We start from the raw sequence: 288,358 nt of genomic DNA, 5'->3' as shown, positions 1-288,358 counted from the left end.
TCCTTATATTAACAGCTAAATGCTTACATGACCTTTCTCACTAGGGACAAGGTTCGAAGACAGGGGTCAACATTTGCAGAAATCTAATGAGTATATGCTTACACATAATTTAAAAACATAAATAATAACCGTAATAAATTAATCAAATAAAAAGATAATTGAGCATTCAAATATAAATAAATAAATAAATAAATAAATAAATAAATAAAAACTTTCACAAACTTACCTTTATTTGTATATTTAATTCTCTTGTCACCTTTCTGAAGGAACTTCTCGATAACTGCGTCGTAAAAGGTTCTTTCACTTTGTAGTTCAACTAGCATTTTTTTTTTTTTTTTTGACAACAGGGAAAGTGAAGAAAATCTATTCTCATTCTGCGAATTATGAATAGACGTCTTTACACGTTTCAAACAAGAGAATGTGCGCTCTACAGTGGACGTGCTAACTGGTATTGTTGTTGTTGTTGTGGTGGTGGTGGTGGTGGTGGTGGTGGTGGTGGTGGTGGTGGTGGTGGTGGTGGTGATTATTGTTTTAAGAGGAAGTACAACTGGGCAACCATCCTCTATATAACACTAATCAGAGAGAAAAAATGGAAGGGGTCCGACACTTCGACAAATGAACGTATCGGCCAAAGGAAGACAAGGGCCACGAAGGGCGTGAAAATGAAAGACTCCCTAGCCCTCGCAAATCTAATAGCGTTGGGGTCGGGAAAAAACCAAGAGTTGACCAAGGAAGGTCGGATAGGATAGGTGAAAGTGAGGAGCCTGGCACAAGTAAGTGGAAGCAATGCCAGGACTCGGCTAAGTGTCCCGTAGTCGCCAACCCACGCTCCACAGTTCAGAGCCTCTGGGGCCCCTCTTAGTCGCCTCTTACGACAGGCAGGGGATACCGTGGGTGTTATTCTACCGCCCCCACCCACAGGGGTATGGTATTGTTCACAACAAACAATAGTATAATTTATTTGTTTCGGTTAACGCTTGTTCTGTCAAGCCTATTTCTTTCAAGAAATGCATAATTTCATTCACAGGTTTGTTCGAAAGTCTGAGAGCCTGTATACCGATACTAGCAAATACAGTAGAGACAACACGCGACACTCTGCGAGATATCGATGGACAGCGATTAGAGCTCTGTTTAGCGGAGTGACCTGGAGTTAATGATTCTCTCATAATAGCACGTGTATTTGTTTGTGAAGTTTTTGGCGATATTTGTGCGTTTACAGTAAGTTGACATAAGTAAATAGTAGCGTGTGTTATTCCCTTATACCTCCTCTCAACATGAGTGGAAAGATATGTGCTGTATTTGGCTCCAATAATTATGAAGTTCAGAAGGATTCGCGGTCTTTCTTCCGTTTCCCTCGTGACAAGAAAATATAAGTAAATATTGTGTTTGCATACTTATTCTTCAAGTGACACGATATTTGTATAGTATTTCCTAAACTTCTGACCTGTGCGACCCATATTTTAACTGGCTTAAAATATAAACCTTATTTTATTGTATAGTGCAGCAGTTAACCTTCAATACCGATGTGTTGTTGTATGTGCGATCTGTGGGTTTTGATTTCATTCAGGAAAATGCATGTGTATATGTGTGTGGCTGCTTGTGTTCCAAGTTACCCCATTTGGAATCCCGTAATGCGTTGTCAAGCACTGAAGAAAATATGGGTGACTTAAGAAATGTACATATTTTGTTAAAACAATTTTTTTTCTAATATTTTTGATGCTAAATTTATAGATTTTCTTTCTGTTAGTAGGCTTCAGGTTAAGAGGAACATTCTCCAGCACTTAAATGTTAATTCATTGAATCATGTGTGTAAAGAATGTGCCGATATTTTTATTGACGCGTGTCTTAATGTGATGATACATGTTTGTTAATAAAAAAAAGACAAATCTAGCAGTAAAAGTTCAGACAGGAATGCTAAAGCTAAAGAAAATGTAATACATAAATGAAAAACCCTTTCACAACAGTACATTTCACACCTTGATTATATGTCTAATTTCAGTCTTTGGATAATAATAACCTGTTAAATAATTCTTCATTCATTTAGAGGTGGTGGTGGTGATTATAGTTTTAAGTGGAAGTAGAACTAGGCAACCATCCTCTATATAACACTAATCAGAGAGAAAAACTGGAAGGGATCCGACACTTCGATAAATGAAGACATCGGCCAAAGAAAGACAAGGGCCCCGAAGGGCGTGAAAGTGAAAGACTCCCTAGCCCTCGGAAACCTAATGGCGTCGGGGTCGGAAAAGAACAAGAGTTGTCCAAGGAAGGTCGGATAGGATAGATGAAAGTGAGGAGCCTGACACAAGTAAGTGGAAGCAATGCCAGGACTCAGCTAAGGGCCCCGTGGTCGCCAACCCACGCTAGCTATTTGAGAGCCCTTGGGGCCCCTTTTAGTCGCCTATTACGACAGGCAAGGGATACCATGGGTGTTGTTCTACCGCCCCCACCCACAGGGGGACTTCATTCGTTTATCCAGAATTGCTTTACCAACTTTGAAGTTAATATCTTAATGACACTTTCTTTCTAGACGTAATTTATTTATCCATTTCCGTATATGCTTTTCCATTGATATTTGAATTTAGCGCGAATGTCCAGGTCACGCCACTAGGAGCGCCACTTGCGAACTGTCTTCGATTTTAGTAAGGCCAAGTCTGGAAGTGTCCCGTATTGTCTATACTGTATTTGATACTAGTTCACTCCGCAAATAGCCAAAACTGAAAAAAAAACTCCCGCAACTTGATTTAAGAGTAAAAAAGAAGGTATCAGGAAATCGAGTTTTGAAGCACTGAAATTTCTTTGAATCTAATAGCTCAAGAAATTGCAGATCATTGGGATCTCGAAACCACACCTCCATTTGTGCAGCCACTGTGTCAATAATTTCATTGTAGAGACGCACATATTTTCACACCAGGCAAATGCTGCGGCTGTAGCTTAACTAAGGCCACGGCCGCTTCTCCCACTCCTAGCTCTTTCCTGTCCTATCGTCGTCATAAGACCTCTCTGTGTCGGTGCGACGTAAAGCAACTTGTAAAAAAAAGTAGTTATCTCCGTGACTCTATTTAAAAACCGCACGGTGCGGTTAAGACCCTACAACACCATTTATGTCACAAAGTTTATTTTGACAGAAGCGTTTTTATAGGTGTTATAATTTCATTTGGAGATTCTGTTTGGCACTTTTTTGTTCATGTGAGGCATTACTATGGCTTCTACATCTCAGACCTGTATGCCAATATCTGATCCTAGACTCTGGGATGGGTTTAAAGAAATTGTTGAGGAATGCGAAAACAAGTTTGTACCATTAAGGGTGGTAAGGAATGGTAAAGACCCACCGTATTATAATAGAGAAATAAAGAGACTAAGAAGGAGGTGCAGACTGGAAAGAAATAGAGTTAGAAATGGCTGTGGAAGTAAGGAGAAATTGAAGGAACTTACTAGAAAATTGAATCTAGCAAAGAAGGCAGCTAAGGATAACATGATGGCAAGCATAATTGGCAGTCATACAAATTTTAGTGAAAAATGGAAGGGTATGTATAGGTATTTTAAGGCAGAAACAGGTTCCAAGAAGGACATTCCAGGAATAATTAATGAACAAGGGGAGTGTGTATGTGAAGATCTTCAAAAAGCAGAAGTATTCAGTCAGCAGTATGTAAAGATTGTTGGTTTCAAGGATAATGTCGAGATAGAGGAGGAGACTAAGGCCAAAGAAGTAATAAAATTTACATAGGATAACAATGACATTTACAATAAGATACAAAAGTTGAAAACTAGAAAAGCGGCTGGAATTGATGAGATTTCTGGGGATATACTAAAGACAATGGGTTGGGATATAGTACCATATCTGAAGTACTTATTTGATTATTGTTTGGTCGGAGGAGCTATACCAGATGAATGGAGAGTTGGTATAGTAGCCCCTGTGTATAAAGGAAAGGGTGATAGACATAAAGCTGAAAATTACAGGCCAGTAAGTTTGACATGCATTGTATGTAAGCTTTGGGAAGGCATTCTTTCTGATTATATTAGACATGTTTGTGAAATTAATAACTGGTTCGATAGAAGGCGATTCGGTTTTAGGAAAGATCATTCCACTGAAGCTCAACTTGTAGGATTCCAGCAAGATATAGCAGATATCTTGAATTCTGGAGGTCAAATGGACTGTATCGCGATTGACCTGTCTAAAGCATTTGATAGGGTGGATCATGGGAGACTACTGGCAAAAATGAGTGCAATTGGACTAGACAAAAGAGTGACTGAATGGGTTGCTATATTTCTAGAAAATAGATCTCAGAGAGTTAGAGTAGGTGAAGTTTTGTCTGACCCTGTAATAGTTGAGAGGGGAGTTCCTCAGGGCAGTGTTATCGGACCTTTATGTTTTCTTATATATATATAAATGATATGAGTAAAGGAATGGAATCGGAGGTAAGGCGTTTTGCGGATGATGTTATTCTCTATAGAGTGATAAATAAGTTACAAGATTGTGAGCAACTGCAACGTGACCTCGAAAATGTTGTGAGATGGACAGCAGGCAATGGTATGTTGATAAACGGGGTTAAAAGTCAGGTTGTGAGTTTCACAAATAGGAAAAGTCCTCTCAGTTTTAATTACTGCGTTGATGGGGTGAAAGTTCCTTTTGGGGATCATTGTAAGTATCTAGGTGTTAATATAAGGAAAGATCTTCATTGGGGTAATCACATAAATGGGATTGTAAATAAAGGGTACCGATCTCTGCACATTGTTATGAGGGTGTTTAGGGGTTGCAGTAAGGATGTAAAGGAGAGGGCATATAAGTCTCTGGTAAGACCCCAACTAGAGTATGGTTCCAGTGTATGGGACCCTCACCAGGATTACCTGATTCAAGAACTGGAAAAAATCCAAAGAAAAGCAGCTCGATTTGTTCTGAGTGATTTCCGACAAAAGAGTAGCGTTACAAAAATGTTGCAATGTTTGGGTTGGGAAGAATTGAGAGAAAGAAGAAGAGCTGCTCGATTAAGTGGTATGTTCCGAGCTGTCAGCGGAGAGATGGCGTGGAATGACATTAGTAGACGAATAAGTTTGAATGGCGTTTATAAAAGTAGGAAAGATCACAATATGAAGATAAAGTTGGAATTCAAGAGGACAAACTGGGGCAAATATTCGTTTATAGGAAGGGGAGTTAGGGATTGGAATAACTTACCAAGGGAGATGTTCAATAAATTTCCAATTTCTTTGAAATCATTTCGGAAAAGGCTTGGAAAGCAACAGAAAGGGAATCTGCCACCTGGGCGACTGCCCTAAATGCAGATCAGTATTGATTGATTGATAGCCTTCATAAACAATGCTTAGAGGAAGATGACGAAGAAAGTGGCGTCCAATATCTCGCGGATGAAAATGTTCCTAATTATTATTCTGAGAATGATACCAATTCGGATGAAGACGAGACCAACGAAGAGGAAGAGGAGGGGGAGGAAGAAGAAGAAGAAAGTTCAATGGACAATCTACATGGCCATAATACCAAGTAGGATGACGTGCAGATGGCCTATTGCGATGCTTTACCATCATGAATATTATAGGGGTGAATGAACTCTACGAATGCTAATCTCAAGAATTTTGAAAAAGGCTATTCCAGAGGAACCAGTAAACAAAGACACTTCAAAAAGGAAGCGATGTGTAGTGCGTCCCGGTTCTGCTGAAAAGGAACAAGTCAGTATTGTGTGAAATGTGAACGTCCAACCGTCGCGTCGTTCCGTGGTATGCAAGGAGTGTGGAGATGACGAGACATAGCGTTTGTGAAAAAGATGTGTCAATGAAACTGGATACTTCCAATTTTTTAACAGGCGATGGTATTTTAACATAACTTTCAAAATGTTTCAGAGAAATGAAAAGCTTAAATTTCGTTTTATTTAAGTGTAGTTCGCTGAAGTGTGATTTTCTTCAAAATTTCAGCAACATAAAGTCAATAGAGCGTAATCCAGTCTTGAAACATTAACAATATTTCGATATCGGTACTTACGCTTTGGCTTTAAAAAGTTCGAATTAAAAGAACAAGTGTTTAATTTCTCTCAAAGGGTATAGTGCGCATTGGTATCACCCAAATATCACTATAAAATTTGTCACAAATGGAACATAATAATTGCTTTTACACATATCAAGTGAAAAATCTCTGGCAAATTAAGAAATATTTGATTTTTGGAGAATATTATGTATACGTACTTTACCACTTTACAAGTACATTTGGTGTTGCGCTCACAGTGACACACGTATGTCTTTTGTCTTACACTTTCAACGATTTCGTGTGTGATATCTGTGTTCACTGAAGTTCTTTGCTTTCGTTTCATTGCTTCACTTGTCAAACATCATCATTTCATGAATTGTATCGCGATGTGCAATATTTAATAGGCGACAAAATGGTATGGCCAATGTACATAAGAAAAATTCAGTGGACTAGTGATTTATTGGTCCAGGGATCGAGCTACTTTCGTTCGAACATAAATAAAAATATTTATTGGTCCAGGGATCATGCTATTTTTCTGTTGATCTCCATTTTGCTGTTTGAACAGGCCGCTCTAGTCATATGGACAAAGATAATGAGAATCTACAGACATAGCACTCCCATTCCATGGTGCTAGCCCTGGACCTGAAGAAAGTAACAAAAGACGGCACCAGCAGCGTAGTACGTCATAAACCAGTCCTGTCTACAAGCCTTAAGTATGTTTTCATATTTCTCAAATAACGACGGTATTTCTTAATTTGCCAGGGATTTTTCACTTGATATGTGTAAAAGCAGTCCGCCTCTGTGGTGTAGTGGTTAGCGTGATTAGCTGCCACCCCCGGAGGTCCGGGTTCGATTCCCGGCTCTGCCACGAAAATTTGAAAAGTGGTACGAGGGCTGGAACGGGGTCCACTCAGCCTCGGGAGGTCACCTGAGTAGAGGTGGGTTCGATTCCCACCTCAGCCATCCTGGAAGTGGTTTTCCGTGGTTTCCCACTTCTCCTCCAGGCGAATGCCGGGATGGTACCTAACTTAAGGCCACGGCCGCTTCCTTCCCTCTTCCTTGCCTATCCCCTCCAATCTTCCCATCCCTCCACAAGGCCCCTGTTCAGCATAGCAGGTGAGGCCGCCTGGGCGAGGTACTGGTCATACTCCCCAGTTGTATCCCCGACCAAGAGTCTGAAGCTCCAGGACACTGCCCTTGAGGCGGTAGAGGTGGGATCCCTCGCTATGTCCGAGGGAAAAACCGAACCTGGAGGGTAAACAGATAATGATGATGATGATGTGTAAAAGCAATTATTTTCCATTTGTGACAAATTTTACAGTGATATTTGGGTGATACCAATGCGCATCGTACCCCTCTCAAAATGTGAAGCAATAGGTACGGTATTCCTGTTTATTTTTATGTGGTATCTTTTATGATCCCACAACACTGTTTATGACCCGAAGTCCTCAACAACACCGGTTGAGGGTTAATAATGCTATTTACTTTACATTCCACTAACTACTTTTTTAGTTTTTTCGGAGACGCCGAGGTGCCGGAATTTAGTCCCGCATGAGTTCTTTTACGTGCTAGTAAATATACCGACATGAGGCTGACGTATTTGAGCACCTTCAAATACCACCGGACTGAGTCAGGATCGAACCTGCCAAATTGTGGTCAGAAGGCCAGCGCCTCAACCGTCTGAGCCACTCAGCCGGGCATTACCATCTTTCAGCACTAAGATGTTGTTGAGGTCTGCATTCATTACATTTCGCGCAGTACACATCTGTCTTTCCGAACATAACCAGTAACTTTTTTCTTCATTCCTACTCCTGGAACGATACTAGTACATATAGCCGTAGATTACTAAAATATTCTTCTTTTCCGTCCGACTCGTTGGCTGAACGGTCAGCGTACTGGCCTTCGGTTCAGAGGGTCCCGGGTTCGATTCCCGGCCGGGTCGGGGATTTTAACCTTAACTGGTTAATTCCAATGGCACGGGGGCTGGGTGTATGTGTTGTCTTCATCATCATTTCATCCTCATCACGACGCGCAGGTCGCCTACGGGAGTCAAATAGAAAGACCTGCACCTGGCGAGCCGAACCCATCCTGGGATATCCCGGCACTAAAAGCCATACGACATTTCATTTATTCTTTTCCTGTTATGCAATGACGTCTGCTATTATCTCTATCTTTTGACTTTTAAATTTATTGTGGCGAAGGTAATTACTGAGCAACGTATACAACAGTCAAAGGCAATTGCTTAGCAACATACGCAGTGTAACTGCAATCAAAAATCAATTATTAGAAACTTTCTAACGACTGTACATATATTTGCAAGTGGAAATTATACTTGTGGACGTGGACATTCTTGGCTTTTGTACATTTTTCTAAGGACTTTTACTTCAGTGGACATTTAGAGCTGGAAGGTAAATTTCATGACAACAATTAAACTGAAGAATGTTGATATCAATGCAGTAGCTAACAGTATCTTTGACAAGTTTTCGTTCACTACTTTAGGCTATTCCGACTGAGCATTTTAGGGTTAGGGAGCCCTGTCGCTACCCTGCATCCGCCCAGGGCTGACATTCACTATTCTTGCACTCAGTGCCTCTGCGGCACGAGCTGGGTTGCTGACTTTGCATTTTTTAAAGACATTATGAGTGTTTTATTTACAAAAACTTCCCTCAGTTGAAGGTTGTCACAATGGACGTAACATAATGAGACAGCGAAATTTATAATTTCGGCTTACACAGGTAATAAGGTGATAACATTAATTTTAAAACGTTAAAATATAACCAATAGCAATGATTTCTCAACAATGAGTCTGAACCTCGTAAATCTAACAGTGATATAATTAGCCATTCTGGAAAGTCTAAATTTAACTGCTTCCAAAAATTTACTATTAATCGAGGGATAGTCCCTCAAGCCCGTACCATTTAATATTTCCTATTCCGCATTTCTTTCTTTCTTTCTTTCTTTCTTTCTTTCTTTCTTTCTTAATCCGTTTACCATCCAGGGTTGGTTTTTCTCTCGTACTCAGCGACAGGATCCATAGATCCTCTGTGGCTGAGGCGGCAGCGCGCCGGCATCTCACCGCTGGGTTCCGTGGTTCAAATCCCGGTCACTCCATGTGTGATTTGTGCTGGACAAAGCGGAGGCGGGACAGGTTTTTCTCCGGGTACTGCGGTTTTTCCTGTCATCTTTCATTCCAGCAACACTTTCATTTCATCAGTCAGTCATTAATGATTGCCCCAGAGGAGTGCGGCAGGCTTCGGCAGCCGGTACACTTCCTATCCTCGCCGCTAGATGGGGGCTTCATTCATTCCATTCCTGAAAAGGTCGAATGACTGGAAACGGGCTGTGGATTTTCATTTTCACTCAGCAAGGGATCCCATCTCTACCGCCTCAAGGACAGTGTCCTGGAACATGTGACATTTGGTCGGGGATACAACTGGGTAGGAAGACCAGTACCTCGTTCAGACGGCCTCACCTGCTATGCTGAACAGGGGCCTTGTGGGGGATGAGAAGATTGGAAGTGATAGGCAAGGAAGAGGGAAGGAGGCGGCCGTGGCCTTAAGTTAGGTACCATCCCGAAATTTGCCTGGGGAAGAATTGGGAAACCATACAAAATCTCTTCGAGAATGGGTGAGGTGGGAATCGAACCCCCCCCCCCCCCTACTCAGCTGACCTCTCGAGGCTGAGCGGACCCCGTTCCAGTCCTCGTACCACTTTTCACTTTTCGTGGTAGAGCCGGGAATAAAAGTCGTGCCTTCAGGTGTGGCAGGTAACCACACTAACCACTACACCACAGAGGCGGACTGAGTCCCAAAAAATCTGTCATTTCCATGCCCTTCTTTTACTAAATGTTTTCTCTCATTCTTCAATTCGGTGTTGTTCGCCTCCGTAGCGTAACTGTTAGTGGGGGGCCTCGGTTCGATTACCAGAACTGTCAGAAATTTAAGAATTACAGGAGGGCTGGTATGTGGTTAAACTGGTACGTGCTGCTCTCATCTCCATTAGGGGTGTACTGCACCACCTCGGGATGAGGACACGAGTTGAGTTTACCGCGTGAAGTAATATCATCACATCAACTACAGTATAGAGCAAATGTGCGTTTGTTAATTCATAGAAGTAGTTAATTTCTACGAAATGAAAGCGATATAAAATGTTGTATTATTTATTTTTGTGTTCCATCATTTTACAAAGCACTTGTATTGAAGTTAGACATGAGATTCCTTAAAGTTCTATTTCAAATCTCTGGTTTTAGAAGCTGAAATGAGTGTGTGCATCCGTCGTCAGTTAAGCAATTAATGTTTCGTTTTTAATACTAGAATAATTTATCAGCAAGGTAAGGAATAATGGATGATCAGAATTTTAGATTTTTCATTGTTCCAACTGACGTTGGGGTTAGTTTTTTGGATTTGATCGTTTCTTTAGGTCGATGAGACTGGTGGAGTACAATGATTTTTCAGTGGAGCCAGCAGATTCAGGTACCGAAGAAGGCATAAGGAAATCCTTGTTTCGTTCCATTCGATTGGTTATAGTCGAAATGAAATTATGCGTAGTATTTTCTCCATATAAATCCATAATGCTATTCGTGATGATATTATTATTGTATTGAAAAGAAGCTTCTTCTTCCGCATCAAGATAGTCATCTATGTCATCGACATGAGGAAGGCCTACCAAGTCTTCTAAGTCTGTAGTAACAATGTAAGGGTAAGGCACCATTATGGTATGGATATCATGGGCTTCCACCTCTGTAGATTCAGGTACAAAATTAATCAAAGTTGTTGTAGGTCCATGGTTATCCAATATTTTAGTATGATGGGCATATTTTATAGCTGTAGAGAGAGGAAAATTATATCCAGTTTTCTGAGTTAGTATATACGTTGTAGGTACGAAACTGCTTAATGGCTTATTCTTAAGCTCGGTGTATGCCATTGTGACCATTGCACTGGTTGATGGACGAGTAGATTCCATTATCCCAAAGAATGGTGTTGCAGGGATTGGACTGCTTGATGGATACTGATGAAAAGTAGATGACTTCTCTGTCACATAGAATGGTGCTGGAAGGTTTGGACTGCTTGATGGATCCTGATGAGAAGTAGGTGGATTCTGATATGATGGTGTTATAGGGATTAGACTGCTTAATGGATCCTGATAATGAAGAGGTAGTATGGGAGATGGTGGTGTTGTAAGGATTAGACTGCCTGATGGATCTTGATAATGAATAGGTAGTTTGGGAGATGGTGGTGGTGTAGGGATTAGACTGCTTGATGGATCCTGATGAGAAGTAGGTGGATTTGGATATGATGGTGTTATAGGGATTAGACTGTTTGATGGATCCTGGTGAGAAATAGGTGGTTTCGGAGATGATGGTATTGTAGGGATTAGACTGCCTGATGGATCTTGATAATGAATAGGTAGTTTGGAAGATGGTGTTGTGGGGATTACACTGCCTAATGGATCTTGATAATGAAAAGGTAGTTTGGAAGATGGTGGTGTTGTAGGGATTAAACTGCCTGATGGATCTTGATAATGAAGAGGCAGTTTGGGAGATGATGCTGTTGTAGGGATTAGACTGCCTGATGGACCTTGATAATGAACAGGTAGTTTGGGATATGATGTTGTTGCAGGGATTAGACTGCTTGATGGATCCTGATGATAAATAGGTGGTTTCGGAGATGATGGTGTTGTAAGGATTAGACTGCCTGATGGATCCTGATGAGAAACAGGTGGATTCGGAGATGATGGTGGAAGGATTAGAAGATGAGTTGGCGATTGATCAGTTGGTGCATTTGCAGTCTCGAAGGATGTTATTGCAGACATTAAACTGCCTAATGTCGATTGAGAATCATTTGATGATTTCTTAGTTCCGGAGGATGATGTTGTAGACACTAAACTAACTGTAAGCGCAGACGATGATATTGACGTCGCTGAACTACTAGTAGACACTGCAGAATCTTTATGTGTATTTGTGTTTCCAGTGGATAACATAGGAACTAAATTGCTCGATGCAGTTTGAAGTTCTATAGATGCCTTCGTAGTCCCAGAGATTGGCACAGCAGACACTGAAATTCTTGTTGTGATGGTGGGCCATGTGACTGCGGACGTTTGATGTTCTCCAGATACCTCCGTAGTTGCTGAAGGTGATGTAGACGAAATTCCCTTTGTGGTCGAGTGAATTGTGACGTTCCGTAGCTCTGTAGTTCCCGGGGATGACACAGACATATCTTTTCTAGAAGTAGTTTCTGAAGATCGTGTAGTCGAAATTCCCCGTTTGTCATAGTGTTCTTCGGACTGCCACTTCATTACACGCGGAACTATAGTCTCTATAGTGGCGTCGAGAGCGCCCGCATCCAATTCAGACGAGTCCCTACAATTATTCCTATAAGATGAACTTTTGCAGTCGCTGGAGTAGAAACACATGAAGCGGTCGCGAATGAGCACCGATCCAAGAATACATTGGAAATTGAGTCCTAGGGACATAAACCACAATAAGCAGAAGACACATGACTTCCCAAAACAACTGTATTTCTCTTTCTTCCTATTCATTCTCTCCATTGAAAAGCAAGCTTATGAAATCACGTCCTGGGTCTGAGGGCAGTTCCAAACTAGTTCAATGAGGGCTAATTAAGATGTCACAATCGACATCGATTCACTATGACTGTGATTCGAATTCACCTAATGTCAAGGGCACTTTCGAAGGGATTATTTCATAATAGGCACAACAATACTGGGTTCTTGTCAGTAGAAAAGTACAGAGTGTCAAAATTATGAACAGTAATATATTGATAAGAAAATGTCTTTGATAAACAATTTAATGGATTAATTTTTTGAGAATCAAATCAAAGAAACAAAAGACAACAGTTGAGCGATGATCAATAATGGATTCATGATGCAGTTAAAATTACCACGATTATTGAAAACCCACAATTTATTAAAGATGCTGAGTCCGACAGACATTCTATGTGTGCCTTCTTACACTTGTTATTCACAGATATTCATATAAATACCCCATCGTTTTTCCTAAAATAATTCTCTAAAATATGTTTTTTCCGGAAACGGATATTTCCTAATATAAATTTCCTAAGTTAATTTTCCTAGACCAGTATTCCTCAAGAAAAAGTTACTAACGTAACATACCTAAAGCCATTTTCCTAATATGATATTCCTAAGGTTATCATTTTTCTTCATACTTTAACTTACAAGAAAACAATAGTGTCTGTTGCTAAGAGATGTTATTCAGAATGTTTTAAAAGTAAAACTGAAGTGTGATACAAATCAACTGTGATGCAGCATGAAGCAGAAATTATTTCGTCAACGAAGAGGGCGGCTAATTTATGATTGGAAGTACAGTTGGCTAGTGTGTGGATGCTTCGAAAAACTGAGCCGGCACAGTCAGCCGTCTCGATGCCTCGACATATCAACGCTTTACTGTTTCGAAGCAGTGATGGTGATGGTGGTGGTGATTATTGTTTTAAGAGGAAGTACAACTAGGCAACCATCTTCTATATAACACTAATCAGAGGGAAACATGTAAGGGATCCGACACTTCGAAAAATGAAGGTGTCGGCAAAAGCAAGGCCAGGGCCACGAAGGGCGTGAAAATGGACTCCCTAGGTCTCGGAAACCTAATACCGTCGTGGTCGGAAAAGAACATGAGTTGATCAAGGGAGATCTGGTGGGATAGATGAAAGTGAGGAGCCTGGCACAAATAAGTAGAAGCAATGTCAAGACTCAGCTAAGGGCCCCGTGGTCGCCAACCGACGCTCCCAAGTTGAAAGTCCCTGGGGCCTCATTTAGTCGCCTCTTGCGATTATTGTATAGTGGTGAATCAAAATCTCAAAAAAACTTTTATTACCGCTCTTTCGGTAAACTAGCGTAAAAAACTAGCCTATCATCCTTTACCTCTCTGTCGAAATTTGCTCAGAGAGTTCCAAAAAACTTACCATTTTGTAGCTTTCTTTTTTCTCTGCGACCGCTATATCCCACAATCACGGGTAAATGTGTTGTCTGTACAATCTTTTGCTTTTGCCCCCCCCCCCCCAACTTCTAATTCCCAATCGCTGCTACCGCTGTGAGACCAACTTGTCAGGCACAGAACAATAACCTGTATACCGTGTGGCGCTCCTCTTCCCGGAGAGAGGTCATAGTAGAGGCTGAAGATAGGTCATTGATGATCTACACACTCTTATCTCCTAAAGAGGCACCAAAAGACCATACCCCCAGTGTAGTCTTGTTGTGCCGACTTCACCGTGGCCCACATCCTCTCAGAGTGCGCCGATCTCTTTGGCCTTAGACAGAGCCTCGGCCTGCAGGAAACACTCGAACGCACGGTAATGTTTGTTACAAAGGAAATTGCCTGAGGTTATTTTGGTTTAAAATGTGAGTTAATTCTGCTTATGCAGTGAATAATAAATTCTAAGTTTAACATATATGTGTTGAGGGATGGCTAATGGAGAAGTTTTGTTTGTCAGAGGTGGGAAGCAGGTAGGATCTGGAGCAGAAGATTGTGGTTCTATTACAGAAGATGATGTCTGGGATGACACAGCTTTGGTAGAAGCTTATGATCGAGCTGTAAATTTAGCAAAAGGAGGAAGTTGCACGTCGAATGGGACTTGAAACAAGTACTCAGGTAAACAAGAAAAAGAATAGACAAAAGAAAAAATAATTCCAATAAAGGTACAAGTAATTTTTATATTCCAGTAAAATTGTAAAAATTAGTGCACGTATATGTGCCATAATGGTTTGGTCACTCAGAATGTGAAGTGGTAAATACAAATAAGTTGAATAGTGAAAAGAAGACAAAATCTCAAGTTAATCTATCAAAAGATGATTAAGCAGAAAATTATATTGATTTTATATTTTGAAAATAAAAATGGCATTTTCAGGCAGAGTTGCCCAGTACAACATATAACTTACAGGAATGGTTAAAAAAAAACCGCATATTAGCTGATGACGCGACTACTGCTGATCTCGCCATCCGCTTTATGAGCGACAGTGGATTAATGGGTATGTAAATTGCAAGTGTGCTGTTACTCAGTGAACCCACGTTCCCTTTCGATTCCTTGGTGATTATTCGGCTTAATTCAATATTTTTTGTTTTATTTTGTAGCAGCTGCCTGACCGAGGCGGTAAAGGCGTGCTCGGTTCACCCGGAAGGACATGGGTTCGATTCCCATTCAGAAAGTCGGAATCTTTAAGAAACGAGATTTCCACATTCGGAGGTGCATATGGCCCTGAGGTTCACTCAGCCTACACCAAAAATGAGTACCAGGTTAATTCCTGGGAGCAAATGCAGCCGGTCATACAGCTAACCACTCTACCCAATCAAGTGCCGAGCTTACGGATACTGGAAGCCTTTAACTTCCACCCATCCAAGAGCCTTCATGGCCTGTATGGAGATGAGTTTGCTTTTTTAAATTTTGTACTTCCTTTCCAAATTCGTTCGTTGAATAAATAATTTTGTTTTATTTTAAATTTCTTTTCGTCTTAATTTGTTGAGAGAGGATGAGTACCTGGCTGTACTTCCTCTTACAACAAAAATCGCGGGGCTGAGTGGCTCAGACGGTTAAGGCGCTGGCCTTCTGACCCCAACTTGGCAGGTTCGATCCTGGCTCAGTCCGGTGGTATTTGAAGGTGCTCAAATACGTCAGCCTCATGTCGGTAGATTTACTGGAACGTAAAAAGAACTCCTGCGGGACTAAATTCCGGCACCTCGGCGTCTCCGAAAACCGTAAAAGAGTAGTTAGTGGGACGTAAAACAAATAACATTACTATTATTATTAAAACAAAAATCACCACCACCAGCACCAGTTTGACATCACCACAAATAGGGGCGTAACAAATAGCATACGGGCCCACGTGCCAAAAAAAAGTTCGGGCCCCTTGAAATAAAAACTAAACCTATGAATAACAATATGCATTTATTTACACCAGGTAAAAAAATGCAATATATTGTCAAGTTATATGAACAAAGGGAGTATTCGTTGGTGTAAGATTATTATAAAATAATGTTTAGTGGTTTTGTTTGACTGGCTCCGTGGTTTAACGGCTTAGCTGCTGAATTGCCAACCATGAACCACTTAGATGTTCGTACTTAACTTTAATTAGTTTCGTTTTATTTGGCATGATACACTTTTGTAGAATAAATGTTTGAAAAAACTTTAATGTTCTGCGAAATTTGTGCATAATACGACCACATCAAGAAAGTATCATTTTCTAACTAAAATATGATACTGTACTTTGGTATCAATTTCCTTCTTCTTCTTCTATCTTCTATCTTAATCTGTTTACCCTCCAGGGTTGGCTTTTCCCTCGGACTCAGCGAGGGATTCCACCTCTACCGCCTCAAGGGCAGTGTCCTGGAGATTCAGACTTTGGGTCGGGGATACAACTGGGGAGAACGACCAGTACCTCGCCCAGGCAGCCTCACATGCTATGCTGAACAGGGGCCTTGTGGAGGGATGGGAAGATTGGAAGGGATAGGCAAGGAAGAGGGAAGGAAGCGGCCGTGGCCTTAAGTTAGGTACCATCCCGGCATTTGTCTGGAGGAGAAGTGGGAAACCATGGAAAACCACTTCCAGGATGGCTGAGGTGAGAATCGAACCCACCTCTACTCAGTTGACCTCCCAAGGCTGATTGAACCCCGTTTCAGCCCTCGTACCACTTTTCAAATTTCGTGGCAGAGCCGGGAATCGAACCCGGACCTCCGGGGGTGGCAGCTAATCACACTAACCATTACACCACAGAGGCGGACCCTTCTTCTTCTTCCTCTACTTAATCTGTTTAACCTCCAGGGTTGGTTTTTCCCTCGGACTCAGCGAGGGATTCCACCTCTACCGCCTCAAGGGCAGTGTCCTGGAGCGTGAGACTTTGGGTCAGGTGATACAACTGGGGAGAATGACCAGTACCTCGCCCAGGCGGCCTCACCTGCTATTCTGAACAGGGGCCTTGTCGAGGGATAGGAAGAGGGAAGGAAGCGGCCGTGGTCTTAAGTTAGGTATCATTCCGGCATTTTGCCTGGAGGAGAAGTGGAAAACCACGGATAACCACTTGCAGGATGGCTGAGGTGGAAATCGAACCCACCTCTACTCAACTGACCTCCCGAGCTGAGTGGACCCGGTTGCAGCCCTTGTACCACTTTCAAATTTCGTGGCAGAGTCGGAAATCGATCCCGGGCCTCCGGGGGTGGCAGCTAATCACACTAACCACTACACCACAGAGGCGGATCAATTTTCATTGCTGTAATTATTTTTAAATAATTCGATGCAGGTCTTTTCTGAAGAGCGTCTCGCAGTTTTGCAAGAGACGGCAAGGACACGCATTGTTTACAGCTGTGCTGTGTTATACACAATGAACTGCTGCTAGATGCAACCAAATGACAATTCCATTACGTATAAACTGTGAAGGAAAAAACTCTATTTCGACTGTTTGTACAAAACCGCTCTGATCATTACCGTGCACAGAGGCATTATGTTATAGGTATTAAGCCCGAAGGCTGGTTTGATCCTCCACAGCTCCGCCAACAGCTGTCATACAGGGCCTGGGCATCACTGAAGAGACGTACTAGGAAAATGAGGAGTGATGTAGTTTCCCGTTGCTTTCCTCACCGAACCAGAAGTTGCTTACAAACCAGTCTGCCAAGCCCACTGAAATGCACGCACCAACTGACCCCATGAGTGATATTTTCATACAAGTCATGAAAGGGACTGGCTGCATAAGGAATGGTATTACTAGCATCACTCATAACTCAGTCACTTTCCTATTCTGAGACTGAGACAGGTCAATGAAAGTGATTAATTAATTCTAGCCCATACCAGAAGACACAGTGCGCTGTAAACACTACATCTCGCCAGCAAGGGCATATGCTATAGGTATACGAAATTTCTCTTTTTATTCGAAGAGTCTGCGGAGCCCCTTAAAGGCCCGGGCCCCGCTTGTATTGTAGACCCTGCAGGTCCTAACGATTCGCCCCTGGTCACAAACATTCGTCATTATTGTTTCGTTCGTTTTAGTGCAGAATAAATCAAGGGAGCATAATTTACTCTGTTTGGATTAAATGAGCTCCTTTTGACACTAATTTGGTTACCAGCTGAACTGAAATTTCTTTCACTTACCGGATTGGAGCTGGAATAGACAATATTGTCTTAACTAGCAGAGCAAATCTTGGATATTCTGTGATGTTATATCTCCACCATGCAAGGGGATTATCATCAGAAAGGTGATATTTATATCATAAATTTTTGTAGGAGGAATATTTTCAGACTTTATTCGTCCATAGCCTATGCCAACATGAACTAGTTTTTGACACGGAAACCTCTTCCCGAAACAACCATAAAGGAACGAAGATCTGTTGCAAATATTTTAACGCACTGTCTATGTAATGTTTTATTTGATATCATGTGATATTGTACGAGACCACACTTTACACACGTGTGATTTCATATGTGAGGTAGTAGATGCAACGTCAATAAAAATGCACAACGTTTACGACGGACGTATCCTGCATTTTCACCATTCGCAGTTGTTACTAGCAAAGAAGTATTCCCACACTTCCTACTTCATCCATTCTTACTTTCGTAATCCAAATTCTTTTTTATCAAGTTTTCCTTTAAATCTGTGGACTCTTCGTCCATGTTTGCAACGAATGTCGTAGTGACTGCGAATGTGGATCAGTCGGAGACTGTCGAGAGCCAAGCGGTCGGACAGGTCATATTCACTAGCGGAGTAGGCCTTAACTATCAATCCATCACTACTGACCTGCATTTAGGGCAGTCGCCCAGGTGGCAGATTCCCTATCTTTCGTTTTCCTAGCCTTTTCTTAAATTATTGCAAAGAAAGTGGAAATTTATTGAACATCTCCCTCGGTAAGTTATTCCAATCCCTAACTCCCCTTCCTATAAACGAATATTTGCCCCAATTTGTCCTCTTGAATTCCAACTTTATCTTCATATTGTGATCTTTCTTACTTTTAAAGACACCACTTAAACTTATTCGTCTACTGATGTCATTCCACGCCATTTCTTCACTGACAGCTCGGAACATACCACTTAGACGAGAAGCTCGTCTCCTTTCTCCCAAGTCTTCCCACTCCAAACTTTGCAACATTTTTGTAACGCTACTCTTTTGTCGGAAATCACCCAGAACAAATCGAGCTGCTTTTCTTTGAACTTTTTCCAGTTTTTGAATCAAGTAATCCTGTTGAGAGTCCCATACACCGGAATCATACTCTAGTTGGGGTCTTACCAGAGACTTATATGCATTCTCCTTTACATCCTTACTACAACCCCTAAACACCCTCATAACCATGTGTAGAGATCTGTACCCTTGATTTACAATCATATTTATGGAATTGCCCCAATGAAGATCTTTCCTTATATGAACACCTAGGTACAATGATCTCCAAAGTGAACTTTTACCCCATCAACGCAGTGATTAAAACTGAGAGGACTTTTCCTATTTGTGAAACTCACAACCTGACTTTTAACCCCGTTTATCAACATACCATTGCCTACTGTCCATCTCACAACATTATCGAGGTCATTTTGCAGCTGCTCACTTTCTTGTAACTTATAACTTAATTCTTGTAACTCTATACAGAATAACATCATCTGCAAAAAGCTTTATCTCTGATTCCATTTCTTGATACATATCATTGATATATATAAGAGAACATAAGGTCCTCCACTCCTCGATTTGGAGCAATAGCGCTGTATCTCTCTTTCCCCACGCCTGTCTCTCTCGCTCCCCCTGTCTCCCTCTTCTTCACTTGCTCCGTAGCGCTCCAAATCCGAGCCGAGTTTAGCCGAGTAGCCCAGAGACGAAGCGTTGGTCCGAGCCGAGCCATCCTGGGACCGATGCACTGTTCACAGGAACTCTGCGCCTCAATTTGCACGCGTGAGATTTTGGACCTTTGAGAGGCCCTGCTTTATATACAGGGGCTACTATAGCAACTCTCCATTCATTTGGTATAGTTCCATCATGCAAAGAATAATCAAATACGTACTTTAGATATGATATATCCCAACCCATTGTCTTTAGTATATCCCCCGAAACCTTATCAATTCCAGCTGCTTTTCTAGTTTTCAACTTTTGTATCTTACTGTAAATGTCATTGTTGTCATAAGCAAATTTTAATACTTCTTTAGTATTGGTCACCTCCTCTACTACCTTCGTTCGACCGACCGTAAACGGGGCCGATGGCTTTGACAACCAGTCTGGTGCCGTTACACGATATGGGTGCATCCAAATTGCGCATCAACATGCCTGGTGCGCCCACTTTAAGATAGAATTTGTGGGATGGAACTGCAGATATTTCTAATGAATTTAAAATTCCGTTGGATAACTAAGGGCCTGGTCATCGTCCATAACGGTGTCAATGGAGAGGAAGGTAACATCTCCATGATATTGTAATGGTTATAGCGTCCGACATGCCAACTTGCTATGAGCTGGGGACGTCACCGTATCGGCCCACCCCGTTACGCTTGGACCGCGCCAATCACGAACAAAGCTTCAGTGCTAGACCGGCGCGTGTCCGGCCCCGCGATGTAGGGGGCAACGCTTCCGCCTGTCACCCGCCGGCCCCGGGTTCGATTCCCGTCCGGGTCAGGTTTTTAATTGTAATGCTTAATTCCCCTGGCCTGGGGACTGGGTGTTTGTGTGGTCCTTAACGTTCCTTTCCTCACATTCAACACATTACACTTCCGCCATTGCATAATACACGCAGTTTCCTCACATATGGTGCAAGTAGGGGCCAAAGATCTACATAGTTCGACGCTCCGAACAAATAGCATTAAAAGAAAAGACCGGCCCCTCTCTCGCTTCCGCTCGCGGTGGCGTGGCATAGGACTATAGAAATTATGAGACGATTAACCTGGAGTCTTCCCTATCGCGAGGTTCCTGGATACATCCAGCATCCGGACTGTTCTGGAACGACTGGCGGAGATGTGTAAGACAGGAGTGACTTGCTTGAGTGGCATGAGGACTAGCTTGGCAGTTACAGCGATAGGACGTACGTGCGACTCTCTGACTCATCTCTCATCGCCAGGTGATCTGTTCTTTCCAAGTACTAGTCAGGCAGCTGTACTTGTTGGTACACATTTGAAAGAGCTTTTGCCTAATAAGGGGAGGTCACGATGTCTGCATCACCGATTTTGTTCAAACTTTGTAAGTTAGTAGTACTACATCACAAAAACACTGGCAAAGTGGCAGCGCGCAACTCTCAGACATTTTCGAAAAAAGCTATTTTGAAAATGTCAAATTAAAGTTAAGAGAGTTTTAGCATGCCAGGTACCATCCACTGAGACACTGTGGTGCGGTGGTAGAGTGGTTAAGGTTCTCCACTTCAGTTACAAAGATGGCGAGTTCGAGTCACGCTGTTACCCGCTTATTACGCCGCTTTTCCCCCTTTTCATCTTTTAAAATGTATTTTCTTCTATTACTGTCAAAATAGATTTATTTAAACATTTTATTTCCCAGTAATTCGGCCTCCTCTTTAACCTCTACAGAGTCGCCGGGGTCCAGTAAGCGATTTATATAAAGAAGGTGATCGACGTAAGCCATTCCGCTTTTCACCTGTTTAATTATTGCTTGCTCTCCCGGGAACTCGTTTGCACTTTGAGTAGCTTCACATTCAAAAACACTTTCATACGAACATAATTCAACATGTGAGATCTCCATGGTCCGCCTCTGTGGTGAAGTGGTTAAGGTGATTAGCTGTCACCCCCGGAAGCCCGGGTTGGTTTCCCGACTCTGCCATGAAATTTGAAAAGTGGTACGAGGGCTGGAACGGGCTCCATTCAGCCTCGGAGGTCAACTGAGTAAAGGTGGGTTCGATTCCCACCTCAGCCATCCTGGAAGTGGTTTTCCGTGGTTTCCCACCTCTCCTCCAGGCAAATGCCGGGATGGTACCTAACTTAAGGTCACGACCGCTTCCTCCCCTCTTCCTTGTTTATCCCTTCCAATATTCCCATTCCCCCGAAAAGCCTCTGTTCAGCATAGGAGGTGAGGCCACCTGGGCTAGGTACCGGTCACCCTCCCCAGTTGTATCCCAGACCCAGAGTCTGAAGCTCCAAGGCACTGCCCTTGAGGCGGTAGACGTGGGACCCCTCGCTGAGTTCGAGGGAAAAACCGACCCTGGAGTGTAAACGGATAAAGAAGAGGAAGAAGAGATCTCCATGCCGATCGAACTTATGATGAGCACGTCTGGTTACATCGCACACAACCGTTACACTACACGACGCGGTCATACAGCTGCTCTCATTCGCAACACAAGGAAAAAGGGGATCAGGAAATGTCAGGAAAAATTTGAAACGAGCGTGACTCGAACTCGCCATCTTCATAAATGAAGTGGAGAATCTTACTCACTCGACCACCGCGTCACATTCTCTCGGTTGATGGTACCTGGCATGCTAAAACTCTCGTAACTTTGCTCGACATTTTCACAATCGCTTTTTTTCAGAAATTATTGAGAGTTGCACGCTACTACTTTGCCAGTGTGTTTTTATGATGTAGTACTACTAACCTACAAAGTCTGAACAAAATCGGTGATGCGGACATCGTGACCTCCCCTTGTAAGCTGAAGCATTTCTCATTGCTTGCTTTCTCTTTCAGGAGAGTTATTTCAGGAGGACCAGGATGATTACGGTGGACAATGGGACGGAGTTCGACGCCTACAGGGACGGGTGTGACCCCCCTGATACCTTCCACTTTCGGGGGACCGGAGCGAGCCCGGAGAAACAGGATCCCCTCGTGTACTACAGGAAGAGGAACCCCGCAAACATAGAAAGGGACATAGTCCTCTATATGATGCCCAACCCCTCTACATCGAAAGTATTCTCCCGGGAGGCCTGATCGTCCGACTACCAGGGAGGGACGGCGCAGCAGGGGTAAACGCCGGCGCCCTCAGGATGGAGACCAGATCAGCTATCACCCAGACGGCCAAGAAGGACAGATGTACGTGGAATAAGGCGGTTAACACCAACTTAGTCCTTCCATCCACGCCGGAGACAAGCGACGCTACCACGGAGGTGGAACTCGCCGCCCCCTGGCGCCGCAACTGTGCGACCCAGGCCGAGCGGCTCGGTACTGCGAAGTGGACGCAGACCGCTCCTCCAAGGACCACCTCTGCGAGGTGGACGCAGACCAAGGCGTACCAGGAAGGGCCTACCACCATGGCGAAATCTATGAAAGTGGTCCAGACGGCGGACGGCTGCACGGCAGATAGGAGGACGCCCCCTGGCGTTCGGAGGCTGCCACACAGGTACGGCCTGTCAGCGAGTCTGTCATGTTGTAGACATCGATGTGCTCCCCAAAGGGCAGGGAACACAATCAGGTGTCGGTAACGACGGACGCCGCCGCCGCCAGCCAGGAGGAAGAAAAATCCGGTGCTGCAGCGGGGCCACCCGCAACCCTTGCGTCGCCAGGCCGGGAGGAGAGCCACCAGGAAGAACAAGACGTCGCCGGCCCACCAGGAGGGGCCACCCAGCCGCACCCCAGTACTGCCCCCAGGACAGCAGTCGACCGAAGAGCCAATCAGGAGAGGACCTCAGCAGGTAGCGGCAATCAGATGAGATCGAAACGTCTCCCTCGGCAGCTCTTGCAGTGTTTCCGCTGCCTGAGGCGGGGCCACCATCAGGAGAGGTGTGGGCTCTTAGTGAGGTGCAACCGTTGTGGGAGTGATCACCACTACACGGCCTGCGCAGCACTTAAGGAGGCGTCGGTGTGCGACAACTGCGTGGGGGGCCACCCGGCCTCTCATCGCAGTTGCCCTGTGTTTCGGGCCATGGCGCGGGCAGAGAGGAAGGAGGCCCGGCGTCATGTCCCACCCCCATCCAGGAGGCCCCCGCCCTGGCGGGCTTGGCCTCATTCTCCGGGATCGGAGACTGGGTACGAGGGATCGCAAGGAGGTGGCACTGTGCGGCGGGCCCTAGTGGCACTTGACGCATGGCTCCGCAACTGGCAATTCCCGCCCTAGTCACAGCAGTAGCGGCAATCAGATGAGATCGAAACGTCTCCCTCGGCAGCTCTTGCAATGTTTCCCCTGCCTGAGGCGGGGCCACCATCAGGAGAGGTGTGGATTAGTGAGGTGCAACCGTTGTGGGAGTGATCAGCACTACACGGCCTGCGCAGCACTTAAGGAGGCGCCGGTGTGCGACAACTGCGCGGGGGGCCACCCGGCCTCTCATCGCAGTTGCCCTGTGTTTCGGGCCATGGCGCGGGCAGAGAGGAATGAGGCCCGGCGTCATGTCCCACCCCCATCCAGGAGGCCCCCGCCCTGGCGGGCTTGGCCTCATTCTCCGGGATCGGAGACTGGGTACGGGGGACCGCAAGGAGGTGGCTCTGTGCGGCGGGCCCTAGTGGCACTTGACGCATGGCTCCGCAACTGGCAATTCCCGCCCTAGTCACGCCAGTGCCCAGACGGACTGATCCCTTGATAACTGGACAGGCGAGAATATGGATCATGGCTGGTACATGATACCTTTTCTCTATTAACACAAACACCTGGACCTATCCAGAAACCACATCCTGGCGGGGTGCTATCACAATTTGTCAGGTTTTACATGTAGGCTCTTTCTTTTCTGTCTATGTGGTTTTCTCTGACCCTTAATACCACTCCTTACCACCACCTACCCAACACAAACTCTGGCCTTATTAGCGATTCTAACTTGGAAACGGGCAGATACTCCTTGTACCCACTCTTCCCTGCTACCTCTTTTCTTCTTAGAAAGAATAGCATGTCGGAGGCAATGTAGATTAAGTCGATTGCCACGCGGGAGGAGAGTGGATTCGCCCCCACCCCGAGAAAAAGAAAGAAGCCTGAGTGGCAGTTGGAGCTCAGTCAGTGAGCCACGGTGAGCTGGTGCTGTGAAGAGTGGACTATAGCGTGCTATAGAGTACAGCGTGGACTGATGGCGAAGAAGTACCGTGAAGTTGTGCGACGGCCTTGCGAATGTAAGAGTGTGTAGGCGGCGCGCGAACTGTGTAGTGTGCGGCCGCTTTTGAAATACAGTGTACACTGCCATAGGGTGCAAATGCGTGTGACGTGTGACTTTGTGACATAACTGTTTAGCTTGTAAGAATAGTCTGTAGTGTTAGAACAAGTGTGAAACTAAGAGAGAGAGAGAGAGAGAACGGCGTGTGTGTTTCGAGCGAAAGTTATGTGTAGTTTTAGTGCTTAGTATAGAAGCTACAAGTCTAGTGTTAGTTTATCTTACTACCCCACCAACTCGTCACAATATTTTTGTTGATGGACTTCACATGCTCATTTTTCGGAGCAAGAATTGCCCAATCACACAACCAGTCAGACGACAGGTAGTTGTGGCGAATAACAGGAAACTATGAGGAAATGAGATTATCGATAGAAGTGAACAATGTCGAGAACTTCGGAGGGAGAACTATTATCTGCTGGTCGTCAGTAGAAAATTTCTCTTCGACTAGTTTAAGGATATCCACCGAAAACTGTACTGAATCTATGTTCTTTGTCGGACTGAGTTTAACAGGACAGATATCCTCAGACAGGCGGTGATTTCATCAGCAGGGGTACATTTCTAACTGATTGGCAACGTCTCTCTGAAGTCCCTGGCCAAAAGTCTTTAAGGTTTGCCATCTACTGGTTGTTGCCCCTCAGGTCCTGCAGTGTGCGGTCAAATGCCTCTAGAGCACGCTTGTGAGCCGTGGTGAATTCATCTCACACCAGGAGCTTGCATCTCAACGGCAGTTTGAAGGTAGACTGTGCCGTTCATCCACCAGGTAACGGTGTAGATGCAATTCCCGATGACGCTACAGTTGCTGCAATACCGTTATCATTCCTATAAATCAATCAATCAATCAATCAATCAATGTCCGTCTCGTTGGCTGAACGGTCAGCGTACTAGCCTTCGGTTTAGAGGGTCCCGGGTTCGATTCCCGGCCGGGTCGGGGATTTTAACCTTAATTGGTTAATTCCTTCGGCATGGGGGCTGGGTGTATATGTTGTCTTCATCATCATTTCATCCTCATCACGACGCGAAGGTCGCCTACGGGCATCAAATAGAAAGACGTGCACCTGGGGAGCCGAACCCGTCCTGGGATATCCTGGCACTAAAAGCCATACGACATTTCATTTCAATCAATCAATGATCTGAATATAGGGTGCTTGCCCAGGTGGCAGATTCCCTATGAACTGTTTACCTCTTACGTACATTTATTTATAACTAGCTGGTGTACCTGTGCTTCACTACTGTCTACATAATTCTAATTTAAGAAGTGTACACGTCGTGAATAAGACTGTATTAAATTGGATTCTTAACGTTACCACAGAACCGCGAGGGAGAAGTCACCATACGTCTTTTCTCATGTGAAGACTGAGAGAATTTTCATTGTAGTAGCAGGCCCTCTTGCCGACTATCAGTCACAATCAAGTTGGACAATTTTCCTTGTAATGGCAGGCACACTCCACCTGCCTTTTTTACATCCTCCCTACTGAAATCAACATGACGTCAGTAGGAATGTTGCGATTAAAATCAAAGTTATCATATGAAATACTCGATCAAATTAAAAACCGCACATTTTCTCACTTTTAATGAACTGCACTACGCTGCCGAACTAACAGTTGAAAGTTCCAGAACTGGAATGACCAGGCCGCAGACAGCCGTGAACACTCCTCTGCCTCTATTCCGTGACGTGTGCAAACTGCTGATTCCAATCAATAGCTGGAATAGTACGATGAAGCAGTATGTTACGTACCAGTAGTGTCAGGAAATTTATAGCCAGAAAAATGGCATGCTAAAGAAGAAAGTTATATAATTCCTCAGCTACTTCCCGCCATTGTTCAGGCAGGTTGTTATATTCGGTACGCAGCAGTAGTCCCATCTTTCGGAGATGAGCGGCAGCAGAAGAGAGAAAGCACATCACAACAAATAATGGGCAATGTAATGTTATTGTTGATCAATTTTATGAGCTTTCGATATTGTAGGCCTTCAAATTTGTGTTTTCTTCCGACTCTGTGATATTAGGGGATCTAACGTAAAGGGAGTCCTCCTTTCTTTCATGAATCCCTCATGTCTTATTCTTGAAGGGATCATTCGTTTACGGGTTTTCTCATTTTTATTATTATCTTCACGACTGAAGACTTGGGAGAAAGGAGACGAGCTGCTCGACTAAGTGGTATGTTCCGAGCTGTCAGTGGAGAGATGGCGTGGGAGGACATCAGTAGACGAATAAGTTTGGATGGTGTCTTTAAAAGTAGGAAAGATGAAGATAAAGTTGGAATTCAAGAGGACAAATTGGGGCAAATATTCGCTTATAGGAAGGGGAGTTAGGGATTGGAATAACTTACCAAGGGAGATGTTCAGTAAATTACCAATTTCTTTGCAATCATTTAAGAAAAGGCTAGGAAAACAAGAGATAGGGAATCTGCCACCTGGGCGACTGCCCTAAATGCAGATCAGTAGTGATTGATTGATTGATTGATTGATTGATTGATTGATTGATTGATTGATTGATTGATTGATTGATTGATTGATTGATTGATTGATTGATTGATTGATTGATTGATTGATTGATTGATTGATTGAACTGTCCTTGTCGATATGGACCGATGGCCATGGTTTACACCTTAAGACAATCATGACAAAAATCATCGCCGGTTAACACGATTGAACAATATTCCCATGTCGGTGTTGATAAGGACTAAGCAAAAAAAGTCTAAATTCATTTATGTTACCGTGTTTTTGTGGTAGTTATGCGTGAAAGAAGGTGCGGGGTGGTGAACAGGTCTCAAGCTACGAAAGTAAAATTAATTTAAAATTTAACAAGGTTATATTTTCTTTTCAAAATAAAGAAATAACAAGCATGGCAGGTACGGAGTAGCAAGTCAAAAAGGTAGTTACAATATTTACAGGATTTGGGCTTCGAGCCCTGACTTCACAATGCTTGGGCAATCAGCCCAACCTTACTTCAAAATAAGTATTAACAGAGGGGCAGAAAACCCCATTCATGCTCAGGAGCACTTGCTCCAAATTACACCGAAAAGCCTCCACGAGGCATACAACACTCAATTTTCGAAAAAGAGCCACTCGCTCTCAACTTTAAGCCTCTCAAAGGCCACACCAAACTCCACCTTCAAGTTGTCCTCACTGGACATAGACACAGGGGTAAAATACCCAACCTACTGAGGTCTATTAAATGAAAAGGGGTAATTACATGACCTCTAAAATAACAATTTGAGAGGAGGCGATCTGCACTCCTAATACACTTGTTTTTAAAACCTAATCTGGCTCTAGGCCACTAATGCAAGGGCTAATCCCATACTACAGAGGTGACTTTAGAAAAGAACAATTTGTTTTACGTTAACGAAGAATAGGTTGAGAAAAATAAGTTCACCTCAAAACAATATGATTGGGAGCTCGAGAGGGTTAAGCACTCTCTATCCCGATATGCAGTTTAAAAGATGGAATAGATACAAGTTCCTTTACATTTTAAAGAAGGTTACATAATGGAAAAACTTCGGACCCGCCCCGAGAGTTAAACTGCTGAGCAAGCAAGAAAAGAAGTAATTAATCGGCCATTACCTGGTTGTTGACCGCTGCCGGAGAAAGAGGCGCTTCCCGCCCCCTGCTATGTACTTTACACACTGAAAGATGGAACAGAAGTGGCTCGGAGACCCTAAAATCAGCAGTTTATATACTCTCGCGGAAGGTTCGAGGCGTTAGGGGAATGAGAACACCCTCCCACAAACTCTTTATTGGGTAGGATACAGCAACATATTCAAGTTGGGGGAAGATACATCCGATTGGTCAGAAATTAATAAAAGAAATTCGGGATTGGCTAAATACAAAACAAGGGGAAAGAGAGGGGTATACAGCCAACTTAAACAATAACAGAAGGAAATTTAACAAGAAACAAACTTTTGAAATAAAAATTTCTCCAAAAAATAGTTCTTTCACTCCGCACTAGGGTGCACTATTGTTGATCTTCAGTAGTGTCCTCTAGAAGAGAAAGTTCACACTTCTTACTACAAGCAAAACAAAAATACGTCGAAAATGACACAGTTCAAAAACTCTAAAATTTCCAGGTAGTGACATCTTCTGAGAAACTTGAAAATTAATACCGTCAATAAAGTTCAGACTTCCTCCAGCAGAGGAGTTTCAACTGGCGCACATTTTAAATTAGCGGCGTGGAGGTGTACCGCCCGGTACAATTTAAATTCACTAATTCCCTTATCACAGTCATCCTCCTGTGGGTGGGTGCAGTAGAATAACACCCACGGTCAGGGGTTGCCAGAATCTCTACACATTTTCGCAATTACAGACTGGTTTATCAAGCTATTCACCGAGTTCCGTCGGGATTTGAAAGCACAGTGCCGGCCATTGAGTGTGTTGCACTGATCTTCAGGAGCTAGCAATTCGCTTCAATCAAGCGACTCGTCTTCGACTTCTAAACAATTTTGGGACTTCATATTCATTAAATTATATTGTGACTTCGCGCCTCATTCGCTGGCTCATTTAACTTCACCTCTTCTTGTAAACATTATGAGACAGTGCTGAAATTTGCGTGTGTTGTGCTACTATTCAGAAGATCGCGCCTTACTTCTTATAAGTGACTGACTTTCTACTTCTTCTAGATTTTACGATTTAAAATTGCACAGTGCCAATCCCCATTAACATATTTGTCTCTTCAACTGTTTTTGTGAAAGACTCACTCTTTAATTTCTTATTTACCTATGCATTGTTTTGCATTTTATTCGGCTGATGATGGCCCGGATTAGGGTCGAAACCGGTACCGCTTCCGCTTTTAATTAAATAGGAATGTAATACTACATTTCATATTTATTTGTATTGAATCGGTTGAACTACCTCATTTAGTATTTCAATTTCATTGAGGTTTGCGATCTCAATAAGGCTAAAGACAGAAACATTTAGGCACTTAAGAATGTAGCAGCTATCAACTTCGACGAAATAAATATAGATGGTCGTGTGTTACGGTTCATCTGATGACGTGATATTAGGTCCACATAATGCCATGAAATTCACAACAAAATAATATCGCTGTATGTGACAACAAAATCATTCATTGAGATTAGACAAACCAGAAAAGACATACGGACATTTTACGAAAGAATGCCCTAAGGAAGTTCTCTGGGTAGCATTATCATCGTTTACGACGAGTTAATATCTAATCTCCAATAGAACATAAGTCTGGATGTATAACAAAATATTCTTAAATTATGGCATTTCCTGTAACCTACATATCATAACTCGTATTTTCCTTTATTTTGAAGCTGTGATAATTAACTATAAGTTGGTTACTAAATGTCCTCTATGTTAAGTTAAAAAGTTTTGAATTCAGTGTTTACCTCATTTATATGCTTAATAGTTCGAGTACATCGTTACATTTTTTCTCAATTTCGCAATCGCCACTGTGACTGGAAGTGTATAACTACAGCTACAGATCTGAGGCGTATTAATTTTAAATGTTATGTCTTCCAAAGATACATGACTGTAAGTGGAGTGTAATTAAAATATCTAACAAGATTAACCCAGCAAACCACTCAGCTAACTGTACCCTTTAAAACATAGTGCATTGAATCTGGCTGAAGCACGATTCTCAGGGTGACTCACGCGCACCAACCAATGGCAGCACAGCTCCCCGGAATTGCCTACCTGCTGGTATTCTAGCTACATTGGTTAGAACTATCGTAGCCGTGATCGGTACAGTGCTTTTCCTGAGGATACGGAGCAAAGTATTCGTGAAACGTAAAGATACTCCACAGTTTCCCTATTTCACATGGCAAAAATCCTTAAGAAATGTGGGAGGGGAGGGTTCTCTCCAAATTATGTTTGTGATACTGTGAGTTAGTCGATATTTCAAGCATGCGAATTATTAATATCACATCCACAAAAAGTGGAATGATTTCCCCTTCGGGACTGTAATATGAAATGAAATTTAAGTTTATATGAATCTTTGAAAACTTGGTGCTGCTTTGTTTGATTTTAACGAAATTTCCATCAACATTATTCATCAGAATTTTTCATTGACGGTCTTACGTCCCATTTAGTACATTTACTGATTTTATAGATGCCAAATTTTCCGAATTATTAATAGTAATTGTTACGGAGTTATCCGTGGAAGGCAGAGGTGAAAGAAGGTGCGGGCTGGAATGGGTCTAACTGCAGTCCGAAAGATGAATAAAATTTCAATAAAGGTTATATTTTCAATAGACAACAAGATTTAACAAATTTTCACTAGGTGAAATAACAACAAGAAAATCAGGTACAATTGTAACTTTACAAACGAAATCACAAGTTAAGAGGTCTTTACAAAATCTGGGCTTCGAGCCCCAAGTTATAATTCCTGAGCCCTCAGCTCACAACCAAAAATTTTTTTTTTTTTTTTGCTAGGGGCTTTACGTCGCACCGACACAGATAGGTCTTATGGCGACGATGGGATAGGAAAGGCTTGGGAGTTGGAAGGAAGCGACCGTGGCCTTAATTAAGGTACAGCCCCAGCATTTGCCTGGTGTGAAAATGGGAAACCACGGAAAACCATTTTCAGGGCTGCCGATAGTGGGATTCGAACCTACTATCTCCCGGATGCAAGCTCACAGCCGCGCGCCTCTACGCGCACGGCCAACTCGCCCGGTCAACCAAAAATTACCAAAGGGCAGAAAACCCCTCATAACATGGAGCACTTGCTCCCAACTTTTAGCCTCAAGCCTCCCAGAGGCACTTTTCAAACACAAGAAAGAGCTAAGCCGCTCTCAATTTTTCAAGCCTTTTAAAGGCAATACCAGACTTTACAGCAACTTGCCATCGAGGCACAACTTACAAGAATTAAACAGGGGTATCTTGTACCCAGCCTAAAGGGCCTTAAAAGAAAAAATAATAGGTTAATTAAATGGCCCAAAATACCAATATGAATGGAGGCGTTGCTTGCGCTCCTACATGAAACCTTATAAAACCTAAGGGGCACTAGGCCGCTGACATAGGGGCTATTCCCAAGCTAGGCAGGTGACTCGTATAAGAAAATTTTAAGACATTAACAGTAGAAAATCGGTTATGAAAACGTAGACACCTCAATTCAAGATGAAGGGGAGCTCGAGAGGGTAAAGCACTCTCTATCCCCGATTTAAAGTTAAAGTAATAAACTTTTACATAAGCCGGCACTAAATTACATTTTTCGAACGGTAGGTTACATTGAAAAAGTTTCGGACCTTCCCCGAGGGCTAAACTGCTGAGCTAGCAAGAATTAAAGATGTTAAAAGGCCATTACCTTGTAGAAGAGCTGCTGGCGGATGAAAGAGGCGCTTCCCGCCTCCTGCTATACTTCCATACACTAAGCAAGATGATGTACGAGTGGCCGAGAGCCATGAAAATCAGCAGTTTTTATACCCTCGGGGAAAATTCGAGACCTTTCATGAATGATTAAGACACACCCACAGTCGTTTATTGGATAGCTTACAGTTACGCATCAAGAATGGGAAAGAAAGACGCCATTGACTAAAAATTAATGACAGAAATTTACGATTGGCTAAATTCAAAACTGACGGAAAGAAAGATTAATATTGCCAACCCACAAATGAAAGAACAACATTTAGTAAAGAACAAACTTATGAATACAAAATATCTTCAAGAAAAGTTCCTTCACTTCGCACCAGGGTGCATGATCATAGTTTTTGGTAGAGACATCTATGAGAGAATGTCCACACTTCTTGATAATTAGTAAACAAAAACAATTCGAAATTAACACAGTGACATCTTCCGATAAACGGTTGAATTAATTCAGTTTTAAAGTTCAGAGTTTCAGCAGTAGAGGAGTACTTTAAGGCGGAAAATTCAAATGTGCGGCGTATAGGTATACCAACCGGTACAGTAATAATAATGATAAATATAATTTTAATAATAAATAAAACAAATTTTATTTAAATGCGCGCTGTACACATCGTGAGCGTTAGTCATCGTGCGGTGTTGTTGTAAGGTAGGTGGCGGGTGGCCTCCGGAGAGGCCTGGTGCAGGTCTTTTGATCTGGCACCCGTAGGCGACCTGAGTGTCTTGATGAGGATGAAACGATTATAAAGATGGCACATACACCCAGTCCCTGTGTCAGGCGAATCGACCAATTATGGTTAAATTTCCCGACCCTGCCGGGAATCGAACCCGGGCCCCTGTGACCAAAGGCCAGCACGCTAACAATTTAGCCATGGAGCCGGACTGTGATGTAGGTGTGAGTCAAACATGCCTTTAAGGAGACGAAGAAGCCAGTATCAGTACCTTACTGAGTTTGAACGAGGCCGTCTAATAGGTCTACGAGAAGGTGGATGTTCTTTCCGCGGTATTGCAGAAAGACTTGGCAGGGATGTATCCACAGTACATCGATGTTGGCGACAACACTATATCAGGAAGACCAGGGTTCGGCCGCACACGGGTCACTACAGAAAGGGAAGACCACCATATTCGCCACATGGCTGTGTTGGATCGTGTTGCGTCTGCAACAGCCAACAGTGCTTTAGTTGGCATAAGAGTGGCACAGAGAACTATAACAAATCGATTACTTGAGAGGCAGCTCCGAGACAGACGTCCTGTAGCGTTCATGCCACTAACCCCAAATCACTGCCATCTGCAACTTGATTGGAGGGTGGAGTGCAGATCCGTTGTGTTCTCAGATGGAAGCCTTTTCTGTCTTGATGCCAGTGATGACGGTGGGTTGGTAAGAAGGGTACCTGATGAACGCTTGGAACCAAGCTGTCTGCAGCGTCGACACACTGGATCTTCACCAGGAGTTATGGTCTGGGAAGCGATTTCCTTTGACAGCAGGAGCACTCTCGCCGTTATCCCAAGAACCTTGACAGCGGATTCGTGCGTGAGACTAGTGACTGAACCGGTTGTGCTGCCATTCATTCGCAGTATTCAAGGGGAGTGTTTTTCAACAGGATAATGCTAGTCCTCATACCGATGCTCTCACCCATCGTGCTCTACACAGTGTCGACCAGTTGCCCTGGCCTCCAAGATCACCAGAACTTTCGCCCATTGAGCGCGTATGAGATATTATGGGACGACAAATCCAGCACAAAACAAAATCAGTATTAATCGTCGCTGATTTCATTGACCAATTGCAACAGGCGTGGAACTCCATCCAACAAAAGTCATACGGCACCTGCACGACACAATGCATGCACGTTTGATGCATTCAAAATCGTGGTGACTAGTGCGGTTAGTAATGTACCACCATGTCGCATGTCTTCCCGTGCATACTAGAAGTTGTGACCTGGAAACTTTAATCAAATATGTACGTTACGTGGACAATTGCTTAGCTTAAATTGCATTCCTCTAAACCGAGGATGGCAAACCATTTCCGGCTAGTGTGTCAATTAAGGCCGTGTCTGTTATTTTGTATTATCTAGTGTGCCATCCAGGAATCCTATTTGGAATAATAACATTATTAAACAGCCAGGGCCTTTCAACATCAACAAAGTCTGGAAGGAAGGATGGGGAGATTTCTCATCGCCTCGTCAAATCCAATTAGATGATCCTTCCCAGCACGTTGCAGGAACTGATCTACCAAGAGCTACGTGGTGCCAACTAAACCGCATACGAACTGGTCTGGTAGGTGCAAAGCAACGCTGCACAAATGGGGATGACTAGATTCAAGTGCTTGCGGCTGCGGAGCTCAAGAACAGACGATGAACCACATCATCCGGGAGTGTCCACAGCGTAGCTTCACAGGTGGTTGGGAAGAGTTCATAAAAGCATCAGCTCCAGTGCTTTCCTGGCTGAAGAGCCTTGATATTCATTTTTAATATGTTAAGTACATATTTTTGTTAAATAATGTAGATCATTTGTTCCATACGAAGTATATACGTATCGGTTATTTTCCTTTAAAAGTCACCATAAAACCACATCCTTTGACTTATTAGAATGCATTGCACATAAACTGAATGTTTCATGCTTTTATTGTGCAAACATCACCAAAAATTACGTCCGACTCGTTGGCTGAATGGTCAGCGTACTGGCCTTCGATTCAGAGGGTCCCGGGTTCGATTCCCGGCGGGGTCGGGGATTGTAACCTTCATTGGTTAACTCCAATGGCCAGGGGGTTGGGTATCTGTGCTGTCCGCAACATCCCTGCAACTCACACACCACAGATAACACTATCCTCCACCACAATAACACGCAGTTACCTACACACGGCAGATGCCGCCCACCCTCATCGGAGGATCTGCCTTACAAGGGCTGCACTCGGTTAGAAATAGTCACACGAAATTAAAAACCAAAAATTACATTTTAAAAACAAGTAAATTTTAAGAAAAAATACATTTTTGCTTTAACCTAGTGAAAGTGAAAATCGGCTTGTTTCCATTCGTTCAACCGGGTTAGGAATGGAATGAATGAAGCCCCCATATAGCGATGAGGAGGAATTGTGCCTGTCCCACTCCTCTGGACCAATGACTAATAAGTGACAGATTATATGAAATTATAATGGAGAGTGTTTCTGGAATTAAATATGACAGGACAAACCGGAGTAGCCGGAGGAAATCTTTTCCCGCTTCTGCTTTGTCCAGCACAAATCTCACACAGAATGACCGGGATTTGAACCACGGAACTCAGTGCTGAGAGGCCAGTGCGCTGCCGTCAGAGACAAGGAGGCTCCGCTTTAATCGAATAAAAGTTGTAAAAAAAAATAGGCCACAGAATTAACCCCAACATACTTTTTTTTATGGAAACGTAATGCTAAAATACGAGTATGTTAATATGCTGTGTAGTGTGCCACACAAATCGTGTTTGCGGGTCACCTAGTGGCACGCGTATCATAGGTTCGCCGTCCCTGCGTCTCAACTATTGTCTTCTTAGTGTTGGGATTTCTTTTTCCGCTAGTGTATATCAAGGTATCGGAATTCTGTCTCACAGAAGTGTTTTGACGTGTCAGAATACAACGACACGGAGTTAGCACTTTTAAATACCAACGAGTTTGGCAGAGATCGAACCCAATATACCGGAAATGGAAATTCAACGACTAATTGACTGGACCTCTGAGACTGTCTGAGTGACAAGTATTTTGTTGCGTACGAAGGACTTATTTAAAAAAAAAAAAGGTGTCTAATTTATCTTTGGGGAAATCAAATGATCATAAATGTCTTTCAGGAAATGAAACTAAAATTGATAACGATGAATTTATTTGCATCTAACTAATGCCTGTTGCTCCCGGTAAAATTTTCTGTCAAATTTATTGTACAATAATTTAATTTTATAAAATTTCTGTTCCTCACGGTCAAATTCAAGTTTTATAAAACATTTGATAAAACTTTTCATAAAATAGGACATGTTCTATTCCGTAAAATTAATTTTATGAAACGAACCAATCAGCGAAGCTGACATTACGATTATGTTGGCGCTACGTCGTGAGAAGATTGTGAAGCTCGATTGTAAACAAACACTTCTTTCTAAAATGGCAGGATCCGGGTGGACTAAGGAAGCTGTTAGTGTTTTGCTGACGAATACCAGAAATATCCTTGTTTGTACAAAGTTAAAACACCACTTTACCACAACAGAAATGCAAGAAGAGAGGCAGAAAAAACAATCGCCGAATCCCTATATGAATGCTGGTCTTCTAACTTCAACTAATTTTCGACCAAATTTCCTGGCATTTCTTTTCTTTCTTTTTACCACTGTACAATATATAAGTGCAGCTAAAGCAGCAAGTTTTGCTTTGTTTGTTGGAGCCATACTCTCAAACACACTGTAAGTTGAACAGCTGATTCTCGGTTTAAAAGTTTATCGATAGATGGCAGTACATACACATCTTAGTTCAGAAGTGAGTACATAGATGGCCATCCTGATGCTTCGACGAATATTTTAAAATAATTTTACCGTGAGCAACACAACTTGTTTTTACCAAAACTTTTTAAAATTAACTGTACAACAAATTTTACGAAACATTTTACCGTGAGCAATAGGCATAATAGTTTTCGAGAGACAACTGTTTAGAACTTGGAGTTGACAAGTGCACGCATTGGGGAAAGTGACTCAGAGCTTATGAATCTACCACGAATGAATTAATCAGTTCTGTAGAGTATGGTGAGGTGATAAACGAACCTTATATATGTCTTTGTTTTGGCTATCCATCAATACTTCACATCATAGCCTGCACGGTCTACGTAACATTGCTAATTACAAATGGCCCCTAGCCACAAGATATATGTATATCAGAAAAGAAGTATAGTCATATTAATTACCATTGGAATGATTACTGCAGGTGTAATTACAGTCACGAAGAACTCCATCTCCTTCACACGTACAGGCGACACAGGGACCGGATATAATCTCCCCAGGAATACAGAAATCTACAACAAAGAGAAAACAATATTGGTATGAGTACACAACACCTAAAGCATAGCTACACGTAACCTACAGGGTTATGATTAATGCCAGGCAAAATATAAAATTTTATATTCTAAACCATAGCTGCTAGCGCTCTGGAAATTAGGATACTTAAGAAAGGCGACAATTTATATGACAAACACGCCAGAAAGTTCATGTTTTTTATATACATAAAATATTCATATTTCGTGAAAATCTCCATATTGCATTATATTTTGTAGCGTTTACAAATTTACTCTTCGTTAATATTTCCATTAATAATATCTAGCTCCACCGCTAAATGGTTAGCGTGTTGGCCTTTGGTCAAAGGGGTCCCGAGTTCGATTCCCGGCAGGGTTGGGGATTTTAACCATAACTGGTTAATCTGGCGAGCCGAACTTGTCCTTGGACACTCCCGGCACTAAAAGCCATGCGCCATTTAATTTTCTCTAGTAATAATTAAAATTGTCTTTATTGGCACTTTTCCTACATTGCTAGAGAATTAAATTATGGAAAATTTGAATATTTTAATGATTTTTGTTATATTTGCGTGATGTTATATAGTTTTGACTCAGTCAGGTAATTGTGGGAAATTTGTACAGGAGGGATTTCGCAGGAAAAACACGAAAGAAAACCTAACGTACATACAGGCACATTCTGCTAGAGTACCTTCTACAGTATGATGGAAACGTTGGAAACAAAGAAGTTGCCACTACTGACATCAGTCTGTACGTACAAGGCCTGTCAAAAGAGTTGGTTCAATTTCCAGGGGCGCATGGAAAAACAGTTCCTACAAAATGTTCTCTATTCATCTAACATACAGTATTATTCTTCAAATTAGTAAGTTGCTTGGGGATAAGATGAATGAAATACCAGCGAATATTAAGCTTCCAAATATAGCGCGATACAAGTATATACTCGCATTACATCATGTGTAGCGCTTTAGTCCCTAAATTCTCATACGGTATACTTTAAGACAGGGCATGACAAATCCCGGATGCCAGACTACCCTGGCGTTTAAAATTACTGGTTTACAATTAGTTATAACAAACTTCTCTAAAATTGGCATAAATCAGGCATGTAGAAGACATTTTTCGATGACAAAGGAGAAATCCATGCACTAGTCTGAATATCTTAATTTGCTTACACATTAGTTTTCTACTGGAACTACTCCCAGCTATTTACTAAAAAACCGTCCAAGGTGCCTCACACTATTCATTGGAACGAGCTATTGAATTAGTGTGTGTTACAATACGGTGGTTTTGCAGCCACGTCTTCATATATTTCTCAGGCTTAAATCGGTCAAGTGATGAGGCATTTGAATGTATGAACGTACAGCTGGAGACGTAAGCAACGAACAGTGATGACCTTAAGTAAGTGATGACTGATAATGTTTTTCATCAAGCTGAACCTTCGATGTTCATGATTCGAGAGTAGCTGAAGAGTTAAAACTCACTGACGGAATGGCGATGTTATAAAGAAAGGAAGCCAAGGTATAAGGTGTACGCAAGTAACCAGAAGGCATACTGAACCCATAATTCTGCGATGAGAAAATTATTTTTTTATTTTTCTCAATATTTATTTCAAATAAAAGTTACTTGTTTGAGAGCGGCCATTTAATGAGTCTGGCTGTCTCGTGGGAGCGAGCGCCCCGTGTCGGGCCGAGCCGCAAGCTCGTGAAATACCGTGACACTTCGGTGGACTTCGAATATTCAACAATTTTTCAAATTCAAGGAATTCTTCGTAACGAGAGATTTTGGCAACGCAGTAAATCCTGAAATAAAGAATCTAAATTATTCTTAAGCCCTATGGGAAGACAGAACCCCCAGGGTAAATATAAATGCAGTTAAGCCTAGAGACAAATCCGCGTCCGATCCGCGGACTACTGGCACGTGCCAAGGTCGATGAATGAAGAAAACCTGCGAAACGCCCAGGCAGAAATAATTTATTTCGCCGGTTGCGGGTATGGGAAAATTATGAAGTTAACACAGAAATAAATTGTAAGTCTGTCCGAAGTTATGGAACAAATTTCAGAAAAATCGGTCTATTGGATGCGGAATTAGCATATTGCATAACCAACTCCATGGTGTGAGTAGCGTCACCCCATAGAGTATAAAAGAAACCTACCTCCGTATATTTCTCAGTGTCTGTCTGGTTTCTGGAACGGCGGAGCCCACATAACTCGGCGAAAGAAAAGTGTAAAAATTTGGTCTCCAAATAACTTACTACATGTTCGTGGCTATGGTTCAGATCTACTGTTAGGAATGGAAGATGATAGAAATTTTCTGAGATGCCGCTAATGAAACTTTGAAGGTTTATAAGTAATTGAATTTCTCTCGATATTCAGTGTGTGTCTGTTAAAGAGGAGTTTGAGTTAGCGACTGTGTCTGGTTTCTTATCTGTTGGAACACCTGGCCGTAGTCAGGTGAGAAGGGAAGAGTCTTGTGGACGCAGTAGATGTCATTTGAGCAGAGTGTTCGTCGCTTGCTAAACGTTTGAAAGTGCGTTGGAAAGTGTTGTGTAATTTAAGTTATATTTATAAAGAAGATGTATAACCTAGCTATGGTAGGCTAGACGAGAGGTTTGCTGGCTAAATGCAGCCAGAACTCCAAGGATGACGGCTAAGATCACAGGTCTGTAACTTTTAATCAATGTTGTAGTTAGAATGTTGTTTGTCCCAACCAAATTTTTCATTGCGTGTGTCGGGTTGATATTTTGTAATGATCAGAAAAATGTATTATATTTTTGGTCAGCGTGTGAAAATCTTTAGTTTTGTAAAATTCACACCAAGAAACTATAAAAGGTGACGTTTAAATCTTGTGTTAATGTTCTTTGAGATATTGTCCGAAGTGAGGAAAATTAGGAAGGTGATCATGATAAAGTAGTCGTGGTGAATGTCTTAATTTCGAATATCGTTTGAATTAAGATTTTTATCGAAATAATAATAATAATAATAATAATAATAATAATAATAATAATAATAATAATAATAATAATAATAATAATAATAATAATAATAATAATGTCTACCGCGGGATAAAATTTTACTATGTTAAAAGTGGATTTAACAAGTATGTTCTACAAGGATTGCGGGCGTTTAGAAAAATTCCAGTGAAATTCGATAAAGTTATGTTTTATTCGTGGGAAGTAAAATTTTGTGACATCGTGTATGTCGATGATATGGAAAATCATGGTGTGTTGTTGTATTCTCGAGGTCCGAAAGTTGTATTAACAGTAAAAATAAAAAGGTATATTTTATAAAATTTGTTGTTTTTCACAAGAGGATTGAGATTTGAAAAAGGTCTGGAAATATAAGAAAAATGGATTGAGAGCGAAGAATTTATATATGTGGAGATGAGAGTGGTAGAAATGTTGAAGGCAAAAGGGAGCCTGGATTTTACGTAATACCGCCATGAGAAGGCGAGGAGAATGAGTTTTTGAGACAGGCTATATTTGCCGAGGAAGGATTTTTGAGACAGGCTGTATATTAAATGTGAGATTTATGTGGCAGGCTGTAGTATATTCCGCTAACAATCCGAAAGCTGGGACCTGGGGAAGGTCGGTCCGAGATAATTATTGTGCGAAGCACAGTAAATGTCAAATAAGATCCCAAGTGAAAAACGATTTTGGTAAAGATGGTAACTCTTGGTAGTAAAATTTCAAGTGACTAGTTACGTAAAGGCAGTAATGAATATTAGAATAATATGACCTCGAGGATAGAAGAGCATTTTGTATACACGGTTGGTGTTGTTTGACTGTAATGACGAGTTTCCAGTTAGTAAAGATCATAAATTACAAGGCGGTAATTTAACAGTAAATCGGAACATTTGTGAAATGAGATATTAGACGTTAAAGCGATGTGTTTGGCTGTGTAGATTCATTGGGTTTTGCTTCACTGGATAGTCATGGATATGTATGCTTGAAAAATGACGGTAGGCGATATGACGGCCTCACCCTAAAATTATAGTATGGATCTCTGCGGTGGTGGTGATTATTATTTTTGACGACATTCACTAAATGTTAGACGTGCGTTGGAAGTCTATATTATTCTCTCCTAAACTTCATTGCGCAAGCTGAGATCGTGTTTGAATTGTGGATTGTTCGCCACGCGATATTTATTTTCAAGTTCACGTTTTTTGTAACAAGATAGAAACGTATTGCATTTTTCGACTTGCGTTCGTTCTGTGGCAAGAGTTGTTTCGTTGTGTGTTGTTCGTTTCGACCAGATTTACAGTTAAAGATATCAGAGTTTGTTTGAAATTACGATTTCGCCTGATATGCTAGAGGAAGCGTATACGACCCAGTTTCCGCCCGACAATAGATTTAGGACGTCACATGTTATCCTAGGAGTATACTGACGATGAGACGTCCTAGCTCACGCTCAACGATAGAATTAGGACGGTACGTGTACATAGAGGTTAGTGTTAGGGTGTACAGATGTTAAGTAGGCCCCACGATAGGTCTGGGATATCAGCTTTACATACTCAAGTCTTAGATTAGATGTTTTTGCGAAGTGACCTGGGCGCAGGTAGCATCTACAGTAAAATACGAAATATGAAGAGGGTTAGATCGGTAATAATGTGGCCAATCTTGCGCGCAGCTCCCAACAGCTGGAAGGTGTTCCCTAAGATTATGGAGCGCTATCGGCAAAATGAGGGTTGTCCAACATTGGGTACTGAGCTAACGGTGATTGAATATTTTACTGTAATTCTCCATGCGTGTTGAGTTCAAATAACTTCGGTATTTTATTTTATTTTATTTTATTTTATTTTACGGACTTAATTGTTTTGTCGTTCTGACGTCTGTTTCGCTTTGATAGTGTGCATATTGACACTCAATGTATTAGTGTGAGACTTGAGTTACGAATATGGATTCAATTCGTCAGCCAGTAATATATTTTATTTTAAATCTTTGTCGTTCTTTCATTTTTATACTTAGTTGAGTTCGATTAATTGATAGCTTTGTAGGTAGTGTGTTGGGACAAACAATAAGTAGATGGATCTGTGATGGTAGTCATTGTTAAGTAGGAAAGAATTCTTTAATTCTGTAATTTGTGTATATTTTTCTCTGTGGACTTGTAATTTATTAAGCGTGACGTAACTATTCATAACCTGAAAGTCGGTTTTATGATAATATTTTTCAAATAATTTACCACTTTTTAATTAACTTCAGTGTTTGGCATTTCTTCTAAATGCGTGATGAATAAGTGTTTCCTGCATTTCTCAGTTTTGTTCCTTCAGAACGACGTAACGTAAGATCCTCGCGGATCGTGTTGTTGTTGGTTCCTTCTGAACAGCTGTTTGGGTGATGCACGTTTAGCATCGGGTTTATTTTATCACTTAAGGGTGTCATGAAATGACAAATACAAGGTGGAATTTTGTTTCAATTGTGAATGCTGCTGTTAACTTGTAGTGAACACCATGCTTTCCAATAATATTTCGCAACCTATCCAAAGCAACTGATAGTCAATTTGGTTCGATTAGGGGTCCATTCGGCGGGTGTTCCGTATCCGAAAGGGTATTCGACTGGTGGATAACCTTAATTAAGTGTAAATCAGGCGTTCTACTTGTTGAAGGTCAGATTTTCCACGGATCGGGTGGATTAATTCTCAGTTATCGTTTGGATTAATAGGTACCCGATTTTTCAGGTTTTCCTTTCACTTTTTTTTTGTTTCGCCGTCCACTAATTTATGATATTCCTACTTTCACCGAAGCAAATTCTTCGATATTGTAAAAGAAAATATAGACGCTATCCAATGTGACTGCGTTGAAACATTTCATAATTAATAATTAATTGTTGATCAAGGATTTATATAAATAATTTTTTTGTGCCATTAAGAATTTATTAAAAGTTAGTAAGCACATATTTGCTCCTCATTTCAAGTAGTTAGGCTCTCTTCTGAACCCCATCGTTTGGTTAAGATCGTGACCGAAACATTCCCGCAACGACCCCAAGATTTAGGAGTTCAATATTGCTCTACTGTAGCAGCTGTGGCCGACCAACGATGGAACGATAAGTCAAGGGTTCAATACTTCATTGAGTGGACTGGACCAGAGGGTATACGGGCGTATACCCTTGTATACCATCGACTGCAGCCCTGATCATGTGATGTGGAGCAATCTTTTTCATCATACGAAACAATACGTACAGATAGAAGATGCAACCTTTCGCAAGAAGATATTGAAAAGCTGTCTTTATCATATTGTAAATCTCATTAAGGGGGTAATAGCTGAATACACTAGGAAGGTAGGATAAAATATTGTAGCTGCATTAATTGTGAACTAAATACTATTGTTTTATTTTGTTCTCTCACTGTAAATAGAATACGTATCCCTTTATGTGTTGATTTAAATCGATTGAAAAATGTAAAATGATAAAATTATTGTGATTTATTGTGTTTTATAATATAAGTAAATATATGTTCCTAAATAAATTTCATATATCTGCGAAGTTTTCTTCATATGTGCCTGTTTTGAATTATGATTAGAGTCCAGTTTTAGCCAGTACTAGGTTAGAATGCAAAATTGAAGCGGGCAACAAATTTAGTCTACCCACAAAACGGTTATGTTATGAGCCTTGCATAAGCTTTAGGAGTACGGCCCATCAGAATCTCTACCAATTATGTTACTCTCGCTACATAACGGAGGAACGGGCTGGACGACACTTCCTACTAACCGAATTAGTTTGCATTCAAACATATTACTGCCTAAAAAGTCTGAAGTCTGGTTATGATCTTTATCAATTTTTCGCAATTTGCTTGCCGAAGCGGTAAATACATCCTCAGTTCAACCAGAAGGACGAAGTAAACGAGACTTCCACTTCCAGAGAGGCGCTCAGCTTACACAAAATATAACTACAGCCCGAACTGGCTCGCTTTATATTGCGAGTGAAACACAAACAGCCTGTTCATAGCAAGCCGCTGCTTGTTTCGCTTTTTCAAAATGCCCACTAAGTTTCTGGTACGGCTATAATGTTGTCTTCAAGAATGCCATCCTCTGCTTGACTTGTAGCATGTTCCCCAAAGCATTTTAGTTCACAAACCCATACGATTACACTGACATGCCGAAAGTCACGTATCCAGTATCGTGCAAGTCGTCCTCTAACTCAGTCAAGTGCAGAAACTCTTCGTGACATCGATTTCACAAGTGGAAGTAACAGCTGTGGAAAGATTCTCACCGGTGCGGTTTGAATACCTACCCACAGATTCCTGCTATTTGTAGGTGCACGGTCTTGGGCGTGAAGGGACTACATCCCAAAAATACTCGACGGTGTTCATACCAGCAATCGATGTGGATACAGAATTCGTGAAAGGTGATTATGGAGGCGGTTATTGTTTTCAGAAGAAGTACAAGTAGTCAACCATCCCCTATTAATACTAACCAGAGGAAAAACTGGAAGGGTTCCGACACTTCGAAAATTGAAAGTATCGGGCAAAGAAAGGCAAGGGCCACGAAGAGCGTGAAAATGAAAGACTCCCTCGGCCTAGAGTGCTCAAATACCGTCGATATCGTAAAATAGCAAAAGTTGACCAAGGATGTCGGATGGAATAGATGAAAGTGATGAGCCTGGCACAAGTAAGTGGAAGCAATGCCACGACTGAGCTAAGGGCCCATACCATCTACGCTCTCAAGTTAAGAGCCCTTGGGGCCCCTTTGAGACACCTCTTTCGACATGAAGGGGATGCCATCCAGAGGGGATCATTCGTTGAAACGTTCCACAACGCTCATCGAATCGGTTCTGGACAGCTCGGGTCCGATGACATGGTGCATTATCTTGTTGGAATATCTTATCGTTGTAGGGGTACATGATGTCCATGGAGGGCTGCAAGTGGTCACCAAGCAGTTCAAAGTTGCAGTCACAGGTCAGGGACCTTGTCAAGTGGATCAATGGATCCAGACCATGCCATGAGAACACACCACACACCATTATATAGCTACCACCAGCCGGTATGGTGCCTTTTTGACAACTCGGGTCCATGGTTTCATGGGGCCTGCACTGTATCAGAACTCTACACCTCGTCCGTCGTGTCGTAAAGCGTCAAGGTCGCACTGCTCTGATCTGGTCCGACAGGTTGCCAGCCACGTTTTATAGCGTTCTTGGTGAGTTACCGTCTACCGTGCTCCCGACATCACTTACAGTGTTCCCAAAGCAGTATTTTCCCTGCTAAATCAAGCTTATTTAATCCAACGTTTGGCGGCAAAAGAACAATATCCCCTCTACATCTTTTTCCCAGCTAAATATAGCCAATTTCATTCAGAGTGCCTCATGTGATGTGGCGTTGTGGTCCGCCATTATGAACAAACACACACACATCTCTCTCTGTCTCTCTCTTTCTCTCTCTCTCTCTCTCTCTCTCTCTCTCCCTCCCTGTATGATGTGATAGCAACAGCAAAATTAGCTATGATCGTGGTACATAACTCACCACTGGTCCGACAGCAGCATGGAATGTGCTTTTATGATGTAATATTATGACATGCCTTCTCATACTTCATTTTTACTGTCATCCGATGAATTCACAAAACTTCCTTACTTGTGCCAGGCTCCTCACTTTCATCTACCCTATCCGACCTCCCTTGTTCTTTTCCGATCCGACGGTATTAGGTCACAAGGCCTAGGGAGTCTTTCACTTTCACGCCCTTGGTGGTCTTTGTCTTTCATTGGCCGATATCTTCATTTTTCAAAGTGTCGAACCACTTTCAGTTTTTCTCTCTGAACGGTGTTTTATAGAGGATGGCTACGCAGTTGTACTTCCTGTTAAAACAATAATCACCAGCACCTCCACCTTCTTCTTGTTTTGTTTGTTGGATTTCTAACAACGCAGGCACATGGGCACATAGAATTCAAACCAATGCAAACGTCAACATAATAGCAGCATGGGAACCATCGTTTAAAATCGACATGAGTTCGAACAAGGTTGATCGATTGGGTAAAGTGGAATTCGATGCAATCCAGCAATATTATCTCTATAATGCATGACGTTATATAACTAATTCTTTGTTAGAAGGGCTCACTGATTGAGGTTAGACTTGAAATACTTCATTCGAGGCATCTGCCTTTTATTAATATCGCTCATTTCAAGCCTACTTGCCTGCCATGTACAGAACCTGTCTACAGCTATCTACACGTTGTGAATGACCTCCTGCGCCATCTAAAAAATAGGACTTGAACTGCCTAAAGATAGCTACAGATTGGAACCATAAGCCCCATTAGACTTTCACCGGGGTGGTGGGAACGGACTTGAAGTGCCACCTGACTCTGCAGTCTCACAGTCAAGAAACCTAATCAGAACTGCTCTCCCTCTTGCAGTCTGCGTTAAAAATATTAGGAGTTCTGTTTCTTTCTCGGTCTGCATCAAAGGTTATGGGTTCAATATGTTTTATTTATGTAAACGAGGGTGAGTTAAACGGAAATTTACAAGCGTAATAAAAATTCGAAATGTCGAGCCGTAGTGCTCTCCGTTGTCAGTACTGTTGCAAAGGCTTTACATAAATCCTTTAGGCGGCAGCGCCGTTCAGGGAGGCAAACACCTTCAAGGTAGGGCTGGGTAAAACAATATTGTTTCTACATAACGGTTGCTGCCGAAACAGTTGCATGCAGATAACCGTCTTATGAAACGGTTGCAAAACAAAAAACTGTCAGCTTTACCAAAGCAGGTAGAAATGAAGGCATGAAAAAGAGCTGAGTTTATCAGCCACTTAGTGACATAACTTTACATGGGTTTTGGTCTAGCTTTATGGCAAAATGGTTAGCATTCTGTTCCTTGGTCCAGGTTTTCGAGGTTTCTATTGCCGGCCGGGTTGGAGATTTTAACCTTAATTGTTTAATGCGTCTGTCTTGACGTATTTTGCTGTTTACTTTTCATAAAACACGTATTACTAATTAAAAGTTTCATTAATCACATAAACTTAGTCTACGTACGCCTATTGATGATACGCAAATCGTAGTTAGCAAAACATCCTAGTTCACTGCGGTTAATTAAATCAGAACCACAAAAACGGGAAATTACAATCCCTTCAAAACCTACCCCATACGGCAAATTTTAACAGCGTAAACCGAGAAAGTGCTTCGGCTAATTTGGTGGTGCTCGATTGCTCGTGTCTGTCGCTGGTTCAGTCACCAGTTATACCTCGCCTATGTTCTCGTCGCTCCTCACAGGCCCTCGCATTGGGCACCCTCCCTACGTCCTACAGCCCCGCACCAACACTCCAGAAATTGAACTGAACTTTGATGTAAAAATTATCGCTACGTACACGACTAATTAACTAATTCAAGAAATGTTCTCTTGATAAATTAGTTTACTATGCATCTATTTCTATGGTGTTTACTGAACCACTGCAAATATAGAACGCACCGCACCTATTCTAACATTCCTAACTGGCAATAACGAATATGTAAATATGTGAAAATTAACCTATCGCCTTCATAAATTATAATTTATAACACATGATTACAGTTTGAAATCGTGGAATGGCACGACATTTTGTAGCTCACATAAATCACTCTTACATTTTGTTAAATAAACATTAACAACATTAAATTAAGCAATGCGATAGAGGGACAATGGTGAGTGCATGCAACAGTGAAAGAACGGTTTTGTCTAGCTTCGTCCAGTGTCAAGAAATACAAGGAACTTGAACGACGGCTTGTATATACACAGATTTTGAAACGTCAATTGGTTTGTGCTGGTGAAGAACAGAACACTAGAGTGACACTGCAACTGTAACCGTTATTTTCTTGTAACGGTTTCATTCTACAACGGATGTGTACCGAAAACGGTTGCGTTATACCTGTCCCAGCTCTACTTTAACGTAAGTAAGAAACAAAGATACAATAATACTCCACGCTAGTGGACAAAACAAAACTGAAACTCAGAAACGAAAGGAAAGAGGAACGAAAAACAATGGCAACGCGGCAAGACCAAAACAATACTGAACACAAAACAAAAATACCAAATAATGGCATCACGGCAACACGAGGTTAACTACCTCACTTCCTGGGTACGTGATGCCATGTGTAACTCAATCTCTCCAGACCTAGCATAATACAAAATATGCTAGGTTCCTCCCTTCTGGTGACACATACTATCACTTCCCCCTTTCCCCACTGCTAGCCAATAGTGAGGAAGGCTGCCATTTCTCCTGTGCTGAGTAGGGAAATTTAACGCTCTACCTGTGTCATGATAATTCACTGCCTGGTTCGTTCACCTCTTGACACAACTGAGAATTAGCCTTTAGGGCGGCTGTATATCTGCTTCTAATTCTGATCAAAAGTCCTACATAAATAACCAGCACACTTCCACTCAGATACTAACCACCGTAAAATCTTATCTCCATTGCACGGATGTGCAATCAACTTCAACTGCTGTTCATTAAACACCCGCCTCTCTTCAATCGTTTCTTTACATACTGTCAGCAAATGAAAGTCCTTTCTCTCGTCACACATAATGTACCAGACATATTTACTTTTGACTTCGCCCAACCTCTATTCATATATAAACCTAAAAATCACCACATTAAACCTCTCCTCGCCGTCCTATTTTACATTTACACTCTCAAATTCACCATCAGATTAACCCTCAGAAACATCTTTAGGGTAGCCCTTTTCCTACATTCGGCTACCAGCTCTTGTTCAGCAATATCTCTCGCCCTCTTAATCACGTGTTTCCAACACGAACGCCTACTCCTCCCCCATTCAATATTATAAAACTCACCTAACCCCAGTCTATCTCAGGCATTCTTCACCTTGTCCACCCAGTAATCTCCATAATTGCACTTCATTTGATGCTGGTGAGCCGACTGCAGAATTAGGCCCCTTCATCTTCTCTCAATCTGCACCAGTAACAAAGCACTATTTTTAAAATGTCAATATTGATATACTCTTTACACAATATCCTTACTCCTGCACTCGTGGTACACAATGGCAACCCCCATAACAATATTACAGAACTTACTCTCTATCTAATCTAATACCCCACACTGTTTATCCACCCTCCAAACCTCAGAAGCATACAGCATTAAACACCATGCTTTGTACATCACAGCTTACCCCCCGAAATTTATTCTCTAATATCCTAGTTACTGAAAGTGCAGGTTGGCCTTTCTATTTGGTTCGCCTAATCTGATCCATCCAACCACCATTTCTACTTATCATCATCATCGCCAGATACTCCATCTTGTCCACCACCTCTATCACTTCGCCATTTATTGCCCACTTTATCTCCGGTTTCTTTTTGTTTCCTTTCCCACATACTGTGTAGAGATGAGAAGAATGCAAGAATGAGGAATGTGGCCTGCAAGCACAAACTTCCTGTTCTGTACAGGCAGATCGGCTCTTATCTGCTCTTATCTGCTACGCGAAAACATTGACTCACACTTTGCAGTTTGCTGGATTACAACTGACAAGAGCGAAGAGCTTCCAGTAGAAGATAATATAAAGTCGCCTGGGTAGTAGCGGAGTTGCTATGGTAACCATTGCATCACTGGCTTTACTGGTGAAAACCCCTTCGCCCCGTGCCTCACCGGGCATCTGCATTCTTCTGATCTCCCAACAATACTATCACCGTAGTCTTTTTACTGTTGATCTTCAATAACCACTTCTTCGCAAAACTCCGAAACTCGTTCAAGCTTTTTTGCAGGCCCCCAGCTGTTAACGTCAACAATAATACATCATCCGCAAAAATCAACCCTGGAATTTCTTGTATGCCTAGTACCGGATAAGCCCATTCTTCCTCTGCATAACCGCCTAGTACGTCGTTAATAAACAATAAGAAAATAATTGGCGTCAATTTACATCCCTGTTTCAGCCCCACTTTCGATTCAATCAATCCACTAACCACCCCTTCCTCCACCTTAGTCCTACAATATACTTCTTCATATATGCTTCCGCCCATTTCCTCAACCTATTTGCTAAAATACCCGTGAACACTTTGCTCAGGGAGTCCAGCAGGGTTATGCTTCTATAGTTACTGGGATTTGTCCTCCCTCCTTTGTTTTTATAAGTAGGACATATGATCCCCTTCTGCAATTCTTTCGGGTATTTCGCCCCCTCGAATATCTTGTTTAGGAATATAACCAAACTCTCTGTCATCTGTCAATTTTTTGCTACTTCCTTCCAATAAACATTAGTTAGCCCACTTTCCCCTCCCGCAGTCCTGTTTTTCAATTTACTTACCATTCCCATCACCTCCTCACCTGTTGTTCTTTTATCCAACTCCTGACAGACCCTCACTATCCCCATTTCAACTTTATAGCCTCCTTCCACCCTTACGCACCCTTCTTTCTCACCTAACAGTTCCTGGAAGTACTCCACCCATGTTCCATATTCAATTTTACGTCTTGTTACTCTACTGTACTTGTCCCTCTATACATTTTATTAACCCTCGTCCACACCTTATCTCCTTCCCTGTCTTTACCTACCTGTTTAATGCTTCCGTTTGAGCCTCCTGCCATGCCTTTTTCCTCTCTCCTAGCATTTTCTTCAATTCCGTTCTCAACCTGCAAAACTTTTCCCTTAACTCCCTCCCACTGTGTTTCCTGTACTCAATCAGCGCTCTCATCACTACTTTTCTCTTCACCTTACACTCCTTATGGAACCATCCCTCCCCCTCATCTCTGGTCGTCTTCCTATATGATTTCCCCCCTCTCCTACCAGGATATTCCAGTACCTCTAAAGCCCTATCAACATTATTGCCCTCCACTCCTACCTCGATCCACATCCTAATGATCTAAAATTTTGCATCTTCAAGGTATTTGTTTAACTTCGCTTTACCCTCCTCAGTCCAAATATACAGTACCTGGGAACTCTGCGACCTTTCTCCCCCTCTTCCTAATCCCATCTCTTCCACTCTCCCACTCCAATTCACGATTATATATACCGGGGAATGGTGTGATTCTACCCAATCAACAACCTCCATCGTGTTGATTCTCTCTAACAGATCTTCCGAACTAATTACCAAATTAATAACATTTCCTCCCTCATTTGTAATATATGTCATTTTTCCTTCCCAATCGCCCTTCCACCACCCATTCAGAATGTACAATTTGCTCACCCCACATATTTCTAACAACTTCTGCCCGTAACCGTTCCTCCCTTTATCTTCACTTCTCCTACATCCCATTATTACTCCCTTTTCGTCTTTACCATACTCTGGGCTGAAGCACCCAATTCTCGCGTTCCAATCCCAATAACAAAATCAATCCACCCTCTTCGTACTTTCCGCTAATACTATTTATTTCCTCTACCAGACCATCAAAAAATATTTATTTACATATGAATGGATGAAAACCATAACGGTATAAGAGACTTTTTTTTAAAAAAAAGAGTTAAGTGCAGGATGTAACTCCGGGATGATGTATCCTTTCACCAGCAAAGAGATACAAGTGATAGCGGTAATATTCTGCGCTCTAGTGATGGGTGGTATAACTACAAATAGCATGCTTTATATGAGTGTTGAAGATGTTTAAATGCCTTTTTCTCTGAATGACCAAAATGCTACTTATACCGTTATGGTTTTCATCCATTCATATATCGAGCCCCTTGGTGGATTGTATATAACACCCAAGCACACGCTCTTCCTCTCATCTCCCTCCAGCTTAAACCTAACCCACATCAACTCTTCTATCTCATTCTATAGATCTATAATTTGATCACTTAAATGTTATTTAACTAATAGTGAAAACACTTGATTTATTCCCTTCTTTCCCTGCTTTTACCTCGTTTTATTCCTTACCATGACCCCCTTTCAAGTTAGATCTTTTAGCCATGTCTCTAGGAGGGCCACTATTTCAAAACTCTCCACCATCTTACCAACTTCTACATTACCCAACTTACTTTCTACCCCTTCAATATTTACAAAGCCTATCTTACACCCTAGCTACCTACAACACTCATTTGCCCCCTTCTTATCACTCTTATGTCTATATACATCAGTTGCGTTATTCGATTTACTTCTAGTTTTAGGCATTCCTTCTTTTTCCTCCCTGCTCTTTACCTTCTTTGACGTCTTAGCCTATTATTCGCTCCCCCTCTCCTCCTGTCCTTTGCTTTTCTTCCCCCACAGATCTTTTACACTTACACTTCTAACCCTGCTCATTACCTCTCTCCGGCTACTCTCCTTCCCCACCTCCACAGCACTTGCCGGTGACGCACAACTGCCCCCCCCCCCCACCTCTCTCCGTACGCTGATCAACCTCTTCTTCTTCCCGGCGATCTTCACTGTTGCCTCCTCTTCTTTCTTCACACTGAACTTTGCTCCTCTCCTCGCCAACAGCCGTTACTCCGTCATCCTCTTCTCTTGTCACACCTGGCGCTCCCGTTTGCATAATCGCCTGCAGATAATTATTGTTCATTTGCTGCAACTTTTCAGCCGAATTGCCCCTAATGAACGCTCTCAACCCTTGTTGCCTCGCTCTCCACATGTGCCTTCTTATCACTTTAAACTCTCTGCTCGCTTCACTATCTATATCCTGTTTCAACCATATCTTATCTTCCTAGTTCCCTGCGTTCCTTAGGACAACGTTAGCCATCAATGTAAGCTTAATTGGTCTCCCACCTTTACCTTCCCCTCTTCCCACTCTCTGAACATAATCAATATCCACCTCACAAAATTTTATCTTCATTCTATTCTGTACCATCTCCACCACCTTATAAACTAGTGTCACCTTATCTTCTTTCGCAGCTTTTTGAACACCGTATATAAAATTCTTCCTCCTTCGTTCCTGGTTCCCATCCGCAACTTCTCTCTTGAGTTTCGCCACCTTCCCCTCCAGCATTTGAACTTTCTTTCGCATTTCTTCATCTTCGCCTCATTTCTCCCCACCTTTTCCTTCATCTCAACCACGTCATTCTTAACGCACTGTCTTAAGTCCTTTAACTCCTTGGAATGATCTCTTATCATTTGCTTTAATTGGTCTATCTGAGACGCCACCTTCATCACTTATTTTAACGCCTCAATCTCTTCCCACCTTAGGGCACCAACTGGGCCTGGCCCTGGGTTTACTCCACCTATTATAAGCAGCGCTACCAGCACCACCGCCACCAGCAGCCCTGTCATCTTCCATATTTTCTCTCCCTTCATCCACATACTCGATTCCAAATTCTTCTTTCTCCTGCACTGCCAACTTCCAATCCTCACTCGATAAAGCTCTAGCACTATCCCCATACTTCAAAACTCACTCAGCACATCCGCTCACACTGCTTACTCGATCGAGACTGGCTCTACTTCAAAATACAATATCAGTGTAAGAGTGGCCACCTTACTTCAGACATGTTCCGAAAGAAGAACAGTGGTCTTTTCTTCGGTTTTTTGAGTGGTAAGGGTGTGCAACTTTTTAAATTCATGGATGAATGGCGATTCACTGCGGTGGTGCATGTTTGTCCGAGCAGAAAAATGACAATACTCGCCCCACACTGCCGTGCAATAGTCCACCTTGTTCACCTGACCTCGCCCCTAGCGATTACCATATGTCTGGGCCACCACTAGCAGGAAAAGAAGAAGGATGAAAGCGGCGCAGGAATGGCTGCATAGACAAAAATATATATTTTCCTTGGAGAAATCTATGTGCTATGACGGATTCGCGATGAACGTAATGGAGACAATGTAGAAAAAAAGACTGAGTTGTGTACCACCTCGCTCAGTATTGAAAAAGTATATTCAATTTTACTCGCGTTCCCTTATGTGGTGTAATGGTTGGTGTGATTAGTTGCCGCCCCCGAAGGCCCGGGTTCGATTTCCGGCTCTGCCACTAGATTAGAAAAGTGGTACGGGGACTGGAAGGGGTCCACTCGACCTCGAGAAGTCAACTGAGTAGAGAGGGTTCGATAGCCTCTTCAGCCATCCTCGAAGTGGTTTTGCACTTCTTCTCGAGCAAATGTCTAGCTGGTATCTAACTTAAGGCCACGGCCGATTCCTTCCCTCCTCCTCGTCTATCCCTTCCAAACCTTCCATCCCCCACAAAACCCCTGTTCATCATAGCAGGTGAGGCCGCCTGGTGGAGACACTGGGCTTCCTCCCCAGTTGTATCCCAAACTAAATGTCTCACGCTCCAGGACACATCCCCTGAGGCGGTAGAGATGGGATCCCTCGCTGAGTGGGGAAAAACAGATTAAATAAATAAATCATACTACTTTTCCGGAAATTATTTAAGTAACGGAGGTCATACGACTTTATTATTATTATTATTATTATTATTATTATTTTTATTATTATTATTATTATTATTATTAGGGGCTACCTGGCCGAGGTGGTAAAGGCGTGCTCGGTTCGCCCGGAAGGATGTGGGTTCGTGTCCCCGTCTGGATGTCGTACAATTTAAGAAACGAGATTTCCACTTCCGGAGGTGCACATGGCCTTGAGGTTCACTCATCCTACACCGAAAATGAGTACCAGGTTAATTCCTGTGGGCAAAGACGGCCGGGCGTAGAGCTAACCACTCAATCCCATCAAGTGCCGAGGTTGCGGATAGTGGAAGCCTTTACCTTCCACCCCCCTCAAAGGCCATCGTGGCCTGTACGGAGGTGACTTTGCTTCTTCTTCTTCTTCTTCTTCTTATTATTATTATTATTATTATCGGAATCGTGAAACTTGTGAGTGCTGAAGAAAAAGAATTCCTTGGACGCAGTGTTAACATGAATGTACTGTACTGTACCTGCAGGACCAAAATACCCGGCTGTGAGTAGAACTATGAAGAGCAACTTTTCCATGTCGTGGCCTTTCGCTGATTTCTGGTTCAAGTAGCAACTGGTGACCGTGTCATTTACTGCAGCCCACCCGCGCACTATTGTCCTCTAATATCGTATTAAATAAGAAACCATAAAAACGCCTGTGTTACCACAGTAATATCGCTGCTATCGTTCTAAATGTATATCCATTCTTTTTTCTCTCCTTGAACCTTTATTCACTGGGACCTGTTGCTGTTCCTATCGCCGTCTCCACTGTATAATGGGTCCCCAACATTTATTTTATCCTACAGGTCTATAATCCAAGACTGATTTGGGAATTCAATCGTCACTCACTTCTTTCTATTTAAATAATCGTGTCTGGCATAGAAGTCGCCTTGTCATGCCCACGTCACTATTCCTGAACGTAACTTGAGAGAATAAACAAATAGAGTTGTAGTGCTAAGTGATATACGTGCCAAAACATAGTTTTTTGAGTAAAAGGGTAGAACAGTATACTAGTGAAGGAAAATGCATGTATAAATTTATTCAGCAGTGAAGTCATTGCAAAACATGTACATCAATATTACCCACAAGATTATAGATGAAATTCAACAAACAAAAGAGAAAAATTACAAAAACGAAAAAATGGGAATGATCTAAGCCCGCCCAGTTATTTCCTTCTAACTGAACTAAGGGCTGCGGGCGCTAAACATTAAACACGCAAAATATCATTGTAGAACTCCCTATTTTCCTCATCGATGAACTCAAGCATATTGCGAATGTATTTCTTCTTGTTGTCAGGCAATGTTTGCACTTTAGGTAAGGCGGTTAGTTGACCTGACAGGGCCCTGTTTCATAAAACATCTTTCACTAATATTATTAGTAAGAAACCGATAATATTAACTAATAATATCAGTATTATGTTTCATAAAATTATTAGTTAATAATATTAGTTATTAGTTTATGAGTCAAAATTATTAGTAGATGTTCCTAATAATATTAGTAAATTGTTTCATAGGCAACATGACTAATAAAAGTTACTCATATTATTAGGATTATTTCCATGAGTGTATTTTGACTCATAATTCATATTATTAGTGAAACCAAAGTGAGTGGTATTTTAATATTTTGGCATAAAATCTTGAAGATCACTGAAATAGTCGACTGTGATTCAAATAGTGATAAGGAACGAGTGTAGGTATTCACCGTTCAATAAATGTTACGGCAAACATGTGAATACCGGTACAGTGGGAGGTTAGATTACATCACTTTTGAGTATTTGCTTGATAGGATTTGTAGGTAATAGAACGTTCCACTGCAAGGAATGAAGCATAACCTTAAAATAGCATCTTCGCATTGCACTCCACCGGTTGGTAGTGATACACAGTATCATTGTGTTTCTCTAGTGCAGTTCTGTTCGGACACTCCAAGTATCTTTTAAAATCCTGGCTTATATCACCAGTAAACCAAGATGATGTCAGTGATGATTATTGTTTTAAGAGGAAGTAGGCTACAACTAGGCAACCATCATCTATACCAACACTAATCAGATAGAAAAATGGAAAGGATCCGACATTTTGAAAAATGAAGGTATCGGCTAAAGAAAGAGAAGGGCCACGAAGGGCGTGAAAATGAAAGACTCTCTCGGCCTCGCAACCTAATACTGTCAGGGTCGGAAAAGAACAAGAGTTGAACAAGGGAGGTCAAGAAGGGTAGATGAAAATGAGCCTGGCAAAAGTAAGTTGAAGCAATGGCAGGACTCATCTCAGTGCCCCATGTTCGCCAACACACGCTCCCAAGTTGAGAGCCCTGGGACCCCTTTTAGTCGCCTCTTACGACAGGCAAGGGATACAGTGGCTGTTATTCTACCGCCCCCACCAACAGGGATAGTAAACAAAGATTTTGCTAGTCCATCTCAACAGAGATTTTTAAGAGCACATGAAATAAAAAAGTAAAACGAACAAGGCGGGTTATAGTGTGCAAAAGGCTGCAAATAGTTGACGCTTTAACTCAATCACTTTCCGCAAAGAAATTTTCTTCTCTCACATTATTTTCACTTCTTTTATCCATTTTCACATGTATTGAAGTCATAACAACGAAAATATTAAGTGATCCTTTTGAACATGTGGATTAATAGTCGGTTGTAGTCAAGCATTAGCCTACTACTAGGAACAAACCCAAACCAAGAACATATGCAACAGACCGATTAAAACCTCCATTTGTATCAGCTGACTAATGAACTAATATTATTAGTGAAGATATTTTATTAGTCATGTGTAAATCTCTATGAAACAGAATTTGGTTAACAGTGTGCTGAGTGTAGCATCATCTTTCATTGCCTTAAATGCCCTCTCTGACTTCCTTTGGTGTATTTCTAAGTCAACATTAGCCGACTTTACTACAGATGAGTCTCTACTCCTTGTTTTCATGTGAAGTGAATCACAAGTATTACAAGTATCCACTCGAGGTCTCTTGAAAGACAGATTAGGAAAATCCTCCAGAAAGACCTTTCGATAAAACCTGTTCGACACTTTCAGGGTACTTAATTTGGAAGACACGGAAGAGCCTATTTACGTTCAGTTCTGGATGCAAGTACTTTTTATGTGATTTAGTGGCTCTCTTCTCTTGGGAAGCTGTTAATATGGTTTCTTACCATCTGTCTGTCCGACTCGTTGGCTGAATGGTCAGCGTACTGGCCTTCGGTTCAGAGGGTCCCGGGTTCGATTCCCGGCCGGGTCGGGGATTTTAACCTTAATTGGTTAATTCCTATGGCCCGGGGGCTGGGTGTTTGTGCTGTCCCCAATATCCCTGCAACTCACACAGCACACATAACACTATGCTCCACCACAATAACACGCGGTTACCTACACATGGCAGATGCCGCCCACCCTCATCGGAGGGTCTGCCTTACAAGGGCTGCAATCGGCTAGTAATAGCCACACGAAATTATTTATAGCCATCTGTCTGTCAAGATTAGAATATTTAACTAACTTGTTAGAACACCTTACCGAGCTCGATAGCTGCAGTCGCTTAAGTGCGGCCAGTATCCAGTAATCGGGAGATAGTGGGTTCGAGCCCCACTGTCGGCAGCCCTGAAGATGGTTTTCCGTGGTTTCCCATTTTCACACCAGGCAAATGCTGGGGCTTTACCTTAATTAAGGCCACGGCCGCTTCCTTCCAATTCCTAGGCCTTTACTCTCCCATCGTCGCCATAAGACTCATCTGTGTCGGTGCGACGTAAAGCAAATAACAAAAAAAAAAAAAAATAAGAACACCTTTATCCTTGAAAGTAGTCACGCCTTCTTTAATTCTCTTAGCAAGTGTTATAATCTTTTGTGGAGAGATTGCAATTATTTCCATGAAAGTGTTCTTACATACCCTCTTTAAATTTCCACTTCCGTCCGGAACTGTATAACTGCTTTCCGAAGGCTCTGAATAATGACCATTGCGCAGTCTTTGCACAGGAAGAACTCTGATGAGCCCCATTAGGTAGCTTCCTTGCTCATTAAGGCTCAGTGTATGATATGATTCGAAAAGCTTGATGTTCATATGCATTATCTTCCGACAGCTGTACTTGTATTTACATATTTTCACCTGAAACAAATCATCTGTGAAAAGAAGAGAGAATGATGAAGAGAAAGGAGGAGGAGAAGTTTCCAAGTCAAAACTAGATGATTCATTCATGTTTACCTGTTTTTGATGAGATAAGATTGTTTTATTCATCCTAGCAAAGTTAAGGATGCACTCTCTCTTTCTTACACTTAACCATTCTTAACCTAGAACACGTTTAATAATAACTACCCCTAATGATGCAACAGGCCGGACTGAGTGGCTTAGACCAGACGTCATCACGTACTTGCTCTAGGGAGCCGGTTTTACTGGCTAGTGGCTCCGCTCGGGACAGCTGTCTGTCACGTGACAAGAGAGCGACTGATAGGCGGGTTGCATACCGTTGCGGTACTGTACTGGCCCCTCGGAAATGTTACCATATGAACAACAGCAATGAAATACATACCGGTACATAAATAAATCATCTCTGTGGAATTGTCAAACATTTGTATACAGATGGGTTTTAGTTGGAGAGACTTAAACAGAATAGCTCCACTGATCGCCCGATACTTAAACCCTTTGGCAACTAGTTGCGCCACTGATCGCCCGGTACTTAAACCCTCTGGTAACTAGTTGCGCCACTGATCGCCCGGTACTTAAACCCTCTGGCAACTAGTGGCGCCACTAGACGCCCTCGGCTAATATAGTAGGGCCCACGAGAGTTGAAGTCTGACAGGTGAGCGGCGAAAGCTGTAACTACGAAGTACGCTGCGTTGTCATAGTTACCTCCATTTGCGGCCTACCACCCTTTCAGACAGGCTGAGTGTTTAATAAAACATGTAGGCCTAGGCCTAATACAATTCATTTACCCTTGACCGGTTCCTAAGCTAGTGTTAATAATTCCGGCATTTAAGACAGAACACGACATTATCGATATATATAAAAGATTTCATAATCACTAACAAAATCATCAGTTTCTGACAATAACTTCAACAAATGCACATGTTAATCACAGAATAGAATAACACTACCCACATTGATAGTTTTTTTTTTATTATTTAACTCGGATTGTTAAAAGTACCTTACAATTCAGGAATAAACTACGGTATAATAAACACAATAGGAAGACGATACTTCATCGAGAAAAGAAATCAGTCAGAATATGAACGACAAAAGTGACTGAGAGCAAGCCAATCCACGTGATGATAGCGTCCTAAAATGTTGCAACTCGGTTATCGTTGCCATAGCAACAGACCATTTTCGAGCAGCGTTAGTCAACTTTTTTCTCGCCGGTGGCGCTAAACGTCAGACTTCAACTCTCGTGGGCCCTACTGTAGCGGCCTAACATTCGTCAAAGAACGAAAGATCAGGGACGTCGGGCACATCATGATAGGTGAACGATATGAACTTCTCCAACTCATCATCGAGGGGAAAACTGTAGGAAAACGATCTGTGAGGTGAAGGAGAAATACCTGGCTAAGCGCCACAGGTATGGATGAACTTCTGTCGATATCTTTCGAGCCACTGTTTCCCGAGTTATCGTAATCAATTGGATCGCCAAACTTAACTTCATAAGGAGACGGCGTCACAATAATAATAATAATAATAATAATAATAATAATAATAATAATAATAATAATAATAATAATAATAATAATAATACAGAATTTTGGAAATTAAGAAATAATAACGAAATTTATCAAAACATAGAAAATATATCCATAACAGTACGGAAAGGAGACTGCTATTTTTTGGACATATTTACAGAATGGACCACAATGGACCAACCAAAAATATCTTCATATATCTTTGGAAGAAAAAGTCAACCACAACCTGGATTCAAGAGATCAAGAAAGACTTGGAAAGAAACAACATCAGAGAAGAAGAAGAAGAAGAAGTAATGGAAAGAGAAATTTTCAGGAAGAAAGTTTTAAAGATGGGTAGATTCCACGGGAGGGAAGCAAAGAAAACCGGCACGAAGTGGTCTGAAGAAAAAAAAAAAATAAACAGTGAAACAATGAAGGAATATATTATATTATATTATATTATATTATATTATATTATATTATATTATATTATATTATATTATATTATATTATATCATATTATATTATATTATATTATAATGAGTAATGGAACACACGTGGTAGGCCTACAATCTTGGCCAAACAGAAGTATCATAAAATACATCCTAAGAGTGGCTGATACGATAGAGCCCAAATTGGAGGCCTCAGTCCTAGCCCAGTCCGGTGTATTCTAAGGTGCTCAAATATACCAGCTACGTGTCGACAGATTTACTCCTATGGGACAAAATTCCGGCTCCACGGCAGCTCCGAATAGCATACAAATATTGAGACGTAAACCCAATAACTTCTTCTGTCTTCGATTTCGGCCATCTGCTAACCACCTAAATTAATTAAATTAACTTCCTCACGTTTTGTCAATTTTCTCTCCAGTATTTATTCATCCTTTTTCTTCTTTCATCCATCCAGACAGCTGCACGCTTTCTGCCTCTTTTTCCCCTTAAAATCTCTGTGTGCTCCACCTCTATGGTGTAATGGTTAGCTGCCACCCCCGGAGACGTGGGTTCGATTCCCGGTTCTGCCACGAAATTTGAAAAGTGGCACGATGGCTGGAACGGAGTCCACTCGGCCTCGGGAGGTCAACTGAGTAGGGAAGGTTCGATTCCCACCTCAGCCATCCTTGAAGTGGTTTTCCGTGGGTTCCCTACTTCTTCTCCAGGCAAATGCCCGGATGGTACCTAACTCAAGACCACGGCCACATCCTTTCCTCTTCCTTGTCTATCCCTTCCAATCTTCCTATCCCCCTCAAGGCCCCTGTTGAGCATAGCAGGTGAGGCCACCTCGGCGAGGTACTGCTCCCCCGACCCAATGTTTCACGTTCCAGGACACTGCCCTTGGGGTGATGGGGGTGGAATCCCTCGCTGAGTTTGAAGGAAAAACCACCCATGGAGGGTAATCGGTTGGGGCGGTAGAATATCAGCCACGGTAGATAGATAGATAGATAGATAGATAGATAGATAGATAGATAGATAGATAGATAGATAGATAGATAAAGCCTTTATTTTCTGTGGCGAAGTTAGGGCTCTTGGCCCTTTCTTACACTTATCCCCTTCCTATGGTAAGAGGAAACTAAAAGGTGCCCCAGGGACTTTCGACTTGGGAGCGTGAGCTGGGGACCACGGGGCCCTTAGCTGAGACCTGGCGTTATTCGTTTTAGGCTCCTCACTTTCATCTATCCTCTCCGACCTCCTTTAGTCAACTCTTGTTCTTTTCCGACCACGACGGTATTACATATGGAGTCCTAGGGAGTCTTTTCATTTTCATGCCCTTGATGGCCTTTGTCTTTCTTTGGCCGATATCTTCATTTTTTCAAGTGTTGGATCCCTTCAATTTTTCCCCTCTGATTAGTGTTAATAGAGGATGGTTGCCCGAATATAATCTCTCTTAAAACAATAATCACCACTACTACCACCCCAACTAATGTAATCCTATCCAAAATTTCGGCTTTTGTAACCCTCATTTCTGCTAAATCCTTTATCATTTCGATGAAACAACTTATTTGTGTTTTGGGATTACTGTATTGTCAAAATTGTCCAAAACGTGTCTGTCTTTCCGGGTTCCTTCAGACCAAGTGACCATAGAGAAGAAATTCTTCTTTTCCTCAGGGCACCTGATATTTTTTTAACTATGGACCTACATTTCTTCATTAATTCTTCTCATCCAAGTAGTCCAAAATTTTATTGGTTCGAGTATCCTCATTAGTACTCTCTTTTTCCTCTAGTTCTTCAATTTCTTCTTTTTTGTTCAATACTAAATATTCCGCTTCATAAAGCCATTTCGGGTTTATGACAGTGTTGTAGTGTTCGATTTTTTTTTTTTAACGTAAAGTGATCTTCTATTGTAAATGTATTTCGTTAGTTGGTGTGCCAAGTCTATTCTTCCGTATCTTGTGTTTAGGAATTTTAGAGCAATGTTAATATTTGTTACAAGTTCTGTCTTATCAAAATAAATTTATAGTCCTGCCTTTTCCGCTGTCTCTTTCAAAAGTTTATTTGTTCAGTTGCTGTTTCAATATTTTCTGAAAATGTTTCTCATACGTCAGCGACAAAACCTAGATAATCAAGTTTGACGTTTAACCATTTATATTGTAATCTGATTTCTTGGAATTTTTCCTTGAAGTATGAGGTTTCATTCTCTTGTTGAAAAAATTAAAATCAACAGCTCGTTTCAAGTCATTTGACCGCGTCAGGAATGGAATGAACGAAGCCTCCATCTAGCGGCAAGGATGGGGAATTATGCCGGATGCCGAAGCCTGTCGCACTCTTCTGGGGCAATTATTAATGTAACTGACAGATGAAATTTAATGATACTGGACAGTGTTGCTGGAATGAAAGGTGACAGGGAAAATGGGAATACCCGGAGAAAAATGTGTCCCGCCTACGTTTTGTCCAGCACAAATCACACATGGAGTGACCGGGATTTGAACTACGGAACCCAGCGATGATAAGCCAGCGCACTGCGGCCCGAACCACGGAGGCTCTCTTTCTCTTGTTACCTTTTCCAAAATACAATTAAAGGACATTGGAGTAAAGCCATCACCTTGCCGTACCCATTTTTAAAATTTCAAATGGTTCTGAGATTTCTCCACGGATTTTTATTTTGGATTTTGTTTCTGTTAAGGATTCTTAATTTTTGCTAAGTTTCTTTTCTCTGTTATATATTCTTCGAGAGTACAGAAGAGTGATTCTCTGTCCACCACCACCACCACCACCACCACCATCACCACCACCACCACCATTATTATTATTATTATTATTATTATTATTATTATTATTATTATTATTATTATTATTATTAATCACAACTTCATCATCATCATCTTCTTCTTCTTCTTCTTCTTCTTCTTCTTAATCTGTTAACCCTCCAGGGCTGGTTTTTCCCTCGGACTCAGCGAGGGATCCCACCTCTACCGCCTCAAGGGCAGTGTCCTGGAGCGTCTGACATCGGGACGGGGTATACAACGGGGGAGGAGGACCAGTCCCTCACCCAGGCGGCCTCACCTATGCTGAACAGGAACCTTGTGAGGGGGATGGGAAGATTGGAAGGGATAGACAAAGAAGAAGGAAGCGGCCATGACCTTCAGTTAGGTACCATCCCGGCATTTGCCTGGAGGAGAAGTGGGAAACCACGGAAAACCAATTCGAGGATGGCTGAGGTGGGAATCGAACCCACCTCTACTCAGTTGACCTCCCGAGGCTGAGTGGACCCCGTTCCAGTCCTCGTACCACTTTTTAAATTTCGTGGCAGAGCCGGGAATCGAACACGGGCCTGGAGTGGGAAGGAAGTGCAAATGGGAAACCACGGAAAATCATCTTCAGGTGTGCCGACAATGGGTTTCGAACTCACTATCTACCGAATGCATGTTCACAGCTGCGCACCCCTAACCGCACGGCCAACTCACTCAGTAAAACCGTTAGTGATGTACTGGGTCAGTTTGACGTAGAGTTTAGATGAAGTCATCCCTTTTCAAACGTATTGGATGTTCCAACTTCAATATTCCTTGCATCATCACTGCATGTTCAAGAACACTACGGAATGTCGCGTCATTGTGTGAATGATGAGATAAGTTACGGAGCTCCCAAGGCTGAACAGAGTGCGTCCCAACCGGCATTGCCAAAACCACTCGCACCTTCCGTCAGGGCGTAGTGCATCGCGAGTGCTCTCAAGGAAAACACAGATGGATACCGTAAGTACACTTACTGTAGTCCTAACGTTCAGTGACTACTTGTTGTTACTGCATTTTCTCTGTGCCTACTGCTTGTGAAGTTTCCTGGTAACTTGTGTGGTTGTGCGGTATGTAGTAGTGGGCGTGGTTCTTGGATTGAGATGTACTATTGTACTGATATAGCCTATAGCGCTATAGCATTCAGTAGCGACGATTGGGAGTTAGAAGTGGGGGGGGGGGGCGCACAAAAATTTATAGACAGCAAAATGTACCCGGGTTTAAGGGCTAAAACTCTGGAGTGGGGGGAGGGGTAGGCGGAGGGAGGACATCAAAATTGGGGGGGGGGGGGAAGCTACAAATTGGTAGGGGCCTAAGTATTTTGAATGCTGTCTGAACGAATTTCTACAGTGACGTAAAGGTTGAGTCTACCAAACTGTGTGGTAATAATAGTATTATACAATAAAACTTTTAACAAAGGGACAATAATTACACATTTACTACAATTAAATAGAAATTCGGCGCGATTATACAGTTAAAATGTAATTCAGAACTTGACTATAAACTAACAAAGTAACATACACTAGATAGAACTACACAGTCATATTTACAGAGTGACACTGCCAGACTGAATAATGCAAGCGGTGAATTATACCGCAGTGTTAATGAACTTCGCAAAAAATATACCCCTGTTACCCTCACAACACATACTACACGCTGCGCCCTGTATGGCACTGTTAGCCGCAACGAACGGCATTTTTTTTAGTATTTCCGCTTAAGTATTTTTCTTAATAATTAAAGACATTAAAGGAAGGGATTAGCTGAAAACGCGATAGGGACTGTGCAAATTGCTTTTTAAAAATATATTTTCTAGTTTGAGGTTATTTTTAGTAACTCTTAGTTTCTTCTGTTTGTTGAAATTAAAAAAAAAACAATCAGGTGGCTCAAATGGAATAAAAATGTTTTTTTCTTCACAAAGTGTGTGTGTGTGCGGGGGGGAATGCCCCCCCTACTGATAGCTAATACTGATAGCATTCATCTGTTGAAGAAGCGAATATCTGACGGGAAATCCCCTTCTCCAGTTAAATTTTGAACCATTTCTCGGGTCTTCATTTTTTCCAAAGCTAAGTGAACTCGGTTTCTGTTACTCTTAACCTGGGAGTATGCGATTGCGACCACGGGTTTCCTAACTCAGTCTAGCGTTGCTTACATTTTCAGCTTCCGTGTCCCCCATCCCGTCGCGACACACACACAATCATTTGCGGCTAGACATCAGCCCAAGTTATCGGACCCGATCCTGGTTGAGTGCGCTGGTATTGGAAGGTGCCCTAATACGCCAGCCAGGTGTCCGTAGATTTACTAATACTTAAATAACTCTTGCGGGACGAAATTCCGGCATTCCAGCATCTACGAAAAGGTGGGACTTAAACCCAGTGATATTATCATTATTTTATTTATCTTTACGTCCCTCTAACTACATTTACGATTTTTGGAGACGGCGAGATGGCGGAATTTAGTCCCGCAGGAGTTATTTTACGTGCCAGTAAATCTGCCGACACGAGGCTGACGTATTTGAGCGCCTTCAAATACCACCGGACTGAGCCAGGATCGAATCTGCCAAGTTGGAGTCAGAAGGCCAGTGCCTAAATCGTCTGAGCCACTCAGCCCGGCATTATTATTATTATTATTATTATTATTATTATTATTATTATTATTCCAAGGATTGAACCATTTATTTCTTCCTCTTTGATCTGTGTTAAAAAGGGGATGGTTGCCAAGTTATACATCCCCTAATAACAATAATAATCATCATCATCATCGCTTATAAATTAGTCCTAAATCACAACTGGAAGTGGTTTTCCGTGGTTTCCCATTTCCACACCAGGCACATGCTGGGGCTGTACCTTAATTATGGCCACGGCCGCTTCCTTCCAACTCCTAGGCCTTTCCTATCCCATCGTCGCCATAAGACCTATCTGTGTCGGTGCGACATAAAACCCCTAGCAAAAAAACAAAAACAAAAAACAAACTGGAAGTCGTAACCTAAGCAGGAAAGTAGATACTCTGGACAGACGAGTCAGTGTGTAGTGATGTCAAATAGGGAAATTATTTTGTTATCACTAAAGGGGTGTAGGAAGTCTATGGAAATAGCTCGAATACTCGCAGATGTATTTGTTTGATGGAGCAACCACCAAGAAACTGTACCTAATTGTTGCATAAAAGAGATAGAAATTCCAGTTTTTGTTCAAGAAATCTATCATGGCCAGAATGGGTCCTAGAACATGGTTAATATTCTAGAAAAAATTCACAATGTCCAAAAACAAATTTAGATGCGAAAATAATATTTTCTCGATTTTTACGGAAGAAACACGTTATAACATTTTCGAAGTTTAGCTAACTCTTGTTTTATCTCCCTTGTTTTATAAGATGTACTAATCTCATTTACGTGTAAGTGTTAATCTCCCTCAGTTCTGAAGAGCCTCTTGTCAGTGCACGCTTGTGCATAATTAGGTGGCGCGCGCGTGCGCAAGCTGGCGTGAACAGCAATGTGCTCACACTAAATGCAAGCAGGTGCAAGTTAATTATTATAAACAGGTCAGTCGAAATGGCGATGAGGACATTGTTTTGGAAAATGTTTTAATTTTTTTTTTTTTTTTTTTTGGATGAGCAGGAAATCAGAGAAGAGTGGGTGAACGGGTATTTTTTTGGACAGAGAGGAAGATGGAGAGTATGCACGAATATTCAACGATTTGCTTAGACAGCCTAATAAGTTTTGAATACTTCGGAATGATACCGGACACTTTCCACTATACACTGGACAAAATCACACATAGAATAAGGAAGCAATCTCATTTCCGAAAGTGTGTATCACCTGAAGAGAAGCCTCGATGGTCAGAAATCAACTGAGATCACACACGCTTGCAACTACAAAACAAGTATTTTTGTTTCGAAGTGGAGTCGGATCAAGCTTGCGCAAGCGTGCACTTGCTTGTGGCGGGCAGTGTGAGCAGCGATGGACAAGTCACCACTTGTTTCGGTCGCTTTCCTGCTGATTTTGTTTATATGTGCACGCTTGCGCACGCGCGTGCCACCAAATTACTTGCACACGCGTGCCTCCAATGTGATCGAAGCCTTACGCTCCTCGCACAGAGTTACGTTCTTGATAATGTTTCACCAGACGAGTGGAAATTCGTCAACGAACTCTCTTCCTGGGAGCATTTCCAAGGATGCGTTGCCTTTTCTACGCTGTCATTCCCACGTCACACAGTGTGTCCCAAATAATTGTAAAATTCTTTGTTTACATATTGATGATAATCCGATTCTGAATTTGAGCTGGTTAATAATGAAATCATTGATACGAAATGCTGTCCAAAGGTTGAGCAACATTCTTCGCCAGCACCACATTGCAAAACAATCGATCTTCGGATCTGTACAACGAAGATACCACGTATCGATTCCACACAGGAAAACTAAAAATACCTCTTTATATAGGCATTTGGGCTTATGCCATGTCAAGAAAATAATGTGAAATTCTTTACGTTTCGCAGAGAACTGTGCTCTGCGTCATCAGAAGAAAATCTCGACTTCTTAAACAATGTCTTTTAAAATTTAGACGTTATAATAGAAGCGGACATGGTACGTTAATTCGCCACCAGATGGCTCCCCGAACGTGGCACAGCGCTAGCGTTCGAAGCGAAAACTTACCACGACCAACCAACCAACTAAACTAATGGGTATGTTAACAATATCAGTGGCGTTACAGACACCCCCCCCCCCCTTTTTTTTTTTTTTTTTGCTTCACACCGATACAGATAGGTCTTACGGGAACGAGGAGATAACAAAAGAGCTAGGAATGAGAAGGAAGCGACCGTGGCATTTATTAAGGTAACTTATGGCCCCAGCATTTTCTTGATGTAAAAAAAGTAACACCACAATATGCCTAACATACACCAAGCGAGTGGCTACGCGGTTTGAGTGACGTAGCTGTCAACTTGCATTCGAGAATAGTGTCCGGCTCCATGGCTAAATGATTAGCGTGCTGGCCTTTTGTCACAGGGTCCCGGGTTCGATTCCCGACAGAGTCCGGAATTTTAACCACATTGGTTAATTTCCCTGGCACGGGGGCTTGGTACATGTGTTGTATTTATCATCACTTCATTCTCATCAAGACGCGCAGGTCGCCTACGGGAGTCAAATCAAAAGACCTGCACCTGGCTAGCCGAACCCGTCCTGCGATCTCCCGGCACTAAAAGCCATACGCCATTTCATTCGAGAATAGTGGGTTCGAACCCCACTGTCTGCAGCTCTGAAGATGGTTTTCCATGATTAGTGGTTGGTGTGATTAGCTGCCACCCCCGCAGGCCCGGGTTCGATTTCCGACTCTGCCACGAAATTTGAAAAGTGGCACGAGGACTGGAGGACCTCCATGGCTTAGGCGGCAGCGCGCCGGCCTCTCAGCGCTGGGTTCCGTGGTTCAAATCTCGGTCACTCCATGTGAGATTTGTGTCGGACAAAGCGGAGGTATGGAATGGAATGGCGTATGGCTTTTAGTGCCGGGAGTGTCCGAGGCAGGTCTTTCTATTTGACGCCCATAGGCGACCTGCGCGTCGTGATGAGGATGAAATGGCGATGTGAAGACAACATATACACACAGCCCCAGTGATAGAGAAATTAACCAATGATGGTTAAAATTCCCGACCCTGCCGGGAATCGAACCCGGGACCCCTGTGACCAAAGGCCAACACGCTAACCTCTTAGCCATGGAGCCGGGCAAAGCGGAGGTTGGACAGGTTTTTCTCCGGGTACTCCGGTTTTCCCTGTCATCTTTCAATCCAGCAATACTCTCCAATATCATTTCATCTGTCAGTCATTAAGCACTGCCCCAGAGGAGTGCGACAGGCTTCGGCATCCGGCACAATTCCTATCCTGGCAGCTAGATGGGGGATTAATTCATCATATTCCTGACCCGGTCGAATGACTGGAAACAGGACTGGAACGGAGTCCACTAAGCCTTGGGAGGTCAACTGAGTAGATGGGTTTCGATTACCGCCTCAGCCATTTCCAAAGTGGTTTCCCGTGATTTTCCACTTCTCCTCCTGCAAATGCCGTGATGCCACATCATTTAAGGCCACGGCCGCTTCCTTTCCTCTTCCTTGCCTATCTTCCAATCTGCCCATCCCCGACAAGGCCCCTATTCAGCATAGCAGGTGAGGCCGCCTGGGCCAGGTACTGGTCATCCTCTTAAGTTGTATCCCCCACCAAACGTCTCACGCTCCAGTACACACCCGAGCCTGCCGTCTTTTTACATTTTCGACTCAGTTTCGGTTTGAGTAACACATTTATAAACTATCTGAAAAAGAAAACAACTTACAGGTATAGTAATATCATGAGATGTTTCGTTCTTAAAAGGACATCATCAGATTCTACAACATCACACTGAAAATATTTAGAAATGTATAAACACTTGTTTGAATCCTTAAAATCTTAAAATTTGGAATTTAATGAAGTCCTTGCTCATCTCATGGGAACCTGTATTACATAACCGTCCCCTATTCAGGCTCACTGCTATCTTGTCAATATAATATCAACACTGTCTGTAATGATAATACACCTTATCTAATCTGAGAACTGTTCATACGTCCCGAGAAAAAAAGGAATTCCACAAGGCTTAATATTCTAGTCAGTATATAGTTCAGGGGCTGTCTAGCGGAGGTAGTAATGGAATGCTGAGAAGGACGGTTCAGTTCCGCGTCAAGAAGTCGAAATGTTTAGAGACGCGACTTCTACTTGTAAGGAAGCTCACCGCCCTGAGGTTCACTCAGCCTACAACATGAATGAGTAGCATGTTAATTCCTGGGTCAGGGGCGGTCTAACTTAGAGCTAATCACTCTATCCCACTAAGTGGCGAGGTTTACTTCCAACATCATTCACGACCTGTACGGAGATGGCTACAGCTTTGTAGCATACACAGTACAGTATTTCCCGAAGACTTAAACCAGTCACTTCTTTTTCCCCTGGCTTTTCGCACAACCTTGTGCAGCCGTGAACTCTATCGTACACGTGGACTTATCCCTGTTTTACGACCGGATGCCCTTCCTCACGCCAACCGTATGTGGAGGGATATAATATTCGCTGTTGGTTTCCGCCAATCAATCAATCAATCAATCAATCAATCAATCAATCAATCAATCAATCAATCAATCAATCAATCAATCAATCAATCAATCAATCAATCAATCAATCAATCAATCAATTAATCAATCAATCATCATTGATATGCATTCAGGCCAGTCACCTAAGTGACACATTCCCTATCTGGGTTTTTTCTCAAATTTCACAATTGGCTATACGTCGCACCGACACAGATAGGTCTTATGGCGACGATGGGATAGGAAAGGGCTAGGAGTGGGAAGGAAATGACCGTGGCCTTAACAAAGGTACAGCCCCAGCTCCCTATCTGTTGTTTACTTAGTCTTTTCTTAAATAATTTCAAAGAATTTTGAAAATTATGTAACATCTTCCTTGGTAAATTATTCCAATCCCTAACTCCAATATTTGCCCCATTTTGTCATCTTGAATTCCGACTTTATATTCATATATTCCTCTACTAATGTCATTCCACGCCATCTCTCCGCTGACAGCTCGGAACATACCACTTAGTGAAGCATCTCGCTCCTTTCTCTCAAGTCTTCCCAGCCCAAACTTTGCAATATTTTGGTAACGCTACTCTTTTATCGGAAATCACCCAGAACAAATCAAGCTGCTTTTCTTTGGACTTTGTCCAGTTCTCAAATCAAGTAATCCTGGTGAGGGTCCCATACACTGGAATCATACTCTAGTTGGGGTCTTACCAGATTCTATTTTTTTTTTGCTATGGGCTTTACGTCGCACCGACACAGATAGGTCTTATGGCGACGATGGGATAGGAAAGGCCTAGGAGTTGGAAGGAAGCGGCCGTGGCCTTAATTAAGGTACAGCCCCAGCATTTGCCTGGTGTGAAAAAGGGAAACCACGGAAAACCATTTTCAGGGCTGCCGATAGTGGGATTCGAACCTACTATCTCCCGGATGCAAGCTCACAGCCGCGCGCCTCTACGCGCACGGCCAACTCGCCCGGTACCAGATTCTTATATGCCTTCTCCTTTACATCCTTACTACAATCCGTAAAAACTCTCAATTGAGGCGAATGAATTTCCCTGTGGGCGGGGGTGTCAGAATAACATCCACGGTATCCCCTGCCTGTTGTAAAAGGCGACTAAAAGAGGCCACAAGGGCTCTTAACTTGGGAGAGTGGATTGAACCATTGTTTCCACTTAGTTGTGTCAGACTCTTCACTTTCATCTATCCTATCCGACCTGCCTTGGTAAACTCTTATTCTTTTCCGACCCCGAAGGTATTACGTGTGAAGGCCTAGGGGTTTTCCATTTTCACGCCGTTGGTGGCCCTTGTCTATCTTCATTCTTCGAAGTGTTGGACCCTTCCTATTTTCCCCTCTGCCTGTTAGGTCATCAGCCCAGAGGCTGGTTGGATCCTCAAATAGCACCATCAAAGGCTATGCAGTTATAGGGAAACAGCAAAAACCAATGGCAGAGCCCAAATGAGGCGTACTAGGCAAGATGTGGAGCGAGGTAGTTTGCCATTGCTTTGCTCACTGGGCCAGAATGTTCCACTGCAGCACGACTGACGCTATGAGCAACACCTTTCATAACACTCACAAGTCAGACACTATTTGTGCTCCGAATGCCATTATTCAGCACCACCCACATCCCAGCAACTTCCATACTTCAGTGGTAGCTACACTTTGCCCTGGCCTGTGCCAAGAGACGGGTACAAAAGTACTGCATCCATCAAGAAATGGTAACAGGTGGGTTTCCCCCTTTGATTAGTGTAAATAGAGTATGGTTGCCGAGTTGTATTTCCTCTTAAAACAATAATCACCACCTCCACCGCCGACAAAAATGCAGTAGTTTCATAGGGTGATCATTAAGTTACACAAGATGGACTAGATTGACAATATTTTCAACATTCTGAAGTTATACTGAGCTACATGACCAGGGCGCAGTACAAGCATGGGCTATACGGCTGTTCATAACGCTGGCTGTATGTTAATTTTCACTCAAGACGTTCTCCGGAAAAAACGTTTTCCATTTCTGAATTTTGTTTGTAAACACATTTTAAAAATCGAGAAACCTGTTGATGTACATGACCGGTCACGCGGTGTAGGGGTCAAGTTAAGGATTTGTACCTGCATCTGAGGTCTGGTTCGAGGTCCACTCAGCTTACATGATAACAACTCAGGAGCTACCTGACGGTGAGATAGCAGCCCTAATCTAGAAAGCCTAGAATGACGGCCGAGAGGATTCATCCATCATTGCGAAGCTCACCATCTCCAGACGCCTTCTAGTGTCAACCAGAGGATCCTTCAGTTTGTTGGCCATGTTGTTAGAAGAGACTAGCTGGCGTACTCGTGCTTCGCTACGGAATTCTACATTGTATACAGAATTCTAGGTAGTGTACACGTTGTGAGTAAGATTGTATTAAATTGCATTGCTCTTAACGTTACCCCAGAAACGCGACGGGGAAGTCACCTTGCGTCTTTTCTCATGTGAAGGCTGGGTTAGGGAATTTTCATTGAAATGGGAGGCCCTCTTGCATACTAACAGTCACAATCAAGTTGGGCAGTTGTGATTGTAATGGCAGACACTGGCTCTCCACCTCCCTTTTGACATTCTTAGAAAGACTGTCTTAGTAGTTTTCCCAAGTGAAATCAACATAGGTCACGGCAATTATGTCAGTAGGAATGTCGCAATCAAAAGCAATGTTATCGTGTGAAATACTCGATCAAATGAAAAACCAAAACAAATTTATTACTTTTACGAACAGTACGACGCTGCTGATCTAACAGTCCCAAGTTCCAGAATTGGAATGACCAGGCCGCAGTCAGCCGTGAACACTTTTCTGCCATTTTTCCGTTAAGTGTGCATACTCTTCATTCCAATCAACGCCTCAGAGTAGGGATCAAATAGCTGGATTACTATGATGAACCAATGTGTCACGTACCAGTAGTATCAGAAAATTTACGAAGCAGAGGAATGGCATGCTAAAGAAGAGAGTTATCTAACTCCCCACTTACTTCCACTGCCTTCGTGATATACAGGCCGTACTGTAGCTGTAATGACGTCACGCTTTGGGTGGGACTTGGAGGCGATACGCATCCGCTCCGCTTGAATAAGACACTGGTTTAAATTACTTAAGAAACTGTTAACACCTTATAAAACGATAAACTATTCATAAATATTTGTTAGTTCTGATATACAATGCATGTCCTTCCCCGTAACGTTCTATTTCTCGCGTATATCCGTTCGTTTCCGTGAGTACAGGCTAACACTTGGAGACATATTGTTGCGAATTCTATCGATTTTCTAGTCAATTGGAACATTTACATCATCCACACTGATAGAAAACAAGCAACCAATTACTAATATAATATACTAAAAATGTAAATTATTTCTTTACCACTAATTCAATACCTACAAGAAAGATTACGAGTAAGCTAACCTCGAACAATAACAGAACATTTACTGTCCCTGTCACGAAATTCAGTCATTTTTAAAAATTGTAGATTTTAAATAATAAATAATTCCTATACAATTATTTTCATATTCAGTTTTCATGGAATAACTCTGTTCCATTGCCTATGATATGAAATTTGATAGGAAAAATCTTAGCAGTGTTATTTCACAATACATTTCTACCTAAAATGGCAAAACGCATAAATTGGACTTGAATTTTCAGATACACCGAATTCAAATAAGTCGTAAGTCAGATTACATAAAAATATATCTAATTTTACCCATATTTTTGACATTATAAGAAATTTTAACTCGCCATCTGGACGGGACACTCTTATTTCCCTCAGGATATAGTCTTTAGGGAAGTGGTTGATACAACTGTGTGCTTAACTATTAATTGCTCCCTAGGAACAGCCTTCTTCCATAACCTCACTCTTTCTTCATCTGATGGAAACACAAATACTGGAGTGTACTCTCCTCGTTTATAATTTGTTTTGCTGCGAGGCACACGGCAACTCTTAGCATGGTGATTTTTCTCACTGATAACCTTAATTCACTTATATACACATCGAGGTTGATAATAAAACGCTGAATGCACTAACTCAATTCATTTTACACTATGACACAACTAAATTACAAAATTAAAACACGACAGAGACGTAATTCTTAACTTATAGCCTCACTTGAATACACGTCCACATTAAGTTTTCTTCACTAATTGAGGACTTTTCACTTAATAATGCAGTCGATAACGACTCAGTCCGATATATATATATTTGAGCAAACATGCGGCCAACGTTAAAATTTTCAATAAAACAACGAATTCACATAAAACTCAACTTTTCCCCTAACAATCAACTGATTGCTTTCGCGCGCTTGCTACAGTACGGCCTGTACTTCACGAAGGCAGTGTTACTTCTCACCAACATTCACGCAGGCTATTATACTCGGTACGCAGCAGTAATTCCATCTATCGGAGATAGCAGAAGAGAGAAAGAACATCACAACAAACATTGGTCAAAGTAATGTTACTGTTGATCAGTTTTATGAGCTTTCGATATTCTAGGCCTTCACATTAAGTTTTCTTCCGATTTTGTGATATTAGGGCATCTAATGTAAAGGGAGTCCTTTTTCCAAACCGATTTTCAACCTATTAGGTCGTGTTACGTACATTTAGTACGTGTTGAAGAGATGTTAAGTACAGAACAAAAATGGCCAACCAGACACCAGTGGGATCCGAACCCACAACCTCCCGATTTCGCGTCGGTTGCTGGTAGTGATGGTAGTAGTACCAAACCTGTAGCTCAGATCCTTTCCAACAGAACAAAGACGGCCTAGGCCACCATAGCTCAATTGGTAGAGCAACCGACGCGAAATCGGGAGGTTGTGGGTTCGGATCCCACTGGTGTCTGGTTGGCCATTTTTGTTCTGTACTTAACATCTCTTCAACACGTACTAAATGTACGTAACACGACCTAATAGGTTGAAAATCGGTTTCCGATTACAATGCGGTCGTGAAAATTCAATATTCACGGAGTCCTTTTTCATGAATCCCTCTTGTCTTATCCTTCAAGCTATAGTTCTTTTACAATTTTTCTCATTTTTATAGTCATCTTGACAATTTTTCTTGTCGACTTGGACCAATGACCACGTTTTTTACACCGTAAGACAACCATGACAAAAACCGTCGCAATTTAATAGGATTGAACAATATTTTAATGTCGGCGTTGATAAGGACTAAGCAACAAAATCTAAATTCCTCTAAATTCGTGAATTCCCTTATCATAGTCGTCCCTCTGTGGGTGTGGGCGGTAGAATAACAGCCAAGGTATCCCCTGCCTGTCGTAAGAGGCGACTAAAACAGCGCCAAGGGGGATCTGAACTTGGGAGCGTGGTTTGGCAACCACGGGGCCCTTAGCTGAGTCCTGGCATTGCTTCCACTTTCTGGCTCCTCACTTTCATCTATCCTATCCGACCTCCCTTGATTTACCCTTACTCTTTTCTGACCCTGACAGTATTACGTATGGAGGCCTAGGGAGTCTTTCTTTTTCACGCCCTTCGTGGCTCTTGTCTTTCTTAGCCCGATACCTTCATTTTTCGAAGTGTCGGACTCCTTCCAGTCCTTCTCTCTGATTAGTGTTATATAGAGGATGGCTGCCTAGTTGTTCTTCCTCTTAAAACAATAATCACCACTACCAGCACCACTCTTATCATACTCGGTACGGTAAAACTGAATAACATATAAATGATAGGAAATTGTATTCTCCATAACTTTTATTACGTGGTACTTATCGACAGGACCAATAACATAGGTATTTAAAAATTAAATTTTAGGTGCCTTCCCCTAAACTACCATATCATCCTGTGTGGATAAAATTATTTATAGCCTAGAATCCTGGACTGTAGTTTCTTATTCCCCGAGTTAACACACCGATTTTTATTAAATTCTGTTCAACCCATTTTCTCGTGGCTCGGCGTTGATATGGACTTAGGAACAAAAATTCAAATTCATGTATAGGCCTATCTCTTTTATCAAAACCGGTACTGTAAACATGTAAGAGACGTAAATGATCGGAAATTTAATATTCTCTATAACTTTCGTAATGCAGTATTTATCGATAGGACAACTAACAACATGAATATTTGAGAATTAAATTTCACGCCTTCCCCGAAACTACCATTTCATTCAGCATGAATAAAATTATTTATAGCTTAGATTGTAGTGGCTCATTCCGCGACTTTACATACCGATTTTCATCAAATTATCTTCTCCCATTTTCTTGTGATGCGCGTACAGACAGACAGACAGACAGACAGACAGACAGACAGACAGACAGACAGACAGACAGACAGACAGACAGACAGACAGACAGACAGACAGACAGACAGACAGACAGAAATGACGGAAAATTAAAGAGTGCATTTCCTCGTTACTGTGGACACGACTGATACAGAAATGCAATTATTTTCAAATTATAAGCAATGCACGGGTAAAACTCTTATTATATATACTTGCCTGCTGTCATTTCTTGATGGATACAGTACTTTTGCATCCATCTCTTGGCACAGGCCAGAGTAAAGTGTAGCTTCCACCGAAGTCCCAGTCTCATCCATGGCTGTGACAATATGGAAGTTGCTGGGGTATGGGTAGTGCTGAGTAATAACATTCAGAGCATGACTAGTGCATCTGAGTGTTATGAAAGGTGCTGCTCATAGGGTCAGTCGTGCTGCAATAGTACTTTCTGACCCAGTGAGGAAAGCAATGGCAAACTACCTCACTCCTCATCTTGCCTAGTACGCCTCATTTTGGTGCTGTCATTGGTTTTTGAGGTTTCTTTATAACCGCATAACCTTTGGTGGTGCTATTTGAGGATTCAACCAGCCTCTGGGCTGATGACCTATATATGATATATATATGATGATATATGATGAGAACCTGGAAAAAAATGGTGATGCAAGGAAAAGTCGAGGATAAAAGGCCACGTGGAAGGACAGCCAGCCGATAGTTAGATCAAATAAAAAAGATTACCGGTCTGCCTTCTCAGAGGTTTCTTAGAGAAGCAGAAAACCGTCAAGGGTGGCAGAAAAATAACAAAACATGCAACGTGTCTGAGTCGTGACACTCAGGAATGAGTGAAACAACTGATGATGATGATGATGAATTTTCGAAAGAAAGTGTGATTTTTCTTACAGGCTCCTAAAACATTCTTGGAAATGAAGTTAATTACTAGTATATTGAGTGTAAAACATAACAAGTAAATTACCAATCCTGACCATGGGATGTTTCACAGTGAAGTCGATGGTCAAGGCTGTATAAGGGTAAACAAGTAGAGAAATGTGTTAGTTTACATAGCGCTGCCATTTCGAGGTTACAAGGTGACTCGTTCCGCATTTAACACTGTGTACACTGGATGTTCGTAGGAAATAGCACTTCACGTCATGAGCCACAGCCTTCATTCAAACTTGCAATTGGATAAGAGTCCACAAGTATCGAAGTGCTGGTGATAGTGGCTTAAAGAAGAACCGTCCCCTCTTAACTCTTTTTTTTTTTTTTTTTTTTTTGCTAGGGGCTTTACGTCGCGCCGACACAGAGAGGTCTTATGGCGACGATGGGACAGGAAAGGCCTAGGAGTTGGAAGGAAGCGGCCGTGGCCTTAATTAAGGTACAGCCCCAGCATTTGCCTGGTGTGAAAATGGGAAACCACGGAAAACCATTTTCAGGGTTGCCGATAGTGGGATTCGAACCCACTATCTCCCGGATGCAAGCACACCCTCTTAACTCTTACCAGGGGATGTGATAGCCGAGTGGGATTGTCACTGGTCATTGCGCGTGGGATTTTTGAAATGAGAAGTCACACCGCTACAGTGACAGCTCATGAAATTTGATCATTGAGTTTCACAAATTTCTTTCTTTCTCTCTTTCTTTTTAAATCTGTTTACCGTCCAGGGTTGGTTTCTCCACCGGATTTAGCGAGGGATCCAACATCTACCGCCTCAAGGGCAGTGTCCTGGAGCGTGAGACTCTGGGTCGGGGTTACAACTGGGAAGGAGGATCAGTACCTCGCCCAGACGGGCGCACCTGCTATGCTCAACAGGGGTCTTGTGGGAGGATGGAAAGATGGAATGAAGCAGCCGAGACCTTAAGTTAGGTACCATCCCGGCATTCGCCTGGAGGAGAAGTGGGAAACCACGGAAAACTACTTCGAGGATGGCTGAGATAGGAATCGAACTCCTCTCTGCTTAGCTGACCTCTCGAGGCGGTTGAGTGGACCCCGTTCCAGCCCTCGTACCACTTTTCAAATTTCGTGGCAGAGCCGGGAAGCGAACTCAGACCTCCGGGGGTGGCACCTAATCAAACTAACCACTACACCACAGAGGCGGACTTCAATTTTTTGTTAAGTACAACATTAATATAACAGCCGGCCTGGTGGCCAAGGTCGTTAACCCCTTATGGGGCAAGAAGTTTTTAGTTATAAAATATATTTTTGTTTACTGCTGTCTATAATGCCACAATTCAATAAACATACTTTCTCTTTCACAAGACTGATTTTAAGGTGCTTATTCATGAGTCATGATCTTAGAAGCCCTTGTGGCTCAAGCGACAGCGCGCCGGCTTTTCACCGCTGGGTTCCGTGGTTTATATCCTGGTCACTCTATGTGAGATTTGTGCTGGACAAAGTGGAGGCGACACAAGTTTTTCTGCGGGTACTCTAGATTTCCCAGTCATCTTCCATTCCAGCAACACTCACTAGTGTCATTTCCTTTCATCTGTTAATCATTAATCATTGACCCAGAGGAGTGGTTCATGAGGAGCCAGTATGGATTTAGGAAGAAATTTTCTTGTGAGGCACAACTGGTGGGATTTCAGCAGGACATATCAGATCAATTGGATTCAGGAGGCCAGTTAGATTGCATAGCCATAGATCTTTCCAAAGCCTTTGATAGAGTGGAACATGGAATATTATTAAAGAAATTGGAGGGAATAGGATTGGACGTAAGGGTTACACGTTGGGTAAAAACATTTCTAAATTCAAGGGTTCAGAAAGTCAAAGTAGGAATTAACGTATCGTAGGAAGAGAAAGTTTGGAAGGGAATTGCACAGGGTAGTATAATCGGTCCGTTACTTTCCTTAATATACGTAAATGATTTAGGGAACAATATAACATCAAAAATAAGATTGTATGCAGATGACATAATTGTTTATAGAGAAATAAATACCATTGAGGATTGTTCAGAATTACAAAGGGACCTTGAGAGTATCCAACAATGGGTTGAAGAGAATAACATGAAGGTTAATGGAGGGAAATCAACTGTTAAAACATTTACAAACAGGAGTTTTAAAACTGAATTTGAATATACTTTAGATGGGGTAGTTATCCCAAAAGATGGCAAGTGCAAATACTCAGGTGTAAGATTTGAAAGTAATTTGCACTGGAAGGGTCATGTGGATGACATTGTTGGGAAAGCATACAGATCGTTACATGTCATAATGAGGATACTAAAAGGATGCAACAAAGAATTAAAAGAGAAAAGTTACTTAAGTATGGTTCGTCCATTATTGGAATATGCAAACAGTGTTTGGGATCCTCACCAAGAATACCTAATAAAAGAAATAGATAGTGTGCAGAGGAAAGCAGCAAGATTTGTAACAGGGGATTTCAGGAGAAAGAGTAGTGTATCAGAAATGTTAAAGGAACTTGGGTGGGAAACTTTAAGTAAGAGAAGGGAGAAAACTAGACTTATAGGATTATATAGAGCCTATACAGGAGAAGAAGCATGGGGAGATATCCGTGAGAGGCTTCAGTTGAAAAATAATTATATCGGCAGGACTGACCACAAATATAAAATTAGAAGGAATTTTAGCAGAAGCGATTGTGGTAAATTTTCATTCATTGGGAAGGGTGTGAAGGAGTGGAAGAGTTTACCAGGGGTAGTGTTTGATCCTTTTCCAAAATCTGTACAGATATTCAAGAAGAGAATAAACAGCAACAGAGAAAATAAATGAAGTGTTAGAGGGCATTCGACCAGTGCAGGTTAATGTAAATAAAAAATGTGTGTGAATAAATTAATTCCATCCCCTGGTCTAAGGAATTTGGACAGCCAAAGTAGGGGACTGCCTGTAGGGGTGAAGTACAGTGGGGACTTCGAGGGCCCTGGGACCGCTACGGTAGCTGTGAAGGCCCTACAGGAACTCTGAAAAGTGGTGGTAAAAGGGGCTCTGGTTAAGACGCAGCAGGTCGTTATGCTACTTAGGTTCCAGAATGGGTAAAGAAAAGAAAAAGTAAATAAATGCAACGTAAATTTTAATCTTATACTAGTTGTACAATATCATTTGAAGTAATTCCACATACTGTATAGCAGTTGACTATATTTGTAAGTCGTACAGGAGATATTATAAGTAGAATTTTGTAAACAATGTAAATTTATTAAGGATGAGCTGTGTGTTTAATAGAAAAAATTGTTAGCGTAAATTATGTAATATTGTATTATAGGAAAATTTTATTCTGTTGTTAATTTAATATTTAGTGCCTGACAATAATGTATTTTAGTGAACCATTTGCCACCGAGGTAGACACCTCATTTGCAAATAAAGAGATTCTGATTTTGATTTGATTTGAGTGCGACAGGCTACGGCAGCCAGCACAATATTCCTATCCTTGCCGCTAGATGGGGGCTTCATTCATTACATCCCTGACCCGGTAAAATGACTGGAAACAGGCTGTGGATTTCTCTATCCATGACCTTAGTCGGACAACAGTCTTTCTTAAATAGCCACTCGTAGAGTAATTCAGCGACAGGATCAAATATTAATAATTGAATTATTCTACCGCCTCTGTGGTATAGTGGTTATTTTGATTAGCTGCTACCCCCCGGAGGCCCGGGTTCAATTCCCGGCTCTGCCACGAAATTTGAAAAGTGGTACGAGGGCTGGAACGGGGTCCACTCCGCCTCGGGAGGTCAACTGAGTAGAGGTGGGTTTGATTCCCTCTCAGCCATCCTGGAAGTAGTTTTGCGTGGTTTCCCACTTCTCCTCCAGGCAAATGCCGGGATGGTACCTAACTTAAGGCCACGGCAGCTTCCTTCCCTCTTCCTTGTCCATCCCTTCCAATCTTCCCATCCCCCGCAAAGCCCCTGTTCAGTATAGCAGGTGAGGCCGCCTGGGCGAGGTACTGGTCATCCTCTCCAGTTTCATCCCCCGACCAGAGTCTGAAGCTCCAGGACACTGCCCTTGAGGCGGTAGAGGTGGGATCCCTCGCTGAGTCCGAGGGAGAAACCGATCCTGAAGGGTAAACAGATAAAGAGGAAGAAGAATTCTACCATTAAAACTGAAATAAAATACTAAGTTATTACTGACTCTAATTTAAGAAAAAGTCCTTACCTTTTCAACAAAATAGATCACAAGATATACATATAATAAACCAATCAAAGCCGGGCTGAGTGCTCAGACGGTTGAGCCGCTGGCCTTCTGACCCCAACTTTGCAGGTTCGATCCTGGCGCGGTCCACAGGTGCTCAAGTACGTCAACTTCGTGTCGGTAGATTTACTGACACGTAAAAACTCCTGTAGGACAAACTTCCGGTACCTTGGCGTCTCCAAAAAACGTCAAAAGTAATTAGTGAGACGTAAAAGTATTATTATTATTATTATTATTATTATTATTATTATTATTATTATTATTACTACGGGGTTACCCGTGGACCAGCAGAGGTGAAAGAATGTGCCGGGGTGAAAGGGTCTAACTACAAATTCGTGAATTGATTAAAACTTTAACAAAGGTTATATTTCTTTACGATTTCAGAAATCAACAACTCCCTTGGCATAGGCCAGAGTAAAGTGTAGCTTTCACCGAAGTCCCAGTCTCGTCCATGGCTGTGACAATATGGAAGCTGCTGGGGTATGGGTGGTGCTGAGTATTGACATTCAGAGCACAACTAGTGCATCTGAGTGTTATGAAAGGTGTTGCTCATAGGGTCAGTCGTGCTGCAATAGCACTTTCTGACCCAGTGAGGAAAGCAATGGCAAACTACCTCACTCCTCATCTTGCCTAGTACGCCTCATTTTGGTGCTGCCATTGGTTTTTGCGGTTTAATTATAACCGCATAACCTTTGGTGGTGCTATTTGAGGATCCAACCAGCCTCTGGGCTGATGACCTAACAGACAGAAATCAACAACAGAACTTTAACAACTTTTCACTTAGTGAGATAACAATGACATATCAGGTACCATGACAAAGTTTAAACAGTGCAAGAAAATCCAAAATTTAGTGACTGTTTAGTAATCAGGGCTTCCAGCCCCTCGCTTCACAATTATTGAGCACTCAGCTCAAGATTTACCAAGACGCAAATACAAGGGCAGAAATCCCTCAATACAATGGAGCACTAGCTCCGTAACTTACAAAATCAAGCCTCCTAGAGGCACTTTTACAACACTTGAAAAAGAGCTAACGTGCTCTCCGTTTTCCAAGCCTCTCCAAGGTGATATCAGAAAATACAATCACTTGCCATCAAGGCACAACTTACAATTTGAAACAGGGGTATCTAGTACCCAACCTATTGGGCCGTAGCGGAAAAGAACAGGTTAAGTAAATGGCCAGAAACACAAATAAAAGGAGGAGAATGCTTGCGCTCCTAGATATGAACACTTAAAACCTAAAGGGCGCTAGGCCAATGAAACACGGGCTATTCCCAAACTATGGAGGTGACTCGTATAAGAAGAAATTAAAGACATTACGAAAAAGACGAAAACCAGTTACAAAACGTAGTCACCTCAAACCAATATGAAGGGGATCTCGAGAGGGTATATCACCCTCTATCCCCGATTCACAGTTAAAGATTTATGAAGTTATTACATAAGCCGGCAGAAGTTACATTTACAGAAAAGTAGGTTACATCGTTAAAGTTTCGGACCTATCCCTCGGGTTAAACTGCGGAGCTAGCAAGAAATAAAGATGTTAAACGGCAATTACCTTGCTGCAGAACTGCTGCCTGATGAAAGAGGCGCCTCCCGCCTCCTGCTTCACACACAAACGTAGTTAGATGTTGATCAAATGGCCAAGAGACGTGAAAATCCGCAGTTTATGAACCCTTGAGGAAAGTTCGAGACCTTTCATGAATAAGCCACACCCTCTTACTTTATTGGTTACCTTATAGTTACACACAAAATAGAAGAAGAAGCCTGTGATATGCCGAAAATTAATTACAGAAATTAGGGATTGGCTAAATTCAAAACTGGTGAAAGGAAAAGATCAATCTTGCCAACCCAAAAATGAATTAATATAATTTAGTTAGAAAAAACTTGAGAATACAAAACTTCTTTAAATAATACAAGTTAACACTTTAAAAGAGGTAGCAATGAAAACCGGCCTGCAGATATCATTTGAAAAGACACATTTCATGACCAACATTAAAGAAGCCCCAAGATACATAGTAACAATAAACAATGATAAGATAGATAAAGTTGTTAAATTCAAATACCTTGGTGAGATTATACAACCTAATGGGCTTGATAAAGAAGCAAACCGCGAGAGAGCCAGAAAAATGGAGCTTGCATTCCACCTTACAAAAAACACATATAACAAGAAAGCGATCTCTATTAGGACAAAACTACGCCACTATCAGGCAGTAATTCAACCAGAGTGCTTATATGCTTCAGAATGCCTGGGATTAACAACCAGCAAAGACATTGAAGAAATCGAGAAGAAGGAAAGAAAGATTCTAAGAAAAATCCTCGGTCCAAAGAAATGTACGGACACATATCGATTACGCAGTAACAAAGAAATATATAAAACATGCAGTAGGATTTCAGATGTCATTCGAAAGCGAAGAGTTAAATTTTTTGGACATGTTTCAAGAATGCCTGATAACAGACTTGCCAAGAAAATCTTTAACCACTTCAATAAGCCCAATAGGAAAGGCAGCTCTTATGAAAAATGGTTTGTTAACACGAAGAAGGATTTGCAAGAAATGAACATCACACATCAAGACATCCACAATAGAACCACCTTCAGAAACAAGTTACACACATTTAAGGGTTTCCTAGAGCCAGAAACAGCGACCAAGAAGAAACAACAATGGACGGCTGAAAGAAAAGAAGCAGCAAGCAGGAGGATGAAGGAGTACTGGCGCCAAAGAAAGTTTAAATCATGAGGAGTTATTTACGTGGTCCACAGCTGGCCAAAATCGATAGAAGAAGAAGAAAGTTCATCCACTTCGCACCAGGATGCATGATCATAGTTTTTGTAGTGACATCTGTTGCAGAAGGTCCAAACTTCTTGATAAAAGGTAAACAAAACACGTAGAATTTCATACAGTACATGAAACTTCAAAATGTCCGACTCGTTGGCTGAACGGTTAGCGTACTGGCCTTCGGTTCAGAGGGTCCCGGGTTCGATTCCCGGCCGGGTCGGGGATTTTAACCTTAATTGGTTAATTCCAGTGGCACGGGGGCTGGGTGTATGTGTTGTCTTCATCATCATTTCATCCTCATCACGACGTGCAGGTCGCCTACGGGTGTCAAATAGAAAGACCTGCACCTGGCGAGCCGAACCCGTCCTGGGATATCCCGGCACTAAAAGCCATACGACATTTCATTTTTACTTCAAAATAACAAAATTTCATTAGATTTCTGTAGTGACATCTTCTGAGTAACGGTTTAAGTAGATGTAGTTTCAAGTTAACTGTTCCTCCAGAAGAGGAGTTCTTTTGGGCGCAAGATTTAAGTGTGCGGCTTAGAGGTGTACCTCCCGGTACAATTATTATTAAAACATTCAAAGAGATGCTACATCTGTATGATGCATAATACACTTTCATATACCTAATGATCTTCGACAAATAAAGGATCGTTCTTACTGTTGTCATAATGTCACTGAATCCTACGACATCCTGAAATACGCCTGTTTATCTGGGTAAAATTTCAGACTTGACAAAGTTCTTAGTAGTATTAATAATCTTGACCATAATGGCCAGCATTGGGTCCGTATTGACTTGATCACAATAAATAGAGAGGTGGATGATCCGCCTAGTCAATACTATGTGTTAATTTTTTTTTAAATAGTTATCTTTCACCCTAACATTATGTCTAGTACATGTTTCGAGAATATGCACATTCTCTTCTTCAGCTAGTTAAATTAAAATTCCTGTATACAATAAGACAGTACAATATTATTATTATTATTATTATTATTATTATTATTATTATTATTATTATTATTATTATTATTATTATTATTATTATTATTATTATTATTATTATTATTATTATTATTAAAATATTCAATATGGTGCATAGTGCACTTTCATGTAGCTAGGTCTAGGCGGATCATCCACCTCTCTTATTAAAGTTCTTAGCAGATAAAAACTTAAAAGTAAGTTACAAGCGTGATAAATTATTTAGCAGTGACATGTACAGGTTGAAGGCGTCAAGTCTATACGGTCTGACGCCGTTATTAGCTGGTTCGAGTCTCGATGTTCGAAAAAATTTCACCCTCTAATATTGGCCGGCAGGGTAGTGAGGTGACGGCATACAATTTCTACTCACTAGATTCCGTGCCAAAAGCCTGGGTTCAATTCCAAAACTCTCCCCAGTGTTCATATGGAGTGAGGGCATACGACGCTATTGATAGCGATTCGTTCGTCGGATGACGACGTTAAGCCTTTAGCAGACCCCTTGGTGCTATTCGACAGGAACAGACTATGTGCCAGTAAAGGGTTTCACCCGCTGCCTTCCGACTATCAAATAATACGTCATTCATTTCATCTGATTAACTCCTCTAATGGAGTTGACGTCAGGAAGGGCATTCGGTCGTAAAAGCTGGCTACGAAGACTCATCTCACTTCATATCCGACAAGGTTTGGACGGAGAGAGGCTGGACCACACCGTCGCGTCGGCTGTCCTGAGAATAGTTCTCCATTCTCCTGCACTAAGCCGAATGCCGGGACAGTTCCTAGTATAGGCTACGGCCACCAAACCCCTCACCTTCTCCGTGCATCTCCTTCACCGTAACAAATCTCCCGGCCTGAGAGACGGCGTCACCATCTATAACAGGGCTTCTCAAACGCCCAAAATCTCACGCGTGCAAATTGCGGTTCCTGTGCACAGTGCATCGATCCCAATCGGCTCGGCTCGGCTCGGACCAACGCTTCGTCTCTGGGCTACTCGGCTCAACTCGGCTCGCATGTGGAGCACTACGGAGCAAGTGAAGAGGAGGAAGACAGGCGGAGCGAGCGAGACAAGAGTGGGGAAAGAGAGAGACAGCGCTATTGCTCCAAATCGAAAAGTGGGGGGTCTGCACTCTGGTCAACCAAGCGAAGTCGTCTTTGCACCGTACGGCAGGTGCATGCACTCTGAGAGGCCCTGATCTAAAAGGACCGCCCCACCCCCACAATTCTCCGGTATTGTAATCTCTGTGGAAAATGTTTTCTAGCATTCTTGACAAGTGTTTCCAGCTACATTCATGAAATCTTCCACGTAAAATGTCTTATCTCCTCTCCTTTACATACAGTCTCTGACCACCTGACAAGGTAAACAGAAATGGCGAGTGCGAAACGAAAGAGATGTTTGTCTTAAAATAAAGTAAGGGACTACATCGAAGATTCTAGTATTTCTATTGGCGCGGCCACCAAATTAGGCGGGTGAGGAAAACTGCTCTGTCGTCAGATATGAGAACGGCGAAGCGACAGATGGTCGAGAGTCGCTTACCCCCGGGCACGGATTGGCAACGCTGATCGTGCAGTGCTGTCAAACTGAAGCCCATCCGCTCCAGGCCACCTTACCCGAGTCATTCCCTGTCAAGCAGTTGTTGAGTTCGCATCGTAAGTGCAGTTAAAGATGGATAGTGAATGTGAATTGATTTGGGCTCAAGTCAAGAGAGAAGTGGCAGAGAGGAACAAGACATTCAAAATACAGGACGTAGAAAACCTCACGTCAGAAGCCATCGACCGTGTGATTGCTGCAGATTGGGAAAAGTGCTACAATCGCACGGAAAATGTTCAAATAAACGATTGGGCCAAGGAAATAGTAAGGGACGAAAGAATGGAGCCATTCATCATCAGCGTAAATGACGACTCGAGATGAGTGATGACAGTGACTAAGACTGCCTTGAAGCCAGAAACCGATTCTTACTTGATTGTAAATGAATGTAAACCTATTCTTCAAAGTTGTTCTTTTTCTATATTACTCGGTACAATATACAGTATTGAAATATTTAAAGTCTAATGTAATAAAACTGATACGGATTAATATACAGGATGAAGCGTAATTCGCGCACTCGGGCGTCGCAGCGCGACTCCTCACATGCCAGCAATAAAAAAATGTCTCTTACAAAATTTCGTCTGGCGAGTATATCCGGCAGAAAAACGACGTTGAAGAGTAGCAATCTGGCAACACTGTAACCACATGTAGGGTGACTACCTCTGTCAGCAGCAATTAGTCGTACTGTACAGTTGGTGCAGTGGATAGAGTTTTGGGTTAGCATGCAGGAGGTCGAGTGGTCGATCCTGGGTGAGGCGTATGTTTTTTTTTTAATTTCGTAAATGTAGTTCAGGTGGTATGGTATCTGGCATCTTAATCGTCAACAGTGATTGCAGTGGGTCCTCTAGAAACCATTTGCACTTACATACTACGATCCTAAAAATGGACGAACAATCATTTTCATTGGTCAGCTTTGAAAGGCGCCTTTTCCACGTCGTGGGCGTGAATTTATTCGCACCACTTCATCTACTAGATGTGAAACCTGTTTGTTTCAGCTGTCTATTTCTTATTAGTCTAACGAGGTATTTGTTGTTTCATCATCATCATCATCATCTGTTTACCCTCCAGGTTCGGCTTTTCCCTCGGACTGAGCGAGGGATCCCACCTCTACCGCCTCAAGGGCAGTGTCCTGGAGCTTCAGACTCTTGGTCGGGGGATACAACTGGGGAGTATGACCAGTACCTCGCCCAGGCGGCCTCACCCGCTATAGTGAACAGGGGCCTAGTAGGGGGATGGGAAGATTGGAAGGGATAGGCAAGGATGAGGGAAGGAAGCGGCCGTGGCCTTAAGATAGGTACCATCCCGGCATTTGCCTGGAGGTGAAGTGGGAAACCACGGAAAACCACTTGTTGTTTCAGCGTTACAAAATGTTGTAAATGTAGGATACATGTCACCTCAGAAACGGTGTCTTACTGTATTACAGTAGGTAATGTCAGATGCAAATTAGCAAATAAAAAATGCGCCTCAACCCAGGATCGAACCATCGACCTCCTGCATGCCAACAAAAACTCTACCCACTGCACCAACTGTACAGCACGACAAGAACGTGCTGACAGCGCTAGTTACCCTACATATGGTTACAGTGTTGCCAGATTGCTATTCTTCAACGTCCGTTTTCTACCGGATATACTCACAAGACGAAATTTTGTAAGATACATTTTTTTATTGCTGGCATGTGAGGAGTCGCGCTGCGACGCCCGAGTGCGCGAATTACGCTTCACCCTGTATAATCCGAAAGTATTTACCGGGTCCTGCAGCCTGTGCTGGTGCGCGGGCCCCGAACTGCCTCAGCTAGCGACATTTACATGATCGCTTTCCGGGCCATTTTTCAGGAAAATTACAAGACCCACGGAAATATGTTTCAGATAAAAAATATAAGTCAGGCGATTTTTTACATTTTTCCCGCAGACAAAATTTTATTGGCTGAAGAAATAAAAACTTGGCCGCTAACTGAAATTTTCAATAAGTATGATTCTACGGATTGAAAAATACTCGTTCAAGATTTTATTTTTCATAATTATTTAAAGTGGTTTATATGGAAAATAGTTATACCACTGGAATCAGCAGTCTTTTCTGCAGCTTGTAGTATTATTTGTTTCGAAACATTGTATGAAGTAACATCAGGAGCTTGAGAGAGAACAACCTGCTTCGCGCTCCGAAATGATGTGTTCAGTTAGACATTTCTTCGCCAGGTGCTACATAACCTTGGCAACAGCGTAATTTCTCTGACCCGCCTAATTTCGTGGCCGCGACAATAGTGAAACTAAAGAAGAAATTACGTTAGAAACAATGGTGTTGGTAGAAGACGTAGAACATCATTTAATGCGGAAGAAATGTTACCCTGGAAATACGGCACGATCTAATATAATTCCATTTACCGGAAATGCTAGTGTAAGGGTTGATTGTCACCAGAAGTGAGTGCGATTGAATATTTCGAACTGTTTCTAACGGATGATGATGCAAGTTTGGCAGTGATTGAAACCAATTCTTATGTTAAAATGTGCGTTGAAAAGCTTGTCAATGAATCTCCGCATACATGGGCACTATTTTGGAAAGAAACCAACTCTTGTGAAATTCGGCAGTTTATTGCGTTAGTTTTGTTCATGGGAATCATTCAAAAGCCGGAGATAAATATTTATTGGATTACTCTATAACCCTCAGTGTACCAGTCGGGATTTAGGAAAGGAATGAGAACCGTAGATAATAGTTATATTTATAATTAAAACAATAATAGACAAATATTTAAAGAGAAAAGGTAGGCGATTATATATATTGCAGCGATGGATCTCCAAAAAACTTCTGATTCAGTGAGCAGGCGGGCTGTTGTTGTAAAGCTGGCTAGGATAGGGTTGTCAAACAAAATGATCAGGGCCACAGAAGAATTATACACAGAGGTGATATGCCCGATTAAAGTAAAGGAAGATTTGGCAGTAGATAGATAGATAGATAGATAGATAGATAGATAGATAGATAGATAGATAGATAAATGTCTTTATTGGCGTAGTTAAGGCCATTGGGCCTTCTCTTACACTAAACCAATTAGTATACATTAAAGTTATAAGTAATACTAATAGTACTAATAGTAGGAGAGATACACTCAAATATTGGACTTAAGCAGGGATGTAAGTTATCACCAATATTGTTCATACTTTTCATTAATGATGTATTAGATAATAAAGGGAAGCAGGATAGAACATGCTCCTATAAGAATAATAAAGACATTCCTGGCCTAGTTTTCGCGGATGACATCCTACTGCCCTCTCTATCACCAGGCGGCAAAACAGTCTTAATAAAACTGCTGAATATTGCAGAATATGGAATCTCAAAATAAATATTAATAAAAGAAAGGTAATGATATGTAAGAAAGGAAATAAATTAAAGAAAAATGTAAAAAAAAAAAGGCTGGAGATTTGAGGATATAGAACTGGAAGTTGTCAATAAAATATCTACGAATTGTAATGACATCGAATGGGAAGTGGAATGAGCAAATAAGATGTGCTAAAATGAAAGGGTTGGCCGCTTTATCCAGCACAAGGTGTTTAGAGGGGCAGATGCCGAATACTGAATACAAATTACATAAAAATATTTTAAATGCGCTAGTGATTTCAAGAGCATTGTATGGGGCAGAAATATGGGGCACTGAAGTAGAGAGAGAAAAATTAGATGTGCCATTAATAAATAATAAATTCTGAAAAATAATTATGGGGCTTCCAGATTACACGGCCAAATGTAGAAGACTAAGTGAGGATATAAGCATTCAAGTAGATATAGCCAGGAAAAGAATAAAATATTGGTTAAGATTAAGAAGGGGAGAGGGGAGGGAAATAGTCAATTTAGCATACAAACAACAGATGAGACACTTACAGAATGATTACTAGCTAACGAAAATGAAAAGGATGCGATAGAATAGGAATAGGCAGCTACTGGGGTAAAGAGATTCAGTATAAAGATATGGAATTCAGTAAGAAAGTAATGGTCAGAGTGAAGGATATTGAGAAAAAGGCGATTAGGGCAGAATGTTGAACTAAAAGGACAATGCTGGAATTTTGTAAAATTATACACAATATAGCTGTTCCGAGGTATCTGTGGAACAGCAGATGTGAAAGAAGGTGCGGGCTGGAATGGGTCTAACGACAAGTCCGAAAGATGAATTAAAAATTTAAATAAAGGTTATATTTTCAATAGACAATTAAATTTAACAAATTTTTACATATAATTTGAAAACTTAACGAGTACAACAAGTCAACAACTATCCCATAATCAGGTACAAGACCAGAAAAGCAAGGATTTACAGACAAATTAAAGATCTGGGCTTCAAGCCCCACCTTTTACAATCTCTGAGCTCTCAGCTCACAACCATAAATTACCAAAGGGCAGAAAACCCCTCATTACATGGAGCACTTGCTCCCATCTAGTAATGACAACCCTCCTAGAGGCACCTTTCAAAATACCAGAAAGAGCTGACCCGCTCTCAATCTTTGAAGCCTATTAAAGACAATAACAGACTATTACACTTAACTGCCATCAAGGCACAACTTATAATGGAACAGGGGTATCTCGTACCCAATCTACTGGGCTTTTGCAAGAAGGAAAACAAAACGGGTTAAGTTAATGGCCCAAAATACAAAGATGAATGGAGGCGAATACTTGCACTCCTACATGAAAGCTTGTTAAAACCGAAGTGGCGCTAGGCCGATTCAACAGGGGCTATTCCCACACTAGGGAAGGTGACTCGTATAAGAAAATTTTAATAGATTAGGAAAGATAAGAAAATCGGTTATGAAAACGTAGTCACCTCAGATCAAAATGAAGGGGAGCTCGAGAGGGTAAAACACTCTCTATCCCCGATTTACAGTTAAAGTAACATGAAAATTTTACATCGAAATGGTATAGCTTACATCAAAGACGGTTTCGGACCTTCTCCGAGGATTAAACTGCTGAGCTAGCAAGAAAATAAAGATGTTAAACGGCCATTACCTTTTTGAAGGGCTGCTGACTGATGAAAGAGGCGCTTCCCGCCTCCTGCTATTCTTCCATACACTAAGCTAGATGTTGTACGAGTGGCCGAGAGACCAGAAAATCAGCAGCTTTTATACCCTCGCGGAAGATTCGAGACTTTTCATGAATAATTAAGACACACCCACATGCGTTTATTGGTCGGCTAAAAGTTACAAGTCAAAAATGAAGAAGAAACCTGTGATTGGAGGGAAATTAATTACAGAAATTACTGATTGGGTAAATTCAAAACAGGCAGAAATAAAGGATTAATATTGCCAACCCACCAACGAAAGAACGAAATTTAGTAAAGACAACAACTTATGAATACAAAATATCTTCAAGAAAAGTTCCTTCACTTCGCACCAGGGTGCATGATCATAGTTTTTGGTAGAGACATCTGTGAGAGAATGTCCACACTTCTTGATAATTAGTAAACAAAAATAATTCGAAATTAACACAGTGACATCTTCAGATAAACGGTTGAATTAATTCAGTTTAACGTTCAGAGTTTCAGCTGTAGAGGAGTACTTTAAGGCGGAAAATTCAAATGTGCGGCGTATAGGTGTACCAACCGGTACAATGGCAATAAGGAGAGAAAGGCTTCACAACAGAGAAGTGAGAGGAATGGTGTGGTGGCTAATGGGTATTTATAGAAATAAGTATCAGAGAGAGATAAATAAAGAAAATCAATGTCTACTCTGTGGAGAAGAATTGGAAAAAGCGTTCCACCAATTTGAACCAAATTTTGTATACTTACCTTTTAGGGCCCTACGGGTAAACCCATCTACAAGAAATTTTAACATCCTTCTCCATTCCCTAGCTTTGGCCCTTTGGCACATTAACATAGGCTAATATAGGCGAAAAATTCGATTTGTCGTACAAGGGAGAGACAAAGCTCATTTTGAGCCTCACGACGCGAAGAACAAAACTCGGTGGGCCCCGAAAAACCATGTTTTAAAGGCCTAAAACCAACCGTTTTGGAGATATTGCCATCACATACCCCGCTCTAGGAACAGGATGTTCCGTGGTTTCCCATTTTCACACCAGGCAAATGCTGGGGCTGTACCTTAATTAAGGCCACGGCCGCTTCCTTCCAACTCCTAGGCCTTTCCTATCCCATCGTCGCCATAAGACCTATCTGTGTCGGTGCGACGTAAAGCCCCTAGCAAAAAAAAAAAAAGGAACAGGATGAAGAAATGACTAGCCGTAACCATGGGGACGTCAGCTCAAGGATTCTGCAGTAGAATACAGGCCTGGTGTTCGAAGTAGGCACGTGCGTAAGTGTAGGCTGAGCCAAGGAGAGATTCTGCTACACATATGACTGTCTAGAAATAAGCACTGTGGGTGTAAGCCACCCCTAGCGGTTGTGGTTAGGAGGGGGTGGCTATAAACATAATCGAAAATAGTGTCGAATCCATAGGTTTCGGGATCGCTGAGTTGAACAGTGACATTCCGCATGTCGTTTAAGTTCAGCCCCCATCGGCATGGGGGGTGAGAAGGGGGTGAAAAAAGTCCAAAATGACCCAGTTTATGGATGTATGTGTGCGCACCCCCTTGAACGGGAATGGAAAGGGGATGAAGTATAAAAGTAATAGAACACGACCAATATTACACTAGAATTCGGGGCCGCAGAGATCAATAGTGACACTCCAGATGTCGTTTAATTCCAAGTTCACTCGCATCCGCACGGGGGGCGAGAAGGGGTGAAAAAGAAAATATCTAAAATAACCGAGATTATGGACGAATATATGTTCCAGCATAGCTTTCACACAAACGTAGTACATACATGGCTTACTATCTGAAAAAATGGCTGTGGGGGCAGGACTCCCCTAACACAGTGACAATTTGGATGCCGTTCAAGTCATAGTTCAGGCCCTGTCGGAATGAAGGTTGAGAAGGGGTGAAAAATAACGTCCAAAATGACCGAGATTATGGATGTATGTGTTACATTACAGCATATCTGTCAACTAAAATTGATGCACGCATGACTTACTATACTACCTGAAAAAAAAAACTTGGGTTAAGACACCCCTAGCAAACCTGGCGGAGTGGATGATACTAAAAAAAATTGAAAACGGAACCTTCTGAATCGAAGAACAATACGCTGAACATTCAGCCAAAGGAGCCAGACAACCTTGTAACTACTAGTGACAATTTTCTGAGAAATCCATCGGTGGATCCTCTCCCAACCTCCTTCAGGTGTTAACAAAATAGAGACGAACCCAGCTTTCCCCCCCGCTATTTTCAGAGAGATTTGGAAAGAAGAGGATAATGCGAATGTGATAAAGGATAATATGGTCCTCGACGACAAGGGTAGCGTTTTTTCGGGGATGTGGCGATTTCTGTATTTTTTAAAAAAACTCTTACCTGTACATCTTAACGTTACGTGTAATCCATTAGGGGTAGTTCAGAAACTTTTGCTGATTCACTTGCCAAAATGAACCCGCAAATGCAAGTAATCCATACGGTTAGCCTGGCTATAGCTTCTTTATGCTCTAAAGAAACCAAATATCCAGCCGTATCCTCACTGATTTTACCCTTAAGAAAATAATCGAACGTAAATAAGTGTCTGTGATCACGATATCAACAGTCACGTTGATCCGGAGGTTCCATGCCTATGATCACGATATCAACAGTCACGTTGTTCTAGAGGTTCCATGCCTATGATCACGATATCAACAGTCACGTTGATCCGGAGGTTCCATGCCTATGATCACGATATCAACAGTCACGTTGATCTGGAGGTCCCATGTCTGTGATCATGATATCAACAGTCACATTAATGTGGAGGTTAAATGCCTATGATCATGCTATCAACAGTCACGTTGATCTGGAGGTTCAATGCCTATGATCACGATAACAACAGTCACGTTGTTCTGGATGTTCTATGCCTATGATCATGATATCAACAATCACGTTGATCTGGAGGTTCCATATCTGTGATCATGATATCAACAGTCACGTTAATGTGGAGGTTAAATGCCTATGATCATGCTATCAACAGTCACGTTGATCTGGAGGTTCCATGCCTGTGGTCATGATATCAACAGTCACGTTGATCTGGAGGTCCCATGTCTGTGACCATGATATCAACATCACGTTAATGTGGAGGTTAAATGCCTATGATTATGATATCAACAATCACGTTGATCTGGAGGTCCCATGTCTGTTATTATGATATCAACAGTCACGTTGATCTGGAGGTCTCGTATCTGTGACCACGATATCAACATCACGTTAATGTGGAGGTTAAATGCCTATGATTATGATATCAACAATCACGTTGATCTGGAGGTCCCATGTTTGTTATTATGATATCAACAGTCACGTTGATCTGGAGGTCTCGTATCTGTGACCACGATATCAACAGTCACGTTAATGTGGAGGTTCCATGCCTATGATCATGATGTCAAAAGTCACGTTGATCTGGAGGTCCCATGTTTGTTATCATGATATCAACAGTCACGTTAATGTGGAGGTTCCATGTCTATGATCACGATATCAACAACCACGTTAATGTGGAGGTCCCGTGTCTATCTAATCTTGACTTCTAATTACGTTATTAAATTTGGTTATCATTTTAAAGATAACGTTAAATATGTAGAGCCGTCGGGCTGAGTGGCTCAGACGGTTGAGGCGCTGGCCTTCTGACCCCAACTTGGCAGGTCGGTCCTGGCTCAGGCTGGTGGTATTTGAAGATGCTCAAATACGTCAGCCTCGTGTCTGTAGATTTACTGGCACGGAAAAAGCTCTCGCGGGGCAGAATTCCGGCACCTCGGCGTCTGCAAAAACTTCAAAATTAGTTCGTGGGACGTTAAGACAATAACATTATTAAATATGTAAAATCATAAAGTGTTAAAATATTATTTTGCTCAAATGCAAACCTTCATGATTCCCTCTGTACAAATATTAATAACCTACCCATGGTGTTGTTTGCTATCCCTCTTTATACTGTAATACCGTATGAGACCAAAATGCGCGATAGCTGAGTGACATCGTCACTGGCTTCTCACCAAGGCGGTAGTGGCTCGAATCCAGGCAATGCATGTACGGTGCTTGAAATATAAATTCACATTATTATACTTCGGATTGCACGTAAATTTAGGGATCCCGTTGCTTTGATTATAATATGAACAGTCACATAAAACTATAAGCTTGCTTGTGTCTACCTTATACCCCTGCATGTTGCGACACACAGCATGAGAAAACAAAACATTAAACTGAAGTATTCGACTCCAGGTCATGGTCACTTCTGACGCCTAGCCTGAGCATGACTTTACAAAAATACCTTGTCAAGAGAAGTATACATTAATCTTCTACTACTACCTCAAATGTTCCGATTATTAATAAAGCGTGCCACAAGGCCACTGCGTTCATACATCTTATTCAGCCTCTACGGAGAATGGTCGGCCAATGAGCCCTTGGAAGGAATCGGATACTTCATGATTGGTGGCCTAGTCCTTAAAACCACCCAGTACGCTGATGATTCTGCTGGCAACGAAAACATGAATAGGCAGGAAGGAACTGTGGAATAAAAATAATATCGAGTCGAAAGTGTTGAGGATATCGAGAAGAGCACCCCGTGTGGGTGGGGGTGGTAGAATAACACCCATGGTATCCACTGCCTGTCGTAAGAGTCAACTAAAAGGGGCCCCAGGAGCTCTCAACTTGTGAGCGTGGGTTGGCGACCATGGGACCCTCAGCTGAGTCCTGACATTGCTTCCTTTACCGGACGAGTTGGCCGTGCGGTTAGAGGCGCGCGGCTGTGAGCTTGCATCCGGGAGATAGCGGGTTCGAATCCCACTGTCGGCAGCTCTGAAGATGGTTTTCCGTGGTTTCCTATTTTCACACCAGGCAAATGCTGGGGATGTACCTTAAGTAAGGCCACGGCCGCTTCCTTCCAAGTCCTAGGCCTTTCCTATCCCATCGTCGCCATAAGACCTATCTGTGTCGGTGTGACGTAAAGCCACTAGCAAAAAGAAAATACATTACCTCCACTTACTTGTGCCAGGCTCCTCACTTTCATCTATCGTATCCGACCTACCTTGGTGTACTCTGGTTCTTTTCCGACCGACGGTATTAGGTTTCCGAGGCCTAGGAAGTCTTTCATTTCCACGCCCTTTTTGGCCCTTGTTCTTCTTTGGCCGATACCTTCATTTTTCGAAGTGTCGGATCCCTTCCATTTGTTTCTCTCTGATTAGTGTTATAAAGAGGATGGTTGCTTAGTTGTACTTCCTCTTAAAACAATAATCACCACCACTCTCTTACTGCCCATGGTCGAGTCCATTATTATTCTCCTAGGTAATCTGTCCTCTACTCTCCACACAACAGAAGCCGAATTTTACGGCTAGCTTTGTCCATCGAGTTGTCCGGCTCATTAGTTGAATTGGCAGCGTAGTCATCTTCGGTTCAGAGAGCCCCGGGTTCGATTCCCCGCCGGGTCGGAGATTTTACCCTTAAATGGTTAATCTTTTGGCTCGGGGATAGAGTGTTTGCATAGTCCCCAACATTCCTGCAACTCACACACTACAGAACACTATCCTCCACTACAGTAACATGCAGTTCTCATATACGGCAATGCCGCCTTACAATGCCAGTACCAGGCTACGGATGGCCGCACGAAATTATTATTATTATTATTATTATTATTATTATTATTATTATTATTATTATTATTATTATTCACAGAGTTCATTCTTACCCTCCTACCAAGCACGAGGCTAACATTGGAATACCGAGTGAGTTGGCTATGCGGTTAATGCCGCGCAGCTGTGAGCTTGCATTCGGGAGTTAGTGGGTCGAGCCCCACTGTCGGCAGCCCTGAAAATGGTTTTCCGTGGTTTTCTATTTTTACATCATGAAAATGCTGGGGCTCAATGTGCTGGTGAGTGTCTCTTTTCTGCAAGACTTCGCAAACGTGCTGAAGATGTCACTGCAGATGACATTGGACAGCAGAAACCAAACGCAATGCCGTTATCTTAACTATAAATGCAAGTGAGGACTTTCAATGAAATGCTCAAAGCAATATGAATGACTAAAAAACGCTCAGTGAAGAAAAACAAGTTAATCACGTCATAACTGCACGTTCCATAATATCACTCCTGAACGCCACGTCAGTAACACTTTTGAAGTTGTCCACGGGTTCACCAATATCGTAGCCAGCGTTGTGCCACGCATAATGAAGCATTGGTCTGTATACGTTCGCAGATAAGTGACTGTAAGTGACGGAATGGCATTTCATGATAATCAGTCATGCAAGTTGGGCTGTATGTTACCGGAACGTACTTTAAGAAAGTCTGTTATTCTATTATATATTTCCAGAGGTTGTGCATATTTTGTAGTTTTAGGTGGAATGATTTTCAAATGTATAATACATCTTTTCCTCCAGAGGCGTCCAGCAGTACTTGTTCATCCTTATGCCCAGACCAGGAGTCACAAAGCAGTAATTACTTTATATTCGAATGTGGATTCAAAATTGACCGAAAAAAACGTCTTCAGATGTTCTTTCGTCTTCTTTCCGCTCACACTTACATCTACGAAGACATTTAGAGGGTCTCGACTGGCGTAGTGGCAGGTAAAGTTCGAATCTGGCATGGCATGCAGAGGTCTCTAGTGGACAGCTGCAGAGGTTTGCAGAAAAACCAATATTACCAGTGCACGAAGGGACCTTCAAATGATCCCTCACGGGATTATGGTGTAAATGCGTTTGTTCGACCCCAAATACTTTCCTTCTGAGTATCCGATGTTGTTATACAACATATGACCTGATCAATTTTTCTCATAATTTCATTTCCAGATGCGAGTGCTGGGGCTGCTGCTGATGCTGGCCTTCCTGGACTGCAGTTCTGGGGCCCGTATTCTCGCCATCGTCCCCATTCCTGGCAGGAGTCACTTCATCGTCTTCTCGTCGCTAGCTCGCGAGCTGGCCGCCAGAGGACATCAAGTCACTGTGATGAGCGCCTTCCCTCAGAAGACTCCCATCGCTAATTATACTGACATTTCATTGGCTGATGAACTAGGCGTCTTGGGTAAGTATTCACAATGGTGATAATAATAATAATAATAATAATAATAATAATAATAATAATAATAATAATAATAATAATAATAATAATAATAATAATAATAATAATTGTTACCATATTTTTGTGGTAGGTAGAGATGAAAGAAGGTGCGGGGGTGAACAGGTCTCAAGCTACGAAATTAAAGTTAATTTAAAATTTAACAAGGTTATATTTTCTTTCCAAAATTCAGAAAAAACACGAATGGCAGGTACAGAGTAGCAAGGTAACAAATTACAAGTACAGTATTCACAAGATTTGGGCTTCGAGCCCCTAACTCACAATTCTTGGGCAATTAGCCCAACTTTACCCCAAAACAGTTTTCAACAGAGAGGCAGAAAACCCCATTCATGCCCAGGAGCACTTGCTCCAAATTACACAGTAAGGCCTCCTTGAGGCGCGCAGAAAACAAAATTTTCAAGAAAGAGCAACTTGCTCTCAAAATTTAAGCCTGTCAAAGGCCACACCAAATTCCACCTTCAAGCTGTCCACTAAGGACATATACACAGGGGTAAAATACCCAACCTACTGAGGTCTATTAAGTGAGAAAAAGGTTAATTACATGACCTCTAAAATAACAATTTGAGAGGAGGCGATCTGCACTCCTAAAACATTTTGTTTAAAACCTAATCTGGCTCTAGGCCACAAATGCAAGGGCTAATCCCATACTAAAGAGGTGACTTTAGAAAAAAAACAATTTACATTACGTTAAAGAAGAATAGGTTGTGAAAAAGTAAGTTCACCTCAAAACAATATGAGTGGGAGCTCGAGAGGGTTAAGCACTCTCTATCCCAATATGTAGCTTAAAAGAGAATAGATACTAAAAGTCTTTACATTTTAGGGAAAAGTTACATGGTGGAAAAGCTTCGGACCCGCCCCGAGAGTTAAACTGCTGAGCTAGCAAGAAAAGAAGTTATTATACGGCCATTACCTGGTTGTTGAACTGCTGTCCGAAGAAAGAGGCGGTTCCCGCCCCCTGCTATGTACTTTACACACTGAAAGATGGTAGAGAAGTGGCGCAGAGACCCTAAAATCAGCAGTTTATATACTCTCGCGGAAAGTTCGAGGCGTTTCAGGAAAGAAAACACCCGCCCACAATCATTTATTGGTTAGGGTTAAGCAGCATATCCAATTTGAAGAAGAAACCCCTTATTGGTCGTAAATTAATTAAGGAAATACGGGATTTGCTAAATTCAGAACAAGGGGAAAGAAAGGGGAATACAGCCAACTTAAACAATACCAGAAAGAAATTTAACAAGAAACAAACTTTTGACATGAAAATTTCTCCAAAAAACAGTTCTTTCACCTTGCACTAGGGTGCACTATTGTAGTTCTTCAGTAGTGTCCTCTAGAAGAGAAAGTTCACACTTCTTACTACAAGCAAAACAAAAATACGTCGAAAACGACCCGGTTCAGAAACTTCAAAATTTCCAAGTAGTGACATCTTCTGAGAAACTTGAAAATTAACACCTTAAATAAAGTTCAGACTTCCTCCAGAAGGGGAGTTTCAACTGGCGCAAAGTTTGAATTAGCGGCGTGGAGGTGTACCGCCCGGTACAATAATAATAATAATAATCATAATAATAATAATAATAATAATAATAATAATAATAATAATAATAATAATAATAATAATAATAATACAAGCTTGATAAATTAGAAATATTAGAAAGAAGAATTATAAGGAAAATATTAGGTCCTCTAAGAATTGCAGAGTTTCGGAAATTAAGAAGTAGCAATGAAATTTACCAGAACGTAGCAAACATATCAGAAACAATAAGAAAAAGGAGATTGCTATTTCTTGGACACATTTACAGAATGGATGACAATAGACTAACTAAACGAATCTTCAAGTACCTTTGGGAAAAGAAATCAACTACCACCTGGATTCAAGAAGTCAACAAAGACCTGGAAAGGAACAACATACGAGAAGAAGAATTATTGGAAAGAAAGATTTTTAGGAAGAAAGTCTTACAAATGGAAGGATTCCAAGGGAGGAAGGAAAAGAAAACAGGCACAAAGTGGACTGAAGACAGGAAAAAGAAACACACTGAAACAATGAAAGAATACTGGAAGAAAAGGAAAGAATGACTGAGGAGGAACAATTGAAATTGTAACGTGGTCCTTAGAAGGCCGGAACGCAATAATAATAATAATAATAATAATAATAATAATAATAATAATAATAATAATAATAATAATAATAATAATAATAATAATAATAATAATAATAATAATAATAATAATAATAATAATAATATCCAGGCAAGCAAATCAATGTTGAAAACATCCTAGGGATATGAGCTACGAATTTTTGGTAAAGAAAATATAATAAAGTATGAGGATATATTCTTCATTTATTCCTAAATACTACAATCCTTTTTTAATCATCGTTATCCGGTCCATTAGATTAGCAGTTTGCCTTTATTTACCACTATGAGCGCTAATAACTACATTCGGTGCGAACATTTTTCGAAAAAACAAAAAACGCCTGAGGGTACTGAAACAAGGAACACATTACAGAAAGAATTATGTAATAAGTACATTTGGCTAGGACTTGAATAAAAAAGAAAACGAGTAAAGAAACAAGCAAGTTTAGACGGAAATCTTTTCTTTAATTTGGTAGAGCTATCCAAGACTCACAATTTGAAACTTTTCCGGGCCATTTAGTCCTTCAACTTTCGGCACAATTGATAAAAGTGCGTCCGCCTCTGTAGAGTAGTGGTTAGTGTGATTAGCTGCAACCCGCGGAGGCCCGGGTCCGATTCCCGGCTCTGCTACGAAATTTGAAAAGTGGTACGAGGGCTGTAACGGGGTCCACTCAGCCTCGGAAGGTCAAATGAGTAGCGGTGGGTTCGATTCCGACCTCAGCCATCCTGGAACTGGTTTTCCGTGGTTTCACACTTCCCCTCCAGGCAAATACCGGGATGGTACCTAACTTACGGCCACGGCCGCTTCCTTCCCTCTTCCTTGTCTATCCCTTCCAATCTTCCTATCCCCACCAAGGCCCCTGTTCAGCATAGCAGGTGAGGCCGCCTGGGCGAGTTACTGGTCATTCTTCCCAGTTGTATCCCACGACCCAGAGGCTGAAGCTCTAAGACACTGCCCTTGAGGCGGTAGAGGTGGGATCCCTCCCTGAGACCGAGGGAAAAACCGACCCTGGAAGGTAAACAGATTTTTAAGAAGAAGAAGAAGAAGATGATGATGAAGAAGAAGAAGAAGATAAATGGCTTAATTTTACGTTTTTCATAGTATAGGGACCCCTGCTTTGTCTGCTAAGGAATGTTTTCAATAATAATAATAATAATAATAATAATAATAATAATAATAATAATAATAATAATAATAATAATCGCATGGCCTCAGCTATCGTGTGCAAGCATTTTAATTCGACGCCATCCGACTGCCTGCTCGTCAATTTCGACGTTCCGTTTTACTCTAGGCCGACTACATAGCAGAGTAAAGTGAATCTCTCTTGGTCGTCTGTGGCTGAGTTTTAATGAATTTTATCGGCGTCACCAGAGATCTTTTACATGTCGACATCGTACGACATGGAGTGTCGAATGAACTTTTTTCTCTCCTAAAATATCCAACTCCCTCCGCCGGGTTTGAACCCGCTATTTTGGGATCCGAATGCTGACACTTGACCACTGATCCATAGAGGGGAGCTGGTAATTACTAACATGGAAATGTTTTGGGGCTGAGGGGTCTATGTTCACAGAAAACCGACAGTGAGGTAACCATGGCAACCAGTGTTCGTCATTTATCTATACAGGGTGCTAAGAAACAACGTGAACCGCCTATTTGAGCATTAGAGGGTCAAAAATGTCCGACTCGCTGCCTGAACGGTCAGCGTACTGGCCTTCGGTTCAGAGGGTCCCGGGTTCGATTCCCGGCCGGGTCGGGGATTTTAACCTTAATTGGTTAATTCCTATGGCCCGGGGGCTGGGTGTATGTGTTGTTTTCATCATCATTTCATCCTCATCACGACGCGCAGGTTGCCTACAGGCGTCAAATAGAAAGACCTGCACCTGGCGAGCCGAGCCCGTCCTGGGATATCCCGGCACTAAAAGCCATACAACATTTCATTTTCAGAGGGTCAATCATTTCATTCTGGTATTCTGCCTTATGGCAGGTCTTGTCATGGGATAAATCTCTTCCAATTTTGCCACTCCATAGCCAAGTTTTTCATCTCCGAATATTTCTTTCCTTTGATGTTGTCCAGCATTTTGGTCATTCCGATAAATAATGTTCTTCTTCTTCTTAATTCGTTTACCCTCCAGGGTTGGTTCTATCCTCGGACTCAGCGAGAGATCCCACCTCCACCACCTCAAGGGCAGTGCCCTAGAGCGTGAGACTTGGGTCGGGGGATACAACTGGAAAGAATGGGAAGGAGGACCAGTACGTCGCCCAGGTAGCCTCATCTGCTATGCTGAACAGGGGCCTTGTGAGGGAATGGAAAGATTGGAAGGGATAAACAAGGAAGAGGGAAGGAAGTGACCGTGGCCTTAAGTTAGGTACCATCCCGGCATTTGCCTGGAGTAGAAGTGGGGAAACTACGGAAAACAACTTCGTGGACGACTGAGGAGGGAATCGAACTCCCTCTAATCAGCTGACCTACAGAGACTGGGTGGACCTCTTTCTATCCCTAGTACCACTCTTCAAATGTCGTGGCAGAGCCGGGAATCATCAATAAATGGCCATTGACCCATGACTGGAAAGGCACTGGAAAAACATCTCCAATGGAATGGTCACGTTCTGCGTGCTGCACTTGGAACTGTTGCCAATTCTACCCACTCCTTTCAAATTACTGCGCAATATCCATGTGGACATCCAAAGTAGTAAATACTGATATGAAGCCTCCAGATGATGTCCATGATCGTTGAAAACAGCGGACCCTGCCCCTGCAGGAAAAGGCTAGGAAGAAGAAGGAGAAAAATAAGAACAATTAGGGATTGGAATAATTCCTCAAGGGAAATGCTCGATAAATTTCAAAATTCATTGAAATCATCTAAGACTAGGGATTTTTTCGAGACCTTTACAAACTATTTCCTTTTTAATCAATATTCACTGTATTGTGTAGTCTTTGTCTTCGAGCAGCTTGTAGGTGGAGGAAGAATTTATAATTGAAAAATGAAGATCAATGATTGATTGATTGATTGATTGATGATCGATTGATTGATTGATTGATTGATTGATTGATTGATTGATTGATTGATTGATTGATTGATTGATTGATTGATAGATAGATATATGTATCTCCTGGGAGAAACACTGGCCCTTACATGCATGCATTCAGTTCCAGTAGCGGAGATTAAGGGGATGAGGGGGGCTGTGCCCCCCTCTCCCCCGACTTTATGGAGATAACATTAAATTTTTATTCCATTTTAGCGGCCTGACACTAGGAATTATAGGAATTATTCTAACAAGCAATTTGTGCAAGGCTGTTGTCTTATTAGCGGAAATACGCAAAAAATGTCGCTCGTCGCGTCTAACCGAGTTGTATAGCGCCACAGCAAGTAGTGCAGACTTTGCATGTGCTGTGAGGAAGGGTAGCAGGGGTATATATATATATTGCCAAGGTTATTGACACTGAGGTATGATTCACCCGCTTGCCACGCGCATTTGTCAGTCTGGCAGTCACTTTAGTGTCTGTTACTTTCGTAGCATGTAGTCAAATACTAAATGATTTTTAACTGTATAATCACGCCTTACTTCTATTTAATTGTAATAAATGTGTAATATTGTTCCTCTGGTAAAAGTTTTTTTTTTACTTTTATTTTATAGTATTGAGTCAAAATCTCAAAAAACTATTACCACACTTAAGTTGATAAACTGTCAACCTTTACCTCTGTCCAAATTCGCTCAGCACGGGAACATGGCTGCTCTCCTCTGCTTCAACGCAACGCATAATTTTTTTCTTCGGCCGGGTGACTGCTCACCTTTACTTATCACCCCGCCGAGACAACAAAGCATATAGGCTGGCACCACGTAGGAGGTCGGCCTTCCCACAATGCTCTACACCTGGCTTGCCCGCAACGTGCCTCTCGTCTTCTCAGACCAAGATGTCCTCACTGCTCTCCGTCCGGCGGGTGCCTATGGTGCCTGCCGGCTAGTCGACGACGGGGCTCAACCACTATCCGATGTCCTTCTCTATTTATCCACTCCAGCTGACGTCTCTACCATCATCGAGAATGGCGCACGCATGTACAACCATCTCTATGCAGTTGAACCTACTCCAGAGGATCTTTTGGCTGAGCTCCCGGACACCAACGACCCTCCGCCTGGAACCATCGATCTGCCCGCTGCGACCACACCACCTCCCTATTGCTCACACCCGCCCCCTTTGTCCTTCACTCCTGTTACCTCTATCACAGCTCTAACCACTGCTACCACCACCATTACCACCTCAGTTCACACCTCCTCTTCCCTTCCTATCACTACTAATATTACCACTCATCCTTCCCCTCTCATGACATTTCCTTTCCCCTTACCTCCCTCCACTGACTCCACACACCCCCAGCGCTCATCACTTCAGTCATCTGAAGAGGGATATTCCCATCAACATACTCCTGGCAACTTGGCACAGCCACCATTGGTCCCACCGCCTTCCACCAGCACTACCACTTTTAGCTGTGTCGCCTGCGGTATGGAGCCCAGTCTTCCATCAGCATATATCATCCAGAAACTCCGCCAGACAGGGATACCAGTGCGCCGAGCCTTTCGGATCTATAACTCCGCTGGACCCACCTATCTCGTCCGACTTCATCTCCCGACTGCTGAAGACGTTGAACGCCTCATCGCCACCGGGATCCACCTCAATGGCCGTCATCATCGCATAGAACCATCTCGCTCACCTCCACAACCTTCATCTCATCCCTCCACACCTCGAAGTAGTCCCCGGCCGGCCCCACCTCCCCAACCACCTCATCCATCATTTCATCCTTATCTCTTCCCGCCCCCACCTCCTTACTTTCCCCCACCTCCCTCTTTTGATATCCTTCGCCTTCTTCTAACTTCCCTTGTTAGCTTCTCCTCCTTTTATAACACCCTTGCCCTTCATTTATTTCCCTCTCACCTTGTATAACCCCTCTCCTCTTTGCATCATTGTTCATAGCTCATTTTGACATAATCACAACTGTATTCTAATTTCAATAAAGAATAAATACTTAGGCGTAGGCACAATTCCCCTCCCATCTCCTACATATTCACATCCTTTACCCACCTCCTTCTTCCGTCACATCTCCCCAACCTGCCCGCATCTCTTGGCCAGAGAGAGGGCGTTACCCTCTAGGTGGCCCGCCCCACCCCTTCAGGGTGGGGAATGATGACGCTTGTTGTTTTAAGGGGCCTAACATCGAAGGTCATCGGCCCCTGGGTGGGGAATGAAAGCATTGTTAGTAGTAGTAGTAGTAGTCGCTCAGCAGGTCGGTAGATGCAGTGTGGGTCTCGGCCCTTAAGTGGCCACGGCTGGTCCGTGGTCCTAAAGCTCTGCACTCTGACCGGCCAACCGAGCAGAGGAGGAGTGGCCATGGCTCTACCGTGGCTGTACGCCTCTGCATTCGGGTGACGGGACAGGGCTGGACCTCACGACTGGCCCCAAACGTCGGCTGTCCTGAGAATGGTTTTCCGTGGTTTTCCATTCTCCTGCACTAAGGCGAATGCCGGGATAGTTCCTAGTATAGGCCACGGCCGCCAACTCTCTCACCTTCTCCGAGCATCTCCTTCACCGTAACCAATCTCCCGGCTTGACAGACGGCGTCACCGTCTAAGAGGCCCGCCTCCCCCCTCAGGGGAGGAATGAAAAATTTTTTAGTAGCAGTAGTCGCTCAGCACTCACTCCCCGTCCCCTATATCCCATAAGCCCAGGTACTTTTTGTTGTCTGTATATTTTTGCGCCCTGCCTCAACCCACTTCTAATCGCCACTACTGTTCATTTCATTCCGATTTATTTGCATATTATTTTGTCCTTATTTGTGTCTTTTTCTTTCCAGGAAGTGTCAACTTCTTTGATTTCGGTTCACTTAATCCGGTGATAATGATGCTGGCGATGTGGGGTATAGGAAGTACCCTTTGTGATACAATGCTGAGTCAGCGTGTGGTCCGCAACCTTATAAACTCAGAGAAAGATCAGTTTGATGCTGTAATAGTGGAGGCATTCTTCAATGAGTGCTTTTATGCTTTCGCACACAAATTCAAAGCTCCTTTGATCCAGTATAGCGTGTTTGGAGGAAATCTGGCGGTTGATGACTCAGTGGGCAATCCCACCCCGTACTCCCATGTTCCGGATCCTATGCTCAACTATGGGGACCACATGACATTTTGTGAGCGCCTAAAGAACACTCTGTTCTCTTTGTACTCTGCGGCTGGACGGTACTTATATTACATTCCCAAGTTGGATGCCATCACGAGAAAACACTTCAATGACTCGACTCTTCCCTACTTAGGTGATTTAGAAAAGAGTACTGCGTTGCTCCTGGTCAACAACCACGTCGCCGTGGGTTTTCCTCGCCCTCTGGTGCCGAATTACATCAATGTTGGTGGTTTGCACATCAAGCCTTCAAAGAAACTCCCCGAGGTAAGTAAAAAGCAATTCCATATTTCATTTGAATCAATCTCAGTTGAACCTGACTTATACGTTTATCAAAGGGAAGAGAAACATCTACTTGTAACTGAGAATTACTTAGAAATCAGACTTACACAATATATCACATATTTACTGAAAAACCAATGGAATAGACCTGCATCCTCGCAAATAATAAATACATTAAGACAGAAAATATTATTTTGAACTTGGTCCAGCCTTAAAGAAATCAGATAGTTTGACTTGTTTCACTTTTCTTGCATTAAGAGTATAAACCTCCTTTTTCAAACTTAGTAATGAATTCAAAGCATTTTCACTACAACTTTTCGCACTGAGGTAACGCCTACACACATCGATTGCATTTAACACTTCACTCAGTTGAGGTGTTTCAAGATTCAAGTCGTGATCTCCATCTCCATCTCCATCTCCATCACTGTCACTATCGCTTGTAGCTGGTCGATCATCACCGCGTTGTTGACATACATCAGCAATAATGTCTTCATCCGGTAGTTCTTCACATACAGCCAGATCATCATCGAAATGCACAAAAGTATCGAAATCTATACCCTCCGGTAGCGTTAGCTCATTGCCAGACAACACTTCGTCCCCATAATCATCATTGGAGGCAGCCTCTTCCAGTAAGACACCAGCTTTGCGGAAACAGTTGCTGATTGTGGAGGATGACACCTGCTTCCAGGCAGTAGAAATAAAGTCCATAGCTTGTAGCAAATTAATGGAGAGAGGTTCATTTCCTGCATCACTCAGTGTTATCAAATGTTGAACCAGCATTTTTCTATAATGCACTTTGAAATTTGCAATGATGCCCAAATCAAGCGGTTGTAGGACACTTGTACAGTTAGGAGGAAAAAAATTCCACTCGGACATTCTCCAGAACGATTTGAGGTGGATGTACTGCACATCGATCCATAAGAAGAAGGATTTTCTTCTGTTTCTTTTTCATTTTAATGTCCAGTTTTTTCAACCACTGTTCCATTAGAAGCATAGTAATCCAAGAATTTCTGTTGGATTCATATTCCGTAGGTTTTGTTTTCGCACCCTTAAAACGCCTCGGATTCTTCGATTTTCCTATCACAAGGGGAGGAAGTTTGTCAGATCCATCTGCAGTGGTGGCGAGAAGTATTGTTACACGAATTTTACTTTTCTTCCCTCCATGGCATGCGTCACCTTTTTCAGCTAATGTTTTACTGGGAAGGAGATTGTAGAATAGGCCGGTCTCATCACAATCGTAGATGTTTGTAGGCTGATAATCGCTTACGATACCCGGCAGAACCTCTTCTTTCCAGTGTTGCACCGTGATGTCGTCCACAGCTTTTGAGTCATCACAAATTGTTCTCCCTGTGATTCCATGACGATCTTTAAATCCTTGCAACCATCCTGTTGAAGCCTTGAAATCAGCAGTGATACTCATCATTTTAGCTAAATCTATCGCCTTTGCCTTCAGCATGTCTCCACTAATTGGTAGAGCTGCAGCCCGCTTTTGCTGGAACCATGTGAAAAGTGCTTTCTCCAAATCTACGTACCTTCCTTCTTGCTGACGACTGCGCTTTGCTGATTTTGAACCCAGTTTTAAGAACTCATCCAAAATAACGTTTCTTTTACTGATGACTGTACATAGCGTTGTATAAGCAATCCCTAAGTCTGAAGCAATTTCACTTTCTGTTTTGTGTGGATTAGCGTCCACTTCTCGTATAATTTTTCTTTTTTCTGTTCTCTATGGCTAATCTAAAGCAACTGAATGACAAAACTACTGTTCAACAGTAAAACACCACATACCGGCACCGTGGACATTTTACTTTTCTGTTGTTCCCACGAACGAAATTCTCATATTCAAACAAATTTTGCTGTATTTTCTTTTCTTTCCGCACCGAAACCGCCCACTTTGCTTGTAATGTATTTTAATCTTTGGCGGCATTGTGAAGGTCAGAAACGACGACGGTAGAGGAGGAGCGAGATAGGGAGAGAAGGGGACTCGATCAGTTGGCCTTTATTAAGCTGCCAATAAGTAATTGTCAATCATGTCACTCGGCGAAACTCTTTGTGTTCTGTTTCAGCACCGAAAGCGCCGACAAAGTGGAAACTTCGTAAATACAGTAGTTTCTTTAATACCGGGCCAATAGCAGTGTTGACGTGCAAGTTGCTTAGTGCGGGACATGCCCCAATGATTTTGATGTAACAAGTCTAGAACTCGTTGTCGTAGACTCGGTGGGATAACCACCCGGAAGAGGGAGCCTGTCTCTAAGAGTATAACTCCGGCACGAGTCGTGAGACGATGCTGAAGACGATGATAAGGCGCTAGGCTGGAAGGGAGTTTGTTCTGAAGAGACCAACCGTTGCGTATGTAAGTACGTACTGTAGCAAGCGTATTGTCCTTATCTGTAGCTTTAGCGATGCAGGTAGCGTCAGTGGGAAAGCAGGATACAGTGTCTTCGAGTTCGATGTCCAACTGGAGACATTCTGATTCCTGGGAATCGAAGGTGGTGTCAGGACCCACGGGTAAGCGAGAGAGGGCATCAGCATTACAATGCTGGGATGTGGCACGATAGGCGATCTGATAGGAATAATCAGAAAGGAATATGGACCATCTTTGAAGTTTACGGAGCGAATGCTCAGGGATCTTATTACCAGGATGGAATAAGTGTACAAGGGGCTTGTGATCAGTAATGATCAGGAAATGGTTGCCATAGAGATATTCGTTGAAACGGCGAATACCAGAGATGATAGCTAAAGCTTCTTTTTCAATCTGAGAGTAACGACGTTGATGCTCGTTGAGTGTCTTTGAAGCGAAAGCTGTAGGACGTTCTTGTCCGTGACGATCCTCCTGAGAGAGAACGGCGCTGATTCCATAATCTGAGGCGTCCGTGGCGAGCGTGAGGAGCTTGCCGGGCTGAAAGTGAGTGAGTTTGACAGCTTGAACAAGGGTTTTGTTGATAGCATATTGGCATTGCGGAGACAACTGAAATTTAACACCTTTCTTGCGTAAGGCGTTCAACGGAGCTGCAACTGAAGCGAAGCGTGGAATGAACTTGTTATAATAATTCGCTTTGCCTATGAAAGATTGGAGCTGCTTGATGTTCTGTGGTGCAGGCATGTTGACGATCGCAGAGACATTCCGTTCACCTAGGTCGAATGCCGTTCTTATCGAGGATATGACCTAAGTAGTGGACTTGCGGTTGAAAGAAAGTGCATTTATCTAAGTTCGCGTGGAGACCATTTTCATTCAATTTAGTGAGAAGTAAGCGGAGATTATGGAGATGTTCTTGATGATCTTTGCCAGTCACCAGAATGTCATCAAGGTAATGCGCACAATCAGGAATGGAGGCGGTGAGCTGCGCTAAATAGCGCTGGAAAATAGCAGCTGATGAAGAGACGCCGAAAGGGAGACGCTGGAGCTGGAGCAGTCCAAGAGGAGTATTCAGCGTGAGAAATTGCTTGGATTCGTCGTTTAAAAGTAGCTGTAGATATGCTTCTTTTAGATCCACTTTAGAGAAAAATTGACCACCTGCTAAACGGCGAAATAATTCTTCCTGACGGGGAATTGGAAAGACGTCGGTTTCAATCTGTGAGTTGACCGTAGAGCGAAAATCACCACAAAGGCGAACCTTGCCATTGGGTTTCTTAATGACGACCAGAGGAGTAGCCCATTGACTGGAAGTAACAGGGACCACTATACCGGCTTCTATCCGTCTGTTTAACTCGTCATTAACTTGGTCTTGAAGTGCAAGTGGAACAGGACGGGCTTTGAAAAAGCGAGGCTTGGCTCCTGATTTCAGCTGTATGTGAGCAGTGTAGTCCTTGGCGGTGCCTAGTGTAGAGTCGAAGACTTCAGGAAATTGCTCCAGGAGATCCGTGACATCAGAGGTAGGTTGCAAGGTAGAGACTACATTGACGTTGTCATGAATTTGGAAGCCGAATAAATTGAAGAGATCCATGCCAACAATATTAGAAGCTGTGTAGTTGTTGACTACTAGTAAGGTAATGACTTTCGGAATACCCTTATAGCTGGCTGGAAGAGTGATCTGGCCCTTAATATCAATCTTCCTCTTGTTAAACGTAACAAGCTGCATGTCAGCCGGAGAGCACGAAGGTGAGCCTAAGTCATGATACTTAGCCAGGTTGATGATAGAGACAGGTGAGCCAGTATCTAACTGAAATTCAATAGAGCGATCAGAGAAAGAGAGTGGAACTAGTATCATGCTGGAATTCTTGGTAGGCAGAATGAGATTGATCTGATCTATTTCCATATCCTGTCGGGGCTGAGTATTAGGCTTTCGTGTCGAAGAAGGCTTGGCAGGGCGGAGCGAACTGTTACAGACTGTCTTGATGTGCCCGATTTTATGACAACGATCACAAGTGGCTTTGAAGAAACGGCAGTCACGGCGGTCGTGATGTTTGAAACATCCTCTGTAGGAAGGCAGGAGGTGAGACGTCCTCTGAGCAGCAGGCTTTCTTGGAGAAGAGCAAGAGGGAACCTGGCGAGAACGCTTGGCAGAAAGCGATTTGCTGGGGCGGTTCGAAGGAGCAGGCGACTGGCGGGCAGGCTGCGAGACTTGAGCGACCTCATGTTTATTAGCAATTTCCGCGGCAGTCTTGGTAGTGATTTCATATACCGTAGCTATACGCTGTACTTCTTCTAAAGAAGGGTTACTCTTCTTAACAGCGTCAAAACGAACTTTGTCCTGGGGAGTATGGAGAATGACCATGTCCCGAATGAGAGAATCTGTATAGGGCGTACCACAACCGTCCTTGGAACAGACAAACTGGCAGGGCTTGGCGAGCCCTCGTAGTTCCGCGATCCACTCGGCATGAGTCTGGTGCGGTTGCTTCCTGCTTTGAAAAAACTTTTAGCGAGCGGCTACGATGTGCGGGTCTCTAGTATAATGCTCATTGATACGAGCTAATAGCTGCGCGAAAGGCACTTCGGAAATTTGCTCCTCAGGGCTTAATTTTTGTAGTAATTCACACGTCGAATTTCCAACTGAACTGAGAAATAGAGCACGTTGTCGCTTTTCGTCCTTGATTGAATGGCAGATGAAGCGTTGCTGAAGGCGGGCGTAATAGGCTGACCATTCTTCGTGAGCCGGGTCAAAAGCAGAAAATGTTGGGACTGCTGTGAGCTGTGCAGAAGCAGAGAGAGCTTGTATAGCTGTAAGCAATGCTGTTTGTTGTTGTTGCATGAATTGCTGTTGTTGCTGTTGGAAAGCTTGTAATATAGCAGCGAATTGCTCCATCGTAGCCATGGTGTGCAGTGCGAGAGAGAGAATAACTTATGAAGCAGCGTGGACCGAGACTGGCTGACAACCTGACCTTCACGCGAGCAGCTGGGAGTGAGAGAGAGAGCTGGGCGTGCGCCGAACAGGTGTTGGAAGAGGGCGAGCCGTGAAAAGGAAGCGGACTGTACGTAGTTCGACGGAGTCGAAGCGAGGTAGAATTGTGCTGGATAAATGCGAACTGTTGGCAGAGTGCTGTTGGTTCCGATGTGCTGGTTATGGTACTGATGACGTTGTTTACTTCTTCGCCGAATTTGTGTGGGAAGTGAGGTACGTAGTACTGTGTGTACCTTGTCGCCAATTTTAATGTAATTGGCGAAATCTGCGTGTTAGTTTTGCTCGTCGTCAATTAAAATGAATTGGCGAGGTCTGCGCGTTAGTTTACCTCGTCGCCAATTTTAATGTAATTGCCGAGCTCTGCGCGTTAGTTTTACCTCGTCGCCAATTTTAGTTGTGTTGTATACAAGAACTGGTATACAGGAACACAACTATATTTTATTGCTTCAGATAGTTTTAACAACATATATACATACATTCAAATAAAACTTTCCTCGAAGCAGTATGAAAATTATAAACAGTTAACGTTGCTTGTAGACTGAAGTTCAAAAGAACGTACACTTTATATACATATATACATTAATCTATCTTGATGCGAAAGTTCACTGAAGAGCTAGAGTTCTTGATAATAGAAAACTATCTGTTCTATACCGTCACAAGTGTAATCAGTAGCGAAAGCTTGCACTAATAGAATATTAGGTGTTCTGTAACTTGTCAGGAACTGACATTGAAATGCATAATTAGTAGAATACTAATTGATGTGTTTAAGTCTAGGTGGGACTGAGGGAATACTGTCATCGGGCTCGACGTGGCTGCAGGAACGAGAGCGGAGGCAGTAACCCGAGGTGAAACCTCAAACACTCAGAATCAGTCCACCTATTCGAGACACGTTTTTAAGAGGGATAGCCTCCGTGTTCGACATTCGGCGTAGTCTGGTGCTGGGCACTGGCAAGTCCTCGCCTGTGGCTGGAAGGCAGCGCCTTTATACAGCTGGCTGACGTAACAGGCAAGCGCAGTGCAGACGTCTCGGAGAGTCCAGAACAATCCATGCTGTTGCGTGCGCGGAGCAGGCGGCGCAGAGCGATGAGCGCGAAGACACACACGACATTCCTGATTTTTAGTTCATAGATGCATGAATATTTTGCCGTTTTAAGTGCATGAGATTCCACCCTCTACTGATCTCCATCTGTTCCTTTAAGGAGAACAGCTGTTTTAAAATGTCATGCGGATTTTCGCCAAAAAATCGCGCACAGAAATGGCTGTGTGAGCTTGAGCATTGCTATGGTAAATAATGAAATGGCGTATGGCTTTTAGTGCCGGGAGTGTCCGAGGACAGGTTCGGCTCGCCAGATGCAGGTCTTTTGTTTTGATGCCTGTAGGCGACCTACACGTCGTGATGAGGATGAAATGATGATGGAGACAACACGTACACCCAGTCCCCGTGTCAGCGAAATTAACCTATTATGGTTAACATTCCCGACACCGCCGGGAATCGAACCCGGAACTCCAGTGACCAAAGGCCGGCACGCTAACCATTTAGCCATAGAGCCGGACATTGCCATGGTGAAAGAACCAGTCTCCACTCTGCCAAAAATCTCTCGCGTAACCGCCCCAAAACACTCAGGTAGAAGACTTGGTCACCGTTCACAGAATCACAAAAAGAGAAGAGGTCGAAAAACACGTCGCACGAGAATTGCAAGCCATGCCGGTTGATATACTGACTAAGGAGGGGTTACTTAACACCGAGAGGGAGAAGTCCGAACTACAGGAGCGAGGTGCGCAGCGAATTACGCCCGGTAATCCCCTTTTCCTCTCGTCCACCAGAGACACCTTTTGTGTGTTCTTCTCAAAGCGTACTGTGCGATCCAACAGAAGACATTTCTTCTCCAAATGGTTGATGACAACACTATCCGCACACTTATATGAACCATCTTCAAATTGCTCCAGTTCAGTTAAAATTGTCATCTGTATACATTTTTGTCAATTACCGGCATTCCCTCCGCAAAGAATCAGTTTCAAATATTGTACTTCCATTATTATTTTTAACGGGAAAACTTGCTCAATGAACAGGAGTGCGCTGGTAACTTTCCAGAATAAATACGGCAGGGATATTTCCTTATTTCTTTTCCAGAACTTGTACACATCCAGAAATATATATTTATATTATTTAAGTTATTTATTTTACGCAATCAGGCCCAACGGGCCTCGCGCCGCTATTAGCCTTCTCCTCCATCGCGTTCTATCCATCGCTGCCAATCGCCATCCGTCTATACCTATAGTTGCCTGTTGCAGGTCCTCGTGTAAGCCATCACTCCACGTCTTACTTGGCCTACCCAGCGGGTCTCCTTCCTACAGGGATGGAATCCAGGAACTTCCATGGCCAACTGTGGTCTTCCATCCTAGTTATATGCCCAGCCCACTGTACACACTTGCTTCTGATGGCCCCCGCTCTGTTGACATCTTGTTACAGTTTCTATAACTCGCGATTGTGTCTGATCCTCCATTCATCCGTGTTTGTGTCTAACACCGGACCGGACCGAAGTTCTTTCGCAGAACTTTTCTCTCAAAAACGACGAGTCTATGAAAGGCATGCTTTCGGATACTCCACGTCTCACTGCCGTATAGGGACCGTGCGTAACAACAAATTTTCGACCGCACCGCCCCTAGCGGAAGAGACGATTATTCATCGGTAGGAGAAACACCAGAATAACATCAGCTGCCGTTGTTTACTTATTGAAATATGTTGTGAATACATATAATTTGAATTAATCAGCTAGGTCGAATGCTGTTATTCTTGTAGGTTTTCAGAAAATTATGTGGAGTTCTAAGTATTTTAGGAAATCTAATTTGAGGAAAGGAAGAGAGCTTAATGATAGCCATCACATATATCAGGTGGAAGAAAAACTTTCAAAGGAAGTAGGCCTATCTGGTGTATGTTTGAGAGAGACAAATGTTAGTCAAACCCCATATAATATTAACATCAAGGTTAGAATTTTTTAAAAAATTCTTAATTTAGATCCTTTTAATGTTTTATAAATTTGTAATAATCTTAGTTTTAACATTATTAAACATATAAATGTTCAGTTCAACTTTTCCGGTTACGTGAACGAATCCGATCCACGAAATGTCACTATTATTTGTCCCAAATTGAAGATAATAATTGTTTTTACTCAAATAAAGTGTTAAATCTGCGGTAAATTCAGAAAAAGTACGAAATATTTTACTTGTAGTGAATAATATGGATACATACTTTACTACCGTACCTTACAACTATTTTTTCTGCTACGGTACGTCGCTTCCGTACAAGGTAGGTAGAGTATATTAGGCAGTGGGTAGGCCATTCCCGCTCACAGCGCTCTCATTGGTTGATCGCGCGCGACGTGGCCGGGAGGGCTAGAAGCGCGTGCCTACATTGCCTGCATGCAGCATAAACCTCAATAATATTAGGTAATATAAGTTCAATTTCTTATAAATAATTAAAAGGTTGGCATTATTATAATTAAGTGGTACTTCACATACCACCTGAAATCAGTGATATAATACTGTTGATAGGAAAATAGAAGAAACTCTGAGTAATTACATCTTAAAAGCCGGCTGTAAGAACAATACATGCATAGAAACACTGGAATAGTTATTGGTTTAATTGTATTTAAAACTCACGTTTTGATGACTTAGAAAGTTGTTGAAGAAGCTGAAGCTGCCCACAGTCGACTCTTTTTCGCTGAATACTTCTTCATAGCATCTATATGATGTTTTTTGTTGAGGTGACGTATTCTAATAAAAGACCTAGTTCTGACGTACTGTGATATAATATTATCGTCAAGTTTTGGAAATTTTGATTTAATTATAGATATCAAAGTCTGCATTTCTCTTTCACAGTTAGAAATTTAATCCCGTGAAAACTTCCAAACAGTACCTCAAACTGCATAACTGTTTGATACCTTTCTTCGGTTGGACGAGTAAGGCCTCCTTTTGAAACGATTGATAACCAGTCGTGAGGCACTTCCTGTGGAAAGGCAAACATTTCACTTTTATCACCCAAGCTGTCATCAACAGAGCGACATTTGAATGCCAAGTAGCCTGCAAGGTATTTAATTGCATCCTGGTTTACGTCTTCAGTTTCGAAGTCCTGGCTCAAGTCTTCAATCCTTAACAACACCAACGTTTCTTCCTGGTCATCTACAGGTACAGGTGTTAACGGCCCCTCAAAAACATCTATACATAGTTCATTGCTTACGAGGCTCAAGAAATCTTCCCCATTATCATCATCAGGATGAAAAATACCCGTATCACTCAGCGATGAATTATTTTCATCGTCCACTGACACACTACAGGAGAGAGGGATTTCATTACTCCCTGTGAGTAATAGAAGTCGAATTCTGTTACGAACTTGAAAAGGGGACGGATTGCTATAAAATAACTCCTAGGGCATGGACACTTGAAAAAAAAATCTCCAAGCAGTCTTGGTTTAATCTGGCAGTTAAAATATAAGACATATATGCATGTTTCCTGTCTTCAAAAAGTCCTAAGAGAGAGTTTATAGATGTTATGAACCCCTTCTGAAACGGAAATAAAGTTTTCCGTTTACCAAATCACACTTCGGTAATCACCGCCAGAAAGCGCTTTAGAGTATTTTACTGGCTCCTTAAGTTTAAGCCGTATCCACTCCTAAGAGGAGTCTTTTCATCTGTAGGCGCCCTGGAGTTCAACACGTCGAAGGTGTCATTGACTAGCTCGATGAAGTTGCTTTCAGGGTCCTTGTTTAAAGTATACCTCACTGCCAGAGCTGTGCGCCTGGAAAATAACTGCGCAGCCATTCTCACATTCTGACGGGATCTGCCTGTTACACTCAGATGAGCTTCATTAATATGATGTGTTGTTGATAGTTCCCCTGTTTGAGTTTGTAATAGGTGTTCTATTCTCTTCTTCTGAAATTCTGAACCATCAGCTAACGTCAAACCTTCATCTAAAAAGTGGTTTCTCAATAATTTCAAGAGGTGGGCTACATCACAGAACATCCACACCTTCATTTTATCATCCACTGGATTGATAAAAAAGCTCTCGTCCTTGTGTACGTTTAGTTCCTTCCACACTTTGGCATTTTTGCCCCCATGTCACAAGTTACTGCGACAATATGAATGTCACAAGCCTCAAGTTTACTAATTATGTTTCTTAACAACTGTGATGTCATTGTCACGTCGACATCATAAAAAATGGGTTGCTTCCGTGCAGCAAAGAGCCCTTGAACCATCGCTGCCTGGACGTTCCTGTGAGGCCCTACTATGCGGTCATCAGATGAATCGTATGAAATACGTCCGTCTACATTCATTTCATCAAATGTCAAAACCGCTATCTTTTCAGACTCCTTGTAATTTACTGCGCTGGCTTTCAACAGATATAGCACCTCTGTTAAAATTCCGGGCCTGCATTTAAAGCGCCTAATCCATTTGGTGAGGTTGACCGACATGGTAAAGGAATGTTCCGGTTCCTCAAATAATCATATGCTTTTCTGGAAAGCGATCTCAAAGACAAAGCATTTGCTATGTCCTCCGAGGACCATTTCACTCGTTTATTGCCTCTCAAGAGACATTGAACCTGCCCTGGCGTAAAATATTTGGACAGAATCTTAACTACTTCCTCTCTGTGTGCACTCTTCTTCACTTTCGACGGAGACGGTTGTTGTCGTCTTTTTGAGACTAGATACTTAGGTCCATTGAGCTTCTTTAGAGCAGCCTCCCTTCGTCTGAAAATCGCGTTTTCCTTTTCCAAATTCTCCATCCGCTTACGGAGTTTTAAGATCTCCTAATTTTGAAGCGATTCAGTGCTAGTCGCCTGGTCAACTTTCCTTTTCTTTGGTGACAAAGTCACTAATGTTGACCGCGCCCGCTTCTTCACGCTCCTAACTTCATGACGCAAATGTCTATGACTGGAAATCTGCAAAAAGAAGATAAACCTTTATGAGCAATCACGTTTTAAACATATATAAAATCGAAGCTACGGTCGTTAAGTAAAATAAGCCTAACTACTTAACGTTCGAAGTATATGAAGAGGTGTAAGTTAATATACTGTCGTAACTCGGTGTTCTAACATAAAACGTTCTGCTGGCAAACAACAGAATAAAGTAAAAAGATTCAAAATGGTTCCTGTACCAGGAATCGAACCCAAGCCTGCTAAACGAAAGTCAGGTACTCTAGCCAGTATACAATACCGTAGCACGACAGAATTAGTTTATTCATACGTCCACGTAGCTGGTCAAATTTATTACGATGTATTACAGTAAATATTGTATTTATTAAATATTAAATATTGTATAGAAAGTAGTAGACAGATAGTCCTACCTGCTCTGCTGTTTCGCTGGGAACGGTGCTAGTGGTTGAACACGAAGCTTTATCGCCATGCCAATTTGCAATGGACAGAGACGGAACAGCATCTGCCCGCAAGATTTTTCTCTACGGTAATCCCAGTAGTTCATTTCTCAAATCTCGTTCATAATCCTCTTGACGAAAATGTATGGAACATATTCTGGCATTAGGTATCAGGATTAAATTTGTCACTTCGCTTACAGCTAAACACCCACACTCGCCTAATCTCCTCACGTTTTGGATATCTGTGGTACAAGACACCAGTTGTTTTCGATCCCCAATTAGTACATTGTGCCATAGCACAATTAACTTTATATTTAGAAATCTTACTCATCTTTAACACAACAATCAACACAATACGGAAAATGTTACAAGACTGCGTACAGCAAAATAGACCTATTCTGAAAGAGAGTTCCTTATCGTTCACCGCAACAGCTGCCGACAGGAGACCTCCACGTGACGTCAGCACGAGGCGATGCTACGCAGTAAGCAAAGCGCGGGAGTCGGGAATGACCCCCCCTGGCTTCCGTACGCGTTTTGTTTAACAGTTTCGTGTGTAAAATTGTCAGAGTTTCTGAATCACATTTTGAATTATCACTGGACAATTATAAATGACAAAACAGTACATTTACATTTCCCTGGCCATGTGAAAATGGTAAATAATCAGTCTGAATACCTATACCTAGGCTACTACAAACAGTTTGGGGAGATTGTGATTCAGGAACAGAATTCATGTTTTCTTGCATTTCACTTTGTCTCCCTTTCCTCCTCTTGTACCTGACTGTCAGTTTCCTCCGTATTTCGTCCTCATTAGTTCTTCCTGGTAATATATGCAAAGTAGGCTTATATCCAGGGCTATCAGGGTCTCTGGTAGGTGTTCCATTAATGAAGTGTCGGATGCAGATTCTGAATTCCTGGCAGGAACCCACGGTTTTCCATCAAGTGTTGAACGTTTTAAAGATGTTATCCATGCTTCCCTTCTGATATTATGGACAGCTGCGGCTGGAAAACGAACAATAATTCGTTCCTGGTGGGCTGTTTTAGTAGGTGTACTTACAACCGTACACGGAACAGTTCACGTGACATTTACTGCGTTTACTGGTTCTATGAGTTTCGTTCATGCTTAGAGAATATGCTGAAAGAACCTAATCAAAACGTAGGCTACCTCAGTAAGCAATGTGAACAGTCAAAGACTTACAGCTAGTAAGATTAAAAAAATAAAAAAAACCACTATTCACTAACTCGATGGTCAAAAATGCTCCTACCGCTCCTACCAGGTACTTCAGATTAAGCCACCAGATGGCAGCAGTCGCTACACGCACGGTCCCTATAGTACAACGGGCTGTATCCGGGGTTTGAACAACGAAGCTTGAACTGTTTTGAGAGACTTCTGGAGCGGAGCAGTTGTGTTAAGCTGTAAAATGATCGGTTTCCTGCCTGGATCCAGGCGTTGATTTCCGCTTCACATGACGAGTCCTCTCTTGCACAGTGACTGTATCCGTCGGGTAGGTCTTCATTGATCGTATCAGACGGTGTATTTCTTCTTGAAGTTTCTTTCCTCCCTCTTGAATCACCTCTACCTGTTTTCCGTCTTCACTGGGCTCTTATTCTTCTTAAGCCGTTTGATTTTGGTCTCGATCACGTCCAGGGTTAGTGGTGGTGGTGGTGGTGGTGGTGGTGGTGGAGGTGTAATCTGAGTAAGCTGTGGATGGGAACTGGAACTCGAACAACGCGCCAAGTTCATCACAGTTAAGAACTTGATCGAAGTATTCCTTCCATCTCTCGGCGATGTCTCTATCGTTGATCAAGACTCCAACATCAGATGCTTGGGTAGCTCAAAAACGTATTTCTAAAGGTGAAATTCAACAAAACGTTCATTTCGAAAAGGGATAGGTTGACGTTGATTCAGATACTTCACATCTCAATAATTTCTCGGCTGAAGAGCGTTTGTGTTTGCCCTCCTGATAATTTTGTGTGACTTGTTTCAGGATTTGCAGAAGTTCATCGATGGCGCTCGCGATGGAGTAATATACTTCAGTATGGGTTCAAACCTAAGGAGCTCACACTTTCCTGAAGAGAAACGGAAAGCTCTGCTGGAAACTTTCGCCAGTCTGAAACAGAAGGTCCTGTGGAAGTGGGAAGAAGACAGTCTACCAGGACAGCCTCCGAATGTCCGGCTGGGAAAATGGATGCCTCAGGCTGACATCCTAGGTGGGTCACACTTTTTCTTTAACACCTTGTTTTTTATCTACAGTTTCATAACACGAATATTTTTAAATGTTTGTTTTTGCAATTAATTATGGGTCCCGCATTCGGTTACTTTGGCACCGTACAAAGCAAAACCATCTTTGCACAGGTCACCAAGATCACTGGAGTAAGGGAAGGTAGACTTTTACTGTCCATAACCTCAGCGTTAATTAGCATTAGCACTAAGCCCAGTCGCCTTTCTTCTCATGAAGTCGTCTGATACTCAAATCTGATGCAGGCTGAATAAACCTCTTCCAATATGTCCCTGGTCCGTGCAGAAGTGGAAGTCTCACTCCGAAATTTATCGCCTCAGTAATAATAATAATAATAATAATAATAATAATAATAATAATAATAATAATAATAATAATAATACACACATACATACATACATACATGCATGCATTATTATTATAGACTGTTATGCTTTTCAGCGTTCAGTCAGCAAGCCTCTAAGAATTTACTAAACGACGCCACAATCCTCGATTTGCAACTAGTGTTGTGGCCTCATTTAGTTCTGTACCCCTTATCTTTAAATCGTTAGAAACTAAGTCTAACCATCGTCGTATTGGTCTCCCTCTACTTCTCTTACCCTCCATAACAGAGTCCATTATTCTCCTAGGTAACCTATCCTCCTCCATTCGCCTCACATGACCCCGCCACCGAAGCCGATTTATGCGTACAGCTTCATCCATCGAGTTCATTCCTAAATTAGCCTTTATCTCCTCATTCTGAGTACCCTCCTGCCATTGTTCCCACCTGTTTGTACCAGCAATCATTCTTGCTACTTTCATGTCTGTTACTTCTAACTTATGAATAAGATATTCTGAGTCCACCCAGCTTTCGCTCCCGTAAAGCAAAGTTGGTCTGAAAACACACCGATGTAAAGATAGTTTCGTCTGGGAGCTGACTTCCTTCTTACAGAATATGCTGATCGCAACTGCGAGCTCACTGCATTAGATTTACTACACCTTGATTCAATCTCACTATATTACCATCCTGGGAGAACACACAACCTAAATACTTGAAATTATCGACCTGTTCTAGCTTTGTATCACCAATCTGACATTCAATTCTGTTGAATTTCTTACCTACTGACATCAATTTAGTCTTCGAGAGGCTAATTTTCATACCATACTCATTGCACCTATTTTTAAGTTCCAAGATATTACACTGCAGGCTTTCGGCACAGTCTGCCATTAAGACCAAGTCGTCAGCATAGGCCAAACTGCTTACTACATTTCCACCTAACTGAATCCCTCCCTGCCATTTTATACCTTTCAGCAGATGACCCATGTAAACTACGAACAGCAAAGGTGAAAGATTACAGCCTTGTCTAACCCCTGTAAGTACCCTGAACCAAGAACTCATTCTACCAACAATTCTCACTGCAGCCCAATTGTCAACATAAATGCCTTTGATTGATTTTAATAATCTACCTTTAATTCCATAGTCCCCCAGTATAGTGAACATCTGTTCCCTCGGTACCCTGTCATATGCCTTCTCTAGATCTACGAAACATAAACACAACTGCCTATTCCTCTCGTAGCATTTTTCAATCACCTGGTGCATACTGAAAATCTGATCCTGACAGCCTCTCTGTAGTCTGAAACCACACTGGTTTTCATCCAACTTCCTCTCAACGACTGATCGCACCCTCCCTTCCAAGATGCCAGTGAATATTTTGCCTGGTATATTAATCAATGAGATACCTCGATAGTTATTGCAATCCTTCCTGTTCCCTTGCTTATAGATAGGTGCAATTACTGTTTTTGTCCAATCTGAAGGTACCTTACCAACACTCCACGCTACTTTTACTACTCTATGAAGCCATTTCATCCCTGCCTTCCCACTATACTTCACCATTTCAGGTCTAATTTCATCTATTCCTGCTGCCTTATGACAATGGAGTTTATTTACCATCCTTTCCACTTCCTCAAGCATAATTTCACCAACATAATTTTCCTCCTCCCCATGAGCTTGGCTGTTTGCAACACCACCAGAATGATTTCCTTTTACATTGAGAAGATGTTCAAAATTTTCTCTCCACCTCTCCAGTGATTCCCTGGGATCTATTATGAGTTCACCTGAATTACTCAAAACACTGTTCATTTCCTTTTTCCCTCCCTTCCTAAGATTCTTTACTCTGTCCAGAAATGTTTCCCTGCTGCTTGACCTAGTCTTTCCAGGTTGTTACCAAAATCTTCCCATGACTTCTTTTTGGATTCAGCAACTATTTGTTTCGCTCTGTTTCTTTCATCTACGTACAAATCCCTGTCTGCCTCGGCCGTTGTTTGGAACCATTTCTGATAAGCCTTCTTTTTACGTTTACAGGCTGCTCTCACTTCATCATTCCACCAAGATGTTCGCCTTTTCCCATCTTTACACACAGTTGTTCCTAGGCATTCCCTTGCTGTTTCTACTACAGCATCCCTGTATGCCACTCATTCACTTTCTATATCCTGAACCTGCTTACTGTCTACTATTCGAAACTTCTCACTAATCATATCCATGTACTTCCGCCTAATTTCCTCGTCCTGGAGATTTTCTACCCTTATTCGTTTGCAGACAGATTTCACTTTATCTACCCTTGGCCTAGAGATACTTAGTTCACTACAGATCGGATAGTGGACTGTATCATCGAAAAATCCGCGAAAAACTCGTACATTCCTAACAGATTTCCTGAATTCCAAGACTGTTAAGAAATAGTCTATTATGGATCTGGTACCCCTAGCCTCCCTTGTGTAGCGGTGAATACCTTATGCTTGAAGAATATATACGTAACTGCTAAACCCATACTAGCACAGAAGTCCAGCAAACGCTTCCCATTCCCATTAGCTCCCATATCTTCCCCACATTTACCAATCACCCTTTCGTATCCTTCAGTTCTATTCCCAACTCTCGCATTGAAATCGCCCATTACCACTATTCTATCCTTGCTGTTGACCCTGACCACGATGTCACTCAATGCTTCATAAAACTTGTCAACTTCATCCTCCTCTGCACCCTCACATGGTGAATACACGGACACAATTCTTGTCCTAATTCCTCCAACTAACAAATCTACCCACATCATTTGCTCATTTACATGCCTAACAGAAACTATGTTGCGTGCAACGGTATTCCTCATAAAGAGCCCCACCCCAGACTCTGCCCTTCCCTTTCTAACACCCGTCAAGTACACTTCATAATCTCCTATCTCTTCCTCGTTATCACCCCTTACCCGAATATCACTTACTCCTAGCACATCCAGATGCATCCTCTTTGCTGACTCAGCCAGTTCTACCTTCTTTCTTCCATAAGCCCCATTGATATTGATAGCTCCCAATCGAATTCCATTTTGTTCGCCAAGTTGTTTCCAAGGAGTCCCTCGCCTGTCAAATGGGAGTGGGACTCCATTACTCCCATAGGTCCTAGGCTTGCTTAAAGTGTTCTGAGCTCGGTAAATTCATGAAACAGGATGCTACCCTACTTACACATAATACAAGTGAGGATCTCTCCTCTAACCGGTAATGGACCACCGGTGAATTGAATAGTCCTAGCCGCCTGAGCACAAGGAGGGACATGACTCAGAATATGTCCGAGATGCCCACTCCCATTCCATAGCAACTGGTATCCCGACTCTCAGGACCACTTACTAGGCCACTCAGCCGTTGCCCATGGTTCACGAACTAGGACGTGACTACAGTAACCCACAAACATGGACCATATAATAATAATAATAATAATAATAATAATAATAATAATAATAATAATAATAATAATAATAATAATTGTTACCGTATTTTTGTGGTAGGTAGAGGTGAAAGAAGGTGCGGGTGTGAACGGGTCTCAAACTACGAAATTAAAGTTAATGTAAAATTTAACAAGGTTATATTCTCTTTCCAAAATTCAGAAATAACACGAAAGACAGGTACAGAGTAGCAAGGCAATAAAAGTACAATTACTATATTTACAGGATTTGGGCTTCGAGCCCGGACCTCACAATTCTTGAGCAATCAGCCCAGTTTTACCCCAACACAAGTTTCAACAGAGGGGCGGAAAACCCCATTCTACCCAGGAGCACTTGCTCCAAATTACACAGTAAAGCCTGCTTGAGGCGCGCAGAAAACAAAATTTTCAAGAAAGAGCAACCCGCTCTCAAATTTTAAGCCTGTCAAAGGCCACACCTAATTCCACCTTCAAGCTGTCCTCTAAGGACATAAACACAGGGGTAAAATACCCAACCTACTGAGGCCTATTAAGTGAGGAAAGGTTAATTATATGGCCTCTAAAATACCAACTTGAGAGGAGGCGATCTGCACTCCTAATGCATTTGTTTTAAAACCTAATCTGGCTCTAGGCCACGAATGCAAGGGCTAATCCCATACTACAGAGGTGACTTTAGAAAAGAACAATTTACATTACATTAAGGAAGAATCGGTTGTGAGAAATAAGTTCACCTCAAAACAATATGAGTGGGAGCTCGAGAGGGTTAAGCACTCTCTATCCCAATATGTAGCTTAAAGGATAGAATAAATACAAGGTGTCTTTACATTTTAGGGAAAGTTACATGGTGGAAACGCTTCGGACCCGCCCCGAGAGTTAAACTGCTGAGCTAGCAAGAAAAGAAGTTATTAACTGGCCATTACCTGGTTGTTGAACTGCTGCCCGAAGAAAGAGGCGCTTCCCGCCCCCTGCTATGTACTTTACACACTGAAAGATGGTACTGAAGTGGCACCGAGACCCGAAAATCAGCAGTTTATATACTCTCGCGGAAAGTTAGAGGCGTTTTTGAAATGAGAACACCCTCCCACAAGGATTTTATTGGTTCACCAAGAAAACCCCTACACAATACGAAGAAGAAACATATTATTGGTGGAAAATTAATTCGAGAAATTCAGGATTGGCTACATTCAAAACAAGGGGAAAGAAAGGGGTATACAGCCAACTTAAACAATAACAGAAAGAAATTTAACAAGAAACAAACTTTTGAAATAAAAATTTCTCCAAAAAACAGTTCTTTCACTTCGCACTAGGGTGCACCATTGTAGTTTTTCAGTAGTGTCCTCTAGAAGAGAAAGTTCCCACTTCTTACTACAGGTAAAACAAAAATACATCAAAAATGACCCAGTTCAAAAACTCCAAAATTTTCAAGTAGTGACATCTTCTGAGAAACTTGAAAATTAATACCGTAGATAAAGTTCAGACTTCCTCCAGCAGAGGAGTTTCAATTGGCGCAAATTTTAAATAAGCGGCGTGGAGGTGTACCACCCGGTACAACAACAATAATAATAATAATAATAATAATAATAATAATAATAATAATAATAATAATAATAATAATAATAATAATAATAATAATAATAATAATAACGTTATTCGTTTAACGTCCCCGCAATAAGTACAGGTTTTAAGAGACGGCGGAGGTCGCAATTTTTTCTCATCAGTTCTTTAATGTGTTAAAAACCAGCGATACGGAGTAGTCTTCTTCTACAACTTTTCCCACACCTGTTGGGTCGCGGGCGCGAACTTTGTTATATGTATGGATTTGACCCCTTTTTAACAACCAGATATCCTTCCTAACGCGAACCCTGTGGTGAGGGATGTAATGACTATTGCATGTTTTTGTGGTGGTTGGTAGTGTGGTGTGTTGTCTGAATATGAAGAGGGGAGTGTTGGGACAAAAACAAACACCCAGACTCCTACTGAGAAGAAATAATTAGACGCGATTAAAATCCCCGACCCGGCAGGGAATCAACTGTCTGAACCGAAGGCCTCAACGCTGACAATTAAGGGGAGGTATGGCTGAAATTCGAAGAATGTTGGCGAAAAACATATACCGGTATAAAATAGTCGTCCATGTTGTATCAGAAAATAATACACTGACTGACAGTGACAATGCAACACCAAGAAGGAGTGGTTCGAAAGGGATGAAAGTTGGGGAAAAAACAGAGACGGCACGGACGAATAATTGATGTTTATTTCAAACCGATATGCAGATTACACAATGCGCACGGCATCGACTCAGTAGGTTGTAGGACCACCGCGAGCGGCGATGCACGCAGAAACACGTCGAGGTACAGAGTCAATAAGAGTGCGGATGGTGTCCTGAGGGATGGTTCTCCATTCTCTGTCAACCATTTGCCACAGTTGGTCGTCCGTACGAGGCTGGGGCAGAGTTTGCAAACGGCGTCCAATGAGATCCCACACGTGTTCGATTGGTGAGAGATCCGGAGAGTACGCTGGCCACGGAAGCATCTGTACACCTCGTAGAGCCTATTGGGAGATGCGAGCAGTGTGTGGGCGGGCATTATCCTGCTGAAACAGAGCATTGGGCAGCCCCTGAAGGTACGGGAGTGCCACCGGCCGCAGCACATGCTGCACGTAGCGGTGGGCATTTAACGTGCCTTGAATACGCACTAGAGGTGACGTGGAATCATACGCAATAGCGCCCCAAACCATGATGCCGCGTTGTCTAGCGGTAGGGCGCTCCACAGTTACTGCCGGATTTGACCTTTCTCCACGCCGACGCCACACTCGTCTGCGGTGACTATCACTGACAGAACAGAAGCGTGACTCATCGGAGAACACGACGTTCCGCCATTCCCTCATCCAAGTCGCTCTAGCCCGGCACCATGCCAGGCGTGCACGTCTATGCTGTGGAGTCAATGGTAGTCTTCTGAGCGGACGCCGGGAGTGCAGGCCTCCTTCAACCAATCGACGGGAAATTGTTCTGGTCGATATTGGAACAGCCAGGGTGTCTTGCACATGCTGAAGAATGGCGGTTGACGTGGCGTGCGGGGCTGCCACCGCTTGGCGGTGGATGCGCCGATCCTCGCGTGCTGACGTCACTCGGGCTGCGCCTGGACCCCTCGCACGTGCCACATGTCCCTGCGCCAACCATCTTCGCCACAGGCGCTGCACCGTGGACACATCCCTATGGGTATCGGCTGCGATTTGACGAAGCGACCAACCTGCCCTTCTCAGCCCGATCACCATACCCCTCGTAAAGTCGTCTGTCTGCTGGAAATGCCGCCGTTGACGGCGGCCTGGCATTCTTAGCTATACACGTGTCCTGTGGCACACGACAACACGTTCTACAATGACTGTCGGCTGAGAAATCACGGTACGAAGTGGGCCATTCGCCAACGCCGTGTCCCATTTATCGTTTGCTACGTGCGCAGCACAGCGGCGCATTTCACATCATGAGCATACCTCAGTGACGTCAGTCTACCCTGCAATTGGTTTAAAGTTCTGACCACTCTTTCTTGGTGTTGCATTTGCTCTGTCAGTCAGTGTAAATTAGTTAGTATCCATCCGACATCGATAATGCTATTAGCAGTCATATCAGAACAGTTCTGAGGTGAGGATACGGTTGTTTTTATCTTGAGTGTTGTTTTCTCAGTTTCACACTTTAGTACTTGTCGCTGTGTACAAATGCTCCTCGTGACAGAGTTTACCTTTATAACCTGTACACAATTTATTTACAAGCTGTGTTATATGTCCGGATTAACACTTGCTACTAATGTTTTATATCCAGTATGCATAACAGTCTTATTTTTCACATTATTAACTGCAATGATCTTTACAGAATTACAAAATGTATAGCAAACTTTATTTTTACATCCATGAGGTACATTTTTGCTAAATTTGGTTTCATTTCTCACAAGTTTTTATCAAGAGGAGCGTTTTCTATTGCGCGTCAAAAGATTGTATAAAAAGAAAAATAACTTGTAAACCAAATGACCTAAATGAATGAAATTTTGTAAAAAGCTTACTAATAAGGATCTATATATGTGACATAAATTTCAGTATAATAGGTTCAAAACTGTAGAAGCTTGAAATTTCAGCCAACATCTTCAGTCGGGGTCGGAATCTTGGGAACAGAAGGGCAATGACTGCCTTGCGACACTAACGTCGGCTTCTCCACTCTCACGAGTAATCGAACCGGTGTCTCTTCAGGTGAACGAAGTGCTCTCTTACTTGCTTGGTAGGTAAATCCCTGTCAAATGTTGGTACAGAATATTAAATAAATCTCGATTCTGACAGTGGATATTATTTTGCCATTCTGATTTTAGGTCATCAGCCTAAAAGGCTGGTTAGATCCTCAAATGGTACCATAAATGGTTATGGCTTTATAAGGAAACAGCGAAGACCGATGGCTGCGTCAAAATGGGACGTACCAGGCAAGGTAATTAGTGCCGGGCGAGTTGGCTGTGCAGTTAGGGACGCACAGCTGTGAGCTTGCATCCGGGAGATGGTGGGTTCGAACCCCACTGTCGGCAGCCTGAAGATGGTTTTCTGTGTTTTCCTATTTTCATACCAGGCAAATGCTGGGGTCTACCTTAATTAAGGCCACGGCCGCTTCCTTCCCATTCCTAGGCCTTGCGTGTCCCATCGTCGCCATAAGACCTATCTGTGTTGGTACGACGTAAAGCACATAGCAAAAAAAAAAAAAAAAAAAAGATAATAATTAGAGTAGGTGAAGCATTATTTGATCCCTTAACAATTAAGAGGGGAATTTCTCAAGGCAGTTTTATTGCGCCTTTATGTTTTCTTATATATATAAGATATGAGTAAGAACTGGAATAAGAGGTAAGGCTTTTTGTGGACGATGTTAATCTGTACAGAGTAACAAATAAGTTACAAGATTGTGAGCAAATGCAAAATGACCTCGACAATGTTGTGAGATGGACAGCAGGCAATGGTATGATGATAAACGGGGTTAAAAGTCAGGTTGTGAGTTTCACAAATAGAAGAAGTCTCTCAGGGTTAATTACTGTGCTGATGGGGTGAAAGTTCCTAATGATGTCACTGTAATTACCTAGGTGTGAATATAGAGAAATATCTTAATTGTGGTAATCAAATAAACTGTATTGTAAATAAAGGGTACAGATCTCTCTCTGCACATAGTTATGAGGGTATTTAGGGGTTGTAGTACGAATGTAAAGGAGAGCGCATATAAGTATCTGGTAAGACCCCAACTAGAGTATGGTTCCTTACCAGGATTACTTGATTCAAGAACTGGAAAATTTCACAATAAAAACAGCTCGATTTATTTTGGGTGAATCCGAAGAAAGAATAGCGTTAGAAAAGTGTTGCGAAGTTTGGACTGGGAAGACTTGGGAGAAAGAAGACGAGCTGCTCGACTAAGTGGTATGTTCCGAGCTGTCAGTGGAATGACATAAGTAGACGAATACGTTTGAGTGGTGTTTTAAAAAGTAGAAAAGATCACAATAAGACGATAAAGTTGGAATTCAAGAGGACAAATTGGGGCAAATATTCGTTTATAGGGAGGGGAGTTAGGGATTGGAATAATTTACCAAGGGAGATGTTCAATAAATTTCCAATTCCTTTGCATTTTTTAAAGAAAAGACTAGGTAAAAAAATAGATGGGGTATCTGCCACCTGAGTGACTGCCCGAAATGCAGATCGGTGGTGACTGAAATTGAGGAGTGAAGTAGTTTGTCATTGCTTTCCTCACCGGGCCGGAAAATATTATTCCAGCACGACCACCGAGAAGCACTGAGCTTCCATATTGCCACAGTCATTAATGTCTCAGACTTCAGTGGAAGCTAAAGTTTGCTCTGGCTTGTGCCAAGAGAGAAATGCAAAAGTACTGCATCCATCAGGATATGGCAACAGGCCTAAAACTATCGTGGCCTACCACCGGCTTCTCACCAAATTCACCGCGGTTTGAATCCCGACCAATGTATGGAAGATTTTGGACATGAAATATCACTGCATTGTGATTCGTATTTGGCATAAAACTGTAGGTCCCATGGTTGTGATCACAATATCAACTGTCTAGTAGAACTACAAACTGTTTGCTTACTTGCCAATGCCGCGTGCTGTTTATCCGTAGTAATATGAGAGGTCCAGAATTTGTCTACAGTAGATAGGACGTGGAGTTCCAGTTGAATTTATCGTGGCTATTTAGCGAATAACTATAAAATTAATTCATCTTCATCCTGACCTTATCCCAACCACCTGATAATTAGCCACGTTTTACGGCCGAATGCCCATCCTGACGTCAACCCTACGCGAAGGACTGTATTCACTGCTGCGCGTTTCTTCGCCCAGGCGGCCTCACCTGCTATGCTGATCAGGGGTCTTATGGGGGATGGGAAGATAGGAAGGGATAGGCAAGAAACGGGGGAAGGAAGCGGCCATGGCCGTAAGTTAGTTACCATTCCGATATTTGCGTGGTTTATGCCCTGTATATTCCGATTTATTATTTATTTATTCGATTTATTATTATTAAATTAATGAATTTATTTATTTATTTATTTATTTATTTATTTATTTATTTATTTATTTATTTATTTATTTATTTATTTATTTATTTATTTATTTATTTATTTTCATTAAATTTTACATGTACGGTACAATCTAGGGATGGTAGATGGAGAAAGGGTAAGCCCCGCATGTACGGACACCACGGAAGACCACTTCGAGGATGGCTGAAGAGGGAATCGAACTCCTCTCTACTCAGTTGACCTCCCGAGGATGAGTGGACCCCGTTCCAGTGCTCATACCTCTTTACAAATTTCGTGGCCGAGCCGAGAATCTGCAAAAAACCTTAACTGTGATAGCGATAGACTGTTTCTCTTGTATAGAGACCTACTTGATAGCAGTGCAATATGTGCACTTATTTTGTGTGCGTACTTGAGAATTATTATTTCATATTGGTTAATGTACAGTATACTAAGCTCACAGGACAAAACATTAGTCACACTAGTGCGCATGCACAGATGGTTCGTTAAGCCTGTACAGATGGCGCAGTGAACGGGTCCCGTGCTCAACCGCACGAGCACTGGCTCTAAGTGAGCATAAGGCAGTAGAGATCAGTGAGACATTGATGTTTCAAGCGGACAGTGTACGTCAACACGGGTAGATGTAAGGATGTGACAGAGTGGCAAAAAGGAGCAATCCTGTTTGGCCGCACCCATGGCCATACAGTGCGTGAAGTTTCTGGATTTGTTGGGGCTTCGGACTGTTCAACGTGTCTATAATCAGTGGTGTCCTACACGTGGCACGAAACACAAAGATCCTGACTGAGAGGGACCAGGGACGTGTTTCAGAGCTTGTGAATCAAAATCGCTTCCAAACCCGACAGAAATTGCTGCAGTCAGTGAATGAAGGTCCATCCCTACCTGCTAGCAGGAGAACATTGCCAAGTGAACTGCATGGAGTAAACATTTGGAGTCGGTAACCTCGCAAGAGACCATTGCTCACACATGCACAAAAACTGCACGCCTTCAATGGACTAGAGGTTGGTAGATGCAGAGCGGGTTGGTGCCCCATATGCTCTGTACTCTGACCGGCCAACCGAGCAGAGGAAAGTTGGCCACGGCTCTACCGTGGCTCTACGCCTCTGCATTCGGGAGACGGGCCTGGGGCACAGTGCCGGACTACACGCCTGGATCCACCCGTCTGCTGTCCTGAGAATGGTTTTCCGTGGTTTTCCACTCTTCTGCACTAAGGCGAATGCCGGGACAGTTCGTAGTATAGGCCACGGCCGCCCAACCCCTCACCTTCTCCGCACATCTCCTTCAACAAATCTCCCGGCCTGAGAGACGGCGTCACCGTCTAAGAGGCCCGCTTCTCCCTACAGGGGAGGAATGCTATTTGCTTTACGTCGCACCGACACAGATAGGTCTTATGGAGACGATGGGATAGGGAAGGCCTAGGAAGTGGAAGGAAGCGGCCGTGGCCTTAATTAAGGTACAGCCCCGGCATTTGCCTGGTGTGAAAATGGGAAACCACGGAAAACCATCTTCAGGGCTGCCGACAGTGGGGCTCGAACCCACTATCTCCCGATTACTGGATACTGATCGCACTTAAGCGACTGCAGCTATCGAGCTCGGTAGGGGAGGAATGAAAACGTTTAGTAGTTAGTAGTAGTAATGGACTAGATATCATCGAACGTGGACAGTAGCTGACTGGAGAAACGTTATGTGGTCCGACGAATCACGTTTTTGCCTGTATTCCAATGACGCACGTCGTCAAGTGCACCGAAGGCGAAATGAAACATTTCATCCTGGATGTGTGCAAGGTCAGGCTCAAGCCGGAGGTTGGTCTGTGATGTTTTGGGGGTGTTTTTCGTATCATGCACCGGGCCCGGTCACTGAGGTGACCACTAACATGAGCCAGCATGTTTATTTAAACATTCTCGGTGATCATGTGTTGCCTTTCAGTCAACATCTGCTATTTATACCCCGATTTTTGAAGACAACAGAAAAGTTCATCGGGCTGTACGCGTATGTGACTGGGTTTATGAACACTCTTCCCACGCTATTACATCTCGATTGGCCTGCAAAATCACCCGACTTGAACCCCATTGAAAATCTATGTGCAGTGTTGGAATAGCAAGTAAAACGCCGACATCAGCACTCCGCAATTTGATGGAATTGCGCGATCAAATCCTCAGCGACTGGCTTAAGCTGGGTGCAACGTATCTGCACAACCTTGTGGACTCACTTCCTAACTGAATCCAGGCGGTTATCAAGTCCAGAGGCGGAGTTACACGGTATTCAATGTTGCTTGTAATGATTTCTCCAGGGGTGAATCATTTTTTGGTCCGGTGAGCTTATTTTAATTCCTTCATAAATGTGAGTGAGAGTGAGAAATGTGTGCGTTAGCGTAATGTAACAGCTAAATTATGAGGTAATATATCTGCAGAAAATTATTGTAAATATGTAGTGTAAGAGAGGCCACTTCGCCACTTGAAAGAAGACGAATAAATAAATAAATAAATAAATAAATAAATAAATAAATAAATAAATAAATAAATAAATAAATAAAGAAATAAACAAAAAATAATAAATAAATGTGTAGTATAAGAGTGGCCACTTCGCCACTTGAAAGAAGACAAATAAATAAATAAATAAATAAATAAATAAATAAATAAATAAATAAATAAATAAATAAATAAATAAAGAAATAAATAAATAAATAAATAAATAAATAAATAAATAAATAAATAAAATAAATAAATAAATAAATAAATAAATAAATAAATAAATAAATAAATAAATAAATGTGTAGTGTAAGAGTGGCCACTTCGCCACTTGAAAGAAGACAAATAAACAAATAAATAAATAAATAAATAAATAAATAAATAAATAAATAAATAAATAAATAAAAATAAGTAAATAAATAAATAAATAAATAATAAATACATAAGTAAATAAACAATAAATAAATAAATAAATAAATGAACAAATAAATAAATAAATAAATTAAATAAATAAATAAAAGGGCCAGTAATACTGCCTTGTATAGCCTTGTATAGCAGTATTACATGCAAAAATGCATTTTAATCATCACTGTATGAGATAATGCTTCCATTTTCTAGAACTTTCGCCAGTCATTCAGTCACTCTTTTGTCTAGTATACAGTAATAGATCCTCATTTTCGTCAGTAGCCTCACCTGATTTGCCCAATCAAAGGCAAAACGGTCCAGTTGACCTTCTGAATTTAAAAGTAATGTTATCTATTTAATTTTTTGTAGCACACAAAAATGTCCGCCTCTTCATCACCCACGGAGGGTTAATGAGCACTCAGGAGGCTGTTTACCACGGAGTACCAGTCATAGGAATTCCTGTGTATGGAGATCAAGAGCTCAATATGGTTAGAGCGGAAGCTGCTGGATTTGGGATTCAAATTTCCTATAGTAATCTCTCCAAGGAAGCAATTTCTTGGGCTATACAAGAAATTATTTCTCAACCAAGGTAAGAATATAATAATAATCATTACTTTAAATGTCTATTTATGTGATTTTCTGATTCTCGTTATCTTTCAAAACGATTGTTACGTCACTCATGGTCCGCGATATATCTGTCTGTATAAACAGATAGGCACCTGAATAACACTGCCATTTATAGTGATAGATGAACATTCTTCTTGGCTTGAAGAGGGATATAATGTGATATTGTGATCTGGCTGGGTGTAAGGAGTATCGAAGGTAGGGCTGACAGATCCACTGGAGAAGTCTTGCCTGGATGTCGACATCTTCCAGCGCACTAGTGATGGGTAGTTCGCGAACGAACTAGTTCTCGGGAACTACTTCACTCCCACGAACTGTGAAGTGTTTACTCGTCTCTCGAGAACTACTTCGCGAACTGTAGGACTTCATGAGTGTGAAGGAATGGGAAGGAACTTGTGTGCGGACGAACTACTTCAGCGGTTGCAGAGTGCTCTGGTGGGAAAATTACACATTTTGAAGTAGTTCGTGAAGTAGTTCTTTCTTGGGAGCGAGAGTGTTGGATTTGTCGTTTAGCGCCACCGGCGAGGAAAAGGTTGACCAACGCTCAGATGTTATAAATTTATGTTTCAGTCAGGGGATGAAATCACCACCAAGAAAAGGGTTCTCCTGCGACAGCAAATCCACGTTTAAAACATCTCATTTTCAAGTCGACAATATTTAACAGAAATTTTGATTATCTTTGAAAAGAAATAGATTTTTCCTACACTTACATTTCTGAGGGTGTGAGGGCGGGGGGAGTGTGAACTGACATTACCGGTAATAGGAACGTTCACCTCTATAGCATTTATGAATGTTACAGAGAAGTGCACCTGCGTGCTACCTGTTGTCCGCTTTGTGTACTTCCTCGTTCTGGAAAGCTCGCGAAGCGATGAAGCCTTGTGTGAAGGGAATGAGAAAGAACCTGTTCGCAGACGAACTACTTCAGCGATTGAAGAGTGCTCTGGCGGGAAAATTACACATTTTGAAGTAGTTCGTGAAGTAGTTCGTGAAGTAGTTCGTGAAGTAGTTCTTTGTTGGGAGCGAGAGTGAATGAACTAGTTCCCAGAGGTGAACTGCTTCTTCCCATTACTACAGCGCACACATATCCACTGAGCGGCCAAAAGTCATGGGAAGCCACTGAACGTGATGTACGCCCTTCCCACTTCCAGGATGGGTCACGCAAAAGAAATCCCGACTTGTCTCTCAGTGTTCTTCAATATATATATAAAACTGCTTTGCGTGGAATTAGAGGGAATGCCGATACGTCGAGTAATATTTTATTTTGCCAGCTAACTCGATGGACGTCCCCATCCGACATATCAATTGACCGCATATAGCCGAAAATTCATCGCCATTACTCTAAGTTGCCTAACATCAATACAGAAAATCATACATAAGATTTCATATAAAATTTTAACAACTTTATTTATTGAAAATTAGAAATCTTAAAAAATGAAATTATGTAATAAAAATTCAAAGTTAAATGAATAGTTAACATTTGGTTGCTTTAAATATCTGTTAGTGATCACAGTCTTCATTCGCATCTTTTAATCACCATTTAAATGTGCTAATAGTTTATCGTATTACAACATTCATAGAAAAATTGATAACATATGCAAAATCAGCATGGGAAAATTATGGTTTCATTAAGGTATTACACTTGTCTGTGGATATCATTCTTTGTCCATGTCACTGTTCTTAATTGTTCTTAGGACTCTTTGTTGGAAATAGGTTTATTAATTTTAAGTTGTATTATATAAGGATATATTTTTAACATATCCCAATATAAGCATCCGGAAGAGCGATAAGTTTCCTTTTCCTTTCGTTAGCAAAGATCTGCGCTTAATCAATTAAAATTACCATATTACTCAAAGTCATGTCTAAAATTAACTTCCCTATACAATCTGAATTAATCATTAAGTCTCATGATGCAACCAGATTCTTAAGTGAGCTTAAATATGAATATGTGACCTCGCGCAAATCAATTTAAATCATCTGGGAAACATCATTCTTAAAGACATTTTGTGATATCAACTGATCTATATTCCTAGGCTATATAAAAAGCAATGATCATCCACATTAATCTAAGTATGCCATAATTACTGCGTTAGAATGCAACTTTTCAGAAGAAATCCTAAGGTAACATGTCCAAGTGAATGAATACTCATTCTTATAAGGATACCGTATCTTTTGATGACTCAATCCTACCATAATATCCCACGAAGTTTAAAGTACGTCACCATTACCGTAGTATATGGATTCTCGACAACATATAATGTTATTCAATCATGAATATATATGATCATAATTTGCGTCAATCTTCTCATTTTTCATTTGAAATGTTTCCAAATTTCATCGTAGCACATATCTACATTCAATTCATTTTTAATTTCTTTCATATAACAGCATTGCACCTTCTTACTTATTTTAACTCATATCTCTTCTTATTGCTCTAAACTCTTCACATATTAACCTCTCTTGACGCACGAGTAATTTTATCCTTGTATATTCTTAAACCGTTGAACCAATATCTTCTTACATCGTATCAACAATTCTTCTGTCTGCTGCCGTTTCCATATCTCGTGTTACCCTAACTTATTATGACAACGTAACACCTATATGTATCATCTACATAGATAAGCTACATACATATTAACATATCACTTGGATTCTTAAAGTATTCTACTCGTAAGAACTTCACGTCTGCTATGGCATAACCTATTTGGATAGAATATAGCATGTTCTTAACTGGAGTTGGGTTACATTTCTTTACGAAGACTACTTATTCACTTTATATCGATATAATAACGAAGTCACTCGCAAGAATCTGACATAAATTAGGTTAGTTTGAAGACTATAACGACACAATATCAACATTCTAGCTACAAATGGTTAACTCATAATAACATCTATCAATCTACATATTTTTATTTAAGAAACGCATCTCTTTTCCTTCGCTTCTGGAATGATTTTATGGCTCGTTCATGCTCAGCTGTCGTGGGCGATTGTCATGCTGCATGGCTGGCTATGTAGACGTCATCTGCGGTGTTGGCCCAGCTCCGTTCAGCTCGGGTTTATCCAGGTAGCCTCGCATCTTTAGAAAGCCATCGCCATCTTGTCTTGCTCAAATACAAAGATCAAATATAAATGTGAAATCAGTTGTTGAATGTTATTCATATCAAAGCCTTCTATTATACTGTACAGGTATGTTTCTTTTAAGGTTTCTTGAGTGATTTCCAATCTCTATCAGACCTTCAGGATATCTGTATATTTGTATCACAATATATATATATATATATATATATGGATTAGCTTTATCAATTTTCTAATGATAATATTGCACTATTTCGATCATTTGCTTCTCTGGTTGATACTATCTATAATATGGCTCGTTTCCAAATCTTGTAGGTATTTTAAAGGAAAATAACGCGCTTTTTGATGATATTCTGATATTCTACACGTTTTATCGACGTTTTATCGCTGTTGATATCTTCTTTCCTCAAATGATTTTCTTGATTTTTTACGGTTAAACTTGCTTTCTAATTTGGATACATGTGTTCGCTAAGCTAGTCAATCATTTGTGTTTTTTCTACAGTGTTAGTTTCTCAACAATTCGAATCCCTGTTTTGTCTTTTTCACTGCCGTCATTATCATATATATTTTGACATTGCGTTAACTTGAGTCTCTGTGATATTCTATAAAGTTATTCACTATGTTTAATTTCGTCGTAGGTAATCGCGTTTACTCCAACTCGATTGAATTTCACTTCCGGAATAGTGGAATGGCACAGATGTTAATAACGAGTTGCTCCTCCGCGAGCCCTCAAAACGGCAGTGATACGGCGGGGCATCGACTCTACATGGTGTTGGAATGGTTCTGGAGGAATCTAGACCCACGCATCTTGCACTGCTACCCCACAATTGGTCTTGTGTAGTTGGTGCGAGGTTCATGGAGCGTACACCGGCATCGACAGCATCCCACGAATGCTTGATTGGATTAAGATCGGGGGATCTGGAGGGCCAATCCATGGTCGTAACTTCACTGGAGTGCTCCTCCAACCACCTGCCTGCCACCACAGAGCGGTGACATGGCGCATTGTCTTGTTGAAACATGACATCTCCAACAGGGTACTCTAGGGCCAGAAAGGAAAACAGATGGTCTGAAAGAATGTCCACATAACGTGCACCTGTCAGTGCTCCCTGCAGCCAGACAATGGAGCCTAATTGCGACCATGAGAACGCCGCCCAGACCAGAACTGAGCCACCTCCCACCTAGACACAACCTTGTTGACACGCGGGATTCATAGCTTCATGGGGCATACGCCACACTCACACGCGCCCATCAACTCGATACAACTGGAACCGGAATTCATCGGACCATACCACACGCTGCCACTGTTCCGTGGTCCATTGCCGATGTTCGCGGGCCCAGGCTCTGTGTCGAGGTGTCAACAAAGGGACACGAGTTGGTCGTCGTGAAGCCTAGGCGGTGCAATTGCCTCCTTACATTCCTGGTAGAAATGGGTTCCTGACTCCCAACATTCAACCGGGTGATGATCTGACTCACAGTAGCCGGTCGAGCGCCCAGTATGGTTCTGCGGAAGTGACGTGATGTCCGTTCGTTAAACACCTGTGGTCTTCCCGTGCGGCGGTTTACGCGGGTGGTAAAATTCTCTCTGCGATATTGAAGATCCATCCCCGATACTGTTGACCTTGGAAACCCGAATTCGCATGGAATCTCATCATCATCATCAATCAACAGGTTCATCATCAATCAATACTGATCTGCATATAGGGCAGTCGCCCAGGTGGCAGATTCCCTATTTGTTGTTTTCCTAGCCTTTTCCTAAATGATTTCAAAGAAATTGGAAATTTCTTGAACGTCTCCCTTGGTAAGTTATTCCAATCCCTAACTCCCCTTCCTATAAATGAATATTTGCCCCAGTTTGTCCTCTTGAATTCCAACTTTATCTTCATATTGTGATCTTTCCTACTTTTATAAACGCCATTCAAACTTATTCGTCTACTAATGTCATTCCACGCCATCTCTCCGCTGACAGCCCGGAACATACCACTTAGTCGAGCAGCTCTTCTTCTCTCTCTCAGTTCTTCCCAACCCAAACATTGCAACATTTTTGTAACGCTACTCTTTTGTCCGAAATCACCCAGAACAAATCGAGCTGCTTTTCTTTGGATTTTTTCCAGTTCTTGAATCAGGTAATCCTGGTGAGGGTCCCATACACTGGAACCGCAATGCTATGACCCATGCGCCGTGCGCCGATGATCATCCCACGTTCTAAGTCGGTTAACTCGCGACGTGTTGCCATCTTCAACACACTGGTGTCTGTGACAAACCGCTCATCTACGTCGCAGCTAGTCGGAACGCCCAGGGGTCATACACTGCACATTGACTAATGGGACACCCCTTCTGGTGACATTTGGCCACTCAGTGTATTGGTTCCATGGCTAGTCTAAGAGAGTGATAGATAGATGAATAAATCTATCATCAACAGATTATTTACCCAATTATGGATGATTAAATAAAACATTATATACAACAGATACTCTTTAAATAAATAAAACCAATTTCCTAAATATAATATTTAATGTCGTGTGGCTGTTTCTAGCCGAGTGCAGCCCTTGTAAGGCAGACCCTCCGATGAGTGTGAACGCCATCTGCCATGTGTAGGTAATTACGTGTTATTGTGGTGGAGGATAGTGTTATGTGTGGTGTGTGAGTTGCAGGGATGTTGGGGACATCACAAATACCCACCCCCGGGCCATTGGAATTAACCAATGAAAGTTAAAATCCCCGATCCGGCCGGGAATCGAACCCGGGACCCTCTGAACCGAAGGCCAGTACGCTGACCATTCAGCCAACGAGTCGGACATTTCCTAAATGATTAACAAGTTTAAAATAAATCTACAGACGTTTATCTACACATATTTACAACACCTTACATAACTGAAAACGAATCTCATAAAACAATTGCGAAGGTTAAACTAAATCTGGAGACGTATTTACATATTTATACCGAGAGGACTTTATATTCTTGAAGTCGTATGGGCGCGTCTAATTTTAGAGGGGGTTGAGGGAAAACGGTCCACAGATTCACCCACCTTATTCAGTGATTTTAGTGTCGTTAGCAGTCATGAGTTTGTCCGAGTTCTCACTTTAGGCAGATGAAAAAAATGCAGAGGATCAACAGTGAACCCACATCTCTAAGCTCTCAATTTTCTTCTTATCTTTCTGTTTGACTGCTCACGTCTCGGCTACATAGGTTGTAATGCAGAAGATAAGAGAGTGTACCAGAAGATACTTCATATTTATTCACAGTCATAGATCAGTCCTTCCAGATTCTGTTCAATGTAACTAGCAGCTTCCCTCTGGCTCCATCCGCAATTTACAAAGTATGGTGTTGTTCGTTACTATCCTCACGGATGTATTTGCAAAGTTTCGAGTTGATGAAATTAAGCACATGATACATCACACAAAGAAATTGAATTAAACGTTCCTTGGAACAACACTACGCGCCGAACTGTTAAAAAGTCCTTCAAAGATCTTCATCATGGAGACAAATGTACTCATAACTTTTCTCAGAATGTACCAATTTAAGCAGTTAACACCTTGAAAGGAAGCGCTTGATCCACTGAGTGTTTTTAGATCAAACTTAACTACGTACCTCAATTAGAACGAAAGATACTTATGATTGCTTCAATGAGAAGAAATGTTGAAGAAATGAGACGTCAAATTGAATGTGCACTCATAACATTCCTCAGAATCAAGCAATTTGAATAGTTAAGACATAAAATGAAAGATCTTGATCCGCTGAGTGTTCTTAGACCAAAACAAACTCCGTACCTCAATCAGAACCAAAGATATGATTGCTTCAAAGAGGCAAAAAATTGAAAAAATCAAATAATTTGAGGAACGCGGAAATTCAGTTATTTATAATATCTGATGACAAATCTGTGCATGAATACATTCCAGTTTTTAAAAATGAAGGAAATCGACCGGATAGAATGGCCGAACTGACTGACTTTAGTTTTCATAAAAAAAAATAATATATAGATAATGGTTTTTCTCGCCATAGCCGTTCTCCTTCTGATTTCCCGTGAATGTCCTCCTGCATTGGACATTATGGATGTTCACAATTACCATGACTATAATTATGTATGTACAAAGTGGCAAATTAGTTGAACACTTGGATCTACCAAATATGAATGAGAGTCAATTTTAAATACTCCTCATAAGATTAATCTACATACATGCATCTCCATTATCGGCTGTTATGCCTTTCAGTGTTCAGTCTGTAAACCTATGTTAATTTAATGAACACCTTCACAATCCTCTGTTTGTAACAATAGATAGCATTTCCCTCTTCTTACCCGGGTTCGATTCCTGACCAAGTCAGGGATTTTTAGTTTGCTTCTTTCCAGTCGTCTCTGGTCATGGGCTTCCGTGCCTTAAAAATATGTCCAAAAATCTTATATTTTCCTTTGAAGCTCTCTGACTAATCCCTGACAGGCTGGTGTTGATGCTAAATATAACTTTTTTGTATTACCTCTATCAACATACGTTCCCTGGTTAGTTATATGTCAGTCGGAAGATGGTATTTTTTTTTTTTGCTAGGGGCTTTACGTCGCACCGACACAGATAGGTCTTATGGCAACGATAGGATAGGAAAGGCCTAGGAGTTGGAAGGAAGCGGCCGTGGCCTTAATTAAGGTACAGCCCCAGCATTTGCCTGGTGTGAAAATGGGAAACCACGGAAAACCATCTTCAGGGCTGCCGATAGTGGGATTCGAACCTACTATCTCCCGGATGCAAGCTCACAGCCGCGCGCCTCTACGCGCACGGCCAACTCGCCCGGTAGATGGTAAATTTGGATAGGCACAGTATCGCTGTAGAAATGTAGTTTTACTTTTCCACGTCCTTTAGGCTGCCTATTGTTAGGTGTTCCCAGATGTTATTAATGCCGTATGTTATTACCTGAGCTATTTTTGATCTGAACAACTTTAGCGCTGTTTAATTAGAAATATTTTGCAAAAAAAAAAAATGTTATATCACTTATGGCTCTTACTCCTGCTATTATTCTTTCTTTGATGTTTGCTGTGAAGCTGAATCCTTGTACCTGCAAAGTGATCTCCAGGTATTTGAATTGTTTTCTCTGTTAAGTGGATGTCCATCCAAGTAGTCTATATGACGTCTCTTGCTGGCTGTCTGCCTCCTCTCTCAAAAGGTCATTGTCACTGCCTTGTTTCTATTCAGACTGAGGTCATTAGACTTAGCCTATTCTATCAACCGATCGAATGCTATCTGAAGAGATGTGATTAACGTAGACACTAGCGCCATATTGTCTGTATGCATATTATTATTATTATTATTATTATTATTATTATTATTATTATTATTATTATTATTATTATTATTATTATTATTATTATTGTACCGGGAGTACACCTTGTGTACAGTTTATTATCCCACCACCTTTGGTAGAAATTCAATATGGTCCAGTGATTGGAGTACACTTCTAAAAGATCAATTCTCCATCATAAGTAGATGGAAAGGGCATTTTGAAGGTCTCCTGAATCACGAATCAGTTGTTGATGAACAGATGTATGATTCAGTAGAACAAGCACCAAGCAAAGAAGAACTTGGCCCCCTACCAACACTTAAGCGTGCTGTTAATCAAGCAAGGCGACACAAGGCCACCGGTCTTGATGGTATACTTCCGGAAGCTCTCATAGAAGGTGGTGAGGAACTCATAAGACACTTACATGAACTGATTGTTAACATTTAGAACACTGAAGAAATGCCTCCCGATTTCAGAGATAGTCTTATAGTTCCAATATTTAAGAAAGGTGATCGAAGAGACTGTAATAACTATCGGGGAGTATCATTACTGTCTTCCTTGGGAAAGCTTATTGCTCGAATTTTGGCAAATCGTATACTGCCCTTAGTGGAGGAAATACTACTAGAGAGCCAGTGTGGCTTCAGGCCTTCTAGAGGAACCACGGATATGATATTCAAAGCTCGTCAGCTTCAGGAAAAATGCAGAGAACAAAGTAGACCTCTTTACATTGCCTTCATTGATCTCACTCAGGCATTTGATTCTGTAAACCGTGATGCTTTGTGGAAGACCGCAGGATTGTATGGTTTTCCACAGAAATGTATTTCCATCTTGAAACTGTTCTATACTGATCTGACGGCAGTTGTTATCGGTACCAACTCTGTTGGAGAGCCATTTCGTATGAACACCGGTGATAAGCAGGGCTGTGTGGTTGCCCCCACTTTATTCTCATTATATATAGCCGCTGTTATGCAGCTAGTTAAGGACGTTCTTCCTCCAGGAATACAGATAAATTATAGACTGGATGGGAAACTGTTTAATTTGATCCGTCTAAGGGCGAAGACTCGAACACTTTCTACAGCATTCGTCGAGTTACAGTATTCTGATGATAATGCAGTTGTAGCTCAGTCTGAAGAAGAACTAGTGTTAATACTGAATGCCTTTCCAACTGCATACAGAAAGATTGGTTTCAAACTGAATACCAGTAAGACACAGATTCTCTATCAACCAGCCCCTGGAGAAAGACATGGAGAGATCAATGTCTCCATCGACGGAGTGAGCCTTCAAGTAGTAAACTCCTTCCCTTACCTTGGCAGCATCCTCTCACCAAGCGCAAATATATATTCGAAATCCAATTTAGAATCAACCGTGCTAGAGCATCCTTTGCCAAACTACGATCCCGAGTATTTGACAATCATGATGTCAATGCTGCAACGAAGATCCTCGTATATAATTCCGTTATAGTTCCCAACTTACTATATGTATCTGAATCCTGGACATGCTACAGATGGCATATTAAAAAGTTAGAACAATATCACCAGCAATGTTTAAGGAGAATTTTGCATACAACCTGGCAAGATAGACGCACAAATGTCAGCGTACTTGAGGAGTCACATACCACCAGTATAGAAGTCATGCCTTTAAGAAGTCAGCTACGATGGACAGGGCATGTAATACGCATGCACGACAATCGCATTACCAATCAAGTGTTGTACTCTGAGTTAACAGTGGGTAAACGTTGTTTGGGAGGTCAGAGGAAGCAATTTAAGGATGTAATTAAGGCTAACATGAAGATGTGCCACATTGATGTTGTCGTGACCTACCTGTCCTGTGAGACGATCTCGTAGGTTGGTCACCAGGCCGTTGGATGTTGAAGTATTACCTGTCCTGCCGAGCGGAATGTAGGGAGGTAATTTGTAGGTATGACTCGTCCCGCAACTCCTGAAATAAAAGATGAAATGGTTTCTCTGTCCTTTATTGCTGAGGACACTAAAACTACTATGTACAGTATATTTACAAGTCTGAATGTAATGATCTATAGAGAGAGCGAGCTTGTTTCACGCGCCTACTGTTCTACTACGCGTCTATCTGAATCTTGCCCTGCGGCACTTGGGCTATGCTCGAAAAGAATCTCGTTCTGACAAGTACGAACTACTGGCTGGAAGAAGGCCCCGCGCCATCTTGGCCAGGGATTATATCTGCGCTCCTGAACTCAAAGTTCTATCCCTACCTCCTACTAAGGGATTGGGTCTTACAGGCATTGCTAAACTGATCATCCAGTCACTAGCGCCCTCAAGTGGCTATTCTCAATAGTTGTCACAGTAAGTGCTGTTACCTAGGCACTACTGTCTTCTGTCTTACTTTGTCTTCATCTTTCCTTGTTTTCCTAAAGCGCATCTGTAATGGCCTTGACTGGCCGTGTACTTAGTTTTGTCTCTTTGTCGGGCGTCAGGCGGTCCGCCTGGCCCGCATACCAGCTTTGTTTGTTGACACACAGTAAATATCTTATTGTAGTCAACAGCTTTCGTAAGCTAGCGCGTTTCACAAACCGCTCTCCAATACTTAACTGAAAGCTTCCTTCTGCTTTCCAATTATTAAATCTAACTATAATTATTATACAGTTACTCAAGTACTACAAGGTGTCTCATGTCGATGACTATCATTATTCTAACACTAATTAATCTCCTCTGACACCTTGAGCTCTAGACTCGGCTGCGAATCCCGGCTGCCTTCCACCTGGCAGTCCGCCGGTTCGAGTCCGTGGGAGGTCGGTACACGACATCTCCCCCCTTAGGGAAGAAATGGATGCAACCATACGTTGCGTCCATTTCTGTCCTACACTATTTATACTCTGATGTTGCCGGTACGTAAGGATCGGCGACCCTGTGGTGAAGGGGAAGGTTGTTCTCTACTCTGATTATCACTTGCGTCTATTTCTATTGCTTCTATAGATCTCACAGGCGTACTAGGGCGTCCCCCAGCAGGCCTGGAGTGTAATTCCATGATGTCCTCAGACATCTCCGGGCGTCCCCGGATCCGCCTGGGACGTTGGAATATAGTTAAATCCTCATCTGAAGTCTTAACCTTATCTCCCTTCGTGATTACCGTTTGTTTTATACATATATTAGGGCAATGAGCCCGTGCATCATCAAACCATCTCTTTGCTGGAAACCCTAGTTTCGGACAGCAACAATTACAACAGTAACAAATTAAAATTAAACTTATGATACCAACAACTATCCACACAATATATCTGTACACATTAATATGTTGATAGACCATTTGTCTTTGCAGTTCTTCTTCTTTTTGTCTCACCATATCTTCCACTTCTTGTGTCTTATGGGTAGCCCATTGTAAATCGTTAATGTGATTTAGTAAATTGTTTAATGACAACTTATTCATTTCGGGTATCTGTTCTAACTTGATTTCACTACCTATCTGTTCACAACAGTCATAATCAAGTGTGACTTCTGGTACAAAGTCTTTACTTTGTGTAGTGTTCACTTCACCTACACCTTGTATTTTACTATGTGGCCCATATACTGTGCAACCTGCACTTAAAACAAGAATACCAGTGCCTGTTAACCTGATATCACTGGTGGTATCCTTACACATACATGTTACTTTAACTTCTTCTGGGGATACGTATATATATCTGTTAGCTCTGATAGGTATCCACATGAGCTGTTGAACGGGAAGCACTCTTTTATCACAATTATCTGGGATTTGACTAACTCCAATAATTAACTGGATCGCGCAACTCTTTTGAGTGTACACTGTATTAATAGGGAATTTAACATGACATAGTTTCCAACTGGGTGTTACTACCTTACATTGATTTACCTGATCCTTGTCTAATTGAACATAAGTTTGTTTCTCCTTGTCAATAAGGATATAGTCCTTGGTCTCTTGAATATAAACAAAATGGTGTGGATTACTCTTCATATATGTGGGGAATGGAATCATGTGATACAATGTATAAGTTACCCTATCTGTAAGGGGTGTCTTGATGACGTACACTAGATAATTTTTGTTGGCGAACACTTCCACTGTGGCTACCTTGTAAATCAAGTAGCCGTAAGCTGATTTTAAATCAAATGGCAAGGACAATCCTTTAGGGAAATCTCCCTGAGCTTTCTTATAACCTTTAATAATATCATCTGGTGAAATTATTTGCACCTGAATGACTCCTACCTGAGCATTCATTATACCTGATAATACAACACTGTAATGCTCATACAGTTGTATGAGAAGGCCTTCAATCTCAATTAAATGCCTATTCACTGAGTTTTCTAATTCTACTTGCTTAAGTGCTTCTGTAATCTGAAGCATGCTATTGGCAAGATGAGATCTAATTTCTGCAATGTTTTGAGTTAATCTCCGCTCATTGGCTGTGACATCGTAAATGGTGCTGTTCATAGATTGCAATGTTGATTTTACTACTATCATCTGGTCTTTTGCAATTTTCATAATTGAAAGCTGTTCCTGCTCTAACTCACTAATTTTTGACTCATATTTATCGGCATCCTCTTGACTTAATGTTCCAAATAATGCCTTTGCGATGGAACCTACTGCGTTAATTAGGCCTCGTTTTCGCCTAGTGTTATCCGTTTCCCCTATTGGTTTAGTAATCCTCGTAATTAATTCCTTCGATTCCCTAATTCTATCTAATTGTGCACTTAGCATTTTAACATCCTGTTGACATGTTAGGTTAGTACTTCTTTCTAACTGTGTACATATTAATTGAGTCCAGTGTATGTGTCTCTTGACATTTGAAAATACATCACTTAATTTATTTAGGTTTACATAGGTAACTAGTGTCCATTCCGTATGGTATAACTGTATCTCACCCTGATTGTCGAAGTATGCCCCTGGAGTACTCTCATATGGTGTCACCTTGACATCCAGTACTTCTCCGGCTATTCTGTAGCGGTGTGACGTCACGACTATCACTGCTACTACGATGGACAACAATTCTAGCATTCGCGCCATATCTGCTGTCTACCTGCAAGGTAAAGACAGGATGTGTGTTACCATTCGCTTCCCAGTTCTCGTTTCTACAAGTACAATTTCAAACGATTCTTATGTACCTTAACCCTTTTTCCCTTCATGTTCATCTGTAGGGTGCAATTCACCCCTGAAACATCTACTATCTCGTAAGGACCTTCGAATGGTGGGCTTAGCTTTCTGGATTTTCCTCTTCGCAATGCGTCATTGCGCAAGAGAACCTTATCACCTACCTGAAAGGTGACCTCATTTTGCTTTTTGTCGTAGTGTTCTTTCTCTAATTCCTTTCGCTCTATTAAGGTCTTTCTGGCGGCCTCGTGATTTCGCCTAAGCTGTGCCGTCAGTTCCTCCACCACGTTCTGGTGTTCATTGTAATTCATTTCAGGTGGCTTTTGCAGCACACCTGGGATATTTGCCTTCCTTCCAAAAATTAATTCGTAGGGTGTGAACCCTGTACTTGTGCTCTTTGTGGTATTATACACAAAGCTAGCTGTAGGCAAATACTTGTCCCAGTCATTTTGCTCCCCTGAGCAGACATAATGCCTTAGGTACTCCGTGAGCACCTTATGTGATCTTTCTATGCTACCGTTCGATTGTGGCCTGAAGGCCGTAGTGTGTGTTTTCCGAATGCGCAGCGTTTTACACAGCGTCTTAAACACATCACTCATGAAATTACTACCCTGGTCAGTGAGAATCTGCTCTGGTATCCCGTAGATACTTATTACGTTATTGATTAGCGTCCGTGCCACGGTTTCTGCCTCCTGATTAGGCATGGCACTCGCTACTAGGTACTTCGACAGCTGATCTTGGCATGTCAGTATGTACCTGTTTCCTGCCTCTGTCAACGGAAGAGGTCCAACTACGTCTAGGATATCTTCTCAAAGACTGTGTTCGGGGTATCCGTGATTCTCATGGGAGCCCTGACGTCTGGTCTGGTCCCTTTATTCTTTTGGCAGGAGGGACATGTGCGTACATAGCGCTCAATGTCCCCTTTCATGCCCTTCCACTTAATTCGTTCACGTACCCTGGCGTACGTGCGCGCTATTCCTTGGTGGCCTCCCACCAAAGAATCATGACATTCTTTCAAAATGGCTAGCTTTTCAGCTGCGCCTAATTCGTTCTCTTTCTCAGATAAACTACCTTCGGGCGAAATCTCCTCTGCGTTAGCGTCCTCGGAAACCTCGCTACCGTCCGCTTCAATTCCCTCTGCCGTAGCGTCCTCGGGTTTTGAAGACAGTACCTCCTCCCTATTCTCGTCTGAGGCCTGAGTTTCTACTGTTGTCTCTGGGTGAGACCTGTGCTGAGCCGAGTTAACCACTCGCGCTTGGCACTTGGGTTCAGTGGGATTCCTACTCAGGGCATCTGCATTGCAGTTCTGTTTGCCCTGCTTATATACGACGTCGAAGTCGTATTCCGCTAGCTTCAGCCTGAACTTTAGCAGGCGTGAAGACGGATCTTGCACGTTGAAGACCCACTTCAACGGCTTATGGTCTGTCACAACAGTGAATTTTCTACCAAACAGATATGGTCTGAAATACTTTACTGCCCACACTATTGCCAACAATTCTTTCTCAGTTACGCTATAATTCATTTCTGCTTTATTAAGCGTTCTACTTGCATAGGCAATTGGAAGGTCTTTTCCGATAGGTCCTTGTGACAATACTGCCCCAACCGCTTCGTTGCTCGCATCAGTGGTAACAACGAATGGTTTTTCAAAATCCGGATACTGCAATATAGGTTCCTCAATTAGCTTTTGCTTTAGTATCTGGAACGCTCGTTCCTGATCGTCTCCCCATACAAAGGGAACGTCCTTCTTCACTAACTGATACAGCGGTTTCGCGATTTTGCTGTAGTTAGGTATGAACTTCCTATAGTAACCACTCAGTCCGCAGAACTGCTTGATCTGGCGGCTAGTGGTCGGCCTCGGAAAGTCCCTAACGGCCTGTACCTTACGTGGGTCTGGTAAGACACCTTCGTCAGTAATTACATGTCCCAGGAATGCTACTTCAGTTCTTAGGAATTCACACTTATCTGGCTGGAGTTTCAGCGTGTTCTCTCTCAGCCTTTGAAATACGTCTCTTAGCTTCGCATTGTGCTCCTGGATTGAACTCCCGTACACAATGACGTCATCCAGGTAACACATACATTTTATACCCGTTAACCCTGTGAGCACGTTGTTCATCAGCCTCGTAAACGTGGCTGGCGCGTCTTTCAAACCCATGGGCATTTTCCTGAATTCGTACTTGCGTCCTAGCGCAGAGAATGCTGTCTTTGGCCTGTCTTCAGGCTTCAACAACACCTGGTGATAGCCACTCGCGAGATCTAAGGTCGAAAAATATCTCGCCTTGCCAAGGGCGTCTAACAGTTCTGAAATTAATGGCAGGGGATAACTGGTTCCTATCGTTATCTCGTTCAATTTTCGAAAGTCGATCACGACCCTCCATTTTTGTTTCCCTGAGGCGTCTAATTTCTTCGGAATTAAAAGTAATGGCGCATTCCAGGCTGATGTGCTAGGTGTGATAATTTCATCACTTAGCATCTTGTCTATCTGAGCTTGTATCTCCCCCCTTCTGTGCTTCGGGAAGTCTATATGGTCGTACATTAATTGGAGGTTGATCTTGGGGTGTAGGGATCTCATGCTGTAGTACATCAGTGTGAGTTAGTTTGTCCCCCTCAAGATGGAAGATATCATTGTACTCAGCACAGATGGCATATATCCCTTCCTTATCTACCTGCGTGAGGTGATCAACTCGCAAACAGTCTATCACCCGCTGTGATCGGGGCTTCTGAGTGGCCGGTTCTCCGTTTGCCACTCTACTGTTCTGCTCTACCTTTCGCACTTGTGCCAGGCAGGTTTTATCTACCTCCTGTATGTGCACTCGTGGACTGTGTAAAGTCACCGCCTTTTCAGTGGTATTCATCATGCTAACCACTGCTTCATGGTGCTCTGATTTGGTTAGGCACCCTGCGAGGTACACCCCTGGTATCACCTCTTCCTTCTCAATAATTCCTAAGGGTAGATTCCGATCTACTTCTATAACAACGACCTTCTGGGTCCTTGGTTCGAGACGGATCACCTTCGTCTCTCGTGCCCCCATAGGGTATTGTCGCCCTCTTATGGTGACATGACCTTCCCTATAGTCAATCACGCTATCTGTCAGGAGGTCTCGCCCAACTATACCATCCTGTGGTAATTGGAAGTCACTCCCTACCACATGAAATGTGTGACTTGTGTTTCCAATGGCAAAACGTACAGTGCCCTGGGTGTAAATTATTCCTTTACTTACACCCGCTAATTCGATTGATTTGCTCCCGTCAATCATGCATTCCTTGGGTACCGATTGCCTCTTTACTAGGCTGATATCGGACCCAGTATCTATCAAAAATCTCAACGGTCTTCCTTGGTTTGCGACCTGAATCAGCACCGTGCCTTCTACGTCAGAATTCTTGGGACCTTCTGGTGTGCGGGCCTCCGTAACTGTCCCCTTGCTACGGGCCCGTTCTAGTTTGCCGCCTGAGCCGCGGAGGCTTTCGTGGCTTGCGTACTGCCGCCCTTCTTTTTGAACCAACAGTCTTGGGTTCGATGTGACCACCTATCACAATGTTCGCATTGGGCTCGGTATCTTACGGCCTTGCCCCTTATGCGATCACTCTGAGTTTGGCCTTTCATGGCCCTGTTGCCCGTGGACTTGCCTTGGGCTTTTCGACAATTTCTCTGAACGTGGCCCTGTTGGCCACACGAATAGCACCTACGGCTATCCATTCTCATCACCGGCGTGTGTGCACCTTGCGTGCGTGCACCTTGAGTGTGTGCACCTTGTGTGCGTGCACCTTGTCGGCAATTCACTTGTATATGCCCTTTCCGGCCGCAACGATAACAAGTTCTGTTTTCCCTTGTCACTGTGTTTGGTTGTGTACGTACTATGCGCACCGTGTCTCGTACCTCTGTTTCCTTGTCCCTCTGTTTCTTTCTACAGTCACGTTCAATGTGTCCTGTTTTCCCACAATAGCGACATTTTAATTTACTGAATGTGCCCCCTGTAGCTGTATTGGAACTAGTGGTCTGTGTGGTGTGAGCCCCATGCGTTCCTGTGTTCTTACAGTTCTTTGCTATGTGGCCTTCCTGGTTACAATTGTAACAGACCACCCTAACACTAGCATGTGTTGGCTTAGTATGCCACTTTGGTGCTGCACTGCGCTCCTGTTCTGGTTTGCGCTTGCTAAACCCTGAACTATGTTTGTGTTGTAGGCCCTCTCGTGCCTTCTTTGACAATATTACGGTTTCTTCCTGCTGTGCAAGTGCAACGGCCCTCTCAAAAGTAATGCCCTTCTCTGACTGTACCCTAGCTTGTATTCGAGGGTTGGCTAACCCTTGTATGAAACTAGCAACACATATTTTTCTCGTTATTTTCAACTGCGCGTCACGATCCTCCTCTAATTCATCCTCAAGTATTGCCTCTCTAAAAGAAGCTGACAATGTTTCTATTTTGTGTGCCCAAAGTGCGACTGATTCTCGCGGGTCCTGCGCTGTTTGGAACATTTGACAAATGTACAAATCTAACGTGCCTTGCTGGCCATAATATTCTGTTAATGCCCGCTTGGCTTTCTCCCAGTTATGTATATCACGTCTGTACAATAATTTATCTCGGGCTCTGCCCGTAACCTTAGTTAAAATGTACTTAAAAACAACTCTTGATCTTCATCCTTAATCATACGAACAGCAGCATCTACGTTAGCTATGAACTCATGCAGTCTATCTGGTTGACTGCCATCAAACTCTCGTCCAATGAGGCGATGTCCTTCTACTACTGTAAAAAAAGGCCCACTCATACTTACTGATTCCACCTCGTCAAGCATCTCAGTGCCTTGGTCTGCTGGTACTGAACTATTCTGTCGTGCCATTTGAAATAATATTCAGCTTACCTTAATCTGCAATGCTGCTCCACTGCTGGGCTGGATGAGTAGTCGGCTGTATTGCTGCGTCTCCACCGGATGGCGTTGTCTGCTACTGGACTGCTACCCCTCTGCTGGGCTGGCTTAGTAGGCTGCGGTAGTGATGCTCCTCTTCTGCGATGCGCGGCACACGAACGAAACTACGCGGTAGCGCGGTTCGGACAATCTTCTACGAAGTCGCGGTTCTCTTACGGACAATCTTCTACGAAGTCGCTGTTCTCTCACGTTATTTCGGTGAGTTGACACTGTTCGAGGATCGAACTCGGGACCCTGCACTACCTGACACCAAATTTTTATACGTGCCTGTCGTGACCTACCTGTCCTGTGAGACGATCTCGTAGGTTGGTCACCAGGCCGTTGGATGTTGAAGTATTACCTGTCCTGCCGAGCGGAATGTAGGGAGGTAATTTGTAGGTATGACTCGTCCCGCAACTCCCGAAATAAAAGATGAAATGGTTTCTCTGTCCTTTATTGCTGAGGACACTAAAACTACTATGTACAGTATATTTACAAGTCTGAATGTAATGATCTATAGAGAGAGCGAGCTTGTTTCACGCGCCTACTGTTCTACTACGCGTCTATCTGAATCTTGCCCTGCGGCACTTGGGCTATGCTTGAAAAGAATCTCGTTCTGACAAGTACGAACTACTGGCTGGAAGAAGGCCCCGCGCCATCTTGGCCAGGGATTATATCTGCGCTCCTGAACTCAAAGTTCTATCCCTACCTCCTACTAAGGGATTGGGTCTTACAGGCATTGCTAAACTGATCATCCAGTCACTAGCGCCCTCAAGTGGCTATTCTCAATAGTTGTCACAGTAAGTGCTGTTACCTAGGCACTACTGTCTTCTGTCTTACTTTGTCTTCATCTTTCCTTGTTTTCCTAAAGCGCATCTGTAATGGCCTTGACTGGCCGTGTACTTAGTTTTGTCTCTTTGTCGGGCGTCAGGCGGTCCGCCTGGCCCGCATACCAGCTTTGTTCGTTGACACACAGTAAATATCTTATTGTAGTCAACAGCTTTCGTAAGCTAGCGCGTTTCACAAACCGCTCTCCAATACTTAACTGAAAGCTTCCTTCTGCTTTCCAATTATTAAATCTAACTATAATTATTATACAGTTACTCAAGTACTACAAGGTGTCTCATGTCGATGACTATCATTATTCTAACACTAATTAATCTCCTCTGACACCTTGAGCTCTAGACTCGGCTGCGAATCCCGGCTGCCTTCCACCTGGCAGTCCGCCGGTTCGAGTCCGTGGGAGGTCGGTACACGACAATGTCAACAACTGGGAGACCTTAGCCCTCAACCGTTCATCCTGGAGATTTTTAGTTCATCGCGGTACACTACTTGTCGAAGAAAACCGTAGGCGAATAACGAACGATAAGAGACAAGGAAGGAAGTTAAAAGAACGAAAAAGAAGAAAAATGGCTTCTCCACCTGGTACTATCTGCCATATCTGCGGAAAACTCTGTGCCTCCCGTACTGGGCTGTTCAGTCACCTACGGACTCACAGATGAAGAGGAATTCTGATTGGAAGACCAACCTACTCGTTTTCGAGTGTTTGCTATTATTTTAAAACACTTTCTCCACCAGTTAAACAGCGCGCCTTCTATAAGGCCATCTAAGTTATTGAACTAATGTAAAGCAAGATACTTGAGTTTGCAACTGTTAGATGTCTCTACCATCGGTTTAAGTGCCCCCTCTGACGGGATTAAGGACAATTCATTCTTAAGGGAAAGTCGAATTTTTAAAATTTGGATAACCTTAGTTTTTGAAGATTGTTTTATTCATGTATCAAAGTTGTCAACACTCCCACTGCTTCCTTCTTCTATAGTTAGCAACTAATCAGGAATTTTGTAAATATTTTCTCTAGCCAATTAAAATTGGGGGCGTGTACAGGCATCCAGCCTATCTCTAAAGAGTTCTGGAAACTTTACCTCGAAATGCTATAACAGCTGGGCGCTTTAAAGCCGTGTTGTCATCTTCATCGCTCCAGTTGATTATGTGCGGCGTGCACTAAGGAGGCAGGGACCGCAGGTCGGCGTTTGGAAGGCCCAGCAATTCAAGATAATAGCAGAATTTTCTTAACATGTGATAGCTGCGGCAGACAGCTTGAGGGGAAGGTTTCAAACTTAATTTATTCATGTAAAGTTCTAATTTCATGGTTTAAATGTGGATTTTCGGCAAGTCTGATGACTCTTGTTCAATTCCCCGCTGGGAAACATATAATGTAAGGAAACGAAGTGTGATTACCCCCCTGTTGATTCTCATTCAACCTGGTATGGGGTGACTAAAATGTTCTAAACCTCTACATTCTTAACACACTTTTGGCATTTAATATTTCTCGTTTAATCACCCCTCTGTAGAATAAGCTGAGCCTCTGCAACTTTGGGCCATAAGCCCACTTAGGGTTTTAAGAGTTTTTCTAGGAGTGCAAGTGTTTCACCTCCTAGCCTTTTGTTTTTGGCAATCATGTTAAACCTTTTCTTTTAACATTAAGGCTATTTTAATGGGCACTCATTGCCCCTTTTTATTTTGTAGTTGTATATTGACATGCTCCATCACACACAAGTGATTTCAAAATGGTGTCCGGCTAGTGACACCATGAGTAAGCGAATCACAACAAGGAAGCAACAAAATCAAAATGCTACCAAAACACAGAAAAAAGTTAAAATAAATGTGGAAGAGTGAATATTGAACATAAGGGACCCATTTCCCAAGGAACTAAAAGTAATGGGATCAACAAGGGAACCAGAACAAGCATCTACAAGAAAAACAATTTGTACACCCTTTTCTAAAAAACTACTATAATTAATTCAATAAACTATACAAAACTTTACATCTTTAGCAGGAAATAAATTTGTGAAATAAAATCAATTTTATCTAGTAATAAGAAAATGAAATTAGAAATTTAAGCAAATAAAACAATTAAATCATCTTTTGGTTAAATATAGAGCCTTTAAATTAAAATAATAATTTTATGAATCCTAAGGTGAGGTTTTTAACAATTAAATATAATATCTCTTAACTAAAATAAATAAATAAATAATCTTGGGGTAAATACGAGTAGTTCAAAGTTTAAGAAAATATAATTTTTAAACCGAAATAATAACCCTAAAGACTTAACTAAGAAAGGAGCTCCTTGAATAAACTTAAAAAGTACCGTATTACATGTGAATAAATCGTCTAAGGACCATTTTTAATGAAGGGTTTACCACACCGTACGCATACCAGAAAAAGAAAAATGTAAAAGGCGTCGCACGAAATGAATACCAAGACATATCTGACGAAAAATATCAGTTACATATCATACCCCAGAAACAGAATCATATAGCATAGTCAAATTAAACACCACCGAAATAAAACCACAAACAGAAAGAAACGAGAAGTCATCGTTCATGTGCCGTACACTTCAAGAGAGAACCGGACAGGTAATACTAAAATGTTAGTAATCACATACACAAATACACACACGTAAGAGAGCAACAACAATAGAGAGATCCGTACACGATGTCATCCAGAGGCAGACTCCACACGCGATGAGATAATAATAACAATACAACAGTTACGTAATGACCAGCGAAAGATAAGGGCAAATAATCAACAATGGCAGACCAGACACGGTTCGAGGAGATAAGGCTACTCAATAATGCAAGAATGATGACACAAACGTTATTAAAGCCTTCCATTAACAATGTCCTTACATTCTACAGAAACACTACACATAAAATGAATAATACCGAACTTTACTGTCATCAAATAGCCCAAAATATAACTATCTACCTTAAATTACTTTTAATAATAATAATTATAATTATTATTATGGAAAATTAGTGTCAACAGAGATTGCTCGGTTCACAATTCAAAATGTACGGTTACAGAGGAGAAACTAACCCGAATTAAAATAACGAAAATAAATAGAACAAGGTGTCACAATAAAATTTAACGTAAAACACATGCAGAATTTACAAGCATAGGCAGCAGTAAATCAAATAAAAACACCAGCATGATGGGCACGTCACGAGAAGCACACCCACAAATTTAGCAGAAATAAAATAAATAATATGAAAAATAAAATTGGAAAAGACCAAAACACACCAAGAGTACAACGGACATCACAATGAACATACGACGGCTACAAATAAAAGTCCTATGACGAAAATGAACGAACATTAATTACGCCACGCGTAAAATATGAACACCAAAACCGAGGCGCACACAATCTTAGAAAAAAAACAAATCACGAATAAATAAGATGCAGTACTTAGATAAATGAAGAACACTAAATTACCAAATAATACATAATGAACAGTGCACCAAGCAACCACCCGTCACATAACAAAATTAATACTACATTAAACACTACATCCTTTTCATCAAATTAAAATATAACTACATATTTATATTCACAACTAATCCCTGAAAGGGATACACCACACCACTTTATCCGATTCCTTTAGCCATGAAATTCATCTTGCAATATATAGTAGGCATTACAAAGCGTCTTACTCCAGTAAGTTCAAAAAGCAGACCAGCAGATAGTCGTTTGCCGAGCGCTCAGCGCAACAGCCGATAGTTCAATTATTCACCATCACCATCACCATCAGCCATATTCAATCGTTTTTACGATGTGGCCTCTTTAAGTCCAAAGCAAGGTAGGTTTTCATGAGGTCTCTCCATCTGGGACGGTCTTGAGCGATGTTCTGCCAATTGATCCCAGTAATCTTCCGGATGTCTTTATCCCATCTGTCCGGTGGTCTTCCCCTTGGTCTGAGATGATCTTTCGGACACCACTCAAGCACAAGCTTTGTCCACCTACCATCAGTTCTCCGAGCAACATGGCCTGCCCACTGCCATTTTTGGGTAAATACCCTTTCTAAAATGTCACTGACCTTTGTGACTGACCTGATGTAATCTGCTCTCTTCCTGTCTTTCTTCGTCAAGCCTAGCATGAACCGTTCCATAGCTCTTTGGGTTGTTCTGAGTTTTTGCTTAACAAACTCGCTCAATGTCCAGGTTTCACAACCGTAAGTCAGTACGGGGAGAACACTCTGGTCAAAGACTATCTTCTTTAGGTGGGGTGGCATGTTGGATTTGAAGACTGAAGAATTTCTTCCGTAGGCTTGCCATCCTAGTTTGATACGTCGGAAGATTTCCGGTCTTAAGTCCCCTTTCATGTTTACAAGTTGCCCAAGATAGACAAATTCATTGACCTGTTGTAATGTGGTGTTTCCCACATGCAGCTTTCCTGCTGGGGCCCATTTGTTAAGCATTACTTTGGTTTTAGAAAGGTTCATGGATAGTCCCACTTTTTGACAGGCTGAGACAAGATCATTTATTAGAGTTTGTAGTTCATCGATGTCGTTGGCCAAAAGTGTAATTATTATTATTATTATTATTATTATTATTATTATTATTATTATTATTATTATTATTATTATTATTATTATTGTTCCGGGGTTATCAGTGGAACACAGAGAGTGAAAGAAGGCATGGGCTTGAATAGGTCTAACTACAATATCAAGAATTGAATTAAAAGTTTAAATAAAGGTTATATTTCTTTTAGAATTTCAAACTTAACAAATTTCTTCACTGAGTGAACAATAACAAATTTGTGGATTCAAATAGAGAAGCCCAGAATAGGGCATTTAACAATTGTGGGCTTCAAGTCCTCAGATTTACAAGTATTGAGCTTCAGGCTCCAAATTTTCAATTTTCGCAAATGTTTCGTTGATCAGATAAGGAGAAATATCTCCCAAATACAAGAGCACTTGCTCCAAAGTTTACAATCTTTAGCCTTCCAGAGGCACCCCTCACTATTACAAAACTTATGAAAGAGCCTACATGCTCTCAATTTCTTACAGCCTACTTAAGGCAACATTACATCAAAATCTTACACTCTCTGGACTCACAAGGCACGATTTATAAATGGAAATAGTTTTACACAGGGGTATCTAGTACCCAACCTACTGGGGCTTTGCGGAAAAAGAACAGGTTAAATAAATGGCCCGAACACAAACAGAATGGAGGCGTACACTTGCGCTCCTAAATAATGAAGAATTGAAATCCTACCAGGGCTCTCGGCCCGATGATACAGGGGCTAATCCCAAGCTACTGAGGTGACTGGAATGAAAGTTAATTTAATACATTACAGGAAAAAACAGTTATGAAATCGTAGTTACCTCAAACCAAGTTGAAGGGGAGCTCGAGAGGGTAACTCACTCTCTTTCCCCGAATTACAGTTAAGGACTTTACGAAATTTTACATTAGTCGAACGAAAATTTACATTTAGAAAAGGTTTGTTACATAGTTAAAAATTCGGACCTTCCCTTCGGATAAGTCTACGAAGGTAGCTACAAAAAACTAAGTCTGGTGGTCATTACCTGGCTGATGTTCTGCCTGCCGAAGAATGAGGTGTCGCGCCTCCTGCCTTAACACACACACTCAGAAAGACGACGATCACTGAGACAAGGTGGCCAGAGCAGCCGCAGTTTATATACCCTCAGGGAAGGTTCGAGAGGATTCTAGACTAGTCCGGCCACACCTTCTCAATTTTATTGGCAGACACAAAAATTACACCCAAAGAACAAAGCGAAGTCTGTGATAGGCTGAAAAATAATTACAGACAATTCCAGTTGGCTAACTTCGAAACTGGCCGACTGAGAAATAAGTGTTACAAACCTTTAAAATGTATCAGAAAAACAAATGAAAGTTAATTTACTAAAGAAAACCCATGAACACAAAATTCAAAAACAACTTCCTTTACCTTGCACCAGAGTGCATGACCATAGTTTTTTGGTAGTGACATTTGTGGAAAGTGTCCAAACTTCTTGATGTACAGCAAAAACAAAACCGAAAGAAATCCAATCAGTTTAGGAAACTTCACAATAACACAATTACTTAAAATTTCAGTAGTGACATCTTCTGATTAAAGTTCCAACTTCCTGTAGTAGCAATTTCACATTTTGGTCGATAGAGGAGTTCATAAGGAGCTTCATTTGAATGTGCGGCGTTGAGGTGTACCTCCCGGTACAATTATTATTATTATTATTATTATTATTATTATTATTATTATTATTATTATTATTATTATTATTATTATTATTATTATTATTATTATTATTATTATTAACCATCGATGATTTCTGTGACCCCACTCCACAATACACGTCCTAAAAATAAAACCCCACAAGTGTAGTATTCATTTCATCCTGTTTCATCCTGTAATTTGAGATATCCAACATGATCTTATAGAGAGCTCTCCTTGTTCGCCCAAGTTCCTGGAAGCAGTTCAATAGAACTACTTGTCTTGCAGACTCGACTTGAACATGCTGTATATTTCTTTCGCTAGTTCTTAGTGAGCAACAAGTTAACATATACTTTCTTCTGCAGATACAAGGAGAATGCCAAACGCTTGTCGAGTATCTTCAGAGACAACCCACAGTCTCCAATGGACACCGCGGTTTACTGGACTGAGTACGTAATCCGACACAAGGGGGCCCCTCACCTACGGTCCGCCGCCTTGGACCTCTCTTGGTACCAGTACCACTTGCTGGATGTCCTCGCTGTGCTCCTGGGAGCAGTCGTCTTGGTGCTACTGGTTACTGCCTTCGTACTTCGTGCCTTGTACAGAAAACTGTTCCATAAAACGAAGAGCAGTCCCAAAAACAAGAGCAAGAAGAGAGATTAAGTTCTCTCTCTGTCGTGTCGTCAAAGAAACTGAACGTACGAATTAAATGACTAACAACCAAAGCCCGGATTTTTATGCAGTAACAGCTTAGATTGCAAAACTAATTTGGTTAGTAGGTAGTGTCGGCCACCCGCTCCTCAATAGTGTAGCAAGAGTAACATAAATTGTAGGGGTTCTGATGAGCCGTACTCCTAATGTTTATGCAAACCCCATAGCACTGTCGTTGTGAAGGTAGACTGTACTTGCTATTCGCTTCAGTAAGTTTTCATTCTAATCTAGTAATGCTTAAAAATCCGGGCTCTACTAATAACATAATTTGTGAGCAGCTGGTTCATAACCTCGTGTGTCAGTGTGTGTGTATACTTTCATACAATCCATACCGTCGATTGGAGCCGGTCACTTCATACATGGAAAGGTTGTTCGATTATATTTTCTGTGTTTTTCTATGGACTTCTCTCAACTATTTTTGGAGATATTGTAGGGGACAATCAAGCTGTTAGGAGAAAATCTAAGAGCAATAAACTTTCGACAGAAGTAATTAAGTAAGAATTGTGTTATTTCTTTTTTCTTTCTTATTTCAACAGGGAGGATGGATTTAGTGTTAGAGGGTTAACTGAGGCTGTTTATAGAGATTGCTGAAGATCTGACTTTCATCAGCCACCTCTATCGACAGCAAAAGGCTTCAGTGTGGATTGAACACCCAAATGAAAAAGCGAGGGAGACAGGGTTGTGTGTTATCCCCAACAACTCCCCGCCTCCTCCTTCGTCGCTAATGGGCAGCGACAACTGTTCAGCCCGAAGGCCTGCAGATTACGAGGTGACGCTTGGTCAGTATGACGAATCCTCACGGCCGTTATGCTTGGTTTTCTAGGCCAGGGTCGCCATCTCACCGTCAGACAGCCCATCAGATGTAATCACGCAGGCTGAGTGGACCTCGAACCAAACCGCAAATCCAGGTAAAAATCGGTGACTTGGCCGAGAAAAGAGCCTGGGGCCTCCGGGCAGGCACGCCACCCCTAGACCGCGGGACCGGTTATCCCCACTATTGGTTAACATACGGGTGTATCACAACTATACCAACAAAAAATGGTGCAATCGGATTGGCGGAGAAAATGAAGTTTTCTTCCGGGCGCGCGATACCTCCAATGCAGAGGTACTGAGCCAACGGCCGTAGCCGTGTTGAAACACCGGATCCCGTGAGACCTCCGAAGTTAAGCAACATTGGGCGTGGTTAAGATTTGGATGTGTTGCCACGCGCTGTTGGTGAGGTATAAGGGAGTGGAGAAGCGAAAAGGAACTGGCTACCCTACCGTACATAATTCTGGCTCAAGCACACCTCTGCGGAGGTTCGGACCTACCTTCGGGCAGAATACATCCTTACCTTAAAGCAGGGCCTCTCAGGGTGCGTGCACCAGTGCATTGCGCGGTGCAAGGTGCAAAAGACGACTTCGCTTGGTTGACCAGAGTGCAGACCCCCACTCCTCGATTTGGAGCAATAGCTCTCTCTCTCTCTCTCTCTCTCTCTCTCTCTCTCTCTCTCTCTCTCTCCCCACGCCTGTTCGCTCGCTCCGCCTTTCTCCTTCTTCCTCACTTGATCCGTAGCGCTCCAAATCCGAGCCGAGTTGAGCCGAGCTTAGCCGAGTCGCCCCGAGACGAAGCGCTGGTCCGAGCCGAGCCGAGTGGGACCGATGCACTGTGCACAGGACCTCTGCGCCTCAGTTTCACGCGTGAGATTTTGAGTGTTTGAGAGGCCCTACCTTAGAGGTACTGAAGCACATGATAATGCTCCACCTACTGTAATTCTCTGATGGAACTAATTAACTATGGATGTTTCCATGCAATATATTCATACTTGGAAAACATCTTGGGGAGGGTGAATAATGAAGGAGAGGGTTATCGATCCAAAGAAAACGAATACTCTTTTCCATTAGTGATAAATTTGAATGTACTTTCCACAAATAAATTAATAAAGGTCCACCTCTGTGGTGTAGTGGTGTAGAGGCCCGGTTTCGTATTCCAGCTCTGCCACGAAATTTGAAAAGTGGTACGAGGACCGGAGCTGGGTCCACTCATTCTCGGGAGGCGATCGGAGTAGAGGGGGTCCGATTCCCGAATCAGTCATCCTCGAAGTGGTTTTCCGTAGTTTCCCAATTCTTCTCCAAGCAAATGCCCGAATGGTACCTAACTTAAGGCCACTTCCTTCCCTCTTCCTTGTCCATCCCTTCCTATCCCCCCACAAGGCCCCTGTTCAGCATAGCCGGTGAGGCCACGTGGACGAAGTACTTGTTCTCCTTCCCAGTTGTATGCCCGACCGAATCTCTCACGCTCCAGGACACTGCCCTTGAGGCAGTAGAGGTGAGATAACTCACTGAGTCAGAGTGAAAAACCAACCCTGGAGGTTAAACTGATTAAATAATAATAATACAAATTAATAAAGTATAAGTTCATTCAATCCCAAGGCAGACGCATCTTTCTGCATATTCTTTGAAGGAGTGAAAGGTAAGGAGCTACACTATACATAGCGTTGGCACTGAATGGGAGAGAGTTGTTAGCTCTACACTCGGCCATCTTCGTCCCCAGGAATGAACCTGGTACTCGTTCCTTGTATGCGCTGAGTTAAAATGACGTGCCTCTCCAGAAGAGAAAGTCTTGTTTCGACTTCATGACAACGGAAAAAATCTGCATGTTTCTCGAATGTACCGGCGCTCTTTAACTTCCTCGGCTAGGCAGCAACTCAGTACCTCAAATAAACTTCAGTCCGAAAACAGCCATAAGTGCTGAACGCGATTGTGAAGTCTATTTGTATTACATTCCAAATCTAAGAAATTGTGTTATGTAAATGGTGCTCAATCAATCATTCACCATTGATATGCATTTGGGGCAGTCGCCCAGGTGGCAGATTTCCTACCAGTTGTTTACCTAGTCTTTCTTAAATATTCAAAAAGTTGAAAATTTATCGAACCTCTTTCTTAGTGAATTAATCCAATCCCTATCTCCTCTTCCTATTAGCGAATTTTTGCTCCACATTGTCAACTTGAATTCCAACTTTAAGAAAAGGGATTGCAGGTTTTCTAAAATGTCGACAAGAATCACGGTGATAAAGATATTGATTCCCATAGGGAACCTGAAATATTTGTTCCGAATGAGTAAATTTATAATACCAATATAGTTGGTCCGTTATTGGAAATAGTTATACATTTTCCAGCTAACTCATTCCTGCGTTTCGCCCCAGTGTGCTAAGTTGGGCTCATCAGTTAGTAAACTGCACACCTACCAAGACGCATGGCTGTAGGAATCAATTTTATCATCTGATGGCCAGGCAGGCATCAATTTTTGAAAATGAGACAAAGTGTCTCATAGTGCATTGGCACTGCCGGTGGCTACAAGTAGCCTACGCAGTGGCCTCCACGGTATGCACTAGCCATGCGTCTTGGTGGATGTGCTGTGTATCAACTGATGAGCCCAACTTAGCACAATGGGGCGAAACGCTGGCAACCAGGAATGAGTTAGCTGGAAAATTTATAATGTCCAATAACGGACTATTTATATTGGTATTAAGAATCACGGTGTCCTCTCTATAGTCAATAGTGTTTATTTGCTTACAGCTGACCTTGATTCCTTTTATAAACTTCATCAAGTCTAAATCAAGAAACAGCTACACATAATTTACAAATTTATTTATCGGTACGTACATAGGTCTGTTCTTGACATACACAGAAAGTAGGAAAAATGCACAGACTGTTTCCAGTTTCAAGTTAGTCAGGAATGGAGTGAATGGAGCCCCATCTAGCGGCGAGGATAAGAATTGTGCCGACTGCCGAAGCCTGTCGCACTCCTCTGAGGCTGACAGGTGAAATGAAATGATATTGGGGAGTGTTGTTGGAATGAAAAATTACTTACAGGGAAATCTGAAGTACCCGGAGTACAACCTGTCCCGTCTCCGCTTTGTCCAACACAAATCTCACATGGAGTGACCGGGATTTGAACCACGGATCCCAGTGGAGAGAGGTCGGCGCGCTGCCACCCGAGCCAATGAGGCACTATATGCAGAACATAGAATATAATGTTAGTTAGACCTGTATTAAATGATGGATAAGCGAAATAATGTTATCTAGCTCCATATTTAACGTATCATTCTAGTCATGGTACTAATATATCACTTCCGCAAGAATAGTGACACAAATCTAAATTGAACATTTTAGTGAAAACAAAGTTGAAAAGTTGAAAACACCGCATCAAATCAGGGCGTCCACCTCTGTAGTATAGTGGTTAGTGTGATTAGCGGCTACCCCCGGAGGGCCGGGTTCGATTCCCGGCTCTGACACAAAATTTGAAAAAGTGGTACGAGGGCTGGAATGGGGTCCATCTGCCTCAGGAGGTCAAATGAGTAGAGAGGGATTCGATTCCCACCTCGGCCATTCTCTAAGTGGTTTTCCGTGGTTTCCCACTTCTAGTCCAGGCAAATATCGGGATGGTACCTAATTTAAGGCCACGGCCGCTTCCTTCCTTCTTCTTTCTCTATCCTTTCCAATCTTCTCAATCCCCCACAAGGTCCTTGTTCAGCATACCAGGTGAGGCCACCTGGACGAGATACTCATCCTCCTCCACATTTGTATTCCCCGACCCAAAGTCTCACGCTCCAGGACACTGCCCTTGTTTTGGTAGAGGTGATATCCCTCCCTGAGACCGAGGGAAAAGCCAACACTGAAGGGTAAAATGATTAAGAAAGAAGAAAGAAAGAAAGAAAGACCATTTCTACACGATAAAATTTAGCGTACATTACATTTTCACAGCGTTTCAATTAACTTTTTCACTCCCAAGTTTTTTAAAACTTATGCATATTCCATACCAGATTTTTCTTGATGTTTCGAAAATGATTGAAATAGGCTAAAATAACTTGTTTTAGCTACTGGACAGTCATGGTACGACAACATTACCCCAGAACTTGACAAATTTTTACAACTTCTTCTACTACTACTTATCTTCACTATACTAATAAAAGTCAGCCTCATCATTATTCTCAAACATTTCTAAAATATAATCTTCCTTCATGCTTTCTTTACACTTCTGCGCACTCATCTCAGAAGAGAGCTGTGAAAGAAAAGCACAAGGCACATAATTATTGTCAAAATACGGTAAGGTGATTTAGGAATTGTCCGTCATCGGAACTGAGCATGTATTGAACTACAAAATTACACCATCACACTGGACTCGGAAGTGAAGAACAGTGCAGTGCTTGAAATTCGAGTTAAATCGTGTTTGGTACAGCGGGAGAGATGCTGACATCCGAGTTAACTCGGGCATGGGATGGAAAAGGTTAAATAAGTTACAACTAAGAGGAATTGCATTGCATGTAAGCTTTGGGGAAGCATTTTTTCTGATTATATCAGACATGTTTGCGAAATTAATAATTGGTTTTTGACAGAAGGCAGTTTGGGTTTAGGAAAGGCTATTCCACTGAAGCCCAGCTTGTAGGATTTCATCAAGATATAGCAGATATCCGGGATTCAGGAGGCCAAATGGAGTGCATTGCGATTGACCTATCTGAGGCTTTTGATAGGGTAGATCATGGGAGACTACTGGCAAAAATGAGTGCTATTGGACTAGAAAAAAAGAGTGACTGGATGGGTGGCTATATTTCTAGAAAATATAACTCGGAGAATTAGATTAGGCGAAGGTTTATCTGACTCTGTAATCATTAAGAGGGGAATGCTGCAGTGGTATAACCAGAGATGGGAATTTCTCTCGCTCGAGAGTCTCGAGACAAATAGCCAAAATCTCGAGAATCTCATAAAGCAGAGATGATAAACGTACGGCCTGCGAAGGCATTTTATGTGGCCCTGGACGAGTTTCTATCACTTATGTTTTTCGTAGATACCGGAAAAACTAGATAATAAAAGCTTTATTGTAATTTTTGGTGAAAGGGGATAAAAACATTTGACAAATCTGTGAATTATTTGTACAGGTAAACCCCGTTATACGCGCATTCGTTATCCGCGATTTCGCATGTGTACGCGATTTTGTTTTTATGTCTAGTGCTGCCATCTGTCAACAGTATATGGAAGCTGTAATGCCTTAAGGCGGGTACTGACATGAGTGCCGAACTCTGTAACGTACACTGTGACGCGCGACAAGGTTAAACGGGGCAAGCGCATCTTCTGTCGTGTTTGTAGAGACGTGAATCGTCAGTTCCGGTTACCAGAGCTGTGAAGTTGCACAGACAGATTTCGTATTTAAAACGCCGGGTAAAAGGAAAGAAAGTGTGCTTGTCGAAGGAATGAAGCGAGTACCAAAGACGTATTCGTTAGAAACAAAGAAGTTTTGGATCGCTATGAGAAAGGTGAGCATATTGTTGACATTCAGCGTGCTTTCGGACTTAGTGAATCCACTATGAGAACTATTCGTGACAACGCGGAAACAATTCGAAAAATTGCTCAATCTTTTACTAACTTTCGTGTGACTAGAGTGACCAAATCTCGCTCGGAAGCGATTGAAAGAATGGATTGAATTGAGCATTACAACCAACAACACATGCCTCTCCCTGGACCTGCTATTCAAACTCAATGCAAGAGCGTGTGTGCAGAATTTAGTTTATTATTGTGTGTTTCAGTGTTAAATTTTTAAGTGTATAAAGTTTGCATTAAAATGCGTTTCAGAAACATGATAATGTTTTTTTTTTTAAATACTGAGAATCTTTACTATTTTAAACTTAATATGTGAGTAAACGGAAACCTCACCCTATATTTTACAAATAAAATTGTACCGGGTGGTACACCTCCACGCCGCTTATTTAAAATTTGCGCCAATTGAAACTCCTCTGCTGGAGGAAGTCTGAACTTTATCTACGGTATTAATTTTCTAGTTTCTCAGAAGATGTCACTACTTGGAAACTTTGGAGTTTTTGAACGGGGTCATTTTTGATGTATTTTTGTTTTACCTGTAGTAAGAAGTGTGAACTTTCTCTTCTAGAGGACACTACTGAAAAACTACAATGGTGCACCCTAGTGCGAAGTGAAAGAACATTTTTTGGAGAAAATTTAATTTCAAAAGTTTGTTCTTTGCTAAATTTCTTTCAGTCATTGTTTAAGTTGGCAATATTAACCCTTTCTTTCCCCTTGTTTTGTATTTAGCCAATCCCGAATTTCTTCAATTAATTTTCCACCAATTATGTGTTTCTTCTTCAGATTGTGTAGGAGTTTTCTTGGTTAGCCAATAAAGTTTTTTTGGGAGGGTGTTCTCATTCCCCTAACGCCTCGAACTTTCCGCGAGAGTATATAAACTGCTGATTTTAGGGTCTCCGGGCCACTTCTGTACCATCTTTCAGTGTGTAAAGTACGTAGCAGGGGGCGGGAAGCGCCTCTTTCTTCGGGCAGCAGCTCAATAACCAGGTAATGGCCTTTTAATAACTTCTTTTCTTGCTAGCTCAGCAGTTTAACTCTCGGGGCGGGTCCGAAGCGTTTCCACCATGTAACCCTTTCCTAAAATGTAACTACTCTTAGCATCTATTCTCTTTTAAAGCTACATATTGGGATAGAGAGTGCTTAACCCTCTCGAGCTCCCACTCATATTGCTTTGAGGTGAACTTATTTCTCACAACCGATTCTTCCTTAATGTAATGTAAATTGTTCTTTTCTAAAGTCACCTCTGTAGTATGGGATTAGCCCTTGCATTAGCGGCCTAGAGCCAGATTAGGTTTTAAACAAAATGTATTAGGAGCACTTGTTACGGAATTTTCCGTGGTAGTTAGAGGTGAAAGAAGGTGCGGGGGGTGAACAGGTCTCAGGCTACGAAATTAAAGTGAATTTAAAATTTAACAAGGTTATATTTTCTTTTCAAAATTAAGAAATAACAAGCATGGCAGGTACAGAGTAGCAAAGCCACTATTCGAGAATGTACAATTACAGAGTTACAGGATGGGCTCCGAGAGCCAAACCCACAATACATGAACAATTAGCTCAATCTTACGATATACAGAAATTCAACAAAGGGGCAGAAGACCCCAATCATGCCCAGGAGCACTCGCTCCCAATTACACAGTAAAGCCTCCTCGAGGCATACAACACTCAATTTTCGAGAAAGAGCCACTCGCTCTCAACATTAAGCCTATTAAAGGCCACACCAAACTCCACCTTCAAGTTGTCCTCTAAGGACATAGATACAGGGGTAAAATACCCAACCTACTGAGGCCTATTAAGTAAGAAAAAGGTTAATCACATGACCTCTAAAATAACCACTTGAGAGGAGGCGATCTGCGCTCCTAATACATTTTGTTTAAAACCTAATCTGGCTCTAGGCCGCTAATGCAAGGGCTAATCCCATACTACAGAGGTGACTTTAGAAAAGAACAATTTACATTACATTAAGGAAGAATCGGTTGTGAGAAATAAGTTCACCTCAAAGCAATATGAGTGGGAGCTCGAGAGGGTTAAGCACTCTCTATCCCAATATGTAGCTTTAAAAGAGAATAGATGCTAAGAGTAGTTACATTTTAGGAAAGGGTTACATGGTGGAAACGCTTCGGACCCGCCCCGAGAGTTAAACTGCTGAGCTAGCAAGAAAAGAAGTTATTAAAAGGCCATTACCTGGTTATTGAGCTGCTGCCCGAAGAAAGAGGCGCTTCCCGCCCCCTGCTACGTACTTTACACACTGAAAGATGGTACAGAAGTGGCCCGGAGACCCTAAAATCAGCAGTTTATATACTCTCGCGGAAAGTTCGAGGCGTTAGGGGAATGAGAACACCCTCCCAAAAAAACTTTATTGGCTAACCAAGAAAACTCCTACACAATCTGAAGAAGAAACACATAATTGGTGGAAAATTAATTGAAGAAATTCGGGATTGGCTAAATACAAAACAAGGGGAAAGAAAGGGTTAATATTGCCAACTTAAACAATGACTGAAAGAAATTTAGCAAAGAACAAACTTTTGAAATTAAATTTTCTCCAAAAAATGTTCTTTCACTTCGCACTAGGGTGCACCATTGTAGTTTTTCAGTAGTGTCCTCTAGAAGAGAAAGTTCACACTTCTTACTACAGGTAAAACAAAAATACATCAAAAATGACCCCGTTCAAAAACTCCAAAGTTTCCAAGTAGTGACATCTTCTGAGAAACTAGAAAATTAATACCGTAGATAAAGTTCAGACTTCCTCCAGCAGAGGAGTTTCAATTGGCGCAAATTTTAAATAAGCGGCGTGGAGGTGTACCACCCGGTACAAAAATGACTCTCAATTTACGCGAATTCGGTTTGCTCGGCAATTCCGCGGAACGTAAATATCGCGTATAACGAGGTCTACCTCTAGTTTTTTTCTTGACATGGTGTTTCTTTTAATGGACTGTAGAAAAATTCTAAGATGCATAATTATTTCCACCTTAAACGCAGGTAAAGGTTAAACTTCATCCGTTCATTTAATCGAATTACAGCTGCAGACTTGCCTGGAGAGTGAAAGGCCTCCTGCATTTCACGGGAGTAGTATAAGTCAGGGGTTCTAGCGCCGCCGCCGCAGGCCCTTCGCAGAGGCCTCCGCCGCATTGACCTCTGGCAAGGTCATGTTTGTAAACAAAACTACGTGCGTTTTGACAGCCACGTGCTTTTTTGACAGCTGTCAAGCTGACAGCCAAGTGCTTTTCTGACAGTGGCCATCTTTAATCAACAAAGCAACAGGATGCCCTCTTTACGGCATTAAACCTCATCGTGGTAGCGGGTAATTTAACATCCACGTGCTTTTTGACAGCTGTCATCCGCCATCTTGCATCGCTAACCTCAGTGCAACCCTCTTTACGGCACTAAACCTCATCCTTATGCATGTAGTGGTGGGTCAGTGGCCATCTTTAATCAACAGAGCATTGTGGTGCTATCTTTACAGCACTAAACCTCATACCTTTAAAATGTGGTGGCGGATAATTTGAAAAATTCTACGTGCTTTTTCGACAGCTCCTATCATTAATCAAGAGAGCATTGTGCTGCTATCTTTACGGCACTAAACCTCATACCTTTGAAATGTGATGGCGGGCAATTTGAAAAATTCCACGTGCTTTCTTGACAGCGGCCATCTTTAAACAAGACAGCATCGTGCTGCTACCTTTACGGCACTAAACCTTATATCTACTTAGTAGCGGGCAATTTGAAAAATTCCACGTGCATTTTTGACAGTTGTCAAGCTGACAGCTGCCATCTTTAAACATCAGACGATCGCAAACTTCAGTGCTGGCATCTTGACGGGGCTAAATCCACATGCCTGCAACCTTAGGCATGTAGTAGCGGGCAATTTGAAAAAATCTACATGCTTTTTGACAGCTGTCAGCGCCATCTTTAACTACATGCACATGGCTTACTGCTATCTTGACGGAAGTAAACTTTATAGCGCTCGACTTAGCCACGCCACAAGCAAGCAAGCTGCCCCTCCAACGATCATAGTTATAAAGCAAGCTGCCCTTCTCAACATACTATTAACTTAGTTTTTACTTGGCTCAGGCTGGTGGTATTTGAAGGTGCTCAAATACGTCAGCCTCGTGTCGGTAGATTTACTGGCACGTAAAAGAACTCCCGCGGGACAAAATTCCGGCACCTCGGCGTCTCCGAAAACCGTAAAAGTAGTTAGTGGGACGTAAAGCAAATAGCATTATTATTACTTTACTTTGAACTAGCGTTCTTACGAACTACTGTTATTCAAAGTAGTTTTAATAATTTATTTGTGAACAAAAATGTCCCTTTCCAAACGTAAAAAAGTGAATAGTGAGTGCCGTGTTTATAAAGAAAAATGGACTGACGACTACTTTTGTATTGAGAATAGTGGCTGAATAATGTGTCCGATATACAAAGAAAATGTCTCATTTTTTTAAGAATACAACATCAGGCGGCATTATGATTCGAACCACAAATCTGTATGCAATAAATACGATGGAATATTACGGAAGGGAAAGATTTCTAAATTAATGAAAGGTCTCACCGCTCAAAAACAGATGTTCACGAAGTAGATCGAGGAAAATACAGTTGCAGTCCCCGCTAGTTATAAAGTTGCACATGTATTAGCCGCGAAAGGTAAACCTCTGATGGGGAGTTTGTGAGGAACTGTATACTTCCTGTAATAGAAGAAATGTGTCCTGAAAAGAAACAACTGTTAAAGTCGGTCAGCTATCGCGGAGCACAGTGACGAGAAGAACAGAAGAACTCGGGGCTAATTTGTGCTCACAATTACGCTAAAAATCTAAATAATTCGAGTGCTCTTTCTTGGCTTTGGATGAAGGTAATGACGTCCGTGATACAGCACAGCTTTTAATTTTTATTAGTGGGATTGACAAAGCGTGTGAAATAACTGAGGAGCTGGCATCTTTAAGAAGCATCCATGGAACTACAACAGGCGAGGATTTGTTTCTCCAACTAAGTTAAACATTGAAGGATCTCGATTTAGGATGGGATGGATTGGCAGCTATAACAACAGATGGAGCGAAGAATAAGAAACGAATTTACTAACAGAAATACTGATATGCCTCTTGAATTACACTGCATTATTTATCAACAAGTGCTATGTGGAAAAGTATTCAATTTACAACATACAATATGATGAACACAGTGACATCTACAATTAATTATATTCGATCGCATGGACTCAATCATCGGCAGTTCCAGTCATTTCTGGCTGAAAATGATTGTGATTACGGCGATATAATTTATCATAAGGGATTACAAGGGAAAGGCGTGCTTTTAAATGAAGTATATAGTTACGTGTTAGCGTTCCAAAATGAAATTATTTCGACAGCAATTAGAGAAGGGAACGTTCCCACAATTTTAATGTTGTACTGAGCTCCAAGAAGCGAACTCAAACAGTTCAGTGCCATATGATACGTTTTTAAAGTTGATTGACCTACTGAAGAGTGAGTTTGAAACCAGATATAAAGACCTTTCTGTGAATGCAAAGAAAATTAACTTGTTCTAAAATTAATTTGCAGTTGATGTCGGTGATGGACCCATGGAGCTACAGATCGAATTAATTGAACTTCAGTGTTGTTCCCAATTAAGGGGAAAGTTCTCGGAAGGAAATCTTATTCACTTCTACAGGGTGCTTAGTAAATTAAAAAATCCGGCTTTCTTAAAATTTGCGAAAATGTTCTTGTGTGCATTTGCGAATACTTACATTTGTGAACAAACATTTTGAGAAATGAAGTTTATAAAATTCAAATTACGTTCCCGGATCAGTGATGAACACCTACATTCCGTTCCAAGGGTGGCTGTGTCAAATCTATTTCCAGACATTTCAACACTGTCTCTTCAAGCGAAGTTCCAGGCCACTCATTAATTGGTAAGTTTATCCCAAGTTACAGAGAACTGATAACTTTTCTCAGTTTGTTTTGTATTGTGGCTCAGGTTATTGCTTATGTTGCCGAATAACCGCGTGAGGGCTTGGTTGGTTAATTGGTTGGTGACTGAAAAAGGGGGCGCCTGGGTGTGTGGATATATTTGTGTTTGGGAGGGGGAGAACAATGTGCCCCCGTTACGTTTAGGAATCTGCCATTCAGCTCGCCCGCAAATTAAGTTGAGCACCCCTGTCATAAAGCAACTTGAGAGCAAGTGCGGATACTCTATGTACAGTGTGGCCAACGAGTACTTCATTCTGATTGGCTCCACAATCTTTCATCCAAATGTTCCGTCCGTTGCAACGAACGATGCTATATTATACTTGTGGCCTACTTTATAAGACAAGGCCTGGAAATGAGGCGCGAGACAACACTGCGAGCGAAGGTTCAATTTCGTTCCGAATTTTTCCGCTAGGTTCGCTTCTCGGCGCCCTTAATCGTGTCGTTTGTATTACGTACTATGTAAATTGTCTCTATATTTGACGATTAAAGAAAGTGTATTAAAAAGTGAAAAAGCTGGGGTGTGTTTAAAATTGATTAGTGAAGCGTGTCGTATTATAGATATACTTTAGTTAAGGGCATTGGACTGCTGTTTGACAGAGAATGAGATGGCTGCGAAGCGCTCTTTGTGAAGAAGACGCAGCGAAAAAAGCAAATTTCTCGAGTGAACTAGCGTAAATGTGGCATAAAAAGTCACACAACTTATTTGTGGAGGTCGCCCCAACCCCACACCACACAATTATCTTTACGCCGCACCTACACACATACATCTTACGGCGACGATGGGACGGGAAAGGGTTAGAGGAAGCGACCGTGATCTTAAGTAAGCAACAGCCCCAGCATTTTCCTGGTGAGAACATGGAAATCCCTCTTCAGGGCTGTCAACAGTGAGATTAGAACCTACTATTGCTGAATGCAAGCTGATAGTTACATGACCAAACCATGTGGACATTTATTCGGTTATTTGTGGAATAATTTATGTACATTTATACACATTTATTTACCATAAATCTATACAGAGTTTCCTCCATTTGAGAGACCTTATGTTATAAATAAGTGAGTAAATAAAACGAAATAAAACTAGGAAAACTAACAAAACTAACATCTACAAAGAAAAGAGGAACCAAGGCAACTCGGCAACTCTGAACAGAACAATATAGAATTAGAAATAATAGGAGTAGTAGTTACTCCAGCCAGAGGATCGCGAGGTTGCTCACGAGAAGAACTGACAACACGGAACCCCCAAATAGAGGCTAACAACCTGCCTCTTCTGACCTGATTGAGTCAGCAAGACTTGAATTACATACATACCATATTCACTCGTGACCTATACAACTACAGCAAGACCTGCTGTCTCAATTTTAACATTTCGTCAGTCTGCGGAGTACATGCCCTCATTCCTCTTGCGGTTCAACTTACTGCCTTCGCAGTTTATGATATTACATACATTGTCCTACTTTTCCATTTACATTCAAGTCCACTTGTGAGCCTACAAAACCATTCCTTATCCTTTTAATACAACCCTTATGAATTTATATGATCACATCTTTCAATTTGTTTATACATAGTGGCAACACTGCTGTGAAGACGCTATGCAACGGAATCTAATATTGTCGCTGATAGCACACGTTGGTTACATACCTACCTTACCTCAGAGCAAATGGACTTGCCCTTCCCACATCACCTGCGTGCGCACAAGCGAGAGGAACACAGTCCCGTGTGAGCTAGCGGTCTAACGTAACGTTGTCACTACCTTTCCCAAACAGGAACAACGGAGTTGGATCAAGATTGAATGTGCCAGAGGTCGTACAGCACGACAGTGAAAATGAAATGGCGTATGGCTTTTAGTGCCGGGAGTGTCCGAGGACAAGTTCGGCTCGCCAGATGCAGGTCTTTCGATTTGACTCCCGTTGGTGACCTGCACGTCGTGATGAGGATGAAATGATGATGAAGACGACATATACACTCAGCCCCCGTGCCAGCGAAATTAACCAATTAAGGTTAAAATTCCCGACCCTGACGGGAATCGAACCCGGGACTCCTGTGACCAAAGGCCAGCACGCTAACCATTTAGCCATAGAGCTGGACGGCACGACAGTGTCATCAAAGTCTTCAAGAAGCTTGCGGGGAATCCGCATTGCCTTACAGAACAGTAGCACGTTGGGTAAAATTCTCAACGATGATCGACAAACTGTGGCGGACATTCATCGGGCAGGTCGTCCTACGAGTGAAGAAGAAGTGCATGCTCTTGCCATGTTACTGGACAGTGATCGAAACCAGACTATTCGTGAGCATTTGCTTCAGAACTGTTGCAGAGATTCGTCAGGCAGTAGACCGCTCCATTCGCACCATCAACAGAACAGGCTCTGCTAAAGGTATACTACGACTTTTACATCGCTGGCAACGGGTTATACACAACGCTGGTGACTACATTGAAGGACAGTAAAGGTTGCTAACATGTAACTCTTTTTTATTCGTTGAAAATAAATAGTTCCCACTATTTACGTTCCAACCTTCGTAATTTTCAAACAGCACATAAATACCGATTCAAGTTCACTCCCCTATTCCATTCTTTAATCACCCACCCTATAATTTTTTGCTCATCACACTGCTTTAATATCTCTTGTTGGGTGGTACTCAAAACTTCACTCTTACCTTCTCTGTTTTATTACGTTGACCTACCAAGTGTTGGTCATCAATCGTTTTCCCACGTAATATACACAGTGAATTATCTTTATTCTTGATCCACCCTTTATTTTCGTACAACCAATAAGCCACCACAATAGATCTCCTCTCATCATTCTATCCACGTTCCTAATATTTATATTTGGAACTTGTATTACCTTATTAAATAAACTATGTGATGTTCTATTTCTACTTTCTTCTGTCTTTGCCTTTGTATGTCCTTGATCCTCATTAAATTCGATCTCTGGATTCTACTGCCCCTTCTATTCCAGACCCCCTGCCAAATGTAACCCATACCCATCCTCTCCACAGCCAGCACTCAGCATACATAATTTTCAGTTGTTGTTAGTAAGCCGCTTGTAGCACTTTACTCCCTCCTCTCTTTTTGAACGCATCCAATAGTTAAGTACTCTCTTTACACATTCCACTTGTATATACTCCCCACACATTAATATTGCCCCGGCGTTCGGTGTGCACTGCGGGAGTCTCATTGCCGTTTTACTAAATGTACAAGTAATTTGATTTAGTATATCACTTTTTTCTTCTAGACCGCATAATTCAGCCCCAAACAGTAATCTGCTAAACACTACTGTGTTTAACACTACTAAATTTACAAGTAATTTGATTTAGTATATCACTTTTTTCTTCTAGACCCCACAATTCAGCCCCATACAGTACTCTGCTAAACCCTATTGTGCTTACCACTAACCTTAATATATTATAATTTATTATAATTTGTCTCTAGATTTTTAACCACTGAGAGAGCCGCTTCCCCTTCCATTTCGATCTCTTTATTTGGTCTTCCCATCCACCTCTTCTATTTATAAGCACTCCTAGATATTCCAGCTTTTCTACGTCTTCAATTCTCTTCCCCTGAACCACCCATTTCCTTTCGTTCTTTCTTCCCATATTCTTATGCATTACTATCACCTTCGATTTATTACCGTTAATTTTTAAGGTCCACTTCCTAGCATATTCCGGAACCGCATTCAGACTTCTCTGCATCATCAACAAAAATCAATCCTGGGTTCTCTATCTCGTTTACTACCGGCGCCACCCTGCTGTTTCCTCCGTGCCCTTGCAATATGTCGTTTATAAATAATAAAAATAAAATCGGCGATAACTTGCATCCCTGTTTTAATCCCATCGTGCAATCTACTGGACTACTTATTACATTTTCTTCCAGTTAAATGCAACAATAGACATTCTGGTATATCGCATCAATCGCTCGGATAATCTTTCTTGACACCCCCATCCTTCCTATTTTTTTCTATTAATGTTCTTCTACTCACTGTGTCGAAGGCTTTTTCAAAATCTATGAGAGCTAAATATACTTTACCTCTTTCCCTGTTCAGGTATATTTCTAGGATCATCTTCACTGTCATTATAGTATCTGTCCTCCTTCTACCCTTCCTAAAACCACCCAAAAAGTTGACAGTACCGACTTCTCTTCCGCCCAGACCCTCAGTCTATTTGCATTGTACTCCTGTGTAAATCCTGCTCAAGGAGTCCAGAAAAGTTATCCCTCTATAATTACTCGGAAGATATACGTTTCCTTTCTTTTTGTAGATTGGGCACATAATCACTGTTTCCCACACTTTGGGAAATTTACCGCCGTCGAAGATCCTGCTGAATAGTTTGCCCTCTATCATCTGTCTGTATTTACCTATTTATTTCCAAAAGAAGTTCTTGATACCGTTACTTCCCCCGCCAACCTGCCTTAATTTTACCTATCACCTCTAGTACTTCCTCTTTTGAAATTTCTTTATCAAGCTCATGTACTGTTACCTCTACATCTCTCCGTAAGGCATTTTTACCCTCTCCATAATTCTATTTTTCCTTCCCTCCTAATAATTCGCGGAAGTAGTTCACCCACTAATCATAATCAATGCTCGGTTTATCAAACCTCTTCCCTCCCATATTAATTTTGTTTATTCAGTCCCATACTCTCTCGAGTTGATTCATTCTACACTCCCTATTTATTAACTCTGTTCCTGTGTCCATAAGTTCTTCGTCTCAATAATTTTAAGTTCGTATTCTTTCCTTAATTTACAGAAAACTTCTCTTTCTGCACTCCCTCCGTTTTTTCTATATTCCTTTATCGACTTCATGACTATTTTGCTTCATTACTCGCACTCCTTGTTTTACCACCCTTCCTCCCCTCTCGTCTTTCTTCTCTTGCCTCTGTGTATCTGAGCTACACTTTTAATTGGGTATTCAATTAATTCCAACGCTCTGTCAATATTGTCTTCCCTCAAAACTTCTTTACAGCCACACCTAATTAATTGTAGCTCGTTTTCTATAAGGGAATCTAATTCCCGATTTACATTTTCTGTCCATTTATATTTAATGTAACTTCTACACTTTTCAATACTCATCTTTTTCTCTCTATCTCTTATCGAATTCATAGTTTTCGGTGTCACTGAGATGAATAGTGACATTCCGGATGTTTTAAAGTCCAAGTTCAGCCCCCTTTGTGTAGCGGCAAGGGGGAGTGAGATATAAAAATAATCGAAAATAGTGTCGAATCCATAGTTTTCGGGGTCGTTGAGATGAGTAGTGACATATCCGGATGTCGTTTGCAAGTTCAACCCCTTTGGCACAGAAGTTGAGAAAGGTTAAAAGAGGCATTGTCCAAAACGAACAAAATAATGGACGTACCGGTATGTATTTTCCAGCGTAGCTATCAACCAAATCTGGAAAAAATACTGAGGGGGTAAGACACCCCTAGAAGCCCTCGGGAAGGGAGTGAAATATAATTATAAATAAAAACTACCGATATTTTTGTTGAGTTGAATTCATACTTTTCGGGACTACAGGAGTGATTTCAACCAAACTTGGTACACTTATAACTTACTATCAGGAGACAAACTGTGTGGAGATATGACAACCCTAGCACCCGCAGGGGTGGAGATGGGAGGGGGTGACATATAAAAAAACTCGAAAATAGTGTCGAATCCATAGTTTTCGGGGTCGCTGAGATAAATAGTGATACTCCGGATGATTTAAAGTCCAAGTTCAGCGGAAAGGTGACCTGCCGTTATAATGACTACCCTCCAACTCAACTGTGCCTGGCACAGGAGTGAGAAAGATGAAAAACAAAATTTCCAAAGGACTATGGACGTATGTGTGTATGTTCCAACATAGCTCTTAACCAAAACCGATAAAAGTATGACTTACTATCTGTAAAAAATACTGTGGGGGTAAGAGAGTCCTAGCTTCCATGGGTGGAGGTGAAATTTAAAAATAATGGAAAACGACCGATATTTGCGTCGATTCCCTATTTTTTGGGGTCGCTGAGATGAACTGTGACACCCTTGATGCCGATAATGACAAAGTTCGTCCAAATCGGTAGCCGGGGGGGGGGGAGAGCGGGCAAAGAAAATAAAAAGTAATAAAAACTTTCCAGTCTATCAGACACACAACAATTTCAAATGCAAATTAAAACACTAGCCTATAGGCATACCTGCAAAAATCACAAGTGTTTTAATTTGCAGACTGGAAAGTTTTTATTACATTTAATAAGTCGGCACTGGAAAATATGGTTTCTTTCTTAACAAATAACAAAAGAAAATGTCTAAAGTGAGCAAGTTTATGGACGCATGTGTGTATGTTCTAGCATACCTCTCAACCAAACTTATCACACATATAACTTACCTACCAACTGGGATACATTTTTATGGGGTCAGATAACTCTAGCAACCCTAGGGGTGGGGGTGAATTACAAAACAAATACAGAAAGAAGGATGAAATATACAAAATAATACACAACGACAAATAATGTACAGTCCTAGTGTGTTTTCGGGGTCTCTGACGTGAGTAATGACACTCCGGATGTCCTTGAAATCCCAGTTCAGCACTCATCGGCATGGTGGTGAGAAGGGGAGGGGAAGAAAATGTTCAAAATGACCGAAAGTACGGATGTTTGTGTGTTTCTCCCGGCATAGCCCTCATACATCATTGGTAAACGTATGAGTTACTACCAAAAAACATACTGTAGGAGTAAAAATGAAATGGCGTATGGCTTTTAGTGCCGGGAGTGTCCGAGGACACGTTCGGCTCGCCAGGTGCAGGTCTTTTGATTTGACACCCGTAGGCGACCTGCGCGTCATGATGAGGATGAAATGATGATGACGACGACACATACACCCAGCTCCCGTGCCAGCGAAATTAACCAATGATAGTTAAAATTCCAGGCCCTGTCGGGAATCGAACCCGGGGCCCCTGTGACCAAAGGCCAGCACACGAACCATTTAGCCATGGAGCCGGACACTGTATGAGTGATACATCCCTAGCACTTCTAAGGGAAGTGTGAAATATAAAAATTAAGGAAATCGACTGATATTAATTTAAGTGGGTATGTTCCAAAATAACTCTCAACGAAACTACATATAGGACTTACAATGTGGAAAAAAATACTATGGAGATTAAACACCCCAACCCCTGCTAGGGGTGGGGAATAGGAGGGGATAACATGTAAAAATAATATTAAATACCGAGCTCGAAAGCTGCAGTCGCTTAAGTGCGGCCAGTATCCAGTATTCGGGAGATAGTGGGTTCGAGACCCACTGTCGGCAGCCCCGAAAATGGTTTTCCGTGGTTTACTATTTTCACACCAGGCAAATGCTGGGGCTATACCTTAAATAATGCCCGGCCGCTTCCTTCTCACTTCTAGCCCTTTCCTGTACCATCGCTGCCCTAAGACCTATCTGTGTCGGTGCGACGTAAAGCAACTTGCAAAAAAATAATGGAAAGTAACTGATATTAATGTCGAATCCATTGTTTATGTGTCGCTGAGTGAATTGTGACGCTCTGGATACCGTTTAAGTCCACTTTCAGCTTCCATTGAGACAGGGGTCTGAGAGGGACTTAAAAGTAAATACCGGTAGTCTAAAACGACGGAGATTAGTGTTGAGTCCACTGCTTTTGAGGTCGCAAGGCCCAATGGTTACAATCTCGATGAGAGTTGAAATCGTGTACATCGTATCTATAGCGCGATGAGAAAATACATATAGTTATTGGTTATTACTTATTCTTTTTTTGAAAGGTCGAATACTTTTAGTCAATTCGAGCTTCCACCAGGACGAAAACTCGGAGAACCTGAAATCAAACACGTCTAAAATACTCTAAAACTGCATAATATGTCGCAAAATATCAATCATTATCTCAAGAAGGAATTCTATAAAAATTCATTTCATACATAACTAACTGGTAATAAATCCGGGCAACGCCGGGTGCTTCAGCTAGTCTTTCTTAAAGGAGCTCTACCACCTTCAGAAAATTCTCGTGGTGAAACCTGTATGGAATCTAACGAGGAAGCATGTCGAACCATGTTCGTTAGAAAAGATGAATATGCGTTATGCTGTGCAGGTTTTCTCAACGCCAGTTACAGCAGCTTTGCAGTTCTTGATGGAAAACTTACTGCACGTTACGCCAAGAGTCGATTTTTTGGAGGCTGGACCTAACATACGATTTTTGAAATCTATGTATATATTTTTCAGTGTCCATGACATCAGCGTAACACAATACAGCAATTGAGGCACAATTATCCGGACAAGATGTTATTTTCTCCAGCATATGAGCGACTCCAGTGGCAGTAAAACGATTTCTGCCAACATCTTGAAGAGATGTAAGAGGCGTCCAAAGTTCGCAATAAAACAGGAATTAACAAACAAACAAACAAACAAACAAACAAACAAACAAACAAACAAACAAACACATAAATGTATTATTTTTGCTGCTTCATATTTACTGTGCATTGTTCATCTTCTACATTTTTTTTTAATATGGTGACGCGGACTTTTTGAGGAGATCCAGTTGAAGCGATGTTTAATTCTATAAGAATGCGAGGCAGGAACAATCACCGTAACTAGAAGAGAGGCGGTAGGTGTCACGCGCAGCTGACCAGGAGCATGTGACGTCAGCGGACTCTAGTCTGTCAGGCGCTGCAAATCAGTGTGCGGAGCGTCCCGCTTATCTTCCTTATCGCAAATACGTTTACGTTGTAATATCAGATTTTCACATGAAAACCACTAAGATATTGCATAAAATTACTATTTTTATTATTTTGTCTGTGTGCTCTTGTAAATATTGCAGACCTAGTTTGAAAGCCAAAATAGTGAGACCTTTTGTTAATATGTTTAACAATCATTTTTAAATGTTCCAATATACCGGAAATTTTAGTTACAGTTCCCAGTTACTTGAATGAATTTAAAATAAGAACCCTATACACGTACAGATTAAATAAATCACAGTTGAATAATCAAGAAATAATATTAACCGATGAAGTGGAGAAAGTGCGGCAATGTTTTGTAAGAAACTGTTCCTATTTTCAACAAGTTCCTATGGGGGGAGGGCAGGGTCAGGCATAACAGTTCAGGTTATAAATTTCTTTCAAAATCACAGGGCAAAAAATGTTCGGAATATATACGTGTGATTTTAGAGTCAAAAAAATATTTTCTTTTACAAAAATATACCCATTGTTTGCGCAGAGTTGGGTCTTTTGGAAATCTGTACTGCACGTTTCTTTGCGTTGTTGCGATGGTTTGCACAGCCTGCAACCACACAGCACAGCATTTTATTTTTGCTAGTTGCTTTACGTCGCACCGACACATATAGCTCTTATGGCAACGATGGGATACGAAAGGGCTAGGAGTGGGAAGGAAGTGGCCGTGGCCTTAATTAAGGTACAGCAATGCCTGGTGTGAAAATGGGAAACCATCTTCAGTGGTTCGAATCCACTGTCCCACGGATGCAAGCTCACAGCTGCGCGCTCCTAACCGCACGGCTAGCTCGCCCGGTGCACAGCATTTTAACAGCACAAAAACAACATATACACTGGTGTTTACTTCACTCACGACTTTTGAAACATTCGCAAATTTCGGTAGTAATAAAATAATTGTCCGACGCCACAATGTGTGGGGCAACACGTCCGCCTGTCACCCGGCGGCCCCAGGTCCGACTCCCAGCCGGGTCAGGGGCTTTTACTTGTAAATGATTAATATCCCTGGCCTGAAGACTGGGTGTTTGTGTCGTCCTTAATATTCCTTTCCTCGCATTCAACACTTCACACTTCCGCCATTTCCACATACACGCAGGTTCATAACATATGGTGCAAAGTAGGAGCAAAAGATCTTCAGGTTGACGCCCCGAATAAAGCTTCCTTGCTTGTTGTTTTAAGTGGCCTAACATCGAAGGTCATCGGCCCACCCCGAATAAATAGATTTTTAAAAATAATTAAAGGAATAATGTGCAGACCACAGACGAACAACAATGCACCAAATTTCACTGCTTTGAATGAAAACACTGATACCAAAGAGTACATAGACTGACAATAACGCGCAAATTGGGAAGGAGAGTCCAGTGACGTCACGACCACGCCATTCTACTGCACATCGGTCTCGTGACACCTGCCGTCTTTCTTCTACTTACCGTGGGATCAATGACATGACTGACTCACGGGATGCTCGGAATTCCATAAAGAGGGTACTGAAATCCGGTATTTTAATATCCACTAATGGTACTAACGTTATTCACAAGCAACATTCAAAATGTTCTGCTTCAGTATCCTCTCCCAGACTTGACTAGACAGAGCCCATGTTGCTCCCTGAGTATGTATTTGATTTATTGGAAGATGTTCGTGAGCCTCTCAAGTCAGGTAACTGCTACTAAATACAGTAGAGACAATACATGACACTGAGCGAGATATCGAGGGACAGCTATTAGAGCTCACTCTAGCGGATAGACCTGAACGGTACTGATTCTGTCATAAGAGCACGTGTATTTTTGTGTGAAGTTTTTGGTGTTATTTATGCGTTTTCAGTGAGTTGACATAATTAAACAGTAGCGTGTGTCATTCCTTGATATCTCCTCTTAACATGAGGGCAAAGGCATGTGCTGTGTTTGGCTGCAGTAATTACGAAGTAGAGAAAAATGCGCGCTCGTTCTTCAGGTTCCCTCGTGACAAGAACATGTAAGTAATATTGTGTTTGCATATATATTCTTCCAGTGACAGAGATTTTTATAGTACTTCATAATATTCTGACCTGCTCGACCCATGTTTTAACGGGCTTAAAATATAATACGCATATTTTATTGTATAGTGCAGCAGTTAACCTTCAATACCGATGTGTTGTTGTAGGTGTGATTTGTGGATTTTGAAATGTCACAGAAGCGATTTGGATAAAGTTAACAAGAAAGAAGGGACGTTACGCTTGTATAAGAATTCTGTTCAGATCATTTCTGGGCCAGCGACTTTAAAAATCCTCGACTATACAGCCAAGGGTATGTTACATTTTTACTCTAATTGTACGTAAATATTCCTCAAAGCATCACTATCGAAAACACTTTCAAACTTTTCTTTCTTGTATCCCTCTTCTCAGATTAGAGCCGGGATTTTATAGATTTTCTTTCTGTTAGTAGGCTTCATGTTAAGAGGAAAATTGTCCAGCTATTAAATGTTAATTCATTGCATCATATGTGTAAGGAATGTGCCGATATTTTTATTGGCAAATGTCTTAATGTGATGATACATTGTTTTTAAATGAGGAAAAAAGACAAATCCAACCGTAAGATTTCAGGCAGGTATGCTAAAGCTAAAAAAGTTATGCATAAATGAAAGATCAAGCCATTTCACAGCAGTCAATTTCACACCTTGTTTATATGTCTAATTTCAGTCTTTGAATAATAACCTTTTAAATAATTCTTCATTCATTTATCCAGAATTGCTTTAGCAACTTCGAAGTTAATATCTCAATAACACTCTTTCTAGGCGTAATTTATTTATCCATTTCCGTATATACATTTCCATTGATATTTGAATTTAGCGCGATTTGTTCAGGTCAAGTCACTAGGAGCGCCACCGTCGAATTGTCTCCCATTTTAGCAAGGCGAAATCCGTAAGTGTCGTGTATTGTCTCTACTGTATTTGCTGCTACTCAGATATTAGTGTGTGATTATTTGGTGCACATAACTGAAGAAAAACTGAACGCAGTACGTGCTTGAATTACGTTTCCACCTCACTTAATGCATCCTCATTGATGAACTTAATCAGTCAGTTGGATAGAGAAGGCCTGCGGTATCCCCACCCGCTACTTATTGAGTATAGGGGTTTCGATTCCCACCTCAGCCAACCAGTGTTGCCAACTTAGCGGATTTTCCGCTAAATTCGGCGGAATTAGAAGACTGTCGTGCGGAGAAATATATCATTTAGCGGACAGCGGATTTTTTGGCGGAATTCTAGATTTATTATAGCGAAATTTAGCGTTTTATCTATTTTACTTAAAAATGTATACTCCAGTCTGTCTCTGAGCTATTCCGTATGTCTTGTCAAGAGCTAGCAGTCACATGAGGAAAACATGTTATTTGGATTTGATGTTATGTGATCGTGGTATCATAAATTTGTAATGCGTGGGGAATGGTTACTTATCTCTTAGTTGACGAATGACGACAGATAATGAAACTGTGAGAGAGTAGCATTTATATTTATGCTATGAAGGACGACCGTTTAATGAATTGGCCTGTTCTGTGTGTGGCCGTTGAGGTAGGGGATTCACCTAGTTTGCACCCGGCAGTAAAACGCCTACAAGTTTTAGCTCGCCGGCTCGCAGGTAGGGGTTAATCCCAGTGGAACTCACAGATCAGGTGAGTACAGACATTTACTATTATTATTATTATTATTATTATTATTATTATTATTATTATTATTATTATTATTATTATTATTATTATTATTATTATTATTATTATTATTATTATTATTATTATTATTATTATTATGTGCGTATAGACCCAGTGGATCACGCAAAGCTCTAACGATTCTGTTTTCTGAGTTGCCAAACAGCTCTCATCCTTTCTCCGTGGATCCTTTTTCGTTCTTCTGTCCATTTTGATCCAGTCTTCTTTTTCACTTCGTTCTCTGGTTGCACTTTCCATCCATTAACTTTTTCCTATGGAGGTTTCTGTCCGCGGTGTCATTTGAGTTCATCTGGGCTTTTTCCAGATGCTTCTTCACTTCCAGTACCCATGGAATATTTTTTAGATGTTCTATGTAGGTGAGAATCGTGTGTGTCAGTCTACTTGCCGGCAGTCTGCGGACGCGCCCATAAAATTTCAGACGTCTTTTGCGGATGTCTGCTGCAATGTTGGAAAGCTCTTCTGTCACTTTGCGTGACCTCAGTCTATATCCATCTTCTGTTTTTCGGAGGCCGAGAATTGTCCTCACATTATTATTATTATTATTATTATTATTATTATTATTATTATTATTATTATTATTATTATTATTTGAGATCGCATTTCTTGGCGGAATTTTAGCGGATTTTTAGTAGTATTTAGCGGATCTTGAAAATATACGTTGGCAACACTGCAGCCAACCCCGTCGAATCCTCTGGCCAGAGCGAAGCCGTTACCTTCTAGGTGGCCCGCCCCTCCCCTTCAGGGAGGGGAATGAAGGCTTTTCATGATGATAATGATGACAGTTTCTGACGCAGGTTCCTGGTGATTGTTACTAACACGCTTTAAAATGTAACACTGGCACAAAGTAGGTAGAACATATTTTTTTTTTTTTAATGTCTGAAGCAAACTTGCAGAATTCTTGCAGTACGGTAGAGCCACCTTAAAAAATTTCTGTAGATCCATTATAAGGCCATTTTCTTATTACGTTTTCTTAAAATGCAATTAAAGATCACTGGACTAAAGCCGACACCTTGCCGTACTCCAGTTTTTATTACAAATGGTTCTGAGATTTATCCACGGAATTTTATTTTGGATTTTGTTTCTGTTTACGTTTCTTTAATTATTGCTAATTGTGACATATTCTTCGAGAGTACTGAAGAGTGATTCTCTGTCAATTATTATTATTATTATTATTATTATTAATCCCCATCTAGCGGCGAGGATAGGAAATATGCCAGCTGCCGAAGCCTGTCGCACTCCTCTGGGGCAATGATTAATGAATGATTAATGAACTGAAATGATATTGGAGATGTTGCTGGAATGAAAGATGACAGGGAAAACCGGAATACCCGGAGAAAAACCTGTCCGGCCTCCGCTTTGGCCAGCACAAATCTCACATGGAGTCATTGGGATTTGAACCACGATATCCAGCAGTGAGAGGCAGGCGCGCTGCCACCTGAGCCACGAAGACTTCACAATTGACACTAAGGAGTAATTTTTGCAATAGATATGTAAAAATGTTAGTGATATATTGGGTCAGATTAACGTATAGTCAGTAGTGGTGATTACGTGGGGGGGGGGGGGAGGAAGGGGAAGGCAGTTGTCTCCTCACTTTATGAGAAAACATTACAGTTTTACTCCATTTTAGCCGACTGAAACTAGGAACTTTTTTTTTAAAAAAAAAAAGCTATTTGTACAAGTCCTGTTTTCTTATCAGCTAATTCTTTCCTTTGTTTCCTTTAATTATTAACAAAACTTTTTTTTTTTTTGTTAGTTGCTTTACGTCGCACCGACACAGATAGGTCTTATGGCGACGATGGGACAGGGAAGGGCTAGGAGTGGGAAGGAAGCGGCCGTGCCCTTAATTAAGGTACAGCCCCAGCATTTGCCTGGTGTGAAAATGGGAAACCACGGAAAACCATCTTCAGGGCTCCCGACAGTGGGGTTCGAACCCACGATCTCCCGAATACTGGATACTGGCCGCAAACAAAACTATTCGCGGAAATACGCACAAAATGTCGTTCGTGGCGGCTAATCGATTTGTATAGCGCAACAGCAAGTAGCGGAGACTTTGTATGGGCTGTGAGGAAAGGTAGCAGGTTTTTTTTTCCAAGGTCATGGACATTGAGATATGATTCACCCGCTTGCCGTGTGCATTCGTCAGTCTGGCAGTCGCTTTAATGTCTAATAATTTCTTTGTGTGTAGTCAAATACTAAATTACTTTTATAATCACGCCATACTTCTACTTTCATTGTAATACATGTGTAGTATAGGGTCTGCCTGGCCGAGGCTGTAAAGGCGTGCTCGGTTCGCCCGAAAGGACGAGGGTTCGAATCCCCGTCAGCAGGTCGTAAAACTTAAGAAATGAGATTTCCACTTCCGGAGGTGCATATGGCCCTGAGGTTCACTCAGCCTACACCAAAAATGAGTACCAGGTTAATTCCTGGGAGCAAAGGCGGCCGAGCGTAGAGCTAACCACTCCACCCTATCAAGTGCCGAGGTTGCGGATAGCGGAAGCCTTTACCTTCCGCCCCTCAAAGGGCCTTCATAGCCTGTACGGAGATGACTTTGCTTTGCTTTGCTTTACATGCGTAATATTGTTCCTTAGGTGAATATTTTATTGTAGAGTTTTGAATCAAAATGTGAAAATAACTATTATTACCGCACTTATGCCTTTGCTGGCGGACCTAGTGTTTACAGTGCACTATGCCTTCTGGTGTGGGCTATAGCAATTTTGTTACTTTCATTGATCTGTCTCAGCTTTATCCTTGGCTTTGACAAAATGAAAGTGACTGAGGTATGAGTGATACTAGTAATGCCATTCCTTCTGCAACCAGTCCCTGCTATGAATGGTGTGAAAATATTGCTCATAGGGTCGGTTGGTGCATGCATTTTAGTAGGCTTGACAGACTACAATTTCTAGCTCGGAACGAAAAGCAACGGGAAACTACCTCACTCCTTATTTTCTTAGTACGCTTCTTCAGTGATGCCTAGGCCATCTATGACAGCTGATGGCGGAGCTGTTGAGGATCCAACCAGCCTTCGGGCTGAGGACCATACATACATACATACATACATACATACATACATACATATTATCCGCACACTTTATCTTGGTGCATTTGTGTACGGGGGTGAGGAGTAAGGAGGAAGCTGTCCCGGTATCGATAGTGCTGCCTGGTGCTGCCAACTGAATGAAAATTAAATCTGAATTGAATCGAGAATATGATCTATCGATATGAAATTTCTAAACCGTTATCATCTTAAGCCAACAACTATGTCACATACACATTATATAACATTATAAAACATTTCTCGATGCGAATCTTGTTCCTAGCATTGGCTTTGTTGTGTAAACAACAACAGTACTAGTACGTAAAGGGTACGCCAGATGTCGCACAACGATGCTTAAGCGATTCATAGTTTGTGTTTCAAAGGTTGCCAGTACGAATCTCGAAGATCGCCGAGGTCGACCGATTCAGCACTAGGGTGTAAATGCACCAAGATAAAGTGTGCGGATAATACATATATACATACATACCGCACTTAAGTTGATAGACTGTGAACCTTGTGAACATTGTTCCATTTACAAAATCTGAAAGCAGTGAGAAAAAACGTCGCACGTATTTCTTTTTTTTTTTTTTTTTTGCTAGGGGCTTTACGTCGCACCGACACAGATAGGTCTTATGGCGACGATGGGATAGGAAAGGCCTAGGAGTTGGAAGGAAGCGGCCGTGGCCTTAATTAAGGTACAGCCCCAGCATTTGCCTGGTGTGAAAATGGGAAACCACGGAAAACCATCTTCAGGGCTGCCGATAGTGGGATTCGAACCTACTATCTCCCGGATGCAAGCTCACAGCCGCGCGCCTCTACGCGCACAGCCAACTCGCCCGGTACCACGTATTTCTGAGAGCAAGGCATCGGAGACTGATATTGCAGCCCAGACTCTCGTCCCTCTCCCCTCGACCTACCTCACACGACTTGCTGACGTATGTCCGATAGGTGCTGGGACCGGGATGATAGCTCATAGCTGTTTTAGGTTTCGTTCCGTCAGAACGCCGCTGCTAACTATCAACCATGCGTTACTCATCATATCTACTGTACCTCACCCCATACTTCTGACTTATACTGTAGATAACAGAGTGCTGGTATTTCACTCCCGTTTACTTCTACACTTCGTAGGAAGACATTTTAATAGGAGTAATACAGTTTTCTTTTTATAAGTAGATCTACTAAATGAAATGCATTAATTCAGGTTAAATTTTCTCTTTTGTTGGTTGGAATCGAACCCGTGATCATAGGTCGGGCACCACTACTGATCTCTCGAGGAAGCTAAGTAACCAGTGAAGGATGGGTACGACCGCTGTAAAATTCAACATTTTTATTTAATAATAATAATAATAATAGTAATAATAATAATAATAATAATAATAATAATAATAATAATAATAATAATAATAATAACAACGGTGTATGGCATCTGTATAGGCTTGGTGGTGACCTAATGAGGATAAATGAATGGCGAAGACATCATAAAACCCCAGTCCCCAAACCAGGGGAATTAACAGTATGAGGGGGTTGATTCTGAAAATTGAACCGAGGCTATCGGACCAAAGGCAAGCATTCTATCCGATTAGCCACAAAGCTGGACTTCAATTTGCTAAACCTTGTGACTTACTGAATGTTCCTACTGCAATATTCCTTGCGTCATCAAACATTTAAAGGTACAAACCTACTGTATTCACTCCATCTTATAACACAGTAGCCTAACTTACTTCGCGAAGAAATGTACATGAATCATATCTTAAAATCCTTGTAGAAGAGAGATGTGTTCACTACGAATGCCTGGGACCCACCCAACGCGCCCAAAAAGGCACATTTACTTTTATAACCTAATGAAACCTTTCGCACGCCATTGACCTTAGCCGGCCAGCTACGAGCACAGGCATTGGCCGACATGACGTCATTCCCAGAATTCCTAACTCGCTGCCTTCTGCTCGGGGCTAGTGCATCGCGAGTGCTCTCAAGGAAAACACTGATGAATACCGTAAGTAGACTTGGTGTAGTGTTAACGTTCAGTGACTTCTCGTTGTTAGTGCATTTTCTCTGTGTCTAGTGCTTGTGAAGTTTCCTGGTAACTTGTGTGATTGTGCGGTATGTAGTAGTGGGCGTGTTTCTAGATTGAGATGAACTGATATACACCACTCTAGCATTCATCTATTTGACGGGAAATTCCCTTCTCGAGTGAAAGTTTGACCCATTTCTCTGGTTTTGTCTTCTTTTTCCGAGGCCAAGTCGCCACGGGTTCCCTAACTTACAAGGGGGCATTCCCTACTCGTCACCACCGATTTCGTTCAGATTTATAGAACATGGCTAGAAATGAACGTACCCGAAGTGGGAACTCCAGATGGCCAAGCGTATAGAAAATAAAAATAAAAATGTGGACGCCGCTCTCTCACCGTATAAGCCACTCACGTTAATACGCACGCCGAGCAGTAGTTGGCGCAATGGTAAGAGTTCGGACTAGTAATTCGCTGATCGTGGGTTCGACTCCCCGTGTGGAATTCCCCCTAAATGTACTCTACTGGTGCAATCCTCCGGTGTATATTTTTATCGTCAGGTCAAAAACTTGATTTTTAAAAATACGAAATTGCCCTCGTCTCGTCGAGCAAGAAAAAGAAATAACTTCCCGAGAAGACTGCATAAAAATACATTCGATTGTTCATCACCAATTTATTATTCCCGCCAATATTCGATAACGTTACGTTACGCGTGATTCGCTTCTAAATTTTGCGATGAGAGAGAATGCTTTATAAATGTCAATCAAGTATGTTTTTCTATGGAGACGTTGAAACAACGATGTGGTTGTAAAAATGCAGCGTTTATAACTTGTGATAGATGCAGAGTCAGCTTCTGTGGTGTAGTGGTTAGCGTGATTAGCTGCCACCCCCGGAGGCCCGGGTTCGATTCCCGGCTCTGCCACGAAATTTGAAAAGTGGTACGAGGGCTGGAACGGGGTCCACTCAGCCTCGGGAGGTCAACTGAGTAGAGGTGGGTTCGATTCCCACCTCAGCCATCCTGGAAGTGGTTTTCCGTGGTTTCCCACTTCTCCTCCGGGCGAATGCCGGGATGGTACCTAACTTAAGGCCACGGCCGCTTCCTTCCCTCCTCCTTGCCTATCCCTTCCAATATTCCCATCCCTCTACAAGGCCTCTGTTCAGCATAGCAGGTGAGGCCGCCTGGGCGAGGTACTGGTCATACTCCCCAGCTGTATCTCCCGACCAAGAGTCTGAAGCTCCAGGACACTGCCCTTGAGGCGGTAGAGGTGGGATCCCTCGCTAAGTCCGAGGGAAAAACCGAACCTGGAGGGTAAACAGATGATGATGATGATGATGATGATAGATGCAGAAATAATTATTGTTTTCCCTGTTTCTACGATAAATATCATCCCGACACATGCAAATTACCGAATGTCAATGAATAAAGTTTTGAATTTTCATGTACAAAGTCTTTTCGTGCGCGCTTTAATTACAATCCCTTGTGAAATACCAATTTTTTTTTACCTTTCCTACGCTTTTTGCGTATAAATAAATAAAATGAATTATTCACCTCTTTGCTTAATTGGAAAATAAGTAATATAAAAGTTGAGAGGAAATAAGTCTCCATACGGGGAGTCGAACCTACGACTATCGAATTACTAGTTCGAGCTCTTACCGCTGCGCCAACCACTCCTCGGCGTGCGCGCCAACGCAAGTGGCTTATACGGTGCGAGATCCGCGTCAACATTTTTATTTTTATTTTCTATACGCTTGGCCATCTGGAGTTCCCACTTCCAGTACTTTCATTTCTAGCCAAGCCCTGCATCTATATATATAAAAGCAAGTCGGGCTGGAGCGATGTATATATAAATATTTAAAAATGAAAAAAGACGTGAATTAATGAGGCACTTCCAGAAATCTCAGAAATTTGAAACTTTGTACGGAGGAAACTGATGACCCCAGGATCCCTAGAAAAATCGGAAATTCTCAAAATTCCCTGAAGGGGGCACGCTGGGGGGGCTCAAATTTTGGGCTCAGCATAAGAACACAGTCGTATAGTATATCCAAAACGATAACCTATAGGTTTCGTGGGCTTAAAAATTTTCGAGAATTTCCTCATTTTTATCCCCTACCCCCCCAAATCAAAATGGCGGCAAAACCTGCCAGACCAAGTAGACAATTGAAATTTGGTGAAATTATAGCTTTTGGTCCCTAACCGACGGGAAAATTCCAAGATGTTCAAATTTTTCACTTTTTACCCCCCTAAGATATCGAAATATGGAGGCAATTTTAATGACTGTGCAGACATTCAATTTGAGTTATTTTTTGGCTAAACGGTAAGTCGTATCACAAAACGGATGGCACAGTGTTTTTCAATTCGGAGTGATCTACAACTTTGGTCCTGTGACATTTTGTCGTATCTCTCTCCCATATACGTTAAATTTGGCCGTATTTCTGGATTGTTCGTAAATTTGGTGATTTTTACAAGTATATTTCATTGTTTGACACACTTATAAGAATGATAGGATCATCACGTTGTGTGCGCACATTGGCACGATTAAGGGACATGTGTGTACGAAATATCATGATTCTAGCTTATACATAATTAGGCAAAACGTAATGTAAAATGTTAAAAATGCAACCAAATTTCACCCTATTCAAAATTTGATCTCAATTTACCCCCTTAATATGGGAGATACGAGGAAATGGTTTAGAAACAAATATGTAGAGCGATAAATGAGACGTCTGATGGCGCAAACCGTTTCTTAATATCATAAACCGTTTAGGAGATATGAATCTCGAAGTGGAAGTCTGCACTTTTCAACGTGCTCATGCTTATCCGTCATCTATATATATAAAAGCAAGTCGGGCTGGAGCGATGTATATATAAATATTTAAAAATGAAAAAAGACGTGAATTAATGAGGCACTTCCAGAAATCTCAGAAATCTGAAACTTTGTACGGAGGAAACTGATGACCCCAGGATCCCTAGAAAAATCGGAAATTCTCAAAATTCCCTGAAGGGGGCACGCTGGGGGGGCTCAAATTTTGGGCTCAGCATAAGAACACAGTCGTATAGTATATCCAAAACGATAACCTATAGGTTTCGTGGGCTTAAAAATTTTCGAGAATTTCCTCACTTTTATCCCCTATCCCCCCAAATCAAAATGGCGGCACAACCTGCCAGACGAAGTAGACAATTGAAATTTGATGAAATTATAGCTTTTGGTCCCTAACCGACGGGAAAATTCCAAGATGTTCAAATTTTTCACTTTTTACCCCCCAAAGATATCGAAATATGGAGGCAATTTTAATGACTGTGCAGACATTCCTTTTGAGCTATTTTTTGGCTAAACGGTAAGTCGTATCACAAAACGGATGGCACAGTGTCCCTTCAATTCGGAGTGATCTACAACTTTGGTCCTGTGACATTTTGTCGTATCTCTCTCCCTTATACGTTAAATTTGTCCGTATTTCTGGATTGTTCGTAAAAATGGTGATTTTTACAAGTATATTTCATTGTTTGACACACTTATAAGAATGATAGGATCATCACGTTATGTGCGCACATTGGCACGATTAAGGGACATATGTGTACCAAATTTCATGATTCTAGCTTATACATAAGTAGGCAAAAAGTAAAGTAAAATGTTAAAAATGCACCCAAATTTCACCCTATTCAAAATTTGATCTCAATTTACCCCCTTAATATGGGAGATACGAGGAAATGGTTTAGAAACAAATATGTAGAGCGATAAATGAGACGTCTGATGGCGCAAACCGTTTCTTAATATCATAAACCGTTTAGGAGATATGAATCTCGAAGTGGAAGTCTGCACTTTTCAACGTGCTCATGCTTATCCGTCATCTATATATATAAAAGCAAGTCGGGCTGGAGCGATGTATATATAAATATTTAAAAATGAAAAAAGACGTGAATTAATGAGGCACTTCCAGAAATCTCAGAAATTTGAAACTTTGTACGGAGGAAACTGATGACCCCAGGATCCCTAGAAAAATCGGAAATTCTCAAAATTCCCTGAAGGGGGCACGCTGGGGGGGCTCAAATTTTGGGCTCAGCATAAGAACACAGTCGTATAGTATATCCAAAACGATAACCTATAGGTTTCGTGGGCTTAAAAATTTTCGAGAATTTCCTCATTTTTATCCCCTACCCCCCAAATCAAAATGGCGGCAAAACCTGCCAGACGAAGTAGACAATTGAAATTTGGTGAAATTATAGCTTTTGGTCCCTAACCGACGGGAAAATTCCAAGATGTTCAAATTTTTCACTTTTTACCCCCCTAAGATATCGAAATATGGAGGCAATTTTAATGACTGTGCAGACATTCCATTTGAGCTATTTTTTGGCTAAACGGTAAGTCGTATCACAAAACGGATGGCACAGTGTCCCTTCAATTCGGAGTGATCTACAACTTTGGTCCTGTGACATTTTGTCGTATCTCTCTCCCTTATACGTTAAATTTGTCCGTATTTCTGGATTGTTCGTAAAAATGGTGATTTTTACAAGTATATTTCATTGTTTGACACACTTATAAGAATGATAGGATCATCACGTTATGTGCGCACATTGGCACGATTAAGGGACATATGTGTACCAAATTTCATGATTCTAGCTTATACATAAGTAGGCAAAAAGTAAAGTAAAATGTTAAAAATGCACCCAAATTTCACCCTATTCAAAATTTGATCTCAATTTACCCCCTTAATATGGGAGATACGAGGAAATGGTTTAGAAACAAATATGTAGAGCGATAAATGAGACGTCTGATGGCGCAAACCGTTTCTTAATATCATAAACCGTTTAGGAGATATGAATCTCGAAGTGGAAGTCTGCACTTTTCAACGTGCTCATGCTTATCCGTCATCTATATATATAAAAGCAAGTCGGGCTGGAGCGATGTATATATAAATATTTAAAAATGAAAAAAGACGTGAATTAATGAGGCACTTCCAGAAATCTCAGAAATTTGAAACTTTGTACGGAGGAAACTGATGACCCCAGGATCCCTAGAAAAATCGGAAATTCTCAAAATTCCCTGAAGGGGGCACGCTGGGGGGGCTCAAATTTTGGGCTCAGCATAAGAACACAGTCGTATAGTATATCCAAAACGATAACCTATAGGTTTCGTGGGCTTAAAAATTTTCGAGAATTTCCTCATTTTTATCCCCTACCCCCCAAATCAAAATGGCGGCAAAACCTGCCAGACGAAGTAGACAATTGAAATTTGGTGAAATTATAGCTTTTGGTCCCTAACCGACGGGAAAATTCCAAGATGTTCAAATTTTTCACTTTTTACCCCCCTAAGATATCGAAATATGGAGGCAATTTTAATGACTGTGCAGACATTCCATTTGAGCTATTTTTTGGCTAAACGGTAAGTCGTATCACAAAACGGATGGCACAGTGTCGCTTCAATTCGGAGTGATCTACAACTTTGGTCCTGTGACATTTTGTCGTATCTCTCTCCCTTATACGTTAAATTTGTCCGTATTTCTGGATTGTTCGTAAATTTGGTGATTTTTACAAGTATATTTCATTGTTTGACACACTTATAAGAATGATAGGATCATCACGTTGTGTGCGCACATTGGCACGATTAAGAGACATGTGTGTACCAAATTTCATGATTCTAGCTTATACATAATTAGGCAAAACGTAATGTAAAATGTTAAAAATGCACCCAAATTTCACCCTATTCAAAATTTGATCTCAATTTACCCCCTTAATATGGGAGATACGAGGAAATGGTTTAGAAACAAATATGTAGAGCGATAAATGAGACGTCTGATGGCGCAAACCGTTTCTTAATATCATAAACCGTTTAGGAGATATGAATCTCGAAGTGGAAGTCTGCACTTTTCAACGTGCACATGCTTATCCGTCATCTATATATATAAAAGCAAGGCGGGCTCGAGCGATGTATATATAAATATTTAAAAATGAAAAAAGACGTGAATTAATGAGGCACTTCCAGAAATCTCAGAAATTTGAAACTTTGTACGGAGGAAACTGATGACCCCAGGATCCCTAGAAAAATCGGAAATTCTCAAAATTCCCTGAAGGGGGCACGCTGGGGGGGCTCAAATTTTGGGCTCAGCATAAGAACACAGTCGTATAGTATATCCAAAACGATAACCTATAGGTTTCGTGGGCTTAAAAATTTTCGAGAATTTCCTCATTTTTATCCCCTATCCCCCCAAATCAAAATGGCGGAAAAACCTGCCAGACGAAGTAGACAATTGAAATTTGGTGAAATTATAGCTTTTGGTCCCTAACCGACGGGAAAATTCCAAGATGTTCAAATTTTTCACTTTTTACCCCCCTAAGATATCGAAATATGGAGGCAATTTTAATGACTGTGCAGACATTCAATTTGAGTTATTTTTTGGCTAAACGGTAAGTCGTATCACAAAACGGATGGCACAGTGTTTTTCAATTCGGAGTGATCTACAACTTTGGTCCTGTGACATTTTGTCGTATCTCTCTCCCATATACGTTAAATTTGGCCGTATTTCTGGATTGTTCGTAAATTTGGTGATTTTTACAAGTATATTTCATTGTTTGACACACTTATAAGAATGATAGGATCATCACGTTGTGTGCGCACATTGGCACGATTAAGGGACATGTGTGTACGAAATATCATGATTCTAGCTTATACATAATTAGGCAAAACGTAATGTAAAATGTTAAAAATGCAACCAAATTTCACCCTATTCAAAATTTGATCTCAATTTACCCCCTTAATATGGGAGATACGAGGAAATGGTTTAGAAACAAATATGTAGAGCGATAAATGAGACGTCTGATGGCGCAAACCGTTTCTTAATATCATAAACCGTTTAGGAGATATGAATCTCGAAGTGGAAGTCTGCACTTTTCAACGTGCTCATGCTTATCCGTCATCTATATATATAAAAGCAAGTCGGGCTGGAGCGATGTATATATAAATATTTAAAAATGAAAAAAGACGTGAATTAATGAGGCACTTCCAGAAATCTCAGAAATTTGAAACTTTGTACGGAGGAAACTGATGACCCCAGGATCCCTAGAAAAATCGGAAATTCTCAAAATTCCCTGAAGGGGGCACGCTGGGGGGGCTCAAATTTTGGGCTCAGCATAAGAACACAGTCGTATAGTATATCCAAAACGATAACCTATAGGTTTCGTGGGCTTAAAAATTTTCGAGAATTTCCTCATTTTTATCCCCTACCCCCCAAATCAAAATGGCGGCAAAACCTGCCAGACGAAGTAGACAATTGAAATTTGGTGAAATTATAGCTTTTGGTCCCTAACCGACGGGAAAATTCCAAGATGTTCAAATTTTTCACTTTTTACCCCCCTAAGATATCGAAATATGGAGGCAATTTTAATGACTGTGCAGACATTCCATTTGAGCTATTTTTTGGCTAAACGGTAAGTCGTATCACAAAACGGATGGCACAGTGTCGCTTCAATTCGGAGTGATCTACAACTTTGGTCCTGTGACATTTTGTCGTATCTCTCTCCCTTATACGTTAAATTTGTCCGTATTTCTGGATTGTTCGTAAATTTGGTGATTTTTACAAGTATATTTCATTGTTTGACACACTTATAAGAATGATAGGATCATCACGTTGTGTGCGCACATTGGCACGATTAAGAGACATGTGTGTACCAAATTTCATGATTCTAGCTTATACATAATTAGGCAAAACGTAATGTAAAATGTTAAAAATGCACCCAAATTTCACCCTATTCAAAATTTGATCTCAATTTACCCCCTTAATATGGGAGATACGAGGAAATGGTTTAGAAACAAATATGTAGAGCGATAAATGAGACGTCTGATGGCGCAAACCGTTTCTTAATATCATAAACCGTTTAGGAGATATGAATCTCGAAGTGGAAGTCTGCACTTTTCAACGTGCACATGCTTATCCGTCATCTATATATATAAAAGCAAGGCGGGCTCGAGCGATGTATATATAAATATTTAAAAATGAAAAAAGACGTGAATTAATGAGGCACTTAAAGAAATCTCAGAAATTTGAAACTTTGTACGGAGGAAACTGATGACCCCAGGATCCCTAGAAAAATCGGAAATTCTCAAAATTCCCTGAAGGGGGCACGCTGGGGGGGCTCAAATTTTGGGCTCAGCATAAGAACACAGTCGTATAGTATATCCAAAACGATAACCTATAGGTTTCGTGGGCTTAAAAATTTTCGAGAATTTCCTCATTTTTATCCCCTACCCCCCCAAATCAAAATGGCGGCAAAACCTGCCAGACGAAGTAGACAATTGAAATTTGGTGAAATTATAGCTTTTGGTCCCTAACCGACGGGAAAATTCCAAGATGTTCAAATTTTTCACTTTTTACCCCCCTAAGATATCGAAATATGGAGGCAATTTTAATGACTGTGCAGACATTCCTTTTGAGCTATTTTTTGGCTAAACGGTAAGTCGTATCACAAAACGGATGGCACAGTGTCCCTTCAATTCGGAGTGATCTACAACTTTGGTCCTGTGACATTTTGTCGTATCTCTCTCCCATATACGTTAAATTTGGCCGTATTTCTGGATTGTTCGTAAATTTGGTGATTTTTACAAGTATATTTCATTGTTTGACACACTTATAAGAATGATATTATCATCACGTTGTGTGCGCACATTGGCACGATTAAGGGACATGTGTGTACCAAATTTCATGATTCTAGCTTATACATAATTAGGCAAAACGTAATGTAAAATGTTAAAAATGCAACCAAATTTCACCCTATTCAAAATTTGATCTCAATTTACCCCCTTAATATGGGAGATACGAGGAAATGGTTTAGAAACAAATATGTAGAGCGATAAATGAGACGTCTGATGGCGCAAACCGTTTCTTAATATCATAAACCGTTTAGGAGATATGAATCTCGAAGTGGAAGTCTGCACTTTTCAACGTGCACATGCTTATCCGTCATCTATATATATAAAAGCAAGTCGGGCTGGAGCGATGTATATATAAATATTTAAAAATGAAAAAAGACGTGAATTAATGAGGCACTTCCAGAAATCTCAGAAATTTGAAACTTTGTACGGAGGAAACTGATGACCCCAGGATCCCTAGAAAAATCGGAAATTCTCAAAATTCCCTGAAGGGGGCACGCTGGGGGGGCTCAAATTTTGGGCTCAGCATAAGAACACAGTCGTATAGTATATCCAAAACGATAACCTATAGGTTTCGTGGGCTTAAAAATTTTCGAGAATTTCCTCATTTTTATCCCCTATCCCCCCAAATCAAAATGGCGGAAAAACCTGCCAGACGAAGTAGACAATTGAAATTTGGTGAAATTATAGCTTTTGGTCCCTAACGGACGGGAAAATTCCAAGATGTTCAAATTTTTCACTTTTTACCCCCCAAAGATATCGAAATATGGAGGCAATTTTAATGACTGTGCAGACATTCCTTTTGAGCTATTTTTTGGCTAAACGGTAAGTCGTATCACAAAACGGATGGCACAGTGTTTTTCAATTCGGAGTGATCTACAACTTTGGTCCTGTGACATTTTGTCGTATCTCTCTCCCATATACGTTAAATTTGGCCGTATTTCTGGATTGTTCGTAAATTTGGTGATTTTTACAAGTGTATTTCATTGTTTGACACACTTATAAGAATGATAGGATCATCACGTTGTGTGCGCACATTGGCACGATTAAGGGACATGTGTGTACCAAATTTCATGATTCTAGCTTATACATAATTAGGCAAAACGTAATGTAAAATGTTAAAAATGCAACCAAATTTCACCCTATTCAAAATTTGATCTCAATTTACCCCCTTAATATGGGAGATACGATTAAATGGTTTAGAAACAAACATGTAGAGCGATAAATGAGACGTCTGATGGCGCAAACCGTTTCTTAATATCATAAACCGTTTAGGAGATATGAATCTCGAAGTGGACGTCTGCACTTTTCAACGTGCTCATGCTTATCCGTCATCTATATATATAAAAGCAAGTCGGGCTGGAGCGATGTATATATAAATATTTAAAAATGAAAAAAGACGTGAATTAATGAGGCACTTCCAGAAATCTCAGAAATTTGAAACTTTGTACGGAGGAAACTGATGACCCCAGGATCCCTAGAAAAATCGGAAATTCTCAAAATTCCCTGAAGGGGGCACGCTGGGGGGGCTCAAATTTTGGGCTCAGCATAAGAACACAGTCGTATAGTATATCCAAAACGATAACCTATAGGTTTCGTGGGCTTAAAAATTTTCGAGAATTTCCTCATTTTTATCCCCTATCCCCCCAAATCAAAATGGCGGCACAACCTGCCAGACGAAGTAGACAATTGAAATTTGGTGAAATTATAGCTTTTGGTCCCTAACCGACGGGAAAATTCCAAGATGTTCAAATTTTTCACTTTTTACCCCCCAAAGATATCGAAATATGGAGGCAATTTTAATGACTGTGCAGACATTCCTTTTGAGCTATTTTTTGGCTAAACGGTAAGTCGTATCACAAAACGGATGGCACAGTGTCTCTTCAATTCGGAGTGATCTACAACTTTGGTCCTGTGACATTTTGTCGTATCTCTCTCCCTTATACGTTAAATTTGGCCGTATTTCTGGATTGTTCGTAAATTTGGTGATTTTTACAAGTATATTTCATTGTTTGACACACTTATAAGAATGATAGGATCATCACGTTGTGTGCGCACATTGGCACGATTAAGGGACATGTGTGTACCAAATTTCATGATTCTAGCTTATACATTATTAGGCAAAACGTAATGTAAAATGTTAAAAATGCAACCAAATTTCACCCTATTCAAAATTTGATCTCAATTTACCCCCTTAATATGGGAGATACGAGGAAATGGTTTAGAAACAAATATGTAGAGCGATAAATGAGACGTCTGATGGCCCAAACCGTTTCTTAATATCATAAACCGTTTAGGAGATATGAATCTCGAAGTGGAAGTCTGCACTTTTCAACGTGCTCATGCTTATCCGTCATATATATATATAAAAGCAAGTCGGGCTGGAGCGATGTATATATAAATATTTAAAAATGAAAAAAGACGTGAATTAATGAGGCACTTCCAGAAATCTCAGAAATTTGAAACTTTGTACGGAGGAAACTGATGACCCCAGGATCCCTAGAAAAATCGGAAATTCTCAAAATTCCCTGAAGGGGGCACGCTGGGGGGGCTCAAATTTTGGGATCAGCATAAGAACACAGTCGTATAGTATATCCAAAACGATAACCTATAGGTTTCGTGGGCTTAAAAATTTTCGAGAATTTCCTCATTTTTATCCCCTATCCCCCCAAATCAAAATGGCGGAAAAACCTGCCAGACGAAGTAGACAATTGAAATTTGGTGAAATTATAGCTTTTGGTCCCTAACCGACGGGAAAATTCCAAGATGTTCAAATTTTTCACTTTTTACCCCCCAAAGATATCGAAATATGGAGGCAATTTTAATGACTGTGCAGACATTCCTTTTGAGCTATTTTTTGGCTAAACGTTAAGTCGTATCACAAAACGGATGGCACAATGTCTCTTCAATTCGGAGTGATCTACAACTTTGGTCCTGTTACATTTTGTCGTATCTCTCTCCCTAATACGTTAAATTTGGCCGTATTTCTGGATTGTTCGTAAATTTGGTGATTTTTACAAGTATATTTCATTGTTTGACACACTTATAAGAATGATAGGATCATCACGTTGTGTGCGCTCATTGGCACGATTAAGGGACATATGTGTACGAAATTTCATGATTCTAGCTTATACATAAGTAGGCAAAAAGTAATGTAAAATGTTAAAAATGCACCCAAATTTCACCCTATTCAAAATTTGATCTCAATTTACCCCCTTAATATGGGAGATACGATTAAATGGTTTAGAAACAAACATGTAGAGCGATAAATGAGGCGTCTGATGGCGCAAACCGTTTCTTAATATCATAAACCGTTTAGGAGATATGAATCTCGAAGTGGAAGTCTGCACTTTTCAACGTGCTCATGCTTATCCGTCATCTATATATATAAAAGCAAGTCGGGCTGGAGCGATGTATATATAAATATTTAAAAATGAAAAAAGACGTGAATTAATGAGGCACTTCCAGAAATCTCAGAAATTTGAAACTTTGTACGGAGGAAACTGATGACCCCAGGATCCCTAGAAAAATCGGAAATTCTCAAAATTCCCTGAAGGGGGCACGCTGGGGGGGCTCAAATTTTGGGCTCAGCATAAGAACACAGTCGTATAGTATATCCAAAACGATAACCTATAGGTTTCGTGGGCTTAAAAATTTTCGAGAATTTCCTCATTTTTATCCCCTATCCCCCCAAATCAAAATGGCGGCAAAACCTGCCAGACGAAGTAGACAATTGAAATTTGGTGAAATTATAGCTTTTGGTCCCTAACCAACGGGAAAATTCCAAGATGTTCAAATTTTTCACTTTTTACCCCCCTAAGATATCGAAATATGGAGGCAATTTTAATGACTGTGCAGACATTCCTTTTGAGCTATTTTTTTGGCTAAACGGTAAGTCGTATCACAAAACGGATGGCACAATGTCCCTTCAGTTCGGAGTGATCTACAACTTTGGTCCTGTGACATTTTGTCGTATCTCTCTCCCTAATACGTTAAATTTGGCCGTATTTCTGGATTGTTCGTAAATTTGGTGATTTTTACAAGTATATTTCATTGTTTGACACACTTATAAGAATGATAGGATCATCACGTTGTGTGCGCTCATTGGCACGATTAAGGGACATATGTGTACGAAATTTCATGATTCTAGCTTATACATAAGTAGGCAAAAAGTAATGTAAAATGTTAAAAATGCACCCAAATTTCACCCTATTCAAAATTTGATCTCAATTTACCCCGTTAATATGGGAGATACGATTAAATGGTTTAGAAACAAACATGTAGAGCAATAAATGAGGCGTCTGATGGCGCAAACCGTTTCTTAATATCATAAACCGTTTAGGAGATATGAATCTCGAAGTGGAAGTCTGCACTTTTCAACGTGCTCATGCTTATCCGTCATCTATATAAGTTAAATCGTAACGACCGTGTGTCTGTACATTGATTATTTTGGCGAAATTTCCGTACAGTTATCCGTTTCACCTGTAATTATGACCATCTGCATCATTTTTAGCTTTGGTGTCCGTTTGTCTGTTTGTTTGTCTGTTTGTCTGTCCTTCTATAACTTGAAAACTACTGGATATATTTCCACCAAACTTCATATTTAGAATCCACCTGTCCTTGGGTAGGTTTTAGCGCAAAAAATAAAAGCGTAACGACCGTGTGTCTGTACATTGATTTTGGCGAAATTTCCGTACAGTTATCCGTTTCAGGTGTAATAATGACCATCTGCATCATTTTTATCTTTGGTGTCTGTTTGTCTGTTTGTTTGTCTGTTTGTCTGTTTGTCTGTCCTTCTATAACTTGAAAACTACTGGATATGTTTCCACCAAACTTCATATTTAGAATCCACCTCTCCTTGGGTAGGTTTTAGCTCAAATATCGTTTCTAAATCCCTGAACTGAGTGGGGATTTTTACGAAACCGAAACCGTGATTTTGCACTCCCTCAAAGTATACACAACCGAACTTAATGGAAATCAACCTGCCTTAATGAAAATGAATTTCTAAACCTTTTTTTTCTCATGTGCATCATTTCGATAACAGGATTTAGTAAGGGATATATCATTAACGGACCGTTTTTCGGTACAAATCCCAGCGGGTGCGTGTAAAGCGTACTTCTTACAACTTGAAAACTAACAAGATATTTGAACCAAATTTTATATATAGCATCCATCTGTCCAGGGGTAGGTTTCCTTGGTGTCTGTTAGTTAGTTAGTTAGTTTGTTTGTTTGTTTCTTTGTTTGTTGGTCTGTTTGTCTTTCTCTAACTTGAAAACTACTGGATATATTTCCACCAAACTTCGTATTTAGAATCCACCTGTCCTTTGGGGAGGTTTTAGGGCAAATATTGTTTCTAAATCCCTGAACTAATTGGGGGTTTATACGAAACCGAAACCGTGATTTTGCACTCCCTCTAAATACACACAACCAAACTTTATGGAAATCTACCTGCCTTAATGGAAATTAATTTCTAAACCTTTTCTTCTCATGTGCATAATTTCAATCACTTACAGGAAAGATAGTATGATCAAACTCTACACGAACATTGGCCCACCCAGTACCCATATGTGAGCCAAATGCTATGCCACATAATTATCCGAAAAGTAATGGAAATGTAAGATATTCTTACACAAATTTCAACCTATTCAACGTTTTTGATTCAATCTGACCCATGAATAGATTAGATGCGAGAAAATATCATAGGACCAGCCATTTAGATCGCTAAATACTGCGCCTTACGGTACAATCCTTTGTCGATATGACGTACCGTTTAGCAGCAGTTAATCTGTAAATGAAGGTCTGCAATATTGTAAACATTCATATACTTTCGTATGTCCATCTGTATATATATTCATTGATGTCGATTTGTAGAGATCGAGAAAGGATGTGTCTGCTATTGTAATCAGTACTCCTTACACCGACTTTGACTGCTGGCAGTAGGAATGGGGTCCTTCTCCAACTCCTGTGTAACTGGCATTAGTAAGGAGGGCCTACCATTTTAATGAATAATTCACTTTTCGATTTGTCTTGCAGAAGGCAAGGGATCATGCAGTTTTGTTCGAAAGTCCCCTACTCTATTGTGTTTGGCTCTAGGCCAGGGTGCCCGCCATTATAAACAAATGTTCCAATCTAAAATTTGACTAGCATTAGGCATTGTGGCCTGCTATTTTCATGGAAACTCACTAATTCTGTGTGACTGGCAGTAAGCTGGCTAGCAGCAGTAAAAAGGGACTGTCATTATAATGATAACTGCACAACTCAATTTTGACTGGTGGTAGGGAAGTTGCCTGGTATTATAATAAAAACTCCTCAACTGTAACCTGTCTGAAAGTAGGAAATGGGTCTGCCATTGTAACTAAAACTCCCCAAATCGATTGTGACCGCGCAGTAGGCATTGGGGCCTGCAATTATAATGTAAACTTGCCAACTCGATTGTGAATGGCAGTAGGCAAGTGAGCCTGGCGTTATCATCACAACTCCGCAACCCTCACTTTACATTGGAAACAACGTATGTGGACCTCCCCATGCTATTTCTCGGATAAGGCTAAGAGACATGCAATTTTAAAACAATCTCATTTGCTGCACGCACAGTATTTACGTCGATATCCGTATACAATGTAGAATACCGTAGCGAAGCACGGGTACATTTGCTAGTATTCTATAAATTTGAGCGAAATCGGCGGTGACGAGTGGGAATGCCCCCTTGTTAGTCTGACATTGTTTACAATTTCAGCTTCCCTATTCGATCCCCACCACCACCATAAAAACCGCTTGTGGCTAGACGATAGAAGTATTTGCCTTCTGAGCGCAGGTTGGAGGATTCTGTTCGGCTCAGTCCAAGGTAGGAATATTTGAAGGTGCCCTAATACGCCAGCCAGGTGTCCGTAGATTTACTGGCACGTAAAATAACTTTTACGGGATAAAATCGCGACATCCCGGCATCTACGAAAATGTGGGACACAAAACCAGTGACATTATATTGAATAATGATAATAATAATAATAATAATAATAATAATAATAATAATAATAATAATAATAATAATAATAATAATAATACCGAGCAAGACGCTGCGTGGTTTGCGTCAGGTAGCTATCAGCTTGCGATCGGGAGATGGTGGGTTTTCAACGCACTGTCCGCAGGCCTGAATATGGTTTGCCGTGGTTTCCCATTTTCACACCAGGAAAATGCTGGGGCTGTACCTTAATCAACTCCACGGCCGCTTCCTTCCCACTCCTAGTCCTTTCATATCCCATTGTCGCCATAAGACCTAACGTGTTTTTGTGCGACGTAAAATAAATAGTATAATAATAATAATAATAATAATAATAATAATAATAATAATAATAATAATAATAATAATAATAATGTTTGTCGAACCCTCGTCCCGTTTCTCTACGGGGTCGGGTATGAGGTGAGACGAATCTGTCGTAGGGTTTTTATGGCCGGATGCCCTTCCTGACGCCGACCTCATCATAGGAGTTGTGTGTTGGGTATTCAGCCCGAAGGCTGGTCTGATCCTCCACAGTTCCACCAAAGGCTATCACAGACAGCCTAGGCGTCACTGAAGAGTCATACTAGGGAAATGAGGAGTGAGGTAGTTTCCCGTTGCTTTCCTCGCAGAGCCAGAAGTTGCTATTGCATATCAGTCCGCCAAGCCCACTGAAATGCATGCACCAATCATGACAGGGACTGGCTGCATAAGGAATGGTATTACTAGCATCGCTCATACCTCTGTCACTTTCATATTGTCAAAGCCAAGAATGAGTCTGAGACAGGTCAATGAAAGTAACAAATTGCTCTAGCCCATACCAGAAGACAGCGCACTGTAAACACTACATCTTGCCAGCAAGGGCTCATCATAGGAGTTAAATGAGATTAAATGAACGATGTGATATGGAGATGTGAAACTCGGTGCCGGCACATAGTCTACTCCTGTCGAATACCACCTACAGGTCTGCTCAAGGCTTCACATATGCCTCCGACGGACGAATCACCATCAACAGCGTCATATGTCATCACCCCATTTAAACACTGTGGAGAGGTTTGGAATTTAATCCAAGCTTTTGCCACGCAATCTAGTGGTTAGAAATTGCATACCACCACCGCTCCTACCCTGCCGGCCAACATTCTGATGGTGAACATTTTTTCGACCAACGGGACTCGAACCGGCTAACCACGGTGTTCGACCGTTTAGACTTCAACGCAGGCACGCTGGACTGTGTAGTGATGTCAAGTAGGGAAATTATTTTGTTATCACTAAAGGGATGTAGAAATTTTCGGAAATAGCACGAATACTCGCAGAAGAGTTTTTTTTTTTTTTTTTTTTTGGTGAGTAACCACCAAGAAACTACCGGTATCTAATTGTCGCACAACAGAGAGAGAAATTCCAGGTTCTGGTTAAGAACTCTATCGTTGCCAGACGGGTCCTAGAGATTTTAAAACATATTAGAAGAATTTTACCATGTCCAAAAAATAAAATGTAGATGCGAAAATGATGAATTTTCACGGAATAAACAAATTTTAACATTTTAGAAGTGTAGCTAACTCTGTTTTAACTGTGGTGCTAGTCTCATTTGCGATGTCCGGACATTCCGTACCACTTGATTTTTTAGGACATTTCGTACCACTAGATCGTTATCTACCTGCGAACGTATTTTCCGTAATCCCCAAATAACGCCAGGACAGTCCGTACCACTTGATGTCAAATTAGAATTCCATTTCCACGCCAGCAGGTGCAATGAGCCTGACAGTCACACTTTAGAAATCAGAAACAAAAATAATTTACAACATTTGATAAAAAAAGCCCCTGTATTATTTTAATAATTACCGTTTAAACTCTACTTATCTTTTATGTTTACGTAGATATCATATGAAAGCCGATTTTTTGAAGTATAAAGCCTGAAACAACACAAAACAATACAAACCTGGATTAAATTCCAAACCTCTCCGCAAAAAAAGAGGACGAAATAATGTTAATGTGGTACCGTATCTCGGCGGGAAAAGAAGAAAATACAGCAGCATATTTGTATCACACGACGAGGAAGGATGCTATAACATTTTAATTAACAGGCATCTTTTAACTGATGGGACAAAGTTCAGGAAATATTCCAGATTTTGCGTTAGTCATAGTTATATTCTGGAATTTAAAAAAAAGTGAAAATTTGAAAACCCCGTGTAATCGGTACAAGAAGCCCATGGACCCAGCTGAGAACCTTACACTCGCTCTCAGGAACGGAAATGTTTGGCTCAGCTGAATAAGTTGACAGTGTTTTTATAGTAAGACATGACAATCAGTAAGTCCTTTTTTTTGTGCTATTTGTTTTACGTCGCACCAACAGAGATAGGTCTTATGACGACGATGGGATAGGAAAGGCCTAGGAATGGGAAGGAAGCGGCCGTGGCCTTAATTAAGGTACAGCCCCAGCATTTGCCTGGTGTGAAAATGGGAAACCACGGAAAACCATCTTCAGGGCTGACGACAGTGGGGTTCGAACCCACTATCTCCCGGATGCAAGCTCACAGCTGCGCGCCCCGAGCCGCACGGCCAACTCGCCCGGTGTCAGTAAATCTACGGTCGTAATTGACATGAAATTTCAAGTTTAGGAAACTCTCAACTTAATTGAGTTACACAACATTAATTGGACTAATATATTAATTATTTGCCTACTTAGTTATGCATTCTATTCCCATCAGTGTTATTTCATGGAAGCGGATTTAATTTATGAAGTTGCAAAACTGCCTAGTGTACCACTACTCTCTACCTAGGAAGTGAAGGAATTGGTAAAAAAGATAACGCAGAGAAAGATTTATATTTAATGTACATATTACACCGTATATGCATTCCTGTACATTATGACTGAAGCAAGCTTGACTGTTTAAATCAGGACGTTTCGGGTGACAGCAGCCCTTAATTGATAGAGGAGAATGCTTGCGGAGGAGATGCAGTATTGAGCAGTAATCACTTCCTTGATTTGATGGAACTCGTGAAGTTGACGACGCATATAGAGAAGGGCTGAAATGCGATGGAACAGGAACTGTTTTCATATTTTTTTCATTTTCCACAACTAGTTCAAATAGGACATTACAAATTATTTTCCTTTGCTTCACCTAGAAAAATCTTGTTAGTTGGTTGCTTCTACCGTCCACCCTTCTGTGATATCACGGCGTTAGAAGATTGCTTTAATTATACGGTTTTGGCTCTGAATAAATCCAGCGATATAGTGATAACGGTGATTTCAATTCACACATGTCCTGGCAACCTACGATCGCTGGAACAGAAACCGACCCAGTGGATTAATTTATTTTGTCAAACTTCATAAACATAGAGATCGTCGATAAACCACAGCCTGCTACTTTGTCACCGATATTTTTCTGTCACCAATATATCAGATTCCCTGTCATGGAAGTATCTGTGAGAAAATATCGTTTAAGTTGTGTACTTGGATCTCGTTCACAGGACTCTGTTACCCGCTGTAGCTCAAGGTCTGTATCCTTTTTTCACTTGACTGTTACCCACGCCGATATTAAAGGTGTGAAATCATACAGTTTATTATAGTGTATTTATGAGCACAGTAGAGAAAATACCTATCTAGCAACTCTGTATGCCAATACCTGCAGTGAGTCAAAATGAAACTCGTACACTAGAGCAGGCATCGTCAATCGAGAGCGAAATGCTTCGGAGCCGGTTTGCTCCCCGTTCTCGAGGAACGACAGCAGCTTAGCGAGCAAGTAGGGGAAGTGCATGACGTATGTGCTGAAGGTCAGTGGCGCAAGTACAGTACGGCTACGGTATGCAACCCGCCTGACTGATGCTCTCTTTTATTATTATTATGTATTTTCCACCAATTGTAGGTACAATTTATGGATGGTGAATGGAGAAAGCGCATAGCCCCACATACACGAAAGTGCCCCCATCACCACTTAAAATTAAAATATTCAAATATACAATTACATTCTAAATAGTGTGCTTATATACAGTTACCGTATTTACAGGCATATTTACATACTTTGTGGCTAAATGGATAGAATGCTTGCCTTTTGTTCGATGGCCACGGTTCAATTCCCAGAATCAAACGCCTCATACTGTTAATTCCCCTGGCTTGGTGCCTGGGTTTTTATGACGTCTTTGCCATTCATTTTATCCTCATTAGGTCACCACCAAGCCTGCACAGATGCCATGCACCATTATTATTATTATTATTATTATTATTATTATTATTATTATTATTATTATTATTATTATTATTATTATTATTATTATTTATTAAATAAAAATGTTGAATTTTACAGTGGTCGTACCCAGCGTTCACTGGTTAATTAGCTTCCTCGAGAGATCAGTGCTGGTGTCCGACCCATGATCACGGGTTCGATTCCAACCAACAAAAGAGAACACTAAACTTGAAAGATTGCATTTCATTTTAGCAGATCTACCAATAAAAAGAAAACTATATTACTCTTATAACAGCAGTCCTGCAGTGTCTTCTCACAAGGACGTAGAAGGAAACGGGAGTGAAATACCAGCACTCTGTTATCTATATAATTAAGTCAGAAGTATGAGGTGAGGAAGTATATACGATGAGTAACGCATGATTTGATACTTAGCAGTGGCGATGTGACGGACCGAAGCCTAGCACACTTATTACACCCTGTCCGCAGTCCCATCCGATATACAGCAGCAAAGCCGCGTGTGGCGTGTCGAGGGGAGAGGGACGAGAGTCTGGGCTGCAATATCAGTCTCCGAAGCCTTATTCTCAGAAATACTTGCGACGTTTTTTCTCACTTCTTTCAAGTTTTGTAAATGGAGCAATGTGTCAGATACTTATATTATAATGTGCTTTCGACTTCCATCATTCTCAATTGAGGTTTGGGTTTCACTCATAGCCTTGATAGCCCTCAGTATACGCCACTGACATAAACGGTCTTCATCTGCATCAGTTTTGCTTAATACCCATCAGAAATATGACAACGTTGGACCTCCTCTTCTCTACAGTGACACGTGTTAATGTGTCTGTTGGCAGAAATATTACTTCCGCAGACCATAACTCATTCGAAGCTACCGTCAGCCTACCTGCTGCGAGGCAATCGTTTCCTCTTCGGAGTAAAGTAGACTGGCTAGTTGTCAATCAGGACTTGTCATCTCTCCCTTGGTGTTGGTTATCAGCTGAACGCGACGTCAACAGTGCGGTTTCCCTGTTTGAGGATTTAATATTTACCACAATTAAACAGCACGTTAATTTCTCCAAACATAGAACACACAAATATCCCCCGGCTAATGCCGAAACTAAATTGCCACTTCAGAACAAAACCCGCCGGTGGTCACTCTGGTAGTCTATTCCCAATTCACACACGTAAAATACTTTTAAACACCTCAGGAAAATTTCAAATTCGCATCTTAAGAATGACTACAACCGGCACATCACTTCTATAACTGGAAACCTTAAAAACATCCCGTAGAAAGTCACCCCGAATACCACTGAATCTAAAAGTACATAATGATGATGTACCAACTGAATTACATACATACATACTGTACCGGTTACGACCTGTACATAAGTATTTATTGAGCATAAGTTACGTTTATTTACCACGCGTAATGTTCCGAGCGCGCCTGGTTTGTTTACCAGCAGCGAGGACCAGCTAGCGAGTGTATGACGACTGTGAGCTGTGACGTAGCCACAGGCGCTAGCTAGACCGCCCGCTCGTCTCAACACGTGTTACCAGCCTTGACTGGTATTTTCTGGATTCCACGTCACTTGTTCTAGAGAGTTCGATGGAGAAAATTTTGAAATCTCTATAATAATGATGCTAGCGAATCGAGCGATATGTCATCTTGTTTGGGATCACCTAAACGTCCCAATGCTCGAGTTTCAAGCAAATCCATCGAGAGATTCGGGAGATATTCAATCAAACCGTATTATGACGTAGACATCCCGAATTGAATAAAAGGAGGACCTACTGTAGCCTATTCACACAGTCTCAGCTGAGTAGTCAGCGGGGACACTCTTGCTGCTACTATCATCGTGGAACTCTGTCATTCTACAAGTGTGGGAAGACGATTCTTCCAAGTACTATAAAGTGGACTCATAAGACTACGAGTGTTGTAGAAAATTTTCTAAGTCTTCGTAATTGAACTTAGAATATTTACAAGTGTTAATTGAATGGACTTGTATTATTTACGTGCCTTCGAGACTGAAACTTTTCTAAGTGTTTGGACTTGTATTATTTACGTGTCTTCGAAGCTGGAATTTTTCTAAGTGTTCACTGAATGGACTTGTATTATTTTCATGTGTTCGAGACCAGAACTTTTCTACGTGATCATTGAATGGACTTGTATTATTTACGAATATTCGAGATAGGAATTTTTCTTTCACTGAATGGACTTGTATTTTTCGTTGCCAAAAGTTATTCAGGGACGAGGATTTTCCTAGTGATGAACTCTAAATTATTATTACCACTCATATCGTTTTAGGAGTGTTGGAAGTCTTGATGTACAGTTATCAAGAACTCTGCTTATAAGTTGATCATCCAAGGTTTTCATGGACTCAGTGCTACTAGTGACCTTGGGAACATCAATCCTCTCAGTCTCATTGGGCTGAGGTTGTACATGCCTATCTACAACATCGCCTGGATCACCGGGGTTCAACCCGGGCCTCAGAGTTCGAGACATCTCTACTTGCCGTCAATCCAGACAGTCCAGCTGCCTCTGTCTGGAGTATCTGGAGTCCCTGGAATCCCTGAAGTCTTCTGGAACGTGCTTCAACCAGCTTGGCTTGGTGAGCTGGAGAACCCGAGCCATACTATTGGAATACGAGGAAGACAATCCATTTCTACTTAGAGGTGATGTGCAAATTCATGACTTATTTGAATAAACTCTTGTGCAATCAGAGTCAAAGTTTTTCTGTAGATAGGACCCTACCTCCTGTACCGAGCCCTAGCTACAATTAATCCAGTTTTTCGCCCTGAGAACTATATGCATGCTACTTTAAAATTTAATCTGAGAGTCGGGCTCTTTTACTGGTACAATACATACATACATACATACATACATACATACATACATACATACATACATACATACATACATACATACATACATACATTATCATTATAGACTATTATGCCTTTTAGCGTTCAGTCTGCAAGCCTCTGTGAATTTACTAAATGTCGCCACAATCCTCTATTTGCACCTAGTGCTGCGGCCTCATTTAGTTCTATACCTCTTATCTTTAAATCGTTACAAACTGAGTCTAACCATCGTCTTGGTCCTCCTCTACTTCTCTTACCCTCCATAACAGAGTTGATTATTCTCCTAGGTAACCTATCCTCCACCATTCGCCTTACATGACCCCACTACCGAAGCCGGTTTATGCGTACAACTTCATCCATCGAGTTCATTCCTAAATTAGCCTTTATATCCTTATTCCGAGTACTCTCTTGCCATTGTTCCCACCTGTTTGTACCAGAAATCATTCTGGCTACTTTCATGTCCGTTACTTCTAACTTATGAATAAGATATTCTGAGTCCACCCGACTTTCGCTCCCGTAAAGCAAAGTTGGTCTGAAAACAGACCGATGTAAAGATAGTTTCGTCTGGGACTGACTTCCTTCTTGCAGGTCTCAACAATTAAATGAATACTTTCACTCTTCCTTTATGCCTATCACTGAACTACGAGAGACCAATAGTGTTTGCAGTGGTTCACTGTCATAAATGTTCGACTCGTTGGCTGAATGGTCAGCGTACTGGCCTTCGGTTCAGAGAGTCCCGGGTTCGATTCCCGGCCGGGTCTGGGATTTTAACCTTCATTGGTTAATTCCAATGGCCCGGGGGCTGGGTGTTTGTGCTGTCCCCAGCATCCCTGCAACTCACACACCACACACAACACTAACCTCCACCACAATAACACGCAGTTATCTACACTTGGCAGATGCCGCCCACTCTCATCGGAGGGTCTGCCTTACAAGGGCTGCACTCGGCTATAAATAGCCACACGAAATTATTATTATTATTATTATTATTATTATTATTATTATTATTATTATTACTGTCACAAATGCCAACGACCCCTAGCGAAGTCCAAAATATTCTATATAGTTTCCCAATAAACCGCTCCACCGGACCCAATGATATTAGCCCTATATTCCCCCCAAAATACTTCTGCATCTCTCTGTGCAGCATTATCTATAATTTTAAACTTGTGTATGGCTTCTGGTACGTTCCCCGCGAGTTGGAATCAAGCTGACATCACACGTATTTTCAAATCTGGCAACAAACATGTTTCATCATATCTCCCAATATCTGTCGACCCAATGAGTACTACCCTCTGTCCTTGAAAGAATAATCAACCGTCGACTCCTCTTTTTCATACAGCCATACCTCTCTGAAGAACACCACGGATTCACTCCCGGAAAATCATGCCTCACTAACTCCCCAGTTCTCCATCACCACATCATTTCAGGAATAGAAAATAAATCTCAGATGTAATCTACTGTATATAGATCTGTCCAAAGCATTCGACTCAGTGGATTACGCACTTCTTCATAAGCTCGCTACCAGATTTAATATCCATGGCCGCGTCTTGTCATTGGCGACTAGTTTCCTCTTCGGCAGAAGCCTGCGTTTTCAGGTGTACCTCAGCACAGTATTCAGGGACCCTTACCCTTTGTTCTCTATATCGATGACATTATTATTTGCACCAAAAATAGCCAGGGTTCCCTCCTCTTGTACGCCGATGGCCTGAAAATCCTCAGGCAAGTGTCTACGCCTGATGATTGTGATGAATTACAGGCAGTTCTCACTTCGTGTGGTGACTGCTTTGAGAAATGGAATCTTTCTCCCAATGTTAAGAAGTGTAACACTGGGCGAGTTGGCCGGGCGTTTAGCGGCGCTCATCTGTGAGCTTGCATCCGGGAGATGGTGGGTTCGAACCCTACTGTTGGCAGCCCTGAAAATGATTTCCTGTGGTTTCCCATTTAACACCAGGCTTAATTAAGTCCACGGCGGCTTCCTTTCCACTTCTAGGCCTTTCCTACCACATCGTCGCCATAAGATCTACCTATCTCGGTGCGACATAAAGCCAATTGTAAAAAAAAAAGGTCTATCTATCTATCTATTACTTACAGTCCTCGACCAGACGTGGTGCACCAAAGAGTTACATTCTTGAAAATGTTTGACCTAGCGAGTGGGAATTCGTCCACGAACTCTCTTCCTGAGAACATCTCCAAGGATGCTCGGCTTTTTCTATGCTGTCATTCCTAGGTCACATAGCGTGTCCCAAATGATTGTAAAAATCTTTGTTGACACGTTGATGTTAAGTTGATTGTGAGTTTGAGCTGATTAATAATGGAATCATTGGTGCAAAGTATTGTCCAAAGTTTGTGCAACGTTCTTTGCCAGTACCACACTGTAATGAAAATCCACAGCTTGTTTCCAGTCATTTGACCGGGTCAGCAATGGAATTAATGAAGTCCCCACCTAGCGGCGAAAATAGGAATTGTGCCGGGTGCCCAAGCCCGTCGCACTCCTCTGGAGCAATGATTAATGAATGACAGATGAAATGATATTGGAGAGTGTTGCTGGAATGAAAGATGACAGGGGAAACTGAAGTACGCGGAGAAAAACCTGCCCCACCTCCGGTTTGTCCAGCACAAATCTCACATGGAGTGACCGGGATTTGAACCACGGAACCCAGTGGTGAGAGGCCGGCGCGCTGCCGCCTGAGCCACGGAGGCTCTCACCACACTGCAAAAGAATCGATTTTCAGGTCAGTAGAACGAAGAGATCACGTCTCGGATCCATAGAGGAAAACTGATAATACCTCCTTATAGCCTATCAAGTAAAACGCAAAGTCATCTCCGCACAGGCCATGAAGGCACTTGATGGAATGGAGTGTTTAGCTCTACTCCCGGCCACCTTTGCCCCCAGAAATTAACCTGGTACTCATTTTTGGTGTAGGCTGAGTGAACCTCAGGGCCATGTGCACTTCCGGAAGTGGAAATCTCGTTTCTTAAATTTTACGACTTTCTGACGGGGATTCGAACCCACGTCCTTCCGAACCGAGCACGCCTTTACCGTCTCGGCCAGGCAGCCCCCTCTTATAGCCTATAGTTACTGTTTATTGTTTGTGTTCTAGTTACTGTAAAATCATTTGCACATTTTTGCAAACTTTGCCGCGACCAACCAAAGCAATGGTATATTAGCAATGTGAATGACGTTACAAACTACCGTTTACTTTTCCCTTATTTTTAGCCGGGCTGAGTAGCTCAGACGGTTGAGGTGGTGGCCTTCTCACTCCAGCTTGGCAGGTTCGATCCTGGCTCAGTCCGGTGGTATTTGAAGGTGCTCAAATATGCCAGCCTCGTGTCGCTACATTTACTGGCACGTAAAAGAGCTCCTGCTGGACTAAATTCCAGCACCTCCGCGTCTCCAAAACCCGTAAAAGTAGTTAGTGGGACGTAAAGCCAATAACATTATTATTAAACTGTTCGTTTACACAGAGCTCCCATTTGGAGGTTACAAGGCGACTCGTTCCGCTTTTAGCAGTGTGTACACTGGATGTTCGTAGAAAATAGCACTCCACGTCACGAGCCGCAGCCTTCCTTCAAACTTGCAATTGAATAAGTGTCCACAAGTATTGGAGTACTGGTGATGATGGTTTAAAGAGGAACCATCAGGGGACGTGGTAGCCGAGTGGGATTGTCACTGCTCATTGCACGTGGGATTTTAAAAATAAAAAGTCACACTGCTACGGTGGCGGCTTGTGAAATATGCTCATTGGGCTTCACATATATGCTACATATATTTTTGTATTGGCTTAATGTCGCACCGACACAGATATATCTTATGGCTGCGTGGGACAGGAAAGGGCTATGGGTGGGAAGGTAGCGGTCGCAGCCTTAATTTGTTACTGCTTATAACTCCTGGTCACTAATCAGTATTTAATGCATTTATTTACTCTACTGTATGTACAAAAATAAGACTTTACAAGCAAAAACACGTCTTAATGAATTCTCGATATCGGGTTCCTCCTTTTTTTTTTTTTTTGTTATTTCTTTTGTCTCTTGTCTTTCACTGCCTTCTAAACTCTGCTACATTACTCTCCTGCCAGTAACTAAGTTACGTTAACAGAGGATGAAAACTTTTATGAACAATACATGACAAAGGCTAACCTAACCTAAGAGGTCATGAACTGAATTCTGTCCCGATATCTGGTAGGAAATCTTATCACTCTACCACTGCGTGTAGCCTTGACTCGTTCACTGTTCTGGAAGGTATTTTCCTGTTTCTGGTTGGCATGGTGTTTTTGGAAATAAGGGGTGTTATAGGAGATAGAATTCCTCACTGTATCTCGTTCTGCTTCTTCATCCGCTAGTATATAAGCAGGTTTGAGTCTACCAATGGAAACGTTAACATCTTTGCCCTTGATACTGATGGTGAAATATTTATCCTGCCCCTTTACCACTCGGAACGGTCCTTCATAAGGTGGCTCGAGTGATTTTTTAACTTCGTCTGTCCTTAAGAACACGTGTGAACTACAAGAGAGGTCTTTGTGAATAAATGTAGATCTGGACGTCACTGTTCTAGGTTTAGCAGGCTTATGATGCTTTATGTGATCCCAAAGTTGGGTCATAAAGGTATCTGGATTGCACTGTAACTGCACTGAGAGTTCGAAAAACACCCCGGGAAGTCTGATCGTGATTCCATACATCATTTCTGCAAGTGAGTAGGTGAAGCCTTCTCGAATGCCTGCTCGTAGACCAAGTAGAATTGTCGGTAGGCTCTGAGTCCATCTGGAGTTTTTGTGCGCTCTGAATGCTGCTTTAAGAGTACGATGTAGCCGTTCTATTTTTCCATTTTCCTGAGGATGGTAAGAAGTGGTATGTTGCACCTTCGCTCCGCAGAGCTTTGCTAAGTTTCTAAATAATTCCGATTCAAATTGTTTTCCTTGGTCCGTAACAATTACTTCTGGAACTCCAAATCTACTTATCCAATTCTTGTAGAAAGAACTTGCTACTGACTGGGCGGTGATATTGGCCATTGTAATGATTTCCATCCAACTGCTGAATCGATCAATGCAAGTAAGGCAGTAAATGTTTCCCTCTGATGGTGGCAAGGGTCCAATTTCATCTACATGAACGACTCTTAATCTATCATCTGGTTGCTCGAAATTTCCAACTGGAGACTGGTGCTGGTAAAACCAGGTGAGCTCTATAGAGAAACCGAAGTAATAGATGGTATTAGTGATCACGAAGCTGTTTTTGTGGTAATTAAAAGCAAATGTGAAAGAAAGGAAGAGATTAAAATTAGCACTGTTAGGAAGTACCATATGGCTGATAAAACAGGCATGAGGAGGTTTTTAATAAGTAACTATGATCGGTGGAAAACAGTAAATAAAAAATGTAAACAGACTCTGGGATGGGTTTAAAGCAATTGTTGAGGAATGTGAAAATAGGCTTGTACCTTTAAAGGTGGTAAGGAATGGTAAAGATCCACTATATTATAACAGAGAAGTAAAGAGACTAAGAAAGAGGTGCAGGTTGGAAAGAAATAGAGTTAGAAATGGCTGTGGAAGTAAGGAGAAATTGAAGGAACTTACTAGGAAATTGAAACTAGCAAAGAAGGATAACAGCTAAGGATAACATGATGGCAAGCATAATTGGTTGCCACAATAATTTTAGTGAAAAATGGAAGAGTATGTATAAGTACTTTAAGGTAGAAACAGGTTACAAGGAGGACATTCCAGGAATCATTAATGAACAAGGGGAGTGTATATGCGAGGATCTTCAAAAGGCAGAAGTATTCAGTCAGCACTACGTAAAGATTGTTGGTTACAAGGATAATGTACAGACAGAGGAGGTGACTAATACTAAAGAAGTATTAAAATTTACCTATGACAACAATGACATTTACTGTAAGATACAAAAGTTGAAAACTAGAAAAGCAGCTGGAATTGATAAGGTTTCGGGGGATATACTAAAGAAAATGGGTTGGGATATAGTACCATATATGAAGTACTTGTTTGATTATTGTTTGCATGAAGAAACTTTACCAAATGAATGGGGAGTTGCTATAGTAGCCCCTGTATATAAAGTAAAGGGTGATAGACATAAAGCTGAAAATTACAGGCCAGTCAGGTTGAATGAATTGATTTAAGCTTTGGGAAAGCATTCTTTCTGATTATATAAGACATGTTTGCAAAATTAATAACTGGTTTGATAGAAGGCAGTTTGGGTTTAGGAAAGGTTTTTCCACTGAAGCCCAACTTGTAGGATTCAAGCAAGATATAGCAGATATCCTGGATTCAGGAGGTTCAATTGGACTGTATCGCGATTGACCTGTCTAAGGCATTTGAGAGGGTAGATCATGGGAGACTACTGGCAAAAATGAGTGCAATTGGATTTGACAAAAGGGTGACTGAATGGGTGGTTCTGTTTGTAGAAAATAGAACTCGGAGAATTAGAGTAGGTGAAGCTTTATCTGTCCCTGTAAAAATTAAGAGGGGAATTCCTCAAGGCAGTATTATTGGACCTTTATGTTTTCTTATATATATATCAATGTTATGTGTAAAGAAATGGAATCAGAGATAAGGCTTTTCGCAGATGATGTTATTCTGTACAGAGTAATAAAGAAGTTACAAGATTGTGAGCAACTGCAAAACGACCTCGATAATGTTGTGAGATGGACAGTAGGCAATGGTATGATGATAAACGGGGATAAAAGTCAGGTTGTGAGTTTCACAAATAGGAAAAGTCCTCTCAGTTTTAATTACTGCGTTGATGGGGTGAAAGTTCCCTTGGGGGATCATTGTAAATACTTAGGTATTAATATAAGGAAAGATCTTCATTGGCGTAATCACATAAATGGGATTGTAAATAAAGGGTACAGATCTCTGCACATGGTTATGAGAGTATTTAGGGGTTATAGTAAGGATGTAAAGGAGAGAGCATATTTGTCTCTGAGACCCCAACTAGAGTATGGTTCCAGTTATGGGACCCTCACCAGGATTACTTGATTCGGGAACTGGAAAAAATCCAAAGAAAAGCAGCTCGATTTGTTCTGGGCGATTTCCGACAAAAGAGTAGCGTTACAAAAATGTTGCAACGTTTGGGCTGGGAAGACTTGGGAGAAAGGAGACAAGCTGCTCGACTAAGTGGTATGTTCCGAGCTGTCAGTGGAGAGATGGCGTGGGAGGACATCAGTAGACGAATAAGTTTGGATGGTGTCTTTAAAAGTAGGAAAGATCACAATATGAAGATAAAGTTGGAATTCAAGAGGACAAACTGGGGGAAGGGGAATTAGGGATTGGAATAACTTACGAAGGGAGATGTTCAATAAATTTCCAAGTTCTTTGCAATCATTTAGGAAAAGGCTAGGAAAACAACAGATAGGGAATCTGCCACCTGGGCGACTGCTCTAAATGCAGATCAGTAGTGATTGATTGAGACTTAGTGTGCCTTGTCACTTTGTTTTGTTGACAACTAACGCAAGATTGAGCCCATTTACGCACATCATTTCTTATTCCTGGCCATATAAACTTGGTAAAAACGTTTTTGACAGTTGTCTTCACGCCAGGGTGTGCCATATCTTGAATCTGCTTGAAAATTTTTGTGCGAAATAACTTTGGAACAAAAGGGCGAATGTTATTAGTAGAGACATCACACCACAACATGAACTGAGAACCTAACTGACACAGTTTGAATTTTAGTTATATATTGTCTTGCCGTAACTGCTTCAGCTCTTCATCATTTTCATGATGCTATGCTATGACTTCGTAATCAATTACTGAAATTTCATCAAGTCTTGACAGAGTATCGGCAACCACATTATCTCTGCCACTGGCATGACGTATGTCAGTTGTGAACTGCGAGATATACTGCGGATGCCGTAGTTGCCGAGGGGATGCCTTCTCATTCTTTTGTTGGAATGCGTAGGTGATTGGTTTGTGGTCCGTAAAAATGGTAAATTCTCTACCTTTAATGAGATGCCTGAATTATTTCACGGCCAGGTATATTGCAAGCAATTCTTTATCATATGCACTGTAATTCTTCTGCGCACTGCTAAGCTTTTTGGAGTAAAAAGCTATAGGTTTCCAACCAGCGTCTTCATACTGCTGTAATGCTGCTCCAAGAGCCTGCTCAGAAGCATCTGTGAAAATGGCTATAGGTAGATCTGGAACTGGAAATGTCAGAAATGTAGCATTAATCAGGTCTTCTTTGCATTTCCCAAACTGCTTCTTGGCTTTGTCGGTCCAGTCAATTTTTCTGCTGTCGTTCTTCTTAGCTCCTTTCAAATATTCGTGTAGAATAGCTTGAGTTTCTGCTGCATTTGGCAGATAACGACGATAAAAGTTGATCAAACCGAGGAATGTGCGTAAGTCTCGCACGGTCTCAGGTAACTTATAATCCATGATTGCTTGTACCTTCTCAGGAAGTGGTCTCGAACCATTTGGTGTAATCAGGTACCCTAGAAATTCAAGTTCTTTTGCAGCTATTACAGATTTAGTCATGTTGATACGGAGGCAACCGTTCTAAAACTAGCTGTAGGTGATGCTTGTGTTCTACAACTGATTTGGAGGCAATCAATATATCATCCAGGTACGGGAATACGAAATTTAACCCATTCAACACACCATGGATGAACCGCATGAATGTCGATGATGCATTCCTAAGTCCAAAACTCATGACATTAAATTCAAAAAGTCCGAATGGTGTGATAATGGCAGTTTTGTGCTTGTCTTCTTCTGCTATTGGTATCTGAAAATACGCCCTGAATAAATCAATTTTGGAAAATATCTTTGCACCATCCCAGATCTGATGAAAGTCTTCAAGTCTCGGAATAGAATACCTGTCTGGAACTGTTCGTTCATTCAGTCGCCTCTAGTCTCCACATGGACGAAGTGATCTATCCTTCTTGTTTACCAAGTGAAGAGGACTAGCCCATTCTGACTGTGATGGTCTGATGATTCCATAGTCCAGCATAAATTGAATTCTTGTTTCGCTTGCTGTAACCGATGAGGTGCTAATGGTCTTGCTCTAGAATAAACTGGAGGTCCTTGGGTATTGATATTATATTTAATATTATGTGGAATCTTTTCTGGTACCAAATTTGGCGATGTTATTTCAGGATAGGACCTGAACAAGTCGGCAAATTGCATACTTTTGTTCACTGTACTTATAGCTTCATTTTCCGAAATGGACATAACCTCACCCTTGCTTTTAAGTTTGATTATGCCATCTGTTAATTGTTTGTTACGAATATCGACACATGAATGAAATTCGTTTAAAACGTCCGCTCCTAATATACCCTTGTTGACCTTAGCAATTACAAATGGCCACTGAAATTGTCTGCGTAAACCTAAATCCAAAGTTAGGGTTTTGATACCATACGTTGGAATTACAGTCCCATTGGCAGCATAAAGTTTAAACGAATCATCGATTCGATCACAGTTCCTTGGTGAAATTATTGACACATCTGCCCCACTGTCAACAAGAAACCGCAGGCCTGTTTTATTATCTGTTACGAATAACCGGTGTTTGCGGCTTCTATCATGGTTCTCGGCAGGTGAACTAGCCGCTAATTCTACTACCCGTTGGAGTTTTTCGACGACTTCCATGAGCAAGGCTGTTTACATTTCTCTGGAATGCACTGTTGACCAAATCGGAAGTGATAATAGCAGTACTTGCCTTTTGGGTCCTATCTTCTTCTACTTCTGCAGCGGTTACGATTAGAGCTTCGCCGGCGAGGACTACGATTTCGACTGCTGTGTTGTCCTATGGACATCGTAGCGATTTGTTGGTCCAAATGAGGAATCTTAGTAACTAGCTCATTAATAATAGTACCTTTTGGTTCTTGGGTATCAACCTTGAATACGTCATTGCGGGGGTTCATCTCCAACATCTTATCAGCCATCACTGCGACACGCTCCAGGCACTCTTCGCTCACGACTAGGATATTTTTTTTATCGAATCTGGAAGCTTATCTAACCAAAGGGTTCTAATAACCTTATCAGTCACATCCTTTCCAGCTAACGACTGCATTTTTCGAAGAAGCTGACTAGGTTTGTAAAATCCTAACTCTACACCAGTAAACAATCGTTGGATTTTCACATCTTCACTCTCTTTAAAAATATCCAGGTGTCGTGATTTGGCGGCCGTATATTTAGCAGTTCCTGGTCCTGTTATTATATCCCAAATATTCTCGATATATTTTGGTTCGAGTTGGGCAATTATGTAATTAAATTTGATTTCTTAGGATGTGATTCTATTAATGTTCAACTGGGCTTCTACTTGGAAAAACCAAATTTCCGGCTTTTCAGACCAAAACGGAGGAATTTTTATGCTAACCTTGTTAGCTCCGCATTCTACGGTTGGAATATCTTTGTTTTTCTTGGTTGCCATTTCAGCGTTAGTTCCTATTGTATATGTTTCTGAATACACAATTTACAACACAGTCCACGGCCTAAGATGGATATTCATCACAGGATGATGAAATAAATGCGACTGAAAACTTCTACTCACGTAACAGTGTGCTGTTTTATGGGTGGCTTCTTTATGCTTCACTTCACTACACTTCGAAAACTTGCCGTTATTTTTATCACGTCGGAGGTCACCAGTGTTACTGCTTATAACTCCTGGTCACTAATAATAATAATAATAATAATAATAATAATAATAATAATAATAATAATAATAATAATAATAATAATCGTATGGCCTCAGCTACCGTGTGCAGGCATTTCGATTTGACGCCATCTGGCTGTCTGCTCGTCAATTTCGACGTTCCGTTTTACTCTAGGTCCGCTAGATGGCAGACAGAGTAAACCGGATCTCTCTTGGGCGTCTATGGCTGAGATTTAATTAATTTTATCGGGTAAATACCAAGTGTATCACCAGAGATCTTTTACATGCCGACATCGTACGACATGGAGTGTCGAATGGACTTTTTTCCGCCCTTAAATCCGACTACCTCTGCCGGGTTTGAACCCGCTATCTTGGAATTCGGAGGCCGACACTCTACCACGGATCCACTAATCAGTATTTAATGCATTTATTTACTCTACTGTATGTACAAAAATAAGACTTTACAAGCAAAAACACATCGATATCGGGTTCCTCCTTTCTTTTTTTTTTCTGTTATTTCTTTTGTCTCTTGTCTTTCACTGCCTTCTAAACTCTGCTACAAATTAAAGTATTTTTTTAATGTTGCAAACATTTCTTACCAGACAAAGTTGAGGTCATCATACTAAGAAAAACGTAAAATTAAGAAATTTCCTCAGTTGTGCTGAAAGTTGATGGGCCAAAGGGCCAGGAGTCTTAGATAGCTCTATCAAGCTAAAAAATAGCAAATTTCGAAAATCACTTCCGGCCTAAATACAGTTCCAGAAAAACAGCCTGAAATCGCTTGTTTCTTTACTCGTTTTCTTTTTTATTCAAATCCTAGCTAAATTAACTCGGTTACATAATTCTCTCTGTAATGTGTTCCTCGGTTCAGTACCCTTAAACTTCTTTGATGTTTTGAAAAATGTCTACACCGAATGTAGTTATAAAGGGCCCCATACACGCGCAGACTTATTCGGAGGTAACTCTGCACAAACCAGTCTCTTCAGACATGTCTCTGTATGTATGGCCGATTAGTCTGCCGACAAAAAGTCTGCAGGCAAGTCTCTGACATTCTAGCGCTGCTTGAATTCAGCCGGAGACTTTGCGACGAAAGCGCCATCTCAGAGTTGCGGCAGAAAATGTAAATGTGGTAACCTACAAATATGAAATTTATTTTTTGCTCGTCTTTTTCGTGCAGAGCGCTAAATTGTGTCCAAATAACAACTCGTCTTCTATACCGACTATCTAATTAATTTCGATCCGTATACATTTTTCAACCATCCGAAGCCCATAATCTTAAACAGAAAACAGCTGAGCGTGACATATTCAACTTCCTCGGTAAATAGTAATTTAGTCTGAGCGTGTGTGGGCAACTGCATACTTCCGACTTACCTCCCCGGAGGCAAGTCTGAGCAGGTAAGTATTCCAGAGGTCTGCGCGTGTATGGACCCCGTAAGGGTTTAAGTGAAACTCTGCATTGACTCACATCAGCGCTCGTAGTGGTAGAAAAAGACAAACCGCTAATCTACTCGGCCGGATAACGATGATTAAGAAAAGGATGGCAGAAATAAATAAAGAATAATATCCTCATATTTTATTATATTTTATTTACCTAAAATTCGTAGCTCATGTCCCTAGGATGTTTTCAACATTTAGTTGCTTGCCTGAAGGGCTAAAACTTTATATTTTTATACAATTTACTTGGGCTTTATCATTTACTTACTTGTTGTGTTTGGGGAAGTGCCACGCCCACCCTGTATACTGTAGAATTAGAGTTATACTCGTCTGCATGCTGATGGGATATGCATGAGTTTCCCGACCACTTTGGTCAATCTTATACTTAATTCTTTATTGTTAGAAATAATGCACCGGCTCAAAGACTGAGTCCCAACCAGCATTTATCTCAGGGGTGTTACGATTCGAATCTAACCCAACTAATAAACAACAAAAAATATGAAGATACGGAATCTCCAATTAAATATCTGGGCGCCATCTAATCAGTACTACAGGGTTGAACGGGCACTCAAACTATTAACCTTAAGGCTCATCATAAAAACAAACAAAAATACAGATCAAAGGGAAAAATTGGAGGCCCCGACCTAGGAAAGGGGACGGACATTTTAAACGGTCAACACGGGTTTACTATTCTACAAGAACAAGAACTTCGAACTGTCTCCTTGCAAATGCTTAAGGAGCATTTTATTTAAAGATAAACTGGAACATATACAAAAATTTGTTGACCCTTCTTTTGGCCACAATTCGGCAAATCATTCCTGAAAATTTACATAATAAATTTGACACGGCAGACCACCCATCCACTTGGGTGGTTGAACCGTTGATTACCGAGGCTTGAAACACGATTCTCGTGACAACACCACGACCACTCGATTTAATATTTTAATTTCATGCTTCACCATTATTTTTATTATTATTATTCTCAGAAATAATATCGTAAATTCTTCTTATTCTCCTTCAAATTATTATTATTATTATTATTATTATTATTATTATTATTATTATTATTATTATTATTATTATTATTATTATTATTGTTACCGTGGTTTGGTGGATCAGCAGAGGTGAAAGAAGGTGCTGGGATGAATAGGTCTCAATATACGAAATTAAAGTTAATTTAAAATTTAACAAGGTTATATTTTCTTTTCAAGATCAAGAAATAACAAATATAACAGGTACTTAGTAGCCTAGCAACAAATCGAGAATGTACAATTACAGTTGTTACAGGATTTGGGCTCCGAGAGCCAGACACACAATTCTTGAGCAATTAGCCCAACATTAGCCAAATACCAGGTTTGACAAAGGGGCAGAAAACTCCAATCATGCCCAGGAGCACTTCCCTATTACTCAGTAAACCCTGCTCGAGGCACACATAAACCAACATTATGAAAGAGCAACCCGCTCTCAAAGTTCAAGCCCATCAAAGGCCACACCAAACTCCACATTCAAGCTGTCCTCCAAGTACAATAACACAGGGATAAAAATACCCAACCCACTGAGGCCTACTCAATAAAGAAACAGGACAATTACATGGCCTCCAAAATACCAATTTGAGTGGAGGCGTACTTGCACTCCTAATACACTTTATTAAAACCTAATTTGGCCCTAGGCCGCTTATGCAAGGGCTAATCCCATTCTACGGAGGTGACACGATAGAAAACATTATGACATTACGAGTAGAAGGGAAACTGTTATGAAAACGTAGTCACCTCAAAACAAGATGAATGGGAGCTCGAGAGGGTTAGGCACTCTCTATCCCAATTTGTAGTTTAAAAAGACAGAATTTATACCAAGAGTCTTTTACATTTTAGAGGAAAGTTACATGGTAAAAGGTATCGAACCTGCCCCGAGAGTTAAACTGCTGAGCTAGCAAGAAAAGAAGTTATTAAAAGGCCATTACCTTATTGACGAACCGCTGCCCGACGAAAAGGCGCTCCCCGCCCCCTGCTACATAATTTACACAATGATAGATGTTACTGAAGTGGCCCTGAGACCCGAAAATCAGCAGTTTATATACCCTCGTGGAACATTCGAGACCTTTCATGAATGATAACACCCGCGCACAAGCTTTTTATAGGACGGCCAAAAGATTACATGTCAAAACAGGAGAAGAAAACCAGGATTGGTGGAAAATTAATTACAGAAATTTACGATTGGCCAATTTCAAAACTGGCGGAAAGAACGGATTAACATTGCCAACTTAAACAAGGGCTGAAAGAAATTTAATAAAGAACAAACTTATAAATACTAAATTTCTTCAAAAAAAAAAAAAAAAGGTTCCTTCACTTCGCACTAGGGTGCACAATAGTAGTTCTTAAGTAGTGTCATCTAGAAGAGAATTTTCACACTTCTTGCTACAGAGAAAACAAAAATGAATCGAAACTGACACAGTTCAGAACACTTGAAAATTTATAGTAATGACATCTTCTGATAAACTTTAGAATTAACATGGTTGTTACAGTTCAGGCTTCCTCCAGTAGAGGAGTTTCAACTGGCGCAAAGTTTGAATTAGCGGAGCGGAGGTGTACCGCCCGGTACAATTATTATTATTATTATTATTATTATTATTAAACACTCATTTAGACATAACCCGTCCATTTATCTCTCCGATACTTCTAACGATTGTATATTTGCTGTCCACTGGCGAAATTTTGCGGTACACATAACCATTGATATTTACAGACAAACAATTGGACTTCAGTCCCACAACATTTAAATTCACTGGCAACCCTCTACCTCTGGATAATCGTACAACATGTCTTAATATCTACAAAATTTACGAGAAACTGACCTAAGTCAGACAAACACATCGGGAGCACTTCTAACATGAATCTCAATTCATCTTTACGTGAAACATGCTGCTATACAATCAATCGTGAACACTTCAAGCATTTGAACAAACGAAATCAACCCCAATTTACTCTACTAAAATAATCAAGAATATTATGAGTGCTTGATATACTTATATATATATACACCTATATCTGAATTGGATGAGCCGTGGACGTTCAAGCTACCATTTTAAATGATATGATCTCCTTCTGTTACCGTTTAGCAAATCTACATAATGTAGTAGGCATTTGTACTCATCTCAGCTTGTAGTCTGCTAGACCGAACGAAAAGCCTCATGGCCCTTCTCCTTCTAGCACTGCATTCTGTTACCTTAAAGAAGTAATCCAATGCACTTTGGAACTTTACACATTTTTACGTATTAAAATTTTAACATATAACAATTTTACACTCAGAACTTATTGAAATGAAATAATTCACTTCTGGCCTGGTTGTCGTGCGGCCGAGCGGATGGCGCTTTCGTGGTCAGCTACCGTTTAGGAGCAGGTGGGTAGGTTTCCCAGTGAATGCTAAGTTGAGAGACAACGGTTCCTCTTTTCCGTCCAATATGTATATTATCTCTTACTTGCTGTATTTACAATTATTTACACTTGAAGTTAATTGTCTCTTCTAGGCACAGGAAATCACGAGCTACTGTTCCTTTACTAGTGCTCTATCTAATACTTCACTATTCTCAAAGACCAAGACTTATTACTCTACTAATGGTCTTATTAATTCAGAAGAATAGGTCAGCCTTACGTATATTGTGTTGCAGGTTCACGGTTGAATCTTCTCTTCTGAGCGCTACGCTGCAGAGTCGCTGTTAATTACATGACTGACTATAACTGCTTATGACGACTGTCGGCAACTCCGACTAACTCTGAGTAACTCCCTATGAGTAACTAACTAGTAACTAACTTTCCCTTTCGGCCGGTCCTCTTTTATACTCCTTATCTTGCGTACGTGACCGCCTATGTCATAAACATCCTGTTTTCCCTATGATTTCTCTTGTCTGTAAATATGATAACATTCCTTCTAGAAACTTCTATGCTTACTCAAGAGCCGCCTATTTTCAATAGTTGCGATACACTTGTTTACTAGTAGGTTCCACGCATGGTGCGGGCCGCGTGACTTCATATCACTTTCCCTCTGTATTGCCGGTGATTACAGCAATCCTAAATACACACTGGTATTGCTGCCGGTTACAGCAATAATAACTACGCCCTAACATCTCCTCGTGCGTTTCCTTGTGCCTTTACAATATTTCTCTGTACAATTTAATATCCATGGGTTCGGGTTCGTACTTCCGACAGAACATGGTGATATTAACGCGATCACCTTAACGGCCCGTCGCGCACTCGGTTTCCTAACTCGGCACTCCGTAATATTGGCGTCCTTGTCTACTAATGTCCGTGAAACTGACCAGGACTTGTTTCTATTCTGCAAGTCTTCGTCGCAAATGTTTATGAATTACTATGAATTTGCCGATAGGCAATTACTGCGGGTGACTCTAAACTTTATAGAGTCGATTGGTTACACTGTCCTAAAGACGCAGTGACAGCTTAAACAAATGTGTATTGGTTACACGCACTGACATCGTGATCGCTCGACCAAAATTTTAAAAGTGTGTACACGTACTGACGTAGCGTCAGCTCTAATAACTTTCACAGAGTGTTTACACGCACTGACGTAGTAACTGCTCGACGAACTTTTACCAAGTGTCTCCTCAGTCGCCCTGACCTGCTATTTAAGTGAATGTTCATCTCCTCTCCGAGTTCACGAGAGGTCACGTTAAAATCAGCATTTCCAATTTCCCCATTTGACTAAATGCAGACCTGCCAGTGGCTTGAACTTGGGATCCACTGATGTGATTATATGATTCTTGCCTCTATGTCAAATTTCGACTCATTTCGATCGCTGGTAATTAATGTAATTGTGAATTTAACTTCTGTATTCTTAGCGTCTTGTGGCGTCCCTTGCCTTCAACCAATCAGCGAATAGCGTCACTAATTTCTAAGAATTATGACAGTAAACCTTCATTAATTAATAACTTTTAACATTTGGTCATGTTTCCAAGTTTTTCCTAATTACGAATCTGTATTCAGTTTTCCTTTATAAATTGAATCAGTGAAGTTACATTTGATAGCTCCTCCTATAATATGATGTTGGCTTGACTGTTTCTCCCTGGCGAATTTTACTATTGGTCCATAGCTAAGCGAGAGTTTGAAATCTCATGTTGTTTTCTTTAAATACCAACTGCACGCTGCACACCCGTCTGCAGACCTGGCGTTTCCCTGACGTCATTCCCAAGAATCTTGCGCGCCTTAATTTCCTTGTTCTAAATATCACTTGGCCCTCAGGCTCGGGATTTTCCATTGATCGGAAATAACCATCCTCTTCTCTTTCCTACTTGGCAATAATTTCTGCGAATACTAATTTTATTGGCCATTGTGTTTCATAATCTCTAGTGGGTTAGAAGTCTGTGTTAGGTTTCACAATACCTTCCCAACTGACCAGTAGGCCTATAATATATAATGTAAGATATTCTGACTTAGCGAATATGAAATATATTCTTTAATAAATAATTATAATTGAATGACACAGCTGACACCCCCACCAGGGTACAATAAGGCGTATTGTTACATTAAGTCCAGAAGTATGAAATTGCAGTGAATTTAAAAGTGTGTTTTAAGTATGGAAGGTCGGCTAATAATAAATATAACTGAGACGCCGATATATTTGCCGGTGGCTATCGATAGCGTAAATTGTCGGGATTTAAATATGATATTTAAACGTAAACAGTGTTAAGGTTGGATTTTAAGTGATTAAATGTTAAGAGTGATTAGGAATCATTCATGTTATGCTCATCTCACGAGCGCGGTTCTCAAAGTTTCTGTGAGTTAAAATTTGTGTTAAGTAATATATCAGAACGCTGCCACCGGTTATAATGAGTTCTAAATAATGGTCTAAATTTATTGTTTCAATTATGGTTTGGAACCAAGGGGAAATAATTATTATATTTTTGCTAGTTGCTTTACGTCGCACCGACACGGATAAGTCTTATGACGACGATGGGACAGGGAAGAGCTAGGAGTTGGAAGGAAGCCGCCGTAGCCTTAATTAAGGTACAGCCCCAGCATTTGCCTGGTGTGAAAAGAGGAAACCACGGAAAACCATCTTCAGGGCTGCCGACAGTGGGCTTCGAACCTACTATCTCCCGAATACTGGATACTGGCCGCACTTAAGCGACTGCAGCTATCGAGATCGGTAATTATATTTTACGGTCGTTGAAATGTATGGGAATGTAAAAGTCACCCTACGATCATCCGTGAAGACTTACCTCAGAAAAACAAATCAAGTGTTAGGGGTCAAATTTGAATAACATGCAGTTAATGAATAAATAGATCGTATTGTGTCGTTGGTGGAAGATAGTCGTGAACTCTTCGAATGGTAATTGAGGAATATTACTTTGATGTATTGTACAAGGAAAGAAAGGTTTCTGCACTAGGGATATTTTTAAATGAGCTTCGTTGGAACCCCTGTGAATGATAATTGAGGAATATTACTTTGATGTTTGAGAAAAGAAGGGTTTCCTTATCAGGGATATTTATAAAGAAGCTACGATTAAACAAATAAATAATCTACGATGAAATATATGAGATAAATAAAGAAGTACGATAAACACAGAGAAATGTTAGCGTCCGGGGACTGTAATATGAAATTATCGGCCCTTGGGACGTATGCGAAGTACACTAGTGTCCAAAAGTTAATATAAGTTACGAGTAAGCAGGGGTCCGTATAGGAAAGGAGTGTTCCCTGCTTTGACTAGCGGCGTTACCGCAAGGTAAACAGTGCCAGTGCCAGCGCCCCATATTCCCTCAGTCGTGTTTGCCCAGTGTGCGGAGTGTAGCCTCGTGGTGAACGTGACACCATTTGGACCCCGTTATGTAGGGTAGAATACTCAGCCGCCTGGAAGCAGGCCAGACCCAGACCAAAGTCGCCGTATCCTTGAATGTGCAACAAAGTGTCATTTCCAGGCTTCGGAGACGATTTCGAGACAGGAGACGTTCGTAGGTCAGTACCAGATCGACCAAGGGTAACCACCCCCACAGCAGGACCGATATCTAGCCTTAACCGCCCGATGAAATCGGATTGCACCTGCAAGACAGTTGTCGGCGGAGCTTGCAGCCGCCTCAGGGGTTGCCGTTTCCCGGCAAACTGTGTACCGGAGGCTCAGAACAGCAGCTTTCTTTGCCCGACGTCCAGTGGTGTGCGTCCCGCTCACTCCAGCACGGAGACGGGCCTGTTTATTGTGGAGCCGTCAACATCGAAATTGGACCATGAATGAATGGAGGCATGTACTCTTCACAGATGAATCCCGCTTCAGTTTGATTCCTGTCGCAGAACCGGGTTGCCGATACAACTACAGTACAGGAACATCGTGGAACGGGACCAGTGTTGTGGTGGTGGCGTCATAGTGTGAGGCGGCATCATGTTGAATGACCGTACGGACCTGCACACCTTCATGGGTGGTCCGTGGAACACTGTTAACGCTCGGAGATGCAGGGATAGGTACTGAGACCACATATTCGACTCTTCACAGGTGCGGCTGGTCCAGACTTCCTCTTAATGGGGGATAATGCCCGACCGCAGCGCGCTACTCTGGTGGATAGATTTCCGGCTGGGGAAGACATTCATCGCATGGACTGGCCAGCGAGGTCTGCGGATTTGAATCCTATAGAACATGCTTGCGATGCATTGGGGAGGCGAATTGTATCCTGTCGGCCTCTATCAAGGACTCTCCAAGACCTTCGCATTGCCCTTTCGGAGTAATGAGATCGACTACAATAAGAGCTCTTGGACCATCTGATAGAGAGCATGCCACGTCGCTGCGAAGCATGTGTGGCCGTTAGGGTAACCATACACCCTATTAACAGGATATTTTGTTGTGGAAGTCATTGACAAGTTCTGTTACTTGTCAAAGGTGTACCTTAGCTATCAGAACCTTTCTGACAGTTTTTTTTTTTTGACACGTCGTGTGACATATGGTGTGTGATTCAGCTTCCGTTTGTTCAGCAATCCGTCTGGCATTCCTATCAGGCGGTATGGCCTCGTTTAGTGATTATGCTTAACTTTTGGACACTAGTGTAATACTGAGTTACGGAGAATGGTACGAACGAGAAGGATAGACTGCTTGTATAGTTATTTGAAGTAATGCGACCACAGAGATCAGAGAGGTTTATTATCCGCACGAGTGACTGTATGGTGAAATTTTTATCATGAAAGATTAAACCGATTTAAATGGGATCAATAATAATAATAATAATAATAATAATAATAATAATAATAATAATAATAATAATAATAATAATAATAATAATAATAATAATAATAATAATAATAATAATAATAATTGTGTTTGCCATGAGTTGGGTTGGTTATGGCCAACAGGTTAGGCTTCCCTTGGATGCCTATGTTCACAAACTTTGTGATTGGGACCACGCCTATAGAACGTCAGGATTGTACGAGGGTTTTAGAGACAATTTCTGATACTTTTATTGGTCGAATTGAACGTGGTAAATATTAAAATGAGGCTCACTTTGGCGAGCTCTTACTGGCATGCTCGTAACTCTGGATAGTTAGGCTAGTGTCCTTCCGTCGATTTCACCCCCTTGTTACGATAACATGCATTGGATAGGATTCTGGGTTACCTTATATGTGAATAGCTCCGGAGGTAACTGATCCATGGAAACGTGGAGGCGACCTCAAGGCAGGTTTGTGCTCGCATCCACGTCTCTTCAAATGGTCTGAGGTTTGACCCGTACGGATCAGTTTTTCGACCGATTCAGGTCTACGTGTCTAAGTACACGAGTCGCTGTTCGACCTCACGTAATAGTTGTTCCACCGGGCGAGTTGGCCGTGCGTGTAGAGGCGCGCGGCTGTGAGCTTGCATCCGGGAGATAGTAGGTTCGAATCCCACTATCGGCAGCCCTGAAGATGGTTTTCCGTGGTTTCCCATTTTCACACCAGGCAAATGCTGGGGCTGTACCTTAATTAAGGCCACGGCCGCTTCCTTCCAACTCCTAGGCCTTTCCTATCCCATCGTCGCCATAAGACCTATCTGTGTCGGTGCGACGTAAAGCCCCTAGCAAAAAAAATATAGTTGTTCCCGCTATCGAAATAGTAGGATGTGTGACATACCCACTTGGCCCACAGATGTTGGACAAAATTATAACGTGCCGGGTCACTTTAATATTAAAATAAATAAATGATATCTCATTGTTTCTCCATAAACAATATCCCATGGGCGCCAGCCTTCAAGCTTATGGCTTGAAAACGAAAGTTGATAATTAATAATAATAATAATAATAATAATAATAATACGTAATGAGACTCAAAAACTCTCAGGGGTAGGGTGACGGGACACAAATTCATTAAGTACACTAACTTGGAATTTAATGATCATTAATAATAATTTCAGAACATACAAATTAAAACAGCTATTTATTAGGATGAAAAACGTGACGTAACGGCGTATTAACGAAATCTAAACTTACGGAAGCAAAATAAAAATTGAATGAAATTAACTCTAAGAAAATGAATTGTTGCGCGAATACTTGAAGCTGATGATGGGTGGATCTCTCGTACCGTCTGCCTCATCTGTTGTTGGATTCCAGTCCTACTTATCGATGGCTTTCTTTTAAAACCTCGTATGTCCAAATGTTCTTCCTACCCATTATATTCCCTAAGACTGGTCACGCCTCCCGGTCATATATATTTCATTTTCCTTTGCTAATATCTAAAGGAAAATGGACCTTACCGTACCGTATTATAGGGATGTTGATTGCATGACAAATGTACACACTCCTACAGTATAATGTGTTTAAGGTTCATTTTCCTTTAAAAACTGGCAGAGGAAAATGACCATAACGAACATTATTCTTTCGGACTGCATATAAATATGAGAATGGGAGGCGTGGCCAGTCTTAAGGAATATAATGGATAGGGAGAGTATTCGGACTTACGAGGTTTTTAAAGAAAGCCATCGTTATGCTTTTCCTGCCTTTAACACTTCCTACTTTACTCCTTACATAAAGTCGTAATGAGTCCTACTTTTAAGTGCAAAACCACCATGGGTTATGTTCATGGAGATAATACACTTGTATTCTTCCGTATTACGGAACAGTAGCGTAGCTAAATTCACAATAAAAGCTCTCCTTCCCTATACTAGTCAAAACCGGTCTCCCGTTGACTACCTCTCGTGATTGAGATAAGTCTCAATGAGAGTAACTTTTGAGTAGTATCCTACGGTAATACTCAGATGCGAAGTGAACTAAGTTAATATCTTGAGTAGTATCCTACGGTAATACTCAGATGCGAAGTGAACTAAGTTAATATCTTCTCCGATGTGCAGACGTAGAATCCTAGTAAGAGTGTCTCAGTGTCTAAGAGTGATAATAAGAATGTCCTCTCCAGCTCTTGTCTTCGGAGTATATCCGTTCAAAAGTCTCCTTCTATCATCCATATCACATGGTCCAGTAAGATTCGAGGTCTCATCCCTTCTCCTATGTATTGCTGTGAATCCATCACGTTGCTTCATTACATTCATTCACATAGGCTGAACTTTCCCGCTGAAATAAAGCGTTAGGTAGCGAAGTTCGAAAAGTGGGCGTTTATAATGTATCAACTGTCTCTTCATGAGGTAGAGAGGGTGAGGTCTCTCATAACCTAGATGATGTACTTTTCCTGGAAATGGGCTGAAATTAGCCTGCTGACTCTGGTCACCTCACAACGGCTATTGGAAAATTTACTGCAAGTTATTAATTTGAATGATGTTGAAATACTTTACCCAATTATTTGTTCGTTCAGAATACGTTATAGCCGCGATACAAAGAAATGAAATGATGATTGAAATGGATGATAAAAACCCTATATATATATATATATATATATATATATATATATATACATATTCATTTTAAAATGACCTATCAGTGATTAAATATATACATCTTATCAATTAAATATATAGTTCAATAATTGAAAACGTGCAGTGATGTCCCAAACATCACAGATGGAGATGATACGATTTGTAGTTTTATTTTTCAGGTTTGTTTGTTGTCGTGTTGTCGTTATGTTTGAAATCTCTGTCAGGTCATAAATATTGCATAGTAACTCAAATAAATTGCTCCTTTATGCATTTCAAAAGGAAACAGTTCCATTATCTTCTTCTTGTAGATATTTAGTCCTGCGCATGGTAAGCGACCATGTCATCTCCCTAGTCCTGGTGTGGAGTGTCTACCTTTAAAGTATACTGCATGATCCCTTGCCGCTAATTAAATTTGCATGCCCTGTTCACTCCTGTAGTTTTATTTGAGCACCGTATTTGAATATACAGTAGATGCGATTACAGACTTTTAGAATGAACCGAACACCCTTGAGATAAATGCTAGTCTGGGGTTCAGGCGAGAGCGGGGCCAATTCGGAATGCCAAGGCCGTACCCAGAATTTTTTTCTGAAAGGGGCGGGGTACTTCCGGAAACAAAAACTATAGTAACAAATATTTTTAATTTCAAATATATTTGTCAGAAATAAAGGTTTTAAATATTATTATTATTATTATTATTATTATTATTATTATTATTATTATTATTATTATTATTATTATTATTATTATTATTATTATTATTATTATTATTATTATTAATTTTTATTATTTATTTTTATTATTTCTTAGTTTCGGCCAACTAGGGACCACGTCAGTTCAACTGTCTCCTTTTCCGAGCTTTATTATTATTATTATTATTATTATTATTATTATTATTATTATTATTATTATTATTATTATTATTATTATTATTATTATTGCCTTAAGCAATATTGGGGTAAGAGGAACACCACTAAAGGTTTTCGAAAGTTATCTGACTGACCGAACGTATAGGATGAACATTGATAATATATATTATGGAGAAATAACTTCTATTAAAAGAGGTGTTCCACAAGGAATCATCCTAGAACCGATTTTGTATATTATTTTTGCCAATGATATAAACTCATGTTTTAAAAACTGTAAATATTTCATGCATGCAGATGGTAAACTAATTATATCAGTACATAAACACCCAAAAGTAGCAGAGAAGCATTTACAAATGGAGTACAACTACTTTCAAGAATGGTCACATGATAAGGGTGTAATAATTAACGCTTCAAAAACAAAAGTCTTGTACATTACTACCCCAAAAATGCAGAGAGAAAACATTAAAATAACAGGCCATTCAGTTCAGTGCATTCATGATGGTGAACAAAAATCCTGCAGTTATTACTATGTAATAGAGGAAGTTGATAACATGAAATATCTAGTTTTAATAAGAGATATTTTTCATGGAAGCGACATATTAATATGTTGTGTGAAAGACTGAGGCTAAGCTTGTTCAAAATGCAATGGTTAAGTATAAAACACTTCATGATAGCTTAAAAATGGTTTATCATTCACCTGTTGAGTCACTTATATCATATGATGTAAGTATATAGGGATTGGCTTCTGTTACAGACAAACATTGTACAAATGTTACAAAATCGTATTGTCAAAGCATTCTTTTGGTACGAAAACAGAGGAATACTTAGCTTAAGTGAGGATATGTTAACAGGGATGTACCAGAAGAAAAGGTTCTTGAGAGTTAAAGAACTTCATATGTAAAACTTCATTAAAGAAAATTACTGGAAGCCACAATATAGAATTGTAAATGAACATACACATGGAACAAGACTGAGGCATATAAGTTATTTACAGATCATTAAGTACTACAACAAATATGGATCCAGAACACTGCAAGTTGTAGTTCCTAAATTTTTGAACAAGTTGCCCTCAGAATTGACACACTTGAAAGCAAAATATCAACTAAAAAAAAGGGAGACACTATGGATCATAGATAATAAAATCATAGATTAAATATTTTTTCATGAATGAAAAATGTACCACAGACTTATATATTTTGAATGATACTTTTATGGAAAAACTCGCACCACAGGACAAAATTACAATGCTAATGTAAATGTACAAACCTTATTAATGTTGTAAACAGTAAGGATTGCAACAATGTATACAAATATGAAACAACTTCACCGGCAGATAAGTACATAAAGTGCTTTGCAGGTGTAAATAATTGCAAAGATAATGTATAATATCCTACTGCATATTTGCAAATGTATTTTAGATAAGTTATAAAAATAAATTATTATTAACAAATGCATAGCAGTGGGAAATATGCCGGGTGGCAATGGTCACTTACAGTAGTGTAATAATAAAGTAAAGGAAAAATATAATTACCCAACAACAACAACAAGAAGAGCACAACAAGCAATTCCGTGGAAATAAATTATTACAAGAAATACTACTAGTTTAACATTCTAAACCCAGCATCATCATATACAATTCACACACAACTTAAGTATATCCAGTGCTTAACACTACGGCTTACAATACTATAGGTTGAGCTTACTACTACCTTAACATTATAAGTGATAACAAAATAAAGTTAAAATATAATTACCTATAACAACGACAACAACAACAGTACAACTAGCAATTAGAGCAGTCCCTTTTACAACTCAAAGGATGAAGTGGAAACATAAAAACATAGCGGTTACAAAAATGTTGCAAAGTTTGGGCTGGGAAGACTTGGAAGAAAGGAGACGAGCTGCTCGACTAAGTGCTATGTTCCGAGCTGTCGGTGGAGAGATGGCGTGAAATGACATTGGTAGACGAATAAGCTTCAGTGGTGTCTTTAAAAAAGTAGGAAAGATCACGATATGAAGATAAAGCTGGAATTCAAGAGGACAAATTGGGGCAAATACTCATTTGTAGGAAGGGGAGTTATCGATTGGAGTAACTTACCAAGGGAGATGTTCAATAAATTTCCAATTTCTTAGCAATCATTTAAGAAAAGGCTAGGAAAACAACAGATAGGGAGTCCGCCACCTGGACAACTGCCCTAGATGCAGATCAGTAGTGATTGATTGATTGATTGATTGATTGATTGATTGATTGATTGATTGATTGATTGATTGATTGATTGATTGATTGGTCTGTTGGGCAGAACACGCTTTAACACGTGCGTGCAGTGCTAGTCAAAGATTTGTTTAAAAATGGAGTTAACAAACAATATGTGTCACTGTAAGTATTAATATTTAGAGATTTGATTCATTTAAAAAAATATTCTAGTGGCTCGATAACATGAACATACAACCTGTGACAATAAAGGTAGGTGAATAGTCCTGTACTATCAACATAGATGAACAATGCACGACAATGACCTTACTGTCCTTCAAAATAGTCCCCTTCCATAACTATGCACTGCTGAGTTCGGTGATACGTGTCCTGGAAACTTTGAAAGAAGGCTTCTTTGGATGGTGTTCAAAAGCCTCATCATGTTTCGTTGGATGTCAGGAATACCGTCAAATCTCTTTCCTTTCAAAGCGAGTTTGAGTCGTGGGAATAGGAATAAGTCTGGAGGATTGAGATCTGGCGAGTATGGGGGATGTTCAAGTTGCACCACCCCCTTTTATGCCATGAACTGTTTGACGATATTGGATGTGTGTGGGCGAGCGTTGTCATGGACAAAAAAACCATGAACCTTGTTGTGCGTACTGGGGTCGTACCCTGCGTAGACGTTTCATGAAACGAATCAAAATTTCTGTGTACCATGCAGCATTCAGCGTCGTTCCCTCGGGTAGAAATTCCTTGTGGATAATGCCTTGACTATCGGAAAAGGTGATGAGCATCGTTTTGATGCGTGACTTTTCGACTCTGACCTTTTTCCGACGCGGAGATCCCGGAGAACGTTATTCATACTCAATGTTTTCGCCACTGACGGCGGTCGACGGTCTTCCGCTACGGGGGTTGTCAAAAACACTTTCCCGGCCTCCTCGAAAACGGGTGGACCACTCTTACATACACTTCAAGGACAGTGCTTGATCTTCATAAACACGTACCAGCATCCCATGCGTTTCTTTCGGTGTCTTGCCAAGCTTAAAATAAAACTGTACATTGATCTTTTAGTCGTTCATGTTCATGTTCCTGTTCGCAGTTCAGAACCAACGCACTAAACACGCACTGTGTCAAGCAGGTCTCACACGGCATACACGCGATACTCAACTGAACAACGTTGAGAGCAGGTGGTCGAAACCTGCTGCTACGCAGGTGCAGCGTTGTGTGTCGCCAGTGTTGCCGGATTGACCGTTCTGACTTCACTCACCGAACTTTATTGTCACAGGTTGTACATTTTTATGGTGTAAAATATATTCAGAACATAAAAAACAAATAATCCGTGTATCTCACCAAAATTAAAATTTTCATTTATATTTTCAGTAAATTTGGTAACTATATTCATAAAGAAACATTTAAAGATGGCACAGATTTTATAGGTTAAATTCATTTTTTTATTTTGCAATGCTTTATTGTATAATATTTATTTATTGTAGGCTGTTTAAAAACCCGCATGTGCTGCTTACATTTCCCAAGTTCACTTTTATTTCGGAGGGGTTTGAACCTCGCCGCCTAGGCTCCCTCCTGGGCGCGGCCTTGCCGAATACAGTTTGCCAACTTTACAGCTTGTCATAAAATAATAAAAACACGTGCTGGTAATTACACGGTCGGCAATGCTGCAGTTCTGAGCGCTAAATCGTTGCATGAACGTTACCGCTTGGAGCGCTGGTAGCTGTTGTCGCCTGTTTTAGCACTGAGTGTCCGGTGTTGTTATACGACATATGACCTGATCAATTTTTCTCATAATTTCTCTTCCAGATGCGAGTGCTGGGGCTGCTGCTGATGCTGGCCTTCCTGGACTGCAGCTCTGGGGCCCGCATTCTTGCCATCGTCCCCATTCCTGGCAGGAGTCACTTCATCGTCTTCTCGTCACTAGCTCGCGAGCTGGCCGCCAGAGGACATCAAGTCACTATGATGAGCGTCTTTCCTCAAAAAACTCCCATCGCTAATTATACTGACATTCCATTGGCTGATGAAATGAGCATCTTGGGTAAATATACAAAATGGCGGTGATGGTGATTTTTATTAACATAGAAATGTTTCCTGGGCTGGAGGTCTATTTAGAATTAGCGTGGACAGAAAACCGACACCGTGGACACCATAAAACCCATGTTCGTCATATGTATACAGGTGACCTAAGTGTCCGTTAACATTTGACGAGGCAGTACTTCACGAATATTGCAGGCAGAGAGGTAATAATTGACAAACACGATTGGCATGACATGGGGTTTTATTGACACTAGAGGTGTGACAGACGGTTATTTTTGTGTAACTGCTACATCTGTCACTGCTACAATAAAGTAACTGTGAAAAGTAACAGTTAAAAATAACGTCCAACGTTACTCACCTATTGGTCACAGCCTGGTCACGGCTTGAAGTTTTTCTCCTTACAGCTCTGTTGTAAAGTCCCATTCATTCACTCGCACATGCGCATACGCATCACTACACTGTTGAAAGTCGGTGCAGCAAAACACGCATTCCCATTTGCTATAAAGTTAACGAGAGGCAGACAACGAATGAAATGAAAAGACAACATAACGTCTTTTTCTGAAATCTAGAGGAGTGAGTTTTACAAAGCCCCGATCAAGGATAGAAGACAAGAAAACATGATGCACTACTGTCTGCCAAACCTCGAGACGAACCGGTACAAGAGGATCGATTAAGTAAAATGAAGTAATGTTATGTTATCTATAATATTAATATGGAAAGTTAGTATACCAATTTATTTATGGCACAAGAAAAATTATACGGGTGAAACTTATAATACATATTATAATGTAGGTTGCCCTGCGCGATGTCCGAGTCAACGATTACCCCTGAGCAGTTGAATATGTCATAACAGTTTACGCTTTAGTTACCAGACGACAGCAGCAACTTAAACAAAAACACTATAGAGTATATTATACACTATAGTATATTTGACTTAAAGCAATCTCCTACGAAAGAGCGTTACTTGGAAGAAATAGAAATAGAAATATATTTATTTAAAGTTAATTACAAATAGGACCAGAGGTCCCTTTGGCTGTAACTAACTGCCACTTTAACTTAAATGTATCACCTAACATACAAAATCTAATAAAAGAATACATAAAAAGCGTAAGATACATTTTCCTACTGAGGATATAAGAATAAGATTAAAAACTAAACATCTAGGAGATTACAATAATACTTTTAACATTTCATAAACATACACTAAACTAACAAGGAAGAGAAGACGAAACAGAAACCTAAGAATTTTAAAGTCGAGGTGAACTGAGAGTAAAACTGAGCATCTAAAATGTATCTAGGGGATTATGATATTTCGTACTATTTTATTAATTTGGTGAAAATTCATTTACATGGCTTAATAAGTGGAAAGGTAGCGGTATTTAAGAGATTTTTTCTGAGTTCCCACACTACTTTGCTGAATTTCATATAGTTTAAGATCGTTGTATAATTGAGAGGCAGTGACAATGAACGACTTACTGCACTTTACCGTACGATGCTGTGGAACCTGAAGGGTGTTAGCTGTAAACCTATTGTCCCGATCATGCACTTGACTCATCTGAACAAAGGACTTGGTCAAATATGAGGGAGCATTAGATTTTAAAATTCTCAGAAGTAAACAAGCAGTTGAGTATGATCGTCTATCTCTGAGTTTCAACCACTCTGCGGCTTTGTAGTAAGGTGTTACGTGACAGTCTTTACGAATATTGAAGACGAATCGAACACAGCCATTCTGAATACGCTGGAGTTTGCTATTATATTTCTCGGAGATATCGCTGTAAATTACAGCGCCGTAATCTAAAATAGGAAATACCATAGTTTGGATCAACATCTTTCTCACCGAGAAAGGAAGATACGGCAAGTTTCGTCGAAACTCATGCAATATGCCAGACACTTTCTTGACCAAGTGCTTGGCATGACAGGTCCAGGACAGAGTGTTATCCATTAGAATACCTAAATTCCTTACACATTCCTGATACTTGACTACAGAACCGTTAACAGTTACTGAAGGAATGTCCCTGTTGAAAAGATTTGATAAGTTTCTTCGATATCCTAGAAAAATAGTTAAAGTTTTGTTTTCATTTAATAGTAAATTATGTCTTAGTGTATATTGATGTAGTCTTTCTATATCTAGATTTATTTTACTAATACTTTCGACAACATGATTCACAGGAAAATGGCAATAGATCTGTAAATCATCGGCATACATATGATGTCTCGTGTGGCGTAAAACTCCAGGCAGATCGTTTATATACAGCGAAAACAAAACGTGACCCAACACGGACCCCTGAGGGACGCCAGAATGTGCATTAGACCACTTAGAAAAATTTTGTTTGTCAAATACCACACGCTGAGATCTCCCTTTCAAGAACGATTCAAATCAAGAAAGAGCTGATAGAGATATGCCCATTGTATGTAATTTAGTCAGAAGGAGGTCATGATGAACTCTATCAAATGCCTTGCTTAAATCGAATAGTACCAGAAGTGTTAGTTCCTTTCTGTCCATTGCAAACTTGATATCATCTGTGACTTTGAGAAGTGCCGTCGTAGTGCTATGGTCTGTTCGAAAACCAGACTGAAATGTGTTAAGAATAGAATGAGTATTTAAATACGAAGTGAGTTGTTGGTAAACAATCCTTTCTAATCCTTTACCTAATATTGACAAAATACTGATTGGCCTGAAATCATCAAATTTTTGAGGGGAAGGAACTTTAGGAACAGGTCTGATATTGGCCATTTTCCATACAGCTGGAAAGACTCCTGATTGTAAACAGAAATTATACAGGTGAGCTATAACCGGAGTGATTATATCCAAACAGTTCATTAGGAGGGGATGTGATATACCATCTGGTCCAACAGCCTTGGTATTCATGCTCTTAAATACTTTGACTACATCCTCTGGGTAAATGTACGAAAAGTGAAAGAGATCATGTTGAGGTACATTTGTGTTCATGTAACTATGAATAATTTCGGATATTCTGTGAGAATTGTTCACTGGTGTGATTTTTAAGAAATAATCATTTTGCAATTCTTCAGATATGAATGAGGAAGTATGTTGCGAATTTTTCTTGGCAATACCTAGTGATTTTATAGTTCCCCAGAGAGCAGACGGAGTTGACCTCTTACTGAACAAAGAATGCATATGTTTGAATTTAGCATCACGGATCGCGAGTTTGGTTTTATTACGCAAGACGCGAAAGGTTTCAAAGTCTTCAGGTTTCCTGGTTTTGATGTGCTTTCTTTTTGCCTTGTCCCTCGCGGAGATTAATTTCTTAATTGTAGACGTTATCCAGGGGTTAGGTGGGTGTTTGGCTCGAATTAGTTTTAATGGGGCATGCTTGTCGTACAACGCGGAAATTAAACAATTAAATTTGATGACTTTATCATCGATATTACGCTGAGAAAATACTTCATACCAGGGAGCAGAAATTACGTCTTTTCGAAAATCTTCAGGATTAAAACTGCGGAAATTCTTAAATGTGATCCATTTTCTTTCATATTTGGGTGTTGATATCGAGAGGACAGCATATAGCATATCGTGTCCAGAAAATCCACTCGCTGGGGTCTGCCCAAATTTAAGAAGGGTATCATTACAATTTGAAGCTATGGTATCGAGATTAGAATGACAATATGCAGTGTGGTATGTGTCATTAAATGGTATTCTAGTCAAATTGCATGAGTCAAGTGCATCATCGATTACTACAGTTTCCGAGGACCCTGATCCAAAATGCCCATTCATATCACCTGCAAGTATAACATATTTATAATGAAAAACATAATTATACATCGCCTCTACAAACGACTCCATGAAACCAATTTTGGGAGGTCGGTAGATGCATGAAAATAATACTTTACCCATAGGTAATTCAAGTTCTAGGAAAATATACTCTGGCTTACGACAATATTCTGCAGGGGAGGTGTGGACTATTTTACATTTGATGTTGCTCTTCACGTACACAGCCACCCCTCCTCCTCTCTTGCCTAATCTATCGTTTCTATATAGATTAAAGCCAGGAATGTTAATCTCTGAGTCCGGAATGGACTCCTTGAAAAACGTCTCACTTACAGCAATAAAATCAATATTTGAATCAACAAAGCAGTTAAAAAACTCATCGAAATGTACCTTATCAACTAATGACTGTGAATTTAAGTGAATTATTTTCAAATCGGAGGGATAGATTTCTGATAGATCTTCAATGATTTTGTGAATTTCAGAAGACTTAAGTTTAGAAGACATGCATGAATTTGGATGGTTACAAAATTCCAGAAAATTAATATTCGATTATAGGTCCTAATAAAATTACATACAGTTTTAGATTACGTGAAGCAAAGTAGAGAAGAGAATACTGAATAGAACATACTAATTTAACTTCAACGAGGAGAGATCTTTTTAAGTTCAACAGTATTTCTCACACGGTGTTTAACACCCGCTTGTAGTACGATAATTGTGCCATCAGAAGTCCACTCCTGCTTTTCGCCGAAGATGGAAATTGCCTGTTTCAAAAGATGATGTCTGGTAGAGGTAAGATCTTCACGAATCGTCACCTTGGATCCACGTAACAGCCTCTTCGCATGGAAAACTGCCGATCTCTTGGTGTAGGAGACAAATTTACATATAATAGCCCTTGACTTCCCAGACCCAGGGGCTCCAACCCTATGCGTGCGGTCAATATCTTCAGCACTTAAGGGGATTTTCAATTTTTGGGCCATATTGAGCACTAAGTGAGTACTAACTGAACTCTGAAGGTTACATTCTGTGTCTGTAAGCTGCTACTAGTGACAGTTCCCACTTCCCAGTTACTGTTTTCACTGGTACGTTATTCTGTTGTCGTTACTCGCTAACCTGTTATTTTTGTCCTTATTACATTTATAACAGTGACAGGCATGTAACTGTGACAAAGTAACTGCTACATTATTTTTCAGCCATCTCTAATTTACACCAAAATAAAGTACACAAATTGACTAATAGATAGCGCTTTATACGATACACAAGCAATAATTAGCATAACGATCGAGGTTTAGCAAAGACGATGTTCTTTATAACACATGCGTATGTCGGCCTTCATTCATCAATAATACCTGTAGTCGAGGGGAAATATGAACAGCACTGAACAGCATATCCGTAGGTATGTTGCGAAATTGCCGTCGGATGTTGTATATTAGCATCCCTAATAAGTTACAACAATTACGATAGACTTGCGACTTCACGTAACCCCGCAACCAATAATCACGGATTAAGGTTGGGGGAACGGGGAGGCCAAGCATGACATGTCGCGATTGCAGGTGCATCTGACGCCATCTGAGCCTCGCGGAGCGACTGGAGCGGCAGCTGTGGATTTGATTGAGATCGCCGACGCCATTGAGTCCTGTATCTCAACTTGACATGGGGCTCTTAAGAGCGCTGACTGTTGATTTAATTTTGATATTTAAATTCCAGTATTTCGGAAGGATAGGAAATGGCGAAAGTGGAGCGATTGAAATATGGTGGTGGCAGTAATTTGTGACTTCCGTAAAGAGACTTATTTGCGCTTATGAAAGGTGCTAGCGATGAGGGATGCGACGTGGGGTGTTGGGCATGCAGTGTTTCTGGGTGGGGAAGGTCTTGGGTTGGCCGCGGAGGGAGGGTGCTTGGGCTATGTGGTACTGGTGAGTAGGTAGAGGAGATTTCTGAGAAGTTCTAGTGGGGATGGTTTGTGATGTACGTCCCAGGTTTGGCGTAGGCGGGAGGTTGAGGTTGAAATCCAGTAGGGAGGGAGTATGTGGGTTGGTTGGTTGTGGTTTATGGAGGTGTTTGTTGGCTATGTGGTGAGCTCTGATAGCTTTCTTGAGGAATGGGCAGCCTGGATAAGATGCGGCGTCTTTGCCGTTGCAATTTGCACATTTGGGCTGGTCTCGGAGGACTGGGCAGACGGAAGGGTGGTGCTGGTCACCACATCGGTTGCATCGAGTTTGGTTTGTGCAGTTTGCAGCAGACTGACGACAGCTACCTTTATACCGTACACGAGTCTCATGGTCAAGCATGTGTGGCCATTTGTATTTGACGTATTGCTGCCCAGCGCCATCTGTTGGTCATTTTGTGTACTTTATTTGGTGTCAATATAATCGCATGTCGTGCCAATCATGTGTGTCAATTATTACCTCTCTACCTCCAAACTTCCGCGATGTATTGCCTCGTCAAATGTTAACGGACTTCAGGGTCTTCGTCACCTTCTTCCTCACGTTATTACCGTGCGTCAGAATACTGTCTTCTATATACAGTAGGTATAAACGGCGCCCGGTTTTAAACTAGTTTCCACTGTCTCTGATTAGCGTTTCATCTAGGTCACAACAAAGCCCCTTCGACACGCTAACTTCACCGAAGATAATCATTCAGCCTTCGTGATCTACGTAGTTTGGGTCAGTAGCATAATATACAAAGGTTGGAACTTAAATAGTGGCGGTTATTTATGTACAACAGTTACAAAAGAGTTACATGTTAGCAACCTTTACTGTCCTCCATTGTAGTAACCAGCGTTGTGTATAACCCGTTGCTAGCGATGTGGAAGTCGTAGTATACCTTTAGCAGAACCTGTTCTGTTGATGGTGCGAATGGAGCGGTCTACTGCCTGTCGAACCTCTGCAACAGTTCTGAGCTCACGAATCGTTTGGTTTCGATCACTGTCCAGTAACGCGGCAAGAGCATGCACTTCTTCTTCACTGACGCTCGTAGGACGACCTGCCTGATGAATGTCCGCCACAGTTTGCCGACCAGCTTTTACCCAACGTGCCACTGTTCTGGAAGGCAACGCAGATTCCCCGCAAGCCTCTTGAAGATCTTGATGACACTGTCGTGCTGTACGACCTCTGGCACATTCAATCATGATCCAACTCCGTTGTTCCTGTTTGGAAAACAAAGCGACGTTACCTTAGACCGCTAGCTCACAAGTGACTGTGTTTCTCTCGCTTGTGCGCACGCAGGTGATGTGGGAAGGGCGAGTCCATTTGCCCTGAGGTAAGGTAGGAATGTAGCCAACGTGTGCTATCAGCGACAATATTTGATTCCGTTGCATAGCGTCTCAAGAGCAGTGTTGCCACTATTTCAGTTCCAACCCTCATACATTCGCTAATGTACTCGTGCTTTGCTACAGAATTCCACATTGTATACGAAATTCTGCTTGAAATAATGTACACGTTGTAAGATTTTATTAAATTTTATAGCTCTTAGCCTTATCTTAGAATCACAACTGGGAGGTGGTCATACGTCATTTCTCATGTGAAAACTGGTTTAGGGAGTTTTCATTGTAATGGCAGGTCCCTTGCCTACTGCCAGTCACAATCGAGTTGCGGAGTTTTCCTTATAATGGCAGCCCTCTTGCCTACTACCAGTCACAATCGAGTTGGGAAATTTTGATCATAATGACAGACATTTACTATCCTCACAAATACTGTTTCTCTGGCTTTTTGAAAGTCTTGAAGGATGACAGTGATATTAACACAACAAAGCGTTTTTAATACGTATCTGCATAAGCGTTGGTATAAATTCAAAGGAAAAGTTATTAATAATCAATTTTAATGTTTTGTTAACGGAATAGAAATGGCAAATTGGTCTGCGTATAGATACCGTGTAAAATGGTTCCATGAAGAGCAGTATATTTCCAAGTCACATCGCTAAAATTTGTCATAACGACTTGGAGGATGTTAAGAATCAGGAAGGCTGTGACAGAGCGAGAGTTAAAACGATCTCTCTTTCATCATATTAGTGCAGTATCTTATAGTGAACCTCCATGACGTGATAGCTAACGGAGTGTGTTTCTGTTTTCCTTTCATTTGTTTAATTTATTCATGTTCTTTGTAAATCAAAGAAATTTGAAATAATATAAAATTTCCTATCGGTTTTCGAGTTCTTTACAAAATTATTTCCTTTTTAATCGATATTAACTAAATTTTTGTATTTCTTTCTTTCTGGCATCCTCTAGGCGGAGGAGAAATTTAAAATTTGAAAATGCAGATGATTGATTGATTGATTGATTGATTGATTGATTGATTGATTGATAATCGGTATATGTATCTCCTGGGAGAAATACTGGCCCTTAAATACGTACATTCATTTCATTCTGATTTACTTGCATATTTGTCCTTACTGTGTCTTTTTCTTTTCAGGAGGTAGCAACTTCTTTGATTTCGGTTCAGTGAATCCGATGGTAATGATGCTGGCGTTGTGGGGTTTAGGAAATAGCCTTTGTGACACAATGCTGAGTCAGCGCGAGGTCCGCAAACTTATTAACTCAGAAAAAGATAAATTTGATGCTGTTATAGTGGAGGCATTCTTCAATGAGTGCTTTTATGCTTTCGCACACAAATTCAAAGCTCCTTTGATCCAGTATAGTGTGTATGGAGGAAATCTGGCGGTTGATGACTCAGTAGGCAATCCTACCCAGTACTCCCATGTTCCGGATGCTATGCTCAACTATGGGGACCACATGACATTCTGTGAGCGCCTAAAAAACGCTCTGTTCTCTTTGTATTCTGCGGCTGGACGGTACCTATATTATATTCCCGAGATGGATGCCATCATGAGAAAACACTTCAATGACTCGACTCTTCCCTATTTGAGTGATATAGAAAAGAGCACGGCGCTGCTGCTGGTCAACAACCACGTCGCCGTGGGTTTCCCTCGCCCTCTGGTGCCGAATTACATCAATGTTGGTGGTTTGCACATCAAGCCTCCAAAGAAACTCCCCGAGGTAAGTAAGAAGGTTATTCCATATTCCATTTGAATAAATATCTATATGTACCTGATCCTCGAATCAATTAAGAGGGGAATTCCTCAAGGCAGTATTATTGGATCTTTATGTTCCCTTATACACTGCTGGAAAATGAGAACATTCAACATCCTCAAAGATAAGGTCATTTTATTCACAAGCGATGTGACAGGTAGTTCATGATTGCAGGAGTATGTGATTACAAATTCAGACCAAATGAAACACACATGTCACAGTAAAGGGTGCCCAAACAGTCGTATGAATACGTAGTGTCACCCCCCCCCTCCCACTCTGGCTACAATGCTGGCGTGTATTCGCTCATGCAAACGATCATAAAGGTGCCGAATGGCAACCTACGATAGATTCTGCCGAGCATCTTGCACCTTTTGATGTTATTTGGCAATGGTTCTTGCAAGTTCTGGAGAACGTATAAGGTCTCCCTTTATCATGTCCCATACGTGTTCAAGTGACGAGGGATCCGGTGATCTTGCTGGCCATGGCAGTTGTTGTACACTACGTAGGGTACCTTGCGTCGCAGCAGCTGTATATGGACGTACATTGTTCTGTTGAAAAAGCACATCACTTTCCTATCGAAGAAATGGCAATAGAATGGGGAAACAAACAGTGCGATGTAGCGGGCACTGGTTTTGTTACCCTGCCAAAACACCAACTGTGACGGCGAGTTGTAACTGATGGTCCCCCTCAGCATGAAGCCTGGGGTGGAACCTGGGTATCGTGGGCGAATGCACTCTTGAATTAGGCCGCTCACCAGGTCCACACCGTATACGTGTGCGTCCATCACTTGCATACAGACAGAACCTTCTCTCGTCACTGAAAACAACAGGGTCCCACTCCCCTCTCCTGTCAACTTGTTTCACTACACCAGATTAGCCGTTCTCGGCGGTGTCGTGGTGTCACTGATAGCCTGGCCAGAGGCACATGTGATCGTAATCCTTCTGCAATCAGACGTTTCCTCGGTGACAGGGCAGGTGCAACATGTGACCGGAAATCGCTCTTGGATGATGTTAGTTCGGCCACCGCTGCTCGCACAGTGTGTCGATCTTGATGTGCACCTATACTATGCGGACGTCCGGAGCCTCATCTTCGGGTGTAGAATGTTCCATAGACCACTGCTGAAAGCTGCGACACACCACCGATACATTATGCCCAACACGTGCAGCAAAACTTCGATAGCTTCCTGCAGGCCAACAATTGGCGTACGGACAGGCTTGAGCACCTGGCATAAGTGGGTGAGAGTAAGGGAATTTCTCACGGAGAGTTAGGTCTTCGCCGAGGAATGGTGCGGTTGTACAAATGGAGTGTGTATAGAATAATTCATTATTTACGTGTTAGAGAAATTAAAGTGTAGAATCTGTGTAATCATAAGTCATATAGAATAACTAGCAAATGTACCCGTGCTTCGCTACGGCACTCCACATTGTATACGGATATCGAAGAAAATTACTGCAAATGAAGTGAATAAGATTTCTTAAATTGCATGTGTCTTGGCTTTATCCGAGAAACAGCATTGTGAAATCCACAGACGTTGTTCCCAATTTAAGTGCGATTTGCGGTATTGCGATGATAACGGCAAGTTCACTGTCTACTGTAATTCACAAAGAAGTTGGTAATTTTCATTTAACGGCAGGCCTCATTGCCTAGTGCGCGGCCAAAATCGATCTGGTGAGATTTCATTACAATGGCAGACCCCATTTCCTACTTTCAGATGAATTACAGTTGAGGAACTTTTATTACATTTGCAAGGACCTTTCCTACTGACAGTCAAAAGTGAGTTGCGTTCTTATCATTATAATGGGAGACACATTTTCTAATGCCAGTCAGCTTCCTGCCAGTCACACTGAGTTGGTGAGTTCTCATTATAATAGCAGGCCACTATGCCTACGGTCAGTCACATTTTAGATGGGTAAATTTGTTTGTAATGGAAGACACCCTTGCCTATTGACAAACAGAATCGGGTAAAAGAGTTTTAAAAGAACTGCACGCTCCCTGGTCTCCTGTTAGCCGAATCGAGAAGGGAATAGGGAACATGCATGATCCGGGGTTTTAATTAAAAATACGCTAATCTGATTCAAAATTTCACGCGGAATTAAAAAATGTGATCAGAATGTACAAATAATAACTCCAAACACGATAAAAATCTAAATTAAAGTACGAAAATGTCACGTCACGCAAGTACGCGATCTCATTGGTCTGACGTCATCATACAGGTTGACTGAATTAGCAGACGAAATAACACATAGTGTGCTTTGAGAAGCAGGATACACTTTGCGTATTTCTACTTTATGTTTTTGTCTGGTTTGGTTAAATTCGAAGTCTATACATTGGATAATAATCTGAGTGGTATATTTTAGACTTAAAATGAATCCTGCGCAGACAGTGAGGCAGAAAACTTATAAATGGTGTATAGTTCCGATGAGCAATAGCACATCGCATACCATCCCAAACAAATTGTTTATAATGTTCCAAAGACGCTAAAACTAGTGAGAAATGGATTTTAGCGAGCCGGAGAAATGCTGGTGATATATCGGAAAAGTCTACAGTTTATTTTTTAAAAGATCATTTTAACGTAAGTTGAATTTGTTTGAATTTTCAATCACTTTTCCATGTCAGCTGTTCTAGTGGTAACACTGAATTTTAATGTATGATGCTTTAGTTAAATGCTTCATTTACATCTTGGGATATGAAAGTAATAAACAGTGCATTAATTAATGCTGATTATTAAAGTATTCTCCAAACCTAACCTATGTTTTGGGTGATCCATGTCTAGGTAATAAACCAAAGGGGTTATGAACCATATTGACAGCTCTAATTATACCAATTTATCTTGGCATGCGACAGTTATTTATGTCTTTATTGAAGAGCTTACATTTGTAAAGAAATTTAGGTTATAGGCCTAGCTAAATACTCTCTAATATAACAAAAAATAGGAGTGTACGTCATGAAAGAAAAAAACGTGAATTTAACAAATATATATCTCTACACAAAACCAATACTTGTCTGTTGGGGTCTTATAAGTTAACATTGCTCAATTATAATAATTATCATAATATTAGTGAAATAAATAACATAAGTGCACACAGGTGAAAATAGTGATGTTGGTGTTTAAAATATTATCCAACTTAGCCTTAGGATATACAAGCCAAGTCAATAAACCGAAGGATAAAAATACCGGGCGAGTTGGCCGTGCGGTTAGGAGCACGCAGCTGTGAGCTCGCATCCGGGAGATAGTGGGTTCGAACACCACTGTCGGCAGCCCTGAAGATGGTTTTCCGTAGTTTCCCATTTTCACACCAGGCAAATGCTGGGGCTGTACCTTAATTAAGGCCACGGCCGCTTTCTTCCCATTCCTAGGCCTTTCCTGTCCCATCGTCACCATAAGACCTATCTGTGACTGTGCGATGTAAAGCAAATAGCCAAAAAATAAAGGTAAAAGTCACAGTACCCAAAGACATTCCTGTATTGAACGACTAAAATGTCACCAAGGCACTTTTCTTGCGTGATATGCTCAGCTTGTTAAAAGCCAAATGTAATTAATGTTATTGGCATTACGCCCGCTAACTACTTCTACGGTTTTTGGAGACGCCGATTTGCAGGAATTTTGTCCTGCAGGAGTTCTTTTACTTGCCAGTAAATCTACCGACACGAGGCTGACGTATTTGAGCACCTTCAACCACCACCGGACTGAACCAGGATCGAACCTGCCAAGTTGGGGTCAGAAGGCCAGCACCTCAACCGTCTGAACCACTCAGCCCGACTTGTGAAAACTAGATGAAGTCATATTTATCTTTATCTTTATCATGTTTAACGTTTTCCCTCCACCAAGATATTTAATGTTTCTCTTTCATGGGCCCCGGAAGTGGGTAGGCCAGTTGCCCCAACCATAAATATATATTTTTTTGGTAATGATAGATTATAGACCTGAATACTATGATCTTTCTTTCTTTCCTTTCTTCTTTCTTTCTTTCTTTCTTTCTTTCTTAATCAGTTTATCCTTTAGATTTGGTTTTTCTCCCGCACTCAGCGAGGGATTTCACCTCTACCGCTTCAAGGGCAGTGTCCTGGAGCGTGAGACTTTGGGTATGATGATACAACTGGTGAGGAGGGTCATTACCTCGCCCAGGCGGCCTCACCTGCTATGCTCAACAGGGGCCTTGTTGGAGGATGGGAAGATCGGAAGGGATAGACAAGGAAGAGGGAAGGAAACGGCCGTGGTCTTAGGTGCCTGGAGGAGAAGTGGGAAAATACGAGAAACCACTTCGAGGATGGCTGAGGTGGGATTTGAAACCCCTCTACTCAGTTGACCTCCCGAGGCTGAGTAGACACCGATCCAGCCCTCGTACTATTTGTTTTCAACTTACATGGCCGAGCCGGGAATCGAAACCGGGCCTCCGGGGTGGCAGCTAATCACATTAACCACTACACCACAGAGGCGGACTAGTACTATAATGCTACCTATATGTTTATGTTGGTGCTGAAATCCGATTTCTTACTTTACTAATGCTGAAAGCCCGAAAATGTAATGTTATTCTTTAATATGGGAATCAGTCTAGAAGGAAATGTTGAAAGTGATGTGATTTCTATCCAGATTCGTTGTTATCCTAATACTATGAGTTACAATATATTGCACGTATATAAAAGATGCCACTTACAAACTTGCTTTTTATCCGCGAATTTCTGCGGCCACAAAAGTCACTATTTTTCAAGAATGATGACATCTACACTTGATAGATTGTCTGACTGTGCTGTTTTGAACCTTTCTTCTGTCATTTTGAAGTTATTCGCGATCACGAATAACAAACAATTGGCTTTTAGTAACGGCTGATGCACAATGGCTGGTAGAGCTGCATGCGCTACTGGATCGTGACGTCACAGCGCGCCGCTTACGACAGAGGCCGTTTCACTCGCCTTGCGGGAAAGCACTTTTGAACATTTTTTTAAGGGTAGAAAACAAGGCAACTTACCTCATTGTAATACGTTTACGTACTATTTCATTGGTGTACTTTTCAAAAAAAATTTTTTTTTGAAAATTATGCATGTTCCCTATTATGCATTAAAATAGTGCACAGGAGATGGAGGACGACCCCATTCTTACTGACTGTCAAATTCGATGTCGGAAGGACTGATTACAATAGCAGACGCCTTCTGACAGTCACTATCGATTTGCAAGGTATTTAATAACAATGGCAGACAAACGCTTTCAAGATCGCTACAAATCGACTTCAATGAATGAATATAGTCTTCATACGGAAGTATATGGATGTTTATCTTCATTTACAGAGTAACTGTTGCTAAACGGTACATCAAATCGAAAAACGGATTGTACGATAAGACGCACTTTCTGGCCACATTTAGCGATCTAAATGGCTGGTCCTATGATATGTTCAAGTATCTCGTCTATTTAAAGGAAAGATTGTTTTAGAAAAGTTGAATAGGGTGAAATTGGTGTAAGCTTTTCACATATAGAATTACTTTTCAGATACTTATGTGACAGCTTAAAACATACAATTTGACACAAATACGGCTACTGGGTGGGCCAATATTCGTGTAGAATTTGATGATCCTATCATTCCTGTAAGTGTGTCAGACAATGAAATATACTTGTAAAATCACCAAATTTACGAACAATCCAGAAATACGGCCAAGTCTAACGTATAAGTAAAAGTCATAGGACCAAAGTTGTAGATCACTCCGAATTGAACGGAGATTGTGCCATCCGTTTTGTGATACGACTTACCGTTTTGCCAACAAATACCTCAAAAGGAACGTCTGCACAGTGATTAAAATTGCCTCCATATTTCAATATCTTCGGGGGTAAAAAGTGGAAAATTTGAACATCTTGGAATTTTTCCGTCGGTTAGAGACTAAAAGCTGTAATTTCACCAAATTTCAATTTTCTACCTCGTCTTGCAGGTTGTGCCGCCATCTTGATCTGGGGGGACGGGGGATAAAAATTAGGAAATTCCTGAAAATGTTTAAGCCCACGAAACCTATAGGTTGTCGCCTTGGATAAATTATACGACAGCGTTCTTATGCTGAGCCCAAAATTCGAGGCCCCCCAGCGTGCCCCCTTCAGGGAATTTTGAGAATTTTCGATTTTTCTAGGGATCCTGGGGTCATCAGCTTCTCCCGTACCAAGTTTCAAATATTTTGAGATTTCTGGAAGTGCCTCATTAATTCACGTCTTTTTTTCATTTTTAAATATTTATATAGGCCTATACATCGCTCCAGACGGACTTGCTTTTATATATATAGAAGAGGAAGTGCCGATGTCCGTGACAAATAAATCACTATCACAACAACGCCTCAATATGCACATATATATTGGTGAGCACAGTCCTTGAGGATGTTGTATGTTCTTTTTTTCGGTAGTGTGTGTGTGTATATATATATATGAGTATAAAGAACTGGAATCAGACAAAAGAATTTTTGCGGATGATGTTATTCTGTGTAGAGTAATAAATAAGTTATAAGATTGTGAACAACTGCAAAAAGAGCTCGACAATGTTGTGAGATAGACAGCAGGCAATGGTATGGTGATATCATCATCATCATCATCATCATCTGTTTACCCTCCAGGGTCGGGTTTTCCCTCGGACACAGCGAGGGATCCCACCTCTACCGCCTCAGGGGCAGTGTTCTGGAGCTTCAGACTCTTGGTCGGGGATACAACTGGGGAGGCCCAGGCGGCCTCACCTGCTGTGCTGAACAGGGGCCTTGTGGAGGGATGGGAAGATTGGAAGGGATAGGCAAGGAAGAGGGAAGGAAGCGGCCGTGGCCTTATGTTAGGTACCATCCCGGCATTCGCCTGGAGGAGAAGTGGGAAACCACGGAAAACCACTTCCAGGATGGCTGAGGTGGGAATCGAACCCACCTCTACTCAGTTGACCTCCCGAGGCTGAGCGGACCCCGTTCCAGCCCTCATACCACTTTTCAAATTTTCGTGGCAGAGCCGGGAATCGAACCCGGGCCTCCGGGGGTGGCAGCTAATCACGCTAACCACTACACCACAGAGGCGGACGGTATGGTGATATACGGGGTGAAAAGTCAGGCTGTGAGATTCACTAATAGGAAAAGTCTTCCCAGTTTAGATTACTGCGTTGATGGGGTAAAACAAATGAAACGGCGTATGGCTTTTAGTGCCGGGAGTGTCCGAGGACAAGTTCGGTTCGCCAGATACAGGTCTTTTGATTTGAGGCCCGTAGGCAACCAGCGCGTCATGATGAGGATGAAATGATGATGAAGACGACGAATACACCCAGCCCCCTGCCAGCGAAATTAGCCAATTATGGTCGAAATTCCTGATCCTACCGGGAATCGAACCCGGGACCCTCTGACCAAAGGCGAGCACGCTAGCCATTTAGCCATGGAGCCGGACATTGATGGGGTGAAAGTTCCTTATGGGGATCAATGTAAGTATCTATAGAGCGTTCCAACCTTAAATTGCAGTACAGCAGTAATGGGATAATTCCGTCTCTTTCCTTCTCCCATGTTTTGCGGGTAGCGCTGTCCTACTCTAATGCAGCGGGTTTGCCAAATATCCGTAAATCAGAATGTTATCGGATAAAATGGATGAATATCGTGTTATGTACAGAATTTCAAGGCGCATTTGATGCCGTTAACAAAAAAATTGTAAAAAAATAATTTAGTGTGAAAATTGTAATATAATGGAAAGTTTCGCCAAATGCAAAATCTTCATTGCATTGAACTTATCATGTCATAACTCCTATTTTATATTCATAATTTTCCTAATTTTTTCACTCCTGGTAAAGAAACCTTTCAGCTCGATGTAGATAAGTTTATTTTTAAATTTAAGTGGTAACAAAATGCAGTATATGCGTTTATTTTCAGTCATGTTCAGGGAATTTTATGTGCAGGCACGAAAAAGTCAGTCGCTGGCCAGCGTCTTTCCTATTGAATTTACATGGGGGCTCAAAGCGAGGCAAATGGTCTTCAGATATGGAAGTTATTTTTAAAACAATCCCGAAGTTCTTATCTTGCTTAGTTCTTAATTTGTGACAGGAAGAATATCTCCTTGAATTTTGGTTTCACGCGTGACTCGGCTGACTGGCTGGCTGTCTGGCTGGCTGAAGTACCGGTAATGATCTCCCAAACATGCGCTTTTAACATTTCCAGACAGTCGCATGCAGTGCAGTGCTCATTTCGTCAGCAGTATGTATAATAGTGATTAAATACATATCAGTGACATATGTACAATTCTTGAGGGAAAGTGTATTTCGTTTGTGTGGTTCGTGAGTTCGTGCTCGTGCGTGGGGATCTAATTTCGAAGAAAACATGCAGAAGGAATATGGCGTGGTTAAAGCAAAACAAACGGTTTTCGGATGTGGAAGTTATTTTTAAATCATACCTCAAGTCCTTATCTCGTTATCTCTTAATTTATGACAGGGAGGACGTCTCGTTTGTTTACGTTTCACGAGTGACTCGGCTGGCTGAGCTTCTAAATATACTGATAGCCGTGTGCAGTGGTGTTCATTTAATCAGTATTATAAGATTGATTAAATAAAGATCAGTGATATATATAATATTTAATGGCGTGTGGCCTCCGAAGAGGCCGAGTGCAGGTCTTTCGAGTTGACACCACATAGGCGACCTGCGCGTCTATAAGAATGGGGCCCCTACCTGTGATGAATTCTAATGCTGAAGACGGCACACACACCCAGCCCCGAGCCATTGGAATTAACCAATGAAGGTTAAAATCCCCGACTCGGCCGGGAATCGAATCCGGGGCCCTCTGGACCAAAGGCCAGCACGCTAATCATTTAAGCCATGGGGCCGGACAAGATCAGTGATAAATGTATAGTTCTTGAGGACAAGTGGATTGTGTTTGTTGTGTTTCTGCAGTCTGTGTAGTTGTCAGTTCGTGCTCGTGCTCATGCGGGGGGTTCTTAGTTCGAAGAAAAAGTGGAGAAGGATGTACAATGGATGGTCAAATTAAAAAGAAACGTTCCGTAGGTAAATTCGGGGAAAAGAACGCAATATTATAATGAGTGTCCTGGATTATTTTTTCAAGACTATGAATATGAGCAGCGCAGTTAGTGAAACAGCTAAAGCTACAGGTTGTTCCGAAAGAACAATCTATGCTATAAGGAAGGAACTCACACATGGTCCTTTGCGAACTCCCGCAAAAAAGCAAAAAAGAGAAGGACGGCAGAAAAATGCAAAGAAAATTAAATATGATGAAATTGTGCGAAGTGGATTGCGTCGGGTGGTTCACTCTTTTATTTGCCAACATACCACCGACATTGAACGTGATTTTGAGTCGGGAAAATGGAGAAGATTCTTTGCCACGATTTTCCAAAACTACGTTGTATCGCTTCTTACATGCTATAGGCTTCCGTTATTTAAGACGGTGTAATAAAGCATCTTTCATTAAAACCGATGAAATTATTAATTGGAGGCACAGATATCTCAGGGAGATAAAACGTCTGAGGGCACAAAATAAAGCTGTAATATACACAGATGAATCGTGGGTAAATATTGGGCAGACAGTGACAAAAAATGGAAGGATACGACAGTGAAAAGTGCACGGCAGGCCGCCATTGAAGGGGTGAGTTCGGGACTTAGGCCACCGAAAAGCCGAGGACCGTGATTTGCCTTAGTCCACGCGGGTAATGAACATGGTTTTCTTCCTAATGCTGAACTAACACTTTTATGCCATAAAATCATAAGACAATTGGGCAAATTACGTGAACGAAGTAAAGAAAAATAACATATATTTGTGGAAAGCAGACGAATTAGAGGACGATATCGACGATTAAAAGTTTTTAATACGACTTTCTTCATCGTCCGGATCATCCTCAAGTTCATCTCCCGAACCCGGTTCTTCCAAAGCGGAAACATCAGGCCTTGCAGAAAGAGTAGAAGGTGTACGTCCAATGTCTGAGAGCAACGCCAATGATTAAGATATGTTGTATTTATTTTACCATCCTACAAATATTAATTTAAGAATGAATGAACTTAAAATTATAAAATTACAAACGAAAAATGTGGAACTGTGACGCCCTGTTTGAGTCACACTCGAGCGTGATCTTCACGAGTCGATTTCGCAACAGCGCGCTCCATCTACGCTGTACTGCAATTTAAGGTTGGAACGCTCTATAGGTGTTAATATAAGGAAAGATCTTCATTTGTGTAATCACATAAATGGGATTACAAATAAAGGGTACAGATCTCTGCACATGGTTGTGAGGGCATTTATTTATTTATTGATTTATTTATTTATTTATTTATTTATTTATTTATTTATTTATTTATTTATTTATTTATTTATTTATTTATTTATTATAAAAATTATCTGGGGTGCTAAGAGTCGCTTTTGACGCATCAACCCAGAGTGTAATGATTATGCTGGTGTTGTCGAGTGTGTTTCTATTGTTTCCATTGCTGTCGTTTTCTAGCTGGTTTCAGGCCTAGAAGTTGTGACTGCAAAAGTAGAAGCAAAACTCGTTGTGTAAGGTAACTAATGTCCAGCTGTTCCTCTAAGGAGAAGAGCTGTTTTAAAATGCTCTACTCCCGTGATTAATGTTGAGAAATGACCTGCTGGAAACGGATTATCTGGAACATCTCACCGAACGTTGTTCACGTAGGCCTGTATAGGGCCTATTTATCAAACAGAGACGTCCGTCTGTATTTCCGGATGACCAACTGGATCTACAAGAGAAAACAATACAAACTGATAGAAAATAAGTTCTACAACAATGATAAAAAATAACCGTAACTTATGTAAATAACTAAAGCATTTTTAAAACATTGAAAATGCAATAAAAGACAATTGACCATTAAATGCGCAATTTATTATTTCTTTTAAGTATGATTATTTTTCATTCCAAAGGTTATCAAAAATTATTTAAATTGTTTGTCAAAATATTTATTTATTTTCTTTCTTAATCTGTTTACCCTCCAGGGTTGGTTTTCCCTCGGACTCAGCGAGGGATCCCACCTCTACCGCCTCAAGGGCAGTGTCCTGGAGCTTCAGACTCTTGGTCGGGGGATACAACTGGGGAGTATGACCAGTACCTCACCCAGACGGCCACACCTGATTTGACGAACAGGGCCGTTCGTGGGGGATGGGAAGATTGGCAAGGATAGACAAGGAAGAAGGAAGGAAGCGGCCGTGGCCTGAAGTTAGGTACCATCCCGGCATTTGCCTGGAGGAGAAGTATGGAAACTACGGAAAACCACTTCCAGGATGGCTGAGGTGGGAATCGAACCCACCTCTACTCATTCGACCTCCCGAGGCTGAGTGGACCCCGTGGTTGGTCGGTTGGTTGGTTGGTTGGTTGGTTGGTTGGTTGGTTGGTTGGTTGGTTGGTTGGTTGGTTGGTTGGTTGGTTGGTTGGTTGGTTGGTTGGTTGGTTGGTTGGTTGGTTTACGTAGTGGTATATACAAAGCTGTACGATTACTGCAGCTACAGCTACATTTGAAAGGGATGACCTTGCTCACAAATTCTCTGAGGCAAACAATATTTGATTTGTTTATACCTTAACTGTTTAAAGTTTACACTTCACTCCAGCTGATTAGCAAGAAAATGCCTAAAATAAAGTATTGTTCACTTTTTAATAGACTAGCGACCCCTGCAAAGTAGAAGTAAATGCACACTTTCAAAATTATGGAGCAGATATGGCAAGCAAGTAAATTCTCCTTTGCACATATGCTACGATTTGCATTTAAGGGTTTAAACTTCAAAACCACTAACAAAATTAAAATGTGGAGATAAAATGGATAAATATTTCTTGAGGAAGGAGCTCTTGACCTTGAAGGAGGTTATTCTGACTCCAACGAGAAGACCCTTCAGCTTCCCATGTGTATCAAATTGTTTTGTACCTATGGGCAGTAAACTTCGTTCTTCTTCTCATCCACCAGAGACACCTACTGCGTGTTCACAAAGCGTACTGTAGGATCCAACAGAAGACATCACTTCACTTTGCGCTTGATGCCAACAATATCCGTACACTTATTTGAACCATTTTCGAATTGTTCCAATTTTGTTAAAAATTGTCATTTGAATAATTCGTTGTCATTTACTGGCATTCCTTCCCCAAAGATCAGCTACGAGCTATTTCAAATATTGTACTTTCATTATTCTTTTTTAATGGGAAAACTTGCTCAGTGAACACGACTGCGCTGGTACTTTTTCAAAACACGCACGGCAGAGATATTCTTAATACCATATTTATCTCCTTTCCGGAACTTGTACACATCTAAAAAAGTGTTTCTATTATTTATCTATTTATTTTACGCAATCAGGCTACAAGTCTTCTCTTCCATCGCGTTCTATCCATCGCTGCCCATCGTCATCCGTCTATACCTATAGTTGACTGTTGCAGGTCCTCATGGAAGCCATCACTCCACGTCTTACTTGTTCTACCCAGGAGGTCTCCTTCCTGCAGGGATGAAATCCAGGAGCTTCCGTGGCCATCTGTAGTCTTCCATCCGAGCCGTATGTCCAGCCCACTGCAGTCGCACCCTTCTGATGGCCTCCACTGTGTTGACAACTTGGTACAGTTCCTATAGCTCACGATTGTGTCTGATCCTCTATTCACGAGTGTTTGTGTCTAACACCGGACCGAAAGATCTTTCGCAAAACTTGTCTCTCCAAAACGAGGAGTTTATGAAAGTCCTGCTTTCGGATACTTCACGTCTCACAGCTGTATCAGGGTGTTACAGCCAAATCTTGAACTGTTTCGGGAGACTTTTGACGCGGAACTGTGGAAAGATCGATCGGTTGCCTGCCTGGATCCTGGCGTTTATTTCCACTTCGCATGACGAGTCCTCAGATCCGCGCTCCCAGATATTTGAATTCGCGGAATCTCATGTAGGACCCACCTCTCACCCGCAGTGACTGTAGCTATCGAAAAACTTGACCTTTCCTTCGCTTCACAACGAGCTAATTTGGCTTAGTTTCGTTTATGAGGAACCCGCCATCTCCAGTGCTCTGGTCATTTGTATCAACTCCTCCTCAGAGCTGGTGAATAAACAGATATCGTCTGCGTAGACTAAGTGCAACAGGTTTCTCCTTTCTACTTGGGTCCCTTCGAAGTTTTCTAGGAAGTTCTCACGTATAATTTTCTCAAGGGCAAAACTGAGCGGAGTAGGAGATAACCCATTTGCTTGTCTGAGACCAGTCGCAATTTTAAAGCCATCTGTTTCTTTGTTTCCTATTTTCTCTTACCGCATGTTCCACTCTGGCAGATCCTTATCAGGCTGATGAGTGTTTAAGCCATTCCAAACTCTCTTATGCCACTGAAAAAAGTCTCACGGTGTATGTAATAGTAAGCCTCATTGAAATCAACAAATGGAACGTGCAATTCTTACCGTATTCTGTGAGTTTTTCAGTGAGCAGTCGGAGAACGAAGATGTGATCTACTGTCGACCGCCCAGGCCAGAAACCTCCTTGGTATTCACCTATTACTGATTCTGTGAAGGGTTGAATTCTACCTGTGACAGGATTTTGTAGCAGATATTAAGCAGGGCATTTCCTTTATAATTATCACATTTTAATTTGTCACCCTTATTATACATGGGACAGATACGAGCAGTTTTCTATTCTGTTGGCAGTTCTTCATTGGTCCAGATTGTTCGTATCAAAACGGTGTATTTTTTATTGAACTTTCTCTCGTAATTCCTAGATCATCTCTGTCTGTATCCCGTCTTCACCTCGGCTCTTATAATTCTTAGGCCGTTTGATTTCGGTCGTGGTCTCGTCCATTGTTGGTGGGGGATAATCTAAGTCAGCTGCTGTTAGGAACTGGAACTCGAACAATAAGTCAGGTCGTCACAATTGAATAGCTGACCGAAGTATTCCTCATCTCTCGGCGATGTCACTATCATTGTCCAAGATTGCATCAACAGGTGCTTGGGTAACTTAATAAAGATGAAATTCAACAAAACATTTTCATATGGAAAAGAGATAGGATGATCCTGATTCAGGTGATTCAGATCTCAATAATTACTCAGGTGAAGAGCATTTGTGTTACTGGAAGTGGTTTTGAATCTGCGCTTGCCCTCCTGATGATTTTGTTACTTGTTTCAGGATATGGAGAAGTTCATTGATGGCGCTCGCGATGGAGTAATATACTTCAGTATGGGTTCAAACCTGATGAGCTCACACTTTCCTGAAGAGAAACGGAAAGCTCTGCTCGAAGCTTTCGCTAGTCTGAAACAGAAGGTCCTGTGGAAGTGGGAAGAAGACAGTCTACCAGGACAGCCTCCGAATGTCCGGTTGGGAAAATGGATGCCTCAGTCTGACATCCTAGGTGGGTCACAATTTTGTTTTTTAACACTTTGAATTTTATCTACAATTTGACTACACAAATATTTTTAACTGTTCACTTCTGCAATTAATTATTGGTCCCAAATTCTGTTGCTTTGGTACCGTGCAAAGTAAAACCATCTTTGCACAGGTTACCAAGATCTCTGGAGTAAGGGAAGGTAAACTTCAACTATCCGTAACCTCGGCATTAAATAGAATAGGGTGGTTAGCTCTAAGCCCAACCACATTTTACCTCATGACATTATCTGGTACTCATATCGGTTGTAGGCTGAATGAGCCTTTCCCAATATGTCTCTGCAGGAGTGGAAGTCTCGTTCCGAAATGTATCGCCTCTGTGATTATGATTATGATGATGATGATGATGATGACAACGTTATTCGATTAATTTCCCCTCAATTGGTGCAGATTTTATGAGACGGTGGGGATCACAGTTTTATCTCATCAGTCCTTTAAAGTGCTACAAGTCAACGATGCGGAATAATCTTTTTTTCTTATACCTCTTTTTCCCCACACCTTTGGAGTCACGAATGCGAACTGTGTCGCACATGTCGATTTAGCAATTTTACGGCCGGATGTCCTTCCTGACGCCAATCATATGTTGAGGGATGTAATCATTATTGCGTGTTTCTCTGGTGGTCGGGAGTGTGGTATATTGTCGGAATATTAAGAGGGGAGTATTCGGACAGACACCCGGTCCCCATATCAGAATAATTCATCAGACGCGATTAAAATCCCCAACCCGGCCGGGAATCGACCCTCTGAAACGAAGGCCTCTTCGTTGACCATTCAGCCAACGAGTCGGGCGGAAGTAGTCTCACGCTAATATTTTTAATATGTGAACACCGTCAGTCGGGATTGGGATCTTGGGATCAGAAGGGCAATGACTAACTTGCGCCACTGAGGTCATCTTCTCCACTCTCACAAGGAATTGAATCGGTGGCTCTTCAGGTGAACAAAGTGTTCCCTTACTTGCTTGGTAGGTCAAATGGTGGTACATAATATTAAACAAATTTCGATTCTAACAGTAGATAGTATTTTGTCATTTTGTCCGTCTCTTGTCGGTGTGCCAGGTCATCAGCCGGAAGGCTGGTTAGATCCTCAAATGGTACCAGAAATGGCTATGCGGTTATAGGGAAACCGTAAAGACCTATGACTGCGCCAAAATGAGACGTACTAGGCGAAATGAGGACTGAGGTAGTTTCCCATTGCTTTCCTCACTGGACCAGAAAGTGTTATTGCAGCACGACCACTGAGAAGCACTCACTTGTCATACTCTGAATGTCATTACTGAGCTTCAATTTTGTCACTTCGGTGGAAGCTACATTTTGCTCTGGCCTGCGTGAAGAGACAGTTAAAAAATTGTGCATCCAAGAAGAAATGGCAACAGGCATAATAGGCGCGTCGAATAGCTTCTCACCAAACTCACCGCGGTTCGAATCTTGATCAATGTATGTAAGATTTTGGAAATGAAATATCACTGCATTGTAGTCCGTATTCGACTCTAAATAGCAGGTCTAATGGTTGTGATCACAATATCAACCGCTGAGTAGAACTACAAGCTTGTCTGCTTACTTGCCAACGCCGCGTGCTGTTTATCTGTAGTAATAGGAGAGGTCCACAATTTGTCTAGATAGGATCTGGAGTTCCACTTGAATTTATTTTGACTATCAGGAGAATAACTATACAGTTAAATCATCTTCATCCTGTCCTAATCCCAACCACCTGAAATTAACCAAAGTTTTCGGCTGGATGCCCTTCCTGACGCCAACCCTTTGTAAAGGAATATCTTCACTACTGCGTGCTCTTAGGCGATTTTTAGAGTGACATGTCTTATATAAATGAGTACGTGTATTAAAATGGAACTCAAAAACCTAACGGAATTAAACAGACTCTGTTAAAATCCCTCTTCCGACCGGGAATTTAACCAGGGACCATCTGAAGCGAAGGCCAGCATGCTGATAATTCAGTAAAGGAACCGGAATAACTAAAATAATAATAATATACAACAAACAAATACATGTAGCCTTCCTTAAGAAATGCCTGACAGACAACACACATCTCTCCCCTCTTAACCGCGGGCAGCTTAATTGCAGCTCTGTTAAGAGAGGCCAAGAAGTTACTCTTGCTCACCCCACCCACCCCCACCTCCTATCCAGAACAATCTGATAGTTGAATTGATTTTACGCACGGTCTGCTCGTTTATGGAATCTTCTACCATATAAAGTGAAACTATTTCCTCTTCCCGCATATGTAAATAGAAACCCGTACGTGAAGTACGAAGGTCGATCAAATATAAACGAGATTTTTGTTCCTGAACATCAACAGTTGGTAGGACTGGCCCCGTGCTTCTGTTATGCTTAGGCGGGACCGTTAGGAGTGGGAAGAGCGTACTGTTAGATATTTCTCGTCGTTTTGTCAGTAACGCTCACGATGTCGGATCAACAGATGCACCCCTGCACTGGACAACGGATAATTATAAAATTTCTTGCTCGAGAAGGAGTTACAGGGGCGGAAATTCGCCAGAGATTGATTGCACAGTTCGGTGATCAAACATTGTCAAGGACGCGTGTGTTTGCCTGGCATAAAAAGTTCAAGGAAGGACGAGAACGTGTGGAAAATCAACAGCACGATCTCTGTCCTCGGACCAGCATTACAGACGAAAACATTCGTGCGGTTAAAGACATTATTGACGACGATCGCCGGGCGAGAGTATTTGAAATTGCAGAACAAGTCAATCAATTATGGGAGCTGTCAAGCAATCATCACAAACGACCTACTGTTCCGTAAAGTGTGTTCCAGATGGGTCCCTCGCCTTTTGACAGAAAATATGAAGTTGAGACGCTTGGAGGTCTTTCAGAGGCTTACAGGAAGGTTTGCGGAAGAAGGTGATGTATTTTTGAGTCGAAACATGAGTCCACCACTTCCGAATCCAAACAAGCCAGTAAGGAGTGGCGGAGGAAAGGGGAGACAGCACCAGTGAAAGCCAAGACTCGACTGTCAGCTGGCAAGATTCTTGCAACCGTTTTTTCGATCGGCGAGGCATTTTGCTGACTGATTTTTTTGCATGAGCACTGCACATTCAATGCTGCTTACTACTGCGAGCTGTTGAACAAGGCGAGGGTTCCATGTCGCCGCAAAAGACGAGACCAATTGATTCGACAGATCATCCTCCTCCACAACAATGCGCGGCCCCATACTGCAGCTCTAACTGTCTCCAAGCTACAGGAAATGCACTAGACTACACGTCTTGATCATCCTCCTTACAACCCGGACTTATCGCCCTGCGATTTTCATTTGTTCGGACCGCTTAAAGAAGCTCTAGGATGGCAACGATTGGAAGATGACGAGAGTGCGGAAGACTTGGCTGGTGACAAGACCCTGTTCTTTTTACGATGAGGGCGTCAAAAAGCTGCCCATACACTGGGACAAATGCATTTCCAAAGCAGGAAACTATGTGGAAAAATAAATTGTAATTGCCTTGCTTTTTTCAATAAATGAATTTAAATAAAAAATGAAATCCCTTTTATATTTGATCCCACCCCCCAAATATAACTTGTATTATTATTATTATTATTATTATTATTATTATTATTATTATTATTATTATTATTATTATTATTATTCAAGCGTCTTTATTGTGGCGAAGTTAGGGCTCCCGGCCCTTTCTTACACTTAACCACTTCATGTATATACAATGTATATTTTACATAAAATTTAAACATATGAAATCTTTACAACCTAAAGTATAACTAAAGCAACTAAAGTATCACTAACTAAACTAAGGTGAGTAAAGTATAACTAAATTATATACAGGAACACATAGCAATAAACAACCATATTCACTCTCATTCATGCATCCCATTCACACTCAAGAAAGACTGGAAGTGCTTAAAAGATGACGCTGGCAAAGGATTTTAAATTTTGTCATAGATTTAGCTTCCCTGATGTCATTGGGGAGTTCATTCCACCAGCTCGTGGCGGTGATAGTGAACGATCTGTTGTAGGTTGCGGTTCGATGCACAGGAATTTCTAGCTTACAGCCTGACTGGGTATTGAACAGGTGCAGGGAACTAAGGTAGCTAAATCTGGTGGATAGGTAAGGAGGAGTGTTTTCAGAAAGCACTTGATACACCAAAGTAGTTGCGTGGAGTCTACGTCTGTCATTCAGTCGTAACCAAGATAATTGTGTATAGAATGGGGATACATGGGCATATGGTTGTATGTCGAATGCATACCTGATGCATGCATTTTGGGCACGTTGCAGTCTCATGCTTTGCTCGTTATTGATATCAATAAAAACTATATCACAGTATTCGAGAATTGGAAACAAGAGTGATTGAATGAGCTTTATTTTCAAGGACCGAGGAAATATATTTTTAAACCGCTTCAGAGGAAGCAGGCTTGATATACCTTTTGGCACACTTTTCATCACATGTTGCGACCAGTTCAATGTTTCGCTTATAGCCACACCAAGATTCATAACTGTTTCACAAAATGGAATAATGGTATTGTTTAGTGCTACAGGAGGAATTTCGTATTGTTTTAAGATGTGTAAGTTTTTTGAAGTACCAATGATTATTGCTTGCGTTTTAAGAGGATTAATTTTGAGATTGTTACTCAATGCAAAATTACTTATGAGACTTAAATCAGCATTAACTTTTTCTACAGCACTCTGAATTTTATCAGTTCTTGAGTGGTAGTAGATCTGCAGATCATCAACTTATGATAAATTAGAATGATGTGTGGAAGTGAAGTTCACTGTGGGCTAATATACGTGCGTGCGGGTGTGGGAGTGGTTGTGAATGAGTATGGGCGCGGAAGAGTGTGTATGTAGGGGTATGTTTGAGGATATGAATGACTGGGTCGTTTTACTCTTAATTTGTATAGCATAAATCAAGATAATTATTATTCAAAGAGTAAATTGTTTGGAGTATAAATAGGTAAATTTAAAATTTCATATTATTATTATTAATAACAAATACATCGCAATAGGTAAATATCCCGGTGTCGGTGATCACTTACAGCAGTGTGATAATAAAGTAAAGTTAAAATATAATTACACAACCACAACAACAACAACAACAACAAGAGTACAACAAGCAATTGCGTGGAAAGAAAATATTACAAGAAATGATATTAGTTTAACATTCTAAACCCAGCATCATCATATACAAATTCCCACACAACTTAAGTATTTCCAGTACTTAAGACAATTGCTTAGTAGGTACTATATGTTCAGCTTACTACAACCTTAACATTACAACACCGTCATATACAAATTCACAGTATTCTGGAGATAGTAGGTTCGAACCCCACTGCCGGCAGCCCTGAAGATGGTTTTCCGTGGTTTACCATTTTCACACCAGGCAAATGCTGGGGCTGTACTTAATTAAGGCCATGGCCGCTTCCTTCCCGCTCCTAGCCCTTCCCTGTCCCATCGTCGTCATAAGACCTATCTGTGTTGGTGCGACGTAAAAAAAAGGAGAAAAAAAGCCAATTCACACGAACCTTATATTAACACCCAAGGTACGTAGAATACAAGGTAGGGATCACGAGAGAGGTGCGCAGTAGCAAAGCAGAGCTGTGACGTCACGCAGGACCCTCGCGTTGAATCTGCTCTGAATGAGGTAGAGGTAGTTCGAATAAGAATCGCTGTACACGCAGAAGCTAGGTGCTAATAATACACGATAGTAACATATCTGTGGTGTATAAGAAACCGTGTGTGATTATTTTATGTGATAAAACCTAAAAAACTGTAACTTAATAGTGTACATTTTTCAGTATGCTTTGTCATGCCATTGCAGGCTGCACAAATCATAGCAGGCACGCGAAGGAACGAAACATACACTTTCATGTATTCCCTAAAGCCACTGACCTAAATAAATGGTGACAAAAGTAATCAAGTCATTATCGAAAACTATCTTTCTCAGCTTCGAGGGTTCGGAAGGCTTTATGACCATCCGCTTCCGACAGATGTGACGCGAAAGGTGAGATCATTGCTTCTTAGCCTCAATACTTCCGAGGCGATAAGAAATTCCATCTGTTCTCCGGAAGATTATGAAACATTACGCCCGAATATGTTACATGCTACTGATGAACTCGATCAAAACTCGAATATCGTGTGCCAGTCTAAGGCCAGCGTTGAGCCCACAACATCCAATTCTTTACCGGAGGATGAGCAAGGGTTCGTTTAAGTCCTTGAAGAGCTAGTAAAACAGCTCGAGGACAGTCGCGAAACCAAGGATCGTGATGAGCTGCTTGAAAACTTCACTGGCTGTATTGTAGCTTTTAGGGTAAAGAAGAAGAACCACGATATAGAAATCGATTACGGAGAGAAAACAGGTCAAACTACAAGGGGGTGGAAATTAGATTTCAAAAAGTTCCATTTTTTTGCAAGTTGCTTTACGTCGCACCGACACAGGTCTTATGGCGACGATGGGACAGGAAAGGGCTAGGAGTGAGAAGGAAGCGCCCGTGGCCTTAATTAAGGTACAGGCCCAGCATTTGCTTGGTGTGAAAATGGGAAACCACGGAAAACCATCTTCAGAGCTGCCGACAGTGGGGTTCGAACCCACTACCTCCCGAATACTGGATACTGGCCGCACTTAAGCAACTGCAGATATCGAGCTCGGGAAAGAACTGAAAGAGGGTTCTAACATCATCACAAACCTTACGTATATCCTGAAGAAGAAATTCCCAGAAATTTATGAGCTTGCAAGTTGCTTCGTGATGATGATGATGCTGGGTGTTTTAAGGGGCCTAACATCGAAGGTCATCGGCCCCCCAAGTTGCTTCGTGAGAAGCCGTTCTTTTATTCGAATGCAGACCGGGTTTCAGTTAATACATTACCGATAAAGAAAGAAGAAAAGCAAGGAAATTCCACTGATGCTATGGATAAGTGTGTTTGATATTTTTTTTAATATCAGCGTTATTCTTTGTGTATAACAACCCTGTTTTTTTTTTATGAAAGGCAATTTATTATGTTGTATATGAAACCAGTGCTAAGAATGTTAGTATACAGGCTCATTAATTTATATGGCCTATATAATGTTAACGTGGAATTTGTCAGTTCCTGGCATATGGAGAACATTTACTGTAACTTACTGTTTGTTTTGTGGACAGTTTACTATCATTGCTGTTCGTGTTGTTGACAGTGTATATAGTTTCCCAATATTGCTTGTAACAACGGACATATTTCTTGCAGTCATCAAGCTTTAATGTTCGAGTCTGTAACAATTAGAGCTCCTTGTTACTGTTATCATGGGTGTTGAAAACATGAACATACGGAATGACCATTCCACTGGGATCACAGTCTTAGCATTGTTACAACCTTTTATACAGATCGAAATACTTCAGAAACGCTGCTGGAATCACACTGTATTTGATCTCCAATTATTACTCTCGTAATAGTAAAGTGGAATGCCTTTTGTTACGCATGTTAAAATATCAATGAAGTTCTCTTATCTCTAACTTGTGGCTAAAACAGAATAGCTTACAGCTGTGTATTAGCCTACCTCATACAGAAGGCAAGGTGCTGAGGGTGCACGCTGACGTCATCGCCAGCCAAGCGTGGTGGGGAGACCTGCGCGTGAACCCTACCTCTTACTCTAACTACGTTGATTAACACCTAGGAACTTACAGTGTTCGTCATGAGGAACGTTCACTTCATCAACACTGTAATTAAAACTAAGAGGACGTTTTCTCTTCGTAAAACTTACAACCTGACTTCTCGCCACGTCTTACCATTGTCTGCTGTCCAATTCACAACATTGTCAAGGTCTCTTTTGCAGTCTCTTACGATCGTGTAACTTACAGTATTTACTACTTTGTACAGTATAACATTATCTGAAAAATGCCTTAACTTGATTCCAGTTCTTTACTCATATAATTTGTACCAGGTCACCCCCAGCGCCGTACTTTCTACTGCATTCACTGGTGATGAACGGAATGCCTGATAACTGATTTTCACAGGGGTATTATTGCCTGCCGGTTATTTACGTCAGAATATTAAAAGATAACCGGACGGCCGCTCGCTACATGTTCCTCAATGCTACCCGTCAAATGCGCCCCCTTGCGGTAGTAAGTCTCGTTTTCGAAAGTTCAGTAGTAGGCTGGTATTTGAAACAGTAGCACTACACCTGTTATGAACATATCGACCATGGCTGGTGTGTTCAATAACGACGAACACATAGACATAATTTTGATCTATGGACAGACTGGTAGGAATGCAGCCGAAGCTCGCAGACGGTATGCGCAGGAGTTTCCAAATAGCCGCCTGCCTTCTGTACACGGATTTCACCAAACAGTGTTGTAATTAAGAGCTCATGAATCGTTCAAGGCATATACTGTACAAGCAACGTTTTGGTAGAGTGGAATGCCTGTACATGTATAATACGTTATTTTACTTTATTTTCGGCATCTTTGGTGTATTTTTTGTTTGTTTTCATTCCCCACCCGAAGGGCGGGGCGGGCCCCCTAGAGAGTGACGCTCTCTCTCGGGCCGGGAGATGTGAAGAGAGCAGTGCGGTGTGGCTGAATGAAGAAGATGGGTAAAGCGATGTGAATATTTATTGAGAACAAAAGATGGCTATGGAGATGGGAAGAAATGTACTTTACACGGGAGTGCTTAAATGGAAGTTGCGGGAAAGGGTGAGGTGGTGAAGTGTGGAGGCGATGTGATACCATTTGTGAGGTATCGGAGATGTTCGAGTGTTGGCGGCGGTGGGAAGGAGATATTAATTGGGGGAGAAGTTGGACGGACGTTGGGGGGGGGGGGGGATTGAGAATTGAAAAGAAGTATGATCAGGCCGGGTGCGGCGACGTGGTGTGGTGAGGGTATGTCTAGAGTGGGGAGGGGAACAAGAGGGTTCGACGTTATGGAGATGACCGTAGATGGGGGCACCAGTGGCGATGAGGTGGTCGACGGCTGCTGCAGTGGGTAGCTGTAGGCGCACTAAGTATGTTGGGCCGGTGGAGTTGAAGATGCGAAACGCCCTCCGGACTGGTATGGCGTGAAGGCGTAGCTGGCGTTGGACTTCTGTTACGGAGATGAGTGGGTCGACGCCGCGAACGACGCAACTGAAGACTGTGTTGGTATCTGATGTTGATGGCGGTGATGCTGGTTGACGGGCGGCCAATGCTGATGCGGCTGGAGTTGACGGTGTCGTAGATGGTGGCTGTGCGGACGAAGAGACAGGTGGTGAACGGCGGCGCAGGAACCGAGGAGCTGGTACACTGATCTGAGGAAAAGTTTGTGGCACGGATAGAGACGTGGCCATAAGTGGTGTAGGATGGGAAAACGTAATAGTCGCCATAGGATGGGAGGAAAAGGTGAGGGCGGAAGTCGTTGTGGTGGTAGTGGTGATGGTGGTGGTAGTCATGGTTTAGGTATTAGGAAAGCTAACTTCCAACTAGGAGCCGGCCTATTTGCTTGATTGTGGTCGGCGGTAGCTTGTAGTATAGATGAGTTGCCACCCGGCCGATCAAAAATATGTGTAATTTTTTCGACGAGGATCTGGGATGTTCGCGTGAAAGACGTCTTTGTCGTATTTAAAAATTCACCTTATTAGAGATCGTGTATTTTAAAATGACTATTTGTTTCACATCCGAAACACAGGACGTTGTAACACTCCTTTGTAAATCAGCGATTAGGCATCCCATTCGTCATACTTCATGCGGGACACTTATATGTAGGTTGAGTCATAAGTCATGGCAACTATTTTTTTCTCGCGAACAGGAGACAACACGGAAAATCTAAGATATGCATGTGGAAACGTACGATATGTACTTGCGTATGATTCCACTAGATGGTGTATGTAAACAACAGTGTGGGTCTAAGCATGCCCCCAAGTTCAGTGTGTGAGTGAGAGCGTCACAAAATGGAAGTCAACAAGCAGGAGCAACGATCGTATATTAAAATAGCAGTTCTCCGCGGCAGAAATGCACGCCAATGCCATGCAGAGCTTCGGGAAGCATTAGGTGTGCATACAGCCCTATAGAACAGTGGCGAGGTGGGTGAAGACGTGAGGACATCGTAACAGCATTTCGGAGAGAGGTGTCACACGTTAGCGATACACAAGCAGCGAATGGTATTCAGCACTTGCCCCACCGCTGGCAACGCACAGTGGAAACCTTGGGTGATTATTTCGAAGGTCTGTAACCAGTGGAGACCTGTCCTTTGTACGTAGTCTTGTGTATTTGCTGTCTATACCATAATAAAACAATGCTTACCAATGGCCTGTTTTCTGTCACTTTCCTACGAGAATCTCTTGAAGTCAGAATTTGTCTTCAGGCACTATGCGCAAGCACATGCCCTATATTTCCAAATGCATATCTTAGATTTTCCGTGTTGTCTCCTGTTCGCGAGAAAAAAAATAGGTGCCATGACTTATGACTCGACCCTCGTAAATAGACAGTACGGGGCTGTAGGACCACATGTTATTATATGAGAAAATGCAGGCAGTATAATTTAAGACTTCGCACTTCAGCTCAAAGGCCGCAGGAATCCCCAAGCGAACGCCGTATGGTTTGTGTCAAGCTTGGCGTGCGCCATATTGCTTCTGTCAAGCTTGGCGTGGTAAGAAGTCTTGACAGCTGACGCAGCAGTTCGCTTGTAACTATTAGACTCTTAACGTGTGTTGTAAGGTTATTATCGCGACAGTACTGGTTCCGTAAAAAGTAAGGAAAAACAGCGATAGGGAACAGCTCGCACGCAGAAGAGGTTAGAAGATATACAGGCAACATTGCAAGTGAGTCCACATATTTTTATTATTTAGCGTATGGCTTATACAGACATAATCAGATATATATATATATATATATATATATATATATATATATAGCTGAGAAACAAAGTAATTTGTGCTTCACAATTGAATATCTAATTCTTCAATCCAGCGTGCAGCATCTGGAGTCAGCAGCAGGAAGTCATCCTCATCACCGTGATAAGCTCGAATCCTACATTCCCTGACGATATGACAAACAGTCTGGTGTGGAGCTCCGCAGTCACAGTTTGGATTAGGTAGCTTTTTCCACTTATGGAGAGCGACTCTGCACCGACCATGTCCTGTTCTGATTCTATTCAGGGCAGTCTAGCTCTTGCGTGTTAGGTGGGATCCACTTGGAAGTCTGGGACCTGAGAAGAAGGTATGAAGTCGCACATCCGTTGCTGCTTCCCATCTACTTTTCCACTCATCAAGGGATTTAAAATCCTCAGCATCCATGTTAGAGGAGGCATCACGCAGAGTTGGATGGCGTGATTTTAGTCTGTTAAGATTCAGAAGTGGCAAGTCACTATTCACGGGTGGACTGAATGTGGAGAGCATTAGCAAGGCAAAGGGTGACTATTTGTCGAAATTCCTGAGTCCACATAAGTCTCTTCGGAGAGTAGCTCAGGAAACTGGTACTTCACATTTGTCAACACGTAATGCCAAAAATGTATTAAATTTACGATCTTACCGAACTCATTCAGTGGTGAGTTTGGTTTCATTTAATAGTTTATTTATTTATTTATTTATTTATTTATTTATTTATTTATTTATTTATTTATTTATTTATTTATTTTTACTAAGCATGTCTATAGCTTGTGAGTTCATTTTTGTTTCATTTCTGTAGGCGTAATCATGCCGCTTATTTGAGACGGCTACGTTCGTTCGCCATTGCGGACACTGCGTTCGGTGTCGCCGCTTTTCAGGGCTCCTCTGCTTCGGTACGCCGCCGCAAAGTGTTAAAGTATACTCCCTGTATAAAGGGCCAATGATACGGCTTTGTAACAAATAATGAAATGTCAAGGAGAGCTAAAGCTGAGCACGAGCCAGGAAAACAGCGTATTTAGACCATGTTCTACGAGATAGAAAGTACGGGCTTCTACATCTCACATCACAAGGAAAGAAGGTAAGCGAGAAGCTGGTGACTGATGTCACGACTTCAAAACATCAAAGTAGAGATGGGCACTATCGACTGAAAACCACTATCGACTACTCGGGCGATAGTCCCTTCGAACTATCGACTGAATAGTCGAATGTTTTCAGTCGAACAAAAGTATTCATTACTTCCTGTTGAGAAGACCGAACAGTCGAATGATTTCAGTCGAATGAAAGTATTCATATCAATCCATGAAGAACATTCGAATGTTTGTAGTCGAAACTCTCCGTATCAAAAGTGGAGAGTCGTACTTTTACGAATTCGACTAAATTTAACACAATTTACCAATAATTAGAAATCACTTGTATTGTATAGACACCCATTAGAAAAAAAAATTAATGTTATATTGAGTGACTTACAAATTTATTCAAAGGGACCCACGTTCGCAGCCGAGAAGTCCATTCCGCTCCACATTAGGAATAAGAAGCTGCACCACCTGGATATCCCAGTTCCGTATTCCATTCACGGACAGCGGATACCAGTTTTCCATGGAGATTTCTACATTCATTCCTGGTAAATGCCACAATAGTACTGTACCTTGGGCACATACCCCAATCCCGGATTATATAATCACACTATCGAGGAATTCACAGTTGCGCAGATTAAAATCCGGTTTACGCACTCGTCCGTACACGGGACTAACAAATATAGAGATGCCCTTAATACGAACGAACATCATACGAATGGCCTTTCTTGGTGCTAAATGGACAGTGAAAAGTAGAAAGACGACAATGAGGCTCTATTCCTAAACAATGCTAACAATAATATGTAAAACTTGTTGCTGTAGGCTAGTACACAATGAAGATATATATCAGAATAGCCAAACACACTATCGTACTACTGTATTTTCTAGATTATTATTATAGTTATGCCTTATAAATGAATAACGTAATTAATATAAACAAATATACAACGAAATAAAGAGCACATAAACGACAAGAGAAAATCGCCATATTAAGTAGGTACCTATAAAGTTAACACATTATAAATTACATATCCGAAGTGACCATAAACCGATAGTTCCATTCGCTGTGACGGGAGTGCGACTGAATTCAGTCGACTAGTTTTTTAAAGCAGTCGACTGTTACGATAGTTTAAACTATCGACTAGTTCGATAGTTATCAGTCGATAGTGCCCATCTCTACATCAAAGACTGGACTTACATCAACAGCACCGAACAACTTTTCAAGATAGCTAAAGAAAGGGGTGCTTTCTCCAGGGAGATCGCCAACGTCAGCGGGACCGGATATAGCACTTGAAAAAGAATAAGAAGAATGATACTGCCTTTCAAAAACACATTTTAATCATTACTGGATCAGATAACTTTCAGCAACTCTAATTCTCTGAGTTCCATTTTCTAGAAATTTAGCCAGTCGTTCAATCACTCTTGTATACTCCAATAACCCTCATTTTCGTCAGTCCGGACATTCCGTACCACTTGGTTTTTGAGGACATTTCGTACCACCTACGTCGTTATCTACCTGCGAACGGGTTTCTCGTAATCCCCAAATATTTATGCCAGGACAATCCGTACCACTTGATGTCAAATTGGAATTCCATTTCCACGCCAGCGGGCGTAATAAGCTTAACAACAGACACACTTTAGAAATCAGAAACAAAAATAATTTACAACATTTAGCAAAGAAAACTTCTACATTATTCTAATAATTGCCCTTAGATTATACTTATCACTTATGTTCACGTAAATATTACAATAAGAAAGTCGATTTTTTGAAGTATAAATTCTGAAACAAAACAATACAATAGAAATATACATCGTGTTCGGGTGCAATATGCCTGACATCCATGCGTAAGGACGGATAATATTACTGTTATTGTGAATATTTATAAACTACTGCATTATTTCATTATCAGGTAAGCAAAATAAAATATTCTGATGAAGTGGCCGATATGGGCTTGAAGGTCACGCGGAAACAAGAAACTGCTGAAAGGTGGAAGGAGCTTGGTCCCCGCGAATGACAAATAAATACGAGATAAGGATTAACACGTGTGCCAGTCAAATCAGTTGGGCCCAATGGGAGGTTAACACCAGTAGTGGTCACACCGTGCGGAGGCTTCTGCGCCAGTAGTGGACAATGGATATACAAAAGAATACATTCATCAGGATGTCGTTTTTACTTCGCAATACTTGCCACTCTTTCAAGTGGTACGGAATATCCTCTCCTAAATATTTTGAAGTCATTAGCTGACACTTCGCAGGTAATCAGCCGGTCAAGTGGTACGAAATGTCCGTGGTACGAAATGTCCTAGAACCATCAAAAGTTTTTGGATAGGTTAATTATTATTATTATTATTATTATTATTATTATTATTATTACAACTTCCCCATGCGGAGGCTGCCACAAGGACAAAGTATGTCGACTACACAGTATTTTGTCTTCTAAGTTACTGTTGACTTTGCTAGTGTGCCAGGTAGAAGATTCACCAAAAGGCTCAGGAATAGATTTGCAATACGGTTCTTCAGATGTTATATATTTGATTGCGGAGTATGGTCACTGAACCTCGTATTGCGGCGATAGCGATGTCGTGAAGTCGTGTCCGGCTGAGACCGAGAGAATCCCATAGCTGTACAAGAAATTTAGGGATTGTGCCTCGAGCTCCGATCATGAGTCCATGGACGGAAATATTGTCTAGGTGATATTTATCTTTATAGTAGTTTACAGTTGGCTGGTAAATTGACTTCTTTTCGGCGTCCACCTCTTCGGCCTGGCCAACGTGCGACTCGAAGCGTATTGTGGGATCTAAGATTAGTCCTTGCTTGCTAGCTGGTTGAAAGGCTATTATGTCAATACGTCTGTTACTCCCGTCGGTAGCTAGGCCAGAGACCTCTTCGTGCACCGTGAAACCGTGATCCCTCAGCGAGGTCGTAATCATGTGTCGTATTGTATGATGGCGGGAATTTCTCAATACCTCCCCGTGAGGGCAGGCTCCCAGGACATAGGCAAGAGTTTCGTGCTCTCTGTGGCAACGCCGACAGAGGGTGTTGTCCTGGGACCTTCCTGGCACGGAGCGAACGGCGCACACGTTCGCTGTCATCTTGATGGCCTCTCTCCATTCCGCACAGGATAAGCCTCGGTGATCTCTTATCCATTTGTTCCCTGGCGTGTATTCCTGGAAGAGTCCGACGCCCTTTCCTTTGTGCGGCAATTTCGTCCATGACTGAGCTTCTCTGTCTCGTAGTGTCTGTCGGACCTTCCTTACGCTGGGAAGATGGCTATTTTTGGACATAACTCGATCATTCATTTCTATGCCTAGATCTTGCAAACAAATTGTACGTTCTTGTTCCAAGTTTCTAGTTGCATTAATGTAGCCGTTATTTGCAAGCGATAATTTATTACAGATGTTAATATGCTGTAGTTTGGCTTCCCAAGTGGCGCGAAACAAACCGAGGCCTGATACTTCCTTTCGGAGTATACCATGTGATCCGGAACATCTGCTGGTAGTTGTAATAATTCTTTAGTTCCACTCTTTAATATTTTATCCGCATCTGATAGAAAAGATTTAGGTATCTTGTTTAGGGGAGTAACTTGGAGTGGATAAATAAGAGTAGGTGATATTGAACTGTTTAAAATTGAAAATTTCTGGTCAGATTGCAGCAATGGTGAGCTAACAAGGGTGTCAATCTTGTTTCGCGTCTTTTCAAGTACGGCTTGTGGATCCAGTTTAATTTCATTGATGAAATTCACACCTAAGTAACGAATCGCACTTCCGTTGCACTGTGATTTAATTTCACAGTCGTCATTAATGATGATATTCTCCTCCGTTAGATGACCTTTCTTGATAGAAAGACAAGCTGATTTTGAAGCGCTGATGTCCAGGCCGAGTTCCTTAAATCTTTCTATGGCGATCCTGGCTAGTTCGGCAGCAGATTCAGTGTTTTTCCCAAATATTACCGTATCGTCGGCGAAACACATTATAGTGAGGTTAGGCTCCTCGTTTGCAATCGAGTAGCCGTAATTCTTTGCTAAAGAATCTTCAGAAAGTTCTTCCACAATATGATTGGTAGCGATGTTAAATAATGCCGGTGACAAAGGGGAGCCTTGAAGCACGCCGCGATTAATTTTGATGGGTTTTGTTCCCTGTTTTCGTGTCTGTATCTGTGTTACGTTTCCCTCTTGTAGAGCAATTATCTGTCTCGTCAGTTTTTCGGGAACTCCGACCGACTCCAGTGTGCTCTGGAGGTGCGCATGTCCGACGTTATCAAAAGCTTTGCGAACGTCGAGAAATATAATGCATGCATCGTTCTTTTCTTGCCTAGTGTGCTGTAAAGCGGCTTCCAAAATGGAGGTATTTATGTAAGTACCGGGTGTATTGGTAAACCCCTTTGATTGTCATGAAACCCAATGTAGTTCCGAAGCTGTTTATCAACAACTCTCTCGATGACTCGTCTAATAACTGAGCATATATAATACAGTCCAGTTGACCTTCTGAATCTAAAAGTAATGTTAATGATTTGTTTTCTTGTAGCACACAAAAACGTCAGACTCTTCATCACCCACGGAGGGTTAATGAGCACTCAGGAAGCTGTCTACCACGGAGTTCCAGTCATAGGAATTCCTGTGTATGGAGATCAAGAGCTCAATATGGTTAGAGCGGAAGCTGCTGGATTTGGGGTTAGAATTTCCTATAGTAATATCACCAAAGAAGCAATTTCTTGGGCTATAGAAGAAATCATTTCTCAACCAAGGTAAGAATATAATAATTATTAGTCTACTTTTTAAATGTCTACTTATGTGATTTTTTTGTTCTCGTTATCTCTCAAAGCGAGTGTTCCTTACTCATGATCTGTGACATATCTGTCTTTATAAACAGCGAGGCACCTAAGTCAGAATCACCTGAATAACACTGCCATTTAACGCGATAGAACAATTTATTTGTATGGATGTATAAGGGGCGATCAAAACGTTTCCGTTCGACGGCTGTACAGTCCTGAATCAAGATGCCAATCAGACAGAATCGCCATGAGCACTGAGGAACTCATCACACCGACGCACCAGGTTGAAGATCCCCGTTTGATAAAACACTGTGTCATGTTGCGTGAAGAAGTCCGTAACCGCCTGCTGCACACCCTCCTCAATGCCTTCTTTGAAGGGACTGAAGGCGTGATAATCACATGGGGGCAGATCAGGTCTCATCCACCACCCGCTTGTTGTTGTCCATAACGGATGAGGTTGGCCTCGCAGATCGACCAACGTCTTGTATCGAAACGCGACCCACACGGAACGTGGTGCACCATTCCACACCGGTGGTTTTCGACAGATATGCTGCCCCATACACAGTCTTCATTCTCCGATGGATTTCCACCGGTGTTTGTCCTTAGGCAGCCAAGAACAGAATAACAGCACGTTGGTCCTGTTTGGACGCATTTGGTAATAACGTCACCATAGTACACGTGGCCGCATTTAACGCACGACACGACTGCCACACTAACCCCTTTGCCTACATGTCCGTGCTCATATAGCCGCATCGAAATCGCACTACGTTGCATGTTCGCTGCAGCAACTGATCACGCCCGATACATAATTTGTGTTAGCTTTTCATTTTACCTTGTGTACATGCCCGCAAAAATAATCTATCGGCGAATTTCCACTGTGTATTAGTGGTAGTGTCGGCCACAATGTCCCGAGAGTACAGATTCAAACCCGGAAGAGGTAATCCAATTTTTGAAAGTTGGAAGAAAGTCCATTAATCTGGGAATTGTCGTCTTGGTTACTGCTTTCGTACTCGTGCCTTGTGTATTCAATATTCGAAGTTCATTCAAACCTATGTCGTACGATGTCGGCATGTAAATGATCTCTGGTGACACATTTGGCGTTGAAATGAAATGGCGTATGGCTTTTAGTGCCGGGAGTGTCCGAGGACATGTTCGGCTCGCCAGATGCAGGTCTTTTGATTTGACACCCGTAGGTGACCTGCGCGTCGTGATGAGGATGAAATGATGATGAAGACGACACAGACACCCAGCCCCCGTGCCAGCGAAATTAACCAATTAAGGTTAAAATTCCCGACCCTGCCGGGAATCGAACCCGGGACCCCTGTGACCAAAGGCCAGCACGCTAACCATTTAGCCATGGAGCCGGACATATTTGGCGTTTATTGTGCATAACTAATTGAACTCAATCGTAGTTCGCCCAATGGAGCCCCGGTTTCTCTGCCGTCTGGTGGAGTAAAATGGAACGTCAAAATTGACACATAGGCAGCCTAAATGGCATCTACTCAAAATCTCTGCAACACTGTAACTGAAGCCATTCGATTATTATTATTATTATTATTATTATTATTATTATTATTATTATTATTATTATTATTATTATTATTATTATTATTATTAATAACCATCGATGATTTATGTGACCCCACCTCACAATACACGTCCTAAAAATAAAACCCAACAAGTGTAGTATTCATTTCATCCTGTTTCATCCTGTAATTTGAGATATCCAACATGATCTTATAAAGCTCTCCTTGTTCGCCCAAGTTCCTAGAAGCAGTTCTGTGGAACTACTTGTCTTTCAGGCTCAATTTTAACATGCTGTATATTTCTTTCGCTAATTCTTAGTGAGCAACAAGTTAACATATACTTTCTTCTGCAGATACAAGGAGAACGCCAAACGCTTGTCGAGTATCTTCAGAGACAACCCACAGTCTCCAATGGACACCGCAGTGTACTGGACTGAGTACGTAATCCGACACAAGGGGGCCCCTCACCTACGGTCCGCCGCCTTGGACCTCTCTTGGTACCAGTACCACTTGCTGGATGTCCTCGCTGTGCTCCTGGGAGCAGTCGTCTTGGTGCTACTGGTTACTGCCTTCGTACTTCGTGCCTTGTATAGAAAACTGTTCCATAAAACGACGAGCAGTCCCAAAAAGAAGAGCAAGAAGAGAGATTAAGTTCTCTCTCTGTCGTGTCGTCAAAGAAACTGAACGTACGAATTAAATGACTAATGACGTAAGTTGTCAGCAGCTGTTTTATAACCTACGTGTTTGTGTATACACTTTTATACAAGGAATACAATACATAGCGCCGATTGGAACCGTTTATTTCATACAGGGAAAGGATGTTCAATTATATTTTCTGTGTTTTTCTATGGACTCGTCTCCACTATTCTGGGAAAAATGAACCTGCTAGGAGAGAAACCAAGAGCAATAAGCTTTTGACAGAAGTAATCAAGTACGGACTGTGTGTTTTCTTTTTTTAATTTACACTAGAGGAGGATGATTTTAGTATTAGTGGATTAACTGAGGCTGTTTGTAGAGACTGCTGAAGACCTGACTTTCATCAGCATTCTCTATCAACAGCAAGAGGCTTCAGTGAGCATTGAACACCCAAGTAAAAGAGGAAGTGAGACAGGGTTGTGTGTTATTCCCACTATTGTTTAACTTATATTCTGAGCAGTTCTTCCAAAGTGCACTGCAAGATGTAGAACATGGAGTTTAGGTTAACGGTAAGCCGATGAATAATTACTTAATGTCGCGTCGGCCTTCACCCGGCGGTCCCGGGTTCGATTCCCGCCGGGTCACACACAACATTCCACACTACCGCCATTCCAATTACATGCAGGTTCATACAATATAGTGCCAGTCGGGGCAAAAGATCCACATGGGTCGACACCCCGAACAAATAGCACTTTAAAAAAAATTACTTAATGTACAGACATGACGCTGTAACCGTTGCTGACAGTCCTGAGTGTCTACAACGCCTGATACACAAGATAGTGACAGAAGTTAATGCACTTGGACTCAGAATTAACACCAAAAATACAAACATTATGGCCATCAGAGTACTGTAGCTTGAGGCACATTGATCCATTTAAATATTTATGGCAGACAAGTTGATGCACCTAGGAAGCTGAGTCATGAAGATCTAGATCCTGACATAGAGATCTATGCGCGAATAGAAATAACTCGCGAAAGTTTTGTGAAGAAAAACTGATGTACCTGTGCTTCGCTATGGAATTCTCGGGATATTGTCTTTGTAGTTTTCCCAACTGACGTCAATGTAGGTCATTACAATGACGTCAGTAGAAATTGAGCGATTAAAAGCAATGTTATCGTACAAAATACTCGACCAAATGAAAAACCGCACATTTTCTCACTTTCAACGAACAGTACTACGGTGGCGATCTAACAGTCCAAAGTTCCACACCTCTGCCATTATTCCGTTAAATGTGCACACTGCTCAATACAGTCAGCGCTTCAGAGTAGGGATTCAACAGTGGGAATGCTATGATGAACCAGTGTGTTACGTACCAATAATATCAGAAAATGTATGAACCAGAGGAATGACATGCTAAAGAAGAGAATATCTAACTCCCCATCTACTTCCCGTCAATTCAGGTAGGCTGTTATACTCGGTACGCAGTAGTAATTCCATCTATCGGAGATGAGTGGCAATAGAAGACGCAAAACACATCATAACAAACAATGGTCAAAGTAATGTTTTTGTTGATGAATTTTATGAGCTTTCTGTATTGTAGGCCTTCACGTTAAGTTTCGTTTCGAGCCTGTAATATTAGGGCACCTTATAAATGATTTATAGTGTAGACTGTAGTTCCTTATTCCCCTGCTTTACATACTGATTTTTATTAAATTCTGTGTACACATTTCCTCGTGACTCGGCGCTGATATGGACTTACGAACAAAATTCCAAATTTATGAATATCTATGTTATTATAGCCGGCACGGTAAGAAATGTATAGGACATAAATGATCAGAAATGTAATACTATATAACTTTAGTTATGTAGTATTTATCGATAGGACCACTAATAACATAAATATTTGAGAATTAAATGTTAGGCCTTCCCCTGAACTACCATATCACTCAGTGTGAATAAAATTATTTACAGCCTAGATTGTAGCGACTTATTCCCCGACTTTACATACAAATATTCACTAAATTCTCTTCAGCCGTTTTCTCGTGATGCGTGTACATACATACATACATACATACATACATACATACATACATACAGAACTCTTATTTTATGTATATAGATGAGGATTCTACTGTGACACACAAACTTCAGTTCAGAGGTAAGGTACAACTTTGTTAGATGTTATGTGTATTTAGTACTCCTGTACGGCGGTGAAACATGGACACTGAAAAACGACACCTTGAAGAGACTGGAAGCCTTTGAGATGTGGATCGTCTGAGGGATACTGCAAATGTCGTGGACCGGACATCTCCAATGCGGAGGTACTGCAGCGCATGATAGCGCTTCACCTACGATACTGTAATGAACCATGGATGTTTCCGTGCAATATATTCCTACTTGGAAAACATCTTGGGGAGGATGAATAATGGAGGAGAGGGTTATCGATCCAAAGAAAACTAATTATTCTTTCGCATTGGTGATAAATTTGAATTTACTTTCAACAATTAATAATAATAATAATAATAATAATAATAATAATAATAATAATAATAATAATAATAATAATAATAATAATACTTTTCTTCTTCTTGTATTTATTCTACCGCTTTTCCCACACCCGAGCGAATACAGTGTTGGAAGTAATGGATAGTACCTTATCTGGGTAGAAATGAAAATTAATACGGACAAGGCAAGAATACTTGTGGTAGGAACATCTTCATACCGAAGCCGAAACAAATTCGCATGGAAAAAGATATTTAAAAAGCGTGGAAGAGTCTACTTACTTTTAAAATAATATAACAGCTGATAGTAGAGGAAAAATTAACCAAGCAAAGATAGCGTTCTAAAAGTTGTTATTCACGTCTAACAACATGAACTTGAGACTAAGAAAACAAGTGGTCAAGATATACTTGTAGTGTGTGTTTCTCTATATAAGTGAGACCTGGACACCAGGCGTGACAGACAAAATAAGGGTTGCAGCATTCGTGTTATGGTGATGCACAGTTATGCTGAAGACATCCTGAACAGACAGAGTTAGCAGGTAAGAAGTGCTGAGCAGAATAGGAGGGACGTCATGCTTGACACAGTACGGTACATCAGGAAAAGAAGAAACAGCTGGATGGGACACATAATCACGCATGGAAATCTACTGGCCACGATCCTGGAGGGTTCTGTGGTGGGAAGACGTTATAAAGGCAGGCCTAGACTGAAATACATCGGGCAACTAATGGAGGAGCTGGGCTGCCAATCCTGCGTGGAGCTAAGAGACTGGCACAACACAGCAACTCTTAGAGAACTGCTGTTAACCAACCTACAGGTAGACAACCTTAGGAGAAGTGGGGTCGCGGGTGAGTACTCCGTCGCACATGGTGGATTTGGCCCTCTTTTTATGGCCGGATGCCCCTACTGACGTCAGCCTTATGTGGAGGGATGTAAACACTACTGCGTGTTTCTGTGGAGGCTGGTAGTGTAGTGTGTTATCTCAATATAAAGAGGTGTGTGTTTGGTCAAACACAGATACCCAGTCCCCGAGCCAGAATAATTAATCAGACTCGATTAAAATACCCGACAAGGCTGGAAATCGAACCCGGGAACCTCTAAATCGAAGGCCTCAATGCTGACCATTCTGCCAAGGAGTCGGACAATTCACTTTCAACAAATAATTTTATAAACCATTAGTTCAATCAATCCCAAAGCAAAGGAATATCACTGCATAGGTCTTTGCAGGAATGAAATGTAAGGAAATGCACTGCAGATAGCTCTGGCACTGAGTGCGAGGGAGTGGTTAGCTCTACACTCGATCATCTTCGTCCCCAGGAAAGAACCTGATACTCGTTCCTTGTATGTGCTGAGTTATACTGACGTACCTTATGCGGGAGGAACTCTTGTTTCGACTTCATGACAATGTAACGAATCTGCATGATTTTCGAATCTACCAGCGCTCCTTAACCTCCTTGCAACTCAGTACCTCGAATAAAACTCAGTACCTCGAATAAAGTACAATTCGAGAACTCACATTACTGTACAAGATAGTGAAGTCTCTCTGTATTACATACCAAATGGAGGAACGGATCTAAGAAACTGAAAATGAAAATTCACAGCCTTTTTCCAGTCATACGACCGGGTCAGGAATGGAATGAATGAAGCCCCATCTAGCGGCGAGAATAGGAATTGTGCCGGATGCCGAAGCCTGTCGGACTCCTCTGGGGCAATGATTAATAGCTGACAGATGCAATGAAATGATATTGAAGAGTGTTGCTGGAATGAAAAATGATAGGGAAAACCGGAGTAGCCGGTGAAAACCCTGTCCCACCTCCGCTTTTTCCAGCACAAATATCGCATGGAGTGACCGGGATTTGTACCACGGAACCCAGCGGTGAGAGACCGGCGCGCTGCCGCCTGAGCTACGGAGGCCCCGATCTGAGAAACTGTGTTAAGTAAATAGTGTTCAATCAATCATTCACCACTGGTATGCGTTTGGGGCAGTCGCCCAGGTGGCAGACTTCTTGTCAGTTGTTTAGTGTTTCCTTAAAATACTTCAAAGAAGTTGGACATTTAATGAACATCTCTTTCTTAATCTGCTTACACTCCAGGGTCGGTTCTTCCCTCGGACCGAGCGAGAGATCACACCTCTACCGCCTCAAGGGCAGTGTCCTGGACCTTCAGACATTGGGTCGTGGGATACAACTGGGAAGGATGACCAGTACCTCGCC

The 288,358-nt window shown here is 41.5% G+C and overlaps 2 protein-coding genes across 2 annotated transcripts; both read left to right on the top strand.

The window, feature by feature from the left end:
* Nucleotides 1–64,146: 64,146 nt before the first annotated feature.
* Nucleotides 64,147–161,943, top strand: LOC136884103 (UDP-glycosyltransferase UGT5). Its single transcript, XM_067156143.2, has 6 exons — nucleotides 64,147–64,266; nucleotides 98,857–99,088; nucleotides 107,116–107,699; nucleotides 121,401–121,623; nucleotides 135,158–135,377; nucleotides 161,097–161,943. The coding sequence occupies exons 1-6, from the start codon at nucleotides 64,258–64,260 to the stop codon at nucleotides 161,392–161,394; spliced, it is 1,566 nt and encodes a 521-aa protein (XP_067012244.2). The 5' UTR covers nucleotides 64,147–64,257; the 3' UTR covers nucleotides 161,395–161,943.
* A 79,609-nt stretch (nucleotides 161,944–241,552) lies between these two features.
* On the top strand, nucleotides 241,553–284,213 carry LOC136861239 (UDP-glycosyltransferase UGT5). Its single transcript, XM_067138808.2, has 5 exons — nucleotides 241,553–241,778; nucleotides 249,914–250,497; nucleotides 264,587–264,809; nucleotides 281,237–281,456; nucleotides 283,363–284,213. Exons 1-5 carry the CDS (start codon nucleotides 241,571–241,573, stop codon nucleotides 283,658–283,660), a joined length of 1,533 nt encoding a protein of 510 aa, XP_066994909.2. The 5' UTR covers nucleotides 241,553–241,570; the 3' UTR covers nucleotides 283,661–284,213.
* The last annotated feature ends 4,145 nt before the right edge of the window (nucleotides 284,214–288,358 follow it).

This window comes from Anabrus simplex, chromosome 1 (assembly GCF_040414725.1).
Source record: "Anabrus simplex isolate iqAnaSimp1 chromosome 1, ASM4041472v1, whole genome shotgun sequence".
Classification (NCBI taxonomy): Eukaryota; Metazoa; Arthropoda; class Insecta; order Orthoptera; family Tettigoniidae; genus Anabrus; species Anabrus simplex.
This window is presented reverse-complemented; position numbering and strand designations above follow the sequence as displayed.

Coding starts and splice junctions, on each gene's coding strand:
- LOC136884103 (XM_067156143.2), top strand. Junction 107,700..121,400: donor CTTCAAAGAAACTCCCCGAG/GTAAGTAAAAAG, acceptor GACTTGTTTCAG/GATTTGCAGAAGTTCATCGA. Junction 121,624..135,157: donor GCCTCAGGCTGACATCCTAG/GTGGGTCACACT, acceptor AATTTTTTGTAG/CACACAAAAATGTCCGCCTC.
- LOC136861239 (XM_067138808.2), top strand. CDS start 241,571: ATGCTGGCCTTCCTGGACTGCAGCTCTGGGGCCCGCATTCTTGCCATC. Junction 250,498..264,586: donor CTCCAAAGAAACTCCCCGAG/GTAAGTAAGAAG, acceptor TACTTGTTTCAG/GATATGGAGAAGTTCATTGA. Junction 281,457..283,362: donor GAAATCATTTCTCAACCAAG/GTAAGAATATAA, acceptor TTTCTTCTGCAG/ATACAAGGAGAACGCCAAAC.